Source organism: Hoplias malabaricus, chromosome 4 (assembly GCF_029633855.1).
Source record: "Hoplias malabaricus isolate fHopMal1 chromosome 4, fHopMal1.hap1, whole genome shotgun sequence".
Classification (NCBI taxonomy): domain Eukaryota; kingdom Metazoa; phylum Chordata; class Actinopteri; order Characiformes; family Erythrinidae; genus Hoplias; species Hoplias malabaricus.
In genome coordinates, this window is record NC_089803.1 from 321254 (window position 1) to 565046 (window position 243793).

Genomic DNA, 243793 nt, shown 5'->3' on the forward strand with positions numbered 1-243793 from the left:
TATTTGAGAATAAGATAAACATTATGAAATGGGAGTCTGGCCTTAGTTTAATCGGTACAGTGGCACTATTACAACACTTGAGTGTTCCCAATAAGCTCAGGTTAGGGTTAGACTGCCTTGAGGCTGCTGGAGTCTTCTGTTCACCTGCCTTTAGACCATTTATATGCCTCTATTCACAGTATCTGCTCCACTCCACATCTCTGGCCCCTGTTGTCCCCATGCAGCAGCTCCTGGATATTTACTGGGACTGATTCAGACCTTTACTAAAGACCACCATTACCTACACTGACTCTATCGCTGCTTCTACCTATAGTTTTAAATTAAAACTTTGTTATAAAGTGTTTGGCTGAAGAAGGATGGTGCCCTGTGAATCTTGTTCATCCTAAGGTTTGTCCTCCAGCTTTGAGAAAGTTTTACCTGCCACTGCCATCTTTGCATGCTCATCTTGGGTTGTTGATGTCAATCTTAACGTCTGTGAAGCTGCGTTGTGATTACTGCAGGTTGTAAAAAGTACTATAAAATATCTTAAACACATTTATCTTCAGTAAAACACGGTATAAACGATGTGTAAATATATTAAACGCGTTTATCTTCAGTAAAACACGGTATAAACGTGGTGTAAATATCTTAAATGCATTTAGCTTCAGTAAGACACGGTATAAACGGGATGTAAATATCTTAAACACATTTATCTTCAGTAAAACACGGTATAAACGATGTGTAAATATATTAAACGCGTTTATCTTCAGTAAAACACGGTATAAACGTGGTGTAAATATATTAAACGCGTTTATCTTCAGTAAAACACGGTATAAACGTGGTGTAAATATCTTAAATGCATTTAGCTTCAGTAAGACACGGTATAAACGGGATGTAAATATCTTAAACACATTTTTACCTTCAGTAAAACACGATATAAACGGGGTGTAAATATCTTAATCGCATTTACCTTCAGTAAAACACGGTATAAACACTGGAGTCAAACCAGCCTCCACTTGGAAAAGCTTGGTCAAACTAGCTTAGTATTGGTGGAACTGCGTATTCTGAACATTACGGTAAGAGCGTGTAGAGGAACGAATTTCAAAATAAAAAACAAAAGTCACTGACAGGAAATCTATGTAATAAATAAATAATTTTCTAAACAAATAATAAATGGATAAACAACAAGTATTTGCTAATTTGTAGAAATAATGAAGATTTTAGGACATAACTTGCAAGTCACTCTGATGTGCCATTTCAAAATAAAGGCCCTTTGTGTTGTCCTATGTCTGTAAATTTATTTCCAAATTTACATAATTATTAAAAAGAAACCATTAGTTTGCACAGAACAATTTCACTTCATAATTATAGTACAACACCTGATTATGTCACTCACTGAATATCAAGTCATTCTGATGTGTCTTTTCAAAATAAAGGCCCTTTATCAGAATGACTTGATGTTAAGTTAGTGACATAATCAGATGTAGTACTGTCTTTATGAAGTGAAATTGTTCTGTGCAAACTAATGGTTCCCTTTTAATAATGTTCTAAATTTGGAATTTAAGTTACAGACATGGGACAATTCAAAGGGCCTTTATTTTGAAATGACACATCAGAATGACTTCATATTTAGTGAGTGACATAATTAGGTGTTGTACTATCATCATGAAGTGAAATTGTTCAGTGCAAACTACTACTATACTTTAAATAATTATATAAATTTGGAATTAAATGTACAGAAATGGGACCATTCAAATGGCTTTATTTTGAAATGACAAATTAGAATGACTTCATATTAAGTGAGTGACATAATCAGGTGTTGTACTATGATTATGAAGTGAAATTGTTCTGTGCAAACTAATGGTTCACTTATAATAATGATCTAAATTTGCAATTAAATTTACAGAAATGGGACAACACAAAGGGCCTTTATTTTGAAATGACACATCAGAATGACTTCATATTCAGTGAGTGACATAATCAGGTGTTGTACTATGATTATGAAGTGAAATTGTTCTGTGCAAACTAATGGTTCACTTTTAATAATTATCTAAATTTGTAATTAAATTTACAGTAATGGGACAACACAACACTCATCCTTGGATCACCACCTTAACGTGGTGGAGGGGTTTGCGTGCCTGCTTGAGCCTAGGAGCTATGTTGTCGGGGGCAATAGCCCCTGGTAGGGTCTCCCAAGGCAAATTGGTCCTAGGTGATGGGCCAGACAAAGAGTGATCCATAAAGACATGGATGAAAAAGAGAATAACGTGGACACAGCCTCCCTTGCCCGGAGCAGGGTTACCGGGGCCTCACCCTGGAGCCAGGCCTGGGGGAGGGGCTCCTTGGCGAGCGCCTGGTGGCCGGACTTTCACCTATGGGGTCCGGCCGGGCTTAGCGCGAAGGAGATACATGGGTCCACTCTCCCATGGGCCCACCACCTGTGGGAGAGGTAGTAAAATCTATGCGGGGGTACTGGAGAAAAGAGTCCGACTGATAGTTGAACCTCGGATCCAGGAGGAACAATGTGGATTCTGCCCCGGTCGTGGAACACAGGACCAGCTCTTTACCCTCTCTAGGATCCTGGGGGGTGCATGGGAGTTTGCTCAACCAGTCTACATGTGTTTTGTGGATCTGGAGAAGGCATTCAACCGTGTCCCTCGGGGTATTCTGTGGGGGGTGCTCAGGGAGTATGGGGTACTGGGCTCTTTGTTACGAGCTAACCAGTCCCTGTACAAACAGAGCAGGAGTCTGGTTCGTATGGCTGGCAGTAAGTCCGACTGGTTTCCAGTCGGAGTTGGACTCCGTCAGGGCTGCTCGTTGTCACCGGTTCTGTTCACAATTTTTATGGACAGAATTTCTCGGCGTAGCCAAGTGGCGGAGGGTGTCCGGTTTGGTGGTCTCAGGATTCCATGTCTGCTTTTTGCAGATGATGTGGTCTTGTTGGCTTCATCGAGCCGGGACCTCCAGCTCTTGCTGGACCAGTTTGCAGCCGAGTGTGAAGCAGTAGGGATGAGGATCAGCACCTCCAAGTCCAAGTCCATGGTACTCAGCCAGAAAAGGGTGGAGTGCTCTCTCCAGGTTGGAAGTGAGATCCTGCCTCAAGTGGAGGAGTTTAAATACCTCGGGGTCTTGTTCACGAGTGAGGGAAAGATGGAGCGTGAGATTGACAGGCGGATCGGTGCAGCGTCAGCAGTAATGCGGGCTCTGTACCGGTCCGTTGTGGTGAAGAAAGAGCTGAGCAGAAAAGCAAAGCTCTCGATTTACCGTTCAATCTACATCCCAACCCTCACCTATGGTCACGAGCTTTGGGTAGTGACCGAAAGAACGAGATCGCGGGTACAAGCGGCTGAAATGAGTTTTCTCCGCAGGATGTCTGGACTCTCCCTTAGAGACAGGGTTAGGAGCTCGGACATCCGGGAGAGACTCGGAGTGGAGCTGCTGCTCCTCCACGTCGAGAGGAGTCAGTTGAGGTGGTTCGGGCATCTGGTTCGGATGCCTCCTGGACGCCTTCCTGGAGAGGTGTTCTGGGCATGTCCAACGGGGAGGAGGCCCCGGGGCAGACCAAGAACACGCTGGAGAGACTATATGTCTCGACTGGCCTGGGAACGCCTCTGTATACCCCCGGAGGAGCTAGAGTCGGTGGCTGGGGAGAGGGAGGTCTGGGTTTCTTTGCTCCGACTGCTTCCCCCGCGACCCGGACCCAGATAAGCGGTGGATAATGGATGGATGGATGGATGGGACAACACAAAGGGCCTTTATTTTGAAATGACACATCAGAATGACTTGATATTCAGTAAGTGATATAATCAGGTGTTGTACTATGATTAAGAAGTGAAATTGTTCTGTGCTAACTAATGGTTTCTTTTTAATAATTATATAAATTTGGAATTAAATTTATAGACATAGGACAACACAAAGGGCCTTTATTTTGAAATGGCACATCAGAGTGACTTGAGAGTTATGTCCTAAAATCTTCATTATTTCTACAAAATAGCAAATATTTGTTGTTTATCCATTTATTATTTGTTTAGAAAATTATTTATTTATTACATAGATTTCCTGTCAGTGACTTTTGTTTTTTATTTTGAAATTCGTTCCTCTACACGCTCTTACCGTAATGTTCAGAATACGCAGTTCCACTAAGTGGGGGCTGGCTTGACTCCAGTGTATAAACGGGGTGTAAATATCTTAAACGCGTTTATCTTCAGTAAAACACGGTATAAACGAGGTGTAAATATCTTAAACACATCTTTATCTTCAGTAAAACACGGTATAAACGGGGTGTAAATATCTTAAACACATCTTTATCTTCAGTAAAACACGGTATAAACGGGGTGTAAATATCTTAAACGCGTTTATCTTCAGTAAAACACGGTATAAACGGGGTGTAAATATCTTAAACACGTTTATCTTCAGTAAAACACGGTATAAACGGGGTGTAAATATCTTAAACACATCTTTATCTTCAGTAAAACACGGTATAAACGGGGTGTAAATATCTTAAACACATTTATCTTCAGTAAAACACGGTATAAACGGGGTGTAAATATCTTAAACACGTTTATCTTCAGTAAAACACGGTATAAACGAGGTGTAAATATCTTAAACGCGTTTATCTTCAGTAAAACACGGTATAAACGGGGTGTAAATATCTTAAACACATCTTTATCTTCAGTAAAACACGGTATAAACGGGGTGTAAATATCTTAAACGCGTTTATCTTCAGTAAAACACGGTATAAACGGGGTGTAAATATCTTAAACACGTTTATCTTCAGTAAAACACGGTATAAACGGGGTGTAAATATCTTAAACACATCTTTATCTTCAGTAAAACACGGTATAAACGGGGTGTAAATATCTTAAACACATTTATCTTCAGTAAAACACGGTATAAACGGGGTGTAAATATCTTAAACACGTTTATCTTCAGTAAAACACGGTATAAACGAGGTGTAAATATCTTAAACGCGTTTATCTTCAGTAAAACACGGTATAAACGAGGTGTAAATATCTTAAACACGTTTATCTTCAGTAAAACACGGTATAAACGAGGTGTAAATATCTTAAACGCGTTTATCTTCAGTAAAACACGGTATAAACGAGGTGTAAATATCTTAAACGGGTTTATCTTCAGTAAAACACGGTATAAACGGGGTGTAAATATCTTAAACGCGTTTATCTTCAGTAAAACACGGTATAAACGGGGTGTAAATATCTTAAACACATCTTTATCTTCAGTAAAACACGGTATAAACGGGGTGTAAATATCTTAAACACATTTATCTTCAGTAAAACACGGTATAAACGGGGTGTAAATATCTTAAACACATTTATCTTCAGTAAGACACGGTATAAACGGGATGTAAATATCTTAAACACATTTTTACCTTCAGTAAAACACGATATAAACGGGGTGTAAATATCTTAATCGCATTTACCTTCAGTAAAACACGGTATAAACACTGGAGTCAAACCAGCCTCCACTTGGAAAAGCTTGGTCAAACTAGCTTAGTATTGGTGGAACTGCGTATTCTGAACATTACGGTAAGAGCGTGTAGAGGAACGAATTTCAAAATAAAAAACAAAAGTCACTGACAGGAAATCTATGTAATAAATAAATAATTTTCTAAACAAATAATAAATGGATAAACAACAAGTATTTGCTAATTTGTAGAAATAATGAAGATTTTAGGACATAACTTGCAAGTCACTCTGATGTGCCATTTCAAAATAAAGGCCCTTTGTGTTGTCCTATGTCTGTAAATTTATTTCCAAATTTACATAATTATTAAAAAGAAACCATTAGTTTGCACAGAACAATTTCACTTCATAATTATAGTACAACACCTGATTATGTCACTCACTGAATATCAAGTCATTCTGATGTGTCTTTTCAAAATAAAGGCCCTTTATCAGAATGACTTGATGTTAAGTTAGTGACATAATCAGATGTAGTACTGTCTTTATGAAGTGAAATTGTTCTGTGCAAACTAATGGTTCCCTTTTAATAATGTTCTAAATTTGGAATTTAAGTTACAGACATGGGACAATTCAAAGGGCCTTTATTTTGAAATGACACATCAGAATGACTTCATATTTAGTGAGTGACATAATTAGGTGTTGTACTATCATCATGAAGTGAAATTGTTCAGTGCAAACTACTACTATACTTTAAATAATTATATAAATTTGGAATTAAATGTACAGAAATGGGACCATTCAAATGGCTTTATTTTGAAATGACAAATTAGAATGACTTCATATTAAGTGAGTGACATAATCAGGTGTTGTACTATGATTATGAAGTGAAATTGTTCTGTGCAAACTAATGGTTCACTTATAATAATGATCTAAATTTGCAATTAAATTTACAGAAATGGGACAACACAAAGGGCCTTTATTTTGAAATGACACATCAGAATGACTTCATATTCAGTGAGTGACATAATCAGGTGTTGTACTATGATTATGAAGTGAAATTGTTCTGTGCAAACTAATGGTTCACTTTTAATAATTATCTAAATTTGTAATTAAATTTACAGTAATGGGACAACACAACACTCATCCTTGGATCACCACCTTAACGTGGTGGAGGGGTTTGCGTGCCTGCTTGAGCCTAGGAGCTATGTTGTCGGGGGCAATAGCCCCTGGTAGGGTCTCCCAAGGCAAATTGGTCCTAGGTGATGGGCCAGACAAAGAGTGATCCATAAAGACATGGATGAAAAAGAGAATAACGTGGACACAGCCTCCCTTGCCCGGAGCAGGGTTACCGGGGCCTCACCCTGGAGCCAGGCCTGGGGGAGGGGCTCCTTGGCGAGCGCCTGGTGGCCGGACTTTCACCTATGGGGTCCGGCCGGGCTTAGCGCGAAGGAGATACATGGGTCCACTCTCCCATGGGCCCACCACCTGTGGGAGAGGTAGTAAAATCTATGCGGGGGTACTGGAGAAAAGAGTCCGACTGATAGTTGAACCTCGGATCCAGGAGGAACAATGTGGATTCTGCCCCGGTCGTGGAACACAGGACCAGCTCTTTACCCTCTCTAGGATCCTGGGGGGTGCATGGGAGTTTGCTCAACCAGTCTACATGTGTTTTGTGGATCTGGAGAAGGCATTCAACCGTGTCCCTCGGGGTATTCTGTGGGGGGTGCTCAGGGAGTATGGGGTACTGGGCTCTTTGTTACGAGCTAACCAGTCCCTGTACAAACAGAGCAGGAGTCTGGTTCGTATGGCTGGCAGTAAGTCCGACTGGTTTCCAGTCGGAGTTGGACTCCGTCAGGGCTGCTCGTTGTCACCGGTTCTGTTCACAATTTTTATGGACAGAATTTCTCGGCGTAGCCAAGTGGCGGAGGGTGTCCGGTTTGGTGGTCTCAGGATTCCATGTCTGCTTTTTGCAGATGATGTGGTCTTGTTGGCTTCATCGAGCCGGGACCTCCAGCTCTTGCTGGACCAGTTTGCAGCCGAGTGTGAAGCAGTAGGGATGAGGATCAGCACCTCCAAGTCCAAGTCCATGGTACTCAGCCAGAAAAGGGTGGAGTGCTCTCTCCAGGTTGGAAGTGAGATCCTGCCTCAAGTGGAGGAGTTTAAATACCTCGGGGTCTTGTTCACGAGTGAGGGAAAGATGGAGCGTGAGATTGACAGGCGGATCGGTGCAGCGTCAGCAGTAATGCGGGCTCTGTACCGGTCCGTTGTGGTGAAGAAAGAGCTGAGCAGAAAAGCAAAGCTCTCGATTTACCGTTCAATCTACATCCCAACCCTCACCTATGGTCACGAGCTTTGGGTAGTGACCGAAAGAACGAGATCGCGGGTACAAGCGGCTGAAATGAGTTTTCTCCGCAGGATGTCTGGACTCTCCCTTAGAGACAGGGTTAGGAGCTCGGACATCTGGGAGAGACTCGGAGTGGAGCTGCTGCTCCTCCACGTCGAGAGGAGTCAGTTGAGGTGGTTCGGGCATCTGGTTCGGATGCCTCCTGGACGCCTTCCTGGAGAGGTGTTCTGGGCATGTCCAACGGGGAGGAGGCCCCGGGGCAGACCAAGAACACGCTGGAGAGACTATATGTCTCGACTGGCCTGGGAACGCCTCTGTATACCCCCGGAGGAGCTAGAGTCGGTGGCTGGGGAGAGGGAGGTCTGGGTTTCTTTGCTCCGACTGCTTCCCCCGCGACCCGGACCCAGATAAGCGGTGGATAATGGATGGATGGATGGATGGGACAACACAAAGGGCCTTTATTTTGAAATGACACATCAGAATGACTTGATATTCAGTAAGTGATATAATCAGGTGTTGTACTATGATTAAGAAGTGAAATTGTTCTGTGCTAACTAATGGTTTCTTTTTAATAATTATATAAATTTGGAATTAAATTTATAGACATAGGACAACACAAAGGGCCTTTATTTTGAAATGGCACATCAGAGTGACTTGAGAGTTATGTCCTAAAATCTTCATTATTTCTACAAAATAGCAAATATTTGTTGTTTATCCATTTATTATTTGTTTAGAAAATTATTTATTTATTACATAGATTTCCTGTCAGTGACTTTTGTTTTTTATTTTGAAATTCGTTCCTCTACACGCTCTTACCGTAATGTTCAGAATACGCAGTTCCACTAAGTGGGGGCTGGCTTGACTCCAGTGTATAAACGGGGTGTAAATATCTTAAACGCGTTTATCTTCAGTAAAACACGGTATAAACGAGGTGTAAATATCTTAAACACATCTTTATCTTCAGTAAAACACGGTATAAACGGGGTGTAAATATCTTAAACACATCTTTATCTTCAGTAAAACACGGTATAAACGGGGTGTAAATATCTTAAACGCGTTTATCTTCAGTAAAACACGGTATAAACGGGGTGTAAATATCTTAAACACGTTTATCTTCAGTAAAACACGGTATAAACGGGGTGTAAATATCTTAAACACATCTTTATCTTCAGTAAAACACGGTATAAACGGGGTGTAAATATCTTAAACGCGTTTATCTTCAGTAAAACACGGTATAAACGGGGTGTAAATATCTTAAACACGTTTATCTTCAGTAAAACACGGTATAAACGGGGTGTAAATATCTTAAACACATCTTTATCTTCAGTAAAACACGGTATAAACGGGGTGTAAATATCTTAAACACATTTATCTTCAGTAAAACACGGTATAAACGGGGTGTAAATATCTTAAACACGTTTATCTTCAGTAAAACACGGTATAAACGAGGTGTAAATATCTTAAACGCGTTTATCTTCAGTAAAACACGGTATAAACGAGGTGTAAATATCTTAAACACGTTTATCTTCAGTAAAACACGGTATAAACGAGGTGTAAATATCTTAAACGCGTTTATCTTCAGTAAAACACGGTATAAACGAGGTGTAAATATCTTAAACGGGTTTATCTTCAGTAAAACACGGTATAAACGGGGTGTAAATATCTTAAACGCGTTTATCTTCAGTAAAACACGGTATAAACGGGGTGTAAATATCTTAAACACATCTTTATCTTCAGTAAAACACGGTATAAACGGGGTGTAAATATCTTAAACACATTTATCTTCAGTAAGACACGGTATAAACGGGATGTAAATATCTTAAACACATTTTTACCTTCAGTAAAACACGATATAAACGGGGTGTAAATATCTTAATCGCATTTACCTTCAGTAAAACACGGTATAAACACTGGAGTCAAACCAGCCTCCACTTGGAAAAGCTTGGTCAAACTAGCTTAGTATTGGTGGAACTGCGTATTCTGAACATTACGGTAAGAGCGTGTAGAGGAACGAATTTCAAAATAAAAAACAAAAGTCACTGACAGGAAATCTATGTAATAAATAAATAATTTTCTAAACAAATAATAAATGGATAAACAACAAGTATTTGCTAATTTGTAGAAATAATGAAGATTTTAGGACATAACTTGCAAGTCACTCTGATGTGCCATTTCAAAATAAAGGCCCTTTGTGTTGTCCTATGTCTGTAAATTTATTTCCAAATTTACATAATTATTAAAAAGAAACCATTAGTTTGCACAGAACAATTTCACTTCATAATTATAGTACAACACCTGATTATGTCACTCACTGAATATCAAGTCATTCTGATGTGTCTTTTCAAAATAAAGGCCCTTTATCAGAATGACTTGATGTTAAGTTAGTGACATAATCAGATGTAGTACTGTCTTTATGAAGTGAAATTGTTCTGTGCAAACTAATGGTTCCCTTTTAATAATGTTCTAAATTTGGAATTTAAGTTACAGACATGGGACAATTCAAAGGGCCTTTATTTTGAAATGACACATCAGAATGACTTCATATTTAGTGAGTGACATAATTAGGTGTTGTACTATCATCATGAAGTGAAATTGTTCAGTGCAAACTACTACTATACTTTAAATAATTATATAAATTTGGAATTAAATGTACAGAAATGGGACCATTCAAATGGCTTTATTTTGAAATGACAAATTAGAATGACTTCATATTAAGTGAGTGACATAATCAGGTGTTGTACTATGATTATGAAGTGAAATTGTTCTGTGCAAACTAATGGTTCACTTATAATAATGATCTAAATTTGCAATTAAATTTACAGAAATGGGACAACACAAAGGGCCTTTATTTTGAAATGACACATCAGAATGACTTCATATTCAGTGAGTGACATAATCAGGTGTTGTACTATGATTATGAAGTGAAATTGTTCTGTGCAAACTAATGGTTCACTTTTAATAATTATCTAAATTTGTAATTAAATTTACAGTAATGGGACAACACAACACTCATCCTTGGATCACCACCTTAACGTGGTGGAGGGGTTTGCGTGCCTGCTTGAGCCTAGGAGCTATGTTGTCGGGGGCAATAGCCCCTGGTAGGGTCTCCCAAGGCAAATTGGTCCTAGGTGATGGGCCAGACAAAGAGTGATCCATAAAGACATGGATGAAAAAGAGAATAACGTGGACACAGCCTCCCTTGCCCGGAGCAGGGTTACCGGGGCCTCACCCTGGAGCCAGGCCTGGGGGAGGGGCTCCTTGGCGAGCGCCTGGTGGCCGGACTTTCACCTATGGGGTCCGGCCGGGCTTAGCGCGAAGGAGATACATGGGTCCACTCTCCCATGGGCCCACCACCTGTGGGAGAGGTAGTAAAATCTATGCGGGGGTACTGGAGAAAAGAGTCCGACTGATAGTTGAACCTCGGATCCAGGAGGAACAATGTGGATTCTGCCCCGGTCGTGGAACACAGGACCAGCTCTTTACCCTCTCTAGGATCCTGGGGGGTGCATGGGAGTTTGCTCAACCAGTCTACATGTGTTTTGTGGATCTGGAGAAGGCATTCAACCGTGTCCCTCGGGGTATTCTGTGGGGGGTGCTCAGGGAGTATGGGGTACTGGGCTCTTTGTTACGAGCTAACCAGTCCCTGTACAAACAGAGCAGGAGTCTGGTTCGTATGGCTGGCAGTAAGTCCGACTGGTTTCCAGTCGGAGTTGGACTCCGTCAGGGCTGCTCGTTGTCACCGGTTCTGTTCACAATTTTTATGGACAGAATTTCTCGGCGTAGCCAAGTGGCGGAGGGTGTCCGGTTTGGTGGTCTCAGGATTCCATGTCTGCTTTTTGCAGATGATGTGGTCTTGTTGGCTTCATCGAGCCGGGACCTCCAGCTCTTGCTGGACCAGTTTGCAGCCGAGTGTGAAGCAGTAGGGATGAGGATCAGCACCTCCAAGTCCAAGTCCATGGTACTCAGCCAGAAAAGGGTGGAGTGCTCTCTCCAGGTTGGAAGTGAGATCCTGCCTCAAGTGGAGGAGTTTAAATACCTCGGGGTCTTGTTCACGAGTGAGGGAAAGATGGAGCGTGAGATTGACAGGCGGATCGGTGCAGCGTCAGCAGTAATGCGGGCTCTGTACCGGTCCGTTGTGGTGAAGAAAGAGCTGAGCAGAAAAGCAAAGCTCTCGATTTACCGTTCAATCTACATCCCAACCCTCACCTATGGTCACGAGCTTTGGGTAGTGACCGAAAGAACGAGATCGCGGGTACAAGCGGCTGAAATGAGTTTTCTCCGCAGGATGTCTGGACTCTCCCTTAGAGACAGGGTTAGGAGCTCGGACATCCGGGAGAGACTCGGAGTGGAGCTGCTGCTCCTCCACGTCGAGAGGAGTCAGTTGAGGTGGTTCGGGCATCTGGTTCGGATGCCTCCTGGACGCCTTCCTGGAGAGGTGTTCTGGGCATGTCCAACGGGGAGGAGGCCCCGGGGCAGACCAAGAACACGCTGGAGAGACTATATGTCTCGACTGGCCTGGGAACGCCTCTGTATACCCCCGGAGGAGCTAGAGTCGGTGGCTGGGGAGAGGGAGGTCTGGGTTTCTTTGCTCCGACTGCTTCCCCCGCGACCCGGACCCAGATAAGCGGTGGATAATGGATGGATGGATGGATGGGACAACACAAAGGGCCTTTATTTTGAAATGACACATCAGAATGACTTGATATTCAGTAAGTGATATAATCAGGTGTTGTACTATGATTAAGAAGTGAAATTGTTCTGTGCTAACTAATGGTTTCTTTTTAATAATTATATAAATTTGGAATTAAATTTATAGACATAGGACAACACAAAGGGCCTTTATTTTGAAATGGCACATCAGAGTGACTTGAGAGTTATGTCCTAAAATCTTCATTATTTCTACAAAATAGCAAATATTTGTTGTTTATCCATTTATTATTTGTTTAGAAAATTATTTATTTATTACATAGATTTCCTGTCAGTGACTTTTGTTTTTTATTTTGAAATTCGTTCCTCTACACGCTCTTACCGTAATGTTCAGAATACGCAGTTCCACTAAGTGGGGGCTGGCTTGACTCCAGTGTATAAACGGGGTGTAAATATCTTAAACGCGTTTATCTTCAGTAAAACACGGTATAAACGAGGTGTAAATATCTTAAACACATCTTTATCTTCAGTAAAACACGGTATAAACGGGGTGTAAATATCTTAAACACATCTTTATCTTCAGTAAAACACGGTATAAACGGGGTGTAAATATCTTAAACGCGTTTATCTTCAGTAAAACACGGTATAAACGGGGTGTAAATATCTTAAACACGTTTATCTTCAGTAAAACACGGTATAAACGGGGTGTAAATATCTTAAACACATCTTTATCTTCAGTAAAACACGGTATAAACGGGGTGTAAATATCTTAAACACATTTATCTTCAGTAAAACACGGTATAAACGGGGTGTAAATATCTTAAACACGTTTATCTTCAGTAAAACACGGTATAAACGAGGTGTAAATATCTTAAACGCGTTTATCTTCAGTAAAACACGGTATAAACGGGGTGTAAATATCTTAAACACATCTTTATCTTCAGTAAAACACGGTATAAACGGGGTGTAAATATCTTAAACGCGTTTATCTTCAGTAAAACACGGTATAAACGGGGTGTAAATATCTTAAACACGTTTATCTTCAGTAAAACACGGTATAAACGGGGTGTAAATATCTTAAACACATCTTTATCTTCAGTAAAACACGGTATAAACGGGGTGTAAATATCTTAAACACATTTATCTTCAGTAAAACACGGTATAAACGGGGTGTAAATATCTTAAACACGTTTATCTTCAGTAAAACACGGTATAAACGAGGTGTAAATATCTTAAACGCGTTTATCTTCAGTAAAACACGGTATAAACGAGGTGTAAATATCTTAAACACGTTTATCTTCAGTAAAACACGGTATAAACGAGGTGTAAATATCTTAAACGCGTTTATCTTCAGTAAAACACGGTATAAACGAGGTGTAAATATCTTAAACGGGTTTATCTTCAGTAAAACACGGTATAAACGGGGTGTAAATATCTTAAACACATCTTTATCTTCAGTAAAACACGGTATAAACGGGGTGTAAATATCTTAAACACATTTATCTTCAGTAAAACACGGTATAAACGGGGTGTAAATATCTTAAACACATTTATCTTCAGTAAGACACGGTATAAACGGGATGTAAATATCTTAAACACATTTTTACCTTCAGTAAAACACGATATAAACGGGGTGTAAATATCTTAATCGCATTTACCTTCAGTAAAACACGGTATAAACACTGGAGTCAAACCAGCCTCCACTTGGAAAAGCTTGGTCAAACTAGCTTAGTATTGGTGGAACTGCGTATTCTGAACATTACGGTAAGAGCGTGTAGAGGAACGAATTTCAAAATAAAAAACAAAAGTCACTGACAGGAAATCTATGTAATAAATAAATAATTTTCTAAACAAATAATAAATGGATAAACAACAAGTATTTGCTAATTTGTAGAAATAATGAAGATTTTAGGACATAACTTGCAAGTCACTCTGATGTGCCATTTCAAAATAAAGGCCCTTTGTGTTGTCCTATGTCTGTAAATTTATTTCCAAATTTACATAATTATTAAAAAGAAACCATTAGTTTGCACAGAACAATTTCACTTCATAATTATAGTACAACACCTGATTATGTCACTCACTGAATATCAAGTCATTCTGATGTGTCTTTTCAAAATAAAGGCCCTTTATCAGAATGACTTGATGTTAAGTTAGTGACATAATCAGATGTAGTACTGTCTTTATGAAGTGAAATTGTTCTGTGCAAACTAATGGTTCCCTTTTAATAATGTTCTAAATTTGGAATTTAAGTTACAGACATGGGACAATTCAAAGGGCCTTTATTTTGAAATGACACATCAGAATGACTTCATATTTAGTGAGTGACATAATTAGGTGTTGTACTATCATCATGAAGTGAAATTGTTCAGTGCAAACTACTACTATACTTTAAATAATTATATAAATTTGGAATTAAATGTACAGAAATGGGACCATTCAAATGGCTTTATTTTGAAATGACAAATTAGAATGACTTCATATTAAGTGAGTGACATAATCAGGTGTTGTACTATGATTATGAAGTGAAATTGTTCTGTGCAAACTAATGGTTCACTTATAATAATGATCTAAATTTGCAATTAAATTTACAGAAATGGGACAACACAAAGGGCCTTTATTTTGAAATGACACATCAGAATGACTTCATATTCAGTGAGTGACATAATCAGGTGTTGTACTATGATTATGAAGTGAAATTGTTCTGTGCAAACTAATGGTTCACTTTTAATAATTATCTAAATTTGTAATTAAATTTACAGTAATGGGACAACACAACACTCATCCTTGGATCACCACCTTAACGTGGTGGAGGGGTTTGCGTGCCTGCTTGAGCCTAGGAGCTATGTTGTCGGGGGCAATAGCCCCTGGTAGGGTCTCCCAAGGCAAATTGGTCCTAGGTGATGGGCCAGACAAAGAGTGATCCATAAAGACATGGATGAAAAAGAGAATAACGTGGACACAGCCTCCCTTGCCCGGAGCAGGGTTACCGGGGCCTCACCCTGGAGCCAGGCCTGGGGGAGGGGCTCCTTGGCGAGCGCCTGGTGGCCGGACTTTCACCTATGGGGTCCGGCCGGGCTTAGCGCGAAGGAGATACATGGGTCCACTCTCCCATGGGCCCACCACCTGTGGGAGAGGTAGTAAAATCTATGCGGGGGTACTGGAGAAAAGAGTCCGACTGATAGTTGAACCTCGGATCCAGGAGGAACAATGTGGATTCCGCCCCGGTCGTGGAACACAGGACCAGCTCTTTACCCTCTCTAGGATCCTGGGGGGTGCATGGGAGTTTGCTCAACCAGTCTACATGTGTTTTGTGGATCTGGAGAAGGCATTCAACCGTGTCCCTCGGGGTATTCTGTGGGGGGTGCTCAGGGAGTATGGGGTACTGGGCTCTTTGTTACGAGCTAACCAGTCCCTGTACAAACAGAGCAGGAGTCTGGTTCGTATGGCTGGCAGTAAGTCCGACTGGTTTCCAGTCGGAGTTGGACTCCGTCAGGGCTGCTCGTTGTCACCGGTTCTGTTCACAATTTTTATGGACAGAATTTCTCGGCGTAGCCAAGTGGCGGAGGGTGTCCGGTTTGGTGGTCTCAGGATTCCATGTCTGCTTTTTGCAGATGATGTGGTCTTGTTGGCTTCATCGAGCCGGGACCTCCAGCTCTTGCTGGACCAGTTTGCAGCCGAGTGTGAAGCAGTAGGGATGAGGATCAGCACCTCCAAGTCCAAGTCCATGGTACTCAGCCAGAAAAGGGTGGAGTGCTCTCTCCAGGTTGGAAGTGAGATCCTGCCTCAAGTGGAGGAGTTTAAATACCTCGGGGTCTTGTTCACGAGTGAGGGAAAGATGGAGCGTGAGATTGACAGGCGGATCGGTGCAGCGTCAGCAGTAATGCGGGCTCTGTACCGGTCCGTTGTGGTGAAGAAAGAGCTGAGCAGAAAAGCAAAGCTCTCGATTTACCGTTCAATCTACATCCCAACCCTCACCTATGGTCACGAGCTTTGGGTAGTGACCGAAAGAACGAGATCGCGGGTACAAGCGGCTGAAATGAGTTTTCTCCGCAGGATGTCTGGACTCTCCCTTAGAGACAGGGTTAGGAGCTCGGACATCCGGGAGAGACTCGGAGTGGAGCTGCTGCTCCTCCACGTCGAGAGGAGTCAGTTGAGGTGGTTCGGGCATCTGGTTCGGATGCCTCCTGGACGCCTTCCTGGAGAGGTGTTCTGGGCATGTCCAACGGGGAGGAGGCCCCGGGGCAGACCAAGAACACGCTGGAGAGACTATATGTCTCGACTGGCCTGGGAACGCCTCTGTATACCCCCGGAGGAGCTAGAGTCGGTGGCTGGGGAGAGGGAGGTCTGGGTTTCTTTGCTCCGACTGCTTCCCCCGCGACCCGGACCCAGATAAGCGGTGGATAATGGATGGATGGATGGATGGGACAACACAAAGGGCCTTTATTTTGAAATGACACATCAGAATGACTTGATATTCAGTAAGTGATATAATCAGGTGTTGTACTATGATTAAGAAGTGAAATTGTTCTGTGCTAACTAATGGTTTCTTTTTAATAATTATATAAATTTGGAATTAAATTTATAGACATAGGACAACACAAAGGGCCTTTATTTTGAAATGGCACATCAGAGTGACTTGAGAGTTATGTCCTAAAATCTTCATTATTTCTACAAAATAGCAAATATTTGTTGTTTATCCATTTATTATTTGTTTAGAAAATTATTTATTTATTACATAGATTTCCTGTCAGTGACTTTTGTTTTTTATTTTGAAATTCGTTCCTCTACACGCTCTTACCGTAATGTTCAGAATACGCAGTTCCACTAAGTGGGGGCTGGCTTGACTCCAGTGTATAAACGGGGTGTAAATATCTTAAACGCGTTTATCTTCAGTAAAACACGGTATAAACGAGGTGTAAATATCTTAAACACATCTTTATCTTCAGTAAAACACGGTATAAACGGGGTGTAAATATCTTAAACACGTTTATCTTCAGTAAAACACGGTATAAACGGGGTGTAAATATCTTAAACACATTTATCTTCAGTAAAACACGGTATAAACGGGGTGTAAATATCTTAAACACGTTTATCTTCAGTAAAACACGGTATAAACGAGGTGTAAATATCTTAAACACGTTTATCTTCAGTAAAACACGGTATAAACGAGGTGTAAATATCTTAAACACATTTATCTTCAGTAAAACACGGTATAAACGGGGTGTAAATATCTTAAACACGTTTATCTTCAGTAAAACACGGTATAAACGAGGTGTAAATATCTTAAACACGTTTATATTCAGTAAAACACGGTATAAACGGGGTGTAAATATCTTAAACACGTTTATCTTCAGTAAAACACGGTATAAACGAGGTGTAAATATCTTAAACACATTTATCTTCAGTAAAACACGGTATAAACGGGGTGTAAATATCTTAAACACGTTTATCTTCAGTAAAACACGGTATAAACGGGGTGTAAATATCTTAAACACGTTTATCTTCAGTAAAACACGGTATAAACGGGGTGTAAATATCTTAAACACGTTTATCTTCAGTAAAACACGGTATAAACGGGGTGTAAATATCTTAAACACGTTTATCTTCAGTAAAACACGGTATAAACGGGGTGTAAATATCTTAAACACATCTTTATCTTCAGTAAAACACGGTATAAACGGGGTGTAAATATCTTAAACACATTTATCTTCAGTAAAACACGGTATAAACGGGGTGTAAATATCTTAAACACGTTTATCTTCAGTAAAACACGGTATAAACGAGGTGTAAATATCTTAAACGCGTTTATCTTCAGTAAAACACGGTATAAACGGGGTGTAAATATCTTAAACACATCTTTATCTTCAGTAAAACACGGTATAAACGGGGTGTAAATATCTTAAACGCGTTTATCTTCAGTAAAACACGGTATAAACGGGGTGTAAATATCTTAAACACGTTTATCTTCAGTAAAACACGGTATAAACGGGGTGTAAATATCTTAAACACGTTTATCTTCAGTAAAACACGGTATAAACGAGGTGTAAATATCTTAAACGCGTTTATCTTCAGTAAAACACGGTATAAACGAGGTGTAAATATCTTAAACGCGTTTATCTTCAGTAAAACACGGTATAAACGAGGTGTAAATATCTTAAACGGGTTTATCTTCAGTAAAACACGGTATAAACGAGGTGTAAATATCTTAAACACGTTTATCTTCAGTAAAACACGGTATAAACGAGGTGTAAATATCTTAAACGCGTTTATCTTCAGTAAAACACGGTATAAACGAGGTGTAAATATCTTAAACGGGTTTATCTTCAGTAAAACACGGTATAAACGGGGTGTAAATATCTTAAACTCGTTTATCTTCAGTAAAACACGGTATAAACGAGGTGTAAATATCTTAAACGCGTTTATCTTCAGTAAAACACGGTATAAACGAGGTGTAAATATCTTAAACGCGTTTATCTTCAGTAAAACACGGTATAAACGAGGTGTAAATATCTTAAACGGGTTTATCTTCAGTAAAACACGGTATAAACGAGGTGTAAATATCTTAAACACGTTTATCTTCAGTAAAACACGGTATAAACGAGGTGTAAATATCTTAAACGCGTTTATCTTCAGTAAAACACGGTATAAACGAGGTGTAAATATCTTAAACGGGTTTATCTTCAGTAAAACACGGTATAAACGAGGTGTAAATATCTTAAACACGTTTATCTTCAGTAAAACACGGTATAAACGAGGTGTAAATATCTTAAACGCGTTTATCTTCAGTAAAACACGGTATAAACGAGGTGTAAATATCTTAAACGGGTTTATCTTCAGTAAAACACGGTATAAACGGGGTGTAAATATCTTAAACACATTTATCTTCAGTAAAACACGGTATAAACGGGGTGTAAATATCTTAAACACATCTTTATCTTCAGTAAAACACGGTATAAACGGGGTGTAAATATCTTAAACACATTTATCTTCAGTAAAACACGGTATAAACGGGGTGTAAATATCTTAAACACGTTTATCTTCAGTAAAACACGGTATAAACGAGGTGTAAATATCTTAAACACATTTATCTTCAGTAAAACACGGTATAAACGGGGTGTAAATATCTTAAACGCGTTTATCTTCAGTAAAACACGGTATAAACGGGGTGTAAATATCTTAAACACGTTTATCTTCAGTAAAACACGGTATAAACGGGGTGTAAATATCTTAAACACATCTTTATCTTCAGTAAAACACGGTATAAACGGGGTGTAAATATCTTAAACACATTTATCTTCAGTAAAACACGGTATAAACGGGGTGTAAATATCTTAAACACGTTTATCTTCAGTAAAACACGGTATAAACGGGGTGTAAATATCTTAAACGCGTTTATCTTCAGTAAAACACGGTATAAACGGGGTGTAAATATCTTAAACGGGTTTATCTTCAGTAAAACACGGTATAAACGGGGTGTAAATATCTTAAACACATCTTTATCTTCAGTAAAACACGGTATAAACGGGGTGTAAATATCTTAAACGCGTTTATCTTCAGTAAAACACGGTATAAACGGGGTGTAAATATCTTAAACACGTTTATCTTCAGTAAAACACGGTATAAACGGGGTGTAAATATCTTAAACACATCTTTATCTTCAGTAAAACACGGTATAAACGGGGTGTAAATATCTTAAACACATTTATCTTCAGTAAAACACGGTATAAACGGGGTGTAAATATCTTAAACACGTTTATCTTCAGTAAAACACGGTATAAACGAGGTGTAAATATCTTAAACACATTTATCTTCAGTAAAACACGGTATAAACGGGGTGTAAATATCTTAAACACATTTATCTTCAGTAAAACACGGTATAAACGGGGTGTAAATATCTTAAACACGTTTATCTTCAGTAAAACACGGTATAAACGAGGTGTAAATATCTTAAACACGTTTATCTTCAGTAAAACACGGTATAAACGGGGTGTAAATATCTTAAACACGTTTATCTTCAGTAAAACACGGTATAAACGAGGTGTAAATATCTTAAACACATTTATCTTCAGTAAAACACGGTATAAACGGGGTGTAAATATCTTAAACACGTTTATCTTCAGTAAAACACGGTATAAACGAGGTGTAAATATCTTAAACACGTTTATATTCAGTAAAACACGGTATAAACGGGGTGTAAATATCTTAAACACGTTTATCTTCAGTAAAACACGGTATAAACGAGGTGTAAATATCTTAAACACATTTATCTTCAGTAAAACACGGTATAAACGGGGTGTAAATATTTTAAACGCGTTTATCTTCAGTAAAACACGGTATAAACGGGGTGTAAATATTTTAAACGCGTTTATCTTCAGTAAAACACGGTATAAACGAGGTGTAAATATCTTAAACACATTTATCTTCAGTAAAACACGGTATAAACGGGGTGTAAATATCTTAAACACGTTTATCTTCAGTAAAACACGGTATAAACGGGGTGTAAATATCTTAAACACGTTTATCTTCAGTAAAACACGGTATAAACGGGGTGTAAATATTTTAAACGCGTTTATCTTCAGTAAAACACGGTATAAACGAGGTGTAAATATCTTAAACACATTTATCTTCAGTAAAACACGGTATAAACGGGGTGTAAATATTTTAAACACGTTTATCTTCAGTAAAACACGGTATAAACGGGGTGTAAATATTTTAAACGCGTTTATCTTCAGTAAAACACGGTATAAACGAGGTGTAAATATCTTAAACACATTTATCTTCAGTAAAACACGGTATAAACGGGGTGTAAATATTTTAAACGCGTTTATCTTCAGTAAAACACGGTATAAACGAGGTGTAAATATCTTAAACACATTTATCTTCAGTAAAACACGGTATAAACGGGGTGTAAATATTTTAAACGCGTTTATCTTCAGTAAAACACGGTATAAACGAGGTGTAAATATCTTAAACACATTTATATTCAGTAAAACACGGTATAAACGGGGTGTAAATATCTTAAACACGTTTATCTTCAGTAAAACACGGTATAAACGGGGTGTAAATATTTTAAACGCGTTTATCTTCAGTAAAACACGGTATAAACGAGGTGTAAATATCTTAAACACATTTATCTTCAGTAAAACACGGTATAAACGGGGTGTAAATATCTTAAACACGTTTATCTTCAGTAAAACACGGTATAAACGGGGTGTAAATATCTTAAACACGTTTATCTTCAGTAAAACACGGTATAAACGGGGTGTAAATATCTTAAACGCGTTTATCTTCAGTAAAACACGGTATAAACGAGGTGTAAATATCTTAAACACGTTTATCTTCAGTAAAACACGGTATAAACGGGGTGTAAATATCTTAAACGCGTTTATCTTCAGTAAAACACGGTATAAACGAGGTGTAAATATCTTAAACACATTTATCTTCAGTAAAACACGGTATAAACGGGGTGTAAATATCTTAAACACGTTTATCTTCAGTAAAACACGGTATAAACGGGGTGTAAATATCTTAAACACATATTTACCTTCAGTAAAAACACGGTATAAACGGGGTGTAAATATCTTAAACGCGTTTATCTTCAGTAAAACACGGTATAAATGGGGTGTAAATATCTTAAACGCGTTTATCTTCAGTAAAACACGGTATAAACGGGGTGTAAATATCTTAAACACATATTTACCTTCAGTAAAAACAGGTCTTGATTTCTCTGTCACACAGCTCTCCTCCTGATTCTCCCTCACACACACACACACACACCCACCGCTCAACAACACCCGCCCCCTCTCACACACGATTGGCTGGAAAATCATAACAGCTGCTCTCCTATTGGACAGTTCCCACAGAGACAGCGTCCTCAGTCCAGAGGATAATTTCAATGGGTTGTTTTCAGTCACGTGATTCAGACAACGCAGGAAATTCATACGGAGCAGGAGGAAAACAGAACGGAGCCGATGCATCCATTTTGCAAAGTCGGGAGCGCGCAGGCTACGTGATTTGTTTTGAAACCGGAAGTAGCCCGCTGCATATTCTTTGGATTTTGGATTATTTGTCGATCAAAATTAAAGTTATTGTAATGCATATCAGTCGAGAATAAATAGAATTCCTTTTGTGGATGTCAAATGATGGCCTGTGTGTTATTTAAACAAGGATGTATAGTAAATGTTTTAATTATGTTTTAAAACTTTGAATGTTCACTTTGTACCACAACAATGTCACTGTCCTCAATATTATTGAGGTATTACCCTCAAATTAGGTGTTTGCTGATTATTCAGCAAAATGTAAGATGACGCTGAATGTAGGAAATCAGTAATACTACAACATAAAATTATATATATATGTGTGTGTTTAACTTTTTTGTGCAGGTTTTCATATTGCTTGTGACTAACAGTCAAAAACATCATATAGTCATTATGGAGATGAGAAACTCAGAAAGAAATTTGTGTATTTGTAAAGCTGTAATAAAAAGACATTTAATATTTAAAATACATTAAGAATCACTGGATGTTGATACCTGAGAGAGAGGTGAAGAGAACAAGGATGTTTTATTTTAAAGTAGAGATGGAAAAGTTTACAGAGATGTTTCTTGGTCGCGACTTGGTTACTCTCTCCCACCGTCAGTGTGATATTACAGAAAATTTTATCGCCCTCAATTGTTCCATAAACAATCTTCCCCCAAGCATTAAGGTTATAAATCAATGATACACAGGCAGAAAAGAGACAAACAACTCTGAAAGAGTTCACAGTAGCATAAGAGAATCAGAATAAATATAGAATTAATATGAAATTAATCACTTTCCAACATATTCTTTAAGGGCCTTTTTACTTCATTGTAGAGTGGGCTACTTTTTCTCCATACTTTCTGTGACGCAACCTTGCGCAGCTCGATCATTTCAGTGTTGTTTAATGATCTTACCATAATGGATTCTGACTTACCAGATAATTGTCAAATATAAAACAAAGGTAGAGTATCCTGCTGGTATATCAAAGGCAGAAAAATGTGAAATTCGCCGTAAAGCCTCCAAATATGATGTAGAAGGTGAGATAGACATTTATAAATTAGCTCACCACACAGATTTTTACAGTGGATAATCGTGTTCACCCTAATTGCTAAATATTCTGATGAAACATTTCTGTATAGTGTATAGTTTCATGCCATACTCTTTTTCATGAATGTATTTATTATTTTATGCCTAATAGTGCTTTGCGTAGTTTAAACACCTAAGACTTAAGCCTACACTGGGTGATACCATTAGCACATAGATTTATTTCAGCATTTAACAACGTAATTATAGGTTACATTAAATAAATATCTGGAAATTACTGTTTTGACCAGTGAATGTATTGGTATCTAATAGGAGGAGCCCTGTACTATGTGAAGGGACCAGCCAGGTCTGTTAAATTTAAAGTTTTATGTGGTTCTGAAGAGGCCAATGCAGTGTTTGTAGATTTCAATGCAAGCCAAACTGGAGCTCACACTGGCCAGAAAAAAACAAGAGATGCCGTCTCAAAAAGATTTTATTGGCCTGGAATGTCAGCAGACATCGACAAATGGGTGAGTAAACTTCACAACATTCTAAGAGTTGATAGCAACTCAGTGTTAGAGTTGGGTAGGTCTGCAATTTTTATTTAATAAGCTTTGTCATGCTGCACTTAAACATGTTAGGAAATAATTGTATGGGTTGTACTACAGTGGCATATACCAAAAGAAAAGAAAAGAAAGAAATTGTGAGCAATATGTAAACAATGTACATGTTAAGATGCACATGTTAAGATGAATGTGTAGTTGTTTGTATGAATGCTAGTTTCTGTTTTAAGGGGAATATAATGAGATCTTTGAGAAAAGATTTTTTTGGAAGGACAAGGTTTGGAACTGATGTGAAGAAACTAACCAAAAAGCTGAACCAAAAAAAAAGGGTAAACAAATTAATAATGAGAAAAAGGAAAATTATAGATTTGCACTCTTTTCATGATAATTCTGGCCCAGTACGGCATATAGTAAAAATGTAAGTGTGTAGTAAGTGGATGTTAATATGGTTTTATAAAATGTGTACAAATGTGTTATACAGGTGGCGGAATGTTTGGTGTGTCAAGCCAACCAGAACATAATAAAACAGGTGGCGAAATATACTCCCATTAAGGTAAATATGTTTTTTTCAGGTCTTTGGTGCTAGTAATTGTTGAAATTTTGCAGGGTGGGTGAGGTTAAGAATTACTGCTCTAAACTATGCTATTTATATCCTGTTGTACTGTTCTAACATTTTTAAAATATACATCTCTACACAGTTTCTGAGTTGTCAGAATATGAGAAAGAGGCTTAAACACTAACTGGAGATTAACAACCACTTGCTCACATCATCCATAATTACATTTCCGTTTCTGTTGACAACCAATGATGAGAATTCACACACTGTGAAATTCTTCAATCTGTTTTTTAAGGTAGCAGAGCCTTTTGAACTGCTTTGTATGGACCTAATTGGCAAACTGGTGACAACCAAAAGTGGGTATCAGTTCATTGTGTACGGAGTGCATTGTGAAATTTTTTCACCAATTTGAAGCACCGAAAAGGATTCACACTGACCAGGGCCGGGAGTTCGTCAATGCAGTAATTTTGAACTAACTGAGACTTTTCTGCCCAAAATAAAATGATGCATGCTTTGTTGAATACTTATTTAAATCAAGCAAATAATCCAGTGTATAAAAAGTTTTTATTTGTGTTTATATGAAAAGATCAACAAGGGTGTTTGTGACAAGCTGGGAATAAAAAGAAGTCTGTGCTCTCCCTATCATCCACAAACAAATTGCTTGGTGGCGAGGATGAATGGGACAATCCAGAGGTTAATGAAAAGGAAATTTTTTAGTTCCTGAATCAATGCATTTATACATAGTCCATTTGTGATATCCACAAAAATATAATATTTAAATCTATATTTGTTCGGGAATGGCTAATAAGCAATAAGTCACTTTTTTTTGTTTTGTTTTGTTTTTCAGCGCTCTGAGCAAACTTGTGGGAAGGAGGCCGGAGACATGGGATGAGTACTTAGATGCAGTAATGTTTGGGTTACGTACCAAAAAACAAATAACGACAAAATTCTCACCTTACTACCTTATGTTTGGAAGGGAGGCTCGCTACCCTTCAGAAGTCTCTGAGCAGTACCAGGTTGGTGAATTTGTTTCAGTTACATTTTGAGTAATTGAGGGGTATTTCGGTATGGTGTACTGTACGCAGAACTGGCCTTTATTATCTACACACCACACCTTAACACAATTTCTGGATTCCAGTATGTCATGTGACTGATATCAGCCAGGTAAACAAGAATTTCTTGCATCATCAGTTGTTCAGTTGTTTTAGAGGAATGTTATGTTAGCACTTTTCAATCTTGCCACATTGCCCTGGTCTTTTTACACACATTGCTTTGAGTGTTTTTCAAGAACAGTACAAAAAAGAAAGAAATGCAAGCCGCAACCAGAGAGCTTGTCCCAGAGAAAATTATATTTGTAACTCTAAAATTAAGATAAGTTTCGTTATCAGGACATAATTCATGTTTGCACTTTACATCTGTCAATTTATGAAGCCCAGAGGAGTCGGCAGCATTTCTGGACTTTGATATTTGATTTCCACTGTGCATAGTAAAGTCTTGAATGTATTTTGAATAAGCAAAAAGTGTTGTTATTGATGAGATTTGGTATTCCTGAGATTGTGTGGTTATATTTATCACTGAAGCATGTCAAACACATTTTATTGGACATTCCATATACATATATAAACATAAATATAGTAAAATTCAAAGATTTGTTTTTAAAAAAAGTTATGGGTTACCACGATATGGATAACTAAACAAAATTTAGGTTCATTATGTTTATTGTTAATCATTCATTGTACACCTGCACACCTTGTTGAATTCAACACTTTTGCACATTGTAGTATGTAATTCTCAACTGTGTACACAAGCTTAATTATCTTTACTGCAAAATGTTCCTATATAACATAACAATGTATTATGTCACTGCTTTAAATGTTCATCTATTTGCTTCTAGGTAGACAGTAGTGTTGAGGCTGTCATTAGTGAAGAGGCAGTGTCAGAGGACATTAAACGAATGGATGAAATAAAAAAAATAGTTAAAGAGGTTAAAGGTTAAAGTCTGGCACTGCCAAGTCAGACTTTAAAGTTGGAGACAGAGTGTGGAGGCAGAACATAAGAAAACAACAGAGGAAGGGTGGCAAGCTGGAAGCCAACTTCATTGGAACTTTTTTGATCACAGACATACAGGGCAAGTGTGCAGACCTATTGGGGGAAAATGGTGCTGTTTTCCTGAAGGTAAATGTGGATCACCTACAGCTTGCCAAAGACCAGCTGCCGCGTATTCCACATAAGCTTGCAGCACCAGACATGTCCCCTTCAGTGTCAGCAGCACCACCAGCAGCATTGTCTTCTCCAGCACCACCAGAAGCAGTGTCCTCTCCAGCAGCTCCACCATCAGTGTCCTCTCCAGCACCTCCACCAGCAGTGTCCTCTCCAGCACCTCCACCAGCAGCAGTGTCCTCTCCAGCACCTCCACCAGCAGCAGTGTCCTCTCCAGCACCACCACCAGCAGCAGTGTCCTCTCCAGCACCACCAGCAGCAGTGTCCTTTCCAGCACCTCCATTAGCAGCAGTGTACTCTCCAGCACTAGCAGTGTATTCTCCAGCACCTCCACCAGCAGTGTCCTCTCCAGCACCTCCACCAGCAGTGTCCTCTCCAGCACCACCACAAGCCGTGTCCTCTCCAGCACCAAAACTAGCATGCTTCACCAAACAACCAGTTACTCCAGAAGCTTCAGGACCTTCACCACTGCCCTCTGGAGCCAAAACACCAGAAAGCCTACAAAAAAAATGTAATCATTTCAAGAATCTCATGATACCTCTATGATACGTAAATGTCAACATATATGCAGTAACTGTTCTGTCTGGATGCTGAAATGTATATCTTTTAAAGTAAACTGAAGTAAATTGATGGCACAGTGGTTACAGTTATGGGTTCAACACCCAGGTTTGCTGAGCTGCCCACTGTTGTGCCCTAGAGAAGCCTGGGTAAAATTCCATCTGTGCAAGTAAAATTGGTGAATGTTGGTTGTCTTAACTTGCCTAAAGTTAAATTACATTGCTTCTGATGTTGTACTGAATATATGTGCAGCTGAATTTCTGTTTTAATACACTGTCTATGGATGTTTTGGTTATATTGGATGTAATTCTTTCACAGATTGGGGCGTACAAGTTATTTTACTGGGACATTGCAAGAACTGCTCCAAACCAAGAACTTGAGAGTGAGGTATTTTTTTTATTCATTATAGGAAACAATACATGAATATGTTTCCTATGCTGTCGATTCTGAACTGAGGTTTTAAATACAAAATGTGTAAGTCAGCAATAGAGACTGCTGGATATCCATCCTACATTCATTTCTACATTCATAGAATGACTCAAATTATACTGATTTGCCAGTTTGATTAGTACATTTACCTTGTATCTACAGTAGCAAAAAAAGTATGATGTGAACCTTTTGGAATGTAATAGTTTTCTGCATATATTTGTTATAAAATGTGATCTGATCTTCATCTATGTCAAGGGTATTGACAAATATACTGTGTCTAAAATCTAAAATAATAACCCAAAGAAAAATATGATCTTTCAGGTCTTTATTAAACACACTCATTCAACATTCAAAGTGGTAGTGGAAAAAGTAAGTGAACATTTGGAATTAATAGCTGGTTGACCCCACCCCACATGGTTCAACCATCCATCCAACTATGCACAGGTTGTCTGGATGGATTGATGTTGTGACGTTCAGAGAGATGTCAAAAACCTTGCCCAAACTCTTGACTGGCTTCTCTGTAATTGTTGGAATGGCAATGCCTGTGATGTTAAACCGGAACTTGCCCTCCACCTTACCTTTCCTCAGCACCATGGATCTTGATTTTGTGGGTCAAAAGCGTATCCGTGGCCTCACCATAAGCTTATTGAGTCCCTTCAGAATCCACCGGCAGCCTGGGACTGATTTTTACATAATTGTAAGGTCATCCATGCATGCCCTGATGGGTAGCTGCCATTGTCCCAAATACGTTCAGGGCCCCCTACACTCTGGCTCAGAGGACGTAATGAGCATATTCATGGCCCGGGAGAACAGAGTCACAGAGATAGTACACCCTGTGATGATACTGGTCTTCACCCTAAGCCAACTAAATATAGTTGCCAGTATAGTTGTGGAGTGTCTATGTACTCTATCGCAAACTTCATGCGTGTAGCAATGTTCTTTTTAGAAATCAGCAGCAAACTTCATAGTGTCCTGCCATAGACATCCTGCTTTTTTAAGATTTTACGGACGGTAGACTCATGGACACAGTCATGTTAGCCTATACCAGTGATACCTTCAAATCTTTGGCTGACACTCTGGGTTGTTTCTTTACCTAATTGAGCCTCTGTTGTGCTCTTGGGTCATTTTGACTGGGCGCCCACTTCTTGGCAAAGTAGCCACTGTCCCAAATAGTCTACGTCTGTAGATTTTATTTTGTTTATTTTACTGTAGACTGGTGAATATCTAAAGTTTTTTAAATAACTTTATAACCCTTTCCAGATTTATGTATATCTTTATCTATATATCTATCTATAAATCTATATATGTAAAAAAATTTTTATTGTAAATCCTCTGAAAGTTCTTTCTGACAAGGCATGGCTCACATACACATATCCTCCTTGTGCAGATCATACTCAAAAAGTTTGAGTGGTTCTTATCAGTCAAAGTAGTTCTAGTCCACACCTCCAAACTAATTTTCTTAACAAGACTCCAAGTATTCTAATACATGACTCCAATAAGGTTTTTTGAGGTCATTAACCCAAGCCTTCACAAATTTTAAACACTAGCACTAAGATTTTTATGGTTATTCTCAATGAAAACCTGAATGATCAGAATTTATTTTGTCATTACTTTAGGCACATTATATCTGTCAATACCCTTGACTTGGATGAAGATCAGATCAAATTTTATGACAAATTTATGCAGAAAGCCATGAAATTCCAAAAGGTTGACAAACATTTTCTTGCTACTGTAAATACATAATACGATTTTTATGGTATTTAAATGTTTACAGTTACTAACTGTATTACATCTGTGGCTAGACAGCTTTCCACCTCACTTTATTCTGAAAATTTATAGCACACAAGCACCAGTGGCATTGTTTCTGTGGTACTGGTACTTGTACATGAGGCCCTGTCTGGTTTTAGCTATGTAGCCCCTGCTAGATTGAAAACAGTCCAATACAAAAAAATGTCCCATTGTCACATATTGACTATGGATAAAGGGCTTAAGGATATAAAATGCTATTGTGTTTAACCTACACTGCTATGGTTAGGATGTTAAACCAGCTAAAAACTTGCTATACAGTGGTGTTTTTGTGGTGGCCCCTTCCTGTTTATGTATGGGGGGGGTAGATAATTGTGCAGCAATAGATGGGTTATCCTCAGTTAACCTGTATGGTTGGTAGATGACAACAAAGTGCAGATACAAGGTTAGCTTCTTAATAGAGAATACTATAAATATCAGTGTAAAATGCAGTTGTCACAATGTATGGCTCAGAATGAAACTTCCTCATACTTACATTCTAATTTTCTCTGTGAAACATTCACAAGTAATAAATGCTTACCTAACTTTGTGCCATCTGGATGGGAAAAATTCCAAGACTAAAGGTAAGTAGTTGTTTGTTAAGCAATGTAAATATCTTTCTTTCTTCTTTCCAAATTATCATAACTTTTGATTCCCCTATTTAGATTGATCCAAATGACTACACAATGATTGTAGGAATTGTGAATGAGCACCACCACTGGATGCTAACAGTAAGAGATATCAGAGGCTCTCTTATTCATTTAACTAATATACCTTGTAAAGAATCTGTATAAATTACATGAATACATGTACAAACTAATTCATTTAACTAATTGTTACACTCCTCAAGGTGAAATAACTAGGGATAATGAGGAGGCAACACTTATATTGTAACCCGTGTATGGCAAGAGCAAGGAAAAACACCGCAGCAATAAATGAGTATAAAGAAAACACCAGTTTACTTAGTTACAAGAAGATAGAAGTACAATCCAAAAACATATAGAGAGAAATAAAAGACAAAACAAGATAATAGCATTGGATATATGTGTGAACAGCTTATACTGGTAAACACAGTTGTTGAAAATGTTAACAGCAAAGGTGGACATTGGATGGTGCCAAAGAAAAGAAAATAACAAAACAAGTAATCTACCTGGCCCAAAACTAAACCTAACATAAATACACAGGTGGCACCCACCCCTTACCTATTCAACCTAAACATTATATAAGTATATAAATATATCCCCAGAGCTTGCCTGTCCACTCTTCACATGGCTGGAGCATACAGAGAGAGAGAGAGAGAGAGAGAGAGAGAGAGAGAGAGAAAGAGATTTGGTGGGGAGCACACCGAGAAAACATCACAGGGAAAAAAAACATATGAAAACACAGTTCCTATTAATCACAACCAGCATACAAAGTCTCGATCAAACTATAGTGCTCCTCCACACCGAGCTCCTTCCCAATTGGCTTTTTATGCTCCAAGAGCCGCCTCCTCATACACAGCAGTCACTCCAGATTGGTGTAGTGCAGATTATGGCACCTCCTGATTGGTACAGCCAGCACCTATAGTGAAGGATGGTAGCAGAGAGAGAGAGAGACAAAAAAAACGTGCTATACCTGCACGTAACACTAATTCGTTCAACTATTTAAAAAAAATCATTTAACTGCTGATTATTAGACGTTCTGTAGTCTGTGGTCTCCTGGTTTTGGGCTTATAAAATCACTTCTGCTCTACAGGGGTGCCAACCCCTTCACACTCTACAAGTATTCCTTGCTTTAAAAAAAAAAAAAAAAAAGCAATGCCCAATAAGGGTAGAGTGAAAAATAACACATACAATGTTGAGTTGAATATTTCCCTCAAGCATGCATGCACTTAAAACAAATATGTTACCCTTTAAAATACAGGTCATGTATCCAAAAGAAAAAAAGTGCCATTTCTTGGACCCAATGGGTGTCACGCCTACATCCCAGGACTCCAATTCCCAGAATGCACCCGTCAGTCACATGACTACCCACCGGTCTCCCTCGCCTGAATTCTAATTACACACACCTGTTTGTTTCCCTATTTATACCCCTTTCACTGACCTGTTCTCTGCCGAGTATTGCAGTGGTTTATCCCAGCTTACAACGCGGTCTCTTGTTATCAGTTTGACGATTTCTTGTTGCCTACTTCTTGCCTGTTATTCCGGTTTACGTCTCCCGCCTTGTCCCTTTTGGTACTGTCTGTATTCTTCGGTTTTTGAACTCTGCCTTATTTGTCGACTACGGTTTTCGCTTATCCTCTGAGGTACTGTTTGCTCCCTGTTTTTGAACCTTGCTTTCTGTTCTGGCCTGACAATGGGAGAGTCTCCAAATAAAATTAAGAGGTGCTTGGAAGCAACAAGGTATATTTCACCATAATAATTACTGTATTATGACAATTATATAGCTTTTTTTTTATTAATAATAAAAACAAATGGCATTAAAATTAAAATGTGCGAAGCACTGTGGTAGTGGCTAGGTAACCAGTGTCACTGTCACAGAGCTCGAGGGATCTGGAGGTTGTGGGTTCAAGCCTTGCTCCAAGTGACTGTGAGTCTGGTGTGTTCTCTCTGTGTCTGTGTGGATTTCCTGTGGGTGCTCTAGTTTTCTACCATGGGGCAAAAACACACATTAGTAGATGGATTGGCCACTCAAGAATGCCCTTAGCTGTGACTGTGTAAGTGAATTTGTTAGTCTGTGTTGTACTGCGATGGACTGGTGCCCCCTCCAGAGTGTGCTCCTGCCTTGCCCCCTTTGATTTTGGCTAGGCCCCAGATCCATGAACTGGATAAGTGCGTACAAACAATAAATGAATGAAAATTAAAATGTTATCTGGGTTTCATACCGAAGGGCATTCATGCGGAAAAAAGGCTGCAATATTTCAAAATAGGCTTGCAGCACTCTCTCACATGCACGTCAGCAAGATGGCACATCCTGTGGTGTGTTGGCCTTAAAGGTAAATATATAGTAGATTACAGCAATTACTTTACAATTTATTTAACCTTGATTTACAATGTCAGTGTTATGAGATCATTACCAGCTTTCACTTAATAAAAAGTTGAGTTAAAAGCAGGTTAATTCGATAGATCTTTGTGGCATTCCAAATTATTCCTATTGTTTTTGCAAAAAACTGATGATTTTAACTAAATTTAGCTTGTCATTTTGTAATTCTGCCTCATGCCAATCTACTAGTAAAAACATAATCCGTTTGCAGAGTGCATATTAAATGGAGAGGCCATAAATTTGGAAACCACCCAGGAGGCAGTTAACAAGCTGAGGCTAGATATTGCCATGACTGTCCTTCAGGAATCAGGTGTGTTTTAATTTTGGTGGATAATTTTTAATTGCTTAACATTTCAGTACTCTGGCATGTTTGTTACTTTATACAAAAAGGCAATATAAGGCTAGTTCATCAGTGCAATTACAAAGATTATTTTAGACTTGTTTTGAAAACCAAACCCAAGGTTGAATATGAACACTTTCTTCCCAGACGATCTCAGCACCCTGTGCCATTTTTGTGGGATACAGGAACATGATGACCCCAACTGGGTATTTTCTACTTTTTCTAATATATATTATAAATATACAAACAATATGTAAACAAAGCCGTATTAATATCTTAATTAAATACTGCAGTCTTTATGCATTTTTTTACTTGAACTTTAAACATGTATACATCCATCATGGGTTAAATGGGTTTTAAAGGTACAAGTTTTCAGCTACAACCAGAAATGATCAATAGTAATACAGAATATAAGCAGTATTACAGACAGCAATTTTACACAAAATTCTGAAGACAGGGCAAAGTGAAATATAATTACATGGAAACAATCCTGACAAGGAAGACCCATCTTTGTTTCAGATATGCTGTGATTTTTGTGAGAGATGGTACCACCATGAATCTAACATCTCATGTTTTTTTTGGTTAAATATACTTGAATCTTTTAAAGTTAGTTTATTTGCAAATGTAAGGTATGTATATATGTATACAGTATTGTGTTCATTTTCAGATAAAAGTACTTTAAGATAATTAAAAAATTTAACTGTTGATTGTTATAATAGTTTTAATATTTGTTTTTTTATTTATTAACATGCTTTTGTATATATTGTCATTAAAATAATTGCCATAATATATTATTATGCTACAAGTTTGCTTGAACTTGTTTCTAGATTCTAATGTTTATTTGCATGTGCAGTTTAAATAATATATTTTCCTTCATAATATATTGTTTTTATATTATAAATTGCATGTGGGGTTTTATTTTTCAAAAAATATTTTATTTGAATCAAGTGCTTATTTCTTTCTACTTTAAAACACACAGCATTTTTAAGCGGGGGTGCCTTAAAAAGCACCCCATCATAACTCTCTTTCTATACACACAAATATGGTTTGTTTTTGTCAGTACACCTATAGGATCAATATAAAAGACCTGTATAAGTTTCATGGTTATAACAGTAATGTAGCCAGAATTAAGAGGGGGTGCCTTTTCAGGCAGATGGAATGCCTTAAAAAGCATCCCCCTGTAACTCTCTTTCTGTACACACAAATAAGGTTTGTTTTTGTCAGTACACCTATAGGATCAGTATAAAATACCTGTATAAGTTTCATGGCAAAAACAGAAATGTAGCCAGAATTAAAATTGGGTACATTTCTTTCTAATTCAACTATTAATATTGCAGTTATGTTCAGGCAGTGGCAGCATGTGTATAACATTTTAGCAAGTACAGTAATGAAGTGGTAATTTAATTTACAATTCGCTGCTTTTGTCCTATATTCCTATTTATTTAATCCAGTGTTTAATCTAAATATTCTATAAAAACTGCGACAGGATGTGTAGGAGTTTCATTGTGGTCAGAAAATGGATGTACACGTTTGTTTTAGAATAAGTCGAAGCTGACTTCAGAAAAAGCAGCGGTGCATGTAGATTATATCATTTTATTATTTACAAGTGATCTTTTCTTTTTTACATCTCAACATCTAGAGTATTTCTACTCTGGGAAAAGGCGATTTATTTTTATTTTGACGGAAATGAACATGATTTTTTGCCCGTTTTGTCATAAAACGCAGATTAACCTCCGTTAGGACTAAATATGCTGGAGATGCATCTTGCAGCGGGGGTGCTGAATTCGGCACAACACCAGCGTGAAGCCCAATCGTACCCCCGTCCTAACCTCCCCTTCCCCTGGTTTCCAGTGGTTGATGTCGTAATGTGATTGGATGTAACGTCGTTATCTCGCTGTCAATCAACAACTTGGCAAGGACCCTCAAAACGGTGAATGTGGCCGCGGTTTTACACATATTAATATATTTGTAATTAAATGCAAAATAAATAAATAAAAGTTAATAAAGTGTTTTGATTAAAATGCGATAGCCTGTATAGTTAACTATAGTATCTTATATGATTAATGAGAATTATTGAAAACTCAATCATTTTATTCCAGAAGCATAAAGGGAACCCGCAACTTCAATTTAAAAGTCTGTAGAATTATAAATAAAATAGTTGTGTAAATGTATCATTTATAGCAAAATAAACTTTAACATTTTTCATTGATTATTTTGTGTGAAACACAACACAATTTAGAGTACATTCTAGGATTAATTCGTTATTCATATCATTGATTTTATATTGTTTATTTTCAATATTGGGTATAGCTTTTATAGTAATTAATGGATGTTTAAATTTTTTATTTAATTTTTTCATTATCATTCTTCGTGATTATAGTAATACTTCAATTACTCAATCGTAATCATTCTGATATGTCTTTTATAGATGAAGAAAATGGGAAAGGGAAATGTGAAGTAATTATTAATTCCTGACGCAGTTTTTTACCAACATCTTTTGTCCTGTAAAACTGAATAGAATGAAATTCACTTCTATTAAATACCATGTACCTCATGTTCCTTCCATTTCAAATTATATAATCTGTATATAGTACATATCTCTAATGAAACCTTCTCTTCACTATAATGTAGTGAAGTTTTAAAATGATTAATTGTAAAAGAGGGTTAATGTGTGATTAGCTATTGAAAATCAACTCTAGCTAAATCATTACTATTTCTATCCATCTATTTATGTATTTTATATTTTTGTATGTACCTATGTGTAAACAATTGACTTTAGTTCAACTAAATATGTTTATACATTTTTTTGTTGTTGAATAAACTGCAACTACATTGCTAAGAAATTGGTTATCTTATTAGCAGGTGCTAAACCTCATCGTTTTGTTAATATTTTCTTTATGTTTTGTTTTCATTCACAGTGGGCCCATTATTATGTTTGTCTATGAATGATTAAATGTGATTGGGTTTCCTCTGAAACTCAATCTGAAGCTGACATGTGACAAAAGAGACAAAGAGAAGTTTTCACTTTTATCAATTTATCATAACTAGAATTTCAAAATTATAAAGAAAATTCTCTGTATGGGCCCTGTGAAGGACTGGGGTCCCCTCCAGGGTGTATTCCCGCCTTGCGCCCGATGATTCCAGGTAGGCTCTGGACCCCCCGCGACCCCAAATTGGATAAGCGGTTACAGATAATGGATGGATTCTCTGTATGGTCCATCACAGCATCCACAGCCTAAACCCCCAAAAATCAAGCCATTGGCAACAGTGGCAAGGAGAAACACCCTGTCAGGATGAAACCTTGGAAGGATCCAGACTTTAAGGGGGAGCCCATCCTCCTTGACCTGAAAAATAAATCAATTTAATACATGTTTAATTTCAGTAAGATTGCTGAAATTGTCATGTATAGCCCTGTCTAGTGTTTTTCTGCTGTCTGTTTATCATTGTTTCCTTTGTCTGTCATGTATGTATAAGCACCTGGCTCATTGTTTGGTTCCTGTCTTCCTTGTCTCCGCCTTTGCTCCTCCCTCTTGTGCCTCCTCTGTGTTCCTGCCCCTTGTTATCTGTCCCAGGTGTTTCTTGTTTGTGTTGTCTTTTTAAAGTCCATGTCAGTGGTTCCTGTTTGTGGGTCATTGTGGTTGTATGCATGTTTGTAGTGCATGGTCTTGCTTAAGATTCTTACTAGGTTTAGTTTTTTTGTGTTCTGCTGTCTTGTTTAGCCTTCTTGTTTAAAGTTCAATTTGTGTTTAGCCCTTGTGTTTAGTGTTCTAGCCTTTGTGTTTGGCCCCTTTTTCTAGTTCCCTAGCCTCTGTCTAGTTTCCTTTTGGTTAATATTAAAGTCTCCTGTGATTACCCTCTTCCTGTTCCTTGCTGCTTGACCTCCCCTACACCTACCATGTGACAAAATGACCCACCAAATTAAGGATGTAGTGGGAGATTTTGGATTGTCTATAGGACTAATCAAACTAACTACTTCTGGTGATCAGGGCAGGGACTCTATTGGATGGTTCCAGAGTTCAGAAAAAAGACCAAAAAGTTGTCCAAGAGTCCTGCTCCAGCTTCCAGTCTCGCTCCTGTCTGCAGTCCCGTTCCTTCATTGATTTTCCTTTCAGCCGTGAGCTTGTGTACTTTGGACACTAATGCAGGCATATGCCTGATCTCTAAGGGCAAAATGAACTGAACTGGTTTGGTCTATTAAGCAGACTTTGCCTGAGTTTTGAGCCAGCAGCAATGGAGACCTCTCAAGCTTTTGGTTTGTTTTCATCAACAAATACCAAAAAGTAAGCTCACAAAGCTCAAGTATGAACACAGCAGACAACAGTATTCATGATCAATGTCACGACCTATGTCTGCCATCTTTGCTATTACATATGCAATGAATGACGTTATCATGTTATAATTGATTATGGTCTCTAACTGAATCGATGTCTGCATCTGGATGTATCAATTATAGAATTAATTTCAACACCTCTGGTGTTACATCCATTAACAATTATTTTATAATGAATGTCCATATGTAATTATCTATTTTAACCAATTCAAAGCTGGGGAAGATTAATGTATGGAGACAAGAGGAAGAAATAACAAATAATTAAAAAAACACCATATTATTCAAAAACTGGTCACAGGGGCCTCATATAAATGAATAATTTTGACCAAATCTGGTAGAATTTATCACTATGAATACTCAGTGAGTGTATTTGTATTTCCATTATATAAATATTGTGTACAATGCCATGCCAGTCTTATAATTGGGGGTTTCAGTAGATAACCATCTTCTAGTGATTGCTTTCTTACTTGCAAGGTCTTCATTTGTTTTTCTTTTATCATTTTGGTCCAAGTACAAGGAAAGATTAGCCAGGAATCTGTGTAAAAATTGCACTGAATTTGTGTAAGAAAAGGAATAAGGTTCCATCACATGTCTTCCTTCAATTTAACTGTTAATGGACCATCATTTACCTGAAACAAGTCAGATAATTCTTTTGGTAAAACCTATATTAAAGATTTGATATTTTTTACTTGCCAGTTAAACCTATATGTATTTCTAAAGCTTGTAGGAGGGGCATAACTTAATGAAATAACCTGAGTTTATTTGTATATATATTTTATACCCTGAAAATGAACCATATTTTTCCAGTGATGTCATTAACCCTGGAAGTGATTGATTAGGTTGCCCTAGATAAAGTAAGACAAATAAAACCAGCTTTTTTTCAACACCATATACCTCAATTCCCTTTACAGCTGCTGGTCATAAAATTAGAATATCATGAAAAAGTTGATGTATTTCAGTAGTTCCATTCAAAAAAGTGAAACTTGTATATTATACTTATTCATTACACAGAGACTGATATATTTCAGGTGTTTATTTCTTTTAATTTGATGATTATAACTGACAACTTATGAAAACCTCTAATTCAGTATCTCAGAAAATTAGAATATTACTTAAGATCAATACAAAAAAAGGATTTTTAGAAATGCTGGCCAACTGAAAAATATGAACATGAAAAGTATGAGCATGTACAGCACTCAATACTTAGTTGGGGCTTCTTTTGCCTGAATTACTGCAGCAATGTGGCGTGGCATAGAGTCAATCAGTCTGTGGCACTGCTCAGGTGTTATGAGAGCCCAGGTTGCTCTGATAGTGGCCTTCAGCTCTTCTGCATTGTTGGGCGTATTGAATCTTCCTCTTCACAACACAAGGTTAGGTCAGGCGAGTTTCCTGGCCAATTAAGAACAGGGATACCATGGTCCTTAAACCAGGTAGCTTTTGCACTGTGTGCAGGTGCCAAGTCCTGTTGGAAAATGAAATCTGCATCTCCATAAAGTTGGTCAGCAGCAGGAAGCATGAAGTGCTCTAAAACGTCCTGGTGGATGGCTGCGTTGACCTTGGACCTCAGAAAGCACAGTGGACCAACACCAGCAGATGACATGGCTCCCCAAACCATCACTGACTGTGGAAATTTTACAATGTGGAAACCTCTCTTCCTCCACACTCTGGGACCTTGAATTTTAAAGGAAATGCAAAATTTTCTTTCATCAGAGAACATAACTTTGGACCACTCAGAAGCAGTCCAGTCCTTTTTGTTTTTAGCCCAGATGAGATGCTAAAGTCCATGTCTTGTATACGCCTGTGCGTGGTTGTTCTTGAAGCACTGACAGCAGCTGCAGTCCAGTTTTTGTGAATCTCCCCTACATGTTTGAATGGGTTTTGTTTCACAATCCTCTCCAGGGTGTGGTTATCGCTTGTACAATTTTTTTTCTACTACATCTTTTCCTTCCCATTTCCTCCCTATTAATGTGCTTGGAAACAAAGCTCTGTGAAAAGCCAGTCTATTTAGCAATAACCTTTTGTGTCTTGCCCTGCTTGTGTAAGGTGTCAATGGTTGTCTTTTGGACAGCAGTCAAGTCAGCAGTGTTCCCCATGACTGTGTAGTCTAAAATATGCTTCCCTTCTTTGCTGAAATGACTGCTTACCTCCACGAGGGTGGAATCTCACTGGTTTCTATTACCCACTTCATTGCAGACAACAACAACACTGGAGACAATTGATCTTTGAGTAATTTATACCAGTCTGCTGTATATCCTTCTGGTCCTGGGGATTTTCCTGGTTTTAATATGACAATAGATTAATCTAACTCTTCATTTGTGATCTGTTTAAGTTGATAATTTTGTAAATCTGTTACTCTAGGTAATTTTAGAACTTTAAAATCTGAAGGTTTTGATTTGTTTGGTTGGGAATATACATCTTTATAATAGATCTCAAAACTTTCTTGTATTTTCTCTATTTTAGATTCAATCACTTTTATTTATTGGATTTCTAATCTTATAAATATTGTTACCCACTTGCTGATTCTGCAGTCTATAAGCTAAATGTTTTGTGGACCTTCCTCATTCTTCGTAATATCTTTGTTTCAGGTAAAGACGTTTTTGTAATATTTCCAAGTCAGGGCCCCAAATTCCTGCTTTTAATGTCTTGCATACAACTTACTATATTACATTAAGTTGTTTAGCCAGGATATTTCTCTTCACTTAAGGGCTTACCGATAAGTACATTTTATTTTTTGAACCCCTTCGCTCCTTTATTATGGTCGCCTCGTCCAGCTCATGGTCTGCTTGGTTGCCATGTCAGTTGCCTTATCTGTTCCAGGATCCCACCCAGGTGGGTAATCACTGCTACAGGTAGTCCCCAGTTTGTCATATCTCTTGTTGCCTCCTCCACTGAATCATTTTCAAGATCAAGCTAACCATCTTCATAAAAAAAAAAAAAAAAAAAAAAAAACTTTAATTTTGCTTGGTACAAAGTCCAGAACTTCGTTATAAGATTCAGGGCTTCTGCATATACTATTTGTTTACTAAAGAGCGTGGACGCATAATCATGGTCGAGGTTTACTTTGTTGTTTCTCCACATTAAATCTTTCTTTTGCCACTTTATTTTCAAGATCTTTTCCTGCGTTCTGTAACTAAGAAATCTAATGACCACCTATCTGTGAGGTGCACACGTGGCTGCCTGTGGGCTCGCTCTATCAAAATGCCCATGTCTAGTGGTATTTCAAGATTCTCTCTGAGCAGCCTCTCCACAAAAGTGATCATAGAGTCAGCTTCTTCCTCAGAACCTTCTAGAACCCTGTATATCCTCACATATTCACACCTTGAACAACTCTCCTGGTCCATTAGCTTATCTTGAAGCTAAATCTGAAGTTTTAATAACTCAGACATGGCATCCTCAGTGTTCTGTATTCTTTCTTTGAATTGTGCAATTCATGTTTCTGCCTCGTCCATCCTAGTATTAGCTTTTGCAATTTCTCCTTTGATAGTCTCGAGCTGACTTTACAGTCATGTTAAATCCATTAATGCATAAATAAATGTTTGCTATAACTGTCTGCAACTCTCTGAAATCCACAAACTCCTGTACTATTGTTGCAAAATTTCGACCTTTGGGGCCTACAACAGGCAAAAATACTCTATGGGTTTTATATAAATTCTTTCTCATTTGAATAATTTATTTCTGACTTGAAGTTAAAATGAATAACTTTTTAGTTGACATTTGTTCACTGAATTAACTTACAGTGTAACATGAGGGTTTTTTTTTATATAATTTTTATAAATTGGGTGTTTTAAAACAAACCAATTCAGTATATATTCCTCTTATTTATATTCTAGGTCAAAAACGCGCACCTCGACCCAGGTAGCCATGGATGTACCAAGAGAAGGAGGCAGTGTGGCGACGCCTTGCAAAGTATCGCGCCATAAAGAAAGTTCTAACTTGACAGGTGCTTTGTGATGTTCTATTGTACAACAGAACAAACAATTTCAAATAAATTTAATTCATTTTAATTAATAAATTGTGAATTGTTATGCACGGACTGTATCTTTCATTGTTTATCTTACAGAAAAATTAGATGAAATGTCACTTTTACACATAGAGGGGCATTCAATAAGTTCAGTGTGGTCCTGCAGGTAATTTTATAATGGTTGTAGGAAAGGACACTTTATGAGCAACATAAAGAAAATCATTAGTTTTGTGGCAATCCCTGTTAAAACTAAACCATTCTGAGTAACAACATTGTTGAGGAAAACAGAACATTGCACATTAGTCCTCTGCCCTACAGCCTGGACTCAGCCCTAAGGGATTTTCCGAAGATAAAGATAAATTATCATAGTGATGGTGAAAGATTAGAATCTGGTGCTTGATGTGGGGTTTGTTTAATAATTCAGTCTTTCTCCAACTTGTGAGATGACATTTTGTGACATAGTCAAAAAGTATCAAGATTTTTGAAGTATAGGAAATTAACAAATCCTTATATCTACATATTGTTCCTGTTGGATGAACAGTTTTGATTCTATTGGTTTCTTGTGGTATTTTACAGTAACCCGATTGGAAACCATTAAGCCTATTCCCAGTACTTCATGGAAATCATCAGTTTTTTCTTTCTTTTATTTATTTATTTTTTTCAGCAAGGCTTTCATTCCAATGCACAAAAGATATGGGCTAATTTTATTAGGAAAAATTATTTATCCCTGTCACTGACGAATGTTGTGACCTGCCTAATGGATACTCATTCCCATTAAGTCCAAAGGGAAGTAAAAGAAAAGGCAAGGAAAGATCATTCCTCTCCCCTCTTAGCTTTGTTTTTATTACTATTTTTATATATATATATATATATATATATATTTTTTTTTAATACATCTTTAAATTATATTTACCAAAGTAAAACTACTGTGACACATCAGATATTAGAATCACAAATAGAACCCAGACTGGATCTGGATTGTATCCGCTAACCGTAGCTGACTGTTACGCGGATCTGCTGGAGGAAAAACGGATCTGGATCGGAGTCGCCTGCTATGTGGGATATCATACGACCAACTGTACAGTAATTGTAAGTCTTAAACTTTGAATGACCCATTAGAAGCTGAGTAATTATGTAACTTAATTTTATATTTTTTACACGCTCCAGCAACCACCAAGTGCCTTGAAGCTGTCCCTACACTGAAGTTCTCATGGACTACTAACTATCATCACCAGTAGATTGACCAGAGGAGGATGGGTCACCCCTTGTGAGCCTTGGTTCCTCCCAAGGTTTCTTCCTCAGCTGGGGGAGTTTTTCCTTGCCACTGTCGCCCCTGGCTTACTCACTTGAGGGTTTTACATTTTTATTTATTTTTTTTTTTTTTTACATTTCATGTCAAATCTTTGTCTTACTGGAATTCTGTGAAGCTGCTTTGTGACAACATCAGTTGTGAAAGGCGCTATATAAATAAATTTGATTTGATTATTTGTATAAATCAGTTTTTCTGCTAATATTAAGCACCACCTAACTCCTCCTACCCAACACAAGTCAGAGTTTGCCTCCCCATTAGTGATGGGAATTTCGGCTCTTTCGGCTCCTAAATGGCTCTTTGTTTTACCACTTATTTCCACTGGTACAGAACAACATTACCTACATTTTACATGACTATATGGACAAAATATCATTGTTCAATATTAAAAATAATACAGTGTTGCAATGGCCAATTGTTTTTATGGCTGTCTTGTAATAACTCACTGATTGCACTCGCACATTCAGTTGTATAAATAACTAGATTTTTATTTAAACACCTTTAATAAAAAATCACTTGTGAACTCTGAAATACAGCCAATGGAACCCAAAAGGTAGGTTTTACAAAATAGCTTATTAAATTAAATAATCATTTAATCATTTCTGGGAAATAAAATAAACAAATACTCTGCAAAGTGCAAAACAGCAGCATTCAACGGTAGTGATTAAAACAACCACAACTGTCAACAAACATTTAACTGATTTAATATATTCTTCAACTATTTTTTGGAAGGCAGATTGGCATTCAGGAAAACCAAGTGTCTCAGTTTGGAGGGCTGGAAGGTTGGAGCTTGCTTGTTGTTCTCTGATTGGTTGAATGACAAGCCTTAGAAAAATATGGTTCGGTCTTAGACGGGAACTGGCTCTCATCGTTCACTTACAAGAGCCGGCTCTTTGAACCGGTTCGTTCGCGACCAACACATCACTACTCCCCATACCAATCTCACTGTGTGGTTCCTGATGATTAACACTTCATCTGATGGGAATAATTTCACAAAAAACCTTTAAGACAAAAGTAAAAGAAATACACAAATGTAAAGAAAGAACAGACAGGATTAAAAAATAATCAAAGCACAAAACTCCTGGTATAACCATCCTGAATATTATGAGTTTGAGTGTGTGGAATATATATCTATGCCCTGCCTCCATAGCTTTAATAGCATTAACCTTTATTTTAGCTTTTTATGCTATGTGCAGTAGCAAAGTAGAAAGAGGCTGTCATTATATTGTTACCAACAGCATGGGTTTTATTTTATTTTACAGCAGTTAGTCTGCTGACAGCAAACAATACAACATTGATATAACCTGGACAGCTGTAAGTACTGCTGATCACCCAATCCACCGAGGTTGGTTGAATCAAAGATGAACATTTACCTATATTTAGACTTGGCCTGAATAAATAATTATTTTTCTGGAAATGTAAGTGTTATTTCAATTAATTGTAATCTAAAATATAATTTAGCAACATAGAGATTTATTAAATCACAATATTTATCCACACATACACGCAACGTCCAGTGCCTAGGGGTCCAAGTAGGCAACAAAAGGGCATCTCTGGAAGCAACATATTTCTAAAGGGTATTTGAAAAATAAAGATAGAGTTAAAAAAAAAAAGTATATATGCATAATTATCTTTTACAAGTTAAACACCATTTAATTAATATTGTCCACCTACAGGAAAGGACATAAGCGGATTTTGATTATATGATATGGAGGCAACCACGTCACCCCAACATATGCGTCAGTAACCATTACGTCTATTCCCTGTAGAAATAACATGCAATCTTAAGGCAAAAAAAATCTGACAGAGGGCTATGGAATAGTTTTTTATATAAAATAATTTTACAAACTCACTTTAATTTTAGCTGCCACAGCAACTCAGGGGGCACACTGTGGAGAACTGGAACACGTGGAGCATGGTCGTTTACACCGCAGACAGTGTTGTACTGAAAGAGAACATGAGGAAAGAAATAAGAAAACCTGTAACTATCAATAACTTGTTATTCAGCCCAGCACCAATATTGACGGCTATAAAACAATATTTAATGGAAACAGAATTTTTATTATATATGTAATAAAAATTTTAAATAAAAACCCTGTAATTTAAAATCCCTTGCGATTACACATCAGCCCGATAGATGGCAGTAGTACACACCGTTTGTAAACCACCAATAAAACGAACAGAAGAAGAGGAAGAAAGAGAAGAAGAGGTGTCCGTCCTTCATGAGAGCAGTGTGTTGGAGAGAAAGCAGGACCTGTTTTTACTGAAGGTAAGTGTTTTTACTGTGTACAGCTTTCACACACCGTTTATACCGTGTTTTACTGAAGATAAGGGTTTGCCCAAACTCGCAAAACACATTGGGAATATGCTTGAAATAGTAAATAATACAATAGAAAGATCACTGATAAAATAAAAATGCTGACCATGTCAAAAAGTCTCTAATATAAACGAAGCAGTAACACAAAATACGACAATGTTACAAATTACAATTCTTATGAATTAGAAATATAGGATTTGCACAACACTGAGCATAAATACACATGTGTTAGCTTCATTCAGAAACTAACTGCTAAACAGTTAAGCTGGATGGGTATGTACACTGAAGGGATTTTTTTAAATTATTATTTTACACTTGTCTTCAAATTAATGCATTATAAATTGTTGTGGACTCCTGAATATAAACAAAATGATACAATGTTACAATAAGCTGCTGCAGCCTAAGCTATTTTTTTATGAGAAAAATGTAATATTTCTGTGTGTGAGAAAATACAGAATAATAATATAATGCATAGTCCTCAATACATTTAAGCTGCATGATTTTGTAAATATATTTTTTATACAGGAACACATTGCCTTATTTTCACCAATGGACTTAAGTCCATCTTTTTTTCAAAATTTCACAGAATTACTCTGTGATGGAGTTTGAGTATAATTTGTATTCTTCTACTTCACTGAGCTAATTTAGAACTATACATTATAAACTATACATTGTTGAGAGCAATAGTACCACAGGCTAATCTGCATTATATATATATATATATATATATATATATACACATACACACACACATTTTCTCTGAGAAACAATGAAGAACAATTATACGAAACTGAACATATATGTATGTAAAGGTCATAACGTAATAAAAAAAAAAAAAAAAATTCTCAAACACTGTCAGAGGAGGCCAGTGAAATTATGAAAATGATTATTTAAAGTTCATAAATAGAGGGACGACTCATTGAAACAGAGTTGGGCTTAAATGGTTCCATAGTGAATAATGGTGAAAAACAAAACGCAGGAAGTCTAAATATAATGTGGGCTAAACATTCTATTATTTTTTCTATTATTCTATTAAGTATTATTTTGCCCATATACTTAAACATTAAGTTATTCTCTATCAAATTTATCCTTGGTTGGCTTTTTGTAGCACTGTACCTTAAAATGAGGGAGATTTTTTAAAATATTCAATTGTTCAGAACAGTTAATAACGTATTAATTTGTAGACTAAAGGCCCGGTCACACTGTTTTAGTCTGCAAACATTCACGACTGAAATTCCATTTATTTCTATCAGATTTGTCATGATATGCTGATTCAGGGTTCAACTGTGGTGAACTTTGACCTGCAAATAATTACCTTTTTTCAGATGTTTTTAGTAGCTTTGTCCAAAATACATTCATAAACATAGAGCAGTGAGAGCACTTTTATAATACTCTTTCAATTCTATACACAGTGTTATATAACAGTGCTTAGAAACATGCAGCTTATATATTCTAAACACTGTTTACATCACTATACACACTACTGTACTCTTTACATCACTAGTGATGCACAATATATCAGTGGCCAATATATTATTTGATGATATGTGGAATTTTTTAGTTATTGTTATCGATCTGATATTGGAATTTTAACCGATATTGCACCCGATGACCTGTAGATGCACAACTATGTTTATGTCTGTATATATTTCACAGTGTTGGGGATTAAATTTCCCTGTGATAAACTAATTTTAAAATATGAGCGATGCTCAGTACATGCACACACAGTGGTGTAATAACACACACAGCAGGTTAAATGACACCACAGTGCAGGAGCCCTTCTGATATAAATCGCATGAAAATGGATATAGAGTCATTCAGTGTCTACATTTACTACTGAAACATGATGAAAAAACTATTACAAACACACTCTCTCTCTCTCTCTCACTATTGGAATCACATTACACTGCTCTCTCTCTCTCTCTTTCACGCTTCAAAACAAACCGAGTGCTGCTCTAATTAGCGCCCCCTAAGAAACCATTCATGTGGAAACAGAAGTAAATCTTTGATAAAAACAGAAATACACTGTTTACGTCGCTATACGCACTATTATACATGGGTTATGTTGCTATTGTAGCCTAGGAACAGTATTTGGATTATTTATGGTTAATTGTGGTTATTATGTATTATTTTAATTATTAATTTTGGAGAATAATTATATTAATAATTTATCATAAATTTGGATACGATTCCTCGCTAGAATGTGGGTTTTTCAGGATCTTCAGAATCTTTTCATTGGAAAGAAACAATAATCATTTGATAGACAGCACAATTATTATACCGTCATAAACTGGGATCAATTAACACCTTATGAGTCTTATTAGTTGCTAGGTGATATGGCTTGTGTGACTAAATATGATCTATTCTAATGAAAGTTAATTATTGATTAAAGTGTAAATTTACCAAGGGACTTATTAGACACCAGCTCTGAAAATGGGATCTTAGGCTTACTGTGACGCAGTTTTGCCAACCGTCGGATACAGCGAATCTGTCTGTGTTGAAACAGCGTGTCCTGGCATTGGCTTGGTTCTGTCCTCCCTGAGAATGCTGCTGAGGATGGGCTTGCTAAGGAGGGTTTTCCTCCAGGATGAGCAGGCTGCTTTCGGCGTCCCGGGAGTGATGTGACATAATTGGGTTTCCCTGAGGAAAGGACTGCTGTAGCTGCTCTGGTTGGGAATGCTCAGAAGAGCGTGCGTCTGAAGAGGCCTTGTCGATCAATTACAGAATGGATGTCTGGAAGTCTGTAAAATCTCTGTATTTAATCTAGTCACTAATCTTGGGTGATTCCTCAATCTGGCCCAAAATAAGTTTCACCTGCTTTGATCAGCTGTTAGTAAAAATGCTTTGTCTGGGCAATAAAAGAAAACAAAACAAAAATAACAATAGCACTTGAGGCATTTACTGAGAGAGTAGAGAAACAAAACACACAAATAAGTCACTAGACGTAACACCCCCACCCTACAGAATCAAACTATGTTTGAAACTGTATAAAATTAAACACGTGGCAAAGCATCAGCAACAATATTTTCACTTCCCTTTTTATGATGCATCTCTAGAGGGAAAGATTGTACCAATAATGATCATCTCAAAAGATCATTCGATTAAGAAAGACCAGTGGGTTATGATCAGTGTAAACCACTATCGGAACCGAACTTGATCCAACATAAACTTCGAAGTGTTGTAAAGCCAACAAAAGAGCTAACGTTTCCTTTCCAAATGGTACTGTAGTGTAACTGATGTTTGTTGATTTTTTTTTTTTTTTTTTTTAAATAACAAACAGGATGGTCAATGCCTTGGTGGTCTTCCTGTAGCAACACAGCCCCTGCACCTGTCCCACTTGCATCTATTTCAAGCTTAAAATGGTACCTCAATTTGGTGCAGTAAGGACTGGAGAGTTACACAAAACAGCTTTGACAGAGTCAAAAGCTAACTTACACTCTGGAGACCACACGAATAGCTGACCTTTTTGAAGCAGGTCAGTAAGAGGAGACGCTAGACTAGAAAAGTTTCAACAAAATGCATGGTAAAATCCAGCCATTCCTAAAAATCTCCTTAACTCACGCCGGTTAGTGGGGGCAGGAAAGTCCAAAATAGCTGAAATTTTAGCATGTACAGGGCCGGACATGACCTTGGCCAACCTCTCGACCCAAGTAAGTAACTACAGCTTTAGCAAATTCACATTTTGCTAAATTTAATGTAAGGGAGGCATTCTGCAACCGAATGAACACTTCTAAAAGAGTTTACAAATGGTCAGCCCACCTAGATGAATAAATGACTATCATCCAAATACGCATCACAAATGGTTATACCAACCAACACACGATTCATCAATTGTTGAAAAGTAGCAGGAGCATTTCTAAGCCCAAAAGGAAGAACTGTATATTGTAGAAAACTAGCAGGAGTTACAAAAGCAGAAATGTCTGAGGCACGCTGGGTTAATGGTAAATCAAATCAAATTTATTTGTATAGCGCCTTTTACAACTGACATTGTCACAAAGCAGCTTCACAGTTTCAGAACAGAACATTTAAATCAAAGCCCATTGCGAGCAAGCCAATGGCGACAGTGGCAAGGAAAATCTTCCTCGAGGCTGGAGGAAGAAACCTTGGGAGGAACCAAGACTCAAAAAGGGGACCCATCCTCCTCTGATCAAACTATAGATTGAATTTTAAATGGTCACCAATGAAGTGTCATTATGCTACATAATAATACGGTTAGCAGCTGGTGTGGGCTGGGCCGCAGGAGAATCCAGCAAACAATCTTCCATCAGTGGGCCACCATTTTCTCAGAAAACAGTAAAGCGAAGCAGTTAGTTTAGTTGTGTGCAGCAGAGAAAAAGAGCATTTGAATATTTTCTTTAGTGTAGTGATGGATCTGACTAACAGACTGGGAGGAGGGAAACCAGAAGGAGCTCAGGCAAAGACATCCTTCCGCTCCAAACAAGAGAAATTGTGAGCACATCATCCGGGTTTACCCTGATCCCCCATGTCCATGAGTTCCTGAAACGACAACCTTAAACTAGACAGAGGTTAGTGGCCAAAGGCTAAACTGAACAAGTGTGTTTTGAGCCTAGACTTAAACATAGTGACTGTGTCTGCGTCCCGAACACTAGCTGGAAGATTGTTCCAGAGCTGAGGGGCTTTGTAGGAGAAAGCTTTCCCCCCCCTGCTGAAGTGTTATGAATTCTGGGTACTAGTAAGAGGCCGGCGTCCTGAGATCTGAGTAATCTTGGTGGTTCATAGTGTGTGATGAGGTCTTGCAAGTATTCAGGGGCGAGACCGTGTAGGGATTTATACAAGTAAAATAATTTTGTAATCAATATGGAATATGGAAGCCAGTTAAAGACCGATAAGACTGGGCTGATATGATCAAATTTTCTAGTTTTAGTGAGGACCCTGGCTGCAGCTTTTTTTTAATTAACTGGAGTTTACTCAAGTTTCTGCTGGAGCATTCTGATAAAAGTGCATTGCAATAATCTAATCTTGATGAAATTAAAGCGTGAACTAATTTTTCCACATCTGGGAGGGATAAGGAGTTTCTTAACTTAGCGAGGTTACAAAGATGTAGGAAAGCTGTTTTTGTAATGTTACCTATATGCTGATCAAATGATAGATCTGAATCAATTATAACACCCAGATTTTTAGCTGATGAGCTAGGGAGAACAGGGAAGTCAATTATGTATTAAGTCTGATACCTTATTTATAGCAGGTTTTGGACCTAGAAGGAGAACCTCGGTTTTGTCGCTGTTTAGCAGAAGGAAATTGTGTGACATCCAATGCTTCACTTCTTTAACACAGTCCTCCACTTTCTTTAGTGTTGGTTTGTCATCTGGTTTGGCTGATATGTATAACTGTGTCATCTGCGTAACTGTGGAAGGTAATGCCATGCCTGCTAATAACTCTGCCCAGTGGCAGCATGTATAATATGAATAGTAAAGGTCCTAAAATGGAGCCTTGGGGAACTCCAAATCTCATTTTTGTATGAATAGAAGAAACATTATTTACTTTTACAAACTGATAGCGATCTGTGAGGAAAGACTTAAACCATGATAGGGCCGTTACTGTTATTCCAACCAAGTTTTTTAATCTTTCTAGCAGAATAGTATGATCAATTGTATCGAAAGCTGCACTGAGGTAGAGTAGAACTAGCATTGATACGCAGCCTCGATCAGAGACGAGAAGTAGGTCGTTTGTTATCTTAACAAAAGCCGTTTCGGTGGTACGGTGTGGCCTAAAACCAGATTGAAATTTTTCATATATGTTATTCTTATGCAAGTATGATCTAAGTTGTTGGGCCACAACTTTTTCTAATATCTTAGATATGAAGGTAAGGTTAGAGATAGGTCTGTAATTGGATAGTACACTAGGATCAAGATTCGGTTGATACCCTTACTATGGGCAAACAAATGGCCATTATCTGTAAGTGTATCCTTAAAATCACTTACCTGTTCGCTGTGTAATCTACTTGCCTGGTTTCTGCTGGTGGGTGGGGTTAGTCACTGGTACTTGCCAGTACTCTTAGTAAATCTAGTTTTGTAACAAATTTTGCAGATCCAACTCTGTCAATACTACACATTCTAGGAAGTGGAAAAGAATCAGGTGTAGTAATAGAATTAACTCTCCTGTAATCTGTACAGAAACGCACTGACCTGTCGGGTTTCAGCACCACTATACATGGAGAACTCCAAGAACTTGTGCTGGGAACAGCAAACCGTGTCCATGAAATATTCTACTTCCTTTTGCATTAAACTCATTTTAACTGGATTAACCCGATACACTTTTTTTAATGGGTCTGTGATTACCAACATCTATGTCATGATGCACAAGGGACATCCGAGATGGAATATCTGAAAACAAACATAAGTGATCTTGAATAAGATTTATCACATCCTCATGATCACTCTGATAAATGGATTAAGTGTGATGGTAAATTAGCTAAAATCTCTGAATTGGATAAACAGGTACACTACGCAATATTAACCCATCTTCTTCAGGGTTATACACAAGTGGGAGAACAGCAAGAGTGGAAGCAGTGGTTTTAACAGTAGGCAACCCATTACAGCTTCCCACAGAACCACGACATACATAGGCCTTTAGCATATTAATATGGCAGACGCGACTTCTTTTCCGGTCAGGAGTTTTAACCACAATCTGTTTCACTAAGTTTTGATTCAATTACATATGGACCAGAAAATTTAGCCTGTAAGGTTGACACAGATGGGCAAGAACACTAGAACTTTATCCCCAGGGAGAAATTCACGACATCTTGCTCTTTTGTCAAAACGATGTTTCATTTTAGCTTGAATAGCAGTTAATGAAGCCATGGCAGCTTTACAGGCGTTATGCAGACGTTCACGAAATGCACACACATACTCCAACACATTGCGTTTCTGACAACTGCTCAGCACTCAGTTGCTCAAGGAGCATTCTAGATGGTCCCTGAACTGTATGTGCGAACACCAACTGTGCAGGACTAAATCCAAGAGATTCCTGAATAACCTCCCGTAGAGCAAACAAAAGAAAAGGGACTCCCTAATCCCAATCACATCCTGATTCAAAGCAATATTTGCACAGCATAGATTTTAACATTTGGTGAAACCGCTCTAATGTCCCTTGTGATTCCGGGTGATAAGCATTAGCTACTTGATGTTTAATTGACATCTCATTAATCACTTGAGAAAAAATCTTAGAGATGAAATTGGAACCCTGATCTGTTTGAATAACCTTGGGCAACCCAAATGTAGAGCAGAACTTCACCAAAGCTTTGACCACTGCCTTAGAGCTGATGGTGCGTAAGGGAATGGCCTCAGGATAACGAGTAGCAGAACACATTGTCAACAAATATTTATGTCCTGCCTTTGTCCTTGGCAATGGATCCACACAATCCAGAATGATTTTCTCAAAAGGCTCCCTCATATCCAGTATTGGATGAAGGGGAGCTGATAGAATTGACTGATTGGGTTTACCTACAAATTGGCATATGTGACAAGAACGACAGAAATTTGAAACATCACTCGAGTCCCTGCCAAAAGAAATGTCTCAAAATACGGTCATAAGTCTTAGTAACCCCTAAATGTCCAGAAAATGCATTTTCATGTGCTAGGCTCAAAACAAACGCCTCTGGAATAACGATCTGATGGATAGTGTTCCAACCCAAATCAGAGGTTCCTGTAGGTGTCCACTTTTGCTTTAAAACTCCATCACTCACATAATAAGCAACCACTGATTTATATATATCCCCCTCCGGAACAGTTTTAGCAAAAGACAAGGCTAAAGATGCATCACTTGCTGAGCTTCAATCAACTGCTTTCTCCCAATTTTTAACCACGTCTTAATCACTTCCCCAAAGAATTTTGAGTCACCACTTGCATTTGTCTCCTTCACTACTGATGAACCTTGAGGTGCCATAAATGTCCCTAAAAGGGGTACCTCTGGAATTTTACGAGCTTGAGCCCGTGTTACCACACAACCAGGGAACAATGATAAAAACTTTGGGTCGATGTCACCAGTTTCAGGCTTCACACTCACTTCTGGCAAAGGAAACACTTTTCCTCCAGCCAAATCATTCCCAAGCATGAGGGAGACACCTGCAACTGGCAACTTATCTCGCACAGCAACCTTTACAAGACCTGTAACTAAACTAGACTTCAAATAAATTGTGTGTAAGGGAACTTGCAGATGACCCATTTCAATGCCCCGTACTAAAACAGAAGACCCACAAAACGTCTTTTCTGAGAATGGCAACACACTTTCCAAAATAAATGACCGAGCAGCCCCAGTATCTCATAATATTTTAACAGGTTGCAAATCATGGCCCTGATCTACAATTGAAACCCACCCATCCAATAAAAAAGGCTTATACCCTTTATCCAGGCAAGATTTGAAACTTTGTAAAGACAACATGGCATCAGATTGTGCTAGACCCACACTTGATATGCTGATTTTTTTTTTCTTTTGCCAAGCTTTACAATCTGCAATCAACTTTCCAGGTTTACAAAAATAAAAACAAACACGTGTCTCACCAGCATGACGACTCTTGGAACATTTTAGGTGGTACCTCACATTTTACTGGAGCAACAAACGCAGCATATGTTAATGTGCAATCCCTTCCTACCACACGGTCAGACCGTACTGGCGATGTAAAAACAGTTTTATGAGTCAACACAAACTCATCTGCATACACCGCTGCATCTGCAAAGAAAGAACTTCTCATTTAAATGAACCACAATATTTTCATGAACAGAATGTTTAAAATCCTCCAATAAAATGAGTTCCTGTAACTGTTCAAAACTAGTAGCTTTAGAGGCACTACACCACTTTTCAAATAAAGTCCTTTCCTCACGTGCAAACTCCACATATGTCTGGCTGGCAGTTTTCACATTCATTCTAAAGTTTTGGTGGTAAGCTTCAGGCACAATCTCATATGCACGTAAAATACTGCTTTTCACCACCTCATAATCCAAACTCTGACCTAAAGATAATGCTGCACATACCTCTTGAGCTTTTCCCTCCAGCTTGCATTGCAACAACAGAAGCCAGACTTCCTTAGGCCAATGCAAAACAGAGGCAATTCATTCAAAAGCAGGAAAATAAGAATCCACATCTGATTCTCTAAATTGAGGTACTAACTTAATATGCTTACATACATCAAATGCAGCAACCCGTTCTGGTGAAGTCACAGAAGAATGAGCAGCAGCTGGCAAAGGAATAAAGTAGAAGGTGTGGAAGCAGGGCCAGAAGGAGCAGAAGTAGGGCCAGAAAGAATGGAAACAGGGCCAGAAGCTCTCCTTTCAGCAGACTCTGAAGAAGTACCCAGCTTCACCACTTGCAGTGCCTGCACCTGAAGGTCCAGTCTGCAACTGGTATAACCTCAGCCTTCTCAGCTTCAATCTCTAGAGCCCTCACCTTAAGTAACTATGTCACGCTCCTGCCATTGTGTCTCCAAATCCAACTCCTTAAGATGCACTGCTATCAGAGGATCAGGAAGTTTGGATCCTGTACTAGGTGGTACTGCACTGATAGTAGACTCCTCCAAAACCAGTGAGAAAGCACCTGCACCCTCATCTGCAACCTCTGTACTGACTGCCTCCTCTCCATCCGGCAACACCTTTAAAGCAACCAATTGATCAAGTAAAGCAGTTTTAAGCTCCTCGCTCTTACCATGATAAGGAACAGACTCTTGATAAGTCTCAGCAATTAAGACTAGATCCTTTCTACGGTAATTATCCAATTTCACACGGGAAGGAGACCTAACAAAGTCAGCCACCTCCATACTCAAGCCACAGAAGCTCACCCCCACCAAAAAAAAAAACAAACAAACAAAAAAAAAACAGCCAGGCAGACAATAAGAAAAGCAGAAAACCCCCTGCCAAAAAAACAACAAAAAAGTCCCCACCAACTCCTCTCACTTCAAATCACACCAGACCAAGAAAACCACACAATGTCACAAGACTTAAGTCTCAAGATGTTTTATTGACTAGAAGGCTATAATGGAAGCAAAGCATCACAAGTGATCTAGGCCCAAAATAATCAAAACCCCTTTCCACCCCACATATATAACTTACCTAACCAAAAATAATTAAGAAAGAAAATACAAAAAACATAACCTAACTCCCTAACAAACAGAAACAATTCAACCTCTTTAAGGAAAAGAAACAAGGCTACACCACCTACAGCTTTCAATTTAGTAGGATAACTATTGAGTTAACACTATATTAGGTAGCTGAATCACACACAATCTTTAGTCTGGCAATGGTAAGGAGGAAGAGGAGGCATTCCTTTCAGCCAACCACCAGGGCTTTATATCTGTTCCGCCTTAATCCTGTCAGCCAACCAGAGCACTGTTCCAGCAGCAAATCAGCAGCAGCACCTGAGGCATTTACTGAGAGAGTAGAGAAACACAAAACATACAAATAAGTCACTAGACATAACAGTAGTTTAGTGGATGAAGATACAGTAACAGCATGGTATTAAAAAGATGAGATAGAAACATTAGTGGCATGAAGGTCCACTTTCTGGACAAGAGCAAACCCATGTCATCACCCCTGCCCATCTGTCTTGGAGAGTGGGAGAAGTTAAAGGCAGAGGATAGTACTGCTGCAGTCGCAGAGTTCTCAGGGGTGTTGAAAGTGCAGGAGGGGGTAATTGAGTAGATGAAGTAAATGTTAAGATACTTAGTCATGGTAGGAGACTGTCAAAAGACTATGGTTATGCATAATCTACATTCAATTTGCTTTATTGTTAAACCACTCTAATCATTATCTTTTGAAAAATATGTTGTGAGCAAAACTTTGATATAGTGTGATTAGTTTATCTATGAAATTATTTGGTTATTATCATTTACCTTATTTACCCCACTGAATTGTATTGTGTTTCTACTTTGAAAGGTATTCATGTGGGGAAAAATGTCATGGGTTCAGGACATTAACTTATGCTGGGATCAGGCTTCATGATATTTTTCTTTCATGACATTCACTATGTCCGATTAGCACTAACCATTCATGCCATGTCTTGGTAAGAGACGGGCAACACTACACCTTTGATACAGACAATTCTTCATTTGTGTCATTGCATAAATTCAGAGTGAAATTGACAATTTTAACTTTTTTTTTTTTTTTGTCTTTCAGGACAGAAGAACATTTCTTTGGATATTATTTCTGGTTCCTGTCCAAGACAGTTCCAGTTTTTCCACGGGTGCATCAAGGATCATTTCCAAGTATATATCACTATGTTAAGATCAGGAGGGATTAAATGTGAGGATGTTGAGGACCGAATCTCCAGTTCTCAGGAAATACCATTGGATACTCCCCACACTCACACATCTGACAGAAAAACTCAGACAAGTAAACACAAACGGAAAACTTATGATTGTGTAGAGTGTGGGAAGAATTTTATGAGACCAAGTAATCTCCAAGATCACATGTACATTCACACAGGAGAGAAACCGTATCACTGTTCAGAGTGTGGGAAGAGTTTTATGAGACCCACTAATCTCCAAGATCACATGTACATTCACACAGGAGAGAAAAGGTATCGCTGTTCGGAGTGTGGGAAGAGTTTTACTCAACAGGGTCATCTCCAAACCCACCAGCGCATTCACACAGGAGAAAAACCGTATCGCTGTTCAGAGTGTGGGATGAGTTTTACTCACCAGAGCTCGCTCAGAGGACATCGGCGCATTCACACAGGAGAGAAACCATATTCTTGCTCGGAGTGTGGGAAGAATTTTACTCAACAGAGTTCCCTCTGTTACCACCAGCGGATTCACACAGGAGAGAAATTGTATCACTGTTCAGAGTGTGGGATGAGTTTTACTCAAAAGAGTAATTTCCACAAACACAGGCGTGTTCACACTGGAGAGAAACCGTATTATTGTTCAGAGTGTGGGAAAAGTTTTACTCAACAGGCTAGTCTCAAAACACACCAACGCATTCACACAGGAGAGAAACCATATCAATGTTCAGAGTGTGGGAAGAGTTTTACTGAACAGGGAAGTCTTTCAAAACATCAGCGCATTCACACAGGAGAGAAACCGTATCAATGTTCAGAGTGTGGGAAACATTTTACTCAACAGGGTAGTCTCCAAAAACACCAGCGCATTCACACAGGAGAGAAACCGTATCAGTGTTCAGAGTGTGGGAAGAGTTTTACTGAACAGGGTAGTCTCCAAAATCATCAGCGCATTCACACAGGAGAGAAACCGTATCACTGTTCAGAGTGTGGGAAGTGTTTTACTCAACAGGCTAGTCTCCAAAAACACCAGCGCATTCACACAGGAGAGAAACCCTTTCACTGTTCAGAGTGTGGGAAGAGTTTTACTGAACGGAGGTATCTCCAGAAACATCTCTGTGTTCACACAGAATGAAGAGTTTGGGATTACCTTCAGATATTTGAATTTTAAAAGTGCATAAATGTATTAACAATGAGGCTTTCTGATAATGTGTTGATTGTGGAAAACTTCATGCAGTGTTTTAGTAATTAATAAATGAATATAGCTCTGTTAATTTCTATAGTAGGGCAAATAAAAAATATCCTCCATGTACTATCTGAGATATTACTTTTATATGTTATTAAACAACTAATTTCTGTGTAAATGTGTAGTAGAGTTAAGGTCTTGTGAGCAGAGAAATAAGACATACTATGTTTTAGCTATATTTTTACTGTTCTCAAAATTTTGTTTTTTCACCCTTGGGATGACAAACAGCCCCACCCTCTGGAAACCTGGGACCTTCCCATGTTAGTTTTGCCTACAACTGCTCACAAGACCGGAACTGTCCAAAATGTCTTCTTTAAGCAAGCTTATGGATACCACTCCTGAATGTTCAGGAAAACGCATTTCCCATGTTGCTCCACTGAGAATAAAATGCATTTTCCATAAAAAAAACTATTTCCCTTTAATAATAATAAAAAAAAACTAACAAAAAGTGAGATGAGACAATAATCAAAACTGTCTGATTTATCCAATATGGAGAACTCCAAGTTCTGGTAAAAGGCTCCAACAGGATTCTGAACTCACATTTTTCTTCTCCTAGAAGGGCTGTCCTGGGTCAATGACTCCTCTCCCCACTGATGTGGTGTTATAGCTCACTATGGAATGCTGCCTTCTTTCCTCCCACTCCTTTTGTCAGGAAAATTCCACATTAAATTAGTTACCATTGTGCTGTGTCATTTCCATTCATGGCATTTTATTATTTATATTTAATAATAATAATAATAATTAATTGGCTTCTCTAATAACTGTCCTGGTGTGTGAATGAATGTCTGTATGTGTGAGCCCAGATATGGATTGGCGCTCTATCCTGGGTTAAACCCTAGTGCCCGATGCAGTCCTCCAGGTGGACGGTCATTCCTGGTCGAGAGTACGCTGTGCGCGTTTGGCTGCCGCTTCTCACCAGTGTGTGTGTGTGGATTGAGTGTTCTGAGCAGTGTGGATTGTAAAGCGTCCTTGGGTGTCTAGAAACGCGCTACGTGTAACGATACATAAAGAGGTTTTTCTTTTAATTTTGTGTGATATTCATAAAAAGTGACTGATACCAGAACCCATTCACTGATTAGTTCTGTTTATGGAATTTAGTATTTATGGTTATCTTGTGTCTGCAGAATAAATTATTTCAGATCTTTTTTGTTTTGTGTTTTTGGTTGTGTCAATTTTATCTCAAATTTCTTTTTCTAAAGAATTTTATGAACTGATCTATGATGTTTAGGCTACGTGCATAACTGTAGGCTGCTGACAGGGGCAGTCATACCAGTTTCCGTGTTGTATCCACACTGCACAAAATGAAATCTTAGCAAGTAATATTTACTTAAATCTAGTCTAAATATCTAGTATTACTCAATTTGTTGTAAATTGTTGTAAGGATATAATAAGATTATTCAACTTATTTCTAACTTATTTTTTCCTGTTTTAAATAATTTTATATAAAAATAAGTTAGAAATAAGTTGAATAATCTTATTATATTCTTTAAACGATTTCCAATGTCATTTGACATTTCAAAGTCAAATATCTTTTACTCCACAACAAGATGAAAATCTGCCTTTCCTTTTGGTTTAAACTCCTTTGGTTAAAACTGTAAGGTGTCTGAACAAATCTCCAGGCTCCGCACAGCTCTTCACTTTACACACAGCGGCTCTGTTGCTAGGAAACAAAAATACCAAAGGCAGACCTTGTTTATATTAAGTGTTGTGCAAACTTGAATTACTTTCAATTCTTAGAACCAATATGAATTAACAAAATTATTTGTACCGTTTAATATTTGGCTGTATGTGAGCCATCAGTAACTAATATTCACTTATAAACACAGTTACGGATCTATAGAAATCACTCATTAAATCTGTCACAAATCACTCACCAAGGACGAGAGTCAGTTGGAGATTTATTAAATACAATACGTGAAGCAAGGTCAAAACCAGAAGAAATATTCCAAAACTCATAAATCAGTGCAGAGACATAAACAAGTCCAAAAGAAAAAAATTAGTCTCAGGTGAGAAGTCAGAAAAACGCAAAAAAAAAAAAAAAAAAAACACAGCCTGTTTAAGAAACTGTCTCAGAGTTGCAGAAATAGCTCAAACTATACTATGTAGACAAAACAGTGAGGTTAAAGGAAGACTAAAGTTACAGCTTTAAAATTGCTGTAAAGCTTCTCTGACCTGGGGAGAACAGAGGAGACCATCGATGTTTATTTGCATGTTAAATATGTGGTTGTTCTTTACATTTGCCCATAATTGCATGAGAGATCATATTAATGTTACCAAAATATTAGTAGACACCCCTGCTTTCTTTTGAATACATACTCTGTCTTTGTCCTAAGTAATGTCTTACCATCCTTTGGCAAGTGAGAGTGGTGAGTTCTGAGAATAGGCAGGAGGGCAGAGAGGGCAACTCTCTCTGACACCAAACTCTGTGACACCAAACTATATTGCTCCTTTTGCTAGTGGTGTAAGTAGATTGAGTAGATTATATATATATATATATATATATATATATATATATATATATATATATATATATATTATACACAACACCTAGCAGCAACACCTCAGAACTAAAATTTGGGTTACTCAACATAAGATCACTAAACTCAAAAGCACTCATCGTAAATGATATTATAAGTGATCATAAATTCAATGTTTTCTGTCTCACGGAAACGTGGGTTAAACCAAATGAATATTTAGCACTAAATGAAGCCACCCCCCTAGGCTATAATTATGCACATAGCCCAAGAATATCAGGCAAAGGAGGTGGAGTATGTGTAATTTACCAAAATACCCTAGAAATTAGTCTTAAACAATGTGACACCTTCTCTTCTTTTGAGGTTCTCTCCACTATTATTACAAATCCGGTCACAAAAAAGGACGCATTTTTATTATGCAACAGACCACCAGGGCCTTACTTAGAATTTCTGAAAGAATTCAGCGATTTTGCTACAAACCTAGCGGTGTGCAATCATAAAGTTATAATTGTAGGAGATTTCAATATCCATTTTGAGAAGGAAAGTGACCAACTAAAAAAGGCATTTACCTCAATCTTAGACTCTATTGGTATTACTCAAAATGTAACAGGGCCTACACACTACTGCAGCCACACTTTAGACTTAGTTCTGACACTAGGTCTTAACATTGACAAAATTAATATCTTACCGCAATCCTCAGCAATCTCCGATCATTACTTAATTTCATATGAGCTACGTTTTATCCATAATATATGTAAGAACCCTCGCTATTCTACAAGGCGTATAATAAAACCATCTACCGCCCTACAATTTATAGAAAACCTACCAGAACTATCGACCCCAGTTCCAACTCCATCAGACCCAATGGACCTAGATGTACTAACTGATTACCTAGAAAATACCTGTTGATCTACTTTAGAAAAGGTAGCACCACTTAAACATAAAAGTATAAGACAGAAAAAGCTCGCACCATGGTATAACGATAAGACCCGTACTTTAAAACAAACATTACGAAAACTAGAGCGGAAATGGCGATCAACCAAGCTTGAAGTGTTCCATTCTGCCTGGAAGGACAGCCTTATAGAGTATAGAAATGCCCTCACTAAAGCTCGCTCAGCATATCTGGCCTCGGTGATCTCCCATAATAAAAATAATCCGAGAGCACTGTTTAGTGTGTTTTCTAGAATTACAAAAAATCAAGCAGGTTCTGAACAACTAATTCCAGCAACTCTCACCAGTAAAGATTTTATGGACTTTTTTAATAATAAAATTGAGAATATTAGACAACAAACTCTAGCCACAGGATCAAATCCATCCTGGCTGCCACCTGATGTGAATGAAATAAAACATAATATAACTGTAAAAGAAAGACTTGAAACCTTTTGCCCACTCCCACAATTAGAACTAGAGAAGATTATCACCTCCGCAAACTGTACAACTTGCACACTTGATGCAATTCCCACAAAGTTGCTCAAAGAAGTACTACCAGCTATTATTGATCCTCTTTTAACTATAGTAAACTCATCGCTTAGTCTGGGCCATGTACCCAAAGCTTTTAAACTAGCAGTTATTAAACCTATGATCAAGAAACCAAATCTTGATGCTAGTACACTGTCTAATTACAGGCCTATTTCTAATTTGCCATTTCTGTCTAGGATCTTAGAAAAAGCTGTGGCCCAACAACTTAGTTCATATCTACATAAGAATCATATATATGAAAAATTCCAATCTGGATTCAGGCAACATCATAGTACAGAGACAGCTCTAGTCAAGATAACAAATGATCTTCTTCTTGCCTCTGATCAAGGCCACATATCCCTGTTGGTGCTTCTTGACCTAAGCGCAGCCTTCGATACAATAGACCACAATATTCTCATAGAAAGGTTAGAAAACATGGTTGGAATCACAGGGACAGCCCTATTATGGTTTAAATCTTACTTAACGGAACGTTATCAATTCGTAAAAGTAAACAATCTAAATTCAAATTATTCTAAAGTAAGATTTGGAATTCCACAAGGCTCTATTTTAGGACCATTATTATTTACATTATACATGTTACCGCTAGGCACAGTTATAAGAAACCATGACATTAACTTTCACTGTTACGCAGACGACACACAATTGTATATTTCAGCCAAGCCCGATGACAAACACAGATTAAAGAAAATAGAGGACTGTGTAAAAGACGTGAAAGGCTGGATGTTGCGTAACTTCCTCCTCCTAAACAGCAACAAAACAGAGGTCCTGCTTTTGGGTCCAAAAGTGACAAGAAATAAATTATCAGACTTAATTTTAAATCTAGCTAACTTTCCAGTTAAACCTGGTTCAGCAGCAAAAAATCTTGGTGTCATAATTGACCCGGATTTATCATTTGATCAACACATAGGTAGTATCACTAGGACAGCTTTTTTACATCTTCGCAATATTGCTAAGATTAGAAATGCCTTATCCCTCCAGGACGCAGAAACATTAGTACATGCCTTTATTACTTCAAGGCTTGACTACTGTAACGCACTACTGTCAGGATGCACCAGCAGCAATTTAAGAAAACTTCAACTAGTTCAAAATGCTGCAGCTAGGGTCCTCACTAAAACTAGAAAATTTGAACATATCAGCCCAGTTTTATCATCACTTCATTGGCTGCCTGTTAAATTCCGCATTGACTACAAAATTTTGTTATTAACATATAAAGCTCTACATGGGCTTGCTCCTGAATATCTTCAAGATACAATTTCCTATTATGAGCCCCCACGTTCACTCAGATCACAGAATACTGGATTTTTAAATGTTCCCAGAATTCAGAAGGCCTCAGCTGGGGGAAGAGCCTTTTCTTATAAAGCCCCCCAACTCTGGAATGATCTTCCAGAAAATGTTCGGGACTCAGACACAGTCGCAATCTTCAAATGTAGGCTAAAAACTCATTTGTTTAGTTTATCATTTGGTAGCTAATGCTCCCCCATAGATAAAGGCGGCAGATCCGGGGGGTCCATGGACACAGGGAATTATAGTATACTGAGACGCTGGTGCTGTCGTCCCGCCGCTTCTCGCGATCACTCAGGTTTGTTGACGGTGGAGCGGAGGGATGCCAGTGTTTCAGGATGCTCCCGTGTCTGTGTGTCCTCCTGGTTCTCTCCTTTTAGTTAATGCTGTCATAGTCAGATCTGCCGGAGTCATTAGCCACACTCTGGAAATTTTCATATTTTCTACTTTACAAACACAAAACAGTTCAAAACTAATTCCATCCCTTTACATCTTTCCGAGTAAACGACTGCCACCTGTCTGTCTGGACACTGATGGATGACTGTCGAGATCCTCCTCCACGCTTCAGACCAGCTGCCCACGCTCCAGCAACCACCAAGTGCCTTGAAGCTGTCCCTACACTGAAGTTCTCATGGACTACTAACTATCATCACCAGTAGATTGACCAGAGGAGGATGGGTCACCCCTTGTGAGCCTTGGTTCCTCCCAAGGTTTCTTCCTCAGCTGGGGGAGTTTTTCCTTGCCACTGTCGCCCCTGGCTTGCTCACTTGAGGGTTTTACATTTGTCTTTACATTTCATGTCAAATCTTGTCTTACTGGAATTCTGTGAAGCTGCTTTGTGACAACATCAGTTGTGAAAAGCGCTATATAAATAAATTTGATTTGATTTGATTTGATTTATATATATATAATTAGAGAGAGACAGACAGAAATAAGGACGGGTTCTGTGAAGTATTGTTTTCCAAGTGTCCACTTGGTGGCACTGTTGGTCACTGCTGTTTTCCTCTCAGTTTTGTTTGTGAAAGTTCTAAACATTGAATTAAAGTTGCCTTACGATGGAGTGTGGTATCAGTCAGACTGTCACATAAAGTCCTGTCAATTGATGTAGGTGTTTCCTTGAAGTTATCAGTAGGAAAGAGTTTTTATAATATTAAATTTCAACAGCTCTCTTTAGAGGGGAGTTGAGACGGAAGTAATTTTAGCTCCTCAGCCATCTGTTGATCTCTCACAAATTTGGGCCTGATATTTAGAACAGCCTTGGGAGAGTATCCTGGTTTTTGCCATGTGAAATGTTTTACAAGTTGTGATGATATTGGATCACGTAATTAACTCCTAGGGTGATAAGATTTGACCCCTTGTTAGTCACAAAAGTTTTCATGGGGAGGATGAAAGAGCTGTTTAATGGACCCTGGTCACCAGTCTGTTTGGGTTAATTGTCATAAACTGTGAAACAAAGGCACTTAATGTGAGGGCAGCCCTTCTCATGCACATCATAGGATTAACCTGGACCATTTATCACAAGTGGGTGTTTATAGAGAGTCACGATGATTGCTTCAGGGTTTGGGAAAAGGAACTTTATGACTTCTAGGTGCCTGTATTTATGGCTTTTGGTCTCCAAAACTGATGACCCTGTGTATATGTATGTGTGTGTGTGTGTGTGTGTGTGTGTGTATGCATGTGGGGTTGGTTGCAGTCATCAAAGTTCACTCTCCAAGGCTGAATGATGGAATTACTCTAAACCATGATATCCATCCACAGCCAAACTATATTAGAAAGTTCACTATAACAAACTCAACTGTTAGTGCTTTTATTAATAACCTTTCAGAATTTACCACCACGATTTTTCCAGCTCACACTAATGACCTTGAGCTCATTACAAACAACCTACCTAGATCATGTTGTGCCAGTCAAGTGTAAAAGCTAGCTCCATGGTACAGTGACAGCATGCGTGCCTTAAAACAGGCTGCTCGTAACCATGAACATACGATGAATGTACCATGAATCGACCTCGCCAATTACAAAAGTGTCTTATCTAAAGTCAAATCACAGTACATCTCTACTCTTATAGAAAACAATAAAGACAACCATAGATTCCTTTTTAGCACTGTATCAAATCTAATTGGCAACAAAAAGGAAATCATCTCCATTGTCCCCTCTGATTTCTGTAGTAAAGACTTTATGAGGTTTTTTAATGATAAAATTGATTGCATTCGCCTCAAAATCCAAGTTCAGTCCAAAGTCACATCGGCTTTTGTTGATGAACCCCCCACCAGCTCTGAGATGCACTTAGACTACTTCAATCTGGCCAATGAAAATGACTTGCTTAGTTTAATTAGCTCATCTAAATCAACTTCATACTTACTGGATCCTATACCAACACAATTATTTAAACAAATTTTACCTAAAGTCATTAGACCACTGCTCACAATAATAAACTCATCCCTCAACATTGGATATGTACCAAAACCTCTGAAACTAGTGGTAATCAAACCAATTATTAAAAAACCCAATCTTGACCCTCTTGTACTCGCAAACTACAGGCCAATATCAAACCTCCCTTTTATTGCTAAGATTCTAGAAAAAGTCGTGTCACAGCAGTTGTGCTCTTACCTACAAAACAGTGACATTCATGATTTTTTTCAGTCTGGATCTTTAGACCAAATCACAGCACAGAAACAGCTCTAACAAGAATAACTAATGACTTACTCCTTTCACTTGATAAGGGCTATATCTCTGTTCTGGTGCTGCTTGACCTTAGTGCAGCGTTTGATACCATAGATCATGTGATGCTATTTGATAGACTGGAAAATCTGGTAGGAATAAAAGGATCTGCCCTCTCTTGGTTCAGATCCTATTTATCTGACCATTATCAATTAGTTTGTCTGAATAATAAATCCTCTAATCATACTTTAGTTAAAAAGAAGCAGCCTCTACAAATTAGACCCAGTGTTACAAGGTAGCGTTTTAAGGTATAGCTATGCTATGACTAAATCTATGTTATGCAATGCCTAAAGAAAGTAAGCATCCAATAATATTACCAAAACTTCATAATTAATTTAAGTTTTAATTCTCCATCAGCCTCACATCATGGTGGAGTTTGGGAAAGGCTGATCTGTATGGTGAGGCAAATAATTTTCTCTATTTTACAGCAGCAAACCCCTGATGATGAAGGTTTACATACACTGCTTTGTGAAATAAAAGCTATTCTGAATAGCCATCCTCAGAACAGTGTCAAAATATAAAAGGGACCTTGAGCCATTAACTCCAAACCATATTCTGCTTCTGAAATCACATCCTGTTCTTCCACCAGGATTGTTTTCACATTAGATGCAAATGGAGACATGTTCAGTATCTGGCTAATTTATTATGGGAATAGTCATTGTTGTCATTGCAACAAGAACGTCAAACATGGCGGCACGGTGGCTTGGTGGTTAGCACGTTCGCCTCCCAGCGCTGGGATCTTGGGTTCAAGTCCCATCTGGGTGGAGTTTCCATGTTCTCCCCGTGTCTGCGTGGGTTTCCTCCGGGGGCTCCGGTTTCCTCCCACAGTCCAAAAACATGGAGGGTAGGTGAATTGGCTTCTCTAATAACTGTCCTGATGTGTGAATGAATGTCTGTATGTGTGAGCCCAGATATGGATTGGCGCTCTGTCCTGGGTTAAACCCTAGTGCCCGATGCAGTCCTCCAGGTGGACGGTCGTTTCTGGTTGAGAGTACGCTGTGCGCGTTTGGCTGCCGCTTCTCGCCAGTGTGTGTGTGAATTGAGCGTTCTGAGCAGTGTAGATTGTAAAGCGTCCTTGGGTGTCTAGAAAGGCGCTATATAAGTGTAACGATAATAATAATAATAATAATAACATGGTTTACAGTCAAAAGAGGGCTTCAATAGGAGGATATTGTGATGGTGGTGGAAAACACAGGTCCTCGAGGGTCCTTGCCCCTTGGAAGACTTTTGGAGTTTTTTCCAGACTCAAAAGGCTTATTAAGGGGAGTCGAATTAAAGGTATCCTGGAAAGATCGATCAACAGACTATGTTCACTTCTGGAAGGCACAGAAATATAATCTAAGGTGCATGGATGGCTATAAAATAAAACAAAGATGAGTATCAGTGCTTTACACTCACCCATGTTTATTAAATTAGAAATACAAACCGGATTCCAAAAAAGTTGGGACACTAAACAAATTGTCAATATTTTATTCGTAATAGTTCAGTCTGAGTAAATGTAACATTTTAAAGGTAAAATATGTTGATTCAAAATTTCACAGTGTCAACAAATCCCAAAAAAGTTGGGACAAGTAGCAATAAGTGGCTGGAAAAAGGAAATTGAGCATATAATGAACAGCTGTAAGACCAATTAACACTAATTAGGTCAATTGACAACATGATTGGGTATAAAAAGAGCTTCTCAGAGTGTCAGTGTCTCTCTGAAGCCAAGATGGTAAGAGGATCACCAATTCCACCATTGTTGTGCAGAAAGATAGTGCAGTAATACCAGAATAGTTTTACCCAATGTAAAATAGCAAAGACTTTTAAGTTATCATTATCAACCGTGCATAACATCTCCTAAAGATTAAGAGAATCTGGCACAATTGCTGTGCGTAAGGGTCAAGGCCGTAAAACTCTACTGGATGCTCGTGATCTCCGGGCCCTTAAACGTCACTGCACCTCAAACAGGAATGCCACTGTCAAGGAAATAACAGAATGGGCTCAGGAATACTTCCAGAAAGCATTGTCAGTGAGCACAATCCACTGTGCCATCCACCGTTGCCAGCTGAAACTACAGTGCAAAGAGGAAGATCTAAGCAAGCTCCACAAGCTGAGACGTTTGCACTGGGCCAGGGGTCTTTTAAAATGGAGTGTGGCAAAATGGAAGACTGTCCTGCTCCTCTTGCTCAGCCAGCCACTCCTCTAACGTCTTTCCTTCAGCAGTGGCACAGAATGACCTGTTGCCTATCCTGCTATGTCCGAACTCCCTAGTCTTTGGTTGGCCACAGCTGGAGCATCTGTAGTGTGTTTTCTGGTGGAACTTGGCAGGAAGCGTGGAACAACCCTGATGTTTACTCAATGCTTCCGCTTCCTTCCGTCTCCTCCACTCTGTTGTCCTGCTCCATTTTCTCTCAGGCTGAGCTGGCTGGGTCGGCTGTACTGGCTGGGGAGGTCCTGGCATAAGGGTCGGCTGGAATGGCTGTGGAGGCTGTGGCAGTTGCACCGGCGGAGCAGACGCAGGAGCTGCGGTAGCAGGCCGTCTTCGCTGTGCCGCTTGCCCCGACAGGTCCGGAGGAGTGGGGAAAGCAAAGGTCCTAGGGTACTCCTCCGGCACCTTCTCACTAGGCTGCGGCAATGGAACGGCAGCTGTGAGGTTCGGCTTGGGCAATGGAATCTCCATCGTCAACACTGTCTGCTCCTGTTTCTTCTGGATGCTGTTGTGCCTTTAAAAAAGAAAAAAGGAAGAGAGAACAGTGTTATTCAGTGCTTGCTGGAAGAGAGTGTTCCAAGCATTGATGTTAATAAAAGTCAGCTTAAAAGTCTTACCACACAGAGAGGGTGTGCTGGTTGATCTCGTAAAGCTGAAGCGACGTCGCCTGCACAAGACCTGGGCTGTTCAGTACCAGCCTCCTGATCCTGCCGTAGTCCTGCCTTTGCATGGCTGGCCTTAAAGCGTCCCTGAAGCAGCCGCTCCCTGTGCTTCGGCTGGTAAGAGACACGTTGCTTCTCGACGTCCGGCAGACGGTTCCAAAGGGCGACAATGTCGGCGACCTGCTTCTCAGAGAGACAGGCTTTGTCGCGCAAGTCCACCAGGTACCTGGCCAGCAGAGATGCCGCAGCCTCGGCCTCGGCCTCAGCCACCTTCGGGACGGGATCATCCAATGACAGAGGGTCAACGGTGGGGTCATTGTCCACTCCGACAAAGGACTCAGCTTTACCGAATCCTCCCATTCCGACAGGTCATCGGGGGTGCCATCGGGGGCATCCGGGTCCCGGCCGATGTCGTCCCTCAGCTCTTTGCACTGCTGAGAGAAGAGGTACTCGACACCGATCAGCTCACCTGAAACACAAACGATCACACAGCAGTTTAATAACAGTTGTTATTTGTGCCGAATGAAAAAAGATTGGCTTTATGGTTACAGCACGATGATTCGCGTTCAAAAACGTTACCTGTGTACTCTCTGGGCTTGGTGTAGTCCTCCACCAGTTTACAGCCCAGCATCTCCTCACTGAGCTGGTTGAACGCGTGCTTGCACACCGAACTGAGAAAAAGAGAACGAAGCGACTCGTTTTAGAGGAGCCATTGTAAGGCCCGCCCCCTGAAACATTCACAGCCGTCGACCAATCAGGCGTTAGAACATCCCACAGTTTCGATGAGGAACCAGTATCACACAGCCATCGGCCAATCAGTCGTTAGCACCTCCCAGTTTCAATGTGTGGCCATTGTCAGACAGCCATCGGCGTTAGCACATCCCACTGTTTCAATGACGCACTTTGTTTGCGTCTCCGGGCCAATCATTGAAGCAGGAATTGAAACAATTGAAACAGGCCAAGTTGAAACAGGCCAATGAGAAGCACTAGAGAGGCGGGAATTGTGAAACACTTAAGCGGGAAGATCGCTCGGTCAGAGGCGCAACATATGCTCCCATCTAGACGTCAGCTCTTTAAGGGAAGACCCTGCATTTTTCAACAAGATGATGCCAGACCACACTCTGCAGCAATCACAACATCATGGCTACGTAGAAGAAGGATCCGGGTACTGAAATGGCCAGCCTGCAGTCCAGATCTTTCACCTATAGAGAACATTTGGCGCATCATAAAGAGGAAGGTGTGACAAAGAAAGCCGAAGACGATTGAACAGTTAGAGGCCTGTATTAGACATGAATGGGAGAGCATTCCTGTTTCTAAACTTGAGAAACTGGTCTCCTCTGTCCCCAGACGTCTGTTGAGTGTTGTAAGAAGAAGGGGGGATGCCACACAGTGGTAAAAAATGGCCTTGTCCCAACTTTTTTGGGATTTGTTGACGCCATGAAATTTTGAAACAACATATTTTTCCCTTAAAATTATACATTCTCTCCACCACACACTACACAAACACAACACAATCACCACACAACACAATCACAGCACACCACACAAACACAACACAATCATAGCACACTACACCAACACAACACAATCACAGCACACTACACAAATACAACACAATCACCACATACTATACAAACACTACACAATCACAGCACACCACACAATCAGAGCACACTACACAAACACAACACAATCACAGCACACTACACAAACACAACACCATCACCACACACTATACAAACACAACACAATCACCACACACTACACAATCACAGCACACCACAATAACAGCACACTACACAAACACAACACAATCACAGCACACTACACAAACACAACACAATCACCACACAACACAATCACAGCACACCACACAATCACAGCACACTACACTAACACAACACAATAACCACACACTACACAATCATTGAACAATACACAAACACAACACAATCATAACACAGTACACAAACACAACGCAGTCACTGATTTTCAGAGTCACAGTTGGGTGGTAATTGATGAGGTTGCTGAGTAGTGTGTGCAGGGGGCAGAAGTGGGGGGGGCAGAGCAGGGAGAGAGTTCAGCATTCTCACAGCCTAATGGGTGGAGCTATCCCTCATTCTGCTGGTCCTAGCCCTGAGATTACGCAGTCTCTGCCCTGATGGCAGCAGGCTGAAGAAGCTGTGTAGTGGGTGGGTGGGATCACCTGCCAAGCAGAGGGCTTTACGTAGGAGGCGGGAACTGTATAAGTCCTGAAGGCAGGGGAGAGAGGTACCAATGATGTTCTCACAATACACTGGAGGGTTCTGCGGCAGGATGCTGTGCAGGCCCCGTACCACGCAGTGAAACAGCTAGTCAGGATACTCTCTATGGCCCCCTTGTAGAAGGTGATCATGATGGTGGTGGGAGCTCTTGCTCTTCTTAACTTGCAGAGAAAGTAGAGCCGTTGGTGAGCCTTCTTGGCCAGTGATGCTGTGTTGATGGAGAGGTCCTCTGTGACATGCACTGGTGCTGCCCACCCTCTCCACAGTGGCTGTGTTGATGGATAGAGGGGAATGTTGTGTGCGAGGTCTCCTGAAGTCCACAACAATCTCCTTGGTCTTCTCAGTGTTCAGAAAGAGATTGTTGTGTTTGCACCAAGAGGCCAGCTGACTCACCTCGCTCCTGTAGTGTGACTCATCGTTGTTGCTGATGAGGCCTACAACAGTAGTGTCATCCGCAAACATGATGAAGAGGTTGGAGGTGTGTGATGGAGAGCAGTTGTGGGTTAGCAGAGTGAACAGAAGGGGGCTTAGCACACATACTTGGGGAGCCCCCATGTTCAGATTGATGGTGCTAGACGAGTTACTGCCAACCCGTACTGCCTGTGATCTTCCAGTCAAGTAGCCGGTTGCACAGTGATGTGTTCAGTCCCAGTCTGTCCAGTTTCTGAATGAGTTCTTGGTGGATGATTGTGTTGAATGCAGAACTGAAACCAATAAAAAGCATAGGTGACATAGGTGTCTTTCTTGTGCAGATGAGTAAGGGCTGAATGGAGAGCAGTGGAGACAGCATCATCAGTCGAACTATATGATCGATATCCAAACTGGTAGAAGTTCAAAGAGGGGGGAGGCAAGACCTGATGTGTTGCATGACTAGCCGCTCAAAGCACTTCATGAGGATGGAGGTAAGTGCAACCGGGCGGTAGTCCTTGAAACAGGAGGGTGATGACTTCTTTGGGATAGGGATTATAGTGGTGAAGCATACAGGGACCACAGCCTGACTCAGTGACGTGTTGAAGATGTCAGAATACACCTCTGCAAGTTCGCCAGCGCAGTCCTTCAGCACACAACCAGGTATGTTGTCAGGTCCAGGAGCTTTCAGAGCATTGATCCTGCTGAATACACTCCTCACCTTGTCTGAGGACAGTGTGAGCACCTGGTCTCCAGGAGGGGGTGTGGTTTAGTGCCTCAAACCGAGCGAAGAACCCATTCAGGTCGTTCAGAAGAGAGGAGGTGCTGTCACAGGTCTGTGGTGGGGGTTTGTAATCTGTAATGGACTGAATTCCCTGCCACAGGCTCAGAGTGTCTTTACTGTCGCTGAAGTGTTGGGATATCCTCTTGGAGTGCTGCCTTTTAGCCTTTCTGATGCTATGGGACAGGTTGGCCCTAGCTGTCTCCAGAATTGAAGGCAGCATTTCTAACCTTCAGCAGCTTTTGGACCTCACCTGTCAGCCATGGCTTCTGACTGGCACAAATGGTGATGATCTTGAGGACAGTTACATCATCAACGCACTTGATGATGTAAGCAGAGACAGAGACAGTTTCTGTGTACTCCTGAATATCTGTGTTGTTGTAAGTAGCAGCCACTTTAAACACATTACAGTCTGTGGTGCTAAAACAGTCCTGAAGTGCCTCTGATGAGCCATCCGGCCACACCCATACCTGCTTTAGAACTGGTTTGATGACTTTAACCAGTGGTCTGAAAGCTGGCATTAACATAATAGTGAGGTGATCAGATGTGCCACGGTGGGGGCTTTGTAAGTTCCTCTCCGTGTGGTGAAGACCTGGTCCAGAGTGTTGTTGCCCCATGTTGGAAAGTCTATGTGTTTATAAAGTCCAGAAAACACAGCCCTTGGGTCTGTGTGGTTGAAATCCCCAGCCATGATGAGAAAAGTATCAGGGTGGGCTGTCTGCTGCTCACTGATGTGCTGATACAGTTCATTTAGCACCTCATTCCTGATGTTGGTGGAGCTTGGGGGAAGATAGACAGCAGCTAACAGCACAGCTGAGAAATCCCTCGGTAGATAGAATGGTCAACACTTAATAACCATCAGTTCCACTACCGGTGAGCAGGATTTGCAGACCACAACAGCGTTATGACACCAAGCATCGCTAATGTAAACACAGAGCCCGCCGTCACGTGTTTTACCTTCAGTGAGAACTCGGTCTGCCCAGTAGCAAGTTAGCCGCTCGAGCTGAATCGCGTGGTCCACAACGCTGTTGTTGAGCCAAGTTTCTGTGAACACGTAAACACAACAGTGTCTCACGGTCTTCTGAGTTGACTGAAGTAAGAGGAAATAGTCCAGTTTATTATCCAACAAACATACATTGGCCAGTATCATGGTGGGGATGGCTGGCTTGTGTGGGCTAGCAGCTAGCCTCGCTCTGATACCTCAGCGTTTCCCCCTTTTCTGCAGCCTCTTGCTCCACTTGTGGTGCTTCCATTGTGGGGTCCACTGGGGGTCGGTGATGGTGCCGGTATCCTGACCAAGCCGCAGATTGGCAGCTCCTCACGGAGTTTGGGGTTTAGTTACAAACGTGAGCTTCTGCCGACATCAAGCAGGGATTCACAACCGTATGAGTGTTTCGGGAAGTGAACGCACGATGGAGACATACAAAAACACTGCAACTTACAAGACAAACACATTTTAAACGCTGTAAACTGTATACTCGGGAGAGAGAGAAGCCGCTGCGTGTACACGTGCCGCAAAAAAAAAAAAAAAAGCCAAATGTGCAATTTGGCTTTAGTAGTTGGTTCATTTCAGGGATCGCATCTAAAAAGTTTCACCTTTGGAGATTTTAAATCTACTACTTTGAGGCCGGTATTACTACCCGTAGTGGAACCGAATGCCGAAGCTGAGGCTGCACTTAAAACTCGACAGTGTTGTTCTCATCTGAGCTGGAGTCCGTTATTTTGATGGGAATTGCAGGTCTTTTCTTTGATGTGGCTGGAATTCTGTGCCAAACAAATTTCTTTTGGTCAACATGGCCAGGTCTGGTGATGACTGCAGAATCGGTGACGAGTAGCTGATGGGACTGTGCAACTCCCCAATGGCAGAGAGCTGCAGAGCGGCCACCTCTGCAGCCTCCAGTGGGTTGTTGAGAGGAACGTAAAATTTGTTGGCCACTGCCTCCGAGTGGCACATTGCTTTTTGGATCCTCCTCTTTCCTGGCGGCAGGTTCTTCATCTAAATCATTCATTCATTCATTGTCTGTAACCCTTATCCAATTCAGGGTCGTGGTGGGTCCAGAGCCTACCTGGAATCATTGGGCGCAAGGAGGGAATACAGCCTGGAGGGGGCGCCAGTCCTTCACAGGGCAACACCGACACACACTCACACCTACGGACACTTTTGAATCGCCAATCCACCTACCAACGTGTGTTTTTTGGACTGTGGGAGGAAACCAGAGCACCCGGAGGAAACCCACATGGACAGAACACACCAACTCCTCACAGACAGTCACCCGGAGCGGATATCAAACCCACAACCTCCAGGCCTCTGGAGCTGTGTGACTGTGTGACCACCATGCCGCCTCGTCTAAATCAGAAATAACAAATTACAAACCACCATATGCTTAAGAGGGTTCTCTTATTATCAGACAAATAAATGCATACTTACGTGATGGACCATGCTGTTTCTCAATTGGCGGAAGTTAAACCTTCCGCCAAACCCCATCCGCCGCCACTCCTGCTGGAAGAGGAGGAGGATCTTCACCAACTTTCCACCGGAGGCAGTGAAAAGGAAGAAAGGAGAGTCTCCCCCTTCAGAGTTGTTCCTGATTTTGAGCAATGTAGTGAACCAAGAATACTCATTTTTTGACATAGGGAGCTGGGCGAACCCATATGTCCCTGCAGACTTGTGATGAACAACCTTTGGATACAATATAAAAGCATTGCATTATTACATTGTTATTGGCATTAAGTAACTCAAGTCACAAGTCAACATGTTGAATAACTTCAATGTAAAATCGTACTTCAATCACCATGTCGCCGTTTGATGATTCTGCAGCCATTACTTCATCGACCGTCATATTTGTCAGCACAACTGTACGGTGCCCTGTACCAACGATGAAGTATCCAGCCAGCAGGCCAAAGACTTTTCTGACTAGATTTTGTGGAACAAAAAAACAAACAGTCATACAAGTCATGCATCAACCATTGAAATAAGATAGGGGGTTAGGGTAAAATATGTCGTTTGTGGAAGGCCTTCCAAATTTGTAATATGTGACCTTTTTTTAGGGGCTCTAAGTCCCTGACCCTTGGGCCTAAGGTCACTAGGTCCTAACCTTTGCCTCAAATTGTTCTCTGCTCAATATGAAATTAAAGTATTCCACAACACTTACTTGACAACAGCTTTCTGACACTTTGTCTGTAAGCTGTGAGCCCAGACCGCAGCTCACGAAGTTGTTGCTCGATGGACATCACGAGCCATTGAACATCCCCACTGCTGAGCTGTGCTATCCTGCTTGGAAAGTTACTGATATAAACAAAAAACTCTTTTAAATTCAGGAGCATTATCCTGATTGTTGTCACTTTAAACTCGTCTTTCTTGAGCGGCACCACCCATCTGAAAAACAGTAAAAAAAAGGACAAAGAAGATATGAGTCACTGAGAATATACTTCTATAAATAGAATGTTATAAATAACATCTTAGCTTACCTTCTAATGCTTTCGTAATCTCTTAAGAAAAAGAAATTTCCTTTGACGACCCTCCCCACAAAAGATTAGAAATCTATGAATCTGGGTGAGGGCCGTCTTCCAATTTTCTAATTTCTTGCCCGTTGACTCATTCCAGACGAGATGCTCCAAATACTTCTGGAGTATAACCTCTAAAACAAAACTTAAATCCTTTAGTGTAAAATTTAAAATACATGATAATTAAAAGTTAAATAACTCATAGCCTACTGTATTTGGGACATTCTTCTGCTAAAAAGACATTCCTTTTACTATATTTCTGTCTCTTCAGTTGTTTCTTGCTTTTAGAGATAGATTTGTAATAGCTTAGTCCAAAGGGTGGTTCTTTTAATTGCTCCTCCAGCACCTTTACTTTCTCCTGTAGCTGTTTGATCAATGTATCCTTTTCTTGTTCTTGAGCCGTCAGAGAGGAAGACGCTGGAGTAGAAATGGAGGTTTCCAGGTGTGGGTGCTGAATTTCTGAGGTTTCAGAGTGAGGGTGCTGACTTTGAGGTATATTTCTTGCATATGAGTCCAGGAATGCAACAGGAGTCTGTGAGGTTTCCAGGTGAGTGCCCTGTCTTTCGGGTGTGATCCATGTACGTGCCTCCAGGAATGCACACAAAGCATTTGAAACTGGCGGAGTGGGTTCAGAATCCCTTAAATTTCGCAGTTCGCATATGGCCACTTCTCGTCGAGCTATGCTCATATATCTGTCACAATCATATTTCTGAAACACAGAAATGATACAAAAAATACAAAAGAAAATTATTACATAGAAACCCATATAGCAAATGTGGAAGCTACTTCCACTTACGACATATTTACCCCTTTAAGGTGGATCTATGCAATTCCACCTTAACAGACCCCATTGAAACACAGTATATCACTAAAGTGGAAGCTGCTTCCACTTACAACACATTTTCCCCTAACCCTTTAATGTGGATCTATGCCATTCCACCTTAAATACCAATGTGGAAGCTGCTTCCGCTTACAACATATTTTTGCTAACCCCCTAACTTTTTAAGGTGGATCTATGCAATTCCACATTATATACCAATGTGGAAGCTGCTTCTGCTTATGACATGTTTTCCCCTAACCCCCTAACTTTTTAAGGTGGATCTATGCAATTCCATCTTAAATATTATTAACCCGTAAATGATATGCCGTTGGTGGGAACTACTTTTTCTTCTGACTGGGTAATTACGCAATGCGGGTGAGAGTACGCTGTGCGCGTTTGTTGCTGCCGCTTCTCGCTGGAATTATTATTATTATTATTATTATCTTTTTTTTTTTTTTCTTTCCCCTCCCCCTTCTCTCCCCCTCCTCTTTGTGTAAAGCGACCTTGGGTATTAGAAAGGCGCTATATAAATATAACTTATTATTATTATTATTATTATTATTAATGCGTAAGTGCAGCAGCACACTGCTCAGTCAGTCAGTCACTCAGTCTGTAGGCAGACAATTTGGATATTTTCATACGGGTGTTCAGTGATTCTGACCAGGTTAGTATCACCCAGGATGCACACAGGTTTAAGAGCAGTAAAGTGCCAGGTAGTCAGTTTCTTATTAGTAGAGACATGTCTGATAGGCTTAAAGGCCTTTTCTGTCTCTGAATGTATCACCACCGGTTCAATGGGGGGGTCTGGCAAGAGGCTCACCTCTCGCTCCTCCCTAGGATCACTGCCTAAGGGATCAACTGGTGAAATAACCTCCTCCAGTTTACTCCATCTAGTCCTCCCCATTGGAGTGAGCAGTATTTCGGTACTTAATGCAGAGTCAGACTCTTCAAGTACTATTACCCGAGGGTCCTCCTCGGCTCCCTGGGTGTGTACTGGAGTGCTGTTCTCTGCGTGCACCTCTACCATAGCCGGTGACAAGCACAAGGACTCCCTCCTTGTCTCTTGTGTATCAGCACAAGGCAAAATCTGAATCAAATCCAGACAGTCCCCCGTATGGACGACAGCTGGATTTTTCATTGCAGGTTCTCGTCTCTTAATATTCTTTCTAGACTGTTTTCTAGGTGGACGATGTGGTAGTGCCAGAGGAAAAGGGGTTAAAGGTCCCCATGGTGTGCCCTGTGGTGAATGAGTGCTCACACGTGAGGGTAAGGGAGGAAAATCCTCCTCATTTACAGGAAAAACCTCCACTGAGGCAACATTTACCTCTTGTGTCTCCCCCACAATCTCTTGTGTGCTTTTTTCTAGTGTGGAGACAATCTTTTCCACACTATTAACAGCACTCCCCATATATTTCTTAGGGTACCTTTTATGGTACCATCTAGTGGCGACCTCTAGTGCCTCTTTTCCATCCTGCACCCCTGTTTTTCTCAGTTCAGCAATTACCTGGTTGATGTGTGTTTGGTAATGCTCAGTGAGAATTAGCTGTGTAGTGTATGCCCAATTTCTGGCATTTCCCTCCAATAAGAGTCTGGTCTGAGGTGTTAAATTTGCTGGCTTTACCACCTCCGAAAGGTAAGCTGTAAGTCTGGAGAAGGTTGGGGGCTCTGGATTAGCGTTAGCCGCAACCTTCTCCATGTGGTGATGGGACCGCATCAAACCAAACAAACTCCTCACCAGACCAGAAAATATTTTATATCTGAGGCTGTTTTTATTCTGTGTATTTGTTTGTGGGTTCACAGGATTTGGGTTTGTGTTTTGCTTGTTGTGTTTTTTATTATTTTTGTGTTTGTTTTTTTTGTTTTGTTTTGTGTTTTACAGGTGCGGTACCTTGTTTACCGCTCGTGTTTGACAGTGTCGGAGCACTGAGGTTTTTTGACCAGGTACGTATTGGGTTTCGTTCCTGGTGTCTCGAAAAAATTTACATTATTCCCACAGGTGGGAAAATGTGGGTAGTAATATCTGTTTAAAAGTCCCCGGACCCTCGTGACCTCGGGCAAAAAGGGCCGATAGTCACGCACCTCAGGTCTTCTGTACTGTGACCTGGGCTTGGGTCCACCGTCAGGCCGGAAAGCATGCAAATCGGGTCTGATCCAGTGATAACGGGGCTCCCCCTCGGAAGACCTCATCCAAAATCGAGGTTCCTGTTTCTTAAATTGAAAATTAGAATGTGTTCTGTACAGAAACATTTTTAATTTTGGGTTACAAGTCTGTAGTTGCAACGTTTCGGTTATTTAAATTATAAACCTTCTTCAGGCACAGACTTGTAGATAAATGAGAAATGTTTTAATCCAATTAAAGGGTCTATCCAAAGAAAAATAATTTTATTTTTAAAGGTAGTGTAAGTCAATACACTTAGCTCAAATATTATAAAAGGTGTAAAGAGGATTGATTATAAAGTGAAAAGTGAAAAAAGGCAATAGAATTCTTCAAAAAAATAGGGAGAGATATTTTAAAGAGAAATTTTATGGTCTGTCTCTTCCTAAATAAGAAAAGTCAGGTAGAAAAAAGGAAAAAGGAAATGTATATTTCTTTTGAAAGGAGATTCAAATAATGCTCCTTACCCAGTAAAAAGGAATGAGCTTTCCCCAAATAGGGAAAAATATTAATATAATATAATATAATAATATTTAAATCCTCAAAATAAAATAAAATCTTGAAATGAAATTAAATATTCAAAATAAAGTTTAGAGTTGGAGCTAAAAAGAGCTTTTGTGGTCTTGTCTCCGTAGAAAGAATGAGAAGTAGATCACTCTGTCTATGTCTCTCTCTGAGCGCATCTGATTGTGGAATGAGAGCCCTGCTCAGCTCCTTTTGTAAACTCTGCTGATGAGCTGGGAGCTGCAGCGGCCGCTCCGGAACCAAGCGGACTTTTGTTTTTTTAAAAAACGTTTTTTTCATTTTATTTATAATATATGGACGCAGGAACACCTGCAGTACGTATATATCACCGCCAGACATTGCTTCAATATCACAAACAGGAAATATACAGTATCAGCGATGACCTCCAGGAGACGCTGCGGAACCTCCGCTTGCTTCGGAGGCCTAGCCCTGAAGCCTCGATGTTTCCTGATGCCGACAGCCAGGGAAGGAGACGATGCAAGCGGTGTGAGAGGAGACAGAAGCGCGGCAAGCGAGGGGGGATCCATGCTAGGCTAAGAGCTAACTCGAGCCGGCAAGCTATCCCTTCTCTCTTTCTCTCCAATGTCTGCTCGCTGGATAATAAACTGGACTATATCAAACTAGAGCGAACTACACGGCGAGAATACAAAGACTGCTGTGTTTTTGTTTTTACGGAGACATGGCTCAGCGACAGTATTCCCGACGCCACCATTCAGCTAGATGGGCTAGCCGCATTTCTGGCCAACAGAGACCCAGCACTATACGGTAAGACTCGCGGTGGTGGTTTATGTGTTTGTATTAACACTGAATGGTGTAAGAATTCTGTGCTAGTCTCTGCTTATTGTTCACCGTTAGTGGAGTTTGTGGCTGTGAGATGTAGACCTTTTTATTTACCTCGAGAATTCTCCGTTGTTTACTTAATCGCAACCTATATCCCTCCCGATGCAAACACAAAACTAGCGCTGTGGGAATTATACGAAGCCATAAGTGACTTCCAAAACACACACCCAGATGGACTGTTTATTGTTGCTGGAGATTTTAATCATGCAAATCTCAAGAAAGTGTTCCCTAAATTCCACCAGAATGTGAACTTTGCTACGAGAGGAGCGAACACGCTGGATCTTGATTACACAAACGTTCCAGACGCGTACAGGGCTGAGCCCTGCCCCCACCTCGGACACTCAGATCACATGTCTGTTATGCTAATTCCTGCATACAGACCCATCATCAGGCGATTGAAACCTGTCCTGAAAGAGGTGAAAATCTGGCCATCAGAAGCAATTTCTACTCTTCAGGGCTGTTTCGAGACTTGGACATGTTTAGAGAGGCTGCAACTTACAGCAACACAATCAACCTGGAGGAGTATGCATCATCAGTGACCAGCTACATGGAGAAGTGCATCGATGATGTGACCATCTCCAAGACCATCACCATCCGCTCCAACCAGAAGCCGTGGATGAATGCAGAGGTGCGTGCGCTGCTGAAGGCTAGAGACGTTGCTTTCAAATCAGGCGATAAGGCGGCCCTGAGAACAGCGAGGGCCAAACTCTCCAGAGCTATCAGAGAGGCAAAGCGTGCACATGGCCAAATCATTCACAGCCACTTCCAGAGAAGTAGAGACACTCGGCGCATGTGGCAGGGCATCCAGAGCATCACCAGCTACAAGACTACACCACCTGCTTGTGACGGAGATGCTTCCCTACCAGACGTGCTGAACCATTTCTACGCACGGTTTGAGGCACAGAACAACGTAACGGCGAGAAAGTCCACCCCTTCTCCCAGCGACCAGGCACTGTCTTTTACTGCAGCCAACGTGAGGAAAACTCTATGCAGAGTCGACCCACGGAAAGCTGCTGGACCAGACAACATTCCTGGCAGAGTGCTCAGAGAATGTGCAGACCAGCTTGCTAATGTCTTCACTGATATCTTCAACATCTCTCTTAGCAGCGCCGTTGTTCCAACATGCTTCAAGAACACCACCATCATCCCGGTGCCAAAGAATTCTTTTGTGTCCTGCCTCAATTACTATGCACTCACACCGGTCATCACAAAGTGCTTCGAGAGGCTCGTCATGAGGCACATCAAAACCCTACTTCCCTCTACAGTTCGCGTATCCTCCTAACCGTTCAACGGACAATGCCATATCCACCACGCTGCACCTGGCACTCACCCACCTGGACAAGAAAGACACATATGCCCGAATGCTGTTCATAGACTTCAGCTCAGCATTCAACACCATCATTCCTCAGCACCTGATCGGGAAGCTGAATATACTGGGCCTTAACACATCTCTCTGCAACTGGATCCTGGACTTCCTGACTGGGAGACCTCAGTCAGTCCAGATTGGTAGGAACACCTCCAGCACCATCACACTGAACACTGGAGCCCCCCAGGGCTGCGTGCTCAGTCCACTGCTGTTCACACTGCTGACCCATGACTGTGCAGCGATCCACAGCTCAAATCATATCATCAAGTTCGCTGATGATACGACTGTGGTGGGTCTCATCAGTAAGAACGACGAGTCAGCATGCAGAGAGGAGGTGCAGCAGCTAACTGACTGGTGTGAAGTCAACAACCTGTCTCTGAACGTGGACAAAACCAAAGAGATGGTTGTAGACTTCAGAAAAATAAGGGGTGAGCACTCGCCGCTGAACATCGACAACTCTGCTGTGGAGATTGTCAGGAATACCAAATTCCTTGGTGTTCCCCTAACGCAGGGGTGTCAAACTAGATCTACGGAGGGCCATGTGGGTGCAGGTTTTCTTTCCAACCACGCAAATGCCCCACACTACTGAAAGTCAAGATCTACTGATTAGATCCAATGATTAAAAACAGGTGGAATGAGGTGTGGTTTCTGCGTGGTTGGAAAGAAAACCTGCACCCACACGGCCCTCCGTGGATCTAGTTTGACACCCCTGACCTAGCGGATGATCTCACCTGGTCCACTAACACCAGTAACATCAAAAAGAAAGCCCAGCAACGCCTCTACTTTCTGCAAAGGCGGAAGAAGGCTCATCTCCCCCCTCCAATTCTCAACACTTTCTACAGAGGAGTCATCGAGAGCATCATGACCAGCTGCATCACTGTCTGGTTTGGAAACTGCACTGTGGCAGATCGCAAGTCCCTCCAGCGGATCGTGAGGACAGCTGAGAAGATTATTGGTGTGTCTCTTCCCTCCATTACAGACATCTACACCACTCGCTGCATCCGCAAAGCACTCAGCATTGTGGGAGATCACACACACTCCTCAACCTACTGCCGTTTGGAAAAAGGTATCGAAGCATTCGAGCCCTCACATCCAGACTCCATAACAGCTTCTTCCCACATGCTATCAGACTCCTGAACACCTAGAGACTGAGACTGGACTGAAGAAGCACACACACACACACACACTTCTTCACGCAAACACTGGTCTGTTGGACTGAAAATGAGTGTACTGTTTTCACATATCCGGTTTACATCATGTTTACATCCAGTTACCGTTTACAGCACAAATACACTTTAAATTGCAGTGTCCCTCTCCCTCACCCCCTCCGTACTTATGGTTTTGCCTTGTCTTGTATTGTATTGTACTGTAGGGACATTGTTTTGTATTTTTCTTAGCCATATCTTTTGCACTTTAATGTGTATGCACTGTTCTATGTTGCACTAGATTTGTACTAGTTGCACTTTAATGTTGTGTATTGTTTTATGTTCTATGTCTTTTGCACTTTAATGTGTGTGCACTGTTTTATGTTTGCAGTAGTTGCACTTTAATGTTGTGTATTGTCTTATGTAGCACCTTGGTCCTGGAGGAACGCTATTTCGTTTCACTGTGTACTGTAAACACTGTATACTGCTGAAATGACAATAAACTTCTTGAACTTGAACTTGCAGGACCGCCCCCCCAGTGACCGTTAGGATTTTTTAAATGATGCACTTTTTCTGTTCTGCAGAAAAGGCTCTTTTTCACCTAATCTTTCCTCTTAAAAAATGGAAGACCCTTAAAAATAATACTAAAATGTTTTTAAAGTGGAAAATAAAATATTAATTTAGAATAAAATACTATACTTATTTAATTAGAACTGTATTGTTTTTTTAAAGGTCCAAATACTAATTTACTCTTTTAAGGGATAAATGTTCTATGTCTGTTAAATATATAAATTTTAGTTTTTATGCAATGCCAATTGTGATTTGACCCATTAAAAGTACTCTATTTTTATATTTTTCTGTTCAATTTTTTCCTTAAAGGTTTTGTGTTCCAAATTCAGGTAAGTGTTTTAATATTTTACTAAATATATTATTTGAAAAATGCCCAATGTGTTTTAATTTAACTCTTTGATATTTTTTCTTGTTGAAGGAAAAAGGAGAAGATGGTATTCTTTTGCGATATAATAACCGTAGATGGCACTGGCTGGATTAGGGTCTTTAAGATTAAGAACCATGGCCAAAAGGGACTAAACCTTATGGGTTTAGGGATTAGGGTGAAGTTTAGGTTTAAGGGTTTTAGTATTGGGGGTAAGGTTAGGTTTAGGGGTTTTAGGGTTTAGGGCTATGGCTGTATGGGAATAAATCTATATTAATAATTTAACCCTCGACTTACCAACAAGGTTTTTAAGGGTAGAGTAAAGGTTAAGTTTTAGGTGTGGGGTTAATGTTAGGTTTAGGGGTAGGGCTAAGGGTTAGGTACAGAGGGAGAAAATGTGGAGATTTACGTGGCGCTAAGCACTGTTGCTGTTGGAGTTGTTCAAATGAATAAATATGGTTATGAAACGTTTAAGGAAATAAATCTATGCTTCAACAAATAACTGCATGAGTTCATCTTGGAGTAATACTGTGTATCACTAAGATAATCTCACACAGGAAAAAACCCTAGACCTATACAGGTAAGGTTTCCTGGGAATAGATTATTTAAAGTGGATTACACAGACTAGGTGTCATTAAATTGTACAGAGCAATTGCGGTAAAACAGCCATAGTGAACTTTGAAAAAATTATACTAGAAAAGATGGATAAAAAATAACCTTTTATCTACAAAATATATCTATTTTTATTTAAAACCACTTTAATTTGCTTCAAATGTTACATTAATATTTAAAGATGTAGGTATTGACAAACCTATTTAATTATTGTGGCATTTTTTAATTAAATATTTTACTGGAAATTTCAGTTTGAGTCACCCAGTATTATAAACCAGCAAGTGTTTGTATCTCTTTATTGTAAGCTATTTGGAGAGATTACAGTTCCCCAACATAATGTGCCACTGCCTCAATATACTTCAGAGTTTAAAATAAATAAATAAAAAATACTCTGATGTCTTGTATTCTATATGAAGCTATGATTTGGAACACACTACTTGTTTTAGATTTACCAGACACATTAGGTGTATTTGAACAAAGTATCTGTATCGCCAAGCTGAAAAGGAAATGTATGTATATGTATCTGTATCGCCGATACCAGCCTGAATTTTACTCAGTATCGGATCAGAAAAGAAATCAGTGGGATCGGTCCACTGCTGTCCTCTGTATGGAGCTCCCGCGTCGTCGTAACCACGTGACGGAAAACAGCCAATTGAAATGATCCTCTGGACTGAGGAGGCTGTCTCTGTGGGAACTGGCCAATAGGAGACCAGCTTTTGTGATTTTCCAACCAATCGTGTGAGAGGAGGCGGGTGTTGTGGAGCGGAGTGTGTGTGTGAGGGAGAAGCAGGAGGAAATCTGTGTGTCGGAGAGAAATCAAGACCTGTTCTCACTGAAGGTAAATGTGTTTAAGATGTTTACACCCCGTTTATACCGTGTTTTACTGAAGATAAACGCGTTTAAGATGTTTACACCTCGTTTATACCGTGTTTTACTGAAGATAAACGTGTTTAAGGTATTTACACCCCGTTTATACCGTGTTTTACTGAAGATAAACGCGTTTAAGATATTTACACCTCGTTTATACCGTGTTTTACTGAAGATAAACGCGTTTAAGATATTTACACCTCGTTTATACCGTGTTTTACTGAAGATAAACGTGTTTAAGATATTTACACCCCGTTTATACCGTGTTTTACTGAAGATAAACGTGTTTAAGGTATTTACACCCCGTTTATACCGTGTTTTACTGAAGATAAACGCGTTTAAGATATTTACACCTCGTTTATACCGTGTTTTACTGAAGATAAACGTGTTTAAGATATTTACACCCCGTTTATACCGTGTTTTACTGAAGATAAACGCGTTTAAGATATTTACACCCCGTTTATACCGTGTTTTACTGAAGATAAACGTGTTTAAGATATTTACACCCCGTTTATACCGTGTTTTACTGAAGATAAACGCGTTTAAGATGTTTACACCCCGTTTATACCGTGTTTTACTGAAGATAAACCCGTTTAAGATATTTACACCCCGTTTATACCGTGTTTTTCTGAAGATAAACCCGTTTAAGATGTTTACACCCCGTTTATACCGTGTTTTACTGAAGATAAACGCGTTTAAGATATTTACACCCCGTTTATACCGTGTTTTACTGAAGATAAACGTGTTTAAGATATTTACACCCCGTTTATACCGTGTTTTACTGAAGATAAACCCGTTTAAGATATTTACACCCCGTTTATACCGTGTTTTACTGAAGATAAACGCGTTTAAGATGTTTACACCCCGTTTATACCGTGTTTTACTGAAGATAAACGTGTTTAAGATATTTACACCCCGTTTATACCGTGTTTTACTGAAGATAAACGTGTTTAAGATATTTACACCCCGTTTATACCGTGTTTTACTGAAGATAAACCCGTTTAAGATATTTACACCCCGTTTATACCGTGTTTTACTGAAGATAAACGCGTTTAAGATGTTTACACCCCGTTTATACCGTGTTTTACTGAAGATAAACGTGTTTAAGATATTTACACCCCGTTTATACCGTGTTTTACTGAAGATAAACCCGTTTAAGATATTTACACCCCGTTTATACCGTGTTTTACTGAAGATAAACGTGTTTAAGATATTTACACCTCGTTTATACCGTGTTTTACTGAAGATAAACGCGTTTAAGATATTTACACCCCGTTTATACCGTGTTTTACTGAAGATAAACCCGTTTAAGATATTTACACCTCGTTTATACCGTGTTTTACTGAAGATAAACGCGTTTAAGATATTTACACCCCGTTTATACCGTGTTTTACTGAAGATAAACCCGTTTAAGATATTTACACCCCCGTTTATACCGTGTTTTACTGAAGATAAACCCGTTTAAGATATTTACACCTCGTTTATACCGTGTTTTACTGAAGATAAACCCGTTTAAGATATTTACACCTCGTTTATACCGTGTTTTACTGAAGATAAACCCGTTTAAGATATTTACACCTCGTTTATACCGTGTTTTACTGAAGATAAACCCGTTTAAGATATTTACACCTCGTTTATACCGTGTTTTACTGAAGATAAACGCGTTTAAGATATTTACACCCCGTTTATACCGTGTTTTACTGAAGATAAACGCGTTTAAGGTATTTACACCTCGTTTATACCGTGTTTTACTGAAGATAAACCCGTTTAAGATGTTTACACCTCGTTTATACCGTGTTTTACTGAAGATAAACGCGTTTAAGATATTTACACCCCGTTTATACCGTGTTTTACTGAAGATAAACGCGTTTAAGATATTTACACCTCGTTTATACCGTGTTTTACTGAAGATAAACGCGTTTAAGATGTTTACACCTCGTTTATACCGTGTTTTACTGAAGATAAACGCGTTTAAGATATTTACACCCCGTTTATACCGTGTTTTACTGAAGATAAACGTGTTTAAGATATTTACACCCCGTTTATACCGTGTTTTACTGAAGATAAAGATGTGTTCATAGATGTATACACTCCGTTTATACTGAAGGTAAACATCAGAGAGACTTTTACACACTGTTTAATGTTTTTTCTAACATTAACTCTCAGTTTCTTTCTTTCTGGGTCTTTAGTTTTTTATTTTAGAGCAGAATGACCCAGAAAGAAATGAGGAAAGTGGTTGAAATTTCAGAGTGTTTTTTGTTATTTATAAAGCACTTTTTACAGTTGGTGTTTGCACAAAGAAGCTGCACAGAATTCTGGGTATTGGCACCAAGTGGATGCTGCTGAGGCAAAAGTGACAGGAAAAGGTTGGTCAGAGCAGAAGAAACCTTGGGGAAAAGGCAAGGCAAGTTTATTTATAGAGCACCTTTCATACAAAAGCAATTCAAAGTGCTTTACAGAAAAAATAAATCAGTTAAATTAAAAGCCACAATAAGATCATAAAAGTCCAATAAAACAGTTGCATAAAAAGAGTCAAATAATTAAATGATTAAAAATGGTTAAAACAATGTAAAATTATACAGTAAATAAAATAACTAAAGTGCCGTTACTGAATACAAGTGCAGCGTATTTTAAACTGAGCTGTAGCTGCTCAAACAGGAATGATTTAAGTCTTGATTTAAGTGTCTAAAGTCCTCTTCTAATATTCTCAGCTGGTTCCATTTAAGAGCGGCGCCAGAGCTAAACGCTGCCTCTCAATGTTTAGTTTTGACCCGAGACAGGACTAACTGACTAGTTCCTAAAGATCTCTGCTTGGCTCATATCTCTGTAGCAGATCTGATAAATACAATGGTCCTACGCCATTAAGACATTTATAAACCAGTGTTGTAAACTTGTCTTCTGGTGGTTTCAAAGTGAAGAGAGGAGAACAGTGTGGATAAAAATGCTGTTTATTGAGCGCTCTGGTTGAACCTCGGACTGATCTCAGAATGATCTTGTCACAGGCTGAATCTCAGACTGATCTAATGGTTTATAAGAGGCACACATCTTAATACCCATTTTACAACATTGCACATGGATTGATCATTACCTAAACAGGATCTGAAAACAGGAGGTACTGTCGTAACACATCACTGTCGTAAACAAGCCATAAACAACCTAGGCCATAAACATCTGAGTTCCTGGTGCACTGTCATAAAGTTAACAGCTGTTCTTATCAGAGGTGTTAAAGGCAGCTAATATGTGATCTAAAACAGTCTAAATGTTACAGGATCTATTCTTTTGCTCCTAGTGAGACTCTGGCAGCTGCATTTTGAATCAGTTGAAACTGTTTACTGGTCTTTTTTGGAAGTCCAGTTAAGAGACCATTACAGTAATCAATTCTAGAAATAATTGATTATTCAGCTGCAGAAAGTTGCATCCAGTTTGTGATGTGTTCAAGGCACTTACTTAATGAGTCACTGGACCAGAGTCGTTTTTGGGGACAGGGCCATGTAAATCTGAGTATCTTCTGTGATAGGTGTTATGGCAATTGTCTAAGTGCAACAAGGAAGGAAGACTGATTCTCAGGCCCGAGGAGAAATCAGAGGAATAAAGACAGTCAAGTATTCAGTCTAATCTCTAGTTTATTCAAATATTTGTTGCAGTATATATAGGACCTTTGTAATGTACACACCACTGTCATGTGCCCCATCTGCACGTACATCATTACATCATATCTCATTTCACAAACCCAGACATTACCTTAATTGGCATCTTATGCTATGCATATATCTGTTGTCTTGTTTTCTCTTGTCAGCATAATGCTTGCAGACGGTTAGGTCAAGTTCAAATCTGTCTAGGGACCTTACTTCCCTATTCTAATCTCTCTGTTCCCCTCTCTCCTGGGTCGTGCCCTGAGGACACAATGCAATAAGCCCTTTAAGGTCACAAGCTTTAGCACAATATATTCTATACTTCAATCAGGATGTATGTGTCTATAACAATCATTATAGAGTATATTGGTGGATTATTATCATTATTAGCTCATTACAATGTTATATTGCATTTTTCCATCACAATATGAAGAGCCCATAGTCTTGTAGAATCTGGCCAAAAGGAAGCATATATAAATTAAATAAAAGTGGACTAAGAATAGAGCCCTGGGGGACACCACAGGTCACTGGCATGTTCTCTGAAATATCATTTTCTATTTCTACAAAGTAGTTCCTGCCTTCCAGGTAAGAAACAAACCATTTCTGGACTGTTCCTGAGACTCCAACCCAGTTTTTGAGTCTATCTATAAGAATCTTATGGTCAATGGTATCAAAGGCAGCACTAAGTTTAAGAAGTAATAGAAGAGATACCTTTCCAGTCTCTGTATTTAAGGGACTGTCATTAATTACCTTGATTAGGGCAGTCTCTGTGCTGTGATTAGATTGGAATTTGTCTAGGCTACTGTTTATGGACAAGAAACTAGTGATTTGCCTGAAAACTATTTCCTCAGTGATTTTGCCAATGAACAGTAAATTAGAAATTGGCCTGTAGTTTCTTATCAGAGATGATTCTAAATTTTTCATTTTTAGAAGAGGCTTTACAACTGCAGTTTTAAGTGAGCTCAGAAAGACCCCCGACATGAGTGAGGTGTTTACAATGTGGAGTATGTCTGGTGCTATAGTGTGAAACACACTCTTTAAAAAATTGGTTGGTAGTGTCAAGACTGCAAGTGGGTGGTTTGAGGTGATTAACTGTGCGAATTAAAATGTTATTATCAACAGTACTGAACTCTGACATTTTACCTAAGGAGTCTTTATGAGGTGATGTAGAGGGTACAGACTCATTGTTGGATATAGATTTACTAATTGCTTGTCTGATATTCTGGACTTAAGTGTTAAAAATAATGCAAACTCATTACATCTCTCAGTTGATAATAGTAATCAGTACTAATTCAGGGGCCATTGGTGTGGGTGAGTTAGTAAGTCTGGACCACAGACTTAGAAGTCAAGAAGGGAAACCCATCCTCCTCCTGGTAGCCACCAGAGCAAAACAAACAAAGAGAACTGTTTACACAAGAAGCTTCCTGTAAATAATGTGCATCTTATCCCTTCTCCCACCACAATATTCCTTCTGGTCATGGGGATAGAACCAGCCAACATTCAGAATGTTGAAAAACATGAAAATAGAAGGGATGTTCTATTCCTGATCCATAAGTTTGCAACAGACGTATTTTTGCTGTTTCAGTAGCAGTACTTAAGGTGGAAGTGACTACAAATTGAGGAGAATATTGGTCACCAATAGAGAGCCAAGAGAGGGTCAATTTCATCTTTTGTTTATCTTTGTTTCTTTATTGTCTTCCAGGACAGAAGAACACCTCTTTGGATATTTTCTCTGGCTCCTGTTGTTCAAGAAAGTTCCAGAGTTTTTCCACAGGTGCATCAGGAAACATTTCCAAGTGGAATATAACACAATGTTGAGATCAGGAGGGATTAAATGTGAGGATATGGAGGACAGAAGCTCCAGTTCTCAGGAAACATCCTTGGATACTCCCCACACTCGCACATCTGGCATAAAAACTCAAAACACAAGTAAACACAAACGGAAAACTTATGATTGTGCAGAATGTAGGAAGAGTTTTACTCAGCAGGGAAGTCTCAAAACACACCAACGCATTCACACAGGAGAGAAACCGTATCATTGTTCAGAGTGTGGGAAAAGTTTTAATCTGCAGCTTAGTCTACAAAGACACCAGCGCATTCACACAGGAGAGAAACCGTATCAGTGTTCAGAGTGTGGGAAGAGTTTAACTCAACAGGCTCATCTCAAAACACACCAGCGCATTCACACAGGAGAGAAACCTTTCTGCTGTTCAGAGTGTGGGAAGAGTTTTACTCAACAGAGTAATCTTAAAACACATCAGCGCATTCACACAGGAGAGAAACCGTATCACTGTTCAGATTGTGGGAAGGTTTTTACTAAACAGGGTCAGCTCACAACACACCAGCGCATTCACACAGGAGAGAAACCGTATTACTGTTCAGAGTGCGGGATGAGTTTTACTCAGCAGGGTAATCTCCAAACACACCAGCGCCTTCACACAGGAGAGAAACCGTATCACTGTTCAGAGTGTGGGAAGAGTTTTACTCAACAGAGTAGTCTTAAAGCACACCAGCGCATTCACACAGGAGAGAAACCGTATCACTGTTCAGAGTGCGGAATAAGTTTTACTTACCAGGTTAGTCTCAAAGCACACCAACACATTCACACAGGAGAGAAACCGTATCACTGTTCAGAGTGTGGGAAGGGTTTTACTCACCAAGGTAATCTCAAAACACACCAGCGCATTCACACTGGAGAGAAACCCTATCGCTGTTCAGAGTGTGGGAAGAATTTTTCTGAACAGGGTAGTCTCAAAACACACCATCGCATACACACAGGAGAAAAACTGTATCACTGTTCAGAGTGTGGGCAGGGTTTTACTCACCAGGGTAATTTCCAATCCCACCAGCGCATTCACACAGGAGTGAAACCATATCAGTGTTCAGAGTGCAGGAAGAGTTTTACTGAAAAGGGTAGTCTCCAAAGACACCAGCGCGTTCACACAGGAGAGAAACCGTATCAGTGTTCAGATTGTGAGAAGAGTTTTACTCAACAGTGTAGTCTCCGAATCCACCAGCGCATTCACACTGGAGAGAAACCGTATCACTGTTCAGAGTGTGGGAAGAGTTTTAGTTATCAGAGTTCTGTCCGGAAACATCACTGTGTTCACCCAGAACATAAGCGGTAGCACTGAGTGAGGGATTACTTTCAGAAATTTGGATCTAATTACTGTATTGGAGCACATGCACTGTAAAAAAAATCCTTAAATTTGCATTGTGTTTTGCTTGGGGCTTTGGAAATGTTCTTGCACTGTGTGATACCAAATGCCAATGACTGTGTATGGAAATTTGTTTTTTTTTTGTTTTGTTTTTTTTTTACCTTCAAGCTGTTGCCTCAGAATTAATAATTACAGATCCTTTATTGTTCTTATTTACACAGTCAAGGTTGTGTTCAACTGTGCTCCAATTAGAGATGATACAACTCCGTTTTGAGCTTCCACTGTTCCAAAAGGCTTTAAACTTTGTCTCAACTGGTTAAATGAGATTTCACAGTAACAAGTCACAAAGACATGTAGCAGATATTTTAGTAGCAACAAAATTATCAGTAAAACACAAAGACAGAGGACATTGAAATTCAGAGCAGTTCCCTCTTTATTCCAGTGGAACAACTACACTAAACCACAGTCATGAACACCACGAGTACGGTGTTCAGAGTAACAAGTGTACTCGTTGATTGTAAACACTGAAGAATTAAATGTTCTTTTTGGACCGTTCCCAAAGTAATTAAAATTTAGAAGATCTCCAAAAGATCCAAAATACACCCCCTCTCCTGAGGGAGGCGTGCTCGTTCCGGAAGTTTCACAAAAACCAGTCGAGTGAAGTTCAAAGCAAACCAAAGTATTTATTTTAATACTGGTACCAGGAGAACTAATACATAAAAAACGCAACCTAGTGCCCTTCCACGCAAAGTTCTGACCTTCCCATCTGACTCCACAGTTTTTATACCCCAAATGACGAATACCCTGCTGGCAAGGCGTTTCTGACTGATTAACATATATTAATATGCATAATTAGACATGTCAGTACTCAGGTTCCTCGCGTGCAGGTCTCCCATGCACCTATGACCCCAAAACACTCATCATGCCCTTCTGACTCTGTAGGTTTTATTACCCACATTCCTTTTCTGTTACCAAGATACAGAGGGGTCACTAATGGACTTAAGGTCACTGATGGACTTAAGGTCACTGAGATGCCCTAAAGTTCAACTGTCCTAACTAACATTTGGAATTTATACTACAAGCCTAAGTGCAGATCTGTTAAAGATCTAAGAAATTAGAAAGGTGTAAACACTGAGTCAGCATGTCAGTTAGTGTGCAGATTCTAAACTGTTTAAATGCAGGGTTAAAATACTGGTTAATCATTCATATGAATACAAGGTTTCATACAATGAATATGTAATTATACTTTCTAATTTTAACTAATCATCATTTAAGGATATTTGTCCACTAACACAAAGTAATAAAATTATTTTTCACAACAACACTCAAACACCCCCCCCCCCCCCCCATTGGTGCTGGTTACAGCAGCTTCTTGTCTTCCCCATTTTTCTCATAAATATGTACATGGGTACAGTGTGGAGTTGTTGAACTCATGTTGTCACTATCAGACCTTTGTTGCAGGTGAGGAGACTGGAGCTGAACTGTATACCCTTGGAAGGTGAAAGCAGTGTTGGTGGAGCCATAGAGCTGGGCTACCAGGTCCTCAGCACACATCCAGACAGACTTTTCCTCATTCTGATCGCCATGAAAGCCAAACCTGCTTATCACAGCATCAAGATAAGTGTGCAGTGGAAAAGCATTTAATATAACAAAAGCTCAGAGCCAGTCAAGTTAAAATTAGAGTTAAAATGATTTGGCCCACTTTCATATTCTGTCTATGTCTATAGTGGACTTACTCATGTGACATTACAGTGTCCTGAGTACAAACGTTATAATAATGTGTATCTTACTCTAAAAATTCCCATCCTATGATCATCTGATGACTCTCACTGAAAATGAACATGAAGGATGGCATGGGCTACAGGGCCAGAGGATGCTCAACGCCTCCCGCTGAGGGAAATCAGCCTGCTTCACTTGAGAACTATCAACTCCCAGAATCCTCAGCAGTATCACATGACCACCTCCACTTATCTCAGATATTTCACAGTTCCTAATCAACTGAATATTAATCACACTTGTTTCTCCTTCATGCTCATTAGAGTATTTAAATACAGCGTTGATTAAGATTGCCTGTTTCTGTTTTTCTCTGTTTGGATTTGCCCTATGGATCTGTTTAATTTTTAGTTGTATTTTTGGCTTGAATTCAGACTCTTCTGTTCATGGATTTGGTTTAATATCCTCGATAGGATATTAAACTTTTTTTTTTTATATTTGATCTGCAAGTGTAACAAGTGTTATCTTTTGATATCATGACAAATTATTCTTTCAAAAATGTACTTTATAAAGGTAGCAAGGACAACTATTGAAAACTAAATGACGGTTCATGTGTTTGCTTGTTTGTTACTTTATTTGAAAATCATGAAATTAAATGTTTTTTAATTATAAATTAATTAGATAATTATGGAATTAGATATAAATAGAAGTAATAATATTGCAGATGATACAGTGAAAGAATGCATATATTTTAAGGCATTTCCAAAGGTCAAAAATAGGCCTCACACTTGTTATAATAATACAAATTATAATTTTCATAGAGCATGGGTTTGGGAGTGGATGAGGAGCTCCATAGCGCCTCCAAAAAAAATATCACTGAGTTTTATCATAAAGCAGGTATACTGGAGTTAGAATAATTCAGGATATGCCTCACTGGCTCTATAGTGGGGTGGGGGCATTGTACTTGAAATGTGCCTGCATTACACAAAATTATTCTACAATAATTACTGAATGGTATGGTGTGAATACAAATAGGTGTGAACTGAATGTTTTAAATACAATTATACATTTATAACAACATGCAAAATTTTGGGTGTGTAATAAGTGTTTTTAAATAAAAAGAGATCAATTTAATGTCAGTTATGTGTTTAATAAGCTATAAGTGGAAACAGTGCAGTGCTTGGGTCAGATCACAGTGGCCGTCAACGTTTGTATCAGGTGAAGGAAGCGATGAGCAGTGTTATAGGACTCTATTGATGCCAAGATTGGCCAAGTTGATTTCCTTTAGATTATTTTTTGCAGGCTTGGTCTCATGTTGTTTTTTTTTTTGTTGTTGTTTCTACTTTACCCTTTTTGTAATAAAGTGCAAATTGCCCACATCTGTCTCTAACCTTTGCTTACTTTCCATAAATAGCCGAAACGGATTTCTTTTTATAGAATTTTCAAAACACTGGAAAAAAAGAAGTGGGGGAATGCCACTTGTTGCTCATACATCAAAGGTGTGTCCCATGTGGTCTTAACTTTATAGAAACACTGTGTGATGATATGCAGTACCTCTTACACATCACCAATAGAAACCATTATATGTATAGTTACCTGTACTTATATTCACCTGCAGATGGATCATGTGCGAGGGAAAAGAGTACTAGCTCTAGACGCTGAGATTTACTTACCAGGTTGAGTCCATTCTCCATAGAGGGAAGGAAGAATTAGAACCTGAAAGAAGGAAAATGTATTAACTAATAAACATTGAAGTTATTAACAAAAGTTAAACATGCCATGACTGTAACTGAATATTTGAAATATTTATACTTCATTGTTATTTTTATGGAAAATATATAAAAAATATATATTTTTATGAAACCTGTGTATCCACAATATATTCACTTTTACCTCTGTAGGGAATGGTATATTCTAGGGGGCAGGGCTACCTCTATATATACACCACACAAGTAAAAGAGAGCACTCTGCTAGACCGTAGCTAGAGAACATAATCTGATGTGTATAATAAGACTCGAATGACTACGTTATAGCTTTTTCTCTGCTGATAGAGATTTTTGTTTTTTGTTAATTTTCTTTTGTGACGGAGCATGCATGTATATATATGTAAATATTTATGTAAAGCCTGGTGTGTAATTAAAGGTAAAAGGGACCCAAAGTCAAACCCTTCTGTGTTATTTTGAGTCGACCTTACATCGCCACAGGCCTCTCACCTGACTCGACTCATGGAGGACACCTTCCACCATTACACTTCGCGTTGGTTGAGGGGTGCGCTCTATCACACATTACTTCTAAATGATTGTGGTGTTCCACGGAGCTGTAAGAGAGAATAGAGCCTTCCTTGTGGTGGACGGAAAGATTGGCTCAAGATATTTCTCCCTCTCTGCGTGACTTTATTGTGCCTGTATACACACGTACACAATCTCTTTCTCAGGATATGTTTTCTGCAACTGCACATAAGCTCTACAAAAATGGGAGAAATGAAAAGTATTTAAACTTTAATTTCTAATTCATTGTTCAGCAGAGAGCAATTGGCGCCAAAATTAAAAAATGCCGCCGCCCACTTACAGCTCCGTAGAGGAATTAAAAGTTTTGATAAAAAATGCATTAATACTCATCAAAACACAGTACGTAAATGCTATAACTGATATTATACATCATGCTTGCAACAATCCACTCAATTAGTACATATAGTTAGTTAAAATATGAGATTTTACACAGAGCTTCTCTAATACGTCTTACCTCCAGCAACGCACAACCGCTACTGGGGGTAGCATGGAAAGCATGTAAGGACAAAGAGGGAGAAAACTGAAGCTTTTGCAGTTGCGTGTGTGTACTACAGGGAATTGTAGTTCAGTCTCAACATGGAACCAGTATATTACATTAATGTGAAAAATGACAAAAAAAATTATATATATATATATATATATCAACTCTTATAAAGAAAAATGAAACCTACACATATTTAGTAGAGCATAATTTTGAGAGAATTCACACATGAGTATTTTATTTTGTTTTCCTTCAATAACTGTTACATCTCTATATGGCACAGAGCGAGGAGAGAGAGAATCAGCAGCTGTACAAGAGTTAATACTTGACTGAATTTACACAGTAGAGTGAGCTGAAACAGACCTGAGGACACAAGTTGGAGCAGTAAGTATTTTGTATTCCTGTGTTGCGGTGTTAATCACTGATATTTTTTATTGGCTGAATAATATCACAGGTTTTTGAGAGTCACTGAGCATGAGCCTGGGTTTGCAGCTGGTGCACTTTTACGTCTCTAGACATTGATTCTGGTAATAACTTTATTTTATGGCTGTAATAACACAGTTCAGTGTGGATTATGAGTGAGACATCATTTGATCTCACACATTCCTCCGGCCCAACATTGAGGTAGTGTGTATGTTTTATCAGCTTTATTTCTTTATCTTTAATGTAGAATCTTGTGGAAAATTGCATCTCAGAAGTTCAGAAGAAGCTTTTTCTCACAAATCAGCATTTATTGGCTGAAAGCTGTCAGTAGGAAGCCATCCTTGTGGCTTCCTAAAGATGTTTGTTTCAAATGATTGTTTTGAAGGCTGAGCTAATATGTCTTACACAAATTTAAGACATTTATGTCTTAAATTTTCCCCTGATATGAATTATATAGATGGTTCCTGCCCTACACGACTTGACTGAACACTGCTCGGCACTGGCAGGGTTCCCCGTGATACGGAGCTGGTGATGTGGCAAAACCCTGTCTCTAACATGAATCACTGGCTTTGAAAACCACAACAATGGTGGCAGTAAAGTCAGGTGCTGTTTTCTCATCGTGCATTCTTGTGTTGTTTTAGTTATTCGGACAGAACACAGCTCCATGCCCATGTTCTCAAACATCAGTTTTACTTGTCCAGCTTTCACTGGAAGTTTTCATCGGCCATCGCCCCATGGAGCATATAATACCAATCAGAGCTCTGCAGAGTTTACATGTCACCATTTAATACCTATTCTGCACAGTTAGAACACGGAGCGAGCTGGGACTGAAATCTTACATGGTTCCTGTAGGAGTGGCCAAGGGTCATCCTGGTGCAGGGGGCCTGCGGTACCTCCATCCATCCATTATCTGTAACCGCATATCCAATTTAGGGTCGCGGGGGGTCCAGAGCCTACCTGGAATCAGTGGGCGCAAGGCGGGAATACACCCTGGAGGGGACGCCAGTCCTTCACAGGGCAACACAGACACACACACATTCACTCACACCTACGGACACTTTCGAGTCGCCAATCCACCTGCAACGTGTATTTTTGGACTGTGGGAGGAAACCGGAGCACCCGGAGGAAACCCACGCGGACACGGGGAGAACACACCAACTCCTCACAGACAGTCACCCGGAGCGGGAATCGAACCCACAACCTCCAGGCCCCTGGAGCTTTGTGACTGCGACACTACCTGCTGCGCCACCGTGCCGCCCGCCTGCGGTACCTGTGTTTGGCAAAAGAAAGAAGCTACGTAAATATAGTCTGACATTGTATACGAATATATTTACCTGGACGTCTACAAGTGAATGCATGCTTATGATGTAATAGTTTCTGTAGTTTGCTTGTCCATCTGCCTTTAAACTAATTACCTGTTGGTTTAGCCCAGGGTGGGCTATAGTATATTTAAAGGCAGGGGCGCACACTATGGGGGGAGACTGACTGGACAGTGTTTTACTGCAGAGTTGTTATGGAGATATGAGGTGGTAGCAACTATCCCATCATAGTATTAAACTCTTACAGTGTAATTAATGTAGATATTGTATATATATTGTTTTATACATTTGTTGTATATATGTGTTTTGTTAGTTTTCATTTTTTGTAGCGTCACAATAAACATTACAAAGGGAGGTTTACTTGCCTTCCAAGCCTTTTTACACCTCATCAACATCTCTTTCAGGTAACTTCCTGACCACTCCTCCACACTAGAAATTCTAAATATTTTGTTTAAACGTTAGATTTAATGGAGGTCTGACTTTATATGAAAGGTAATCATCTATGGACTTTGAATTTAAATAAAATACAGTTTGCTGAAATAGATGTTGGAGTATAACTGAATAATTTGAAGTTACATCAACTACAAAACCATTTGAAAAATGTCTAAATATTTATAACTGAACAAGGGAATTTTATTGGTATGAAAATGTAATTAAGCTGGTTAATCAGCCTATGTGTTGATTGAACAATAAATCTGGGTCAATTATGACGCTGTAGGGACTACTGAACACTTATGAACAATATTCACACACAGACACTGTGTTAAACTGACCGTTCCATATGCCCTTTAAGTCAGACTGAATGGAGGACACTGTTGAGGTTCACTAAGCAGTGAGTCAGCTCTAGGTCAGCTCTTTAGAGGGGAGAGTGGTGATCCATTTTACGGTAAGTTTCCCTCTGGATTTTTGGTAAAAAATCAAACTCGCCTCAGCGTTCTCATTTGAACTTCTACACTGGTGACCCCGACGGCTTTTTTGGGGTTTTGGGAAGAACAGGCCACCATTTGGTTCATTCAAGCTGAGGCCCACGCATCCGACAGCACCCCAGCCCACTACTGCTCTCTGTTTCTACCATGCATGTTTCAGATAGCGGCTGTTAGCGGCTACAGGTGCCGGCCGTTCCAGCAGCATGCTTTTCCTTACAGATGCTGACTCGAGTGTACTGCCCGCTTCAAAATTGGAGGTGGAGTCCCGGGGCGTAGATCCACTGCTGGAAGCAGCCAATGGCAGTCCTATCCTCACCTATGGCAGGCGGTCAGTGCCTTTGTGTTTTAATGGGCAGCGGTTTAATGGGGATTTTATCCTGGCCAACGTTTCCACACCACTTCTGGGCACGGATTTCTTGTGCGCTAGTAATCTGCTCATCGATATCAAGAACAGGCGCCTTGTCAACCCAGAAACATTCCGTTCACTCCCATGCTCCCTCAGTTGCTCTGGCTCCTCCAAGTTGTCCAGCAAACTCTCCCCCTATGATGAGTTTGTGCAGCTCCTGGCCAGTTTTCCAGGTCTTACAGAGCCCATGTTCACCGCTCTGGCAAGTAAACATTGGGTCGAGCACCACATCACCACAACAGGCCCACCCGTGTATGCTAAACCCAGATTTTTAGATCCGGCCAAGCTCTCTTTGCTGAAGCCAAGTTCGACACGAGGGAACGCCTTGGCATCTGGCGAAGGTCCAACAGCCCTTGGGCCTCTCCTCTGCATATGGTCCAGAAACCAGGTGGTGGGTGGTGTCCCTGCAGTGATTACCGTCGCCTTAATGACATCACTACTCCAGACCGTTACCTGATTCCGCACATACAAGGCTTTTCTGATCGTTTAGCTGGTACAGTCATATTTTCTAAAGTGGATTTGGTCCGCAGATACCACCAGGTTCCTGTGCACCCTGCAGATGTTCGGAAGACTGCTGTGACCACCCCATTTGGCCTGTTCGAATTTCTTTGCATGCCTTTTGGTCTCAAAAATGCAGTACAAACCTTCCAATGTCTCATGGACAGTGTACTGCATGACCTGCATTTTTTGTTTGTGTACCTGGATGATATATTGGTTGTCAGCACCTGCAGGAACATTTGCAGCACCTCAGAGTTTTATTTGAGTGCCTCAGCCAGCATGGCCTTATTATCAACCCTGCGAAGTGCCAATTTGGCTCACACACCATTGAATTCCTTGGTCATCGCATCTGCAGCGCTGGTGCTGTTCTGCTTACCGCCAAAGTGGAAGCAATCCAAGGTTTGGCCCTCCCCCTCACCATCAAAGCTTTGCAGGAGTTCCTGAACATGATAAACTTTTACCATTGATTTATCCCATGAGCAGCTAGTCTCATGCGTTCCCTACGAAGCGCTTAAGGGTAAACCTGCCAAGCACCTGGTGGACTGGACTGATGAGGGCGCTCAGGCATTCCATGCCTCTACTATGCTGGCACACCCAATTCCGAACACACCTATTGCCATCACCATCGATGCATCAGATTATGCAATATGGGCAGTCCATGAGCAGTGGGTCAATGGTGCTGGGCAACCACTGGCATTCTTCATTCGGCAACTCCATCCAAATAAGCACAAGTATAGTACTTTTGGCAAGCTCCTTGCCCTTTATCTGGCCCTGCATCATTTCCATTTTCTCTTGGAGGACCACCTGTTCATGGCTTTTGTTGACCACAAACCACTGGTATTTGCCATGGCCAAGATTTCAGAACCGGGGTCCACTCGCCAGCAAAGACAACTTGCTTTCATCTCCGAGTTCACTACACACATCCAACATGTCGCCGGGAAGAGCAACCCTGTGGCCGACTGCCTCTCGCGCTCGGTTGCGGCTGCTGTGCATATGGGCATTGATTACTCTGAGATGGCAGCTGACCAGCTTTCCGACCCAGAGATCCGAGCCCTCAAAAGTGTGGTCACCTGCTTGCTGCTAGAGGACATCCCTTTTGGCAATGCTGGGGTGACACTTCTCTGTGACACCTCCACAGACCAGCCCAGGCCCGTCATTCTTACTGGATGGTGTAGACAGGTTTTTGACGCTATACACGGTCTTTCTCATCCCGGTACTAAGGCTTCACCAAGACTGGTGGCAGCCAAATTTGTTGGGCATGGCCTCGAGAAGGATGTGCATGACTGCGCAAACACTTGCATGGACTGTCAGCATGCTAAGGTTATTTAGATTAGATTCAACTTAATTGTCATTATGCATGTACAAGTACAAGGCAATGAAATATAGTTTAGCATCTAACCAGAGTGCAGTAAGCAGTAAGTGCAGAATGTACATATATAGAAGATATAGGCATGAATATGGACAAATGTAAATGTGAAATAATAAATATAGTTTGGCGAGAAATACATGATGTGCAGATAGGGTTGGAAAATGCTATAAACATGATATACAATGGATAAATAAATATTATAAACATGATATACAGATTAATACTAATTTACAGACTAATTTACAGGTTGGGTTACCAAAGGAGGGTTGGGTATGTTTACATTAATTGAATGTGCAGAATATGTGTAACCCAACATAATATACAATTATGTACAGTGTAAAAATAGTATACAGAGAATGTAGTGCAGTCTATGACCAGATTACGGATGAGTATGTGTTATCGGTGGACAGAGTTCAGAAAGAAGACAGCTCTGAGGAAGAAGCTGTTCATCAATCTACTTGTCCTGGTACAGGGGCTCCTGAAGGGCCTGCCAGAAGGCAAAAGGACAAACAAACTATGAGCAGGGTGTGAGGAATCTTTAAGAATGCTGCGGGCTAGACAAAGACAGCGTTTCGTCTGTACGTCCTCAAATGATGGAAGTGAGGTCCGTGTAATTTTCTGGGCCGTATTCACCACTCGCTGTAATGACTTACGGTCAGCAACAGTGCAGTTCCCAAGCCAGACTGTGATACAGCTGGACAGGATACTCTCAATCATGTTGTTGTTGCATGTTGAGTTAAATATGGCCTAATCTTCCTTATGTTGAATAGGGAGAAGCGGCACGATCGAGCTACAGCAGTAACGTGACCTGCGAAGGTTAGCTGGTCATCAACCATGACACGCAGGTTTCTTACAACCTTGGTGGGAGCCACTGATAGGGACTCTAGCTTGATGCTGATGTTGTGGAGAATAGCTTGCTTGGCTGGGAGGACCAGTAGTTCAGTTTTGGATAAATTCAGTTGGAAGTGATGTTCCTTCATCCATGTAGATATGTCAGAGAGGCAGTCAGAGATCCGGGTTGCCACTGAAGTGTCACCTGGAGGAAAGAATAAATAGAGGAGTTTGTCATCTGCATAGCAGTGATAGGAGAAGCCGTGCAATTGTATGATTGGGCCTAGAGAGGTGGTGTACAAGGCAAAGAGGAGGGGACCCAGCACTGAGCCTTCGGGCACACCTGTGGTGAGGTGGTGTCGCACTGATGTTTGTCCAAGCCATGACACATTGAAGGATCGTCCAGTGAGATAAGACTTAAACCAGGAGAGAGCATTGTACTTGAAGCCCATGTCAGTAAGTTTGTTTAGTAAGATGTGGTGGTTGACCGTATCAAATGCTGCTGAAAGGTCAAGCAGGATGAGAACTGAGGACTGACCTGTTGCTTTGGCATCTTTAAGAGCTTCCATTACTGACAGAAATGCAGTTTCCATTGAGTGGCCGCACTTGAAGCCGGATTGGTTAGAGTCAAGAAGGTTATGTTGGGAGAGGAATTTTGTTGCCTGCTTAAAGACAGCTCTTTCAATGATTTTAGACAGGAAGGGGAGGAGAGAGACTGGTCGGTAGTTCTCTACTATAGAAGGAGCAAGAGAAGGTTTTTTGAGTAGAGGTCTTACTTGAGCTTGCTTGAAGATGTTTGGAAATGTTCCAGAGGTTAGTGAAGATTTGATTACATGAGTGGCTGCGGACACAATGGACGGAGCTATGGTTTGCAGTAGGGTGGTAGAAATAGGATCCAGTGGACAGGATGTAGGACAGCCACCTCTAAGAAGATTTGATACCTCGTCTTCTGTGAGAGGAGTGAAAGAGTAGGTTTAGGAGGATTCGAAGGGAGAGCTGGAGGCTGTGTAGAAGGGTCAGAAAACCGGCTGCTGATTGCAGCAACTTTGCTGGTGAAGAAGTCAACAAATGCGTCAGCAGTGAGGTTGGTTGCAGGGGGTGGAGGTGGAGGGTTCAGCAGAGACTTGAAGGTTGAAAACAGCTTCCGGGTGTCAGTAGCGTTGTTGATTTTGTCTTGGTAGAATTTCTTTTTTGCAGAGGTGACCTTTGATGAGAAGGCTGAGAGCAGAGATTGCAGTTGTGTCAGGTGTGATGGGTCTTTTGTTTTTCGCCATCTCCTCTCAGCAGCTCTGAGGTTAGTGCACATTGATCGAAGGGAGTCAGTAGGCCACGGGTGGGGCTGCATGGGTCTTGCGGGTCTGGTAGACAGAGGGCACAGGCGATCCAAGCAGGAGCTCAGTGTTGTGCAGAGTGACTCTGTGACATCATTGACCTCAAGAGGTGAGTAGGTGCTGGGGGGTGGGAGAGCAGAAGTCACAAGGGCAGAGAAGTGGGTGGGAGATAGGTTGCGGAGATTGCGCCGGAAGGGGACAGGGGGAGCAGACACAGTGCGTTGCTGAGAGAGACAAGCATTGAGCTGAATAAAGTAATGGTCAGAGAGATGTAACTTTTACAGAGTTAATTAAGCAGTGTTTGGTGAGAATGAGATCAAGTGCATTACCTGCTTTGTGAGTTGAAGGGGTGCATACCTGCTGTAGCTCAAAGGAGTGGGTCAGAGAGAAGTAATCAGCAGCGGCCGGAATGTCTAGGTGGATGTTCATGTCACCGAGAATGAGCATGGGACAGTCATGTTCAGGGATGGAAGAAAGCAGGGTATCTAGTTCAAGGAAATCACCCAGTTGCCCTGGGGGACGATATACAACAACCACATAAATTTTTACAGGTGCAGTCATCAGGATGGCATGGAATTCAAAGGAGCTGTATGAGACTGATGATTCGAACTGGGTAAATTTCCATGTGTTGGAAATCAACAGCCCCGTACCACCACCTCATTTACTAGGCTGTGGGGTATGGGGGAATCTGTAGTTGATGGAGAGAGCAGTGGGGGTAGTGTTGTTTTCCGGTTTGATCCAAGTCTCAGTGAGGGCTAGGATGTCTAGCGAAAGATGGTTTGCATAGGCGGAGATGAAGTCTGCTTTGTTTCCTGCAGACTGACAGTTCCATAGACCTATTGAGAAGGAATTGGTAATGGGTGTGGATGTGTGATATAGAGAGCGAAGGTTATCGAGGTTTCGTTTCCGTCTGTGGAAGTAAAAGCGACTGCGAGTTCCAGAGAGAGGAGAGATGGGGTAGGGACACATTGTGGAAGGAGGAAAATTAGGCTTTGTTTGTTTGTTTGGTGGCCACGATTGGGAGACACGTTATGTCTTTACCCCAGAATGTCTTCACACCAGAAAGGCTGAACACAAAGACTGACGCTTCAGAGGGATCATTCTTTTTGTAATAGAGATCTCACACAGCTGTCCTATGTTGGTGATTGATTGTCCCAGCTGAGACCGCCCACTGACAGTTTGGTAGAGAACAAAACGCCTGAGGTAGTGGGCACAGCTGAAACTCCCTCCAGCTGATTGTTTCCCTAATTGAATCGGTAGTGGTACTTAACACCTTTAGAATGGGTTTCAGTTGAGACTTACAGTCAGGTGACTGGAGCCACAACATAGGAAGTCCAGAAGATCAGTTAAGTTGGTAAATAAATACAGAATGCACAAACATGCACTTACTCAGGTTCTTCTGTGTCTGCAGATCCTCACAATCCTCTCCAGGGTGCAGTTATACCTGTTATACACTCTTTTTTTACCACATCTTTTCTGTCTCTCACAAACATAGAGCTTCTGAGCAGAGGGATATTCAAATCAGTCGTGAAGAGTTCTCAGGACGTCAGCGGATAAACACAGACTACCTCAATGTTGAGCCAGAGGAATGTGTGCAATAAAATATTGACTACATGATAAAACCTATATATTGCTCATAATACACACAGGGCAGTGTTATTACAGCCATAAAATACACTTATTATCATTATTAATGTGAAAAAGTGAGGCAATTTAGCTAAAGTTAGCAGCTGCAATCCCAGGCTCACTGCTCAGTGACTCTCAAAAACCTGACATAATAACACTTCAGTCAATAAAACATATCACTGACACAAACAGGAATGCAATTTACTTACTGCTCTTTGTGTCCCCAGGTGTGTTTCAGCTCACTCTGTGTAAAGCCAGTCCAGTGTTACTTGTGTTCTGCTGCTCATTCTCGTTCTCTCTTACCTCCTTGCTCTCACTGCCATAAAATGTCCATACTGGAAAAACTGAGCTAAGATTAAATTGAGATAAATCCACTTCCTGTTTTGATATGGTGTCTAAAATAACTTGCCTGTACCCACTTCTTCCTTTGAAGTGTGCACTATCCCTTCACAATTATGTTCAGATATGTACATATGTAAAACATGCAGCAAATTACTCTGACTGCTTTCCCCACGACCACTGTGGACAATGGATGGATGGAATTACAAACTCAAACTAAAAAATCTTCATGTGTAAATTACATTAATGTTTCACAGTTTTTATAAATAAGCTTTAATAAAATCCATTTGTGTTTATAAAAAAAATACACACAACGTGGGCTATGATTAATCCATAGGTGACTGCGCTCCAGAAAGCCCCTACAGTACCTCCTTGGAGTTGGTCGGCTGTCTCTTCAGCTGCAACAAGGTCTGACTGTGACAATATGAGAGTCTGTCAACTCCACACTGTACCATGTATATATTTATGAGACAAATAGCAAGGAAGAGGAGCTGCTGAACCTGGCCAAGGTAGGAGGGAATAAATTTGTCCTCTTTGCGATCCTACAATCCACTGAAACCCATATGGTTCTTGTAATTGGAGGACTTGTAGCTGGTTTCTCAAGACTTCTCACAAGACAATCTCACGTAGCGTACCATCATAGTGTTTATGACCCACAACTACACTGTTACTCTGAACACAGTACTCATAGTCCACAACGACTGGCACCACCTCCTCATTTGTTTGCTGGATGATCTCTTCTGGGTTGGACTGGATGGGCGGTGTGCTGAGCTGTGTGTGGTGCTGCCAAACCCCGGTCTGTGCCCGACTTTCTCTGTCCTTGTGATTTACTGTTAATTTTCTTGCAGCAAAAATGTCTGTTGCATACCTTTGTGTGACTTGTTACAGTGAAACAATCTCATCTTACATTGTGTAACCACTTAAGACAAAGATCATGTTATTTTGGAAAACAGCTGAAGCTCAATACAGAGTTGTACCATCTGTTTTGTTGAACACAACATTGTCAGCGTAAATGAGTGGAGAAAAAGAATTTGTAAATCAATTCCGAGGCCACAGCTTGAAAATAATAAACAAAATTCCATTAACACTCAGAGGAATCTGGTATCACAATACCAGAGTTCAATTACACATCTCCAAATCCCCAAACACTACAGAATTCATACATTGAATGTGATCTAATACAGTAATTAAATCAAAATCTGAGTGAACTCTCACTCAGTGCTACCACTTCTCTTCTGGGTGAACGCAGTGATATTTCCGGAGAGAACTCTGAACTCTTCCCACACTCTACGGTGTTATGGTTTCTCTCCTGTGTGAATGCGCTGGTGCATTTGCAGATGATACTGTCTAGTAAAACTCTTCCCACACTCTGAACAGTGATACGGTTTCTCTCCTGTGTGAATGTGCTGGTGTGTTTTAAGATTACACTGGTGAGTAAACCTCTTCCCACACTCTGAACAGTGATACGGTTTCTCTCCTGTGTGAATGCGCTGGTGGACTAGGATGTTACTTAGTTCAGTAAAACTCTTCCCACACTCTGAACAGTGATACAGTTTCTCTCCTGTGTGAATGCGTTGGTGTGCTTTGAGACTAACCTGGTGAGTAAAACTCTTCCCACACTCTGAGCAGTGATACGGTTTCTCTCCTGTGTGAATGTGTTGGTGTGCTTTAAAACTAGCGTGTTGAGTAAAACTCTTCCCACACTCTGAACACTGATACGGTTTCTCTCCTGTGTGAATGCGCTGGTGTGTTTGGAGATGACCTTGTTGAGTAAACCTCTTCCCACACTCTGAACAATGATATGGTTTCTCTCCTGTGTGAATGTGTTGGTGTGCTTTGAGACTAGCCTGCTGGGTAAAACACTTCCCACACTCTGAACAGTGATATGGTTTCTCTCCTGTGTGAGTGTGCTGGTGTGTCTTAAGATTACACTGGTGAGTAAAACTCTTCCCACACTCTAAACAGTGATACGGTTTGTTTCCTGTGTGAATGTGTTGGTGTGTTTTAAGATTACACAGGTGCGTAAAACTTTTCCCACACTCTGAACAGTAATAAGGTTTTTCTCCTGTGTGAATGCGCTGGTGTATTTGTAGATTACACTGCTGAGTAAAACTCTTTCTACACACTGCACAATCATATGTTTTCCATTTGTTTTCACTTGTCTGAGTTTTTCTGTCAGATGTGTGAGTGTGGGGTGTAGCCAAAAATATTTCCTGAGAACTGGAGCTTTTGCCCTCCATATCCTCACATTTAATCCCTCCTGATTTCAACATTGTGTTATATTCCACTTGGAAATGTTTCTTGATGCACCTGTGGAAAACTCTGGAACTGTCTTGAACAACAGGAGTCAGTAAATATTTCCAAAGAGATGGTCTTCTGTCCTGGAAGACGGTAAAGAAACAAAGATAAATTAGTTAAATTGACCCTCTCTTGGTTCTCTATTGGTCTGATTGGGGCAGCTGTGTCCTAATGGTTAGTGAAGCAGGTTTGGATCTGGAAGGTCGCTGGTTTTATTCATTTAAGTGATTAAATAATAGTTTTAAAACAGAAATACATTTTACAGTTTAAAATTATTGTGTTAATAATTAAGGCATTCATTCCTGCAGTTCACCCATTCTCAAGAAAACCTACAAAAAACTCATTTATCCCAGGATATGATGGAATATTCCCCAATGTGTATTCAGACTGGATTTAAATGTGAACACAACAATAAAATAGCAAGCTTTTTTTGTGAAAGTTTCCACAAATCAGAAATTGTCTACAAGTGATATTTCAATCCTATGCTATTTTAAATGGCATTTCAATGTCAATCCCTCCAACTCATCGTGTTAGTGTCAAAGCACATTAATAATCAGTTGATAAACTAAAATATATTTGTGAAATGTTTCACAAATCTGGGAAATTAATTCCCCTATTATTTCTCAATACATAACCAGTTATCAAAGTTTTATGAGTTAATGCTGTTTTCACCAAAACCATAACTCCTGTATATTTACACATGTAAAATTTAAACAGTTTTTGATAATTTTGTTCAAATCAGATATTGCCAAAAAAAAAAAAAAAAAGGAAATATCCTTACTATTGTAAGTAATTACAGCATTTCAAAGTCCAAACCCCCAAATAGTCAAATCTTCGTGCCACAAATATTTATAAATTGCTGACAGACCAAAACATATCTGTGATATATTTCACAAATCAGGAACATAAGTTTGCCTCTTTCTAACTAATCATTACACATAAAACGTGAATACAAATGTATAAATAATTTAAAAACACCTATTGTTGAATGTTTTCACAAATCAGAATGCCTTAAAAAAAAGGACATTTTCAACTGTATTATTAGTGTAAATAGCATTTCACAGTCAAACAATTCAAATCATATATTTTAGTGATGTCACCAATATTAATAAAGGACTGACATACTTTTGTGAAATATTTCACAAATCAGGAAAATGTTCATTTATAAAAATGCATTTATGAGCCACATTATAACAATACAATATTAACAAGAGCGCTGTTTTATAATTATAGCTCTGTAGAGATGAAAAGATATTAAACAACAAAATACATAAATAAAATATTGCAATGTATGGCATTGCTGGTAATCCGAGTTGCTGAGTCTAATAAACATAATAAAAGAAATTGACTTATGTAAGTACAACCTATATGACAAACTTTTTTTTGAGATTTGTATATTTGTTTTATCACTTAGTAGTGGTAGTAGGGCTGGACGATATGGCTAAAATTCATATCACAATAGAATTCTTAAATTTGGTCAATATAATATAATTCTGATATTGATTTAAACAATATAAAAGCCTCTGGAAATCTTCCAAGAACATACAAATAATCAACATGACATCACCATTTTAAAACCATATAATTGTTATTGAAACATTTTATATTGCAATATAACATTTACATTTATGCATTTGGCAGACGCTTTTATCCAAAGCGACTTACAAAAGAGGATCTAACATTCAAACTACAGCACAATTTATACAAAATACCCTACATTGAGTGCAATATGCCAGGAAGTAATAAGTGCATTAAAGAAAGACTTTCAGAGCAAGAGATACTCTCGGAAGAGCTGGGTCTTCAAGGATTTCTTGAATACAGAGAGGGTTTCTGTTGCTCTGATAGTGTTTGGAAGCTCGTTCCACCAGCATGGTACCAGAGATGAGAATAGCCTCGACTGACCTGTACGGGGGGTTGGCCGTGTTAGTTGGCGCTCCTTTGAGGAACGGAGAGGGCGGGCGCTAACGTATGGTTTTAAGAGTCTATTGAGGTAGACGGGAGCAGAACCAGTGAATACTCTGAAGGCCATCATTAGTGATTTAAATTTGATGCGAGCAGCTAAGGATAGCTAATGCATCTCAACTAATAGGGGCGTGACATGTGCTCTTTTAGGCTGGTTGAAAACCAGGCGTGCTGCAGCATTCTGGATCATCTGTAGCGGTCTCACAGCACAGGCCGGAAGACCTGCCAGGAGGGCGTTGCAATAGTCTAGACGGGAGATTACTAACGTCTGAACAAGGAGCTGTGTTGCATGTTGAGTTAGGTATGGCCTAATCTTCCTTATGTTGAATAGGGAGAATATAAATATAATATAAGTTGGTATTGAAATATTATTTTTTTGTCAATTTTGTCTAATAATTTCAACAGCTTTTAAGTAACCTAACAACACTACAAAAGTAGTTTTATTTAATCAAGTACAACAAACAAATTCTACAACAAACTCAAATGTGGGCTATTTTGATTTTCGTTACATTATGGTAGTCATTTATTTGCTTAATTTTTTCTATAGCTTGTGAACAATCCAATATAAGACTACAAAACAATTTGTATTATATAAAGTACATCACATAGACGCAGCAGGTAGTGTCGCAGTCACACAGCTCCTGGAGGTTGTGGGTTCGATTCCCACTCCGGGTGACTGTCTGTGAGGAGTTGGTGTGTTCTCCCCGTGTCCGCGTGGGTTTCCTCCGGGTGCTCTGGTTTCCTCCCACAGTCCAAAAACACACAGATGTTGGTATGTTGGTAAACACAGAGTTGTAAGGTATGTCATGTGGGTTGCACATGATCAATTTTTATAATTATTATTAACTTATTTTTCTTAAAAAAAAAAATCTGCTTTTTGGGCCCAGCAACACTAATGACCAGCAATGCCATATATTGCAAAGAGTATTAAAAATTTTATTTATTTATTATTTTATTGTTAAATATTTTCACCCTTCTACAAAGCAATAATTATAAAACAGCTGATATTACTTGTAGCTCATAAGTCTTACTTCCATGTAAGGAAAGTCTCTCTCTGATCTTTATCTTCAGTAAAACACAATATAAACAAATTGTACAAATACAACTTCTAAAATATACGATTATAAAGACTTATGCATACGACTTGAATTATTACAGGTACGAATTTTAAATTATGAACATGAATTGTAAAGTGAGAAAACACTGTCAAAAATATGTCACTGGACTCACAGTCAAGCTGCATAGAGCAGAAGGCCAATCGATTCAATAGTGCGCGCATGCGTGGTCTGCTGCATCTTGTTTTAAACTGGTGGTAGAGGTGTCAAATGAAAGCTTATGGTGTCACCTTGTGGCCAATATATGCTATTTTATGATTATATGGTATTTACCTGGATTTAAGTGTTTTTATATATTAGAGCCCCATTTTTATGTTTTATTTTATTTTCATGTGGTAACTGATGAATAGAGTGGAACAAGAATTGTAGACAAATAGATGAGAGCTTGGTAGTTTCAGGAAAATCTCAAGAAATGCAGTGATGCCAGGTTTATACAAGTTGTATAGCCACAGATATATTTTAGTAGACGTGATTCGTTTTTCCCCAAAATCATGGATTACACATACACTATAAATCTGAACACTTGACTGAATAAAACTTGGCCCGTTAAAAATCCCAAGAACCAGGTCATTGATTTGATGAATGATTTATAACTTTTGGATGACATTTATTTTTGAACAGATTATTACTTTTCATATTTCTGTGTTTTATATTTTAAAAAGATTCCTCATTAGTTGTCCACATTTTACATAATAATACTGCTCCTATGGAAAGAGGATAATTCCCACTTTGATATCAGACCTTTACACTGTATCTGTTTTATAGTGCGAGACATTTGTGAAGTGAAGAACGTGAAGAATGTAAGGCTGAAACCACCGGTGTGTAGAATTATAAACTTTTAGTTCAGCTGATACCTATATTCATGAAAAGGACACATTTATTAAATGTAACGTCTTCTGAGGGTAGCACAATGGCACAGCAGATAGTGTCACAGTCACCTGGAGGCTGAAGTCCCGCTCCGGGTGACTGCCTGTGAGGAGTGTGGTGTGTTCTCTCTGTGTCTGTGTGAGTTTCTTCCGGGTGACTGTCTGTGAGGAGTGTTGTGTGTTCTCCCTGTGTCTGCGTGGGTTTCCTCCCATGCTCCAAAAACACATGTTGGTAGGTGGATTGGCGACTCAAATGTGTCCATAGGTGTGAGTGAATGTGTGTGTGTGTGTTGCCCTGTGAAGGCCTGGTGCCCCCTCCAGGGTGTATTCCTGCCTTGTGCCCAATGATTCCAGGTAGGCTCTGGACCCACCGCGTCCCTGAACTGGATCAGGGGTTATAGATAATGAGTGAATGAACGTCATCTGAGTTGTATTTAATTTTATTTTGTTCATTTGTTTTTATCTGTAATTTTGTTTTGTTGTAAACTTCCCTGCTTGTGAAATATGAGGTGTATGTGCCTGGAGCATAAAAATAAATAAATTATTATATATATTTAATTTTTCGGTGGTTGAATTATAATGCCAGATAATAGAAACATCCCCATGTTCATTATCTATAATTAAAAAAAGCAGGCAAACCCTATTCAATTTCATGAAATTTAATTTAAAGACTGTTTTATAAGCCATTTAAAATAAAACGTAACCCCCCACCCCATGTTAAATTATAACGTTAAAACAGAGTATACATACAAGTCTTTTATTTCACACAAACTGGTAACACATGCATGTCCACAGAGAGTCTAAGACCTTTTTTTTTTTACTGCAGAGAGCTGCTAAAGAACAGGTGATTGCTGAGACTGACCAGGGAGGTGTAAAGTGTGCTTTAAGCCCGCCCACACTTCCCAATCAAAATAATGAACCGTATACAAAACATAGACTGTATTCTGGTTCCTGTCTTCGAGTGTTCAAACTGAAAATGAATAAATGAGCCGGATTTTCTTTTTCGTTTCTCCCATTCTCCAGTCAGTCCAAGAACCAAACTAATTAAATGTACACAGACCCTGCCACCACCACAAGTTCAAAACAAGACAACGCATATGCACTATATCCAATCAATTGGCCTTCTGCTCTATGCATCTTGCCTGTGAGCCCAATGACGTATTTTTGACTGTTTTCTCACCTTCCAATTCGTGTTCGTAATCTAGAAGTTGTACCCGTAATAATCCAAGTTGTGTGCGTATTTAATCGTATATTTTAGAAGTAATTTATACTAAACAGACTTGTGTGCAAATTAAATTAATATGTACTAAAGTATATGAGCATGAGCACATTTTTGACAGTAATCTTACTGCATAAACACTTTATAAACGAGGTGTAAATATCTTAAACGCGTTTATCTTCAGTAAAACACTGTATAAACGGGGTGTAAATATCTTAAACGCGTTTATCTTCAGTAAAACACGGTATAAACGGGGTGTAAATATCTTAAACGGGTTTATCTTCAGTAAAACACGGTATAAACGGGGTGTAAATATCTTAAACGCGTTTATCTTCAGTAAAACACGGTATAAACGGGGTGTAAATATCTTAAACGCGTTTATATTCAGTAAAACACGGTATAAACGGGGTGTAAATATCTTAAACGCGTTTATCTTCAGTAAAACACGGCATAAACGGGGTGTAAATATCTTAAACGCGTTTATCTTCAGTAAAACACGGTATAAACGGGGTGTAAATATCTTAAACGCGTTTATCTTCAGTAAAACACGGTATAAACGGGGTGTAAATATCTTAAACGCGTTTATCTTCAGTAAAACACGGTATAAACGAGGTGTAAATATCTTAAACGGGTTTATCTTCAGTAAAACACGGCATAAACGGGGTGTAAATATCTTAAACGGGTTTATCTTCAGTAAAACACGGCATAAACGGGGTGTAAATATCTTAAACGCGTTTATCTTCAGTAAAACACGGCATAAACGGGGTGTAAATATCTTAAACGCGTTTATCTTCAGTAAAACACGGTATAAACGGGGTGTAAATATCTTAAACGGGTTTATCTTCAGTAAAACACGGTATAAACGGGGTGTAAATATCTTAAACGCGTTTATCTTCAGTAAAACACGGTATAAACGGGGGTGTAAATATCTTAAACGCGTTTATCTTCAGTAAAACACGGCATAAACGGGGTGTAAATATCTTAAACGCGTTTATCTTCAGTAAAACACGGTATAAACGGGGTGTAAATATCTTAAACGCGTTTATCTTCAGTAAAACACGGTATAAACGGGGTGTAAATATTTTAAACGCGTTTATCTTCAGTAAAACACGGTATAAACGGGGTGTAAATATCTTAAACGCGTTTATCTTCAGTAAAACACGGCATAAACGGGGTGTAAATATCTTAAACGCGTTTATCTTCAGTAAAACACGGCATAAACGGGGTGTAAATATCTTAAACGCGTTTATCTTCAGTAAAACACGGTATAAACGGGGTGTAAATATCTTAAACGCGTTTATCTTCAGTAAAACACGGTATAAACGGGGTGTAAATATCTTAAACGCGTTTATCTTCAGTAAAACACGGTATAAACGAGGTGTAAATATCTTAAACGGGTTTATCTTCAGTAAAACACGGCATAAACGGGGTGTAAATATCTTAAACGGGTTTATCTTCAGTAAAACACGGCATAAACGGGGTGTAAATATCTTAAACGCGTTTATCTTCAGTAAAACACGGCATAAACGGGGTGTAAATATCTTAAACGCGTTTATCTTCAGTAAAACACGGTATAAACGGGGTGTAAATATCTTAAACGCGTTTATCTTCAGTAAAACACGGTATAAACGGGATGTAAATATCTTAAACGCGTTTATCTTCAGTAAAACACGGTATAAACGGGGTGTAAATATCTTAAACGCGTTTATCTTCAGTAAAACACGGCATAAACGGGGTGTAAATATCTTAAACGCGTTTATCTTCAGTAAAACACGGTATAAACGGGGTGTAAATATTTTAAACGCGTTTATCTTCAGTAAAACACGGTATAAACGGGGTGTAAATATCTTAAACGCGTTTATCTTCAGTAAAACACGGTATAAACGGTGTGTAAACATCTTAAACGGGTTTATCTTCAGTAAAACACGGTATAAACGGGGTGTAAATATCTTAAACGGGTTTATCTTCAGTAAAACACGGTATAAACGGGGTGTAAATATCTTAAACGCGTTTATCTTCAGTAAAACACGGTATAAACGGGGGTGTAAATATCTTAAACGCGTTTATCTTCAGTAAAACACGGTATAAACGGGGTGTAAATATCTTAAACGGGTTTATCTTCAGTAAAACACGGTATAAACGGGGTGTAAATATCTTAAACGGGTTTATCTTCAGTAAAACACGGTATAAACGGGGTGTAAATATCTTAAACGCGTTTATCTTCAGTAAAACACGGTATAAACGGGGGTGTAAATATCTTAAACGCGTTTATCTTCAGTAAAACACGGCATAAACGGGGTGTAAATATCTTAAACGCGTTTATCTTCAGTAAAACACGGTATAAACGGGGTGTAAATATCTTAAACGCGTTTATCTTCAGTAAAACACGGTATAAACGGGGTGTAAATATTTTAAACGCGTTTATCTTCAGTAAAACACGGTATAAACGGGGTGTAAATATCTTAAACGCGTTTATCTTCAGTAAAACACGGTATAAACGGTGTGTAAACATCTTAAACGCGTTTATCTTCAGTAAAACACGGTATAAACGGGGTGTAAATATCTTAAACTCGTTTATCTTCAGTAAAACACGGTATAAACGGGGTGTAAATATCTTAAACTCGTTTATCTTCAGTAAAACACGGTATAAACGGGGTGTAAATATTTTAAACGCGTTTATCTTCAGTAAAACACGGTATAAACGGTGTGTAAACATCTTAAACGCGTTTATCTTCAGTAAAACACGGTATAAACGGGGTGTAAATATCTTAAACGCGTTTATCTTCAGTAAAACACGGTATAAACGGGGTGTAAATATTTTAAACGCGTTTATCTTCAGTAAAACACGGTATAAACGGGGTGTAAATATCTTAAACGCGTTTATCTTCAGTAAAACACGGTATAAACGGTGTGTAAACATCTTAAACGCGTTTATCTTCAGTAAAACACGGTATAAACGGGGTGTAAATATCTTAAACACGTTTATCTTCAGTAAAACACGGTATAAACGGGGTGTAAATATCTTAAACGCGTTTATCTTCAGTAAAACACGGTATAAACGGGGTGTAAATATCTTAAACACGTTTATCTTCAGTAAAACACGGTATAAACGGGGTGTAAATATCTTAAACGCGTTTATCTTCAGTAAAACACGGTATAAACGGGGTGTAAATATCTTAAACGCGTTTATCTTCAGTAAAACACGGTATAAACGGGGTGTAAATATCTTAAACACGTTTATCTTCAGTAAAACACGGTATAAACGGTGTGTAAACATCTTAAACGCGTTTATCTTCAGTAAAACACGGTATAAACGGGGTGTAAATATCTTAAACGGGTTTATCTTCAGTAAAGCACGGTATAAACGGGGTGTAAATATCTTAAACACGTTTATCTTCAGTAAAACACGGTATAAACGGGGTGTAAATATCTTAAACGGGTTTATCTTCAGTAAAACACAGTATAAACGGGGTGTAAATATCTTAAACACATTTACCTTCAGCAAAAACAGGTCTTGATTTCTCTCAGACAGACAGCTCTCCTCCTGCTTCTCCCTCACACACACTCTCCACTCCACAACACCCGCCCCCTCTTACACGATTGGCTGGAAAAATCACAAAAGCTGGCCTCCTATTGGCCAGTTCCCACAGAGACAGCGTCCTTAGTCCAGAGGTTCATTTCAATTGGCTGCTTTCCGTCACGTGGTTGCGACGACCCTGGAGCTCCATACAGAGGACAGCAGTGGACCGATCCCACTGATTTCTTTTCTGATCCGATACAGAGTAAAATTCAGGCTGGTATCGGCGATACAGATACATATACATACATTTCCTTTTCAGCTTGGTGATACAGATACTTTGTTCAAATACACCTAATGTGTCTGGTAAATCTAAAACAAGTAGTGTGTTCCAAATCATAGCTTCATATAGAATACAAGACATCAGAGTATTTTTTATTTATTTATTTTATTCATTTGAACAACTCCAACAGCATCAGTGCTTAGCGCCACGTAAATCTCCACATTTTCTCCCTCTGTACCTGGATAGTGCCTGCAGCCCCAAAGGACTGTGTCAGCGACTTTTTTGTATCTTTGTTTTGTGTTCTGTGTTGTGGTTTAACCTGGGGTGTTTCAGAAGGATTGTTGTGTTGTCACAAAATCACAGATCGCGTCTTGGTTGTTTACATGACTCTGTTCACGTTCTGCCATTGTGTCTGTCTACAGACTGAGTGACTGACTGAAGAACAGTGCTGTTCTTAATGATATACAATACCTCAAATCTCAAAGCATCAAAAGTATCAATATTTTTATTTGAGAATCGATTTTAGAGCATAAAGTTCTGGTAGCAGAGATATCGATATTTCAGTATCGATCCACACATCACTAGCAGGAGAAGAACAGAACAAGGGGAGGCACCTTTACTGTGTTCATTCAGACAATATTAGGGGAGAAATGTACAAACACACCGTGTAGTGTGCATTGATTATGTTGTGATTGTGTAGTGTGCAATGATTGTGTTGTGTTTGTGTAGTGTGTTGTGCTTGTGTAATGGAAAAATGCAGATTAACACTAACGAGTAATGATTAATAATAACTAATGGCATAATATATATATGGGGGCGGCACGGGGGCGCAGCAGGTAGTGTCGCAGTCACACAGCTCCAGGGGCCTGGAGGTTGTGGGTTCGATTCCAGCTCCGGGTGACTGTCTGTGAGGAGTTGGTGTGTTCTCCCCGTGTCCGCGTGGGTTTCCTCCGGGTGCTCCGTTTTCCTCCCACAGTCCAAAAACACACGTTGCAGGTGGATTGGCGACTTGAAAGTGTCCGTAGGTGTGAATGTGTGTGTGTCTGTGTTGCCCTGTGAAGGACTGGCGTCCCCTCCAGGGTGTATTCCCGCCTTGCGCCCGATGATTCCAGGTAGGCTCTGGACCCCCCGCGACCCTTAATTGGACAAGCGGTTACAGATAATGGATGGATAATATATATGGGGTTTGATTAATCTTGGTTGATTCTTACTAAATGATGTAGGCCTTAGTGCTTGAAGGTGAAGGGACTTATTGCATTGTGTGTTTACCGTGACCTGTGGGAGGAATGCGCTGAGCAGATTAGAAGGACATTCTCACCATTTCTCCCTGGCAACTATAAAGTTGGAGATAATGAGGCACCAATAAGGGAATGTTTGGGTTAATAGAATGACATGTAGATGACATTGACAATGACAATAGAGACATGTTGGTGTACGTGACTGAGGTCCTATATATATGACTTGATTTTGTTCACTAAACTGAGTGATTAGAGAGAATCTTTGACTCTGTGTCTTTGTTTCTCTGATTTCTCCTCGGGCCTGAGAACCGGTCTTCCTTCCTGGTTGATGGTTGAATTTTCCTCTTAGAAAATTGCCATAACAAAGTCTTTGTCTTGTCAAGTGTCATAAATTGAGTACAGGAAACATCCAATCAGAAGCAAGAGATGCTCCAATTCTCAATCCCTGAGAACCAATCAGGTATTCAAGGCAGGTTTCCTAAAATGTGGTTAAAACCCAGTGGCGATAAATAACTCATTCCCGAGAACAGAACAAGAAAAGATGGAGAAGCAGTGAATAAATGACAGCTAACTCTGGCTACTGATTGGCTTAATAAAAGTGACAGCCAATGAGAAGCGCATTCTCTGTTTAGCAGTGTCTGTGTCTGCCCCTCCCACCTGCTTAAGGAGCCTCAAAAATAAAGAATAAAATGCGCCCCTGCTTTTAGACGACCCCAGATCCTATCACATCCCCTCACGCTCCAGCTCTGACTCCAACTCGCAGGAATGTGTGTTTGTGCGCAACAGTCAGAAGCAGTTTGTCCACAAGCAGGCAATTTGCTTAGGCTGACCAGGTGGGCCTTGGACCAGTTTGGGTAGGCTATGCCCCGGTTTAGTAGTCACATTCTGACAGCATTGCATAATTTGCAGAGGGGGTGGTAATGCAGAGTAGATGATGAAACACATGGAAACCTGCCTGTGGGCTCCATCGTATCAATAAGTCAAAGGCGCCTGTAGCTTCTATTGTCAAATGGTAAAATGTTCGCTGCTATTTTTTGTTAGTGTTTCACCAGAAAATAACTGTTGGAAAATTTAAGGTGGAACAGAAAATGTTTTACTGGTGCTAGCAATAGCTAACGTAGCTAGGGCAAGAACAAAAGTAAAATTGAAATTGAAAAATTATTTAAAAACATTTTAAATTTGAAACACAATGTAACTTTGTCAGTAACTGTTATAAAAGTTATTTTGTAATGTGTAATTAGTTGGGGACATGGGTTATGTTTAAAACATTACTGTTTAACCCTACCTTAACATGCCAGAGCTAACTGACAAGAGACAACAGCCAAAATATTAATTACATTGATTTGGTCCATGATTAAATAATATTCAGAGAAGTGTTTCACTTACTTAGAGTTTGTGACGAGTTTATCAATGGCTCGGCTGAAGAGTCCGTTAAAAAAAAAAAAACGTCTCTCACGAATAACGGCACAGGTTTAAAATGCGCATGGGCATTCAGCAATCCTCCTATTGGCTGTAATTTAATTGAGACTACTTTACACAGATACACACACACACACACACACCTGTCCAACAGCTAAAGTAAATTTTTATTAATTTTAGAAAAGCTTGAAATTTTAGCATATACTATCATTGGTTTGGGTTGTTTATTCACCAGTATTTTTCAGATAATGTTTTAAAACATTCACAAATATTGATCCAGGAATTATATATTAATGAATACATTGTGATATGTTATACTTTTTGGTGGATAAATAGGATGACAGACAGACATCTGACATTTTGCTCAATATTCTGTGCAAGCAGGTAGCAGAGCCTGAGGATATTTGTAAAAATTTGCAGAGAAAACATTTAGATGGACAACATCTGCATTTCATATATATAATGTACTAATATATATATATATATAAAATGTACTATGCATGTACTATGTCCTTGCAGTGTAGGTGACATTAAAATCATATTAAATAATTAATTAATTATATTTTAATTACTATGTGTGTGTAGCACATTTTGCCTGAGAGTACTGTGAATGTACCAATGCCCCAACCATTCACAACCTTTAAATGAACGTTGAATCAATGTTATAATTTCAAGACTAACCGATACTTATGAGACAATGTTAAATAAATGTTGTTAAAGGATAAAACTATCATCACCTTTCTCTCAATAACATAAACATCACCTCCAACATGTTGTAACTTTCTGTTTCTACATTTCTCTTTCAATATCGTCTAAATGAACACAGCACAGGGGCCTCCTTCTGCCTGAAAACAACCTATTGAAATAGACTGAGGACGCTGTCTCTGTGTGGACTGTCCATTACATTTACATTTACATTTATGCATTTGGCAGACGCTTTTATCCAAAGCGACTTACAAAAGAGGATCTAACATTCGAACTACAGCACAATTTATACAAAATACCTTACATTAAGTGCAATATGCCAGGAAGTAATAAGTGCATTAAAGAAAGACATTCAGTGCAAAAGATACTCTCGGAAGAGCTGGGTTTTCAATGATTTCTCGAATGCAGAGAGGGTTTCTGTTGCTCTGATAGTGTTTGGAAGCTCGTTCCACCAGCGTGGTACCAGAGATGAGAATAGCCTCAACTGACCTGTACGGGGGGTTGGTCGTGTTAGTGTTAGTAGGCGCTCCTTTGAGGAACGGAGAGGGCGGGCGCTAACGTATGGTTTTAAGAGTCTATTGAGGTAGACGGGAGCAGAACCAGTGAATACTCTGAAGGCCATCATTAGTGATTTAAATTTGATGCGAGCAGCTAAGCCAATGGTAAGGTAAGCCAATGCAGCTCAACTAATAGGGGTGTGACATGTGCTCTTTTTGGTTGGTTGAAGACCAGGCGTGCTGCCGCATTCTGGATCATCTGTAACATATATCCAATGTCCAATACGAGAGCAGCTGTTATGATTTTCCAGCCAATCGTGTGAGAGGGGACGGGTGTTGTGGAGCGGAGAATGTGTGTCTGAGATAAATCATGACCTATTTTTACTGAGAGTAAATATGCGTTTAAAAGATTTACACCCCGTTCATACCAAAGATAAATGTGTTTAAGATATTTACTCCTCGTTTATTCCATGTTTTACTGAAGATAAATGTGTTTAAGATATTTACGCCTGGTTTATACCGTGTTTTACTGAAGATAAATATGTGTTTAAGAGATTTACACCCCGTTCATATCAAAGATAAATGTGTTTAAGATATTTACTCCTCATTTATACCATGTTTTACTGAAGATAAATGAGTTTAAGATATTTACGCCTGGTTTATACCGTGTTTTACTGAAGATAATTATGTGTTTAAGATATTTACACCCCGTTTATACCGTGTTTTACTGAAGATAAATGTGTTTAAGATATTTACGCCTGGTTTATACCGTGTTTTACTGAAGATAAATATGTGTTTAAGAGATTTACACCCCGTTCATATCAAAGATAAATGTGTTTAAGATATTTACTCCTCATTTATACCATGTTTTACTGAAGATAAATGAGTTTAAGATATTTACGCCTGGTTTATACCGTGTTTTACTGAAGATAATTATGTGTTTAAGATATTTACACCCCGTTTATACCGTGTTTTACTGAAGATAAACGTTTTTAAGATATTTACACCCCATTTATACACTGGGGTCAAGACAGCTTCCACTTGTAAAGGTTTAGTCAAACTACCCCCTCTTTGTTTTGGACTGCATATTCTGATCATTATGGTAAGAGCGTGTAGGTGAAAGGATATCAAAAGAAAATCCAAGTCACTGACAGGAAATCAGGGGCTTTAAAGAACATGAAGTGCTTGTGCTCCAAACTTTGGGTTCCACCAGACTTGATTAAAACATTGAGTCATTTTGTCAACCCCCATACCTGAGAGCAAGGAGATGGCGGACCACTGCTGACCCACTGAGGGCAAAGTTGGAGGCCCACTAGTGTGTTATACAGCGTTTTCTGGGTGGGCCGCTGGTGATTACACAGAATTTTAGACAAAATGACACATTTTAGCACTTTTTCATTCACAGTCCAATTTAATTTTTTTACTTCATTAGGTTATTTTGTTATTCTTTATAAATAATATTAGTAAATAATTTCAATCCAGCACAGTATCAACATTTTTATCATTTATCATTTTATATCAGGCTTATACTCATTATTATATCTCTCATAGTTGTTGGTAATATTTGTATTAGTTTGTTTTCCAGAATAAAATCTCTGTGAATGAAAAATCTGTTTGAGGAGATTATAAAGGAGTTCTATCCTGTACAGGACAGTAATCTGAGTGGTCCGATGGTGGACCAGCAGTGGTCTACAGTCAGTGGTGTGCCAGCATTTTTATGCCAGTGGATGGATATATGCTCGCTGTCTGGGATATGTCCCAGCGAGCAAATCTGAATTGCTAGGTACATTCTGGAGCTACTAGAGGTGTTCCATGACACCAGATGGCATCTTTATGTAACTACACACCATTCTCCATCCATCTCCAAATTTTCTCCCTTGGAGTATTCTGTTGCATCTGTTTGATGTCAAACTTGCTCAAACTTCCTTTTCTTTTTTGGGTTGCTGTTGCTTTTGTCCTTTGTCAATGCTGCCATGTTCATCGTTGGCATCTCCCTCTCAGGCAGGGAGTTTTGCAGCAGCATCAGCTAGTGCATTTCCTCAAACTATAGATGAATTTTCCTTTGTGTGTGCTTTGACTAATTTGGGCAGTCTTAATGCTTCCAAAGATTCTTGGACCAACTGTCCATTTTTCACTGGCATTCCTGCAGCAGTTATAAAACCACATTGTATCCACAGTTGACCAAAATCATGGATGACACAAAACCATAGCAGGCATCACTGTAAATGCTGGCAGTGTGGTCTTTAGTCAGAGCTTTCAGTTCAGTTTTTGAGCTGAAGTTCCTGGTGGCATCGTTTTTCTGTAGGCTTCAATACACAGAGTTGAGTTCAATTGCAGCAATACTTCCAAGCCCAGTAGGCAATAAATTCCTACTAAAATGTTGTTTCAGTGCCAACATCTAAAAAGAAGTTGATGTCATGATTATTGATTTTAAACATCTTCCTAAATTCTCATTCCCAATGTACTTGTTTTCCACAGTAAGTACAGTTTCCAAATTTATTCCCTTTCTTGTTGGAAAAATCTGAATTATCACCTTGCTCCCTTGTTTTCCCTTTACTTCTTTGATATTGCTTGGCAGTTGCAGGTCCACTGAGCTTCAGAAGTCCAATTCTCAATTCTTGAGCCATCTTAATATAATGTGCACAGTGTACATGTCCAAACCCTTCATTCCATCCTGTGTGTTTTGTTTTCAGGGCAACAGCAATATCTGGTCTCAAGCCATTAATAAACCCGGTCCTAAGGGGAAGGACAGTAACTTCATCCAGAGAATACTGGGCAATGTTTTTGACCACTTGTCAATCAAATCAGCAGTGGGAGGTTTATGATAGTGCCTGGTTTCATAACAAGCTTTCTTTTGCCTTTTGGACTTGTGATCAAGATGCTTGTTCTAATCGTTCATCCCCTTTTTGTATTGCCTGGGATGATGCACCTCCTCCAGGATATTCATCAGCAGGGTCAGATTTTGGAGTGGGTTGTGGATAAAGTACCTTTCACGCTTTACCTTGATTGGAGCTAGTCGTTTAGCCTTAGCATCAAATTTGATTGGTTTCACTTTAACTGAGACTGTGGGAGAATGAGATCTGGAAAGTAGATCCTCCTCAGATGGCTCTGAATCACTTTCAGTGTCAGTTGATTCATCATATGAATCTTCTGAATCACTTTCAAAATCAACACCAAAAGCCATCTCAGTTTTAAGTTCTTTTATTGGATACAAGGGTTTCTGATGCATCTTTTTTGTTACGCCCCTTGAGGGTAATTTCTATGCTGCAGCAACTGAAAAATTACGGTGGTGCTACTACACCATTACACCGTCTGGTGTTAGTGCAGTCATATTTCACGTTCCAGTTTGTGAACTAAATTTGGGACCATTCAGCAGTGACCAGAGGTCCTCTTTTCCCTGGACAAGTCTCTATGTTTGGAGAATGTTTCTGTGACACAACCTTTTGTTTTCTATTATATATTTAACAAACAGAGAGTCATCTCGTCTGTCCCTATAATGGTACAAATACATGGTCACACCTCACCGTTACTGATTTTCTGGTGACTAAATTATATCTAAATGGCTTTGTGTTTAACTTTACACAAAAACTGACCAAATATCCAGATTATTAAAGAACACTAGAGATAAGTGTTACTCAAATAAGTCTGTGGATCAGTTACAGCACTGTTTTATCAGTCGGACCCTTAAAGAAATGTAAGTAAGTAATAAATATCTAGTTCTAGCAATGCCCTGTTTCTTTAGAGTGTAGATTACTTGGTGGATAAAACATTAAGGTCCTTGGTTTAGAAATGTTCAAACGCAAGTAATAAACAAACAGCTCTGTAAGAGTTTACAATGACCTAAGACAAAGTAAAAGAGAATCAGAATAAAATATAGAATTAATATGAAATTGATCACTTTCCAAAAAAGTTTTTATTTATTTCTTTTTTGTCTTCCAGAAAAGAAGAAACCCTCTTTGGATATTTTCTCTGACTTGTTGTTAAAGACGTTCCACGGTTTTACCACACCACACTTTAACCGAGAAACATTTCAGAGTGGAATATAAGAGTGGTGAGAACAGGAGGGACTGAACGTGAGGATATGAAGGGCAGAAGCTCCTGTTCTCAGGAGATATCCTTGGATACTCCCCACACTCACACATCCAACAGAAAATCTCAGACAAGTGAAAACAAATGGAAAACTTATGACTGTGGAGAGTGTGAGAAGAGTTTTACTCTGCAGCATCGTCTACAAGCACACCAACGCATCCACGCAGGAGCGAAAACGTATCACTTTTCAAAGTGTGGGAAGTGTTTTAATATACTGAGTAACTTCCAAGTCCACCAGTGCATTCACACAGGAGAAAAAACATATTCTTGTTCAGAATGTGGGAAGAGGTTTACTAAACAGTATAGTCTCAAAATGCACCAGCGCATTCACACAGGAGAGAAACCATATCACTGTTCAGAGTGTGGGAAGAGTTTTTCTCATCTGAGTTCTCTCCGTTACCACCAGAGCATTCACACAGGATTGAAATCTTTTTCTTGCTCTGAGTGTGGGAAGAGTTTTATGAGATTAAGGAATCTCCAAGATCATATGTACATTCACACAGGAGAGAAACCATATCATTGTTCAGAGTGTGGGAAGAGTTTTATGAGATTAAGGAATCTCCAAGATCATATGTACATTCACACAGGAGAGAAACCATATCATTGTTCAGAGTGTGGGAAGAGTTTTACTCACCAGGCTACTTTCCAAGTCCACCAGCGCATTCACACACGAGAGAAACCTCATTCTTGTGCAGAATGTGGGAAGAGTTTTACTATGCATTGTAGTCTACAACGGCACAAGTGCATTCACTCAGGAGAGAAATTTGATCACTGTTCAGAGTGTGGGAAGAGTTTTACTCAACAGGGCAATCTACAACGACACCAGCGCATTCACACAGGAGAGAAACCATATCACTGTTCAGAGTGTGGGAAGAGTTTTACCGAACAGAGTACTCTCCAAAGACACCAGCGCATTCACACAGGAGACAAACCTTATTCTTGCTCCGAGTGTGGGAACAGTTTTATGAGACCAAGTAATCTTCAAGATCACCAGTGTGTTCACACAGGAGAGAAACCATATCACTGTTCAGAATGTGGGATGAGTTTTACTCACCGAAGTAGTCTCCAAAGACACCAGCGCATTCACACAGCAGAGAAACCGTATCACTGTTCAGAGTGTGGGAAGCATTTTACTCGAAAGAGTAGTTTCCACAAACACAAGCGAATTCACACAGGAGAGAAACCGAATCACTGTGCGGAATGTGGGATAAGTTTTACTGAACTGTGGTGTCTCCAGAAACATCACTGCGTTCATCCAGAACAGAAGTAGTAGCACTGAGTGAGATATTACCTTCAAACATTTGGAATTTAAAAGGTGTATATATGTATTAAGAATGAGATAAAGACTTTTTGATAATGTGCTGCTTGTTGGGAAACGGCATGGATTGTAAATTTTAGTGATTAATAAATATTAACATAGTTGTTAATTACTATATTGGGGCGCACAAAATATAGCCTCATAGTGTAATATCAGATATTTTACTTTCATATACACTTAAACGACTCATTTCAATGTAAGGTGTCGTAAGCAGAGAAATAAAATACACATTGCTGTATTTTGCTGTTCTCAAAGCTTTGTTTTCACCCCTGGGATGAAAGAGAGCGCCCCTTCCTCTGGAAACCTCTGGTTTCCCCAAGTTTTTCTTCAACTGCCCACAAGTACGGAGAGGAATTAGTGCAAAATTAAAAAGCTAGCACTGCAATAGGACAATGTGAAATGCAATACACACATTATTACTTTACCCAACTAACATGAAGAAAATGTGCCAAAATTAAAAGTAAATTCACTATTACATGGTTTTCACATTACTTGACTTCTTTACTGAAAAACAATACACAAGTATTGTGTTTAAAAAAAATTACATGCTGAATTATTGTCAGAATTGTATACAATCACATTGAAATGTAATCAGTACATAACTGTACTGTTTTACATCATGAGATACTTCAAAAATAAATGTCTTGTAATGCAATACATGAGATTACTGTTAAACACGGATGCGTGGAAAACGTGCCCTAAAGAAAAACATATATTCATTACATTGTCTATTAGCATAAAAAACAACTCGTGCTGATACGTATTTCTTTGGGGCGTTGTGAAAGTGTCAAAGCAAAATACAAAGCAGGGATTGCATTTCAGCTGAGAGCAGTGCTGTATTCATGCAACAATTGAAAACAATCACTATTCAAGCACAGTCCTCAACTGAATTTGGGGGTCTCTAAAGCCCCTTGAGATTCAGGGTGATAAGCAACGCTACTGACACCCGGAAGCTGTTTTCAACCTTCAAGTCTCTGCTGAACCCTCCACCTCCACCCCCTGCAACCAACCTCACCGCTGATGCATTTGCTGACTTCTTCACCAGCAAAGTTGCTGCAATCAGCAGCCGGTTTTCTGACCCTTCTACATAGCCTCCGGCTCCCCCTTCGAATCCTCCTAAACCTACTGCTTCCTTCCCTTCTTTCACTCCTCTCACAGAAGACGAGGTATCAAATCTTCTTAGAGGTGGCCGTCCTACATCCTGTCCACTGGATCCCATTCCTACCACCCTACGGCAAACCATAGCCCCGTCCATTGTGTCCGCAGCCACTCATGTAATCAAATCTTCACTAACCTCTGGAACATTTCCAAACACCTTCAAGCAAGCTCAAGTAAGACCTCTACTCAAAAAACCTTCTCTTGCTCCTTCTATAGTAGAGAACTACCGACCAGTCTCTCTCCTCCCCTTCCTGTCTAAAATCATTGAAAGAGCTGTCTTTAAGCTGGCAACAAAATTCCTCTCCCAACATAACCTTCTTGACTCGAACCAATCCAGCTTCAAGAGCGGCCACTCGACGAAAACTGCACTTCTGTCAGTAATGGAAGCTCTTAAAGATGCCAAAGCAACAGGTCAGTCCTCAGTTCTCATTCTGCTCGACCTATCAGCAGCATTTGATACGGTCAACCACCACATCTTACTAAACAAACTCACTGACATGGGCTTCAAGAACAATGCACTCTCCTGGTTTGAGTCTTATCTCACTGGACGATCCTTCAATGTGTCATGGATTGGACAAACATCAGCGCGACACCACCTCACCACAGGTGTGCCCCAAGGCTCAGTGCTGGGACCCCTCCTCTTTGCCTTGTACACCACCTCTCTAGGCCCAATCATACATTCGCACGGCTTCTCCTATCACTGCTATGCAGATGACACACAGCTCTATTTATCCTTTCCTCCAGGAGACACTTCAGTGGCAACTCGAATCTCTGACTGTCTCTCTGACATATCTACATGGATGAAGGAACATCACCTCCAATTGAATTTATCCAAAACTGAACTACTGGTCCTCCCAGCCAAGCAAGCTATTCTCCACAACATCAGCATCAAGCTAGAGTCCCTATCAGTGGCTCCCACCAAGGTTGTAAGAAACCTAGGTGTCATGGTTGATGACCAGCTGACCTTCGCAGATCATGTTACCACTGTAGCTCAATCGTGCCGCTTCTCCCTATTCAACATAAGGAAGATTAGGCCATACCTAACTCAACATACAACACAGCACCTCGTTCAGACGTTAGTAATCTCCCGTCTAGACTATTGCAACGCCCTCCTGACAGGTCTTCCGGCCTGTGCTGTGAGACCGCTACAGATGATCCAGAATGCTGCAGCACGCCTGGTCTTCAACCAACCAAAAAGAGCACATGTCACGCCCCTATTAGTTGAGCTGCATTGGTTACCCTTAGCTACTCGCATCAAATATAAATCACTAATGATGGCCTTCAGAGTATTCACTGGTTCTGCTCCCATCTAACTCAATAGACCCTTAAAACCATACGTTAGCGCCCGCCCTCTCTGTTCCTCAGAGGAGCGCCAACCAACACGACCAACCCCCCCATACAGGTTAGTTGAGGCTATTCTCATCTCTAGTACCATGCTGGTGAAACAAACTTCCAAGCACTATCAGAGCAACAGAAACCCTCTCTGCATTCAAGAAATCATTGAAAACCCAGCTCTTCCGAGAGTATCTTTTGCACTGAATGTCTTTCTTTAATGCACTTATTACTTCCTGGCATATTGCACTTAATGTAAGGTATTTTGTATAATTTGTGCTGTAGTTTGAATGTTAGATCCTCTTTTGTAAGTCGCTTTGGATAAAAGCGTCTGCCAAATGAATAAATGTAAATGTAATAAGCACTGGAAACCTGGTGCTTAATGTTCAGTTGTTTGGTTACACTTGTAGTGGAGTATGGACTGAATAAGAGTTCTTCATAAAAACTCTCCACCCTAACAAGGATTTTTGTTTGCAACAGAATCCCACATTCCACAGAACTACGTGTGTGTGAAAACACTGCACTCTTCCCCCCCACACAGAAATTCACTTAAAGTCTACATCAAAGACTGAGCAGGACACTTTCCATCAACCCCCTCATCTCCTTAGGATGAAAGATAACAGGCCCGCCATAATGCTTTTAGGCAAAAAGGAGAACAGACAAAATGGGGAGTTACAATCCCGTTTTATGGCCGTGGCGCCTAAACGACGGAAACGTTATCTCAGGCTTACTAAACAGACAGCCCCAGATGGTGAAACTGACTAAACTCGGGCTGACCTCCCGGTAACCATCCGCACAGGACGAACGGCATGGACCAACAGCGACCCCAAGTGGACATTGGCGAAACTACGTCTCGCCCAAGGTCGCCTAAACAATAACGGGAATTAATCAAATTCTGATAAATATGTGTACGCAATATGTATGAATATCACTCTTTGTGTCTCCAGATGAACATCTATCAACTAATGAAGTGATGTGTATTACTGTTTTCAATCATGAAAGAAAGTTCTGTCTCTAACTAAGAAAACTAATTAATATCTTCTAACATGATATTGTAGTGGGACGTAATCATGATGTACCCAAAATAAAATTATATGCAGATGTTTGATATTAATAATCCAGGACACTCATTGTGATATGTCACAAACATGTATAAGAAATTTCGGTATACACGAATTTTCTCTCTTATTCTTTTTGAATCTCTCTAATTTTTCTGTACCCGTTTGGAAGCTGTTTTCCTGTTTACTCGTTTCCATTGTTATTTCTATATTTATATCTGTTTTTATAACCTACTAACCATCCATAGATCTATCTTTTAGATTGTCTCCGCAGGAATATTCATTACAGAGGCACTAAAACTGCCACCGGACCCTGGAGTAACGTTCTTGGTGTAAGTTACTAAAATTCACTAAAAGCGGTAAGTACCTGCAATTCCATGGCTACTACTGGCTGTTTTGCCTGCTCAGAGTGTGGCATGTTTAGTTTAACGCCCTTTTCCACCTCTAGCGATAAACATAGTGGTTGTATTTGTACTAAGTGTCAGCTAGTTAGCTCTCTGGTGGATAAAGTGGACCAGTTAGAAGTGCGCATCCGGAGCTTATTATTGTTGAGGGATAAACAGTGAGATTCAGTGTTAGCAACTCCGGGTGCCTTAGGGAGAGTTAGCACCCCCACGACTCCGGCGTTAGAGCCCTCACAGCGGGGTGAATGGGTGACGTCTCGGCGTCATAGCCGGAAAGCTAAGGCTGATGCTAACGCTGAGGCCAAAGCTAGCCCACCGGGACACCACGCTCCTCCGATTCGCGTGTCAAACAGGTTTGCCCTGCTCAGCGAAGCACCCGCTGAGGAGCCTGTTAAGAGTGCTCTGGTTATAGGAGACTCTATTGTTCGACACGTGAAATTAGCTACTCCTTTAGGGGCGCTGGCAGTAACAGTTAGCTGTTTATCGGGAGCCAGAGCGCCGGATATTAGTGGCAACCTTAGACTGTTAGCTAATAGGAGATATTCGAGGGTAGTCATTCATGTAGGGGCCAATGATATTCGTCTGCGGCAGTCTGAGGTAACTAAGGGTAATATTACAGAGGTGATTAAACTGGCCCAGACGATGTCCGATGCCGTAATCTGCTCTGGCCCCATACCAATGTGGCGTGGCGACGAAGCTTACAGCAGACTTTGGGTGTTAAACTGCTGGATGTCCAAGTGGTGTTCCGAAAATCAAGTGGGCTTTATAGACAATTGGTTACGTTTTGAGGGCAAGCCTGGTCTTATAGGTAGGGATGGTATCCACCCCACGCGGGAGGGTGCTGCCTTACTTTCTTGCAGTATAGCACATAGTCTTTTAGTTAGTCAGCAGAGTAGTGTAGATAGCTGCTGACAATCCAGAGCCGGGACCAGGCCGCAGACAGACAGGCTAAACCGACCGTCTGCGAACTGTCTTGAGGCGTCACCCAGGTTCAACTGTATTGAGACTGTGTCTTTCCCCCGAACTAAATGTAAAAGTAGAAAAACAAAATCAGCCTGTTTCAGCAACCTAATCAATATTAAATCATACACAACACCTAGCAGCAACACCTCAGAACTAAAATTTGGGTTACTCAACATAAGATCACTAAACTCAAAAGCACTCATCGTAAATGATATTATAAGTGATCATAAATTCAATGTTTTCTGTCTCACGGAAACGTGGGTTAAACCAAATGAATATTTAGCACTAAATGAAGCCACCCCCCTAGGCTATAATTATGCACATAGCCCAAGAATATCAGGCAAAGGAGGTGGAGTATGTGTAATTTACCAAAATACCCTAGAAATTAGTCTTAAACAATGTGACACCTTCAATTCTTTTGAGGTACTCTCCACTATTATTACAAATCCGGTCACAAAAAAGGACGCATTTTTATTATGCAACATTTACAGACCACCAGGGCCTTACTTAGAATTTCTGAAAGAATTCAGCGATTTTGCTACAAACCTAGCGGTGTGCAATCATAAAGTTATAATTGTAGGAGATTTCAATATCCATTATGAGAAGGAAAGTGACCCACTAAAAAAGGCATTTACCTCAATCTTAGACTCTATTGGTATTACTCAAAATGTAACAGGGCCTACACACTACTGCAGCCACACTTTAGACTTAGTTCTGACACTAGGTCTTAACATTGACAAAATTAATATCTTACCGCAATCCTCAGCAATCTCCGATCATTACTTAATTTCATATGAGCTACGTTTTAGCCATAATATATGTAAGAACCCTCGCTATTCTACAAGGCGTATAATAAAACCATCTACCGCCCTACAATTTATAGAAAACCTACCAGAACTATCGACCCCAGTTCCAACTCCATCAGACCCAATGGACCTAGATGTACTAACTGATTACCTAGAATATACCTGTTGATCTACTTTAGAAAAGGTAGCACCACTTAAACATAAAAGTATAAGACAGAAAAAGCTCACACCATGGTATAACGATAAGACCCGTACTTTAAAACAAACATTACGAAAACTAGAGCGGAAATGGCGATCAACCAAGCTTGAAGTGTTCCATTCTGCCTGGAAGGACAGCCTTATAGAGTATAGAAATGCCCTCACTAAAGCTCGCTCAGCATATCTGGCCTCGCTGATCTCCCATAATAAAAATAATCCGAGAGCACCGTTTAGTGTGTTTTCTAGAATTACAAAAAATCAAGCAGGTTCTGAACAACTAATTCCAGCAACTCTCACCAGTAAAGATTTTATGGACTTTTTTAATAATAAAATTGAGAATATTAGACAACAAACTCAAGCCACAGGATCAAATCCATCCTGGCTGCCACTCGATGTGAATGATATAAAACATAATATAACTGTAAAAGAAAGACTTGAAACCTTTTACCCACCCCCACAATTAGAACTAGAGAAGATTATCACCTCCGCAAACTGTACAACTTGCACACTTGATGCAATTCCCACAAAGTTGCTCAAAGAAGTACTACCAGCTATTATTGATCCTCTTTTAACTATAGTAAACTCATCGCTTAGTCTGGGCCATGTACCCAAAACTTTTAAACTAGCAGTTATTAAACCTATGATCAAGAAACCAAATCTTGATGCTAGTACACTGTCTAATTACAGGCCTATTTCTAATTTGCCATTTCTGTCTAAGATCCTAGAAAGAGCTGTGGCCCAACAACTTATGAAAAATTCCAATCTGGATTCAGGCAACATCATAGTACAGAGACAGCTCTAGTGAAGATAACAAATGATCTTCTTCTTGCCTCTGATCAAGGCCACGTATCCCTGTTGGTGCTTCTTGACCTAAGCGCAGCCTTCGATACAATAGACCACAATATTCTCATAGAAAGGTTAGAAAACATGGTTGGAATCACAGGGACAGCCCTATTATGGTTCAAATCTTACTTAACGGAACGTTATCAATTCGTAAAAGTAAACAATCTAAATTCAAATTATTCTAAAGTAAGATTTGGAATTCCACAAGGCTCTATTTTAGGACCATTATTATTTACATTATACATGTTACTGCTAGGCACAGTTATAAGAAACCATGACATTAACTTTCACTGTTACGCAGACGACACACAATTGTATATTTCAGCCAAGCCCGATGACAAACACAGATTAAAGAAAATAGAGGACTGTGTAAAAGACGTGAAAGGCTGGATGTTGCGTAACTTCCTCCTTCTAAACAGCAACAAAACAGAGGTCCTGCTTTTGGGTCCAAAAGTGGCAAGAAATAAATTATCATATTTAATTTTAAATCTAGCTAACTTTCCAGTTAAACCTGGTTCAGCAGCAAAAAATCTTGGTGTCATAATTGACCCGGATTTATCATTTGATCAACACATAGGTAGTATCACTAGGACAGCTTTTTTACATCTTCGCAATATTGCTAAGATTAGAAATGCCTTATCCCTCCAGGACGCAGAAACATTAGTACATGCCTTTATTACTTCAAGGCTTGACTACTGTAACGCACTACTGTCAGGATGCACCAGCAGCAATTTAAGAAAACTTCAACTAGTTCAAAATGCTGCAGCTAGGGTCCTCACTAAAACTAGAAAATTTGAACATATCAGCCCAGTTTTATCATCACTTCATTGGCTGCCTGTTAAATTCCGCATTGACTACAAAATTTTGTTATTAACATATAAAGCTCTACATGGGCTTGCTCCTGAATATCTTCAAGATACAATTTCCTATTATGAGCCTCCACGTTCACTCAGATCACAGAATACTGGATTTTTAATTGTTCCCAGAATTCAGAAGGCCTCAGCTGGGGGAAGAGCCTTTTCTTATAAAGCCCCCCAACTCTGGAATGATCTTCCAGAAAATGTTCGGGACTCAGACACAGTCGCAATCTTCAAATGTAGGCTAAAAACTCATTTGTTTAGTTTATCATTTGGTAGCTAATGCTCCCCCATAGATAAAGGCGGCAGATCCGGGGGGTCCATGGACACAGGGAATTATAGTAAACTGAGACGCTGGTGCTGTCGTCCCGCCGCTTCTCGCGATCACTCAGGTTTGTTGACGGTGGAGCGGAGGGATGCCAGTGTTTCAGGATGCTCCCGTGTCTGTGTGTCCTCCTGGTTCTCTCCTTTTAGTTAAAGCTGTCATAGTCAGATCTGCCGGAGTCATTAGCCACACTCTGGAAATTTTCATATTTTCTACTTTACAAACACAAAACAGTTCAAAACTAATTCCATCCCTTTACATCTTTCCGAGTAAACGACTGCCCACCTGTCTGTCTGGACACTGATGGATGACTGTCGAGATCCTCCTCCACGCTTCAGACCAGCTGCCCACGCTCCAGCAACCACCAAGTGCCTTGAAGCTGTCCCTACACTGAAGTTCTCATGGACTACTAACTATCATCACCAGTAGATTGACCAGAGGAGGATGGGTCACCCCTTGTGAGCCTTGGTTCCTCCCAAGGTTTCTTCCTCAGCTGGGGGAGTTTTTCCTTGCCACTGTCGCCCCTGGCTTGCTCACTTGAGGGTTTTACATTTGTCTTTACATTTCATGTCAAATCTTTGTCTTACTGGAATTCTGTGAAGCTGCTTTGTGACAACATCAGTTGTGAAAAGCGCTATATAAATAAATTTGATTTGATCTAATTCCTCTCTTCCCCCTTTCCTCTCTCGTGAAGCCAGTCACGTGAGCCTCGGACCCCGGATCCAATCAAAGGAAGGACATCTCCCAATAGGACGTGACCGCGCTACCTTTGAAAAGAGTGCCCGACTCATTTCTTGCTGTCTCTTGCTTTTTACTCGCTTAACTTGACTCTCAAGCTTCCGCCTTACTCTCTTATTTCCGAATCACTCTCTTACTTCTGCTTTTACTTCACGCGCTCTATCTTAAACTATCTCTCTAAGTTCTAACCTCTCCAAGCGAGACGTTTTCTCTTCTCCACGCCGACGAACAAAGACCTTAAAAGGACCTCACTAAGCTCCCCAGGAGACGTCTTGAGTTAGCTAGTGTGAAAGAAATTTACGAATACGTCGAGTGATTTGAATACCTTCTTTTCTGCTTAATTGTGTTTAACCCTCGCCCAATCTAAGTTTAATCTCACGAGTGATCAAAGCAGGTGAAACTTATTCGTGGCCAGAATAAGATATCACCTCTTTAGATTAGTGGAAAGCGGATATATTAGCGTTATAAACCGACTTCTGAGGGCACAGTTTCTGGAGGTTCGACTGACGAGCTAACCACTCTGAGAAGCCACCCCACTCAGGGGAAAGACCAGCCAAGCCTGCAATTCTCCGAAAAAGGGAACTCCCGAATGACGTCGCCCCGTCTAAGGCCGAGAGTGTCTTACTCAACCTGGAGGCAATCTCCTTCTCAGCGGGCCTACCTTCAACGACGCGGGGAGGACAAGGAGCAACCCCTAGAGCACGGAGGTTAAACAGCGGGACTCAACGGCTCGGTGAAAACGGCAAAAGAGTAAGCAAGCCAAAATTCATTCACTCTCCAGAAGCTGGTGCCTAATTAAGTCCCTTGATAAATTTATAAACTAAGTAAAACCTCAGTTAGCAATACATTAGTCACAAGTCCTAGTGCCTAGCTTATCTTTAAATTCGAATCGGCTTCCCCTGCGTTGATGCCGTGAGATTTCAAGATTATGCTATGTTAAGTAAATATTCTTCTTCTTTTTGTTAATAAATACTTTCATTATTTGAAATCACAGTGTGTGGAGTCTGTTCATTAAAAGTCTGAAGATCCTGAAGAACTCACTTAGCTTGGCCATTATTCATGTCTCAAATTAATTATTAACGTTTTAATTACTTTGACCAATTATAAAACTTTAATTACTATCATTAGTCAAATCTCGGTAATCATAAGAGTTTGAATAAGGTCAACGCTATAAACACAATATATAAATATATATAAAATATATATTCATATATTACAACATGCAATATGGTATATGCAACATACACTACACACTGCTAAATAATTTGGACATAAAGTTTGAACCTTTATAAGATTGGCAATATGTCAGTACTTTGGCAGTATGAAAGTAGTATAGAATTTAATTAAGACTTTCACGATAGCAGGAGTTTCAAGAGAATGAAGAGGTATTGGCTTCAAGGTATCTGGTGACAGCTTTCATTGAAGTTAGAAGATAAGAATGACCAAACAAAAGGTTCACCCATAACAGGTTTGGGTTTCAGGGGGAATAGCATGGCTGGGCTTGCCAGCAATTTGAAGACATGGCATGAACGACAGTGCTGAGAAGCACCAACTTTAATAGCAGGCCAAAAGAAATGCTTTAAAGGTCAAGAATAAGTATTTCTAATGCCAAGATGACCTGAAAGTTGGTCATGGGCCACACCAAGCACCTGCAGTCTATACGACATGGGAACAACATCCTGGAACAGAACTCCACTCACGCTCAGCATTTGTAGGAGTCCATTTGCGCATTAAAGCGTCATCATCAAATAAGTAAGCAACTGGATGTTTGGTCAATTCAGACTTCTCTACAACAGCAGGAATGCATTTGGACAAAATAGAATCACTTTTCTGGGCAGCAGAGAGCTGTAACCGACCAAAAGGCTTATTAATGGAAGTATTTCCAACCAAATTTCTTTTGAACTGAGCAGCAGCAGGGATAGTAGCATCAGTAGATTTAGTAGTAACAGAATTATCATCATACATAAATGAATATGACAGATCCACAACATTCACAAATGTACGAACCTGAGCTCAGGTCATAGCACAACCACTAAACACAAAGAAAAACATCTGAGACAACTCATCATTTTCACGTGACTCAGGGACATCAACCACTTCAGGTAATGAACAGACCCATCCTCCAGCTAAATCATTGCTCATAATAAAAGAAACTCCTTTCACTGGCAGCAGAGAGCAAACTCCTACTTTTACAAAACCAGAAAATATATCCAACACAAGATGAACTGAATGGTAAGGGGAGTTTCACTACACTAAGTTGAATTCCTTGAACAAGAACATAAGAACCAAAACTGGACTCTCTTGAAAATGGGAGAACACTCTTCAAAACGAAGGACTGTGATGCCCCTGTGTCGCTCAAAATCCGAATAGATTTTCAATCAGGATCAAAATCAGATATTGAGACAGAACCATCAAAAATGGACCAGTCCAACACTTTTGGGAGAGTGGTGTGCTTTCTGCTAGTTCTTGTGTTTCAAAACAGGACAGGAAGAAATTAAGTGTCCTCTGTCATGGCAGTAAAAGACCTGAACTGCTGTAATGGCGGTTCTCAGTCGAAGGATTGGGTGCGTTCACCAGAGCTCTCGATACAGAGACCTTGGAACCAAAGTTACACGCTTGGGAAAAGACGCAGAGAAGAAACATTCTACTTTGAACGTCAACACAAACTCATAGTGGCATCAGAGACTTTCTGTCTGTTTAGATATACGTTATTCTCAGCAATACAATTCATAAATTCCTCCAAAAAGATAATTTTCTTTAATTGTTCAAAGTTCCAAATTTACTGGCAGAAAAACACTTCGACAAGAGTAGTATGGTCACAAGCAAATTCAATGAACATTTGGCTGGCAGTGTTGACATGCTTGCGAAACAAGCTTATACACTTGAAGCACAGCTGTTTTAATGGCATCATAATCTAAGCTGTGTTCTAACAATAGAGCAGAAATGAGATCTCACTGTTACAGTACTGAATTTTTCTGGTCAAATACAGAAAACATACACACACATACATTATGCATATTTAACACATTTTTAAAAAGTCTATTGTTACTGCTGTAACAGATAAGCTTATAGTTCTCAATATAATTCAGTATAGAGAGAAATATCAAACAATTATATACCATAATAAACACAGTAAAATAACAGTAAGTCTGTTCAGAACAACCAGTCAATTTACCAATATTACAATACATTCCTTGTCTGGTCATTTTATTCTTTAAAGTACTGTTTTTAATTCAGATATCAATTTGATTAGCTATTTTAATATTTTGCAGAATCAAGTTTTACTTCAGCATAGAATATTGTACTTTAATTTTACATAAATACACACCAAATACTCTGTTCTTTTAAAACATTGAAGCCATAATAAATACTCAATACATATCGCAGTCTTTTAATTTGACATTTAAATTTCAACAGTCATAACAACTGAGCCACCTTCTCAAACAAATGTAAGCAAAAAGATTGTACTGTGAATTTACTATTATTGTATAATTAAGATTTATAAATAATGTATCCAAATAGTCAGTTCAAATCAATAAAGTATTTAACTTCTGCAAAGTCCATTGTCATCTCTTATTGTGTGAGGAAATGTGAACGATTTATTAAAACAAATAATTCATTATCATTAAGATTAATAAACAAGAGACGGAAAATGTAAAATGTTCTAATAGTATGGAGTTTAAGTGAAAATTTGCTATATGTTTAAATATTAGGAAAGGGGAAATTCTATGAGAGCTATTCAGCAACATTCATAGGCGTGATATTTGGCACATGCGGGGGTCTTTTAAAATGAAGTGTGGCAAAATGGAAGACTGTTCTGTGGTCAGATGAGTCACAATTTGAAGTTCTTTATGGAACACTGGGACGCCATGTCATCTGGACCAGAGAGGACAAGGATAACCCAAGTTGTTATCGACACTCCGTTCAGAAGCATGCATCACTGATAGTATGGGGTTGCATGAGTTCTTGTGGCATGGGCAGCTTGCATGTCTGGAAAGGCATCATTTAATGCGGAAAACTATGTTCAGGTTCTAGAACAACATATGCTCCCATCTAGATGTCATCTCTTTCAGGGAAGACCCTGAATTTTTCAACAAGATAATGCCAGATCATATTCTGCAGCAATCACAACATCATTGCTACGTAGGAGAAGGATCCGGGTACTGAAATGGCCAGCCTGAAGTTCTGATCTTTCACCTATAGAGAACATTTGGTGCATCATAAAGAGGAAGGGGTGACAAAGAAGACCCAAGACGATTAAACAGTTAGAGGCCTGTATTAGACATGAATAGGAGAGCATTCCTATTTCTAAACTTGAGAAACTGGTCTCCTCTGTCCCCAGACGTCTGTTGAGTGTTGTAAGAAGGGGGGATGCCACACGGTGGTAAAAAAATGTCCTTGCTCCAACTTTTATGGGATTTGTTGACGTCATGAAATTTTGAAACAACATATTTTTACCTTAAAATGATACATTCTCTCAGTTTAAACTTTTGATCTGTGACTTGTGTTCTATTCTGAATAAAATATTAGATGTTGGCACCTCCACATCATTGCATTCAGTTTTTATTCACAATTTGTTTAGTGTCCCAACTTTTTTTTGGAATCCGGTTTGTAGATAAACCCACTACAGCCCACCCATCCCAAAATGGGCCTAGCACATTGTGTGACTCATTTGTGGTGGTTTTCATCATAAAGAATAAATCAACCTGTGTCCCTTGTTTTTGTGTGTAGCCTCAAGGACATGAAGACTTTATGTCTCTCTGAAAAGAAAGCACCTGAAACAGTTGATGAAATCAGAACAAGTGGTGCAGTGACAGAAATATCAAGGCTAATGCTTGTCAAAATATGCATTGCTGACATGGTGGAGCGGCATGGGTTTTGACAATAACTTGTAAAATCATTGAGGTCCTCATGATACATTTTTGGTGGCATATGTGGGCTAGTTTAAGATGTTATTTTTAACGACCAGAGATGTCCTTTGCAAATATTTTCAATACATCTAAAACACTGACAAATGTGACAAACAGTTCTTCTTCTTTACTACTGAATGCAATGTTCCACCTTCTGTACCACACATGTATTAGGCATCTTTTGACAGAGAAAATGTTTATTATATGCTTCAAATTTGAGATATCCATCCACCATTGAAAAGGTGGCTGAATCAACATCACCGTCTTTCCATTCCTGAGAGTCCAAGTAGAGGGGATAGGAGAAGGATTTGTAAGTATGTTTTATATAGATACCTAAAAACCTTGCTTTTCAAAATGTTTCCTTCAATGCTCTAATATATATTTGCTTAAGATGTTTTAAGAGGATGAAACAAGAATTTATTTAACTAAACAAAGTGCAAGATTAATAGCAGAGCTATTAGCAGCAGTATGTTTGGCCTCGGATATACAGTCAAGTCCAAAGATCACGCAGAGTATGGAACTGTCATGACAGGGTGTGGGGCAGGGCATGACAGGAACACCTAGTATGTTTTTCAATACAAATTGGAAATAAACAATATAATTTTTTAGAAATATTATTTTTAAACGAACAAAAGTCATGAAGTTAATAAGAAATATTTTAGATTCTGTAACATTTCTTGGTCATTATTTAAATTTAAGATTAAGATTTTAGACTAAAATTTAAATATTTAAAAAAAGATGTGGTCTCTGTTTCAAAGTGTTCAGTCAACGAGGGTATTGAATATTTGCTTTGTTTTTCATTCTTTGTTTCAGGAATATATTTGCTATCCACTCTGCGATTTGGAAAATGAGACCAAATTCTGACCAGGAGGAGAGAGCAACAAATAGACTAATGGTTATTGTAGAACAACAAAGTGCATGCAACCTATACACACAGTGGACAGGGAGTATAGAAACAAGGCAGTGGTAGTAATGTTATGGCTGATTGATGTACGTACATTGCTATTAAACAATATGAAATACTTATACAGTAATATAAACTCCTTTTATATTATATTTTAATATAAATTCCTTTTGCCTGAATTACTGCAGCAATGTGGCGTGGCATGGAGTCGATAAGTCTTTGGCACTGCTCAGGTTTTATGAGAGCCCAGGTTGCTCTGACAGTGGCCTTCAGCTCTTCTTCATTGTTGGGTCTGGTGTATTGCATCTTCATCTTCACAACACCCCATAGATTTTCTATGGGTTAAGGTCAGGCAAGTTTCCTGGCCAATTAATAACAGGGAGACCATGGTCCTTAAACCAGGTACGGGTAGCTTTGGCACTGTGTGCATGTGCCAAGTACTGTTGGAAAATGAAATCTGCATCTCCATAAAGTTGGTCAGCAGCAGGAAGCATGAAGTGCTCTAAAACTTCCTGGTAGATGGCTGTGTTGACCTTGGACCTCAGAAAACACAGTGGACCAACACCAGCAGATGACATGGCTCCCCAAACCATCACTGACTGTGGAAATTTTAAACTGGACCTCAAGCAATGTGGATTCTGTGCCTCTCCTCTCTTCCTCCAGACTCTGGGACCTTGATTTTCAAAGGAAATGCAAAATTTACTTTCATCAGAGAACATAACTTTGGACCACTCAGCAGCAATCCAGTCCTTTTTGTCTTTAGCCCAGGTGAGATGAGCGGATGTTGTTCCCGCAGGTTTTATAAAGGTAGAAGTTATTTCCCACCATGGATGCTTCTGACGCTGTCTCTTGTTCAAAAGTGGCTGGACACAAGGAATGTGATGCTGAAACCCATGTCTTGCATACATGTGTGTGTGGTGGTTCTTGAAACACTGACTCCAGCTGCAGTCCAGTCTTTGTGAATCTCCCCCACATTTTTGAATGGGTTTTGTTTCACAATCCTCTCCAGGGTGCGTTATACCTATTGCTTTTACACTTTTTGTACCACATCTTTTCCTTCCATTCGCCTCTCTATTAATGAGCTTGGACACAGAGCTCTTTGAACAGTCGGCCTCTTTAGCAATGACCTTTTGTGTCTTGCCCTGCTTGTGTAAGGTGTCAGTGGTTGTCTTACGGACAACAAGGTGTCTTCAATATTGAACATTTTCACAATACTCTAATTTTCTGAGATACTGAATTTGAGTTTTTCATTAGTTGTCAGTTAAAATCATCAAATTAAAAGAAATAAAAACTTGAAATATATCAGTCTGTGTGTAATGAATGAGTATAAAATACAAGTTTCACTTTTTGAATGGAATTACTGAAATAATTCTCATTTTATGACCAGCACCTGTATGTGTTAAAAAGAAAAATGCAACAATTCCAAATAGTCTGACTTCCCCATGGGTATAATCACTTATACCAGTGGTTCTCAAACAGTAGTACACATACCACTGGTATAAATGATTCCACCACTTGCTGCTTCAGGTATGCCAGATGAACTCCAAAAAATGACTAGGCTACTTTAAATAATTAAGATTATATGTCTCGATATATGCTTGGGAACACCTCAGTGTCCTTCTGGAAGAGCTGGAAGTGGTTGCGAGGGATAGGGATGTCTGGGTTTCTTTACTCTTGACAGCTTCCTCTGCGACCCAGACATGGATAAGCTGTGGCCAACGGATGGAGGGAATAACTGAAAATCTGAAACTGAGAAATGTTTATGTGTAAGTTACATAATATTTTACTGTTTTAATAATTAAGCTTTAATAAAATTAGTGTGTTAAAAAAACCCAACTTGGGCTGGGTAGTTGGTTATGTGCCTGTCACGCCCTAGTCCTGTCTTGGTTCCACCCTCTCTTGTCTCCTTTGTAGTCCTGCCCTCATGTTATCAGTCCCAAGTGTTCCTTGTCTATGCTCGTTGTATATACAGTCCCTTTGTTTCAGTGCTCCTTTGTCTGGTGTTGTGTGTGTTGATGTATTTTTCTCAGTCCTTTTGTTTACATGTGTCTACCCCAGTTCATGGCTTTTCTCTGTCTGTCCTAGTTTAACTATGTTTAGTTTGTCTTTATTACTGTCTGTACTTATTATCAGTGTTTATTTTGATTCTTTCTTTGTTTAAATAAAATTCCTTGCATTTATGTCCGTCTCCTTGTCCTCCCTGTGCAGCCATGATTGCCTAACGGAAGCGTTCCCCTACTTTTTTTCCAGAGAGGGAATGTGATCCCCAGTATTTTGCTAAATCCATAATAAGAAAGCCCAGTTTCAGCTACTTACTGAAAGTAAGCAAAGGTCAGAGACAGATGTGGGCAATTTGGCCCATCTTGACACCAATAGTCAACATAGCGCCTCGCTTCCTTCACCTGATACAAATGTCAAGGACCACTGTGATCTGCTCCAAGGGCTGCACTGTTTTCACCTATAGCTCATTAAACATAGAACTGATAAGAAACTGACTCTCTTCACAATTGTATTTCTTTAAAAAAAAACTCATTTGTGAGTGAAAAATACACCAATTCCAAAATGACCAAAATACAACTGTGCAGAGCTAATATTAACCAAGGCTGCCCCTTAATGGAGGACTTGTAACTGGTTTCAGTCTCCCGTAGCATTCCGTCATGGTGTTTAAGGTTCACGACTACTTCTCTGAACAATAATCATGGTCCACAACGACTGGCACCACCTCCTCATCCGTTTGCTGGATGATCTCCTCTGGGTTGGACTGGATAGGCAGTGTGCAAAGCTGTGTGTGGTGCTGCCAAACATCGGACCGTGCCTGTGGTTTAGTGTAGTTCTTCCACTGAAATAAAGAGGGAACTACTCCAACATTCAACAGCCTCTTTACTTGTGATTTTCTGATAATTTAGTTGCTACTAATATGTCTGGTGTTTTAGTGTTGCATGGTATACCGATACTTTGCGATTAAAAACTGTACAAACTGCACATTAGTACTGGTTTTAAGGATTTAGTCTTAAATAATTGTTTTAAAACAAAAGCTGAATTTCCAACGAGTGCCAGAGGAGCAGTGTGTTCCCACAGCACATTGCCTCCTCTCTCTCCCTTAATGATTTTGCCACTAATTTTAGCAACTTTTCAGACCTTCTAGTCAGTGATGTAAAACACAAAATCAACCTGAAACAGCTCTCTCTCGGTGGCTTCTCTGCTCCTGGACATGGAGCAGCAGAGTCAGTCAGCATGGCAGTTCTCACAGATCAGAATGAGCTGCAAATGTGCAAAAAGTGCTGCCAACAACATTTTTGCTTCCTTTTATGTTGAGTTTATTCCTTTTTCTGAACTGAGATCACAGAATTGATTGAAGCATTCAGCTTTATTCAAACAGTAAACACGTCTTATGAACGTAGGACATGGGCTGAAGGCACGATTGGACCCAGTAATGTCGAAACAACTCATGTGGCGTCACACTTAACAAGAAGATACCACTGATTCTGCCGATTGCCCTCAGAATGTAGAGAAAATACATAACAGTTCCTGATGTTTTAGGTTTTTGCGATAGTATCATTTCAGTATCTGTATTGAGATATTTAGGCAGGTATTGTAACAAAATCATAATTTTGGTATTGTGACAACACTATGCTGCATATCTGTCTCAAGTGGGTAAACAAAATAAGATGAGGTTGTTTCACTGTAACAAGTCACAAAGTTCAAGCTCTTTTAGAAAACAGCTGGAAGTTCAATACGGCGGGGGGGAAAAATAATCTGTAATAATTAATTCTAAAGCCACAACTTCAAAGTAAAAATAATTCCATAAGCAGTCCATGGCATCTGGTATCATACAGTTCAATCACACATCCCCAAATACTACACAATTCAGCATTAAGGATCATTTTACATTAAATGTGATCCAATACAGTAATTAAATCCAAATCTCTGAAAGTAGCCTCGGATCAGACTCACTCAGTGCTACCGCTTCTGTTCTGGGTGAACACAGTGATGTTTCTGGAGACAACTCTGACGAGTAAAACTCTTCCCACACTCTGAACAGTGATACGGTTTCTCTCCTGTGTGAATGCGCTGGTGTGTTTGGAGATTAACCTGTTGAGTAAAACTCTTCCCACAATCTGAACAGTGATACGGTTTCTCTCCTGTGTGAATGCGCTGATGTCTTTGTAGATGACCCTGTTGAGTAAAACTCATCCCACACTCTGAACAGTGATATGGTTTCTCTCCTGTGTGAATGCGTTGGTGTGTTTGGAGACTACTCTGTACAGTAAAACTCATCCCACAGTCTGAACAGTGATACTGTTTCTCTCCTGTGTGAATGCGTTGGTGTTTTTGGAGACTACCCTGTTGAGTAAAACTCTTCCCACACTCCAAACAGTGATACGGTTTCTCTCCTGTGTGAAGTTGCTGGTGTCTTTGTAGATTACCTTGTACAGTAAAACTCTTCCCACACTCTGAACAATAATACGGTTTCTCTCCTGTGTGAAGTTGCTGGTGTGTTTGGAGTCTACTCTGTACAGTAAAACTCATCCCACACTCTGAACAGTGATACGGTTTCTCTCCTGTGTGAATGCGTTGGTGTTTTTGGAGACTACCCTGTTGAGTAAAACTCTTCCTACACTCCGAACAGTAATACGGTTTCTCTCCTGTGTGAATGCGCTGGTGGGTTTGGAGATGACCCTGTTTAGTAAAGCTCATCCCGCACTCTGAACAGTGATATGGTTTCTCTCCTGTGTGAATGCGCTGGTGTGTTTTCAGATGGCCCTGTAGAGTAAAACCCATCCCACACTCTGAACAGTGATATGGTTTCTCTCCTGTGTGAATGCGCTGGTGTGTTTGGAAATGATCCGGTTGAATAAAACTCTTCCCACACTCTGAACAGTGATATGGTTTCTCTCCTGTGTGAATGCGCTGGTGTGTTTGGAGATGATCCTGACGAGTAAAACTCTTCCCACACTCTGAACAGTGATATGGTTTCTCTCCTGTGTGAATGCGTTGATGTGTTTGAAGATGATCCTGACGAGTAAAACTCTTTCCACAATCTGAACAGTGATACGGTTTCTCTCCTGTGTGAATGTGCTGGTGTCTTTGTAGATGACCCAGTTGAGTAAAACTCTTGCCACACTCTGCACAATCGTTCGTTTTCCGTTTGTGTTTAATTGTCTGAGTTTTTCTGCCAGATCTGTCAGTGTGGAGGGTAGCCAAGGATGTTTCCTGAGAACTGGAGCTTCTGCCCTCCATATCCTCACATTTAATCCCTCCTGATCTCAACATTGTTATATTCCACTTGAAAATGTTTCTAGATGCACCTGTGGAGAAGCTGGAGAAAATATCCAAAGAGAGCGCCTTCTGTCCTGGAAGACAATAAAGAAACAAACAAATTAGTTAAATTCACTCTCCCATGGTTCTCTATTGGTGAAAAATATTCTCCTGAATTTGTAGTCAGTTCCACCTCAAATACAGCAAGATACACAGCAGAAGTAAGTCAGTGTTACCAACTTATGGCGCGCTTGCCTCAGCAGCATCCACTTGGTGCTAATACACAGAATTCTGTGCAGCTTCTTTGTGCAAACACCAACACCATGTATAAAGTGCTTTATAAATAAAAAAATAGTCTGAATATTCAACCAGTTTCCTTTTTTTCTGTCTAGATTATTCTGCTCTTCAATAAAAAGCTACAGATCCAGAGAGAGTGAGAAACAGAAGTTAGAAAAAACTTTAAACAGTGTGTAAAAGTCTCTCTCGAATCCTTATATTCAGTAAAACACTGTATAAAGTTTGTAAATATCTTAAACACATTTATCTTGAGTAAAACACGGTATAAACGGGGTGTAAATATCTTAAACACGTTTATCTTCAGTAAAACACGGTATAAACGGGGTGTAAATATCTTAAACACGTTTATCTTCAGTAAAACACGGTATAAACGGGGTGTAAATATCTTAAACACGTTTATATTCAGTAAAACACGGTATAAACGGGGTGTAAATATCTTAAACACGTTTATCTTCAGTAAAACACGGTATAAACGGAGTGTAAATATCTTAAACACATTTATCTTCAGTAAAACACTGTATAAACGAGGTGTAAATATCTTAAACACATTTATCTTCAGTAAAACACGGTATAAACGGGGTGTAAATATCTTAAACGCGTTTATATTCAGTAAAACATGGCATAAACGAGGTGTAAATATCTTAAACACATTTATCTTCAGTAAAACACTGTATAAACGAGGTGTAAATATCTTAAACACATTTATCTTCAGTAAAACACGGTATAAACGAGGTGTAAATATCTTAAACGCGTTTATCTTCAGTAAAACACGGTATAAACGAGGTGTAAATATCTTAAACACATTTATCTTCAGTAAAACACTGTATAAACGAGGTGTAAATATCTTAAACACATTTATCTTCAGTAAAACACGGTATAAACGAGGTGTAAATATCTTAAACACATTTATCTTCAGTAAAACATGGTATAAACGAGGTGTAAATATCTTAAACACATTTATCTTCAGTAAAACACGGTATAAACGAGGTGTAAATATCTTAAACGCGTTTATCTTCAGTAAAACACGGTATAAACGAGGTGTAAATATCTTAAACACATTTATCTTCAGTAAAACACTGTATAAACGAGGTGTAAATATCTTAAACACATTTATTTTCAGTAAAACACGGTATAAACGGGGGGTAAATATCTTAAACGCGTTTATATTCAGTAAAACACGGTATAAACGAGGTGTAAATATCTTAAACGCGTTTATCTTCAGTAAAACACGGTATAAACGAGGTGTAAATATCTTAAACACATTTATCTTCAGTAAAACACTGTATAAACGAGGTGTAAATATCTTAAACACATTTATCTTCAGTAAAACACGGTATAAACGAGGTGTAAATATCTTAAACACATTTATCTTCAGTAAAACACGGTATAAACGGGGTGTAAATATCTTAAACTCGTTTATCTTCAGTAAAACACGGTATAAACGGGGTGTAAAGCTCTTAAACGTGTTTATCTTCAGTAAAACACGGTATAAACGGGGAGTAAATATCTTAAACGCGTTTATATTCAGTAAAACACGGTATAAACGGGGGGTAAATATCTTAAACACATTTATCTTCAGTAAAACACGGTATAAACGAGGTGTAAATATCTTAAACGCGTTTATCTTCAGTAAAACACGGTATAAACGAGGTGTAAATATCTTAAACACGTTTATCTTCAGTAAAACACGGTATAAACGGGGTGTAAATATCTTAAACACGTTTATCTTCAGTAAAACACGGTATAAACGGGGTGTAAATATCTTAAACTCGTTTATCTTCAGTAAAACACGGTATAAAAGGGGTGTAAATATCTTAAACACATTTATCTTCAGTAAAACACGGTATAAACGAGGTGTAAATATCTTAAACGCGTTTATCTTCAGTAAAACACGGTATAAACGAGGTGTAAATATCTTAAACGCGTTTATCTTCAGTAAAACACGGTATAAACGGGGTGTAAATATCTTAAACACGTTTATCTTCAGTAAAACACGGTATAAACGGGGTGTAAATATCTTAAACTCGTTTATCTTCAGTAAAACACGGTATAAAAGGGGTGTAAATATCTTAAACACATTTATCTTCAGTAAAACACGGTATAAACGGGGTGTAAATATCTTAAACGCGTTTATCTTCAGTAAAACACGGTATAAACGGGGTGTAAATATCTTAAACACGTTTATCTTCAGTAAAGCACTGTATAAACGAGGTGTAAATATCTTAAACACGTTTATCTTCAGTAAAACACGGTATAAACGGGGTGTAAATATCTTAAACACGTTTATCTTCAGTAAAACACTGTATAAACGAGGTGTAAATATCTTAAACACGTTTATCTTCAGTAAAACACGGTATAAAAGGGGTGTAAATATCTTAAACACATTTATCTTCAGTAAAACACGGTATAAACGGGGTGTAAATATCTTAAACGCGTTTATCTTCAGTAAAACACGGTATAAACGGGGTGTAAATATCTTAAACACGTTTATCTTCAGTAAAACACGGTATAAACGGGGTGTAAATATCTTAAACTCGTTTATCTTCAGTAAAACACGGTATAAACGAGGTGTAAATATCTTAAACTCGTTTATCTTCAGTAAAACACTGTATAAACGAGGTGTAAATATCTTAAACGCGTTTATCTTCAGTAAAACACGGTATAAACGAGGTGTAAATATCTTAAACACATTTATCTTCAGTAAAACACTGTATAAACGAGGTGTAAATATCTTAAACACATTTATCTTCAGTAAAACACTGTATAAACGAGGTGTAAATATCTTAAACACATTTATCTTCAGTAAAACACGGTATAAACGAGGTGTAAATATCTTAAACACATTTATCTTCAGTAAAACACGGTATAAACGGGGGGTAAATATCTTAAACGCGTTTATCTTCAGTAAAACACGGTATAAACGAGGTGTAAATATCTTAAACGCGTTTATCTTCAGTAAAACACGGTATAAACGGGGTGTAAATATCTTAAACACGTTTATCTTCAGTAAAACACGGTATAAACGGGGTGTAAATATCTTAAACGCGTTTATATTCAGTAAAACATGGTATAAACGAGGTGTAAATATCTTAAACACATTTATCTTCAGTAAAACACGGTATAAACGAGGTGTAAATATCTTAAACGCGTTTATCTTCAGTAAAACACGGTATAAACGAGGTGTAAATATCTTAAACACATTTATCTTCAGTAAAACACTGTATAAACGAGGTGTAAATATCTTAAACACATTTATTTTCAGTAAAACACGGTATAAACGGGGGGTAAATATCTTAAACGCGTTTATATTCAGTAAAACACGGTATAAACGAGGTGTAAATATCTTAAACGCGTTTATCTTCAGTAAAACACGGTATAAACGAGGTGTAAATATCTTAAACACATTTATCTTCAGTAAAACACTGTATAAACGAGGTGTAAATATCTTAAACACATTTATCTTCAGTAAAACACGGTATAAACGAGGTGTAAATATCTTAAACACATTTATCTTCAGTAAAACACGGTATAAACGGGGTGTAAATATCTTAAACTCGTTTATCTTCAGTAAAACACGGTATAAACGGGGTGTAAAGCTCTTAAACGTGTTTATCTTCAGTAAAACACGGTATAAACGGGGTGTAAATATCTTAAACGCGTTTATATTCAGTAAAACACGGTATAAACGGGGGGTAAATATCTTAAACACATTTATCTTCAGTAAAACACGGTATAAACGAGGTGTAAATATCTTAAACGCGTTTATCTTCAGTAAAACACTGTATAAACGAGGTGTAAATATCTTAAACACATTTATCTTCAGTAAAACACGGTATAAACGAGGTGTAAATATCTTAAACACATTTATCTTCAGTAAAACACTGTATAAACGAGGTGTAAATATCTTAAACACATTTATCTTCAGTAAAACACGGTATAAACGAGGTGTAAATATCTTAAACACATTTATCTTCAGTAAAACACGGTATAAACGGGGGTAAATATCTTAAACGCGTTTATCTTCAGTAAAACACGGTATAAACGAGGTGTAAATATCTTAAACGCGTTTATCTTCAGTAAAACACGGTATAAACGGGGTGTAAATATCTTAAACACGTTTATCTTCAGTAAAACACGGTATAAACGGGGTGTAAATATCTTAAACGCGTTTATATTCAGTAAAACATGGTATAAACGAGGTGTAAATATCTTAAACACATTTATCTTCAGTAAAACACGGTATAAACGAGGTGTAAATATCTTAAACGCGTTTATCTTCAGTAAAACACGGTATAAACGAGGTGTAAATATCTTAAACACGTTTATCTTCAGTAAAACACGGTATAAACGGGGTGTAAATATCTTAAACTCGTTTATCTTCAGTAAAACACGGTATAAAAGGGGTGTAAATATCTTAAACACATTTATCTTCAGTAAAACACGGTATAAACGAGGTGTAAATATCTTAAACGCGTTTATCTTCAGTAAAACACGGTATAAACGAGGTGTAAATATCTTAAACGCGTTTATCTTCAGTAAAACACGGTATAAACGGGGTGTAAATATCTTAAACACGTTTATCTTCAGTAAAACACGGTATAAACGGGGTGTAAATATCTTAAACTCGTTTATCTTCAGTAAAACACGGTATAAAAGGGGTGTAAATATCTTAAACACATTTATCTTCAGTAAAACACGGTATAAACGGGGTGTAAATATCTTAAACGCGTTTATCTTCAGTAAAACACGGTATAAACGGGGTGTAAATATCTTAAACACGTTTATCTTCAGTAAAACACTGTATAAACGAGGTGTAAATATCTTAAACACGTTTATCTTCAGTAAAACACGGTATAAACGGGGTGTAAATATCTTAAACGCGTTTATCTTCAGTAAAACACTGTATAAACGAGGTGTAAATATCTTAAACGCGTTTATCTTCAGTAAAACACGGTATAAACGGGGTGTAAATATCTTAAACGCGTTTATCTTCAGTAAAACACGGTATAAACGGGGTGTAAATATCTTAAACACGTTTATCTTCAGTAAAACACGGTATAAACGAGGTGTAAATATCTTAAACACGTTTATCTTCAGTAAAACACGGTATAAACGGGGTGTAAATATCTTAAACACGTTTATCTTCAGTAAAACACGGTATAAACGGGGTGTAAATATCTTAAACGCGTTTATCTTCAGTAAAACACGGTATAAACGGAGTGTAAATATCTTAAACACGTTTATCTTCAGTAAAACACGGTATAAACGGGGGGTAAATATCTTAAACGCGTTTATCTTCAGTAAAACACGGTATAAACGGGGGGTAAATATCTTAAACGCGTTTATATTCAGTAAAACACGGTATAAACGGAGTGTAAATATCTTAAACGCGTTTATCTTCAGTAAAACACGGTATAAACGGGGGGTAAATATCTTAAACGCGTTTATATTCAGTAAAACACGGTATAAACGGGGTGTAAATATCTTAAACACGTTTATCTTCAGTAAAACACGGTATAAACGGGGGGTAAATATCTTAAACGCGTTTATATTCAGTAAAACACGGTATAAACGGAGTGTAAATATCTTAAACGCGTTTATATTCAGTAAAACACGGTATAAACGGGGGGTAAATATATTAAACACATATTTACCTTCAGTAAAAACCAGTCTTGATTTCTCTCCAACAGAGCTCTCCTGCTTCTCCCTCAGACACACTCTCCGTTCCACAACACCCGCCCCCTCTCACACGATTGGCTGGAAAAAATCATAAAAGCTTGTTTCCAATTGGACAGTCCACAACCCCGCCCTCTTCTTACGTCAGACGCCACGCACGGGTTCAGTCTTATTCCTGAGTCCCCTATTCATTACATAGTGCACTACTTTAAGGTAATGTCCCAGAATCGTTCACTACCCTCCTAAACTGGAACACGGCTCACATTCAGCCCATGAGATGAAGACCTCAAGAGGAAACAGAAGTTAACTGAACGTAACCCCTTATGTGGGTAATTAAAATAATTAGTGTTTAAGTCTTTAACTAGTGTTTAATAAATAAGTTTAAGTGCTTTAGAGTACATAATTAGAATAAAAAATAAAAACAAAAAGATAGAGGATCTGCAAAAGACAGCAGTAAGTACAACTAATTATAAAAACAGTTTAGAAAACTAAAACTAAAACTAGAAAATTAAAAGAAATCAAACCCACAACCTCCAGGTCCCAGAAGCTGTGACACTACCTGCTGCACCACCATGCTGCCTCCTTGGTGGTATGTGGTTTAAAAAATTAAATCAGAACCTAAAAAAAACACCCAGGCTGGATATTGCTCCTCTGCACTGCAGATTCAGATCTGATAGTCTTTTAGAGAGGACATCTCTCTTGGCTTTAGGGCCAACTAAGAGTATTTCTGCCTCATTCTCATTTAACTTCAGAAAGCTGTTGCTCATCCACTGATTAATTGCAGATGAGCAGGTAGCAAAGAGCATGTATGTCATTTGACTTGACAGAAATGTGTAGCTGGGTGTTTGATTCACTCGGTATGTGTAAGTACAGGCCCTTATTTATCAGCCGGACTCAGCTTCTAGTGGATCTAGAGTAACTCCTGTGCCACTGTTGATCATGATTAATTCTAAACAGGTTTGCTAAACTATGACAGATATCTTGACCCAAGTGATCTGACCTACACACTCACACCAGACAAGACTTCTGATATATGATCAATTCATTGTGTGAAAACATTCAGTCATTCCTCCTACAGGATGTTAAAAGTTGTGTTAACTCCTGGTGCACGCTGCCTCTTTTAGGGTTAACTTACTCAAATCCTTTCTGGTTGGTGTTGCACCTCCCGGTGAGCAATCCTAGCAAACATGAGACACCAGAAAGACATTCAGGTTATGTCTGTATCAAGTCGGTTGGTCCAGAACCCCTGTTGCACATCTAGTGGATGTGCAAAACAGGTTCTCTATCTGCACGTCTGACGCGAACCTCAGCTGAACGTCTGTGGACTTGCCAGACGTTCACTATCTGCACATCTGTCCAGGACTTCAGCTGGACGTCTGCAGACATGAAAAACAGGTTCACAATCTGCACGGCTGACACGGACCTCAGCTGGACATCTATGGACTTGCTAGATATGTTCACTATCTGCACATCTGACTAGGACTTCAGCTGGACGTCTGCAGACGTGAAAAACAGGTTCACTATCTGCATGGCTGACACGGACCTCAACTGGACATCTATGGACTTGCTAGACATGTTCACTATCTGCACATCTGACTTGGACTTCAGCTAGATATCTGAGGACGTGAAAAAAGGTTCACTATCTGCATGTCTGTTCTTAGTCGGATGTCTGTGGACTTCCCAGACATGTTCATTGTCTGAAAGTCTGTCTAGGACCTCAGCTGGTGTGGACGTGCAAAACACGTTTACTATCTGAACAACTGGTTAGGACCCCATTTGGACATCAGTGAATTAAATTAATTGTCTGGATATCTAACATTTGGAGGTCTACAGACATCTAAGACAGGCTAGATAACTAAATCAATCTGGGTATATGCCATTGCGAAATAATTGAATTTACAAATGTTTTAACAATTACAAACCGGATTCCAAAAAAGTTGGGACACTAAACAAATTGTGAATAAAAACTGAATGCAATGATGTGGAGATGGCAACTTTTTTGGGATATATTGACGCCATGAAATTTTGAAACATTTTTCCCTAAAATGATACATTCTCTCAGTTTAAACTTTTGATCTGTGATCTGTGTTCTGTTCTGAATAAATTTGTTTAGTGTCCCAACTTTTTTGGAATCCGGTTTGTAGTTATGTGAAATACATTATAAAATAAATAAACAAAATAATCACATTTTGGAAAAAATAAATACAGTGGGTTGCAAAAATATTCATACCCCTTGGAAGTTTTTCCACATTTTGTCACATTACAATCACAAACTTAAAAGTATTTTATTGAGATTTATTATTAATTGCTAGACCAACATAAATTAGCACATAATTGTGAAGTGGGATGAAAATGATTCTAGGATGAACAAAAAGGACACAAAAGAAAACACAGAATGGATAATGGATATAATATATTGTAGATGTGATATTTAAAATGATACAAACTCCAGTGAATTTCAGGATGGCCTTATGCGGAAAAAAATAACAAACAAACACCCCACCTAACTGACCCACAGACAGCTTTAACTTTCCTAAGTGAAAATAAAAGTAAATAAATGACAATTTCTTATATCACTCCCTAGGTATACACAAAACCCATTCCCAAAACAAATGGCAGCTACCTCTACTCTGGTGAAAATATATATATATATATACAGTTACAACAACCTGTAATCAAAAAGGGGCAAAACAAACTCGCAGCCAAAGTAGGAATATCACAAAAGTCAAAAGCAAGAAAATGTAGCGGAGTGACCTTATTCGAACTCGTTATGCTTAATAGTGATTTAACTAATGATAATAATAATTATTATTATGATTGACTTAAATGACAAAAACATTAACCATTAACTGGAGAGTGAATATTGTCACCGCTACGTGAGTTCTTCAGGATTTTCAGACTCATGAACAAACTCAACACACTGTTATTTCAAATAATGGAAATATTTTATTAAGAGGAAAAATAATAATTAAGAAACATAGCACAATCTCACGGAATCAACGCAGGTGAAACCTGTTCGAATTTAGAGATAGGCTAGGCGATATGACTTGGAAATGAGGCGTTGCTATGGTCTAATTAAGAGATTATGTTACCAAGAGATTTAATTCAATTTTCAGCTCTGAAAATGAGTAATCTTAGCTTACTTTTCTATTGATTTCAACCACTCGATGGGTACAGAGGCGCTTTGAGGTTATGGGAGAGAGGAGTCCCGCTTGGTTCCCACAGTTCTTCCATGGGAGCTTTGAGGCTGGGTCAGCGTGGACTTGGTCACTTGCAAGTCAGGCAGCCTCAGAGTGCTCAGAGCGTGGTGACGCCGATGAAAGGATTTCCTCTGGCTCACTGTTCTGAGTGGGACGTTCCATCCATATGGAAGCGTTAGAACAGAGGTTTGCTTGTCCTTACAGTCTCCAGAACTAAACATCGAATTATTTAGCTTATACTTATTTTACGATTTTCCTCTGTCTCGGCGGTGTCTTTTACTCTGGCCACAAATAAGTTTCACCTGCTTTGATCAGTCGTAAAATTAAACTTGGATAGGCTACCAGCATGAACACAAATAAACAAAGAAGAGATTACGGACAATTGCTCGACGTTACTCTGTAGTTTCTGTATCGCACTGCTAACTGACACAAGGCGTCCCTTGGGCGTTGCGTGAGGTCCTTCGTTAGAGTCTTTTGAAGTCATCTTGTCAGCATAAAGAAGGAAGAAGAGCGTCACAAGCGAAGTGAAGAGAGAGCGACGTGAGGAGCGTAAGAGGGTGTAAGAGAGCGTAAGAGCGGAGCGTAAGAGTGTGAAGCGTAAGAGAGTGCTGGCTTAGAGCTGGGCACTCCTTTTTTAGATGTGGCATGGTCACGCCCATTTGGGAGGTCTCCTTTCTTTGATTGGATCCTGGGTCTGAGGCTCACGTGACTTGTTTCACGTTTCAGAGAGAGAAAAGAGTCACATATACTGAATAACATAGGATAATGACTAAAGTAAAATACTTATACATACTTGGGGTATAGCATAATGAGTGTACTGGATTATTTTTAACAAATATATATGTATGTATCTTGAATACATTACAATTACATCCCATTACAGTTTTAATCTAGATGTTAGAAACTAATTCGTTTTCCTAAACAGAGACAGAATTTTTCCTTCATGATTGAAACAGTAATACACATCACTTCAATAGTTAATAGACATTCACCTGAGAATAACAGAGGGTAATATTAATACATATTTGCATAAAACATGTTTATAAACACCCAATGCGTCCGTTATGTATTTAGAAGGCGGCAGGGCGAAACGTGATTTCACAAATGTCCACTTGGGGGCACTGCTGGTCCATGCTGTTTGTCTGGTTTGAGCTAGGGTTGCGGGAGGTCACTACAGGTCAGTTCTGTGGCCATCTGTTATTTTGCCGAAGATAATCAATGCTTTTCTAGGCGCCAATCTAGGCACCCATGGCCATAACTGGGGTTCTTTTAATCCTGGTCTCCAAAACTTTGCTTGATCTCCTGGCTTAAAAGCGTCATAAACTGGGTCTGTTTTCTTTACATTCCTGGAGAAGACGTGGTGTCACTGGAAAGTGTCCTGCTTAGCCTTTGTTGCAGACATATGTATGTGCGTGAGTTTGTGAGTGTGTGTGTGTGTGTGTGGGGGGGGGGGGTTTGGGGGGTGCAGAGTCTTTCAGCACACACGCATTCTGTGGAATGTGGGGGTTCTGTTAAAAAAATCCTAATCAGGGTAGAGAGTTTTTTCATTCAGAAAACAGATAGTTACAGATAGGCGTCTTTATGATTCCCGCTGAGATGATGTACAATAAACAGTGACAGACCAAACACATGAACTGGACTGTGGAACAGACTTTGGACAGATGAACAAATACACGGACTGAAACAGATAGCAGAACCTAGAATATGACCAAAACAGAGAGAGAGAGAAAACAGCACAGCACAGTGTAACAACGGACTCTGTTGATTTTCTTGTAAATCTGTTGTTTTGATGGCAGCCTTCCAGTGTCAGCAAATGGTTTTAAGAAGCAGTTTTGTATGGGATAGGCAGAGTCCCCTAGGATGTAGTAGCCAATGTTCACACCATTAATGTTCCTGATGGAAGATCAGTATCCACAAAGGAAATAAACAAATGAATGTACAGTTTTACCAAACTTAAATAAATTTTCCAAACATGCTGAAATTTCCAGGTTTCCCAGGCTTCCTCTGATTTTAAAGGAATACAATGTAATGTATTTTTTTTGTTTCCTGAGCTCCCCCTACCTGCTGCTAAATGTAATTTATGTTTGCAGTGTGGTAATGCGCACTCTTCCTGTCTCTCTCTCTCTCTCTCTCACACACACACACACACCTCTGGGAATTTTGGTATAGATCCGATAACAAGTAAATGCGGGACCAGTATCGCCGTTATTGATACTGATACTTTTTTAATATATAAACTTCATAGTTCCAAAGCATCCAAAATACCTGGGATAGAATTTCACCAAACATTGTACATGACAACAAAATACTTTATTATCAAAATCAACATTTTTGTTAAGAAACAATTAAACAGTAACAAATGTTTACATTAGGAAAATAAACATTTTTTTGAGGTAGAAAACTTATAAAATTAAAAATAAACAATTTCAAACTCGTCCTTTTTTCAAGTTGAACAATACAAGAAAATAATATAAAGAATAAGGAATTTCTTCTCTTCAGTGCACTTCTGGCTTTAAACAAAATAAAAACAATAAGTGAAAATTAAATAAATAAAGTACAAATAAAGAAAGAATACATTCCCCCCTGTTGACAAACAAAGGACTACAGGTTTTTATTTAATAACAGTATCATGTTCACATTTTTTGGATTCAGTGCACATCGCCTGATGCTCAGTAGCTCTCCTGCCTTTGAAAAAAGCCTCGCAGCCGGCATTGAGGTTGCAACAAATGTTTGTGCATTGTTTTTCCACCAAAGTAGTGGATCCTGGTCCTTTGTAATAGGCCTTTCTTCTATGTATCTGCGCATTTCAATTAGCCCATCAGTTTCAGCTCTCCGATGGTGCTAAGACAAAAGGACTTCCGAGTCAAATTCTGCCCAAATCCCACCTTTTGCTGCAGATATACAAGTTGTAGGAGCTGGTGCAGAGCTTTACAGGCTCAACATTTGATGAGTCACGGAACCCCATGTTTTTGAACCTGATGTCCAAGTAAGTGCTGACGGCAAGACCATAAAATGTTTCCGTGGACCTGAAATGGCAGTGACATTGAGCCGACTGCTCAGCAGCTAGCTTGCTGCCTTCTCGCTCAGACGCAGATAGGGTTCTTTGAAGCAGTGACACCAGGGGTATGACTTTTGAAATGGAAACATGTTTGTCAGCTGATATTTCCCTGATTACCTCCTCAAATGGTCTTAGTGCATTCAGGGAGAGACTGATTTCAGACCACCCATGCCTGAGTCAAGCAAAGAGAGCTTTTGCCAAGCAGACAGAGGACCGTGGTAACTGCATGTTTTGCTCAGACAGTCTCCCACATGTAAAATACTGAGTTCCATCTGGTCTTGACTGATTGAAGCAGTTTTTACTCAGGAAATTTCTGCTGCTCTTGAATTTCCTTGAGCTTGGATGTAGCAGTGGTGCTGTGGTGAAAGAAACAATTGCACTTGTTTTCTATTGGATCTCAGCCAAATCCAGGACAACTTTGAGCAAGTCTTTTACAACCAAGTTTAAGGTGTGAGCCTTGCACACAGCAGCAATCATGTTGGCCCAATTATCTGGAACCACTGCCACAATCTTGTCCTTTATGTACCATTCTACCACAATTTTTGTGAGTTGGTAACAAATATTGTGAGCTGTGTGTTGTCCAGGAAAAGCACATGTACATATGCTTGCATCTGCCAGTGCTCATTTGTAAATAACTTTCTGTGGCTCTTGATGTCCACATGTCAGTTGTCAGTACAACATTATCCACTTCACTCAGTGCCCTTCTAACCTTGGAAGAGCAGTCTTTATAAAGAGCCGGCAGTTTCCCCTCCCTTAAAGATTTCCGACTTGGAATTTTATACCTTGGGTCAAGGGTCTTCACAAAATCCTGAAAGCCCTTATCTTGCACAATGGAGGGGAAATCACTATCATTCTTGCCAGGCTCCTGGTGATCTCCTGAGCTCTTCAGCTGAGGGAATCGGCTAGGGGAAATAATAGTATAGTAAATATTTGACCTGTATGTAATCATTCTGTATTTATTTCACATGTACCACAAAAGAGTACTTATATATAATCAAGTCTAAGCTGTATCATATTTAGTATATTTGTTTCAATTTCATTTCAAAATCATTAATCTGTTATGTTTAAAGTCTTTATAAATTTCATACTTTTATGGCCGTGTAACTATTCCTTGGAGTTAAATTGTTCTGTTCATGATGTTTTTTCTAGTCCACCTCTTATGATATTATATATTTCAATGATTATGTAATTTTGTTTGCACTTGCCTTTTGCTTTAATTCTATAAAATTCCCTGTTGTGGGATAATTAAAGCTTTATCTAATGTTGTCTTATCTTAGCTAATACTTTGCAATGGAATAAATGTACTAGGCTATTTCAATGTCTTAATTATATAATTTTTTTAGTTGGCTCCAGTAACATATGATTTAAGTAACATGCATTTTTAAAGTTAATATGAACTGATGCTGAAGATGATCACACTTATCTACCTGGATATTCTCTGCTACTAGACTGAAAGACCTCTGCCAGTGACTTCTGTCTCTGGGTCGAGGGTCTGGGTCTCTCGGGGCCAGGGAATGAGGGATTTCTGCAGCTCCGTGTTTTCTGCTGCATGGTTTTTCATGTTTGTAGAGGTTTGTTGTTGCAAACTATACAGTTGGTTGTGTTTTCATTTTCTGCAATAAATTAAAGTCAAACAGCGCTATCAGACATTTTAATACTCAGTGGTGTCTCTCTGTACTGTGACGCATCGACTCAAAGAGCGCACTGAGTGGGCCAGGCTGAGCCTGTACCTGATTGGCTGTTTGGCTAATGCTGCTGAGCCACGTGATGGTGCAACAACAAATGACAAGGGGTGTGTTTATGTTCACATATGTGCATCTTAATTCATCCAACACCAACTGCCTTCAAAGTCCCTGGACAAAACTCTGCACTCTATGGGAGACCAGGCTTTTCTAGCTGTTGCCCCACGTCTGTGGATTGCTCTCACAGGCTCCCTGAGGGCACCACTAGAACACGGAGACTTTTAAATAACAACTAGGAAATGTTTATGCATCTTTACTCTCCAGATCTTTGTATTCTTTTTTTTTTTTCTACTTGTTTCTTAATGTTTGCTTCTGGCTATGCTGTAGCACTTTGAGATTTCTTTGAAATGTAAAGTGCATTACAAATAAAATGTATTATTATTATTACTACATACAGTCAATGCCAAAATCAGTCATGGCACCCCTGAAATTTGTCCAGAAAATTAAATATTTTTTCCAGTAAATCATTGTAATTACACGTTTTGTTATACATTTTTACTTTCTATTTCAGGGGGGGAAAAAAGCCAAAATTGATACGATTTCATGCAAAGCTCCAAAAAGGTAAGGAAGAGGAACTGCAGTATCTGGCACCACTGGGTGGGGAAAATAATGTCATCTGGTGATCCTGCAATCTGCTGCAATCCATACTGTTCATCTAAATGGAGGACTTGTAGATGGTCTCTCAAGGATTCAGTCTGCCGTAACATATGGGCCTTGTGATTTACTGACAATTTCGTTGCTACTAAAATGTCTGCTGCATTTATATGTGTGACTTCTCACAGTAAAGCAATCTCATCTTACTTTGCGTAACAACTTAAGACAAAGTTCAAGGTCTTTTGGAAAACAATGGAATCTCAGTATGGAGTCAAATTCTCTATTTGGAGCACAGTGGAACCACAAAGTTGACCATGTGAATGAGGGAAAAGTAAGGATCTGTAATAATTAATTCTGAGGTGGCACAATGACGCAGCATGTAGTGTAGCAGTCACACAGCTTCAGGGACCTGAACCTGGACGTTGTGGTTCAAGTCCTGCTCCGGGTGACTGTCTGCAAGGAGTGCGGCGTGTTCTTCCTGTGTCTGTGTGGGTTTCCTCCGGTTAACTGTCTGTGAGGAGTGTGGTGTGTTCTCCCTGTGTCTGCGTGGGTTTCCTCCGGTTGACTGTCTGTGAGGAGTGTGGTGTGTTCTCCTGGGTTTCCTCCAGTTGACTGTCTGTGAGGAGTGTGGTGTGTTTTCCTGGGTTTCCTCCGGTTGACTGTCTGTGAGGAGTGTGGTGTGTTCTCCTGGGTTTCCTCCAGTTGACTGTCTGTGAGGAGTGTGGTGTGTTCTCCTGGGTTTCCTCCGGTTGACTGTCTGTGAGGAGTGTGGTGTGTTCTCCTGGGTTACCTCCGGTTGACTGTCTGTGAGGAGTGTGGTGTGTTCTCCTGGGTTTCCTCCGGTTGACTGTCTGTGAGGAGTGTGGTGTGTTCTCCTGGGTTTCCTCCGGTTGACTGTCTGTGAGGAGTGTGGTGTGTTCTCCTGGGTTTCCTCCAGTTGACTGTCTGTGAGGAGTGTGGCATTTTCTCCCGGGTTTCCTCCAGTTGACTGTCTGTGAGGAATGTGGCATGTTCTCCCTGTGTCTGTGTGTGTTTCCTCTGGGTGACTGACTGTGAGGAGTGTGGTGTGACCTCCTCGTGTCCGCGTGGGGTTCTTCCGGGTGCTCTGGTTTCCTCTCACAGTGCAAAAGCACACATTGTTAGGTGGATTGGCGACTCAAAAGTGTCTGTAGGTGTGAGTGAATGTGTGTCGCCCTGTAAAGGACTGGTGTCCCCTCCAGGGTGTGTCCCACCCTTGCGCTCAACGATTCTGGGTAAGCTGCGAACCCACCGTGACCCTGATTTGGATAAGCGGTTACAGAATAGCATTAAACAATTCAGCTTTAAGGATATTTTTTTTTTTACGTTGAATGTGTTATTAAATCAAAGACTTTGAAGGTAATCCCTCACTTAGTGCTACCACTTCTGTTCTGGGTCAACACATTGATGTTTCTGGACAGAAATCTGATGAGTAAAACTCATCCCACACTCTGAACAGTGATACGGTTTCTCTCCTCTATGAATGCGCTGGTGTGTTTGGAGATGGCCCTTTTGAGTAAAACTCATTCCACACTCTGAACACTGAAAAGGTTTCTCTCCTGTGTGAATGCGTTTGTGTGTTTTGAGACTAACCTGTTGGGTAAAACTCATCCCACACTCTGAACAGTGATATGGTTTCTCTCCTGTATGAATGCGTTGGTGTGATTTGAGATTACCCTGTTGAATAAAACTCTTCCCACACTCTGAACAGTGATACGGTTTCTCTCCTGTGTGAATGTGTTGGTGTGCTTTGAGACTAACCTGTTGAGTAAAACTCATCCCACACTGTGAACAGTGATACGGTTTCTCTCCTGTGTGAATACGCTGGTGTGTTTTGAGATTACCTCGTTGAGTAAAACTCTTCCCACATTCTGAACAGTAATACGGTTTCTTTCCTGTGTGAATGCGCTGGTGTATTTTGAGACTAACCTGATGAGTAAAACTCACCCCACACTCTGAACACTGATATGGTTTTTCTCCTGTGTGAATGTGTTGGTGCGCTTTGAGACTAACCAGGTGAGTAAAACTCATCCCACACTCTGAACAGTGATACGGTTTCTCTCCTGTGTGAATGCGCTGGTGTATTTGGAGATGACCCTGCTGAGTAAAACTCATTCCACACTCTGAACAGTGATATGGTTTCTCTCCTGTGTGAACACGCTGGTGTGCTTTGAGACTAACCTGTTGAGTAAAACTCATCCCACACTTTGAACAGTGATATAGTTTCTCTCCTGTGTGAACACGCTGGTGTGCTTTGAGACTAACCTGTTGAGTAAAACTCATCCCACACTTTGAACAGTGATATAGTTTCTCTCCTGTGTGAATGCGAAGTTGATTAGCTCTGTCAGTAACTTTCAACTTATCTTTTATTTTGTATTTGTTGTTTTCGTAGCCCAAAGTTTAATTTTATGACTGATCACTTTTGCCAGAATGAGATACCACCTCTGTGATTAGTTGATAGCTGATATGTTAGCATTATACTCTGACTTCTTAGGGCGTCGCTTCTGAGGATTTGAACAGCGAGCCAGGCCAGCAGTACTTTATAAACGGAATCCCCCGACTGACATCATGCCGTCTAAGGACGCCAAAAGTAGCTGACTCATCCTGGAGGGAATCTCCTCCCTAGCAAGTCTACCTTCAGCTGTGACACGGGGAGGACAGGAAGCCAAGAACCGGAGAACGGAGATTAAATCTGCTGGACCCATCGGCTTGGATATAACAGAGACAAGAGTAAGCAAGCATAAATTCCTCATTTTTAGAAGCTGATGCCTAATTAAGTCTCTTGATAAATTTACACATTAATTAAATCTCATTTAGCAACACATTATTCACAAGTCATATAGCCTAACCAATTATTAAAATCGGATTGGTTTCACCTGCGTTGATTCCGTTGAGATTCTGATGATTATGCTATGTTTATCAACTTATTATCATTCCTCTTAATAAAGTATTTCTATTATTTGAAATAATACGGTGTGTGCAGTCTATTCCTAAGAGTCTGAAAATCCTGAAAACTCACCCCTAGCGTTGACAGTATTTCAATGTCTGATAAATTATTAATATTGTTGTTATCTAAATTCAGTAATAATAATTATAAGTGATAATCACCATTAAACATAACTAATTCAAATACTGTTACTATGCTACACAGTTCCACCTTAAGTACTGCTACAAAAATAAGTCAGTGTTGCCAAATCATGGTGCAGGAATAGAACAACATCCCCACCTGTTTTCATATTTTTCATCATTCTGAATGTTTGCTGGTTCTATTCCCATGACCAGAAAGAATCTTGTGGGGGAGGAGAGATAATAAAATGCACATTATTTATAGGAAGCTCTCTCTTTGTTTGTTTTGATCTGGTGGCTACCACAGGAGGATGTATTTCACATTTTGACTTGGTTCTTCCCAAGATTTCATCCTTCTGCTCTGACCAATCGTTTCCTGTCACATTTGCCTCACCAGCATCCACTTGGTGCTAATACCAATAATTCTGTGCAGCTTCTTTGTGTAAACACCAACTTTAAAAAGTGCTTTATAAATAAATATTACTCCGAAATTTAAACCACTCTCCTCTTTTCTTTCAGAATCATTCTGCACTGCAATGAAGAGCTAAAGATCCAGAGACAGAAAGAGACAAAAAACTAAGTTAATATTAGAAAACATATGAAAAATCTGTATAAGTCTCTCTCTGATCTTTATGTTCATTAAAATGCAGTAGAAACGGGGTGTAAATATCTGAAACATATCTTTATCTTGAGTAAAACACGGTACAAACGCGTTTATCTTCCGTAAAACGCGGTATAAACGGGGTGTAAACATCTTAAACGTATATTTACCTTCAGTAAAAACAGGTCTTGATTTCTCTCCGACACAGCTCTCCTCCTACATCTCCCTCACACACACTCCGCTCCACAACACCCGCCCCCTCTCACACGATTGGCTGGAAAATCTGAACAGCTGCTCTCTTATTGGTCAATCCCCACAGAGACAGTGTCCACAGTCCAGAGGATTATTTCTATAGGTTGTTTTCAGTCACGTGGTTCCGTTACTCGCTCCTCACAGACCACATCAAACACTCAAATGCCATTCCAACTTAAATGGAGCGAAAAATACACGCAGTCTGCTGCATCATTTAAGGTGGAACGAGACAGTGGTGAATTAAAAACTCCAGTTCTAAAATGAATGACAGCTGGCCCAAGTCAAAAAGTCATTTATATATCTATTTAAAATAATTTTTTAAACGTTTTATATATAACGTTTATAAATAAAACGTTTAATATATTTAAAAATAATTTTAAAATATACAATATAATATAAATTTATTGTATTTAAGATGGTTTTATTGATTAAATATAGACAAGATGCTTTTTCACATGCACATTTTATTTTCTCTTCATTTTCTCTAGTTCACACTTTGTATTTCATACTTCAGTTAATTAAGTGTGTAAAGAAATTTGGAAATAAACTCAACCACATCTTAGAAATGGGCTGCTAGTCTGTGTTAATGCAAAGAGAACACAGCTGACACTTCTAAATGTTTTGATGTTGAGCCACTAATGCTTTGATTCAGTCACCTCTTCTAGGTACTGCACCACTGCCCTGTAAATGTCCTTCCCAAAGCATGCTGAATGAGCAACATGATCAAATATTTCTGGAAGCATTTCTTAGTGTTCGTTGGGCAAAGTAGACACCAGTTCAGGAACCAGAATTCCTATTTGATCTATGTCTGTGTCTTTGAATTGTGAGTAGTGGAAATCCTGAAATGAAAACATTCAGCTGTAACTATACATGGTCGGCCATTTATAGGGATACACCTTAATAAAATGGGAATGATTGGTGATATTAACTTCCTGTTTGTGGCACTTTAGTATATGGGAAGGGAAAACTTTTCAAGATGGGTGGTGACCATGGCGGCCATTTTGACGTCTGCCATTTGGATCCAACTTTTGCTTTTTCAATGGGAAGAGGGTCATGTGACACATCAAACTTATTGGGTATTTCACAAGAAAAACAATGGTAACTTTATTCTTTCATGAGTTATTTACAAGTTTCTCTTAGTTTACAGCCATTGACATGTCGCAGAGGTTAACACGTGAGGAGCAGATAGAAATTGTGTTGAGGTCTGGTGAACGCAGTAACCGGGTCATTGCAACAGATTTCAATGCAAAACACCCTACGAGACCAGGTGTGCGCTGTGCTCACAAAGACAGGAGAGGCGGGCGCCGCGCTCACGAAGACAGAAGAGGCGGGCGCCGCGCTCACGGAGACAGGAGAGGCGGGCGCCGCGCTCACGGAGACAGGAGAGGCGGGCGCCGCGCTCACGGAGACAGGAGAGGCGGGCGCCGCGCTCACGGAGACAGGAGAGGCGGGCGCCGCGCTCACGGAGACAGGAGAGGCGGGCGCCGCGCTCACGGAGACAGGAGAGGCGGGCGCCGCGCTCACGGAGACAGGAGAGGCGGGCGCCGCGCTCACGGAGACAGGAGAGGCGGGCGCCGCGCTCACGGAGACAGGAGAGGCGGGCGCCGCGCTCACGGAGACAGGAGAGGCGGGCGCCGCGCTCACGGAGACAGGAGAGGCGGGCATCGCGCTCACGGAGACAGGAGAGGCGGGCGTCGCGCTCACGGAGACAGGAGAGGCGGGCGCCGCGCTCACGGAGACTGGAGCGGCTGGGTTCGCCGCCTTCACGGGGACAGGAGTGATTGGAGGCGCTGCGCCCAGTGGAGCAGCAGTGGTAAGCCTTCCTGCAACGACGTCCACGGAGGCAGGAAAACCTGCGACGACGTCCATGGAGGCAGGGGCTTGTGCTGCTCGTCGGGCTCGCGTTGGAGCTGTAGAGGGTTTAGGGGGTTTGACGGGCACACTCATGAGGGATGTCATCAACCATGGATCCCCCAGAGGTGTGCCCCTGTTAGCCTCCTCTTTCATGTCCTGAGGATGGAGGCTAACAGCCCCAACCCTCAACCCCCCCCAAAAAAATTTCCCTGGACCTGAGAGGATAATCCAACATCGACGGGGTAACTCCAGCATGTTGCTTTCGCCGACTCTTCTTTCTTCGATTTCTCCCGTAGGAGCAGTCAATCGATTCAGGAGTCGACTCCACTGAAGTCCTTGACTCGATTAGCGCCTGGATTATATTCGCCTGGACTTCTTTTAGCTTCTCGCTGGAATAATCCATTGATTCTCGAATCGAGTCCTCTGTTAGGGGGGAAGGAACCGCGCCGGGCATGAGCTGGAGCCGTGGACTCCATTCTGAGGCTGCTCTTAAAGCCTCCTCCACTGGATCTTTAGGGCTTGTTCGAAATGGAGTCCGGCGAATAGCACCTCTCCTAACAAAGTAGTCCGAGCTAACTGCGTCCATATAATGGTCGTTCATTCTGTCATGGATCACGGGGCGGACTGACAGAGGCGGATGCACTTGCTTGAACTCGGAGAGTTTTAATATAAAAAAGATATAACAAAACACAGACAAGCTATAAAGGAAACAACAAGACGGGGATTATAAACTACTTGAGACAGGAAATACACTAAACGACAAAACTAGGGAACAAACAATACAAAACAAAGAAACAACATGACATGACTAGAAAGGACAACGAAACAACTTGACTGGGTAACAATACAATACAAAATGAACGACAACAGGAAGTGAGGGAAGGGGACTTAAATACACAACATAGACGAGACGCACCTGGACAGATAACGAGGAGGACGGGTTAACACATGACACAGACGAGGAGGCGGGACAAGTGCGGAGACAAGGACAATAACAGACAAAGCCATGTGCAGATAAAGCACATGGCAGGGACAACAAACCTGACAGGACGAGGGCGTGACAAATAAGACACACAGTCAAAGATTCTCTCTTATCTCACGAGTTTATTGAACAAAATCAAGTCATACATATAGAGCCCCAGTCACGTACACCATCAACGTTTTAACCCAAACATTCCCTTATTGGTTGAGAAATGGTGAGAATGTCCTTCAGTTCCTTCTAATCTGCTCAGGCCTGTAATTTTCCACAGGTCACCGTAACCACACAATGCAATAAATTCCCTCAACTTCAAGCAAGGCCTACTATATGACAAAGAATTAACCAAGATGAATCAAACCCCATATCTTTTGTCATTAGTTACTATGAAATATTACTCATTAGTGTTAATCTGCATTTTTTCATTGCATTCCTCCCTTTTTATGATTTAAAATCTTTAATCATAATATTGCAAAAAGAAAATGCAAAAGATAACATCAACCATAGACTAGCTAAGCTTTCAGTCTAGTCATCATGACTCATGCATTAAAAAAAACACATTAAATGATTACACGTGATATGATTACATGTCAAATGATTATATCAAATGATTATTTAAACATATAAAATCAACCTGAAATCAGCATTAATATATGAAAAGTCAATAAATGAAAAATTAATGAATTTCAAGAGGCATCTCATCCAGCGGATTTTTCTCGGCTGCAGGGTCAAGCTCCATGTACACATCTGCACTTACCATACTGAATTGCATACCAACAGAACGTTCAATAATTTTGATGATCAGGCTTCTGGCACAGGGAATAATACAACATCCGATTAGTGCAAATACTGATAGAGAGATGATTACCGTGACAGCCAGTTTCAGCCCCAATGCTCCCCATTTGCCAAATTAGGAATCAAACCTTGCCATCCAGTCATTATTTATACCTGAAAATTAATACAACTTCTCAGTAAAAGTTGTTAACTCCTTCATAGCCTCAGTGAATGACCCGTTTGATGCTGTGTGATTAGGAATGAAAGTGCAGCAGCGATCACCAAACATGTGACATACACCTCCCTTTTCAGCCAAAACCATATCTAGGGCAAGTCGGTTCTGATATGTCATTTGTGAAGTGTAATGCAACTGTTCCCCCAGAACTTTCAGTGTGTCACGGGTCATATTAGTCAGATGCTGTTAATTATACCAAATGAAATTTATCCAATCCACATTTTTGTTCATCATTACCCATATGAAAATAGACTGTAACCCTGCTGCTATAGGGTTCCGTGCTTTAAATTCATCGGGGACCCCACGTGGAATGCCTATTGCATCTAAGTAGATCAAACGGTCCCCCAAGAAATCTCTCTTCGCCCTGTGAATCACCTTTTTAGTCGGAAGGTCAGACAATTTGGATCCAGGGAAAAGAAGTGTTGGCTCTGCCAACATAACCAGAGAACATGTACCTGTCCAGTTTGAAGAAAGGGTCGATCTAAGACGACCTCCGTTACCACACCGCCAAAATATGTCAGCCCTTGATCTCCGTTGAGTCACCAGAAGCGTGGGGGATAGAGAGTATACATGTTCTGAAATGTAGTTGTGTGATCAGACCCCAGTTGAAATACCCTTTGATTTTGATCAATGATCAATGATTCTGATGATGGAGCAATGCCCTGGAAAATGTCCCACTTCTATCGCGCAGGGGCGCAAGCGGTTTGCTACAACACACATTACATCTTTTGACAAGTTTCTAGTGTAACACTCATAGGGAGCATTCAAATTGTCAACATAATCATCTGGGTTTTCAATCATTCCTGTTGGGGACAAGAAGGACTTAAGCCATGTGGGACATTCACGATGTATAACTGAATAGTTGAACGTTTTGGAGCCAGCTGCTAGAGCACAATCTCTAGGACACATAAAGCCCCCCTTTATTGAATGATCTAGGATGTCTTCATCCTTACACATTTTACCTTTATTCCCCTGCAGTAAGCATTCTACCTTTAATGGATCTGGATGCATTTTTCTCATGTATTTGGCACAAGTGGAAGCATTTTAAGGAAACGGCATGATAATTGGAACGTCCCGTGCCCCCATACAGACATAACATGACGAATTTGTGGCTGTTGTGACAGCGTATTTAGCTTTTTGATCCCAAAGATTTGTACCTGAACGTATGGTGCTGCTGGGATAGCCTGAACCTGGAAATGACCCAGCCAATGCCGGTGCCAATAACATCACCCAAAAGATTAACAGTTGGTAATCTTTCATTCTTGCTTCGCGGTATCGCTGTCAACCCTCTATAAGGTTGGTGCCTTTTTGCAGTGCGACACGTGAATCCAAGGTGCGCATCCCTCGACCTTCACCGCAGTTTCAGTAGTGAGCAGGACTTGGAAAGGCCCCAACCACCGTTGATTCTTCCAGTGCTTACGCCTGTGATCCTTTATCACCACCCAGTCTCCTGGTTTCAGAGAGTGTAGCTTCCCTTCCAATGGTTTAGGCAAAGCTGCTGCTGCCTGTGAGTGAACAGAACGCAAAATTGTTAGTAATTTCTTACAATAGGACAACATGTGATCTTCCAAGAGTCCCATATCGTCCACGTGGCCTGGTGGATCCAAACCCCATCTCGGTGGCCTGCCAAACAAAATTTCAAAAGGTGTTAAACCAGTTTTGTTTCTCTCTCGACTGCTCCTGCACTCTGTGGATGATAGGCACAGTGTAATTTCACATCAATGCCCAATGTCTCTTCTAGCTGAGTGAGTGCTGTGCTGATAAAAGCTGGCCCATTGTCACTCCCAATGCGTAGAGGAATACCCCAACGAGGAATAATGTGCTGAATCAAAACTTTGGCCACTGCCTGAGCGTCTTGTTTGCTGGTAGGGAAGCATTCAACCCATTTAGAAAACATATCCACTACAACCAGATAATACCTTTCCCCTCACATTGGTTGAGTTCAATGAAATCCATCTGCAAATGTTCAAATGGCTCATTGGGTGGTGGATGTGCCCCTGGTGTTATTTTAATGCCTTGAGCTGCATTGTGCTGGGCGCATACGAGACATTTTTCACAAAATCTTTGTGCAAAAATAGTGAACCCTTTTGTGTACCAGAGTTGCTGTACTGCAGATACCATAGCCCCTTTAGATGCATGATCTTTCCCATGAGACAATTTTGCAAAATAGGGAAAATAAGCAGAGGGTAGGCAAGGCCTACCATCTAAAGCTTGCCACATTCTGTCCTTGAAAACACAGCCTGCTATGCGCCAAGCAGAACGCTCTGTCTCTGAGGCCTGCGAGGTTAGTTCTGTGTGTGAGAGGGTGGGGCTCCGGAACACAGGATTCCTGGAAAAGAGAAAACATTAGGTCATTATCAGCTGCTTTTTTCGCTGCTTCATCTGCAAAAGCATTTCCTTGTGCCACTTCTGAAGTGTCTTTTGTGTGAGCCTGGCATTTAATCACAGCAACAGCTTTTGGTAACAGGAGTGCTTTTAATAATGCTGCCACCAATGTGTGATGTGCAATGTGTTTCCCTGTGGATGTCAGAAAATTTCTGTATGACCATATCATTCCAAAATCAAGCACACAGGAATATGCATATTTGGAGTAAGTCAAAATTTTTACAGTCTTACCCTCAGCCAGTTTGCATGCTTCTGTGAGAGCCACCAATTCTGCTGCCTGCGCTGATAAAGAACTTGAAAGCCTGCCAGAACACAAACACTCATGCAAGGTCACAACTGCAAATCCCACTCTGTTTTTTCCGCAGTCATCGCGAGACGCGGATCCGTCCACATACAAATTGAGATCAGTGTTATGAATTGGAACATCAGTCAAATCAGGCCTGGGAGAACACAACTGTGAAATGGCTGCTAAACAGTCATGAGGTTCTCCATCATCTGATGTAGGGAGTAAGGTTGCTGGATTTAAAATGGTACAATGCTGAATAGTGACATTGGGTGAATCGAGCAGCATAACATGATACCGCAACCACCTCGCTGCTGGCATATGAGATGTTTTCTGCTCCAACAAAATCATTGAAACTGCATGTGGAACCAAAAATGTCAGAGGGTTGTAACACACAATATCTCGGGAAGCTAAAACTGCTCTCTATGCTGCCGCTACTGCACACAGACACTTAGGCATGCAGATTTTTTTCATCGGAAATATTGGAGTTCGGACTGGAGATTCAGGACACGGAACGATCACCCCAGACTCAAGGATCAAGTCAAATACCGGGGTGATACCCTCTACAGCGTCGCGTTTTAGAGGATACTGACCTTTTTTTGGTCTGTAATCGCTTTTTGGAGTGACCACGACTGGTTGGGCAGACTTTATTAATCCGACGTCGTATTTGTTTTTTGACCATAGACACTCAGGAATCATTGTCAACTCCCCAGTAGGAACTGAAACCCTTACACAGCTCTGGCCTGTGTGCGTCTGCGGATCGATGAGCTGAACAGTGTGAAAAACAGAGACCATAGCTGTGTATGGGATTTGGAAAACCCCTGTCCCCCACTATCAGTATTTTCCCAATTTCCCAAAAGGGTACTTCTATACAACCATGGACCCAAATCCATCCACTCATCCTCACAGGGCTTTGTCAGTGAAACATGGGCTATAGTGCCCTCAATTCGGCGCTTTTTTCAATCACTGGATCAAACAAATGCCTCTGTGAGGGTGAGAGAAGGACCTGTGCCGCAGAACGTCCATTTTCCCAGTAAATGTAATTCAAAGTCAGTTTCTCATTTAAAACCCAACATAGCTCCTAGGCTCACACAGGCACGCAAACCCCTCCACCACATTAAGGTCACAAGTGCATGTATGATTTAAAAATATGTATAAAGTAAGTAATAGTTTCTGTAGTTTGCTTGTGCAACAGTGACATTGGTGTAAGGAACAGCTGAAACATTTTAGGGCAGTGGGCTCCTAAGAGCAGGATCAACTACGGAGAACTGCAGACACAGAAGAAGAACCTGAGTAAGTGCATGCTTGTGCATTCTGTATTTATTTACCAACTCAACTGATATTGTGGACTTCCTGTGCTGTGGCTCCAGTCACCTGACTGCAAGTATCAACTGAAACCCATTCTAAAGGTGTTAAGTACCACTACTGATTCAATTAGGGAAACAATCAGCTCGAGGGAGTTTCAGCTGTGACCACTCCCTCAGGCCTTTTGTTCTCTACCAAACTGTCAGTGGGCTGTCTCAGCTGGGACAATCAATCACCAACACAGGACAGCTGTGTGAGATCTCCATTACAAAAAATGAATGATCTCTCTGAAGCGTCAGCCTTCGTGTTCAGCCTTTCTGGGGTAAAGACATAACGTGTCTCCCAATCGTGTCCCCCAAGCGAGGCCACCAAACCAACAACCTAATTTTCCTCTTTCCACAATGTGTCCCTACCCCATCTCTCCTCTCTCTGGAACTCGCAGGCGCTTTTACTTCCACAGACGGAAACGAAACTTTGATAACCTTCGCTCTCTATATCACACATCCACACCCATAACCAATTCCTTCTTAATAGGTCTATGGAACTGTCAGTCTGCAGTAAACAAAGCAGACTTCATCTCCGCCTATGCAAACCATCTTTCACTAGACATCCTAGCCCTCACTGAGACTTGGATCAAACCGGAAAACAGCGCTACCCCCACTGCTCTCTCCATCAACTACAGATTCTCCCATACACCACGGCCTGGTAAACGAGGTGGTGGTACGGGGCTGTTGATTTCCAACACATTTCCAACAACCTTGTGACTTCTGCTCTCCCACCCCCCAGCACCTTCTCATCTCTTGAGGTCAATGACGCCACAGAGTCACTCTGCACAACACTGAGCTCCTGCTTAGATCGCCTGTGACCTCTGACTACCAGACCCGCAAGACCCATGCAGCCCCACCCGTGGCTTACAGACTCCCTTCGATCAATGCGCACTAACCTCAGAGCTGCTGAGAGGAGATGGCGAAAAACAAAAGACCCATCACACCTGACACAACTACAATCCCTGCTCTCAGCCTTCTCAACAAATGTCACCATTGCAAAAAAGAAATTCTACCAAGACAAAATCAACAATGCTACTGACACCCGGCTGTTTTCAACCTTCAAGTCTCTGCTGAACCCTCCACCTCCACCCCTTGCAACCAACCTCACCGCTGACGCATTTGCTGACTTCTTCACCAGCAAAGTTGCTGCAATCAGCAGCCGGTTTTCTGACCCCTCTACACAGCCTCCGGCTCCCCCTACGAATCCTCCTAAACCTACTGCTTCCTTCCCTTCTTTCACTCCTCTCACAGAAGACGAGGTATCAAATCTTCTTAGAGGTGGCCGTCCCACATCCTGTCCACTGGATCCCATTCCTACCACCCTACTGCAAACCATAGCCCCGTCCATTGTGTCCGCAGCCACTCATGTAATCAATTCCTCACTAACCTCTGGAACATTTCCAAACGCCTTCAAGCAAGCTCAAGTAAGACCTCTACTCAAAAAACCTTCTCTTGCTCCTTCTATAGTAGAGAACTACCGACCAGTCTCTCTCCTCCCCTTCCTGTCTAAAATCATTGAAAGAGCTGTCTTTAAGCAGGCAACAAAATTCCTCTCCCAACATAACCTTCTTGACTCGAACCAATCCGGCTTCAAGAGCGGCCACTCGACGGAAACTGCACTTCTGTCAGTAATAGAAGCTCTTAAAGATGCAAAAGTAACAGGTCAATCCTCAGTTCTCATTCTGCTCGACCTATCAGCAGGATTTGATACGGTCAACCACCACATCTTACTAAACAAACTCACTGACATGGGCTTCAAGAACAATGCACTCTCCTGGTTTGAGTCCTATCTCACTGGACGATCCTTCAGTGTGTCATGGCTTGGACAAACATCAGCGCAACACCACCTCACCACAGGTGTGCCCCAAGGCTCGGTGCTGGGACCCCTCCTCTTTGCCTTGTACACCACCTCTCTAGGCCCAATCATACATTCGCACGGCTTCTCCTATCACTGCTATGCAGATGACACACAGCTCTATTTATCCTTTCCTCCAGGAGACACTTCAGTGGCAACTCGAATCTCTGACTGTCTCTCTGACATATCTACATGGATGAAGGAACATCACCTCCAATTGAATTTATCCAAAACTGAACTACTGGTCCTCCCAGCCAAGCAAGCTATTCTCCACAACATCAGCATCAAGCTAGGGTCCCTATCAGTGGCTCCCACCAAGGTTGTAAGAAACCTAGATGTCATGGTTGATGACTAGCTGACCTTCGCAGATCACGTTACCGCTGTAGCTCGATCGTGCCGCTTCTCCCTATTCAACATAAGGAAGATTAGGCCATACCTAACTCAACATACAACACAGCTCCTCGTTCAGACGTTAGTAATCTCCCGTCTAGACTATTGCAACGCCCTCCTGACAGGTCTTCCGGCCTGTGCTGTGTGACCGCTACAGATGATCCAGAATGCGGCAGCACGCCTGGTCTTCAACCAACCAAAAAGAGCACATGTCACGCCCGTATTAGTTGAGCTGCATTGGCTACCCTTAGCTGCTCGCATCAAATTCAAATCACTAATGATGGCCTTCAGAGTATTCACTGGTTCTGCTCCCATCTACCTCAATAGACTCTTAAAACCATACGTTAGCGCCCGCCCTCTCTGTTCCTCAAAGGAGCGCCTACTAACATGACCAACCCCCCGTACAGGTCAGTTGAGGCTATTCTCATCTCTGGTACCACGCTGGTGGAACGAGCTTCCATGCACTATCAGAGCAACAGAAACCCTCTCTGCATTCAAGAAATCATTGAAAACCCAGCTCTTCCGAGAGTATCTTTTGCACTGAATGTCTTTCTTTAATGCACTTATTACTTCCTGGCATATTGCACTTAATGTAAGGTATTTTGTATAATTTGTGCTGTAGTTCGAATGTTAGCTCCTCTTTTGTAAGTCGCTTTGGATAAAAGCGTCTGCCAAATGCATAAATGTAAATGTAAATACGCTGCTCCTCCTATATGTAACTAGCTCTGTGAAAAAAAAAAAAAAAATAACCAGATAACTGGCAATATTAACACAAGCCTGTGGATCAGATCTTCATATCTAGATTCTGAATAGTTAATCTAATCCTGGATTGCTGGAATCGTAGAAAACAGATCCTGTAATTGACTTAAAATAATAATTAACTTAAAATAAACTGAAAGAAGATAGGTTCCAGGAGCTGACAACAAAAGGTGACCAACAATTTGTTAAACCAAGCCAAAGCCTGTGTCACATGTTACTAATATTACTAATATGAAAAATATGACTGAAAGCAGATGCAATGTTCCATTACTAAATTTCTAAGCACCCATTTAATACTAGCCTAAGATATGAGTTTAAGTCATTTACTTTAAGATTTCAAACTAAAATTCAGTGACAATAGCAAATTTGTGTTTCATCACCTGTTGCTATAAACCCATGAAGATATCCAACTATGCGACACCTGGTTTCAACTGGGTAGTCTTCATCCTCCTCGTCCTCATTTGTCTTTTCCAGGGGCCACTTCTGGTCAAGAACCATCTATTAGAGACAGAGCACAAATAATTAGAGTGGGGTGGGAATAGATGATTTTTCACAACGTAAATAAATATGAAACACTTGACACAAACCCTGTGATTCTAAAATGTATATGCTGACTTGGGTCAGCATGGATCATGGGTCAGTTGAAAAACTGAAAGATAGAGTGTTGCAAGATAAGGTACTGTTAGTTACTTATGTGTAGTGTATGTTGTATATACACTGTGATATAAATATATTTTTATATATATTTATATATTGTGTTTGTAGCGTTGACCTTATTCAAACTCTTATGATTATTGATATTTGACTAATGATAGTAATTAAAATTTTATAATTGGCTTAAGTAATTAAAACGTTAATAATTTGTTCGAGAATGAAAGATAGCCAAGCTAAGTGAGTTCTTCAGGATCTTCAGACTTTTAATGAACAGACTCCACACACTGTGATTTCAAATAATGGAAATATTTATTAACAAAAAGAAGAAGAATATTTACTTAACATAGCATAATCTTGAAAACTCACGGCATCAACGCAGGTGAAGCCGATTCGAATTGGAATATAAGCTAGGCGATATGGCTTATGACTAATGTGTTGCTAACTGAAGTTTAATTAACGTATAAATTTATCAAGAGACTTAATTCAATTTTCAGCTCGGGAAGTGCGTATGTTTAGCTTACTTTTTCGTCGATTCTCAACTACTCGTTGGGTACAGAGGCTCTTTGAGGTCCTGGAAGTGATGGCGTCTCGCTTGGTTCCACAGTTCTCCCGCGGAAGTTTCCAGGCTGGGTCAGCGTGGAGTTATTTCCTCGTCGGTCGAGTCGCTTCGGGCGTACTCGGAGCGTAATGACGCAGGCGGCAGGGTCCTCTCTTTGGCTCACTGTCCTGAGCAGGTGTGTCCAACGATATGGACGTTTTGGACGAAAAGTTTTGCTAGTCCCTGCAGATCCAGAACTGAAAATCGATTCAATAGGCTTACTTATTCTACGACTTTCTTCTATCTCGGCGGTGTTTCTTACTCTGGCCACGAATAAGTTCACCTGCTTTGATCAGTCGTGAAATTAAACTTAGATTGGGCGATAAAACATAAACACAATTAAAAAGAAAAGAAGGTATTAAAATCACTCGACGTGTTCGTAAATTTCTTTCACACTCTGGCTAACTCAAGACGTCTCCTGGGGAGCTGAGTGAGGTCCTTTTAAAGTCTTTGTTCGTCGGCATGGAGAAGAGAAACGTCTCGCTTGGAGAGGTTGAAACTTAGAGAGATAGCGTAAGCGCGTGAAGTAAGAGCGGAGTATCAGCGAAGTAAGAGCCGACAGTAAGAGTGATTCAAAAGAAGAAAGCTCAGAAGTCAGAGTGGAAGTCAAGAGAGTGATTCAAAAAGAAGAGAGAGAGAATGAGTCGACACTCTCTTTTCAAAGGTAGTGCGGTCACGCCCTATTGGGAGGTGTCCTTCCTTTGATTGGATCCGGGGTCCGAGGCTCACGTGAGCTTGCTTCACGTGCTTCATGAGAGAGAGAGAAAGGGGGAGAGAGAGCTACACACGATTGAATATCATGGAAATTTACTTATACATACTAGTGGTATAGCATAATGTGTCCTAGATTATCAATATCAAACATCTACATATAATTTTATTTTGGGTACGTCATGATTACGTCCCACTACAATATCATGTTAGCGTATATTAATTAGTTTTCTTAGTTAGAGGCAGAACTTTCTTTCATGATTGAAAACAGTAATACACATCACTTCATTGGTTGATAGATGTTCCTCTGAAGACACAAATAGTGACATTCATACACATCGCATACACATAATTATCAGAATTTGTTTATTCCCATTATGTATCTAGGCAACCTCGGGCGAGATGTAGTTTTGCCAATGTCCACTTGGGGTCGCTTTTGGTCCATGCTGTTCGTCCTGTGCGGATGGTTACCTGGAGGTCAACCCGAGTTCAGTCAGTTTTACCATCTGGGGCCGTCTGTTTGGTAGGCCTGAGATAACGTTTCCGTCATTTAGGCGCCACTCGTCATAAAGAGTCCTTTTAACTCTGGTTTTCACCACTTTGTTTGTTCTTCTTTTTCTTAAGAGCATCATAAACCGGGTTTGTTATCTGGAGGCGTTAGACAGGCGCTTTTGATGTAGACTTTAGGTGAATTTTTGTGTGTGGGGGAAGAGTGCAGCGTTTTTACACACACGCAGTTCTGTGGAATGTGGGATTCTGTTGCAAGCAAAAATCCTTGTTAGGGTGGAGAGTTTTTATTAAGAACTCTCATTTCTTTATTCGGTCCATACTCCACTACATTCCCCCCTTTTTTCAGTTTTATGGTCTGGCAGGGAGCATGGAGCTGAAAAGAACTTTTGCTGTGGAGGAAGGTGAGATCAGCAAGCATATTGAAACACATTTCCAGAGCTGATGTCTTCCTATCAGTGTATGGGTGCGTATGGAGTGTTGATGTTTGCATGCTGAAGGGATTCTAATTATTTAGGGGTGGGTCTTGTTCAAACGCAACCTCGAGAGCTGGTTCTTCTACATGGCCTTCGGCTTCATATCTAAAACTTAGGGGTTCACCTCTCTAGGCTCTCTTATGTCTAACGAGTTTGACCATTTTATTAGACCAAGTTTCTAACCTGCTCTGGAGGGCTCGAGTGCGTTTGAAATAGAACCAACCTATACCAAAGGTCAAAAGATACCCTAATCCTACCAGGGTAACTAGTAAGGTGTCCGGAGTGGACCATGCATAGGTGACAGGCTGAACTGGCCATAGGGGTTGAGACGACAGCTCTCTAAGAGTGTTATCTATGGGAGTTAGATCAATGACTTGGGTTCCCTTATATTCTAGGCGAGTTAGGGTTTTAGTATCTAGCTCGATGGTGTGTTTGGAGAAGAACTCTGTCTATGTCGCTCTCATATTGGTCAGGGTTTAGGTGATACAGGGCCAGGTCTCCTACATGTAGGATTGTGTTTACGGGGACGTCTACCCAGAAAGTTTGGCTAGAAAGGAGTACCCTTTCTGAGGTGTCATGTTAATCATAGGTTAGTAGGGCCTAAAGAGGGTGTTAACCAACCAACGGTTTCCAACAGTCTCACCTTGAGTACTAGTTACCAAACGTCGGGGGTGTGACGACTACCGGACATTGGGTATTACTCATCATAGGCTTAAGGCCACAGATCCCATTTGTGCTGTCACGAATAAAAGGTTTGCTAGGGCACAAGTAGTGGATGTCTTTAGTGAGTGTGCACATAAGCAAATTGGGTACCAGATATAGGTCAGGGTTATCGTCTTGGTATGCTACAAGAGATGTCTTTACACGAACATAGGCAGAATCTTGCCAGAAGCCAAAATTGACAACATCTTTCAAACGGTAGATGTTTTCAAGCGCCATTATGGGAAGGTTAATGATGAATGCTAATTCTTGGTCTTGAGGATCAACAAAAATTGGGATGGCGCTACCTAAGGTATAGGCTAGGTGGGCCTGGAGATCAGTAACTACTTCTTGAGTTGCTGTAGACAAAATCTCCTGTACTAAGGATAGAGGCACCAGGTAGGGAGGAATTCTTCCCATGGCTAGGCTATCCACAGAGGAGCTGATTTCTTGTAGCATATCAGACAATAGCATATTCACAAGCTGGATGTGGGCAAGGTCAAGTTGCACTACTGAAAGCATAGAGTTAATCGTCTGGAGCGTTTTGTTCAAAGCGACACTGTGAGCACTGAGCACTACTACGGTGCCCTGTAGGTTTTTGCCCAATTGGTTGTAGGTGTTGCTGCTGTTTGTCTAATTGGGTTTTAATGTTTGGAATTTTGGCTTGCAATTCCCCTACTTGACGTTTGACAGTGGCTACATTGACGGCGTTGACAGCGGACGTTCCGAGACTCAGTAGTGATCCCACAGTTGCAGCTGCCATTGGCAATCCACCTATGAAGCGTTTAGGTCGTTTGTTGAAACCATTTAGTTCAGATTGCGTTACGGTAAACTTTTGTAGCTGGCGGAGCATATGAGTTACGTCGGCTTCAGCATGGCTGATAGATTCCTCAATCCATCTAACTCCTTTCCGGCCAATCTGCAAAGTGGTTATCGGTAGGTTTTTGCTACACGCTTCGGCGGGATTCAACCGTACGAATACTCTCTGGGTATGGAGGCGGCAATTAGTGATTAGCAGTCCCGGCTGGTCTTTCAGTATTATTCCTGAGTCAGGACCCGGTTCAATCACTTCAGGGAGCACGGCAGTTCCTAGGAAGCCGACGATCAGGAGAATGAGCAGCGGGGCCATCCTACCGGGAGATATGCTCATGGTTAGATTTAGGGTATTTACGGCGAGTCATTTTAGACAAGTTATAAAATTTTTCACTATACCCCCCTTTTGATCAAAATTTCCTAGGGTAAACACTCTACAATAATTGACGATGAGGGACTAGGGTCTTGCACCCTGAGTGTCCTCAGTCTGGTTAGAAGCTTGTTGCCTGCTAAAGAGTGAGAGGGAAGGGGAAAAAAGGGATAGAAGAACTAAGGTGTGAGTAGAAGGTTGTAGTTGTTTGTTAACCAACACCCTTCCTGCCTTTGGTTCTGTTGTTTATGACCTAACACAAGTGTTAGTATCCCCTACAAGTCCCATGGGGGTTGTGTGTGGTTGGATTTGGTTGCGGTGTGCCCACTTGAGTTCAGTACTGCCCCGAGCTTTGTTTATTTTGATCCTGTAAACAACGGGGGACAGTTTGTCTGTGATCTTATAGGGACTGGACCATCGGGGTAGGAATTTGCGGGCCGGATTCCCTCATTTTCCGCGACCTTCCAATAGGTTGTACAAAGATGTAGTACCATACCTTGTCCCCTACTTGGAGTTCGTCGTGGGATGCTTTGTGATCATAGTACGCTTTGCATCCTTCTGCACTTTTTTCCAGTTTCTGCTGGGCAAAGGCGAAAGTGGCTTTGAGGTGTTTCTGCAGATACTCCATATACTGATGAGTGGTGTAGGCTACGGCTATGTTAGCTTCACCTGGCTGATATAACAGATGTACAGGCAGAGTCATCTGTCTCCCTGTCATCAACTCAAAGGGTGAGACCCCGACCGCATCGTGTGGGGTTGCCCGTATGGCCATCAGTACAAGGGGTTGCTTGACATCCCAGTCTCGTTGGTTTGCTGCTACGTACTTTTTCAGTATGCTAACAACAGTTCGGTTGGCTCGCTCTTCCTGACCTGAGCTTTGAGGATGGTAGCTAATGTGAAGGCAGGCTTTTACTCCTAAGAGTTGCCAGAGCTGCTGCATGACCTCAGCTGTGAAATGTGTCCCTCTGTCGGAGTCGACACGGCTGGGTAGGCCAAACCATGAGAAGACATGGTTCATCAGTAAGTATGCATTGGTTAGCACTGTGTCATTCGATGTGGGGAGGCATTCTACCCATTTAGTGAATGCACACGTGACTGTGAGGAAGTACTTGTTACCTCTTACTGTTCGAGTGAGTGGTCCAACCCAGTCTATCTGGAGGTTTGACCAAGGGAAGGATAATCCTTTATTTTGCAAGGGGGCTCTATGAAGAGGATTTGAGGGTTGAAATTGGCAACATACCAGACAGCCTTTAATGTAGTCAGCCACATCTTTTACCATGTGGGGCCAATATGCCACCTGCCGGAGCGCATGGTGTGTTGCTTTGACCCCTTTGTGTCCCGCAGATGGGGAGTCATGGGCGTGCATCAGCATCACCCCCCTGTGGCACTGAGGAACCACGAACGTAGGTGAAGTGTGCGAGTCAGTGGTATGAACAAGCAAGCCTTTGACGACTTGGAGGGACGCTCTGGCGCCGTATAGGTCTTTCCTGTCAAAGGCAGAACTTAAGTCAAGGAGGACCAGAATACTTAGAGCTCCCGTATCTGCAGCCACCAGCAGATCATTGATAACTTTGACCAAGGCAGTTTCGGTACTATGGTGAGGACGAAAACCAGACTGAAATGAGTCGAGGAGGTTATTGGATTCTAGATATGTTGTCAGCTGGGTGGCTACGACACGCTCAAGGATTTTAGAAAAAAATGGAAGATTTGAAATCGGACGGAAATTATTTAGATTTGCTGGGTCAAGACCAGGTTTTTTAAGGATAGGTGTAACTGCAGCTAATTTGTAAACTGAGGGGACATAGCCAGAAAACAGTGAATGGTTAATAATAGAGGTTAGATGAGGGACCAAAGCAGTCATGCAGGCTTTCGTTAGTGAGGTAGGGAGGGGATCAAGAGAGCAGGTGGTACTTTTAGAATGGGTAATGATATCACTGATAAGAGAAGGAGTAACCGGGCTGAAATCAGAAAAACAGGGCGTGGATATAGAACAGACTGAGGGCTGTGGAGACAGTGAGGAAGGAAAGGTGGATTTAGATGAGATAATCGTAAGAGAGTTATTAATATTGGAAATTTTATCTTCAAAGAATTGTAAGAAGGAGTTGCAGAGTTCAGAGGAGGGTGTCATGTTGCTGCCAGGGGCTTTGAAAAGTTTAGAGATTGTTGTAAAGAGATTACGGGGGTTAGCATTAGGCCTATTAATAAGACCTGAGAGATACCTAGACTTGGTGGTGTGTAAGGAATCTCTGTATTTGCGCATGTGTTGCAGATAAGCATCAGCATGCACCGTTAATTTGGTTTTTTTGTACAGCCTTTCAAGCTGACGTCCGGCTTGTTTCATAGCACGCAGCTCAGTGGTGAACCAGGGAGCAGAAGTGGTGAAAGAGACCAATTTGGTTTTCGCAGGAGCAGAAGCGTTGAGGGACGCGGAAAGAGCAGAGTTAAGCATTGTGGCATGTACCTCAGGAGAGGATGGAGCAGTGAGAACAGGAAAGCTCATATTGATGGACTGAGCGAAGGAACAGGGATCAACAGATTTAATATTACGGAAAGAGATAAGTCTTTTAACAGATTGGTGAGCTACATTCATAGGGACAGAGAATAGAAGGAGCTTATGGTCAGAGAGTGGAAACAGGAGAGGATGAAGGTTGTGAACCAGGACAGAAGAAGAACAGACTAGGTCAAGTGTGTGACCTTTGTCATGAGTAGGAAAATCTACATGTTGAGTGAAGGAAAAGCAGTCAAGGAGAGCTAAAAAATCAGTCACTAACTTGTTGTCAGGAGTGTTAACGTGTATATTGAAGTCACCAAGTAGCAACAGTCGAGAAGAAGAAGAGTTAGCGAGAGTGAGTAGCTCAGATAGTTCAGAGAAAAAGGATGAATTAGATTTGGGGGGGCGATAGATGAGGAGTACGGTAATAGAGCCAGGTGTTTTGACTGCAAGATACTCAAAAGATGATGGTGATGAGAAAACAAGTTCAGTAATTCTGAGATTGTTTTTAAAGATCACTGCCAGACCGCCCCCACGACCTGAGGAACGTGGTTTTTGCACATAATTAAAGTTGGGTGGGGTTGCTTGGTTGAGAGAATAGTAATCACCTGGTTGTTGCCATGTTTCTGTTAGGAAAAGGAGATCAAGTGAATTGTCCAATATTAATTCTTGCAACAGATAAGATTTGTTAGTGAGTGAGCGGACATTAAGGAGGGCAAACGAGGAACTAGGGGGAACAGGGGTAAGAGGGCGTAAATTAGACAGATTAGAAAAACGTTTTGTAGAATGAGAAGGTGAGCGAGACAGTGTCCAGAAAGAGCAAATGTTACTACCATTGGTATAGTGTACAGATTTATTGCGATTTAGCCTTGAGCCACGGTGAAGATAGCGTCGCCGGTTGAGTATACCAGCTCTGCAGGCAGCAACAGCAGAATGTTTGGTAAGGCAGTGAGAATACCTATATTTATGTAGTTCATCAGCCGTATAACTAACAAACAGTGAGTTGAACAGGGGGTCTGGGTTCATGTGGGGGCAATCAAGGATGGGAAAAAGTGGAATAGCCAGTAATAGAGTCATAGCAGATAGCAGGTGCATTGTCAATGGGTTGGAGCAAAGTAATTGCATAGCCGCAGTGCTAGCAGACACTGTAGGCAGGAACCACAGATTTGGGGCAGGGCAGTAACGAAGCTAAGCGGGACAGTAGCCGGGATCCGAAAAGTTGGAGCAGGACAACAGCGAAGCCAGCCGGAACAGCAGCCGGGATCCGCGAAGTTGGAGCAGGACAGCGGCGAGGCCCGCTGGAACCGAAGCCGAGATCTGCGAGGTTGGAGCGGGACAGCGGCGAGGCCCGCTGGAACAGCAGTCGAAATCCGCAAAGTTGGAGCAGGACAGCGGCGAAGCTAACTGGAACAGCAGCCGAAAACCGCAGATTAGGGCAGGACAGCAGCAAAGCTAACCGGCCGGGAATCCACAGAGCTAGGGCAGGACAGCCTCGGTGCAAGCCGGCTTGAATCCGCAGTGTTGGGGAAGACAGTCGAATAACCGCGAAGATTACAACCGGGAATCCACAAAGTCAGCAGGAACGGGGAACAAACAAAACAAAACATATGGGGAGAAGCGGCAGTCAACAGAGCGACGCCAGCGTACTCTAGCCCGAGAAGGAGACAGGAGACGAGTGAGGCATGGGGCCGTGCACAGTTTCGATTTTAGTGCCTGCATGGCTTGTTCCTGGGCTTCGCCCCAAGTGAATGGAGTATCCTTTTTTAGTAGGTCATAGAGTGGACGTGCTAGGTCCACATAGTTTTCTATGAACTGGTGTGAGTAGTTGCATACTCCTAAGAAACTGCGGAGTTCCTTAAGATTGGTGGGTGCTGCGAGGTTTGTTACTCCTTGCACTCGACTCACTTGTGGTTCAACACCATCAGTGCTTATGAGCAGACCGACGTAATTCACATTTGTTCTGTACCACTGACATTTGGAGAGTGCTATTTTTGCACCTGCTGTTTGAGCTGGTCAAGAACATGATCAATCTCATCAATATGTGCCTGTAGGGAGTGGTTACGCATGAGTATGTCGTCCACATATATGAGGGTGCCTCACTCGCGGGCATCAGGGCATGCTTTGTTTAAGAAAATGTTGAACTCCTTGGGCGCGTTGGCATATCCAAAGGGGCACAGAGTGAATGTGTACTGTCGGTTTGCAAAGGTGAAAGCTAGCTTGTGTTGGTCTTCTGCTTGCACCGGGATGGTCCAGAAGCCAGAGGCTACACTGATGGTAGAAAAGTATTTAGCGTTTCGGACCGAGGGAAGTTCTTGCTCTAATTGTGTCATCGGCCACCGAGACAAGGGACCTTGTTGATTTAATTTGCGATAGTCGATGGTCAGGCGCCATTTACCATTGGGTTTTATGACGGGCCATAATGGTGCCGAGTACGTGCTGTTGCAGGGTCAAATTATGCCCTTTTCCAGCAAGTCATTGATGATTTCTTGTACCGGTTTTTAGGATGCCAATGGAATTTTGTATTGGCGGACAAATGTGGGTGGTGCTCCTGGACGAGTGAGAATGCGCACTGAATGAATGTCAGTGAGACCACAGTCCGTTGAATCTTTGGCAAAAGATTTTTGGTATTTAAGAAGCACTTCACGGCGTTTCTTATGTTCTTCTTTGCTTTGGAGGGCATCGGCCTCCTTTAGAACTTGTTCGACTTGGATACGAAATTCGGAGTCTGATAGTTCTTTCGAATTGCGTGAATTTGAAGTGTCTTCTCCCACTTCGGGAAGAAGAGATGGTTCCCAGGAGGATTCAGAGGATGAATTTAAAGAAAGAACCATGATCGTCATTTGATCATCGTCAGCAAGATCTATTCTGCAAATGGTGTCTTTACCCATATCCAGAGCTGAGAAGAGAGCAACAGCTCGTGTCGGATGAGTATAGAACACCTTTGATTCTGGATGATCAAGAAGCAGGGATTCAGGCTTTGGTCCTATAATCGGGATTCGCAACTCGAAGTCATGGAATTTCGTACTGACCAACCAACCCAAAGGAGATGAATGAGGAATTGTCAAGGGTTGAGTGGTTTCGTTTCGTACGAACAGATAGGTGGATCTTGCTCGTGTTTCCACCAAAGGTGTGGCTTCGAGGGTGAGGCCTAGCTCAAAGAACTGAGGTGACGGTTGGAAAAGTGCATGAGCGTGGCTTAAGTGTTGACCAGGTCGCATGAACAAGCGGATGGGTACATTTGCGGTGTTCGCAGGTACCACAAGTGAACCTTGATTGGTGACCTGACTTGGGGTGTTTCAGACCGTCTTTTGGGAATTTGATGGGATTTTAGGAAACTTCTGAGTGCTAAATCACGCAGCTGTCTGCTAGACAGGATGCGAGGGTAAGCTGAGACTCCCAGCTGATGACTAGTGTGGGGATGGAGGTTTTGGATAAATAGTGATTTGAAATTTAACTCTTTCTCCATTCCGGAGTCATTTCTAGGTCCGAAATACGCCTGTCTAATTCGGTTATAATATTGTTGAGGGGATTCCTGGCATTGCTGTTTTATGTTCAAAGCAGCGGCCAGTCCTGTCTGTGACAAGTGATTGGAGAATTCTTCCTCTAATGCTTGGCACAGCACATCATATCGCGCTTTTACATAGTCTGGCTGACGCTCAATGAAGTTACTGACGTCTCGGTTGGAGGTCAGTTTAATCACATATAGTCCGTCATCTATTGTGATCCCGGGGAACCGTTGGAGGTAGAAATCAATATCTTTCAGGTAAGAGATGATATCATTAGAACCGTCAGGTTTGGGATCAAAGCAGGTTATATTACGCGCAATTTTGCCGAGGTCCTTGTATGAGGGACCGGGAGAGTGTAAAGGTTGAGGGGGCCAGGCACTGGGTTGCAGTGCTCTGGGTCTAGCAGGGCATTGTGAGGGACGGCTGACAGGAGACACAGGGGAAGGTGAAATACCTGTTGATACCAGAGGAGGTGCTGCAGCAGCTCTAAAAGGTTACGGTCCCTGAGTCTGGTTCCTGATCCTCACTATCTTCCTGCTGGTCTTGTCTTTCTGCAGCGGCACTAGGTGGCACGTCGGGAGTGACCTGGGGCAGTGTGTTCCCTTCAATTATTTCGCTTTGAAGTTGACTTAACTCTGCCTCCACCTTTGCCTGCTGTCGCCGTGATACATCAAGTTCACGTTCACTGGCCCTGAGCTGTACTAAAGCGAGGATGGCTATTTGACCTAATGCCTCAGTTAGGGACTTGCCCTTGACCATGTGGGTTAAGTGGTTCTCTATCCACTTGGCCACCATGTGGTCACGACCGACCAGGGAGATCTTCTGCACAGTTTCTGCGAATCCAGGCATCACATCACTGGTGATGCTGGTCAGAACAGAGAATGCCTCATCCCACAAGCCTTCTACATATACTTCCGAGGGAGAAGTCCCTTCTGCCATGTTAGCTGTGTTTAACTGCGAGGTGTAACTTACTTCTATTTAGTTAGGATTAATTCCGTTAATCCCTTTCTAACTAAACCGAACTAAATTCACCTGTACCGAGTGCTCTAAGAGTCCGTGCTAGTCTGTATGGTGTTGGAGTTCACTTGTGAATCTCTAAAGGAAGTCTGTTAGTAGCAGAGGGTGGAGTGAAAGTTGCTATACGCAAGTGAGCAAAAGAAGAAAAAAATGTTTTTTTTCAATAATTAAAATGATTAAAAATTTTTAAAAAATAATTAAAGAATTGTCGAAAAATTTGGATTAAAGAAATAAAAAAAAATTTAAAGTAAATTTTATTAAACTAAATAAAATTTCCGATTAAAGAATTATGAAAGTAAAAGAGTTTTCCAAATTGAAGAATTAATAAGAATAACAAAAAAAGACTTTCTCTTTTAACTGCGTTTGTGATCTGGTATCGAGTTAAAGTGTCAATCTCTATTTACTGCACACTGTCTGCTATAGCTGTATCAGCTTACTATGCTTCCAAGCCTTTAATTGTAATTATTCAGATGTGCAGAGTTTAGAGACAGCCACCAGAGCTGTAATACCAGGTCTTGTTAGTGTGAATTGGTTAACAATTTCAATTGCGATAGCAAGTTTCTCCACTAGAGGGTAATGAAGGTAAATCTGAATGGCAACAGCAAGCTTCAGTATTAAAATTGAACTTAAATTGTAATACCAGACTGGGGCACGGGATGTGTGTACGGGAATCAAATGTCAAGGGTAGCACCACACTTGACCACAAGGAGGAGCACGGGAGGACACGTTTCAATAGACGCTAGTTATGAAGTAGTTTCCCTGCAATTACGCACTTAAACCACAAGAGGGAATTAGCCTTCCTCTGTTTTGGGGGCGTTTTGAATTTCCCTCCTTAGTTTCAACTCTGCCCCTTCAAAGGGGTTGTTCCTTTTCTGAATTCGCATTCAGTGTAACAGGAAAAGCTGATGAGAGCAGACCGCTCTTAACACAAGCCGTATTTTCGGCTGTTTCTTTTAATAACCTCCCAATCGCCTAGTGCGCAATCTTGTTATTAACGTTGGTAGCGACCCAGTTTTAAAACGAACGGAGGAATTCGGTTCGGTGGTCTCTCGCCAGAATTCGCGGCTGAAGGTCGAACCGACGGCACTATCCCAAAACGGAGTCCGCGCAATGGGCGTACCAAGGCCTCAATTTAATGCATGTAAAATGGCGCAGAGCCGCGCACTTCAAAAACAACCAAGCTTATTTTTTTCAACGGTATATACCACAGAACAGATTTTCAACAGTAACATACACAACACGAAATTGCCCACATCAAGCTTTGAATCTCAATCGTTATTCAGCATTGTAAACAGCAGAAAGCATTTCATAAACCCAAGCTGAGATTATTGATCAGTGTTTACAGTTTGTGCATTAAAAGACTTTTTCCTGGCCCCACGTTGGGCGCCAAAAATAATAAATGTAATATGTAGTGTGGGTTGTATATACACTGTGATATAAATATATTTTTATATATATTTCACCAGAGTAGGGTTGGCTGCCATTTTTTTGGGAGTGGGTTTTGTGTGTGTTTTTATGTATACCTAGGGAGTGTGGTAAGACATTGTCTTTTGTTTCCTTTTTGTTTCACTTAAGTTAGAGCTGTCTGTGGGTCAGTTAGGTGGGGTGTTTGTTTGTTATTTTTGTCGGCATAAGGCCATCCTGGAGTTCACTGGCGTTTGTGTCATTGTAAATATCACATCTACAATATATATATTATCCTTTATCCATTCTGTGTTTTAAAGTGTGTCCCTTTTGTCCACATTTTCATCTCTGTTACAGCTATTCATTTTCACACATCAATCACATCACACACCTCATTTTACGGCTCAACCCTAGACTGGGTTGTAACACTGTCTAAAATAAACATCTTGGTCTGTATTCATAAAGCATGGTGAGTGGATTTTTTTTTTTTCATATTTGGGGTCAACTTGCAATTCTTTCATACCAGAGACTGCTTGAGGAGAATACTAACCAATCAAAATGATGAGGCTAAACAAATGGATAAGGATGAAACAAGCGAAATATGTTTATGTGAGTACATCCAGCATGGAAGAGACAGAAATGGAGCCTTGTGAATGGCCTCATCAATCTGAATAACACTGAAAGTGTGTTGGGGATTTGAAATTTACATGACTATATAATCCATGGAGAAACACTCACTGTTAATATACAACATCTGTGTTTCCTGTATGGACCACATCACAGCATAATATTTATAGGTAATCCTTACATATTACAGTATGGCCACCTGAAAAAGAATGGAGACAAGCATCACATACCATAATTCAAACGAAACCCATGCTGTAGGGTATTCATGATCAAGATTATAAAATATCAGTTCACACCATCTCCAACGGCAGCATCCCCTGCAAATCAAATAAGTATATGGTTATGCTTTTACACACATTGCTTAGGTGAGTGTGTGGGGTTCTACAGAGAATCCTTAAAGGCTCTTACAGCTGCCCTCACTAGTACTCAAACCAGTCCACAGGGCCATACAGATATTTTATACTTAAAACACAAGCATTAGACACAAAGGACCCGTTTACACCTGGCATTAAAATGGGTGTTTGGTGATCTGAAAACCTTTAAGTGGTTAGACACAGATCTCGTCCATGTTTTAACACATGTAAATGAAATGTATTCTGTGATCTGATTCCATCAGGCAAATGGAAATACATCTGTCCAAAAATGTTAACACGAGTAATTATTACTGTGGATCTTAGCCTCTCTCTCCTGCTCTCTGCATCCCTTGCTCTGTTTGTATGAAAGCAGTAAGGTTTTGTTCCTTTATGGTTTAAATAGTCCAAACTTTCTAATAAAACCACCACAGTTACTCTAAACTATACACATGATTCCGGATCAGGACAATTTTTATCATAAACTGTTGTGTACAGAAATTAAAATGGATTTTAATTGATAGGTTTTTTGTACAGGAGAAGACATAAGCATAATTCAAATTGCAAAACTTGGTGTGGTTGGCTGACTGAAAGACTGCATATAGCTTATTTTTCTTTGAATTATATTATCAAATCAAATCAAATTTATTTATATAGCGCTTTTCACAACTGATGTTGTCACAAAGCAGCTTCACAGAATTCCAGTATTGTATTTTATTATTGTATTGTATTATTTTATTACTGAATGGCATTGTAGATAGGTAACATCCATACTTAAATTTCAAGCAACAATCATATCTCCAGGAAGATAATCAAAATATTCTGAATGTTCATAATCCATTCATAATAATGAATAATGTTCATACTATTAATAATAATTTGCTAGAAGGTCTAAAAAAAAAAAAAAAAAATATCACTAAATCTAGCGGCAAATTCACTAACTTGGCTATACAGAGCAGCGGTTTGTACCCAGACTTGACATTTCACAAGGTCAATATGTGACGACTTAACAAGCAGATTACATAACATCCACAGTGTCCTTGGGAGTTTGTACTCGCGAGTCGAACTCGCCAAGTTTTTACTACCAAGTACGGCAGTTCAAACTTGATGTAGACATGGGCTATAAAAGACAGTCCCATACAAGAAACATCTGGGAAGTAATCATGATACAACACTAGAAAAATGAGGAAAGAGTAATCACATCACAGAGGTAACAATCACATGACAAGGAACCAAAACAAAGAGACATGTGCTCCTTTAGCACATGGCTGAAAAAAAACAAAAAAACAAAAGCAGTGTGGCGGGGCACACGCTCCAGGGGCTACTACTATGCACCCTCTATAAAATAAAAGAGCTTACCGCCACATATAATAACCACGACTACGCCACCCCAATTGTCTAAAGGGTATGGGGATCCCTGTCAGGTTTCTCAAATAAATGAGTGATAAGGCTGCTTAACAAAAGGCACTTTATTCAGTCAACACAGCATAAAAATCAATTCACATTAACACGAGTCTTGAATTCCATAGTGAACACCAGGAACACTCCCATTCAGCCCACTACCTCTGGCAAAGCCTAAAAGGTTAATAGTAAGATGCCCACAGAGTAATAAAGGAGTTCCAATTAATTACCCCAAAGAAACAAAAAAAAAAAAAAAAAAAAGAAAACACCTCTAAACATAAACCACTCACAAGAAGAAAAAAACCAAAAGTACTCAAACTTAAGCCTTGGGGCAGAACACTAATAATTACTCTAGGGCCATCACAATTAAGACTTATTCAAATGCGTTAAACACTAAATGGGCATAAAGGGCAACCCCTAGCAACACTGAGTAAAAATAGTGGTCCTATGGTCCACTCAGAGAAGGAAATTAAAAGACAACAGTACAGATGGCTCAATAAATCAATACAATACTGCTAAAATTTGGCATGAGAGGCAAGCAAGTAATATAAAAGGGAGAGGAAAAAAAAAAGAAACAAATGAAAAGTGGCCTACAGGCAACCAGGCCTGGCGCCACTGAAACATAAAACACAGGATCAGTCTACATTTCAGTACACTCCTGTCCTTAAAACATAACAATAAAAAACGCTAAGATGAGGTGCATTAATAAAAAAATAAACACCCACCTAGAGGCAAAGCACGATCAACTGGAACAGGAAGTGTGACATTCAGGCCACCGCGGTCAATTACTATATTGAAGTTAAAACATAAATCGCCATTAACCGCATTGCTCCCCATATCACAATTCCTAACCCACCAAGATAAGATGCACTAATATAAAAAAGAGAAACACCAACCTAGCTGCTGCAAAGTGCGATCAACCAGCACTGGAACAATGACGTTCAGGCAACTGCAATCAAGTGTAAAGCCTTAACGGCGACATCAGTTATCCGTGGCCTCGAACCACCATCTACCCTATAGCTCACTGGGTAGTCAAGCAAAGCTAGAAACCTGCTTAAAACTCGGACACTTGGCTTCCAATTCAGCCAGAGAAATACGACTCAGCTTCCACCGCCGCGACGACGCTGCACGCCCACACACACCACCTTGGTTGATCAAAAGCGGGAGTGACAATTATTGGTGATCCTGGGGCTTTTATTGTCCTATCCAACCCACCAGGTGGCGACAATAATACCCTCTTTAGTGCTCCCTGTCAACCATACCACAGCAAGAACACACTAAACAGGGCAGAAGTGTGACAATGACTTACTGCTGAAAAATTTTACATAGTCCTTGCCCCAACACACTATAACTCATTATTTACTTCATTATTACCAAGTGACCTATTGTGATTTATGCAAAAATCTATAACTTGTAAAAAGAATGAACGAACAAATAAGTATTTGGTCCGGTGCAAATGGAACAACTGCACTTAACTAATTACAAATTTAAAAAATCTCATCTTGGATTTTTTTTTTGTATAGCCATTTTTTCCTGCTTTTCACATGATGAACGGAAAGAGAACATTGTGCTTGACATTCTACTGTCAGCCATTTTTTAAGGGTGTGGCCCAACTTTAGAGCTAAGGACGGAACTTGGAATACATGGTCATCATCCTTATAGCCACATGTATCTTCCACAGCCAGGATCACATGGTTGAAATGGGCAGGAATTAAAAATCATCAAGTTCTATGTAAATTACCTGCTTTTCTTGAATGAAACAGCAACCTTTCAGCTTCTCGCATTTTCTGTCTTATGTACTCTGCTTTGTCTTGTCACTACCCATTTTGTTGTAGAGATGTTCTCACAATTTAATGATGCATGTGTCACTTTTTACAGTCTGTCACTTCATCTTGGTTTGTCACTAATCAGTTTCCACAGCTTTCTATTCACACCATCTGAGTTTGTGATGTTGACATCTATAGTTGAGGTTATGGCTGAGGTAGATGAAGAGGGTTTGTTTTCACTTTGCTTTTGATGTACATTATCAGATTGTGTACTGGAGGGAGTATCGGTTCTCCAATTTTACCTTCTTCTGAGCTAATCTCCTCAGTGTCAGGAATATATTCATCTTCACTGTTTTCAGTGCTGCTCACTGAAACAAAGGTAAAGCCAAGTAATTTTCTTGCCAACTAGAAATGAAACATTCACAACAGTATTCATTTTTATGTGACTGTTTATAACTAAACTTATTAGCTAATACACTGGTGTAGGACTCCTAACAGAATTTTAAAATGTGATCCATGCCAGCATTGTAGTTTTAGTCCATTTTAAAATGTTAGACCAGTGTGAAGTGTAGTTGATAAAATTATATGAACTTTAATTTGTGTTAATGTAACTTGAAATATGAATATAAGCATGTTTTAAAATTAAGCTTGATCCACACGAGTTTTGTAGTTTACTACATTTTAAAAGAACTTCTGATTGAAGATAATTATGTTTATCTGACAGGGTGTCAGGTTCGCAGAGGCGGATGCACTCGCTAAAACACAGTGAACTTTTATTTAAACAAATGATAATAAAACAGAGACTTCGACAGAAAGGCAATAAACGGAGCTAATAAAGTCAAACTAAGGGAGTTAAACAGACTAAACTAAGACACGGAGAGCTAAACAGGGCAAACGGGACAGACTAGAGAGCTAAACAATGAAAAACTGTGGAGACAGACAGACTAGACTAAGTAACGACAGAGAGACAGACTTGGTAACAACATAACTTAAAAAACGAGTAACAGACAAGACCAGGCAACATGACGACTGAGAAACAAAATGAGTAACAGCAGAGACAAACAGACTAATCCTAAACACGCAGAGCTAAACCAAACAGGACAAACAGACTAGAGGGCTAAACAACAAGACATGGGAAACGAAATGAGTAATAGCAAAACAGACAGACTAGACTGTGTAACATGACACAGGAAACGACGGAGACAGACAGACTTGCAAACGACATGACCTTAGAAATGAAACGAATGACCGACAAGAGGAAGTGAGAGAAGGGAACTTAAATACATTACATAGACAAGAGACACCTGAGACAGATAACGAGAGGGCCAGATTGCAAATGAGACTGATGAGGACACTGACGAGGAGGAGGAACAAAGGCGGGACAAGGGCGGAGACACAAACAATAACAAACAGAGCCATGTGCTAAGAGAGCACATGGCGGGGAAAACAGACACAAGGGCGTGACACGGTAAATACAGAGTTAACTGTAGATGTTTTAAAATGTTTTGATCAACATGAACTGTATGGTTTTTTGTAAAATTTAAAAGTGAAATCTAAAACTACCTGGTATCAGTTTTTTTAAAGATAGTGTAAGTGTAGAAATACTCTCAGTCGTCTTCAACAGCTAAGCTCTCAGTGGTAGAAGGACCTGTGCTTAAGATCTCCATCTCTGTCACTGTCACGTCTTTTTTGTACGACTGTTTTCTAAAAACCCCCACACCAGCAGAATACAATAAGTATAAAGCCTAAAATTAACATTATTACTTTATAGGACCTTTGCTCTGCTGAATTTTGGTTCTAGTTAACATTTTCAACAAAATGTAGTCAAAGTTTCAGCCTAATTTTACAAGCTTAGCCCCTATTTTAATTGAAATGTATAATGAAGTCTTTGCAAATGGTTCTCTTCCAGACTCTTGACAAACTTATCTGTCATATTCTTAAAAATGACAAAGACCTCTTGGACTGTGAATCATACCATCCAATTAGTTTGTTAAATGTGGATTATAAAATTTAAGCAAAAATGTTAGCATTACACCTTGAAACAGTACTTCCTTTAATTATATCACCTGACCAAACAAGATTAATCAAAAATAAACATTCATTTTTTAACCTTTGCAGACTATTTAATATTTTTGAGAAAGTGTTTGATCGGATAGAGTGAAAATACCTGTTTTATATTTTAGGTAAGTATCATTTGGATAAAAATTTTGTATTCATCTTTTCAAGAATCTGTTAGAAGTAACAATACCCAAATCATCATTGTCAACATCAATGTCAGGTCTGTACTTTACGTCCTTTATTATTTACGCTTGCCAGAGAACCTGTAATGTGGCAGCTCACCCAGGGGTGGATTGAAACAGGGCAAGCCACCAACAGAGCACTAGAGAAATAGGCCTCAAGTGCAGAGACACACAAACAACCCTAACTCTGGAAGTTAGGAACACCGAGACAAAATGTAACACGAGAGAAAAACTTAAGATGTCAGGGGAAAACTGATCAGCTCAAAATTGAGCAAAAGAAAACAAAGGCAAGAGAGCTTCCCAAAACAAAAGGGAGGGACAAGACGAGACAAAAGAAATTAAAGATAGAACACAACTTATTTCGAATTATTTATTTATATTAAAAAATGGCAAAGAAAGGATAATATTGAATCCAAGGAGAAACCAGAGGGAAAGGTCTGGTGGAAAAACAGAAGATAGAGTGACCCAGGAGAAAACTCAAGAACCTTTACCGAATTACCGGCCAGACTGGCACGGCACTCTGAAAAGAGAAACCCAAGACTGAGCACAGAGGTGTGTGTTGGCTTCCCTTAAATAGGAGCCCAGGTGGAACCAATTGCCCAAATTAAGAGTGTCTCTGTCTTCCTCTAGTGACTGGGGGTGGCTTAGCAGGCAGCCTCGCCCCAGCCCCAGGCAGACCTCTTACAGAACCACTAGCCAAAGCACTTAGTTCTAAACCCTGTGTTAAAGGCATACTCGGATATGGACGTGTATATAAACTGTCCATATTTGCAGATGATTTTCTCTTATCTTTCCAATCTCTCTTTCTGTTCCAGGTGTCCTCTCCATCTTTAAATCATGCGGCTATGTGTCTGGATACAAGTTGAACTTTAGTAAAAGTGAACTGATGCCAGTAAATATGCATGTAAACGATCTGCTTTTACGTGACTTACTCTTTAATATCGCTAATAAAAGCTTTGTCTACCTCTGTGTACAAGTTACCAATAGAATTGAAAATCTATTTCAGGCCAACTTTGCTCCTCTACTGGCTCGTGCTGTAAATGATTTGGAGCGTTGGTCTCTGCTACAGTTCTCTTTAGGGGCAAATTAAAATGAACATTCTTCCTAAATTCCTTTACCTTTTTCAGTGCCTGCCTATTATTCTCTATGATAATTTGTTTTTAATTGAAACTCCTAGGATACATCATAAACAACTTTTGCAGAGACCCAAATCAGATGGAGGCCTAGCATTACCAGACTTTAGATCATAATACTGGGCTGCTCATCTCAGGATTATTCAATATTGGTGGCAAGGTGAAGTGACAACCCCATCCCCAATCTGGTTGGAGATGGAGGTGATTTCATCAAGACCAGCATCATTGTCTTCCCTTGCCCATTCCTCTATCACAGGCCCTTAATTCTTCTTTTACCAAAAATGTGCTAAAACAATACTCAACATCTGGAACCAGTTCAGACGACATTTTAAATTTCAGACAACCTCTCTTTGTGCTACAGTGACTTCCAGCCCAGCTTTCCCTCCGTCCATTGACAATAATATTAAGCAACTTAAAGATCTCTACATTGACGATACTGTCCCTACATTTTAACAGTTGTCTGTCAAATATGGTCTCCCTAGACATAACTTCTTTAGGTTTTTACAGATTCTAAGTTATATTTGTAGCATATCCTCTCAACGTCCTTCTCTACCTGGTGAAACACCACTTGACACTTTTCTAACCCCTCTTACTACACTACGGGGATCTTTAGCAATAATTTATAGAGAAATTGGTGTTGTACAAAGCAGTCCATTAAATAAAGTTAAAACTTTGTGGGCAGAAGAACTGGGGATGGGAATAACTGACGAGTTATGGGACAAAATACTTAAAAGGGTGCATATTTCCTCCATTTGTGAATGCTGTGGCCTTTCTCAGTGCAAACTTATTCACAGGGCTTACTGGACCAAAGAAAGACTATCCAAAATGTATGATAACATAAACCTTAACTGTGAACGATGTGGCCAATCCCCTGCAAATCATGTACACAGGTTTTGGAGTTGGCTGGCTCTTACAGATTTTTGGACTGAGATTTTTATTACGCTAACAGCTTTAACTGATGCATTGATTAACCCAGACCCATTTATTGCATTATTTGGGGTTTCTCCATCCACTCTACAGTTGACTAAATTGAACAATGATCTAATTGCCATTACCACTTTGTTGGCAAGAAGATTAATTCTGCTCAGATGGAAATCCTCTATACCTCCTCTCATGCTGTCTGGATTGAAACAGTCTTAAAATGTGTGGGGTTACAAAAAAAATCAATCGCACACTCGAAGGGTCACCAAGAAAATTTTGGGCAATGTGGACCCCCTTTTTCACATATGTAAAACAGCTAGACCTACCTTCGATTCCAAAATAATAAAGTTTCTTAACTCATATTAAAAAAAACAACAAAAATTGGTTCCTGTTCTTAATATAGGAGACTGGATGCATGATGGGATGATGGGAAGCTAGGGTTAGTAAAGTTACTTGGCACTTCTTAAGGAAATGTATTTATTTATTTATTTATTATTATTAATTTTTCTTTTTTTTAAGTGAACCCCATTTTATTTTATTTTTTTTTTCTTATTTCTTTTTCTTTGTTACTTGTTTGTCGATTCAAACACACATTGGACCTAGTGAAGATAGAGAATCTATCCATACATGAGATCAAATCTGATCACCATCTAATCATATATGAAATTGCTTTAAACCATGATATCCATCCACAGCCACCCTATATTAGAAAGTGTACTATAACAACCTCAGCGGTTAGTGATTTTATCAATAACCTTCCAGACCGTACCACCATTTCTTTTCCAACTCACCCAAATGACCTCGAGCTCATTACAAACAACCTACAAACTTTATTGTGTACAAACCTATATAGCGTTGCACTTGTCAGGGCCAAACAATTTACAGAGAAAAGGCTTGCTCCATGGTACAGTGACAGCACGCGTGCCTTAAAACTGGCTGCTCATAACTATGAACGTAAATGGAGACACAAAAATTTAGAATGTTTCCGAATAGCATGGCAGCACCACCTCGCGGACTACAAACATGTCTTATCTAAAGCCAAGTCACAGTACATCTCTTCAAAACAAAGGGTTCTCTGATTGTTATGGAGCCCCTAAAGGGACTGGGGAAAAATAAAAAAACACTATTGATTTTGTGTTCCCTCGCAAATACTTTGTGGGCTTCGTAGTACTGTGCTTGCTGTTGATTATGTGCTTGCTGTGCATGTCAGGTGAACTATGGAGCAGCTCATTGAATTTTACTTTGCTCTTGGACTGAAATATAAAGACATAGCATCTCTTCTGAGCAGAAAACATGGATATGTTACTGGGGAGCACCAACTGAAATGTTTGTTGCTGTGTTGTTAACTGCTATGAAATGAGGATGAGAGAATTTAAAGTGCAAGCGCATGGACAAAGGTTACGTGAACAGTGCAGAGATACAGACATTGAACACAGTTTCCAAACAGTGGGAGAGAAAGGGGAGTGAACACCTGAATAAATGTGTAGCTATTGATAGTGTATTGGAGTAATGTGTGTAAAAGTTTCTGGCAGAAAATGATATCCTTTTTACCGCAGCTTTAAAAAACAGAATTCCCAGATAAAACAAAATGCATGGTGTAGTGACCGGTTCTAGGTCCACAGCCGTGTCTGGAGTCATCGCGCTGAGCCACGTCTCTGTAAAAATCAGTCCGCAGCGTGCCCTGAGATCTCTGTGTGTTAAGCCACTACCTTACACCCTCCATCTTGTTATTGAATGACCGGACTTTTAAGAGTCTTTGCTTGGTAAAGGTTTTTCGTTAAGATTCTTAGCTTGACACCAACCCTAGTCAATAACAATAAATAAACCCAGCCGTCCACACTTTCACGAAGCTGCCTACGTCTCATACACCTGTTAGTATGGAGATACGTGGAGCTACGGTGTTCTGACTTGCACTTGTTGTTCACAACTTCCTCTGATGTTAGGCAGTTTCTTACAGATGTATGAACGATTTGCACTGGCAACGAAACTGTGTGTTAGTAGAGATAAATAAATACATTTAATATAATCTCTGTTTCAAGTGGCTGAATTTCCCTGGAAACTGCAGTGTCCTGATGTGTTAACTGAGTCACGAAGACAATCGTGTATCATAAAACATTTGCAAATGAGCGCAATGCATTTTGTGAGGGAACGCAAAACTATTTGCGAGGGAACGCAAAATCAATAGTGTTTTTTTATTTTTCCCCCAGTCCCTTTAGGGGCTCCGTAGATTGTAGACACTTAAACACTAATTATTTTAATTACCCACATAGGGGGTGATGTACTTCTTCAGTTAACTTCTGCTTCCTCTTGATGTCCTCGTCTCAAGGGGTGAATGTGAGTCGTGTTCCAGTTTAGGAGGGTAGTGAATGATTCTGGGACACCACCTTAAAATAGTGCTCTATGTAGTGAATAGGGCACAGTTTCGGACTCAGGAACAGGACTGAACCCGTGCGTGGCGTCTGACGTCAGGATAGGGCGGGATTATGGACTGTCCAATAGGAGACCAGCTGTTATGATTTTCCAGCCAATCGTGTGTGAGTGGGCGGGTGTTGTGGAGCAGAGAGAGAGAGAGAGAGAGAGAGAGAAAGAGAGAGAGACAGACAGACAGACAGACAGACAGTGTGTGTGTGTGTGTGTGTGTGTGTGTGTGTGTGGAGAAGCAGGAGGAGCGCTGTGTGTCTGAGAGAAATCAAGACCCGTTTTTACTGAAGGTAAATATGTGTTTAAGATATTTACACCCCGTTTATACCGTGTTTTACTGAAGGGAAAGATGTGTTTAAGATATTTACACCCCGTTTATACAGTGTTTTACTGAAGATAAACGCGTTTTAAGATATTTACACCCCGTTTATACCCCGACCTTGGAAAAAATCCCTACACAAGTGAGGTGTTTACAGTCTGGAGTATGTCTGGTGCTATAGTGTGAAACACTCTAAAAATTTGGTTGGTAGTGTGTGGAGACTGCATGTGGATGGTTTGAGATGACTGTCTCAATTAAAACTTCGTTATTAACAGTACTGAGCTGACATTTTAACTAGGGTGTCTCTATGAGGTGATGGAGAGGGTACAGACACATTGATTGGATATGGGTGTACTAACCACTCGTCTGATATTCTGAATTTTTGTGTTAAAATGTCTCTCAGTTAATACTAATTCAGGGGACCATGGTGTGGGTGAGTTAGTAAGTCTGTTGACCATGGAGAAGAGGCTTTTTCGGTTGTTAATGTTATTGTTTATGCTAGAGATGTAGGATTGTTGTGTTTTGCATGTTTTTGTGTTGTGTTCACATATTGTATATTTAAAGATTTGTTCAGGAATATAAAGGCTGGATTTTACACCATCTGCGTTCTGCCTTGTAACATTCCCTCTTTTGGATTTCAAGCAACAGACGCATTTCACTTTCATAACTCCATGGACGTAATAAACCCAACACATTCACACCGGAACATCCAACTCTTCAGGCTTCCCCCTTTTTATGGTTTTACATAACTAACAGCAGACCCCATGATTCACACAGCAAAAAACAACAATTATACAAAGAGTGACCAAATAAGTACAGAGGACGGAGGGTTCTCCACCAAACAAAAATGGTTTAGATAACTCTCAGGCAGGGTGTCAAGTACTATTATGGTACTAAACAATAATCTCAGTTTTAAGAACCGTAAATTATACTCAAGGCAATAGACAAGGCTTCTTCTGCTTTTTCGGTGAGAAAAAAAAAAAACTAATAAAATAAAAATAAACTAGTAATCTGACTAATTTTAAGACTTTAAGCACCAGGATACCAAACAGAGAAGAAGACACAGAATGAGGTGTCACTTACCTTCGCAGTATCCCACTTCTGACACCAAGCTGTTAGAAATTGGTCCAAGCTGACCAAGCTTCCAGGTTTGATCTCCCAAATAAATGTCAGAAAGAGAGAGAAGGAGAGACTTATACACACTGTTTATACTATGTTTTACTGAAGATAAAGATCAGAAAGACTTTCAACACACAGTTTATACTGTGTTTTACTGAAGATAAAGATCAGAGTGACTTTTACACACCATTTTTACTGTGATTTCTGAAAATACATATCAGAGAGAGACTTTCATACACTGTTTTACACTTTGATTTTTTCAAGATACCAATCAAAGAGAGACTTTCACACTAATATTTTTTCTAACTTCAACTTTGTTTCTGTGTCTGGATCTTTAGATATTTATTGCAGAGCAGAATGATTCAGAAACAAAGGGGAGAGTGGTTGAAATTTCAGAGTATATAATGTGGTAGTCATGGGGATTGAACCAGCCAACATTCAGAATGTTGAAAAATATGACCAACAATAGGGATGTTTCTCTATTCCTGCTCCATAAGTTGTCAACTCTGATTTATTTTTGTTGTTTCTGTTGTACAAACCAGATTCCAAAAAAGTTGGGACACTAACAAATTGTGAATAAAAACTGAATGTAATGATGTGGAGATGGGAAATCTCAATTTTTAAATTCGTAATAGAACATGGATGACAGATCAAAAGTTTAATCTGAGTAAATGTAGCATTTTAAAGGAAAAATATGCTGATGTGAAAATTTCACAGTGTCAACAAATTGCAAAAAAGTTGGGACAAGTAGCAATAAGTGGCTGGAAAATGGAAATTGAGCATATAATGAACAGCGGGAAGACCAATTAACACTAATTAGGTCTATTGACAACATGATTGGGTATAAAAAGAGCTTCTCAAAATGTCAGTGTCTCTCTGAAGCCAAGATGGTAAGAGGATCACCAATTCCACCATTGTTGCACAGAAAGATAGTGCAGCAATACCAGAATGGTGTTACCCAGTGTAAAATAGCAAAGACTTTTAGGTTATCATCATCAACCGTGCATAACATCACCTAAAGATTAAGAGAATCTGGAACAATTATTGTGTGTAAGGGTCAAGGCCATAAACCTCAAACAGAAATGCCACTGTCCAAAATACTTCCAGAAAGCATTGTCAGTGAACACAATCCACCGTGCCATCCACCGTTGCCAGCTGAAACTCTACAGTGCAAAGAGGAAGCCATATCTAAGCAAGCTCCACAAGCTCAGACGTTTGCACTGGGCCAGGGGTCTTTTAAAATGGAGTGTGGCAAAATGGAAGACGGTTCTGTGGTCAGATAGGTCATGATTTGAAGTTCTTTATGGAACACTGGGACGCCATGTCATCCGGACCACAGAGGACAAGGATAACCCAAGTTGTTATCGACGCTCCGTTCAGAAGCCTGCATCACTGATGGTATGGGGTTGCATGAGTGCTTGTGGCATGGGCAGCTTGCACGTCTGGAAAGGCACCATTAATGCAGAGAACTATGTTCAGGTTCTAGAACAATATATGCTCCCATCTAGACGTCATCTCTTTCAGTGAAGACCCTGCATTTTTCAACAAGATGATGCCAGACCACATTCTGCAGCAATCACAACATCATGACTACGTAGGAGAAGGATCTGGGTACTGAAATGGCAGCCTGCAGTCCAGATCTTTCACCTGTAGAGAACATTTGGCACATCATAAAGAGGAAGGTGTGACAAAGAAGGCCTAAGATGATTGAACAGTTAGAGGCCTGTATTACACATGAATGGGAGAGCATTCCTATTTCTAAACTTGAGAAACTGGTCTCCTCTGTCCCCAGATGTCTGTTGAGTGTTGTAAGAAGGGGGGATGCCACACAGTGGTAAAATATGGCCTTGTCCCAACTTTTTTGGGATTTGTTGACGCCATGAAATTTTGAAACAACATATTTTTCACTTAAAATGATACATTCTCTCAGTTAAACTTTTGATCTGTGATTTGTGTTCTATTCTGAATAAAATATTAAGATGATGGCACCTCCACATCATTGCATTCAGTTTTTATTCACAATTTGTTTAGTGTCCCAGCTTTTTTGGAATCTGGTTTGTATTACTGAAGGTGGAACAGACTACAAATTCAAGAGAATTTTGGTCACCAATAGAGAGCCAGGGGAGAGTGAATTTAACTAATTCATTTTTTTTGTTGTTGTCTTCCAGGAAAGAAGAACATATCTGGATATTTTTGGACAGGTTTTTCAACAGGTGCATCAGGAATCATTTCCAAGTGGAATATAACACAATGTTGCGATCAGGAGAGATTAAATGTGAGGTTATGGAAGATAGAAGCTCCATTTCTCAGGAAACATCCTTGGCTACTCCCCACATTCACACATCTGACAGAAAAAATCGGAATAGTAAACACAAACGGAAAACTTATGATTGTGTAGAATGTGGGAAGAGTTTTACTCAACAGAGTAATCTCCAAACACACCAGCGCATTCACAAAGGAGAGAAACCGTATCACTGTTCAGAATGTGGGATGAGTTTTACTAGACGGGGTCATCTCCAAAATCACCAGCGCATTCACACAGGAGAGAAACCCTATCACTGTTCAGCATGTGGAAAAAGGTTTACTAGACAGGGTCATCTCCATTACCATCAGCGTATTCACACAGGAGAGAAACCATATCATTGTTTAGAGTGTGGAATGAGTTTTACTCAGCAGCGTCATCTCGAAATACACAAACGCATTCACACAGGAGAGAAACCATATCATTGTTCAGAGTGTGGAAAGAGTTTTACTCAACAGGGTCATCTCCAAACACACCAGCACATTCACACAGGAGAGAAACCGTATCACTGTTCAGAGTGTGGGATGAGTTTTACTCAACAGGGTAATCTCAAGACACATCAACACATTCACAAAGGAGAGAAACCATATCACTGTCCAAAATGTGGGAAGGGTTTTACTCAACAAGGTAGTCTCCAAAGCCACCAGTGCATTCACACAGGAGAGAAAACATATCACTGTTCAGAATGTGGGAAGAGTTTTACTCACCGGAGTGCTCTCCAAAAACACCAGCGCATTCACACAGGAGAGAAACCTTACCACTGTTCAGAGTGTGGGATGAGTTTTACTGTACAACGTAGTCTACAAACACACCAGTGCATTCACACAGGAGAGAAACCCTATTATTGTTCAGAGTGTGGGAAGAGTTTTACTCACCAGAATTCTCTCCGTTACCATCTACATATTCACACAGGAGAGAAACCATATTCCTGTTCAGAGTGTGGGATGAACTTTACTCAATTGAGTGCTCTTCAAAAACACCAGCGCATTCACACAGGAGAGAAACCGTATCACTGTTCAGAGTGTGGGAAGAGTTTTACTCACAAGAATTCTCTCCGTTACCATCTACGCATTCACACAGGAGAGAAACCATATCACTGTTCAGAGTGTGGGATGAACTTTACTCAACAGTGCAGCCTCAAAACACACCAACACATTCACACAGGAGAGAAACCGTATTACTGTTCACAGTGTGGAAAGGGTTTTACTCAACAGGGTAGTCTCCTAACACACCAACGCATTCACACAGGAGAGAAACCGTATCACTGTTCAGAGTGTGGGAAGAGTTTTACTCAACAGAGTTCTGTCCAGAAACATCACTGCATTAATCCAGAACACAAGCATTCAGAGATTTGGATCTAATTACTGTATTGGGTTAAATTCAATGTAAAAATATCCATAAAACTGAATTGTGTAATGCTTGGGGATTTGGAGATGAGTGATTTAAGTGTGTGATACCAGATGCCACGTACTGTTGATGGATTTTTGTTTTATATTTTCAAGAATTAAATATAGTTAATTTTTCCCCCTCAATCACTCGGTCAATGTTGTGTTACACTGTGCTCCAATTAGAGAAGATTCAACTCTGTATCTGTTTCTAAAAGACCTAGAACTTTGGCAGCACCCCACACATCCTAGCACACCGCCCATCCAGTCCGACCCTGAGGAGATCATCCAACAAACTGAGGTGGTGGTGCCAGTTGTTGTGGACCATGAGTACTGTGTTCAGAATAATAGTGTAGGGACTGTGGACTGTAAACACTATGAAAGTATGCTACGAGATATTAAAATCTTGAGAGATCATCTTCAATCCTCCATTTACAAGAACTGTATGGGTTGCTGTGGATTGTGGGATCACCAGAGAATATTACATTATTTTTCCCTTTCATCGGTGCCAGTTACAGTAGCTTCTCTTATTCCTTAATATTTTTCTCATGAACATGTGCATGGTTATAGTCTGGAGACAACTCTTATGTTGTCTTTGTCAGACCTTGTTGCAGGAGAGAAAACAGCCAACCTACTCTAAGGAGCTTCTGCAGGGGCTTTGGTATGCTCTGGAACACAGCTGGGACTCTGCGTATTATGCTGGAACTGGGGAGCCATGGAGCTGGGCTACCAGGACGTCAGCACACATCCAGACAGACAGTTTTCCTCATTCTGATCACCATGAAGAGCATGCCTTATTACTGCTGCAAAATAAGTGTTCAGTGGAAAAACAGATGACCAACTGTAAGTTGTTTATATATAACTGCTGTTGTAAGAGCTTTCTCAGGTTTTAGAGCTTGGGATGTTTTAAGCTTTGCTTTAATGTAACTGCTACTTGCAAATGCCTTATTAGTTCTTAGAATTCAGTGTTTAAGCTTAGCATATTATATTATCTTATTGTTGCTGTCCCTTTGTTGTATCATTGTGAATTTCCCTGTTGTGGAACTAATAAAGGAATCAATCAACCAACTTTTACACCAGGTAAGACAGAAACAGCAAGCAGTGCCGATAGATAATGCACTCATGATTGATAGCTATTTAAGAAAAGTTTGGTGATGCTCTAAACTCAGTGATCAGCTTGGCCACAACTGCTATTTTGTTCGGCTAGCTACCAGAGACTGCATCATATTGTCTATATTAGACTCACTCAGGTAATATTACAGTGTCCTGAGTACAAATCTTACAATAATGTGTAACACTTTACAATAAGTGTTCCTTAAATAACAATATTTTGTACATTAATATACATCAAAAAATGGCTCAATAATGGCAAAGTAATTTGACTATTTATTGACAGTAGTTAATGTTATTAAGTGTTTATAAATAATGTTTCAAATAAATGTTAGTTAACAGTCTTAAGCCTCATTAAATGGTAATGTCTCAGTTAATCATAAACTAATGACAAATAAAAGCAAACCTGTGGTTTTACTTATGGGTATGTTAACTTAAGGGTTATTGCCCACATTCCACAGCTTTGGCAGCTTTTGGAGATGGTGGCACGGGTAACTGCTGTGGCCCATAGCATAGGTTTTGGCAGCAATTTAATTTTTATTACACTTTTTTCTGGCTACATAACTGCAGTATAGTAGAGCTTATCTACTAGCAGCTACAAATAACATTCTACACTACTCAGACCACACAAACTGGGACTTTATTCCTCCGGAGATACAATGCTATCCTGAGGGACCTAACATCATTCTCCCACCATCTCAGTGACACTGACAGTGGTGTGATAGAAAACAAAATAGGGGTTATAGAGGAATGTTAGCTGCTAAGCTAAAATTAACTCGTTCAAACTGGCCATTCCAAGTATCTTTATAGCCAACTCCCATTGTTAAAGAACAAAATGGACAAATTATGATTGTGGATTACCTCACACAGGCTGGATTATTGTGTGGTGATATTTAGAGAGTTTTGGTTGGACATAAATATCCCTAATGCTAGCATTGATCCAGCAAGCCGTGCCATCTTCATAGCGGATAGGACAGTGGACTCCGGGAAGACCAGAAGATGGGGCCTATGTTTATATATTGATAATAGATGGTGTTCCAACATCACTATTAAACACACTTATTGCTCTCCAGACATTGAATTTGTGATTCTGTAGTACATCTGTGTTTATCACACTAGCCATGGATAAGCTAGAATCGCTTGAAATATGTCCTGTCGAAATTCTACAAGAAAGAAGAACATCTTAGATCAGGCTTGCTGCAACATCCCTCATGCTTACAGAGCCAGACCCCTGCCACATCTGGGTTCCTCTGACCATCAAATCAAATCAAATTTATTTATATAGTGCTTTTCACAACTGATGTTGTCACAAAGCAGCTTCACAGAATTCCAGTAAAACAAAGATTTGACATGAAATGTTAAAACAAATGTAAAACCCTCAAGTGAGCAAGCCAGGGGTGACAGTGGCAAGGAAAAACTCCCCCAGCTGAGGAAGAAACCTTGGGAGGAACCAAGGCTCACAAGGGGTGACCCATCCTCCTCTGGTCAATCTACTGGTGATGATAGTTAGTAGTCCATGAGAACTTCAGTGTAGGGACAGCTTCAAGGCACTTGGTGGTTGCTGGAGCGTGGGCAGCTGGTCTGAAGCGTGGAGGAGGGTCTCGACAGTCATCCATCAGTGTCCAGACAGACAGGTGGGCAGTTGTTTACTCGGAAAGATGTAAAGGGATGGAATTAGTTTTGAACTGTTTTGTGTTTGTAAAGTAGAAAATATGAAAATTTCCAGAGTGTGGCTAATGACTCCGGCAGATCTGACTATGACAGCTTTAACTAAAAGGAGAGAACCAGGAGGACACACAGACACGGGAGCATCCTGAAACACTGGCATCCCTCCGCTCCACCGTCAACAAACCTGAGTGTTCGCGAGAAGCGGCGGGACGACAGCACCAGCGTCTCAGTTTACTATAATTCCCTGTGTCCATGGACCCCCCGGATCTGCCGCCTTTATCTATGGGGGAGCATTAGCTACCAAAAGATAAACTAAACAAATGTGTTTTTAGCCTAGATTTGAAGATTGCGACTGTGTCTGAGCCCCGAACATTTTCTGGAAGATCATTCCAGAGTCTGGGGGCTTTATAAGAAAAGGCTCTTCCCCCAGCTGAGGCCTTCTGAATTCTGGGAACAATTAAAAATCCAGTATTCTGTGATCTGAGTGAACGTGGAGGCTCATAATAGGAAATTGTATCTTGAAGATATTCAGGAGCAAGCCCATGTAGAGCTTTATATGTTAATAACAAAATTTTGTAGTCAATGCGGAATTTAACAGGCAGCCAATGAAGTGATGATAAAACTGGGCTGATATGTTCAAATTTTCTAGTTTTAGTGAGGACCCTAGCTGCAGCATTTTGAACTAGTTGAAGTTTTCTTAAATTGCTGCTGGTGCATCCTGACAGTAGTGCGTTACAGTAGTCAAGCCTTGAAGTAATAAAGGCATGTACTAATGTTTCTGCATCCTGAAGGGATAAGGCATTTCTAATCTTAGCAATATTGCGAAGATGTAAAAAAGCTGTCCTAGTGATACTACATATGTGTTGATCAAATGATAAATCCGGGTGATTTTGACACCAAGATTTTTTGCTGCTGAACCAGGTTTAACTGAAAAGTCAGCGAGATTTAAAATTAAATCTGATAATTTATTTCTTGCCGCTTTTGGACCCAAAAGCAGGACCTCTGTTTTGTTGCTGTTTAGAAGGAGGAAGTTACGCAACATCCAGCCTTTCACGTCTTTTACACAGTCCTCTATTTTCTTTAATCTGTGTTTGTCATCGGGCTTGGCTGAAATATACAATTGTGTGTCATCTGCGTAACAGTGAAAGTTAATGTCATGGTTTCTTATAACTGTGCCTAGCGGTAACATGTATAATGTAAATAATAATGGTCCTAAAATAGAGCCTTGTGGAATTCCAAATCTTACTTTAGAATAATTTGAATTTAGATTGTTTACTTTTATGAATTGATAACGTTCCGTTAAGTAAGATTTGAACCATAATAGGGCTGTCCCTGTGATTCCAACCATGTTTTCTAACCTTTCTATAAGAATATTGTGGTCTATTGTATCGAAGGCTGCGCTTAGGTCAAGAAGCACCAACAGGGATACGTGGCCTTGATCAGAGGCAAGAAGAAGATCATTTGTTATCTTGACTAGAGCTGTCTCTGTACTATGATGTTGCCTGAATCCAGATTGGAATTTTTCATATATATGATTCTTATGTAGATATGAACTAAGTTGTTGGGCCACAGCTCTTTCTAAGATCTTGGACAGAAATGGCAAATTAGAAATAGGCCTCTAATTAGACAGTGTACTAGCATCAAGATTTGGTTTCTTGATCATAGGTTTAATAACTGCTAGTTTAAAAGCTTTGGGTACATGGCCCAGACTAAGGGATGAGTTTACTATAGTTAAAAGAGGATCAATAATAGCTGGTAGTACTTCTTTGAGCAACTTTGTGGGAATTGCATCAAGTGTGCAAGTTGTACTGTTTGCGGAGGTGATAATCTTCTCTAGTTCTAATTGTGGGAGTGGGTAAAAGGTTTCAAGTCTTTCTTTTACAGTTATATTATGTTTTATATCATTCACATCGGGTGGCAGCCAGGATGGATTTGATCCTGTGGCTTGAGTTTGTTGTCTAATATTCTCAATTTTATTATTAAAAAAAACCATAAAATCTTTACTGGTGAGAGTTGCTGGAATTAGTTGTTAGTATTTTTTGTAATTCTAGAAAACACACTAAACAGTGCTCTCGGATTATTTTTATTATTGGAGATCAGCGAGGCCAGATATGCTGAGCGAGCTTTAGTGAGGGCATTTCTATACTCTATAAGGCTGTCCTTCCAGGCAGAATGGAACACTTCAAGCTTGGTTGATCGCCATTTCCGCTCTAGTTTTCGTAATGTTTGTTTTAAAGTACGGGTCTTATCATTATACCATGGTGCGAGCTTTTTCTGTCTTATACTTTTATGTTTAAGTGGTGCTACCTTTTCTAAAGTAGATCAACAGGTATTTTCTAGGTAATCAGTTAGTACATCTAGGTCCATTGGGTCTGATGGAGTTGGAACTGGGGTCGATAGTTCTGGTAGGTTTTCTATAAATTGTAGGGCGGTAGATGGTTTTATTATACGCCTTGTAGAATAGCGAGGGTTCTTACATATATTATGGCTAAAACGTAGCTCATATGAAATTAAGTAATGATCGGAGACTGCTGAGGATTGCGGTAAGATAATAATTTTGTCAATGTTAAGACCTAGTGTTAGAACTAAGTCTAAAGTGTGGCTGCAGTAGTGTGTAGGCCCTGTTACATTTTGAGTAATACCAATGGAGTCTAAGATTGAGGTAAATGCCTTTTTTAGTGGGTCACTTTCCTTCTCAAAATGGATATTGAAATCTCCTACAATTATAACTTTATGATTGCACACCGCTAGGTTTGTAGCAAAATCGCTGAATTTTTTTTTTTTCAGAAATTCTAAGTAAGGCCCTGGTGGTCTGTAAATGTTGCATAATAAAAATGCATCCTTTTTTGTGCATAATTATAGCCTAGGGGGGTGGCTTCATTTAGTGCTAAATATTCATTTGGTCTAACCCACGTTTCCGTGAGACAGAAAACATTGAATTTATGATCACTTATAATATCATTTATGATGAGTGCTTTTGAGTTTAGTGATCTTTTGTTGAGTAACCCAAATTTTCGTTCTGAGGTGTTGCTGCTAGGTGTTGTGTATGATTTAATATTGATTAGGTTGCTGAAACAGGCTGATTTTGTTTTTCTACTTTCACATTTAGTTCGGGGGAAAGACACAGTCTCAATACAGTTGAACCTGGGTGATGCCTGAAGACGTCGGTTTAGCCTGTCTGTCTGCGGCCTGGTCCCGGCTCTGGATTGTCAGCAGCTGTCTACACTACTCTGCTGACTAACTAAAAGACTATGTGCTATGCTGCAAGAAAGTAAGACAGCACCCTCCCGCGTGGGGTGGATACCATCCCTACCTATAAGACCAGGCTTGCCCTCAAAACGTAACCAATTGTCTATAAAGCCCACTTGATTTTCGGAACACCACTTGGACATCCAGCAGTTTAACGCCCAAAGTCTGCTGTAAGCTTCGTCGCCACGCCGCATTGGTATGGGGCCAGAGCAGATTACGGCATCGGACATCGTCTGGGCCAGTTTAATCACCTCTGTAATATTACCCTTAGTTACCTCAGACTGCCGCAGATGAATATCATTGGCCCCTACATGAATGACTACCCTCGAATATCTCCTATTAGCTAACAGTCTAAGGTTGCCACTAATATCCAGCGCTCTGGCTCCCGATAAACAGCTAACTGTTACTGCCAGCGCCCCTAAAGGAGTAGCTAATTTCACGTGTCGAACAATAGAGTCTCATATAACCAGAGCACTCTTAACAGGCTCCTCAGCGGGTGCTTCGCTGAGCAGGTCAAACCTGTTTGACACGTGAATCGGAGGAGCGTGGTGTCCCGGTGGGCTAGCTTTGTCCTCAGCGTTAGCATCAGCCTTAGCTTTCCGGCTATGACGCCAAGACGTCACCCATTCACCCCGCTGTGAGGGCTCTAACGCCGGAGTCGTGGGGGTGCTAACTCTCCCTAAGGCACCCGGAGTTGCTAACACTGAATCTCGCTGTTTATCCCTTAACAATAATAAGCTGCGGATGCGCACTTCTAACTGGTCCACTTTATCCACCCGAGAGCTAACTAGCTGACACTTAGTACAAACACAACCACTATCTTTATCGCTAGAGGTGGAAAAGGGGGTTAAACTAAACATGCAACACTCTGAGCAGGCAAAACAGCCAGTAGTAGCCATGGAATTGCAGGTACTTACCACTTTTAGTTGATTTTAGTAACTTACACCAAGAACGTTACTCCAGGGTCCGGTGGCAGTTTTAGTGCCTCTGTAATGAATATTCCTGCGGAGACAATCTAAAAGATAGATCTATGGATGGTTAGTAGGTTATAAAAGCAGATATAAATATAGAAATAACAGTGGAAACGAGTAAACAGGAAAACCAGAGCGATCAAAACAGCTTCCAAACGGGTACAGAAACAGCCAAACGGGTTCCAGTATTAGAGACAGGGACCATCTGTCCCTGTCTCTAATACTTGTATTCAAAGCACTCATCTGCAAGCAGAAACCAGATAGAAAGACAGTCAGGGTGTGGACTGAAGAAGCTACCTCAGCCCTGCAGAACTGCTTTGAGGATACAGACCTGGACATCAGCTGTGTGTTATGGGCATGGATGTTTCTCTCGTATCTCTGTCCTGTCCTGTCCATATGTTCTAGGATCCAGTCCTGGGTTCCTGACTGACTGCATGCCGGATGCCGGAATCTGTGTCCATGGTTTGGCTTCAACCATCAGCTATAAATGAGAGAGTTACGTCACACCCGGCAGGAATGGTTCCTCACTAAATTGTTATCTTTTGCACTGTTGTACTCGGTTCGTGTTTTGAATTGTTAATTGTTGAATGTTTTTGTGAGTGTTGCCTGTCTGTTGTACCTGTTTGTAAACGTGTACCAGTTGTAGGGAGTGGCTGCCGTTTTGTTTTGGGAACTGGGGTTTGTCTCTGTTTATACACAGCAAGGGAGTAAGGTTAGCACATTGTCTTTGTTTTTGTCGTCTTTCACAGGTTAGTTAGTGTACCTAAAAGTAGTTAGTGTGGGATTTGTTTGTTGTTTTGGCCTGGGTCACTCCTGAAGTCATTTTTCTGGTCACTAACTGTATCAATCACATCAATACATTTCACAAAAAACTGTCCTAAGTTGTAGTTTTTTTTTTGCACTCATCACACTCCGTTATTTCATTTGTTTTATGTTGCGGTCTGACCTAGACCAGGTCATAACTACTGGACTACATCAACTTCTGTGCTGAGGGTGTGACCAAGATCATAGCTGTTAAAGTGATGCCCAACCAGAAGCCATGGTTCAGTGGTGAAATGAGGGCCCTTTTCAAAGCTTAGAACTCCTACAAGAGGCTACAAGAGAGCAAGGACCGACCTGAGGAGGGGCATTATAAAGGCCAAGCGCAGATACCAGCAGCACATTCAAGAGCACTTTAACAGCAATGTCTCCAGAAGCATGTGACAGGGGATAAAGACTCTCAACACCAGCAAAGCCAAGGATTGTTTATGGATTTCAGAAGATCCACACATACTGAGACCACTGCTCTCTACACTGGGCATCCAACACACACTATTGGATAGTAAATGCACAACAGAGGCACTACTTCCTCAGGAAGATCAAGCATTTCCACCTCCCTCAACACTTGCCGGTGAACATCTACAGAGTCACCATTGAGAGACTCCTGACCTACTGCTGCATAGTGTGGTTCGCGAGCTGTACAGCAAGGGAGGGACCTGCAGCGGGTAGTGAGGGAGGCGGAGAGAATCATTGGAAACGCACTACCCACTCTCAGCAACATTTGCACCAGCCGACTCCAGAACAATGCCATTTACATTGCTAAGAATCGTACACACTCTGGTCACTCCCTGTACCACCCCCCCACCCCACTCTAACAAGAGATACAGAAAATTAAAGACAAGCACTGAAAGACTGAAGTACATCTTTCCTCAGGCTGTGAAAGCCATCACCCCACACCCTCACTCTATCCATTCATACAGATGAGTTAACACAGGGCACCGCACCAAATTTTTATTTTAATTATTTACTATAACCTTAGAGGATACTAAACTGCGTTTCACTATTTTTAACACTGTTCTTTTATTGACAATAAAAAGCTATTCTATTCTAACAGTATATGTTCATTCTTTTATTTATTATCTGTAACTGCTTATCCGGTTCAAGATCACGGTGGGTCTGGAGTCTACCCAGAATTATTGGGTGCACTGAAGGAATACACCCTGGAGGGGTGACTCGAACCCACAACCTCCAGGTCCCTGGAGCTGTGTGACTGCGACACTACCTGCCACACCGTGCCACACGAAATGGGCAAATGAATTGTGGAATATATTCTTTTGGGTGTTTTGGTTTTATTCATCCTGGTCTGTTAATTGTACTAATGCAGTACATCATAAAATGGCTTTTGCGACAAATACTTCCTAAATGCAAGGTTGCTGTGACCCCTCAGTCAATCACTGTGCGGTATGTCAAGGGTACATCTGATCGAATTCTGATCTGATGTGGAAAGCTGGTCCATAGGATGCTGTCTTTTATTAATCAAATTTATCGAATCATTATTATGTAGCTGTAACTGCTTTTAGCAAGCGACTCCTCAATTTTTAGAACTCAGGGTATGTAGTCCAGAATATGTAGTAGTGTTAAATGTAATTAATCAACAGCATGTCTTTGATCAATATTTTATTTGCATTATATTATCACAGGGGGATTGTTGGAAAGAGATTAATTTCATATTAATTCCATATTTTATTCTGATTCTGTTATACTTTGTTCTAGGTCTCTGTGAACTCTTCTAGAATTGTTTGTCTCTTCTCTGTCTGTGTATCATCGGTTTATAACCTTGATGTTTGAGGGGTGAAACTTGTTTATGGAACAATTGAGGGTGATAACATTTTCTATAATATATGTTTGCTCCCACTGACGGTGGGAGAGAGTAACCAAGTCGCGACCAAGAACCATCTCTGTAAACTTTTCCATCTCTACTTTGAAATAAAACATACTTACTCTCTTCACACGTGTGTGAAAGGTTAGAATGTAAACTTTCACAATGTGGAGTAAAGGTTACTAAATGTTAGACTATAAAATTTTACACTGTGAAGTAAACATTACTAAGGGTTAAATTATAAACTTGTACAATTAGGACCTTGATGTAATGTGGCACCCATTTTTTCACTACACTGCCTAGATTTCCACATCGAGGAGTACTTCCCCACTAGAGCCAATGCAGACGTCTCTGCACCAATGGTCTTCCTCTCGTAGCATAACCAGCAAGTAGATTGGATCTTTTTGCTGAAAGGCAGGACTTGTCACCAACCAGCAAGCTAATTAGCTGTTTCAGATGAACTGAACAAATTTTTCTGATAAAGCCCCCACCACATGAATGCAGCCTTTGTACATAAACAGACATTATATCCTAAAGTGATAAAAACATATTACTAATTCAAATAGTTTGTGTAACTGTATATATCTTGAATTGATTTGGCCAAAGCCAAATCAGAAGTTAGCATGTACAAGCTCATAGTCCAAAATCTGAAGGAGATGGTTGAAGCTTTGACAAAAAAGAGACTTCCTTAGAACTTAAGCTTCTGTGGATAAGTGAACCTACTGATTGTCTATAAGTCCTGTTTATTTTGAATTATGCAACATTTATGTAATGTTAAGTAAAGTTTTTGAACATAAAGGTCCTGTAAGGTTGCTTGTCCTTGCATTTATTTTTAGTTTTAAAGGACATTGTTTTTTATTTTTATTTTTAAATTTAGCTTGTTTGTCTTAGGTCTCCAAAGGGAAAATTGCTTCAACAGGACTCTCACAAAATCAAGAATATATCCAAGAATGTTATCTCCATTTATGAATCAAACTCAGAATTAGATCATTCTGAAAAAGAAAGAATATAGTGAAGCAGAATGAGAAAAAGGCCAAGGAAAAAAAGGAGAGAAGAATCAAAACGCCACTACGGTTAGCAGGATATGCCTTGTTGAGGTTCCAAATCATAAAGATATCACATTCATATCCTGAGGTTGACTTTTAGAACTAGAAGCAACAAGTATGAAATCAAATCTGTCTCATATGACTTTGAATTATTACCACCTTTGAATTTGTAGCACTGAATTAATTTGCACTGAAATTATGCATCTGATGTTACGACCTGGTCTAGGGCAGACCGCAACACAAAAATAAAATAACAGACAGTGTGATGAGTGCAAAAAAGAAATACAACTTAGGACAGTTTTGTGAAATGTATTAAGGTGATTGATAGTTTAGTGAACCAGAAAATTGACTTCAGGAGTGATCCAGGCCAAAACAACAAACAAACCCCACACTAACTACTTTTAGGTACACTAACTAACCTGTGCAAGATGACAAAAACAAAGACAATGTGCTAACCTTACTCCCTTGCTGTGTATAAACAGAGACAAACCCCAGTTCCCAAAACAAAAACGGCAGCCACTGCCTACAACTGGTACACGTTTACAAAATGTACAACTTACAGACAGGCAACACACAAAAAAATAACATTCAACAATTAACAATTCAACACTAAGCAAGTTCAACAGCACAATCTGTAAACAGTGGAGTGAGGAGGCATTCCTCTCGTGTGTGACGTAACCCTCTCTTTTATAGCAGATGGTTGGAGTCAAACCATGGACCCAGATTCCGGCATCCGGCATGCAGTCACTCAAGAACCCAGGAGTGGATCCTATAACATATGGACAGGACAGTATAGAGATACAAGAGAACATCCATGCCCATAACACTGAATATAATTGCTCTTGAATAGAACTCATTAATTTTCAAGAACACGTTTTCACTGTTATTACTGAAGGTTAATAAATTCAGATAAAGAAGAATCCAAATTCAAGCTCAAAAAAATTCAAACAGTATATTTTGAAGTTGCTTAAATTCGGTAGACGAAATTCAGATACCAAAATACGATTTACAAAAAATTCAGATACACATCTGGGACACCAAGGATTCATTTGGATTTTCTTTCACCTTAAATGGTGCAGTAGTTGCATTCTCTCGTCGCTAGATGGCGAAATACGAACACAACTTCCATATCGTGGAAAAACTACTCGTTTAGCTTCTTTATTTTCAAAGTGTCTCAAAGTCTGAAAGACTCACTAAAGACACAATATAACAGACTATTAATATTAATATGAAGATGAAGAAATTTTACTGTGGAAATTTTTTGTAATGGTCCTGTGAACATAGCATATGATTTGACAGAATGTGGAAACATGAACTGTGGGGATACAGTCGTGTGAAAATTAGAACACCCCATGAATGCCTTTGTCTGTTTAAACATATTTAAACATATGTACATTTGACTTTCATTTGAACAGCACTAAGAAATGGAGCTTATACAAATAAAACTGAAGAAATTACTTATAAACAGGTTGTACAATGTAATTGGCTTTGGCAGAGAGGATTTGGCAAATTTTTCATGGGCGCAACCCACATACTCAGCTCTACTGCTCATCCCACAAATGCATGTTCCTTACAAATGTGGCACCATTGAAAAGGGAAATTAACAGGCTTTGTAACAGTATAAAATTTATTGCCAAGGGGCATTGTTACAACAAATAAATAATCTACAAACACAAATTTCTATATACATATTTATAATAATATTAGAGATAACCAGACATTGTTAATATACACACACCGACATTCAGTGTTTAAACAAACACAAATTTATTAATTAAACTCTGCACTTTGGGATATTGTATTTGTACTACACCTTCTGTAAAATTAATTACAGATTCTTGATAATCTGACAATTAAAAAGTAAAAATGTCATGGGACATTTACTCCACAGTTCATGTTTCCACATGTTTCGGTCATATCACATGTTATGTTCACAGGGCCAAAAAAATCTCCACAGAAAATTTCTTAATCTACAGGATATCAATAGTCTGTTATACCGTGTCTTTTGTGAGACTTTCAGATTTTTGAGACAATTTGAAAATAAAGAGATAATATCTGTGGAAAGAAGCAAAACGGTATGGAATTTGTGTTTGTATTTCGCCATCTAGAAGTGACAGAATGCAACTTGTGCACCATTTAAGGTGAAAGAGAGAAAGAAAATTAATCGATTGCTCATCCTTGGTGTCCCGGATGTGTACTCTGAATTTTTTGTAACTCGTATTTTTGTATCTGAATTTCGTCTACCGAATTTGAGCAATTTCAAAATATATATTGTTTGAATTTTTTTAAGCTTGAATTTTTTTATCTGAATTTATTAACATCGAATAATAACAGTGAAAACCTGTTCTTGAAAATTCACGAGTTCTATTCAAGAGCAATTATATTCAGATGCATAATTTCAGTGCAAAACAAATCAGTGCTACAAATTTAAAGGTTGTAATATTTCAACTTGTGGTGAGACAAATTTGCTTTCATAAACAAGCACCAGTCTCTGATCAATTTGATGTCATATCACACAGATAAAATTTCCAAATTGGCAATTTGTCTGTTGTCATTAAAAACATTAAGATGAATGATGGAAGGACAGCATTTAAACAATTGGAGTATCTGCACGAAATTGAATGACTGAAAAAAGACAAATCTAGTGGTAATTTCATCTTTGTAATAACAACATCCTTGTATAAAGTAAACAGAGACATTACTTAACACTTAAGATTGGTTTGAAACTTTACTTAAGCCTTTAGGAATACTTAACATTAACTAGTGTCAATAAAAAATTAGCTACTGTCAATAAAAAATACATATAAATAGCTTACTACTCCAAAATAGTGCACTATGTAGTGAATAGGACACAGTTTCGGATTCAGGAACAGGACTGAACCCATGGGTGGCGTCTGACGTCAAGAGAGGGCGGGCTTTTGGACTGTCCACTAGGAGACCAGCTGTATTGCTTTCCAACCAATCGTGTGAGAGGGGGCGGGTGTTGTTGAGCGGAGAGTGTGTGTGTGTGTGAGGGAGAAGCAGGAGGAGAGCTGTGTGTCGGATAGAAATCAAGAACTGTTTTTACTGAAGGTAAATATGTGTTTAAGATATTTACACCCCGTTTATACCGTGTTTTACTGAAGATAAACGCGTTTAAGATATTTACACCCCGTTTATACCGTGTTTTACTGAAGATAAACGCGTTTAAGATATTTACACCCCGTTTATACCGTGTTTTACTGAAGATAAACGCGTTTAAGATATTTACACCCCGTTCATACCGTGTTTTACTGAAGATAAACGCGTTTAAGATATTTACACCCCGTTTATACCGTGTTTTACTGAAGATAAACGCGTTTAAGATATTTACACCCCGTTTATACCGTGTTTTACTGAAGATAAACGTGTTTAAGATATTTACACCACGTTTATACCGTGTTTTACTGAAGATAAACGCGTTTAAGATATTTACACCCCGTTTATACCGTGTTTTACTGAAGATAAACGCGTTTAAGATATTTACACCCCGTTCATACCGTGTTTTACTGAAGATAAACGCGTTTAAGATATTTACACCCCGTTTATACCGTGTTTTACTGAAGATAAACGCGTTTAAGATATTTACACCCCGTTTATACCGTGTTTTACTGAAGATAAACGCGTTTAAGATATTTACACCCCGTTTATACCGTGTTTTACTGAAGATAAATGCGTTAAATACATTTAAACCCCAATACCGTGTTTTACTGAAGATAAATATCTGAGACTTTTACACACCTAATAGTCTTTTCCAACATTAACTCTGTTTCTGTCTCTTTCTGGATCTTTAGCTTTTCATTGCAGACAATAATAACCCAGAAAGAAAAGAGAAAGTGGCTCAAATTTCAGAGTTTTTTTATTTATTTATTTATTTTTAATAAGGCGCTTTATACACAAAGAAGCTGCACAGAATTTTGGGTATTAGCACCAAGTGGATTCTGCTGAGGCCAAAAGTAACAGGAAAAGATCTAGAGCAGAGGAAAGAAACATAGGGAAGAACCATGTCAAAAAGGGAAATCCATCGTCTTCTGGTAATAGGGGTGTGTGATATGGCCCTACATAATATCATGATATTTCAGAGTATTTTGGTGATATTAAAATTGCATTAATTTCAAGAAAACACTATTGCATTCAAATAAATGTTTTATTAATATGAACTACATTAAATATATATTTCTTATGTAAATGTAATTAAATTATATTTTGTCTTAGTACAAATCTAACAATTTCAAACATTCAGAAGAAACTACAAGTAAATGCAAATGTGTAAACATTTGCTTATTTTGTAAACAACTGTAATTTACCAAGATTCTGACATTGTATTAACAATATTTAGAATATTGATATTTTATTTTGAAACCACCTGCACACTCATCTTTGGGAGCCAATTTTTGAATGCAGAGCCAATTTCCACCGCACCGGTCCCTGTCCCTAAATCTCATAATGAATGCACAGTATATTACGTGCAACTGCAGCGATGCTTTATGTAAACAAGTCAGAATATCACTATATGTGTAGTGGAAAGTGAATTTAACTAATTTCTCTTTGTTTCTTTATTGTTTTCCAGGACAGAAGACCATCTCTTTGGATACATTCTCTGGCTCCTGTTGTTCAAGAAAGTTCCAGATTTTTTCCACAGGTGCATCAAGAAACATTTCCAAGTGGAATATAACACAATGTTGAGATCAGGAGGGATTAAATGTGAGGATATGGAGGACAGAAGCTCCAGTTTTCAGGAAACATCATTGATTACTCCCCACACTCACACATCCAACAGGAAAGATCACACAACTAAACACAAACAGAAAACTTATGACTGTTCAGAGTGTGGAAAGAGCTTTACTCTGCAGTGTAGTTTACGAAGACACCAGCGCGTTCACACAGGAGAGAAACCGTATCACTGTTCAAAGTGTGGGAACAGTTTTACTAGACAAGGTCATCTCTGTTATCACCAGTGCATTCACACAGGGGAGAAACCATATCACTGTTTAGAGCATGGGACTGATTTTAATCAACAGTGTAGTCTCAAAACCCACCAACGCATTCACACAGGAGAGAAACCATATCACTGTTCAGAGTGTGGGAAGAGTTTTTCTCTGCAGCGTAATCTAAAAAGACACAAACGCATTCACACAGGAGAGAAACCGTATCACTGTTCAGAATGTGGGAAGAGTTTTACGCAACAGAGTCATCTCCAAAAACACCAGCGCATTCACACAGGAGAGAAACCGTATCACTGTTCAGAGTGTGGGAAGAGTTTTACTGTACAGGGAGGTCTCAAAACACACCAGCGCATTCACACAGGAGAGAAACCGTATCACTGTTCAGAGTGTGGGATGAGTTTTACGCGACAGAATTCCCTCTGTTACCACCAGCGCATTCACACAGGAGAGACACCATATCACTGTTCAGAGTGTGGGATGAGTTTTACTCACGGCAGTACTCTCCAAACACACCAGCGCATTCACACAGGAGAGAAACCGTATCACTGTTCAGAGTGTTGGAAGAGTTTTACTCACCAGTGTAATCTCCAAAGACACCAGCGCATTCACACAGGAGAGAAACCGTATTACTGTTCAGAGTGTGGGATGAGTTTTACTCACCAGTGTAATCTCCAAAGACACCAGCGCATTCACACAGGAGAGAAACCGTATCACTGTTCAGAGTGTGGGAAGAGTTTTACTCAGCAGGGAAGTCTCCAAAAACACCAGCGCATTCACACAGGAGAGAAACCATATTGTTGTTCAAAGTGTGATAAAAGTTTTACTCAGCAGGCTCATCTCCAAAAACACCAGCGCATTCACACAGGAGAGAAACCGTATAAGTGTTCAGTGTGTGGGAAAACTTTTACTCAGCAGGGAAGTCTCAAAACACATCAGCGCATTCACACAGGAGAGAAACCGTATCGCTGTTCAGAGTGTGGGAAGAGTTTTAGTTATCAGAGTTCTGTCCGGAAACATCACTGTGTTAACCCAGAACAGAAGCAGAAGCACTGAGTGAGGGATCACCTTCAGAGACTTTGATTTAATTACTGTATTGGGGCTAGATTTGGGCGATATGGCCAAAAATGTTATCATGATACGTTTTTCTATATTGATCGAGCTTGCTAGCACACTGTGACAAAATACATTCTATAAATGTACGCTGAATACACCAAATGTTCATTACTATAAAATATATATGTGTGCACACAGTATGTACATTACTCAAATTCATAAGGAAAGATTTCATTGGAACAATAACATTTTCTAACCAGAAATAATGAGATTACCAGAGTAATGAGATCTGTCTTGAGTATATTCTTAGGGCATTATCACGTCAAGCATTTAAAGAAGCAGAAAGAGTAAACAGTATCAACATCTTTTCGTTACCCAGTACAAATTGGGGCATATTCAATGAAAACATTTCCTTCAAGCTGAATTGTGTAATCCTTGGGGAGACGTGAGATTGAAGTGTATGATACCAGATCATAACAAATGCCACTGACTGTTTGTGGAATGTTGTTTATTATTTTCGAGATGTGGTCTCAATTAATTATTAAAGATCCTTTTTTTCCCTCTCCTCATTCAGCTGGTCAATGTTATGTTTTACTGTGCTCCAATTAGAGACAATACAACCCCAAGTGATTAAACGAAATGAGATGAGATTTCTTTCACTGTAACAAGTCACATAAAGATGTGCAGGAGATATTTTAGTAACAACGAAATAATCGGTAAATCACAAGGATAGGGGACATAAAGTCAGGGCACAAAACAAAACAACAGATACTGTCCGGGGTTTGGCAGCACCACACACAGCCCAGCACACCACCCATCCAGTCCAAACCTGAGGAGATCATCCAGCAAACAGATGAGGAGCTGGTGCCAGTCGCTGTGGACCATGAGTACTGTGTTCAAAGTACCCGTGTAATCATGGACTGTAAACACTATGACGGTATGCTACGGGAGATTGAAGCCTTGAGAGACCAGCTACAGGTTCTCCATTTACAAGAACCATGAGTTGCAGTGGATCGCAGGATCATTAGAGGACATTACTTTTATTTTGTCCTCCTAATGTTTCCAGATACAGCAGCTCTTCTTACTTACTATTTTTCTCAAAACCTTTTACATGGCTAAAGTGTGGAGTTGACAAACTCATGTTGTCACTGTCAGACCTTGTTGAAGGTGAGGAAACTGCTGACCAACTCTGAGGAGGTTCTGCAGGGGCTTTGGGACATTTTGGAGCACAGCTGGGACGCAGTTGGAGCTGTGGGAGGAGACAGTCCTGGCCGTATGCCCCATCATCACCATTCCTCCCTATTTCTGGGGCTGGACTGTATACCCTTGGAAGGGGAAAGATCAGTGTTGGTGGAGCTATTAGTCTCATGGAGCACAGGAGTCACGGGGCTGGGCTACCAGGACCTCAGCACACATCCAGACAGACTGTTTTCCTCATTCTGATAGCCATGAAGGCCAAGCCTGCTTATCACTGCTACAAGATTAGCTTGCAGTGGAGACACTGCTGACCAACTGTACATTGCTTATATACAACTGCTGTTGCATATTTTAGCTTTTGATGTTTTAAGCTTTGATTTTTAATGTAACTGCTACTTTGTATAAACGTTCTCAGTTCTTAGAACTCATTGTTTAAGCTTACCATATTATATTACCTTATTGTTGTCCCTTTGTTGTATCATTGTGAATTTCCCTGTTGTGGAACTAATAAAGGAATCCATCAACCAACTTTTACACCAGGTAAGACAGAAACAGCAAGCAGTGCCGATAGATAATGCACTCATGATTGATAGCTATTTAAGAGTAGTTTGGTGATGCTCTGAACTCAGTGATCAGCTTGGCCACAACTGCTATTTTGTTTAGCTAGCTACCAGAGACTGCATCAGAAAGTGTTATTACCTTAATATGCATGCAGATTTCTTCTGACAGTAGTGTGTAAAATACAGTTTACAAACAGCCACTTTCAAAATAGTCTACTTAATTCTTTTAACACTGCATAAATGCAATCAAAATGCATTTATGACATAAATGTTCAGAGCCAGTTGAATTATAATGATTTGGCCAATTTTCAAATTGCATCTATGTCAATAGTAGAGTCACTCGGGCAATGTTATAGTGTCCTGAGTACCGACATTATAATAATGTGTATTTTGCTCTAAAGATTCTAATCCTATGATCATATCTGGACTCTCACTGAAAATGCAACTGCTCTGTGTGGGGATGTGGCGGAGACTGTGGACAACCCGGACACTCAGCTGGGCGTAGGTCCTGTAGTTTCCCAGTACCCTATTCTGTGATCTCTGTTCTTACAGTGCAAATTTGTGGCTAACCCTAACCTTCTCGCTGGGGACTGAGGTATCAGGTATAGCCAGGTAACAGTGTGCCAATACAGCTAAATTTGGATAAATAGACCCATAGGCCTTCCCTCGGGAAAGTGGGTTTGAAATGATTGAAAGGCAGTCCTTTGCCATGTAGGCATGCACTTCTTTCAGCTGCTGCTTTAAATTAGACTGAATCCTCTGTCTAGTTTCAAAGAGTGGGCCAAATAATTCTGCCATGGCTGACCTCTTCAGAGGTGGGGAAGAAACTGCCTCTGACTTGCAGTCACTAGCACTGGAGTAACCTGTGAAGCAGATGGACTTGCCGCAGTAGTCTGTTCTCACTCAGCATGAAATGACAGCAAATAGTTAATAATTAGAAATATTTGTGAGAAAATATTTTAAAATATTAAATCTACTATGAAATTAATCATCCTCATCTTCTGATGTTAACAAGTACACCAGTCGGCGTTTGGTGGGCTTGGAAGACAGGTGCTCAGATGTCTCCTGCCTCTCCTGCTCTTTTTCATGGGCGAGATGTTCTTCGTCTAAAACAGAAATCACAGATTACTAAACATCATGTGCTTAACATGGCTTTCCTATTATCAGACAAATAAATGTATACTTACGTGATGGACCATGGTGGTGCGAAAGTGGCGGAAGTTATAACATCTGTCAAAGCCCAGCCGCCTCGACTCTTGCTGGAAAAAGAGGAGGATTTTCTGCTCTTCCAGCTGGTGCCTGAGGTTCAGTAAGGTGGTGAACCAGGCAAACTCATCACTAGTCATGCTCAGCTGGGTGAACCCATATGTGCCAGCAGACTCGTGATGAGCCACCTTTGGGCAGAAGATAAAAGCATTCTATTATGTTGATAATCAATAATCATAAAACGAACTCAAGTCAATATATTAAATAACTTCAATATGAAAGCTTACCTCGATCACCATGCTACTGTCCCCAATCTCAGCAGCTAGCACCTCTTCAACTGTCATGTTACACAGAACACCTGTTCGATGCCCAGTACCAGCAATAAAATAACCGGCCATTAGGCCAAATATCTGGTGCAGTGTAAATGTGTTTGGATACTTTTCAAGTTGTGCTAAACAAAACATAAACAAACAAAAAAAATCCAACATGGAGTCCAAAAACATGGAGGGTAGGTGAATTGGCTTCTCTAATAACTGTCCTGGTGTGTGAGAGACTGAGTGTGTATGTGAATGAATGTCTATATGTGTGTGAGCCCAGATATGGATTGGCGCTCTGCCCTGGGTTAAATCCTAGTGCCCGATGCAGTCCTCCAGGTGGACGGTCGTTCCTGGTCGAGAGTACGCTGTGCGCGTTTGGCTGCCGCTTCTCACCAGTGTGTGTGTGTGGATTGAGTGTTCTGAGCAGTGTTGTAAAGCGTCCTTGGGTGTCTAGAAAGGCGCTATATAAGTGTAAAGATACATACATACATACAACATTAGTTGTTTCAAAGGCAGAAGAAGTATTTATTTATGGGTCAACCCTTACTGAGGTTTTTGGGGATCAATTTATGGGCCTCTACCCTGAAGGCCTTGTTATCTTCTTTATTTACTAAGGTTCCTGGAACACAAAAACAAACAAGTCAAGCATCAGAAATATAAGTTCAGTTCTAACCCCAAATTTGTCTCTGTTCAGGTTAATTGTCATTATATAACGAATGTGGCAACTGGACCCAATGGTGTCCAACTCCTAAGGACCCAGTTCCACTTTGGTAATATGGGGCTCAGTTGATTCGTGGCGTCATGACTTGGACCCATATCGCACTTTCATCGTCCTATGGCGTAAGATGTCCGAGTTACGTGACGTCAAAGTCGAAAAATCTGCCACTAGGGGGCGCTCAGGTTCTCCCCGCCCCTCTATCGAAAGAGGCCATGCCCAACTTCAATCCTGCAGTGGAATGGTCATCCTACCTCCTTTCGGCTCTCGTAGGTAATTTTTTGAAAATCGTTGCAGTACACGTCTTTGGATAAGGGCTGGCACTGTGCCAAAATCTTGACTTCCTATAGTACCGTTGTGGCAGGGAAGTCCACATCGGTGATACCACTTCCATTCTCCTGCCACAATGCTGCAGTACATATGTACGGCCACTGGGAGCAGTGAATTGCTGTCAATGGGTATTTCCACATCTGTGATACGAGGGACGCAAACAACATACTTTCCCCTAACTATTGACCACAGCAGTGGTCAGCGACGTCAGAGATGACCGCTAGTCAAGTGTTTTGTTATGGGTTAGGGGAAAGTATGTCGTTACTGGAATAATTCCACATTGGTAATATGACCCTGGTTAGGAAAATATCATGTTTGTGGAATTGGTTCCACATTGGTAATATGTGACCTTTTTTTAGGGGTCATAAGTCCCTGACCCTTGGGCCTAAGGTCACCAAACTCAGGTACGTTGTGACCTTTGCTTGACCCGAATCCTGTGACACTGTGACCTTCCTAAGTGACCATTGACCTCTGAAAACCACTAGTCCTCAAACCTCATCCTATACGTTTTCGAAAAGTGTGGGGTCATATCTCCTTGACCTTTTGGCCTAGGGTCACCAAACTTTAGGGCCCAGGTCGAGGGGTCGCTGCCTACGACATACTCGACCCTTGACTCCCTGGGGTCATGTCTTAAGGTGGTTAGGGTCGGATATTACCCATATGGAACCATATTACAGACCTGCCTTTTGACTGTAACTCCTCGACCGTATGACCTAGGACCTTATGACCCTGAAGACCACTTTGGACCCTCTCTTGAAACTCTGGAACTTCTTACCAGACGGGTCTTGTGGTCTTACCCGACAAGAGGACTCTGGAGGCTCGTACAGATTTCCCTGCATCACCGATGTGGAACCTGCTTCCACAAACAACATATTTTCCCCTAACCCCCAACTTTTTAATGTGGAATTGAAATTTTTAATAACCTTAAATATCCACACTTGTGTTCAGCCGACTGACCTCCCCATAGAACCATTATACTATCAAAGTGGAAGCAGATTCCACTTACGACATATTTTCCCTTAACACCTAACTTCTTGAGGTGTAATTGCAAAGATCCACCTTAAATATCCACATATATCCAAATATCCATATTTAATTTCGGCCACTATATTACCAATCCAAAATAGCCATCCAAATGGTCAGAGTGAGTATTGCAAGTGATGACCAGTGTCCAGAGGCCTCTCAGATGCGCCTACTAGAGGTGCAGTTCTCTTCCACAACAGTGATAGCCCAGGTCGGTGATATCTATGGGAAAATGAATGGGAGTATTATAAACTCTGCGCAAAAATGTGAAAGCCTCCACTTCTGTGCTATTTTTAATGGCTATTTTTCATGATAAATCCCCTTACCCCTTAAGGTGGAACGGGTAGCTCCACCTTAACTGTCATTGAAACCCATTATATTATGAATGTGGCAACTGGACCCAATGGTAATGTTTTCCCATAACTCCTAACCCCTTAAGGTGGAACGGGTAGCTCTAACATAACTGCTTTTGATAACCATTATATTATGAATGTGGCAACTGGACGGTAATATTTTCCACTAACTCCTAAATCCTAGTCCTAAGTGGGTGGGTGTTGAATAGCGATGATAGTGGCTTTGGCTTGGTGAAGCTGTTTTTCATCTAGATGTCTACTGCACTTGTGCAACCCTTGACATGTGTTCTCTGGACTATGTCTAAAGGATTCAACAATGTGTTGAAGTCTGGCAATGGCTCCCAGTAGTAGGCTCCAGCTTGACAACCTTTCAAACCATGCACTTCCAAGTGTGCTTTTTGACAGAGTGGTGGCACATGTTGTTACTTCTGGACACAGCTCAGTGTCATTCCAGTGGGTCAATGAGATCAAATGTTTGTTTCTGTGCCAGACATTGGTTCAAGTCAGTGAGAAACATAGGACCCCAGCCAGGCAGACTGAGACAACTATTGACAAGGTAAGCAGTTCTCTTCAGTCCGTAGATGGCAACCGATGGTGATGGGCAGTTTCCAAATACGTGGACCGTCATCCTGAAATCCTGCACTTCTCCATCTAGATCATGACCTTTAAACCACAGGAAGTGAAGTTAGTTGTGGTGGTCTTCTCTGACTAGAAAATTGTGAAACATTTGCTCCACATCTGCCATCACTGCGTATTGGTTGGACCGGAAACGGATTAGCGCACCCACAAGGCTGTTGTTAGCCAAGTCTGGCCCTTTAAACAGCACCTCATTGGGAGACACATTGTTGCACTGGGCATTTGAATCAAAGAGTATTCTGAATTTCCCTGGCTTTTGAGGGTGGTAAATGCCAAAGCTTGGGAGATACCAGCATTCTTAATCCGGTGCAAGAGGAGGGGCAGATTCTGCATGACCCTTCCTGAAGGATTTCTCTATAAATTCAACATAATGCTCTTTCATCAACATTTTCTTTGTCAGTGTTTTGCGGAGTGACATCAAGCGATTGAGAGCTTGTTCCCTGTTGTTGGGTAGACGCTCTCTTGGGAACGAAATGGGAGTGGAGCCACCCAGTTATTTGTCTCATCTTTGGCAAACTCTTTGTCCATAATGTTCAAGAATATGGTATCTTCTGCTGAGAGTGCAAACTTTTCATCCTCTGTAGTTTGTCAGAAAATATGTCGACCTAGTTCATACTGTGCATTTTTAGAGAGGGAGCGTTTCTCTGTGTAATTCTCTTTAATGTGGACCACATTTTCACGGGGAGAGAAAAAGCTGTGTTGGCCATTACTGAGAACATTTGTCTTAAAAGAGTTCACAGGGGGTTTATGGGCCCCTGAGAGGCAGACATCTCTGAGGGCCATTTACCTGACTGCGGACCTTGTGAGCTCGAATGTCTCTCCCGAGGAGGAGAAGAATGTCTGTCGATGGATCTAATGAGAGTATCTGTGATGCTATTGGTCACAGATGAGGGTGAGCAGCAGCTGCCTCTGGAGTAGGGATCTTACTTCTGTTGTCTAGGATCTGGTCGCATTCAGTGAGTGTTGGCAATGGCATGGACACCTTTTTATTGATATGCTCAATGATAAAGTCATTAGCTCTGCGCCCTTTTGTGTCAGATAAGGCAGTGCACGTCTTTATAGTGTATGGTGTTACGACCCAGTCTAGGGTTGAGCCGTAACAGAATGAGGTGTGTGTTGGAATTAGTGTATGTGAAGGGAATAACTGTAACAGAGATGTAAATGGTGAAACAAAAGGACACAAACTGAAACACAGAATGGATAATGAATAGAATATATATTGTAGATGTGATATTTACAATGAAACCAAACACCAGTGAACTTCAGGATGGCCTTATGCCGACAAAAACAACAAATAAACACCCCTCCTAACTGACCCCCAAACAGCTCTAACGTACCTAAGTGAAAACAAAAGGAAACAAAACACAATACCTTACCTTACTCCCTGTCTATACACAAAAAGACACACAAAACCCACTCCCAAAACAAACGGCAGCCAACCCTACTCTGGTGAAATATATACACAGTGTTTACAATACTTTACAAACAACAGATCTAACGTCAGTAATCAAAAAGGGGCAAACACAAACTCGTAGTCGAAGAGAATATCACAAAGTCAAAACCAGGCAAACAGAATTCAATATACACTACACAAATCACAGCACAAAACAAAGCTTCCTAACAGCGTACACAGACACGTATTTATGACTCCCGCCGGGATGACGTAGAAACGTTGACAGACACAACACACATACACGGAAATAAACTGGAAACTGGAATGAACTCTAGACGAGTGAACAAACATGGACTGGAACAGATTGCAGAACCTATAAATTTACAGAGATAGTGAGAGAGAGAGAGAGAAAACACACATACACAGCGCAGCGTAACAATGGGAGTGCACTTCGTTGTACACCAAAAACATCAAAAAAGGCAGACCTAGCCAGTGATTCATTACTTTGGTCGTCAAACATTGCATACATCCTTCTTTTCTTTTCAGGGGATGCTCTGGGATGCACATTGACTAAGCAAATCTTTGAGCATGACTTTCCTGGGAAGCCAGGGCCACATATCTCTGTTCAACGGGATGAGGTAACTGTGGAGATTGGCAAGCCGGACTCCCCACCATGACACAATGGTTTCTGTACAAGATCCTGGCCTTGTCTCATCTACACTATCATGCTTGGCCATGCTGTTTTATCTCAAATTAACTCTGCACCTCCTTTTAACTTTCACAGAATCAGTGATCACCTTCTCCTTCCTCAGACACATACATCACTAATATACTACATTCACATTACTATAACCCATTTATCTGTCATCATTTCACTTTTACTTCTGTTCTGTTCTCTGTTGTGTCAACCCGAGGTCCTTCCAAGGTTTCTTCCTCGTGTGCTGAGGGAGTTTTTCCTTGCCACTGTTACCCCTGGCTTGCTCATAGGAGGCTTTGAAGTGTCAAGGAAGCTAAGGCCGGTCAAGTAGCCCTCATTTTTTGCATACTGCAACTCGAGAAGGAGATCTGCTAGCTTCTGCAATAGGTAAGTGTCCTTGTTGGAAATCCTGGGAAAGTTAAGTAGATGCTTAAACAGAGATGCCTCTATTACCTCTGGAGAGACGTAATTCTTATCGAGCCATTGCCAAAGGCGCTGAAGACCAGTCTCAGGATTGTTCATGTGGACTGCTCTGATCTTCATGGCGTGTTGAAGTGACTCCCCACCGAGCCTCTTGGTGAGTAAATCAAGCTCTTCATTTGCTTTGAGGTAGAGACCTTCAGTAGCGTTGAAGAACATAGACTTCCTGGACAGATAGGTCTCTGGTTTGTTGTCAAAAACTTTGAAACCTGCTGTGAGCAGGTCACGACATGCCAGGCAGGCTGCAAAGTCTAAGATTTCAGTTCGTGGGGTCTGTGGTTGTCTGTGTTGGGAGCGTGGATCATCTGACCTGATGTGGTTAGATGGACAGCAATTTGGCTGCCCTCTGGTGGTATCTGTAGAGCCCTCACCTGGATGTGTAGAGGCTGGCAACAAGCTCTGGTTCAGGTTGTGAGCGTTGCTTCAGTTGTCCTGTGTCGCTCTTTCCTTCGTCTTTAACATCATGACTGTTGTGAAAGTGGGTGTTAACATATTGCTGTGTTCGTCTGATAGAAGGAGTTGTAGTAACAGGGATGCCTGGATTCGCCCCCTCAGATTGAAGTGCTTCTTCAGCGGAAGCCTCCCAGACTTGAGCTGCAGCAAGCACTGCCTCAGCCTCACCCTCCTGCTTCAGAGCGTTTAGTGTTGCCTCAATGCATGCCTTTTCAACCTCCATGTCTATTTGGCATTGGGCGTATTGTGCTCTGCTTTGGGCGGCTTCTGCGTTAGTCTGTGCTTGTCCTGCAGCCTGACTCACATTTGAGCCACTGGACCGGCATGAAGCAGACGAATGGCACTCTGACCTGACTTCAAACTGTGAAAGAGGTGGCGTGTCCCTTGTATGTGACATCCTGCGTTGCTGAATCAAATTTCTCTGGTGTTGCACTTGATGTGTAGACAATCTTTTTACTCTGCTGCCCTCAGTTAACTGTTGTGTAATTAACCTAGACAGCGAGCTAAACACAAATGGATTCAGCAATGACACACTGCGACCTGGTCTTTTGGTCTTTACTGAGACCCATTTTTACTTGTAAAACTGTAACAAAAAAAGAGAACCAAGGACATGCATAAGCGTTTGTCATAACACAAAGTCACATCCCAAAAACATACTGTCACAAGTCATTACACAATTAAACTAATAAATGAACATTCCCATGCCCCTTTATCCAAGGCTAACATAAACAGAACTAAAGGTGAGTAGCATTAGCTTAATCTTTTTAAAACTAGGAAACTGGTCTATAAGCAGAATGGCAAAATAAACTACAATAAACCAAACACTACCTAACATAAGACAGACTATTGCACAGTTTTACACTCACAGATTATGATCGGCCAAGGCTTCCAAATATTAAAATTCTCTTACTCCTTGACTGTTTGACCATGACATGGCTGTTTCACTAACATCCTTACTGCTTACAGGTGGTGACCATTAGATGGCACTAGTATTCACAACACAACAAATGTAGCAATGCTAACCTCTTGTGACCAACTTGGATTAAAACAAACAAATCTTGCTGCAAGCATGAGGGACAGAACACACCCCATATATATATATACAAATACACTACGTGCATGTAATCTGTCACACCTAGGAAATTTAACACTAGCTAAATAAATATGTCTGTAGTAAGAAGTTATAGCGATTAATAAGATATATTTTTGAGTTTTAGCTCTTCTACAGCAATGTCGCAGAACTTGATATCACTTTGAATTGATGTCCACGCAAAAGAGTAAATCCCAAAAGCACAGCAGCACAACTTAACCAAGCCGTCTACTGCAGTCGTGATTGCCTAATTATGTAGAATGTTCATTTGAAATAACAGTAGCCCGCATTAATTTGTGCCTAAAACCAATCGCTGAAATTGGGGCATTCAACATTATCTGGACAAGATCATTTTTTATTGTTCAGACTTCAGTAGTTATTAGAAAATCGATACACAGCCATGGATAACTCAGCAAGAGAACAATTTGAATCTGGAGTTTGATGACCTGATAGACCCATGTTCAACATCACAAAATGAAAATGAAGCAAGACCTTTCAAGGTAAGCATATTTATTCTGAAATACATTTAAAATTCAGCAAGTGTTAAAGTAATTAATAAATTGGAACAATGGTTTTTAAACTAATTGTACATTAAAGCATAGCTTTAGTGTGTATATATATATATATATGCTACTATGTAAAAATGTGGTAGTAACCAATGTGGTTCAGATGCAGCAGTTGGAGACATCAGGATATTTCAAGACAACCCAAACTCCTGGCTGCTGTAGGCAACATGTTCATCTGCAGTAACCTATAAACATTCATTCATTCATTATCTGTAACCGCTTATCCAGTTCAGGGTCGCGGTGTGTCCAAAGACTACCTGGAATCTTTAGGCGCAAGGCGGGAATACACCCTGGAGGGGGCATCAGTCCTTCACAGGGCAATCCACACTCACAGATTCACTCACACCTACGGACACCAATCCACCTACCAACTTGTGTTTTTGGACCGTGGGAGGAAATAGGAGCACCCGGAGGAAACCCACACAGACACAGGGAGAACACACCACACTCCTCACAGACAGTCACCTGGAGGAAACCCACGCGGACACAGGGAGAACACACCACACTCCTCACAGACAGTCACCTGGAGGAAACCCACGCGGACACAGGGAGAACACACCACACTCCTCACAGACAGTCACCTGGAGGAAACCCACGCGGACACAGGGAGAACACACCACACTCCTCACAGACAGTCACCTGGAGGAAACCCTTGCCACGGCTGGTGATAAGTGCAATAAGTCCACTGGTAGAGCTGTTATATTACAAAAGTGTCCTCAGCACCTGGAAAACAACCAAGAATAGAAATGAATAACTATATATATATTTTTTTATTAAAACATATAGTGCTGAACTTACAGACTTAAATAGGGTTGACTCAAGTAGCCTCGGTTGTAAGTGGCACGGTGAGTCCAAGTCAGAGCCCCTTTGAAGCTCCATTGCGTCTTCTTCCTCCTGGTCCTCCTCTTCCACTCTGAGACCAGATTTATGCTGGTACAGGGCATCCTCCTCTTCTGACGTTGACAAATACACCCGCCGGCGTTTGGTGGGCTTGGAAGACAGGCGCTCAGATGTCTCCTGTCTCTCCTGCTCTTTGGATATTACAGGGGACTCTCCAATGGCAGCTCGCTGCATCGCCACCACCTCCGCAGCCTCTTCAGGATTGTTCAAGGTTACAAAGAATTTATTTGAAACTGCCTCTGAGTGGCACATTGCATGCTCAATCCTTTTTCTCTTTTTCATGGGCGAGATGTTCTTCGTCTAAAACAGAAATCACAGATACCTATACATCATATGCTTAACATGGCTCTCCTATTATCAGACAAATAAATGTATACCTACGTGATGGACCATGGTGGTGCGAAAGTGGCGGAAGTTAAAATGTCCATCAAAGCCCATCCGCCTCCACTCTTGCTGAAAAAAGAGGAGGATTTTCTGGCACTGGCCACCAGAGGAAGAATAGAAAAAGAATTGTGAGGTTCCCCCTTCCAGCTGGTGCCTGAGGTTCAGTAAGGTGGTGAACCAGGCAAACTCATCACTAGTCATTCTCAGCTGGGTGAACCCATATGTGCCAGCAGACTCGTGATGAGACACCTTTGGGTAGAAGATAAAAGCATTCTATTATGTTGATAATCAATAATCATAAAACAAACTCAAGTCAATATATTAAATAACTTCAATATGAAAGCTTACATCAATCACCACGCTACTGTCCCCAATCTCAGCAGCTAGCACCTCATCAACTGTCATGTTACACAGAACACCTGTTCGATGCCCAGTACCAGCAATAAAATAACCAGCCATTAGGCCAAAGATCTGGTGCAGTGTAAATGTGTTTGGATTCTTTTTAAGTTGTGCTAAACAAAACATAAACAAACAAAATTAAAATCCAACATATGTTGTTTCAAAGGCAGAAGTATTATTTGTTTATGGGCCAACACTTACTGAGCTTTTTGGGGATCAATTTACGGGCCTCTACCCTGAAGGCCTTGTGATCTTCTTTATTTACTAAGGTTCCTGGAACACAAAAACAAACAAACAAACATACAAGTCCAGTTCTAACCTAACGTTTTTTTTAGGGTTAATTGCCATTATATCACGAATGAGGCAACTGGACCCAATGGTGTCCAACTCCTAACCCCTTAACGTGGAACAGGGAGCTCCACCTTAACTGCCAATGGAACCCATTATATTACGAATGTGGCAGCTGGACCCAATAGTAATGTTTTCCCCTAAATCCTAGCCCTAAGTGTGTGGGTGTGTAAAAACAAGCCATAATCGCATAGCAATAAACTTTTATTTTACAATAAGAATAACAACAACAACATTGTAATTGCACTATTATTGGCAAGAAATATATTAAAATGAAATATTTTAATCATGTGTGTGTGTATTCCACAACACTTACTTAATGTCGCCTTCCTGACTCCAATTTGGTGTTTCAGAACATCAGCTCTGAGTTTGGTGACTTGTTTTCGTATAGCCAGTTGTAGCCATTGAAAATCAACAGCACTAAGCTTTGTTAATTTTGATGAAACTTTTAATAGAAATTGGAAAAACTTCTTTAAGTTCACCAAATTTACTTTGATGGTGGTTGGCTTCATGTTATCAGATTTTAACTTAAGGACCCATCTGAAAAACAGTGAAAAAAGACAAAATACAACTTAGTCATTAAAGGAATATATTTTTTCTAAAAAATGAGGTTGTAAACAGAATCTTAGCTTACCTGCTTATGATGTCGTGATCCTTAAGGAATGAAAAGTGCCCAGAGAGAAGAAGACCCTCCCCAGCATAAATGAGGAACCTCCTTATGTGGGTGAGGGCAGTCATTACATTTTCTTTTCTCTTCTTAGTGGCATTGGAGCCAACTGTAAAGGAAAAGAATTCCTGGAGAATTGCCTCTTTATTAAAAAAAAAAAAAAAAGTAGTATTTAGTATACAGTGTATATTATAGTATTAATATATAATGAGGTAATAATAAAATAAAACTAAAAACAAAACCATAGCCTACCGTATTTTGGGCAGTCCTTGGGATTAAAGGCGACCCTGTGGGAGAATTTCCTCCGCCCTGTGGAGGTTTCTATCATTGACGTCCTCCTCTGGGACCTGATCTCATCTTCCAGGAGTTTGAATTTCTCCTCCAGGTTCACCACTGTTTGCTGCAGTTCTGTAACGTCTCTATCATTTTCTTTGATTACGTCTGGAATTGGATCGCCACAAAACGACGAGGAAGCTGGAGGAGGTTCATCACTAGCAGAGAAGTATATCGATGCTTGGCTCTCCATGCTCGGGTTTTCTGTCTCAGTGGGTTGCTCTTCTGTCTGAGTGGACCGCTGTTCAGATGTTGCCAATGGGCTGCTGGTTAAAAGCAGCCTATCGGTAACCTCAGACAAGGGCGGGTCTGGTTGACTGGCCTTTAAAACTCTCAGAGCATTTATGATGTAGTGGCGTTTTGATGTTGCTATATGCATCTCCATTTCACAATTCTGAAACACAGAATAATTACAAAAACAAAATCATTATTACATGAATTTTTTAAAGTTAACTTCTAATTACCTATGAATTATTTTTTTATGACTTTAATGAATTTTTACTTTAAGTTCCTTGTGGCATATTTTGCAGTGTTTGTCAAGCCTTTTTATATTTTCTTTTCCGCAGTCAGGCACGGCACATTTAAATGCTCCTGTAACTCTTCAAATAATAATAAAAACAGAAAGAATGTATGTTTAAAATATTCAGCCAGTACTGGTTTATAAAGCCTATTTTAAAACCAGTCTTATTTAAAAAAAATAAATACCTACCTGCCAGAGGACAACTTTAACAACAGTTGTTTTTCTTCGTTGTTAATGATATGGTGATAAAGCCTTAAATGTTGGGTCAAGTTTCTGTAGCTACACTTGCAAAATGGACATAATTTACTCCGTGACGCCATCTGTGAAAAACCACAGGTGAGACACAAACACTACTGTAATAAATAAACATTCCCTTGAACAATGTTTACTACAAAAGCATTACAAATTAATTAAATGTATCTAAAACAAGCAAACGATCTTAAAATGTATGTAAAGTATCCCAACATCAATTAAAGGTCATTGTTTAACTGTAAAAAAGCAACAAACACTTTTCACAAAAGATTTTCACAACAGAGGCGGACCAAGCCTTCTTTCTGTGTAAACAAAATGGCAACTGTAACAGATGGAGAGAAGAGAGAGAAATTAAACACTGTAGAAAAAGTGTTTTAAAATGTTTTTAAAACTACCAATACTATTTATTAAATAAATGTTTACTGTATATAAAAAACTTTTTTAATTCTTTAAATATTTACGTTTGGGTCCTGTTGTCACGTTCGTAATATAATGGCGGTTAAGGTGGAACTGCCGAATTCCACCTTAAGCGGTGAGGCGTTAGGAGTCAATATGACGTTTGACTCTTAGTGCCACTTTCGTAATATACTACGTTTCAATGGCGGTTAAGGTGGAATTGCACATCAATTAAAGGTCATTGTTTAACTGTAAAAAAAAAGCACCAAACACTTACATTTTCACAACAGAAACCAAGCCTTCTTTCTGTGTAAACAAAACGACAACTGTAACAGGCTGAGGTGGAGGAAAAGAGAGAGAGAGAGAGAAAGAGAGAGAGAGAGAGAAACAGAGAGAGAGGAGCTTGACGAATGAAATTGCAGCATAATTTTTAATAATTTTTTTTAATTAAACACTGTAGAGAAAATGTTTTAAAATATTTTCTTTAAACAGCAATGCACTTATACACAATGAGCAATACCATTTATTATTCATTAAATAAATGCTTATAATATATACAATTATTTTTTAAATTCTTTAAATATTTACGTTTTGGGGCCTGTTGCCACGTTCGTGATATAATGGCGGTTAAGGTGGAACTGTCGAATTCCGCCTTAAGCGCCCTGATGGCACACACTTCTCCAAGGGTGGCAACTGTGTCTTGTTTTAAACACTAGGCTCATATTGGAAATAAGATTTAATAAGGAGCTTTAGTGAAGATTTAAAGATCATAACTCCCAATTATGAAAGACACGGGGCTATATCATTAACAATTCACACAGGCAGGAAGACGTGACCTACCTTTGGGGAAAGGTGTATACTTTACAGTGATTATAATTGTTCAGTAAAAATGTGTGTAAAAAAAAAATATATATATATATATATATATATACACACATTCCACACGCACGCAATCTGTCACACCAAGGAAACTTAATAACACTAGCTAAATAAATATGTCTGTAGAAAGGAGCACATACCACAAAGGTTTCTTTCTTAATATAGTGCTCTATGTAGTGAATATGGGTCTCAGGAACAGGACTGAACCCGTGCGTGGCGTCTGACGTAAGAAAAGGGCGGGGTTGTGGACTGTCCAATAGGAGACAAGCTGTTATTTTTCCAGCCAATCGTGTGAGAGGGGGCGGGTGTTGTGGAGTGGAGTGTGTGTGAGAGGGAGAAGCAGGAGAGCTGTCTGTCTGAGAGAAATCAAGACCTGTTTTTACTGAAGGTAAATGTGTTTAACGCGTTTAAGATATTTACACCCCGTTTATACAGTGTTTTACTGAAGATAAACGCGTTTAAGATATTTACACTCCGTTTATACCGTGTTTTACTGAAGATAAACGCGTTTAAGATATTTACACCCCGTTTATACCGTGTTTTACTGAAGATAAACGCGTTTAAGATATTTACACCCCGTTTATACCGTGTTTTACTGAAGATAAACGCGTTTAAGATATTTACACTCCGTTTATACCGTGTTTTACTGAAGATAAACGCGTTTAAGATATTTACACTCCGTTTATACCGTGTTTTACTGAAGATAAATGTGTTTCAGATGTTTACACCCCGTTTATACTGTGTTTTACTGAAGATAAGTATGTGTTTAAACTCCCCAGGGAACCCATTCTGAAATTTTGTGTATTTCTGGTATAATACTAAACTTGGGTGTTATTAGAAAGGTTCAGCAAAGTTTAAATAAAAAAAAAAACCCACAAAACTGAAATATGATAAATCTCTCAAAAGTGACCAGTACTGCTCTCCTCTCTATGTAGAATGAGCAGTTCTTAAAGTGGGTAATGCATATGTCACTTTTACCCTGACCAATCACAAGGCTCCGATAGCCACCTCTCCTCTCTGAGTTGAAGAGCCTGGTGAGCTAAAGCTTAGGAGCTAGTAGTAAATGAGTTAGCTATCCAGGTATTTACCAAGCTATGGGGAGGGAATGAAAGACCTAAACAGAGCAAACAGAACACAAAACAATAGAGAACGAACCTGAATGGATTAAGTATGAGTACAGCAGAGATAGCAACAACACTTGGTCGGCGTGTACAGCAAAGTAGCAGCGGGGTAAAACACCAATTTGGAGACACTCTAGAAGATATCCAGTTTGTGCAATTATGTTAACATCATAATAAATTTAACCATCCATTCATTATCTGTAACCGCTTATCCAGTTCAGGGTCACGGTGAGTCCAGAATCTCCCTGGAATCATTGGGCACAAAGCAGGACCATGGAGGGGGCACCAGTCCTTCACAGGTCAACTCACACATTCACTCACCTATGGACACTTTTGAGCCACCAATCCACCTACCAACGTGTTTTTGGACTGTGGGAGGAAACTGGAGCACCCGGAGGAAACCCACGCAGACACAGGGAGGACACACCACACTCCTCACCGACAGTCACCCAGAGCGGGAATTGAACCCACAACCTCCAGGTCCCTGGAACTGTGTGATTGTGACACTACCTGCTGCGCCACCGTGCCGCTTCCATGTGGAATCCACAGATATATAAAAGACAAAAGATATGTGTAGATACAAACATGAAAGACTGAATAATGCCCATTCTACCTGCATGTACCATTTTAGTGTGTAAAGTGACAACCGCAGTTCAGAGTAAAAAAACTCAGCAAATGCTCTGTCTCAAAACTGTGTTACCATGGAAACGTAAACAGCGTTCTGTCCTCCAGTGATAGTGAGCTGTCAGTCACACGGTCATTAGTATTGGGCCACGCCCACACCATTCTCAAAGAGTTATTATTTATACAAATATAAATAAATAAAAACACCACAAAATTTCAAAAAGGGTTCCCAGGGACTTTAAGATATTTACACAGTATTATGCACTGTTTTACTGAATTGTTTTTGGGATCCAAGACAAGCAGCTATAACTTGGGTTATGTCAGAAATGTTTGCCTTTTGAAAACCATGAAACATATTGGTTTCTATGGATTGCTGCCATCTCAGCAAGAGCTAAGGGACCATCTAAAAACTACGCTACACATTACACTACACTACCTTGCAATTTTTTTATTTATTTTTTTAAACACAATTAATGATTATTTTGTTTTTGTATTTTGAACCCTCATAGTTCAGTGATGAGTCTTTTTTGCTCCAGTATTAAATATTTTCTAATGTCGCTGGGAGCTTGTTTCTCTCTTGTATTTTGAGCACTGTTTATATTTGATATCTGAAACAGTTTCATTTACATTTGACTTCTTTTTGTTCAGTGTCGTCGGACACTGTGTTTTTCTTTGATACAAGCTGCTTGTGGCGCTTGGTCGGCCTCAGCGATTAGGTTGCTTCCATGTGGCAGATAGGGGCAGAATCACATGACTCAGTACATAAACACAGTGGGGACATAACAGAAAAAAAAATAGACATTGACGTGATTATATCGATTAGAAGTTATGAATTTTTTGATTAATTTATCAAGTGCCACCCACATTATCATTACCATTATTGTTAATTTATTTTTTTAATATTGAGAAAACTAATTCTTTTTTTTTTTATTTGTTTATTGGGCTCAAACTCTAATTGCCAGCAATGCCATATATTGCATTATGACATATAACATGACATGAAACATATAATGTTATATTTATTTATTTCATTGTTTAATAAATAAACAATAACCCTAGCTCATGAATGCTGATTTTCATATAATAAAACATGATGTTTTATCATCACAATTGTTTTTACTGTGTAGGTGGCAGCAGCCCTTGAACATCAGTGTGTTTCATGGTTTTCAAAAGGCAAACTTTCCTGACATGAACCGAGTTTTACCTGATAGTTTGCAAGTATTGACCCGTTTACTAGTACTCTTCGAGGGCTATTGAATAAACGAATCCAAGTATTATTAACTTTTTTTATTACCCTGTTGTAGCATTAACAAGATGATTTGGTGGGACAGACATTAAATGCCATTTAAAGTAACATTATAAGATTGAAAAATTACTTGTAGGAATTAATTGGTTTGTGAAAAATTTCTCAAACAATGATTGTTGTTTTATTTTTGTGTTCACATTTTTCTATGTACATCGAAATGCATCTCTTTAACCCATCAATTGCTGGGAACGGGAAAACACGCACACAGAGAAAAACCACATCTGGAGAGGTGAGCATCCATCCCAGGCCAATTGAGGGTTAGGTGCCCTGCTCAAAGTCACTTCAGCTGTGGATGTTGAGGGAGTGCTGATCCTTCACTTCCTGTTGGTCATGTGAATACAACAAGTGACCTTTCAAACCTGCTTCATTAACTTTGATGGCACAGCTACCCCAGTGAGACCAATAGAGCACCAGGGGAGTTTGAATTTGATCATTTTATCATTCTGTTTCTTTTTTGTCTTCCAGTAAAGAAAATACTTTCTTTGGCTCTGTCCAAGAAAGTTCCACGATTTTTCCACAGGTGCGTCAAGAAACATTTCCAAGTGGAATATAACACAATGCTGAGATCAGGAGGGATTAAATGTGAGGATATGGAAGACAGAAGCTCCAGTTCTCAGGAAACATCCTTGGATACTCCCCACACTCACACATCTGACAAGAAATCTCAGACAAGTAAAAACAAACGGAAAACTTATGACTGTGCAGAGTGTGGGAAGAGTTTTACTCTGCAGCGTAGTCTACAAATACACCAGCGCATTCACACAGGAGAGAAACCGTATCAGTGTTCAGTATGTGGGAAGAGTTTTACTGTACAGAGTACTCTCCAAACACACCAGCGCATTCACACAGGACAGAAACCGTATCACTGTTCAGAGTGTGGCATGAGGTTTACTCAACAGGGTAATCTCAAAACACACCAGCTCATTCACACAGGAGAGAAACCGTATCATTGTTCAGAGTGTGGGATGAGTTTTACTCGACAGAATTCTCTCCATTACCACCAACGCATTCACACAGGAGAGAAGCCGTATCACTGTTCAGAGTGTGGGAAGAGTTTTACTAAACAGAGTAATCTCCAAACACACCAGCGCATTCACACAGGAGAGAAACCGTATCGCTGTTCAGAGTGTGGGAAGTGTTTTACTGTACAGGGTCATCTCCAAACACACCAGCGCATTCACACAGGAGAGAAACCTTATCACTGTTCAGAGTGTGGGAAAAGTTTTACTGAACAGGGTAGTCTCCAAAGACACCAGCGCATTCACACAGGAGAGAAACCCTATCACTGTTCAGAGTGTGGGATGAGTTTTACTCAACAGGGTAGTCTCCAAAAACACCAGCGTGTTCACACAGGTGAGAAACCGTATTTCTGTTCAGAGTGTGGGAAGAATTTTACTCAACATAGTAATCTCCAAACACACCAGCGCATTCACACAGGAGAGAAACCGTATCACTGTTCAGAGTGTGGGAAGTGTTTTAATGTACAGGGTCATCTCCAAAAACACCAGCGCATTCACACAGGAGAGAAACCATATCACTGTTCAGAGTGTGGGAAGAGTTTTAGTGAACGGGGAAGTCTCCAGAGACACCAGCGCAGTCACACAGGAGAGAAACCGTATCACTGTTCAGAGTGCGGAAAGAGTTTTACTGTACAGGGTAGTCTCCAAAAACACCAGTGCATTCGCAAAGGAGAGAAACTGTATCACCGTTCAGAGTGTGGGAAGAGTTTTACTGAACACAGGTATATCGGGAAACCTCTGCATTCACCCAGAACAGAAGCAGTAGCACTGAGTGAGGGATTACCTTTAGAGATTTTGAGTTAATCTTGGGGCATATTCAATGTAAAAATATCCTTAAAGCTGAACTGTGTGATACTAGATGCCACTGACTGTTTACTGAATTTTTTTTTTTTTTTAATTTTTAAGTTGTGGCTTCATAATTAATTTTTACAGATCCTTTATTTTCCCCTCATTCACATGGTTAATGTTGTGTTCAACCGTGCTCCAGTTAGAGACGATACAACTCTGTGTTGAGCTTCCACGGTTTTCCAAAAGACTTTAAACTTTGTCTCAAGTAATGAAATGAGATAGTTTCACGGTAACAAGTCAAGCAAAGACATGCAGCAGACATTTTAGTAGTGACAAAATCAGTAAATTACGAAGACAGAAGATGTTGAAAGTCAGGGCAGTTCTCCCTTTATTTCAGTGGAACAACTTCACTAAACCACAGACACTGTCGGGTTTGGCAGCACCACACACAGCTCAGCACAGTGGCCATCTAGTTCAACCCAGAGGAGTCTGAGGAGATCATCCAGCAAACGAATGAGGAGGTGGTGCCAGTCGTGGACCATGAGTACTGTGTTCAGAGTAACTGTAGTCATGGACTGTCAACATTTTGACGGTATACTACGGCAGTCTGAAGCCTTAATGGACCAGCTACAAGTCCCATGTTTAAGAACCGTATGGGTTGCAGTGGATCACATGGTCACCGGACAACATTACATTTTTTCTTTCTCTCATCGGTGCCAGATACAACAGCTCCTCTTCTTCCTTAATGCTTTTCTCACAGAAATGTGCATGGGTAAAGTGTGGAGTTGACAAACTCTCATTTTGTCATAGTCAGACCTTGTTGCAGGTGAGGAGACAGGCAACCAACTCCGAATGAGCTTCTGCAGGGGCTTTGGGACAATCTGGAGTGCAGCTGGGACTCAGTGCAGCTTCTCTTGGAGTTGGGGGAAAGATTCCTGACTGTCTGCCCCATCATCACCCTTGCTCCCTATTTCTGGGGGCTGGATTGTATACCCTTGAAAGGGCAGAGATATTACAGCGTCCCGTGTATAAACATTATACATTATGTGTATCTTGCTCTAAAGATTACCATCCTATGATCACCTGATGACTCTCTGGACTCTCACTGAAATGAACATGAAGGATGGTATGGGCTACAGGGGATACTCAACGCCTCCCGCTGAGGGAAATCTGCCTGCGTCACTTGAGAACTCCAACTCCCAGAATCCTCAGAAGTATCACATGACCACCTCCACTTCTCTGAGATATTTCACTGTTCCTAATCTCCTGAATATCAATCACCCCTGTTTCTCCTTCATGCTCATTAGACAGAGTATTTAAATAGTGTTGGTTAAGATTGTTGAAGCGTATTGTCTTATTTGTGCATATGTGTTTCTATTGTTTTCTGCTTGCCTGTGTTTTGATCTTTTTGCCTGTTGCAGTTTTTCTATGTTTGGATTTGCCCTTTGGATCTGTTTAATTGTTTAGTTGTATTTTTGGCTTAACTTCAGACTGCTCTGTTTATAGATTTGATTTGCCCTCTATAGGATATTAAACTGGTTTTTTTAAATATTTTTTCTGCAAGTGTAACAAGCGTTATCTTTTGATATCACGATAAATTAATCTTTCTAAAATGTACTTTTTAAAGGTAGCAAGGACACAACTATTGAAAACTAAATGAAAGTTCATATGTTTGCTTGTTTGTTACTTTATTACTTTGTTTATTGTGTGGATAATCACAAGCATCACCGTTCTCTCTTGTACATGTTAGAAGACAACTTCTAAAATCATGAAATTTAATGTTTATTTATAAAGTAAGGAATTGGCTATAAATAGAAGTAATAACATTTCAGATGGCACAATGAAATCATACATTAAAAAAATGAAAATGAATTTTGATATAGGCTTCACACTTGTTATAACATAAACTACAAGTTTCATAGAGCATGGGTTTGGGAGTCGATCAGGCGCTCCATAGCGTCCCTTACATTTACATTTACATTTATGCATTTGGCAGACGCTTTTATCCAAAGCGTCCCTAGATGCAGGCAAATGTCAGAGTGAATCTGATCAGATTTTTTTGGTCATTGATCTCATCACCAAACAATTATCACTGTGTTTTATCATAAAGCAGGTCTACTATAGTTAGGACAATTCAGGATATGTATTGTCTCTATACATATGTTTAAATGCATGTTTGACACCTCTGGAATGTTGGAAAACCTATTAAAATTTGCACACCCCTTATTTTGCAGCATTTTAAAAATATTTGGATGTCTCCCTCTATAATTTCTATTTTAGGTGTTACAACTAACTTTCTCCAATCTTCATGAATTATATTATCATTGCTCTAAACATGTCACACACATTGCCATTGGCTAGTATCAGCTCTGTCCAACTGTACATAACTGTGTCCCACTCCCAATCTATTCCCATTCAAATTTCATATATGGGCTTTGGACACCCCTTACAAGGGTCCGAATGACGCCGAAATTTAATATGTTTATAGTGGACACCTCACGAGACAGCGTGTGAAATTGCGTAAGCCTAAGTTGTTGTTTTCCATTAAAAATCCCTAAAAAGATAATTTTTTTCTCCTGCACACTTTTGAATGAA

General features: G+C 40.0%; 8 protein-coding genes across 17 annotated transcripts in view; 2 read left to right on the forward strand and 6 right to left on the reverse strand.

Moving 5' to 3' along the window:
- Positions 1-22169, reverse strand: part of LOC136694253 (zinc finger protein 135-like) — a 24477-nt gene extending 2308 nt beyond the window's left edge. Inside the window, exons 1-2 of the mRNA XM_066667665.1 lie at positions 22097-22169; positions 418-494 (exon numbers count right to left, since the gene is read on the reverse strand). The gene's annotated coding sequence lies outside the window, so the exon portion shown is untranslated. The remainder of the gene's footprint in view (positions 1-417; positions 495-22096) is intronic.
- Positions 22170-44700: 22531 nt separating this feature from the next.
- Positions 44701-58392, forward strand: LOC136694249 (zinc finger protein 502-like). The gene is made up of 2 exons (XM_066667659.1): positions 44701-44779; positions 55951-58392. Exon 2 carries the CDS (start codon positions 56052-56054, stop codon positions 57186-57188), a length of 1137 nt encoding a protein of 378 aa, XP_066523756.1. The 5' UTR covers positions 44701-44779; positions 55951-56051; the 3' UTR covers positions 57189-58392.
- An 8453-nt stretch (positions 58393-66845) lies between these two features.
- LOC136694062 (uncharacterized) lies at positions 66846-74089 on the reverse strand. Its single transcript, XM_066667413.1, has 4 exons — positions 73989-74089; positions 68687-68778; positions 68063-68576; positions 66846-67959 (listed from the first exon to the last, which is right to left on the reverse strand). The coding sequence occupies exons 2-4, from the start codon at positions 68736-68738 to the stop codon at positions 67377-67379; spliced, it is 1149 nt and encodes a 382-aa protein (XP_066523510.1). The 5' UTR covers positions 68739-68778; positions 73989-74089; the 3' UTR covers positions 66846-67376.
- A 10114-nt stretch (positions 74090-84203) lies between these two features.
- On the forward strand, positions 84204-243407 carry LOC136694213 (zinc finger protein 850-like). Of its 8 annotated transcripts, XM_066667598.1 has the most exons (8): positions 84204-84299; positions 86600-86732; positions 89663-91062; positions 124107-125021; positions 189513-189529; positions 202389-203465; positions 214060-214066; positions 219032-221922. In XM_066667598.1, exons 3-8 carry the CDS (start codon positions 89772-89774, stop codon positions 220243-220245), a joined length of 4521 nt encoding a protein of 1506 aa, XP_066523695.1. In that variant the 5' UTR covers positions 84204-84299; positions 86600-86732; positions 89663-89771; the 3' UTR covers positions 220246-221922. The 8 variants fall into 8 exon arrangements, 7 of the variants coding, with proteins under 7 accessions (XP_066523695.1, XP_066523691.1, XP_066523699.1 ...); XR_010802154.1 differs by lacking the exons at positions 124107-125021; positions 189513-189529; positions 202389-203465; positions 214060-214066; positions 219032-221922 and adding an exon at positions 94450-94907 and having other exon boundaries at positions 89663-94330; XM_066667602.1 differs by lacking the exons at positions 84204-84299; positions 86600-86732; positions 89663-91062; ... (2 more) ...; positions 202389-203465; positions 214060-214066 and adding exons at positions 222175-222187; positions 240127-243407 and having other exon boundaries at positions 218907-220183.
- LOC136694254 (zinc finger protein ZFP2-like) lies at positions 104945-115734 on the reverse strand. The gene is made up of 2 exons (XM_066667666.1): positions 115625-115734; positions 104945-107049 (listed from the first exon to the last, which is right to left on the reverse strand). Exon 2 carries the CDS (start codon positions 106939-106941, stop codon positions 105964-105966), a length of 978 nt encoding a protein of 325 aa, XP_066523763.1. The 5' UTR covers positions 106942-107049; positions 115625-115734; the 3' UTR covers positions 104945-105963.
- On the reverse strand, positions 143000-152187 carry LOC136694241 (zinc finger protein 665-like). 3 transcript variants are annotated; one of them, XM_066667638.1, is made up of 3 exons: positions 152058-152187; positions 150901-151003; positions 143000-145044 (listed from the first exon to the last, which is right to left on the reverse strand). In XM_066667638.1, exon 3 carries the CDS (start codon positions 144962-144964, stop codon positions 143651-143653), a length of 1314 nt encoding a protein of 437 aa, XP_066523735.1. In that variant the 5' UTR covers positions 144965-145044; positions 150901-151003; positions 152058-152187; the 3' UTR covers positions 143000-143650. The 3 variants fall into 3 exon arrangements, with proteins under 3 accessions (XP_066523735.1, XP_066523733.1, XP_066523734.1); XM_066667636.1 differs by lacking the exon at positions 152058-152187 and adding an exon at positions 151482-151623; XM_066667637.1 differs by lacking the exon at positions 152058-152187 and adding an exon at positions 151454-151611.
- Positions 160912-163422, reverse strand: LOC136695569 (zinc finger protein 585A-like). The gene is made up of 2 exons (XM_066669718.1): positions 163372-163422; positions 160912-162242 (listed from the first exon to the last, which is right to left on the reverse strand). Exon 2 carries the CDS (start codon positions 161815-161817, stop codon positions 160912-160914), a length of 906 nt encoding a protein of 301 aa, XP_066525815.1. The 5' UTR covers positions 161818-162242; positions 163372-163422.
- On the reverse strand, positions 231043-235791 carry LOC136694224 (uncharacterized). The gene is made up of 11 exons (XM_066667617.1): positions 235738-235791; positions 235002-235132; positions 234795-234891; positions 234212-234686; positions 233927-234101; positions 233609-233832; positions 233146-233217; positions 232894-233057; positions 232543-232794; positions 232060-232461; positions 231043-231984 (listed from the first exon to the last, which is right to left on the reverse strand). Exons 2-11 carry the CDS (start codon positions 235130-235132, stop codon positions 231964-231966), a joined length of 2013 nt encoding a protein of 670 aa, XP_066523714.1. The 5' UTR covers positions 235738-235791; the 3' UTR covers positions 231043-231963.
- Positions 243408-243793: the final 386 nt, after the last annotated feature.

What these genes read in the sequence shown, in the direction of transcription:
- LOC136694249 (XM_066667659.1), top strand. Translation starts at nt 56,052, where the DNA reads ATGTTAAGATCAGGAGGGATTAAATGTGAGGATGTTGAGGACCGAATC.
- LOC136694062 (XM_066667413.1), bottom strand. Translation starts at nt 68,738, where the DNA reads ATGCTGGGCTGTAAACTGGTGGAGGACTACACCAAGCCCAGAGAGTAC. An exon ending in CAAGCCCAGAGAGTACACAG is followed by an intron (nt 68,577 to 68,686) that starts GTAACGTTTTTG and finishes TTTGTGTTTCAG; the next exon opens with GTGAGCTGATCGGTGTCGAG. An exon ending in CAGCACACCCTCTCTGTGTG is followed by an intron (nt 67,960 to 68,062) that starts GTAAGACTTTTA and finishes TCTTTTTTAAAG; the next exon opens with GCACAACAGCATCCAGAAGA.
- LOC136694213 (XM_066667598.1), top strand. Translation starts at nt 89,772, where the DNA reads ATGTTGAGATCAGGAGGGATTAAATGTGAGGATATGGAGGACAGAAGC. An exon ending in TTCTGTCCGGAAACATCACT is followed by an intron (nt 91,063 to 124,106) that starts GTGTTCACCCAG and finishes GTAACTTCCAAG; the next exon opens with TCCACCAGTGCATTCACACA.
- LOC136694254 (XM_066667666.1), bottom strand. Translation starts at nt 106,941, where the DNA reads ATGTTGAAATCAGGAGGGATTAAATGTGAGGATATGGAGGGCAAAAGC.
- LOC136694241 (XM_066667638.1), bottom strand. Translation starts at nt 144,964, where the DNA reads ATGTTGAGATCAGGAGGGATTAAATGTGAGGATATGGAGGGCAGAAGC.
- LOC136695569 (XM_066669718.1), bottom strand. Translation starts at nt 161,817, where the DNA reads ATGAGTTTTACTCAACAGGTTAGTCTCAAAGCACACCAGCGTGTTCAC.
- LOC136694224 (XM_066667617.1), bottom strand. Translation starts at nt 235,132, where the DNA reads ATGGCGTCACGGAGTAAATTATGTCCATTTTGCAAGTGTAGCTACAGA. An exon ending in TTAAAGTTGTCCTCTGGCAG is followed by an intron (nt 234,892 to 235,001) that starts GTAGGTATTTAT and finishes TATTATTTGAAG; the next exon opens with AGTTACAGGAGCATTTAAAT. An exon ending in AGTCAACCCTATTTAAGTCT is followed by an intron (nt 231,985 to 232,059) that starts GTAAGTTCAGCA and finishes GTTGTTTTCCAG; the next exon opens with GTGCTGAGGACACTTTTGTA.